Source organism: Chamaea fasciata, unplaced genomic scaffold (assembly GCF_029207755.1).
Source record: "Chamaea fasciata isolate MVZ Bird 193981 ecotype frontalis unplaced genomic scaffold, bChaFas1.0.hap1 SCAF_14, whole genome shotgun sequence".
Taxonomy (NCBI): Eukaryota; Metazoa; Chordata; class Aves; order Passeriformes; family Sylviidae; genus Chamaea; species Chamaea fasciata.
In genome coordinates this window covers 11,878,141-12,165,286 of record NW_027094099.1, presented here as the reverse complement: position 1 = coordinate 12,165,286, position 287,146 = coordinate 11,878,141, and the positions used below count along the sequence as shown (strand labels likewise).

The following is a 287,146-nucleotide window of genomic DNA, read 5'->3' as shown; positions in this document are numbered from 1 at the left end:
TGATCTTTTACTCCAGCTAGTATTATAGCACTAGTGAGTAGGGTGATGTCAAACAGTGGCAAAATTGTTGAAGAAAAAGCCTTCACCTTATTGGAGCTACTAGTGATGTGCATACTTCTGTTTCTGCAGAACTTAGTTTCTTATTTCTGAAGGTCAAAAGAGATAAAGATGTTCAAGACTCTCTGCTGATCTGGAACTCCATTTCTGTGTCTCCAATCCAACAGGTCTTATTTAAATCGTTATATCCTGATCAAAGTATACCAGCAACACATCCCTTCAGAAGAAAAAGCTTTTAGTTCAACTTGAGATATATGGCATTTGGGGGAAAAGGCTTGACTTGCTTAGCTCTGATTCCAGTTGCTGATTCAGTGCTGTTTCTGGGATATATCTTTTTGCTCATGTCTTGGGTTTATGTAAGTAGACCAGTATTGCCTATAGCATTTTGGTTTCTTACCCGTTTGCTTTACAGAATGCTTTCAGGGATATAATTAGGTATGCAGTGTGAAGAGTGTATTCCCAGCTGCTTTGTGGTCAGTTCTGCCCGAGGTAGCCACCAACAGCCTCTCTCAGCTTAATGATATCTACTGTTGGCAGTGCTTCTACCCAAGAGTGAGGTTAATGTCAGGAAATAAAATAAAATCTGCTTAGTAAACACTGCAAAGGAAACAGGTTGTGTGTTAATGTGCTTGCACCAGCTATTCCTCTCTGAGGCTTTCAAGTTTCATTGTTTAAATTTTGGTTGTTCATACGTGGTTAAATTTATACAAACTTTGAAAACGCTCAAAATGGTAGAGCTCAATTTAAGTGATAAAAGATGTCTGTCAGGTGTTTGGCTCCTAGTCCATACTTCCACTAGCATAGGAACACTTGTCTGATCTCAGTTGAATTTCTTAGGCAAGAGACATCTGCCACACATTTCACTTTTAGAAGGGTTTCTCTAATACTCAATGTCATTTTCCCTCAAGGAAAACCACTGCAGAATTTAACAGCAATAGCTGTAGAGAACATCATAGAAATTACATTTCTATACCTGCAGGACTGAATAGAGATTAATATAACTTACACATTCCTATTGAGGAGTTTTATTGCATTTTATAGGAAGAATACAATTTTCTCTTAAATTATATGGGATAGTTTAAAGAACAAGATTGTAATTTCCTTAACAAATGCTTTTAAGACCTTCCTATGATAGTTCATGTTTTAAATTTCATCATTGTCTCTATAGCTTATTTAGGCAAGTGTAGCCACCCATACGTGACGAAACAAATTAAAAAGGGCACATAATGTTCCAGTTTCAAGTACTTGAGTGGATGGGGTTGCTTAATATACATATATCATACTCTTCCATGCTATCAAAGACCTTTGGATGAATTGGGTGCAATATATTAACTCAATTAGAATGGAAACACAGATCAAAGAATGTAGCTGGGAGGTCTTATTACAGTATGAGACTTCATTAAAGTGTCACTGGTTTTGATTATACTGGATTAAAGTGTCTGAAATTTCACTTAACTTCTTCATGTCCCCAGAAAAGAAAATTCTGCTGGGTAGCTCCAAGTTCACGGTTTCAGACTTTGTTTCTCAGTGTTGTTAATAAAGTGGACTTTTCACACATTGGTAAAAAACACCAAAGATCTTTTTTATTAACTTCTGACACTGAATATATAATCTCATTTGCTTCAATTTATTTCCTTTTTCGTTTGTTATTTTTGTTTCTGGCTTTCACTCATTCACATCCATCTTGGAAAGACTTCAGTTTTTCAAAGGAAATAATAATAAAAATTCCCCTCCTTTTCATCTATTAAAAAGAAGTAACATCATTTAGAAATTACTAGTTTACATCATGGGATGAACACATGGAAATGTACAAAGTCCCGTTTTTTCCAACTGGCAGAGCAGTGCTGAGCTTTCCAAAGAAAGGTGTTAATGGGGAGCAGTTACTGTGTGCTGCAGTGCTCAGCTGATCTATTTCTCCCTCTCCAGAATACACATGAATGCTGAGCACTGCTATCAGTGGTAATAGCCCTTTAAATTGGAAACAATCATTGTAAAGACACCTAACAGGCATTCGCTGGTACATAATAACAAGATTGAGATAAAAATCACTTTTCTTAATTCATTTGTTTTCCTGTTGCTACACATGATGTCAACACTCGTTTGTAATTTTATTAAAATGGTGGCACACCCCCTGCTGTGACGCAGGAACAGAGAAAAGTTTGCACATTGCTATCTTGCATATCCATCATATTTTGTGCTTGATATTGATACAGCCCTGCTTAATCTCTCTGCAAGTGCCAGCGTAGAGTCCAGCCCTGTCCCTGCTTTTGTTGTGAGGAGCCCCATTCCGTAGGATTTAGGCTTTCAAGGTACATAGCTCAGCATGAACTTAACAAAACATGAATTCATTCAGTAACTAAATTGATTTCCTGCTTTGCTGTGTGCTCCTTAAATGACAGTGAAAAGTAAAACACAGAGCGTGCATTTCCACCACAACCAGAACACAGTTTTTTTACAAGCAGCGATGGTTTCTCCCTCCAGTTTCCAGTGTTATGGATCTCCCCACAGATCTGGAAAGGCTCAGGATGAGATAGCAAGGAAGTAGTGTATTATAGATAAACAGAGAATAATTCCATTCATTTATGGATTGTTTCAGGGATTCTGAAAGTCTCCACTAATACCGGCTATTAAGATAGAGAAGATGGGGAGGAGAGAAAATCAATTCATTTCTCAATCTATTTAAGCGAACAAAGAAATGGCGTGTGAAACTGAACAGAGCGTGTCAACAAAGCTCACACCAAACAAAAAAAGAAAAGCAGCTTTATTTTGCATAATTGTGCCTGAATCACAGAAGATTTGACAGAACCTGTTCCATTCTAAGCCCCAAGGTCTTATTTAGGCAGAGCACAATATCAAATACCCTGTAATGTGTTTTTTCTGGGCTAATCTAACATCTCACGGGATATCACGCAAGGGGACAGCACAGGCAGCTGAGTGGTTTCCTTGGTTTATATTCAGTTTTTGTAGGACTTATTCCATCTGTCTGTTGAAAGCTACGACAGTGCACTGTCAGATCTCTCCTGGTTTTTTTTTTAGGGCGGCTTCCTTATCTCTAAAATAGGAATGAAATAAGAAATATTAGTGCTTTTCTGGTAAGACAGAGATAAGGTTTAACCTCTGAACACTTGTAAAGGTCTTCAGAGGACACTTCAGAAGTGCCTAATGGTATAAATTCTGGCTTTATAAAGTATTTTACTATCATTAGAGTATTAGGAATTTGACCTTTTAACCTTTCTGCACATAAGTAACCTGGTATAATGGAGGCTTATGGAAACGTTTTCATGACCAGCATTACCTGTGCAATCTGAACACCAGATTTTGCAGAAACCTAAAGGAATTGAGCTATGACTTTGCAGCAAGGTAAGCCACTCCAAGTTTTGCCTTCCTCATAAAAGGTAAGGGTCTAGAAAAACTGTGACCAAGATTCCCTCAAATCACAATGTTTTATCTGAACAGAAGTAGGTTGCATTTACGAAATTGCTGATATTAACAGTCTAGTATTTTCAGGGTAAACACCCTGAGATAAGAATTAAGATTGCCTGCTGAGCATCCAAAACTCTACAGGATCAGCAGGCACTAAAGCAGTAAGACACTTGGAAAAACAGCTCCACATCTGATAGGAAAAAGCACAATAAATCAAAGATAAAGTTAACTTTCTAGATAACCAGGAGCATTTAGTGCCGTTCTGATTAAACTCCTCTACAGGAAATGAGTAAACACAGCCTCCATGCTTTTCCTGTCCTCCTGCCAATTTACATCTTAATGGATAAACTGGTTCAGGTTACTCATTCAGCAAAGCAAGGGATTGATTTGCAACTTTTCGTTTTGACTGCTCCCATCAACTTCTGCAGGGCTGTTCAGGACAACTGAGCACAGCCATGGGCAGGCAGTTAAAGATTAACAGGCTTTTGCAGCGTTCCGGGGGGATGACAAAGCCATCAAAATTCTTTTTTTTCCCCCCCCCAGTATTTCACACACATTAAAGGGTGATACAGAGCACCCCAACATTCCCGCTCAGTACCAGAGATCACGGACAGCACCCCAACCTTCTCCCTCAATTTAAGGGTGATATAGAGCACCCCAACGTCCCTGCTCAGTACCGGAGGTCATGGACAGCACCCCAATCCTCTTCCTCAATTTAAGGGTGATCCAGAGCACCGCAACGTTCTTGCTCAGTACCAGAGGTCACGGACAGCGCCCCAAGCTTCTCCCTCAATTTAAGGGTGATACAGAACACCCCAACGCTCCCGCTCAGTACCAGAGGTCACGGACAGCACCCCAAGCTTCTCCCTCAATTTAAGGGTGATGCAGAGCACCCCGGCCTCCCCGCTCACTGCCGGAGGTCCCGGACACCACCCCATTTCGCCGCTGGTTTTGGGGGCGTTGGGCCGCGCCCACCCACGGCCCCGCGCCCCCACGGCCCGCGGGCTCCGCTGGCTGCCCCTGACTCAGGGAAGTTCGCGCCCCGGGGCCGCGGGTTCGAGCCCCGAGGGGGGCGGCCGGTGGGGGGCCGTGTCGGGGGCCGTCCCCGCCGGTTCTTGCGGGGGGTCCCGGCCGGGCAGCGGCGACCGCGGGCCCAGCGCACATGTGCGGCCGCCCGGCACATGCTCACTGAGCGCGGCGCATGAGCAGAGGCGGCGCGGGGCCATCGGACATCTTGGGCCGCCCCGCACGCAGCGGGCAGCGCCGCCGGTCCCGGGGCGGGAGCAGCCGCCGCCCCCGCGCCGCCCGGCCCGCCCGCCCTGGCGCCGGCTGCCTGCCCCTCCCGCGCCTTCCCCGGGCTGCTCTGAGCATCCCTCCGCCCCTCTTGCATTTGTCTTAATTCTTCTCAGAGACAAGATGGCAACGCCGGCGGCGGTAAACCCTCCCGGTGAGTAGCTGCCGTCTCGCCCCAAGTGGCCCCGCCGCACAACACGCCCCCGCCGCCGGCTACCCGCGCCCGGCCCGGCGCGGTCCCCGCAGCCCCGGGGCGGTCCCGCCGCTCCTCCCGCCGCCCCCGCGGGGCCCCGGGCCGGGCAGAGCCGGGCCAGCGGAGCCGGGAGCCCGTGGGGGTTCCTCGGGACACGCCGCCGCTCTGGCCCCGGCTGCCGGCGCTCGGTGCAGCCCTGCAGGATCCAACAGTTGTGCATAAGCATCGGCGGGCACGGGGCAGCGGAGCAGCGGGGACGGGCGGTGCGGCACCGTGCAGACCCGTGCCTGCCCTGGGGATCAGTAGGAACATTGGCTTTCCCTGCCTCTACGTTTGTCAGCTTTATTTGTCGGCTCGTGAAGCCAAAACAGGGTGTTGAAACTGACCAAGGGCACCTCGACATGTGCCCGGTGTTTGTTTTCTTTCCAAAGGATACAGTAAACATTTGCTGTTAATACTTAAGTTGTTGGCAAAACAAACTTACAAACATTCTCCCATTGATTTTTTTCGTGAAGGAAGGTATTCCCCGACGTTCTGTTAGTGTCTGTGAGATGTAACATCTATTTTGTTCACGGCGTGATGGAATAAAGCGAGTTTGGATGAAAGGACAGAGTAGTATTTTGGGGATATACTTGGGTCAACTTGATGTGGATCAACAAGTATCTGACATTAAAAATAAGTGGGACAACGGATCCTGAACTGGGCTCAGTACTAAGGAAGAATATTGCTATTAAAGGTCAATTCCAGTTTTACTTGTTTTAATATGTGCCTGCATTGTGTCATTTTTCGTAAAGTCAGTCTGAGTTCTGACAATTAAAGGCTTGCTTGAGTAAATGCCAACTAATGTTTAAAGCTTGTTCATTAGATTAAATCCTGCTGTAGTTGGTAGTATAGTTGTCATAATGAAAGTAAATATTATGATATAAACAATGAATTTGTTTCAGTAAGCGCCAATACAGTAAGCAGAAACTGATATTTGTCAGATTAGATTTTAATATCAGAATTATACATATTAAATGAAAATCAATATTTAAAGGAAGGTTATGAAATGAATACCATTTAGCTTCCAGGGTACCATGTTGTGCATCATAACAAGAGAGTTTCACTGCGTGCACTCACAGCTACAATCGGTTTTACAGACAGAGGAGGATGCAAACAGCATTTTTTCACTTGGGTTTGGTTTGCCATTCTCCCGTTGGCTCTCCAAGCTATGCACTGAAGGAACAGCCCTGTCCACTTAGAGGTCAGTGCTGAAACTGCTGAGCTGTAGCAGAGCCCAGTGCCCCTTTCGCACCCACCTTTTCCAGTTTCTGTAGCCACCTGCCTTTGGCTGAACCGACAAAAAGATGTGGCTGCAGAAGGTACAGCATGCATGGACTGCTCCTAGCTCTGAGTAGGGCTTCACCATTGTTCTCCTGCGACCACTTCGTGAATTGAGGGAGTGTGATGGGATTATGGAGGAAATGTAAAAAAAAGGAAAGAAGAGCCAAGTGTGTTGTCTGTGTGCATGTCTGTACACGTGACACGGTGAAAGTTGATTTGCAGTGTGATCCTCAAACTCTCTGAAGCACAGATTGCTGGTCCATGGGAAGGATAAGGAAATGTGTTGGTTTCCTGAAGTGAACCAAGATCATCTTCTGCAAGGCTGAGGTTACAGAGCATCGTTCTGCTCCTGTCTGGGCGGCTGGAGCGGATCTGAGCTGAAAGACAAACTCGCTGTCTGTTAATGATCCTCCCATGTTTTCTGTGCGTGAGTGTTGTTGTCAGACACCAGGGTGAAGTCAAACTGGGGAGCTGTGAGGAAAGGATACCCTCAATCTGTAGCATTTTTGCTGTACCATGGACAGCAGAAGATAAAGCTGTGTGAAATACCTGGACTTGTACTGTGGTTTTTCAAAATCATAATTTATCGCTGTTTTTTTTTTTTTTTTTTTTTTTTAGAAATAACTACAAAGTAATGCAGAGAAACAGTCAAAATCTATAGTGAAATGATTTTAATCCTGTTGTTTTCTCTTGGAGATAGATCCTCAGCTGGAGTAACATGAAAGTAGCCCTATTAGTATTGGTGGAGCTGTGCCACCTTGTGCCAGTTGACTTTCTGATCTGCAATGTTAGGGGAGCACAATAGCAGATTAACTTGTTAAGCCTCTTTAATGGTGATTAGAAATTACAATATGATTAAATTTTTATTAAGCAATTGTCTTGGGTTCTAATAACAGTTGGTAATTTAGGCAGGACATTAACTTGCAGCTACCACAATACAAATACATGTGGTTTTAGTCATATTCTAGATAGTGGAATGGGGATTAGTGGAGAGAGAAAAGCTGGGTGTTCTCTAACCGCGTGAAGGTCTTTCAGTGTGGGATCTGCTACAGAACCATGCACTGCTCTGTGGCAGCATCTTCTCTCTTGTGTTAGATGCTGATTTACCCTTTTTCCCACTGATCTTTTTTTAATGGAGAGTTTCACTTAGGGAAGTTCATAGGAGTGGGAGCAGTTTGCATCCTTCCCCGTCTGAGGAGGCTCACGGGAACTGCAGTGTCAGGGACCAGATTTGTGGTGGGAGTAAGCCTGGCTCTGTGGGCTTCCTGGGATGGGTTAGATCTATACTGACAGTTCTTTTTGTTGAAGGTGCTTGTGCATAGCTGCAGCTGGACATCAGCTGGATAAGCTGCTTCCTCTTGCTGCATGCTCAGCCTCAGAACGGGTCTGGTTGGGAGTACTGTGTTGGTTTCTCGTACTCTGGATGACGAACTGAAGTGTGAAACAATACAGGTGTGTGGGAAGCTCATCTGCATTGGCACAAAGCATCACAGTTAATTTACTTCCTCCTGAAATAAGATTGGCATATTAAATGGGATTTAAGAACAAAAAAACTGTGGAGGTGTAACAAGCATTTCGTAAATTACTGCTTGCAGCAAAGTAACTTAGTGCCTTGTCTGTTTTAAATGTATTATTTTTGGAATGCAAACTTTGTCCGTAACTATTGCTACTTTGGGTTCAGATTTTACTTAACTTGAGTGCGATACGTGAAGTGGTGATTCTTCTATTAGCCAGGCTGGGATGAAAACATAAGACTCTTCATGAGTTTCGGATTTTTTTTTTCCCTGAGACATCACCTAGTTTTGGGTGATGAGTTCCAGTCTGGTTCAGTCTGATGGGTGAGAAGCGACTTTCTGCTGTGGTCAAGTGATGAGAAATGAACTGAAAGGCATCCTTTCAGCTCTTCCCAGTGAGGTACCCCTGAATGGAAGGTAGTACACACAGATGTATTGCCAAAATGCCACAAACTCAAAAGTCAAGTCAAGAGAAATAACGAGATTTTGGAGTTTATCTAGAGTTACTTTAGAGGGAAGATCCCACGGGATGCATTTTTTGCTGGGTTTTGCGATTTTATGAATCCTTAGGGTTGTATTTTTATATTTAATTGAAAAAAAAAAGTAACTTGAGTTGTTCAGGTAATCTCTAAAGCTCCTTTTAGTGATTTATTTTTAAGCAGAGAGCCCCAAATACAAAGGTACGGAGAACAACATGTCCTCTAAAGGACATCTACTAGAAATGTGTAGAAAGAGGTGTTGTGACATGAGAGAAGGAGTTACTGGGGCTTAGGACATCACTGCTGCAACTTTCAGCCTATGGTAATCCAAAATATTTTAAAATGGCATTTTAATTAAAGAAATATTATTAAATAAGCTGTCTTTACTTTCAGTTTGTAATGAGTTAACAGCGAATTTTCTGTCATATTCATGAAGACTTGTAACTCAGCCCTGCATCTGGGCTCTTGGTTTAGGTAAGTGCATTGGGTTCTGGGAAGTGGTTTTGGTTTTTATGTGTTTGTTTGACTTGGGAATTAAGTGGAGATAAATTATTCTTCTATTTGATCCGGGTATTCTGAGAGCCAAATTATTTGTTACCCAGTCCTACATTTGGGCTGAAGTTACTAATATGTTAAGAAGTGCTGTGGAAGAATATTTTTGATGCTACCCAGTTCATATTCCCAAAAGGAACTGGCTTTCTGACAATCTGGCCATTCTTTGCTTTGGATTTCAAACAGCTTTGAAATAGATGATTAAAAAAAAAAGAATCTACTTCAGTGTTTTAGATTTCAAAGCCCAAAAGTTGTGTTTTATTGCTGCTGCTCTGCCCTTCATTACAATACAGACTATCCAGTAAACTAAAAAAAATCAATTTAACAGCATCCTGGAGTGTTGTAGTGATGGAGGTTATAATGAGCTCTGATGTTTCTGGTATGCTAAAGAGTAGTCATCATTCTAAGATAAAGTTAAAAAAAAAGGTTTCAAAATTAGAACACTCATTAGCTAATGGGAGGTTTACATTGCAGATCTTTTTCTTCTTGTATTCTTCTAGCTCTTGTACTGTGGAGTTGGTCCTTAATTCAGTCAAACTGTGGTATGAGATGCCAATGCCTCTTGAATTGCTCTGTGATAATGTTTTGTCCTTCAGGACTGTGTACTGAACAGTAACTGGCATTGAAGAAATGCCATTATTTTTATATTTCTAATATATAGGTATAGGGCATACAAAAGATTTCATCTCTTCTGTCACAAAATAGTTATTTAAAATTTGCATATGTAGCTTGTGCTTAGTTCCAAATATTTTTTCCAATAGAATATTGTTTCCCTGTACCTCTAATAAAAATGCAAAACAAAAGAGATATTGCTGATTTCTATAATACCATATGGTGTTGCTGATATTTCTTAGCAGTTAGGAAAATTGCAATAGAGATTAGGTAGAAAAGAAAAAAAAAATAGCCTTTTCAAAATAGTCAAGGCAAAATAACCCTGTTGATGTAGTGATTATTGTTATTAAGAGGACAGAAATGGGGCTGTCATTATGAAGATGTATTCAGAGATTATGCTTAAATGGTTGTGAAGATCAGATATGTGTGTCATTCAGAGTAATTTTGGGGGGCTTACTGCTTTATAACTGACAAGCAAGAATGGAAAATGTGTTAATTCAGTGCTACCTGCAGAAATTACAATGTTATTAAAATTTGCAGTAGAAAAGAGGAAGAGGGGTCTTGAGTTTAAGAGATGGGAATGTAGATCGTGGCTCTTGCCGTAAATCTCTGGCAGATTTTCCAGTCTATCTATAGCAAAGTGTCTTTGGCTGGCCAGCAGCGTTCAGAGGTGGATGAATCAGCTCAGGATGAGCTGTTCTGTCTCGCCAGCTCTGGGGGGAGCAGACATGCTCCCCTGGGTGCAAAAGTGTGCAGATATCAACCCCAGCTTCTTCTCTGACTTTAGGGGTGTGCTCAGTAAAGGTTATGCGGGAAAGAAATCTGCAAAGTCAGAGGTGCTCCTTCACCATTCTGCAACATATTTCATGTGTAACATTACATTTGCTGGACGACGCAGGCAAAAATGTGACATTCCAAGGATCGTGGGTGGGTGCTTGCTCTAGAAGCCATTGGTACAGTTTACTTCTTGCTAACAGTGTTTTCTTTGTTCAGCTCTAAAGCATTTCCTGTCACCCCGTCTGTATCAATCATTCTGTCAAGTGAGGAATAGAAAAATTTCATGAGGCTGCATTTGTACATTTTAGTTGCCTTCTGATTATAACCCAAGTGAGATAGATGCAAAGGAAAAACTTCAGAAAAATAATCCTTCACCATCTTCCATTGTTTCAAATAAAAACCCACATGGAAATTAATTGATGGAATAAAGTCCCATGGACCATGCACTTTTCTGTCTGTTCAGGGAAGAACTACTTTGTCACAAAATGTTACAGGATTTTGGCAAGATCTGGCCTTTAATGTGCAGAAATTACATGGTTTGAAAATGCGGGATGAAATGGGAGAATGACAATTTTTTAGCAAGAGCTGATTCAGAGTTTATTTTGGATAGTCAGAATTTCGAATGGATCTCACTTTTACTGTTGGCATGGACTAGTGGCCGTAGTCACGCGATGTGTAACGAATTAGAGGCTGTTTTCAAGGTAGAGGTAATTTCCTTTTTTTTGTGCCCAAAGCACGCTGGTCTTCCTTGAGCGAAGCCATCTGCACAGGGAGAAAGAGAAATCCTTTCGTTTGGATACTCCACATATTGATGAATGTTTCTAAACTTTCTGCTTCCTCTCTTTTTTCTGTCAGCGTTTGTTTCCATTTTGCTTATCTTTGGTCTTTCTGTCCTGTGGTTTCAATCCTGCTTTTCACACTGGTGTCTCTCTACCTTTCTCACAACTCCTGTAACTACTGCGTTTTCTCGGTGCTGAGCTTTGGGTTGACTTCTCAGTGTTGTTGAAATGTAAATGAATCCTGGCATTGTGCTGGTGCTACTCCCAAGTCTTTCAACAGCTTATAAATTCAGATGCCGTTCTGTAGGGAGCATCTGAAGTCCCCCTTGGAGAGAAGTGTCACTTTTCTGTTCCAAGTAGCGGCTGTGCTGCCTTCCCTGCAGCCCAGCAGGTACTGTGAGGTGTGATCAGCTGGGTCAAGTTAGGAGCCTCTGTTAGCTTGCATCTGCCCTGGATGTGTGTGTGTTGTTGTCTTGTTCAAGGACAGCTCATAGCATTCATTTCAAATGCCTAGATCTGGGCTGCTGCAGGTTTTTCCTCATCTAAATGTCAACTGCGTGTGACAAGTGGAATAATATAAAATAATTGTAATTTTTTCTCTAATCAAGCACAAGGGGTGTTGAATTGTTTATTACTGGCTTTGCCAGTGTGCAGATGGAAAGGCTTTTCAGGTAAGTCGCTCATACAAAATGCCTAAAATGGATAGTAATTAACAACTGGCTCTTCATTGGTATGTTAATTATGCTGCCATTTGTCCTGGTGCCTGTCGTTCTTTAAATGTTCAGTTACACTGAACTGAAGCGTTCAGTTCCTGGCAAACACAGAATGTATCAGAACAGTTTGACTCTCAGATATATGCAAATATTTTATGGGAAGAGGCATGCCAGTAAATCGCTGAGCTGCAAAGAACAAAAACACTGCATATTTGTATTCCTCAGAGGTAAAAGCAAAACCTGTTTCTGAGGAACCTGCAGGCCTGATTTTGAGAAATGGCCTCTAATACTTCCCTAGAACTAACCCAGAACACAGATCCATACAAGTAGGTAATTTTAGGAACTTGTTACTGCTGGGTGTTTCTGTTAGTGAAGGTCGGTGGACATCTGGCTGCTGTGAACGGCCCTTGAAGTGCATCTATTTTAAAACTCTATTGCTTATAGTATCTGGATGGAAAAATCAAACTGAACTGGAAATGCTTTTAGAACTTGGGATAGAACTGATTATTTTGAATGCAAAACGAGTTAAAGTAACTTATGAGTAGATCACAGCAGTAGTCTCAGTTCTTACTCAATTTACTGTTTAATTCTTTTGAGAACAGAGATTGTCTCCTGTTTTCTGGACTGTGCTTTGCAGAGTTCCTTCCCCAGTCTCCACATACTATTGCAATAAGTAAAACCAGGCCGTGTCTGGTACGTCTCCAGGTCATCCAGCAGTGTCCTGAAGAAGGCCAGGCTGCTGCATTGTGTGAGTATGAGGCTGGTATTTAATTTGCTGAGCTTCTGCCACTTGTGGAAGGTGGTTAATCAGCCCAACAACACGCAGTGATCCTCACACGCGGCAGAAGTCAGCCCCTGGAATGAGGTGCTGATAGTAATAGGAGCTGTGGGAAGTGGATTATGGCCATAAAATTAGCTATTAAAAGGCACTGGCTGCTGTGTTTCACTGTCCTCTGCCTCATGTTTCATCCTTCCTTGGACAAAAAATCGTGTTGCTGTTAGTACTGCCAGGCCATGGCTGAGCTGGATTTCCGTTGTGTTGAGTCCAGTGAAGTTGCTAGCAAAGTTCCTAGCTCAATTTTGAGCCTAGCTTTAAACACTTAAAGTAGTGATAGCTAGAAAAGCTTAGTTTGAAATGATAAATTCTTGTGTTCCCAGTCACTGAGAGGTGGCTCATTTAGCATCAGTCCATGGAGGTTGTCCTGTGGGAGAGTTTGGGATAACTGTTGTCTGTCTGTTGGCTACTCCTGTGAGTCATATTCATGTCATAGTATATGGGACTCCAGTGTTTTCCTTGGATTTAATTTAAATTTTTTTAAGCATCTTTAAGAGATACCCTGGCCCTCTGCATATAGATGCCTCACCCTGAAAATGTTTTGCACCTTCTGTAATAAGCAATGGTTTGACCAGTAGAAAACAAGGCTGTATAATTAAAACTTCCTTTGATTGTAATGAGATTTTCAGTGTATAGGAATATAATGGCAAATTATTGGAGCTGTGTCAAGATTTCAGTGTTTCAGAGATGAGAGTTCCTCTGCTAAGTTTTTTTATGTTTTCATCTAAAAAAGGCAATATTTCTGGTTTAAGGGAAAAAAAGAAAAAGTAAATTTATTTGTTGTGCAGTAAAGTTTGTGGGAACAGGTGTTGCAGTGTATTTTTGCTTACCAGTGAAGATTTGAAATATGCATTTTCATTGTTGAAATTAAAGTAAATGAACCATCACTGAGAAAAGTATAGGATCATTTTGAGACTCTCTTATGAGGACTGGAAAATAAGAATGCTTTCTAGCTCCATCTCCAGCAAAGGGGACAGTATACTATTGGAATTAAGAATATCTTAAATGAGCATAACAGTCTTCCCCAGATGCCAGGTGTTGAGGCCTACAGAATCCAAATTTCACAGTTTTCCAACAAGTTCTTAAAAATGTGTGATGTCTCTGTGGATTCTCTGCCATCTGTGAGTTAGGGTTGGTCCAAGTGAAACTTTATCTGGAACTGGATTCTCACTAAGAACAAAATGTTCTAGATCAGACTACATGGAACCCCTACCAAAAATACCCCATTACTGACACTTGAAAATTAAGTATAAAATTTGCTTTATGGATAGTTACAGAATAAGACAGCAGTAGGGAATTTTTCTTCCTCCTTTGTTGTTGATGATCACTGTGAAGTGCTTGGGTGTACATGAGTCTTTGGGCTTCTTGTAGTTTATTCATACTTGAGACTTGGTTCTTGAATGATCACAGATGTTGGATTGTTTTTCTTCTAAATAAAACCCGAGTGTTCCTGGACTTTCTGTACTCTCTGATCTGTTTCTGATGCACTCAACGAACACGTGCCTTTCCGAGATGTATTAGTCTTTTGCTTAAATGTATCTTGGTACTCTTCGGACAAGCTAACATTATATCTTTCCAAACTGATTCCTGACTCAAGACTTAATCATACTTTGTTTTAGTGGTGTCCTGCTCTTTGGTTCTGAACTGTCAATGGGACTGAGGCTTATAATGGTCTTTTATGTTTTAGAGGAAGCTGCCAGTCCCAATATCTTTGCTCTCCAAAGTGTTCCCTTTTGCCTCCTGTGTTTCTCCCTCCAGGTTCCATGCACGTTTTTAAAAAAGGAGGCCCGTAAATATGTAAATAATGTTTGAGGTTAGGCAGCTGTAGGGTGGCACTGTGAAATGAAATGTTAGTGCTGCTGTACAGTAGCTGAATTCAAAGGTGTGTGGTTTTACTTGTCGGCATTTTGGTTGAGTACTATCAGCTGGAGATGTGTGAGTGGGTGGAAAGAACAGTAACGTGGAGTTCATGCTGAATTATGTTTTGCTGGAGGAAAGTTATTCATTAGTCTCATAGCTGGCACATGCCTCTTTATTCCTTCTCTAAAGTAGTATCTGACGACTTTGATGAAAAGGTTGATATGACATTAAGGGATTGGTTCTGCCTCATCTACTGATGTGCAAAGGCCTTTCTGCCCTTGGCAGAGCTGAGTGAGACACAGGCAGCATGCCAATCCTCACTTTGCTCTAAAAAGGGCATGCATGTGGTAAGTGGCTCAGGGTTTGAGGAGCCTTGGCTCCATCTCTGAGTGTTACATGTGGAGGTTAATGATGGGGTATCCAAGTCTGGTTCATTGTGTCTCCACCTATGCCCCTCTCTTGGTATTTCAGGATGGTCCTGAGGACAAAATACTCCTTCGTCATTGCTGAATTTAAAATGAATGTGGTGATCATGAAAAACAGTTTCAAGACCAGTAAATTGTTGCCGTGCAGGAGAATCCCTGGCTGTTGCACCCTGGCTGCACATTTCTCATGTATCGCTGGCTGCTGCCTGTCTGAGAGTCTACCAGGGCAAGAAGGCAGGCTCGTGGTACAGGCCCTGGACAGGGTTCAAGTTTACTACAGGCTTCCTACTGAATCACTGACAAAAAACATTCACATGCCACAATTAAGTCATCTGACTTTTGTTTTCATTTGTCTTACCACCAGTTTGCAAGTCCTGTTTATAAGACGGTGTAATTTAAGATGCTTTTTTCATACATGTCAGTTGTAAAAATGACATATTTGTAAGATGCCTGTGCTGGGACAAGCAGAGAATGTCTTTCATTGTGATGTACTAATTGATAATGTTTTATTAATAGACTTTTATTTCAACCACGTTTATGTTGGATTAGCAAAAAATTTTCCTCCCTTTGGGAGGAAACAGAGAGAGAAAAGGAAAATATGCAGCTTCTTTCTCTCTGGAAACAGCAGTTATTATTTATTCCAGGCACATGAATAACCATTAATTTGTATTTCCTTTACAGAGTAAGTAGGATATTTGGATAGTGTGCTTTTTAAGTGTCTTGGCAGAATATACACATGAAAAATAGTTGTTTCACTGCTGAACTAGCAACAATCCACCTGGCATTAAAGTATTAATATAGGTTTTACAACGTATATCTTGTTGTCTTATGGTTGCTTTTGACACTTAAGTTTGCCTTTGAAAATGCATGAGTTTATTCTCATCCAGTTACAGTTTGTATTGAGATTGAGAGCAAAATGTACATTGCTTATACACCAGAAAGGTGGTCAAACTATATGAAAAACAGAGTTGCACTGAGTGAAAATTATGAGATAGTTTTCAAGTGTTCATTGTGCATTTGCAAGTTAAATTTAAAAATTAGGAAAATGTATTATATGGGGGTATTTGGTTAGTGGGTTAACTCAAACTGCTCTTTAAATCAAATCAGTGAGCTGTCCCTGGAAGTAAATACACTTTCAGAAATGAAATCATGATTCTTTCTAATGTTGAATTGTTAGGATAAAGTATTTGTAGTGATTTCTTGGTAAATGCATGTGGCTGCCACTGGTTATTTGCTTTGTTGCGTAGAGTCCCTGTAGTAGCTGGAACCTGATTGCCAGGTTTGGGATTCAGACTAATCTTGTGTGTCCTGTGTACTTGCCTGGGCTGCTCTTCAGTCAGCAAATAGCAAAGCTAAAACCTTACTTTGGTCAATATTTACAGACAAACACCAGCCTGTTTTTTGACAAACATCCCGTTTGTTTACAGTGAGGGTTTTTTCAGTATCATTCTTCACTTCTGCATTTGATATATGCACGGAACTGTCTGTATGCTTTTGGGAACAAGTGGCTTGTAATGGATGTCAAATCATGTTTAATGTGAATATGGGGACATAGAAAAATAATGCTTTGCTGTTGTGTGGTTTGGGGTTTTTTTTCTTGTTTAGTGGTTCACTGGTAGAACATCCAGCAAATCTTGTATTCTGTAATTCTGAAAGAGCAAATAAGAGCATGGCTATTACTGCTGATAACTTCAGAAAGTCTGGTGCAGCCTACATGGAAACAGCATTTTCTCTTACCTTAAAACTTGTAATTTTAAAAATAAAGCACGAGGTTCATTTTTATTAAATATGTTCAGGAAGTAGCTCTGGGAGGAAGTTAGGCGGAAAAAAAGATGTTCCAAAATTCATGACAAATTCTTGGGAGTGTAGGAAACTAAAAGTAACACTAAGGAATATTCTGCAGCAGAGCTTTTAAGTGTTTTGTATTTTCTTCATGCCCATGAAGGTTTCCCTTGTGTCATAACATTGGGGTGTGCTATTTAGAACATTTGTGGGAACAAAAAATTTTAGAAAGTAACAGCAACAGCAAATGCAGTTTCCTTTGAGCAGCCAAAAGCTTGTGAGGTTCTATTATTTTTTTATTATTTGGAGACATTAAATATATAATATGTGAAATTACCTAAAAAGAAGAATGATCTGAACAACATTTGGTGAAGTGAAGGAGCAGTGAAAAGTGGAAAAATAATTAAGACCTTTATTTGAAATGTTGGGGGGTTTTTGCTTGCAGAAAAATTGAGGGTTTGGGAAACTCATCTGCAAAGGGGAGGGTAACTGGCAGTGTGGGTTGGTGTATCATATTAGTTAAGACATCAGAAGATGTTCTGAAGGTTGTCCTTGTTGGGAATTTAAACTGAACACATCCAGATTGGTGGCAGGTGCCAGATGAACATTGTGGGAAGACTGGTGCACTCTTTTCAGGTGGCTTTTCAAGATTCAGTTCAGTTTGAATCTGGAATTTTCTTATCCATGGTCTGAAGGCTGGACCGCAGTATTTCATAAACTGGGCAAGGATTTGAGAATTAATGGCTGGAGCGCACGAGCAGCTTGTTCACTTGTACACCCTGTTTGACTCGGGTTTTTTTTGATCCTTGCTACTATGAGAAACTGAGGCTGGCTATTTTCTTCAATCTTTAGAGAAAAAAAAAAAGAGAGAAAATCTCCTTTGACTTAAAGGAATTTCAGATGGGCATAAAATTAACTGAGTATTTACAGTGCTCAGGCTCAGGCTGGGTTTTTGAAAGAGAGTTAAATGTGGGGGTTTTTTCCCTGCAGTTTTTAGGCAGAGAATGTTGTATTAGAAATCGTGAGAAAATGATGAAATACTAAACCACACCTTATTTTTAGAACATATTTTTGACAAGTACTGATATTCTTTTTAAGGTGTTTCACATAAAAATTCTTACTCTTAGTAATGAATTGGGGTATGAAAACACCTGAAAGGCCAATTAATTATCATAACATCAAATAAGCATCATTTGCTTGTTGATCAAGCAGAACTGAAGTCATTAGTGCTATCAATAGAATGCTGTTTAATGAAAACAATAGCATTCTGACTACCCAACAGCGCCCAAGGACACTGTAAATTTACTGATAATTAAGTATTTGGTAATGCAAGTTGCTGTTCTGAATGAAATTTAAAACTAACACACCCTTCTGAGGCACACTTAAAAATCTTTGTAATAAATAATAAAGGCATTTGAAGGACACGAGTCAGTAATTTTCAGTGAATGATTTGAATCAGAGTGGTCCACATTTCACATCTTTGTCTGGACTGTGTTGCTCTCGAGCTTTCAGCTCAGGGTGGGGAGTGAATGTGTCGGTCTGGTGTGGTGGGAACATCCCAAAGAACTCAGTCTGTCACCCCAGTGTGGTCAGGGGCTTGCAGGGCAGCCCGTGGGCCACCACCAGAGCAGTGGTGCTGCGTTTGGTGGGGTGGAGTTTGGCAGTCCCCATTTCCTCAGAAGGAGGACGTGCAAAGCCTTCGTGGTCTTCCTTGCCAGCCCTGTGTGAGTTGGCTCAGTAAAGCTCAGCAGAGATTCCAGCAGGTGATTTCCTCATGCTCTGTTGTAGGCAGGTTAACACTTCTCTTGTGGTCTGCCTCCACGCGTTTTCAAATTTTTACATTTAGGATAAATTATATAACTGCTTGCACCTGTGAACTTAGAACAGTGCTTTCTCTGTGAAAAATGCGTTATAAGACTATTTTTATGGAACAACTATAAGAGGAGACCAAGAATTTATTAATTCATTTGAATGTTTCTGCTCATTATTTAAGAAATGTATTGTCAAATTTCTTCGAATGTGAACCAAAAGTTATAGTCATAAATACTGCCTCTCATGCTGATAGCTGATTTCTTCTGTAATTAACAGAAAATATGCACAAGTGATGCTGGCAATGACTTTCATGTGAATTCTGTGCATTTCTGGGTAGAGGAAAAAATGAAATAATTGAGAAAAGACATTGGATTTCTGGGAAAGCTAGGCTGCCCCTGGTCTGCATTTAGTTAAAATCCATTTTGATGAGTGTTCTGGAAAGATTTATTACCGATTAGCTTTATTTCTTTGCATTTATACAGCTATTGACTATGTTTTATGTAATTGATAGGAGTTTAGAACGCTGTCATCTTGTTATGATGTAAACTCAGCAAAGCCACAGTATTGATCTCACTGAGGTTTTTTTCTTATGTATACCATTGCAAGTATTTTAATAGCAGCTTCAAATACTTTCCACAAATTGGCTGTTGAACTTGTACGTGAACAAAATAGATTTGTAATCAAACACTGAAAATGCTTGAAATCTAAACCAGCTTCTGTTGCTGGAAAATAATTGCTAGATAGATAGTAAGAAGCCAGAGCACTTGATAGAAGATTGTGGAAATATTATTTTAATAGAAATAGTTGGAAGATGAATGAACAGAAATGAAGCCTGAAATGATGATATAGTGCAGATAAACTGTTGAGCAGTTACTGCTGTTATTATTTCTTTATCCTGAAACAGTTACATAGGAATTTATAAAAGGAAATGTGCTTGCAAATATTTTTTGATGATTATAGAAGAGGGAAACAAAACAAGATGAGTTTAGGAAAGAACAAATAGCTGTGATGGTATAAAACTAATAATCAGTGATCTATAGCAAGGACATACCATGGAAAATGCTTGATTTCATTGTTAATGAAATAAAGTAATAGCAGTAATTTGATAATTTCTTATCTTACCTTTGTAGAAGAAAGACACTTAAGAAATGCTATGTCTACTGCTCCTGGTGTAAAAACATGCTGTCTTGTCCTGAAAGTAAAATTTTTCAAGCCCAGCATATCTTTTCTAGCACTGACCAAAAGCAGGTGCTTGAAGGAGTATAAAATCAGAGTAAGCATGTGTGGTGCTTCCTTCCCCTGGCTCCCATCCCACCCTCCAGCCACGTGTGACTTGGGGGCTTCTTGAGCCAGTGTGATGTTTGATTCGTAGAGCTCAGTGAATTTCTTTTCCGCAGTTTTGGATAGGGACTAATAAAACCTATATAGGTTTTTTGGCATCCACAGATGCCCACTGTAGGGAGTTTGGGGCATCCAGAGATGATTGTGATTGGTCAGGAAAGCTTGGCAAAAATACTGAGGGTGTGGGAAGGTAAGAAAGGTGAGGAGGGGGAAGTTGTGGGATAGTGTGACAGTGGCTGAAACACTTTGACGTGGCCTTTGAGGAGTGGGCTGGCTCGGGGTGACTCCCAAGGGAGGACAAGCAATGCAGTGGGAGAAGGAATCCAGGCTTAACTCCTCTGGTTTATATATATATATATGTGTATATATATGTATATATGTGTACATACATCTATATCTGTGTGTGTATATTTATATGTATGTGTATATATAGATGTCTGTATGTATATCTTTGTCGTCATGAGAGCGGCCAGCAAAAGCTGGATGCTGTGCAAGGCAGGAGATGAGGAGTGGTTGGATGAGAGGGTTTTTCTTTCTGTGTAGACAGAAGTCAAATCTCAGTAGATCTCAAGAATGTAGAGGCAGATAGGACGAAACACATCCATAACTGAAATCACAGTAAAGCTGAGAGTATGGCCCTGTGGGTTATTTTTTTTAACTTGCACTTGCCATCTGGGTAACTCTCAATTTGTTCTCTTTGCTTATTTACTGAGCAGCAAATTTTACCAGGCCCTTTTAACAATTAGTGATAATCCTGCGGGTAGGGCTGTATGCAGGTGTTTTGCTTAATTCAGGATTATTTTGCTTGGCTTTAATGTAGCTTTAGCTGGTCTTGCAGCTTCCACTTTACCTCCTGATGTTTTACTGGATGAAATACAGCAAGTGTTCTGTTTTAAAAAGGGGAAAAAATTGTCCTGTACATGAATTTCTAATTGAATGCCAACCAAAACAAGCTAAATGAAACAGACTTGTTAAATGAAGAATTAATGGAGTGAGCATGATCTGTCTCTGAGAAACATGAAGGAAAATCCTTAGAGTTTATTATTTTTTCCTCGTGTTTGTTTGCCCAGTCTGGGTGTGTGCTTGCACAGTTTTTGTGAGTTCATTAATGGGTCAGCTGTGGGCAGTTGTACATAACAGAACAGCCATATATGCTATTTGCTAGGTCTGCTACTCAGTATAAAATATGGAAAATAACATTGAATGTTACCTTCTGTTTCTTGCACATAACTTATAATTATGCAGTTACTTTTGGCAAATACGAAATGTCAGAGAAGGAGAGAGAATCACCATTCGTTTCAAATTAAAATGATGCACAGTTTGGGGAGCCTTGTTTTTTTGGTGATTTGCTTTGTACTTTTGCCACATGTCAGTAATATCAGCCAAAATAATGCCAATAAAACCAGGGCAAATGAATGCAGAGACAAGTAAATGTGGAATTATGTTGTATGATTGCATTACCATGTCTATAGTGGCTGAAGACCAGGTAGGGTCACATTCAAGCACCTTAAATGGTCCTGCTGCTGTTGTCTGCTGTTTTACTGTGACCCTTCATGTAAGCTAAGCACCTGCCTCTCTTCTTTTAATAATGTTTACATCAATCCTGAAACAGCCTTTCAAAGTCAGATTTTCATCCTCTGTAAACTGCCCTTTTACAGTAGCTGCCCTACTTCCCTGCCCGATTTGCATGTGCACTTTCCCACTTGTAACTATTTATATCTGAGACGTTTGCCAAGTGTTGGAGGTTCAGGTTGTGATTTCAGTGTGAGTCTACCCCAGGTCCTTGGATTTGCTTCTGGCTCACTCCTTCATGCACTTTTTAGACTCTGGATGTGAGAAATACTTTTCTTCTAATGCGTCAGTCCGTCATAACCATGGTGGAGATCTGGGAGCTCTTCTGCTTGAGTTAAAGCCCCCACTTCTGCAGGGGGAAAGATTATCACATTTTAGAGGCAGGCCAGGTGCTTAGGTTCAGGTCAGTTTTCGCGTTCATTCTGCAGTGCAGATACAAGCCTTGTTTCAATTCTGAGAGGGTTTATTGTTTTCCTAGACTAGAGACATGCTTTCAGGACAGGAGCCATTAAGGCTTCTTTTTTAACCTTTGCTCCCTGTTTTGAATTTCAGCAACCTCTTTTCAGGGAAATGGTCATAGTTTGGCAGGACTTGTCAGCAGTTGGATGTATTGGCTTATTAAAGAGAGTACAAGAAATAGTTCACCTCCATCAGAGGCTGAATAGGTCATTATGAAGAAGTAGAAAAATAGCCAGGGAAAAATGCAGGGGCATAAGGTCCATGCCATTTGTCAGGAAGATAGAAGGAATGAAGAAGCAGCTACCCTTTCCTTTCTTCCCAGCCTAACTTTAAGTAGCCAAGTGCCTCTTCTGTCTGTGCTTCAAGTTTAATTTTTAGTCTGTAACATTCCCTGCAGTAGGTGCAGAGGTGTGACTCCTGTCTTCTTTTGGACTGTGCTAAAGGGCATTCTGAGTTGGTTCAGTGGTGTTGGGGTTGTGTTGGTCATTTAGGCAGTGAATATGAATGTGGTCCACATCCCTTCCTTACTTCATGATGTCTCTGGAAATCTTTGTGCCTTGACCACAGGGTAGATGTGGATGAATGGAATTAGCAACGTGACTGGAATGAATAAGGTGATTAACATGAAAATCGGAAATGAAAATAAGAAGTACTGTCAAAATAGCATTCAAAATCACCTAGTAATGTATGAAATAATTTCTTGGTTTTACAGATCATAAGACTGATGTTTCCACAATGGGGTTTTTGTGTACTGTGGTTTCTGCATGGTACGTCTAATTTTGGATGCTTCAGAGGATCCTGGTTTATAGGGCTGGCTGCTCATCCTGCAGTGATTGGTCTCACATTGTCCCTCAAGCTGAGCACTTGCAGCAAGAATTCCCCTAAAGTTGACCAAAACTCTCTTTTGTCACAGTTTACTACCAATTCTTTGTCTGCCTCCCACCTTCTTTTGCACATCCAGGTGGTGTTGTTGAGCTGTGGGGCACACAAAATGGCATGGATTGCAGTGAGATCCCAGGGCATCCCACGTGGATGGCTCGTGTGAACACAACAGTCAAGTCTGGAGGCACCCTAGAGGGTTTCTTTCACCTATTTGACTTCAAAACTTGCTCTTCCAGTCTGCTGGTGGCACATATGGTAGATACATCTTACCTGTGTCACTGACTGTGGCATCTCCTCCAGAGTAACAGCAGAGAAGGCAGGGAGAGACGTAACTGGATTTGGCCTCTGGAACACCAGTTAGGCCACTCTTAAATGCCTGGTCCCAGTCTACTGAACAGACAGTGCCCCTTCAACTGAGCAGCTCAATCTCATCATCTCCCCCCCTTCGAGTGTGCTTAACATTCACCTGTGATGCAGGCAGAGGATAAAGCTCTGATCTTCATTTTGAAAAAGAGAACGTTTCTCTAGTAACTGCTCACCACATGCCCTAATTTATCTTCAAGATTAGGGGTGGGCTCCCCACATGCACCCCAAAGCACAGGGAATTGTGGTGGAGGGGAACATTTTTAGCTAATTAGGATTTTTATATTATTCCTGTCTTAGTAGTTCTTTCCAGAACCTAAACGGTTAAAGTAGAAAATGTTAGTAATTTTGCTGCAAATAAATTGATCAGTATGCAAGACGGTTGTCACCGGCTGAATCATGGTCCACAGTTAAGGTAAACAGATCTGTGATGACATTTTCTGAGCAGAATACCAATGCTGCTACATTTCTTCCCAGAGGTTTCTGACTCTTCTTATATGCGGATAAAATTTCTCTCCAAGAAGGTTTTGTTCACAGGGAAGAAATAGCGTCTTTGTAAGAGTCTTCCTAAAAGGTGGGATTTCTTGTATTTTGTGATTTATTTGTAATTGTAATTCTGTCGAGAGCATGGCAAGGAATGTTTTTGCTTTTCTGCATCTCCTCTCTGTACAGTAGATGTTTTTGATGTGGAGTCTATTTAAAGTGTCTGGCAACGGAATGCAAGTAAAACAGTATTAACAGAGTTATCAGGAGCAATGAAAAACGGGGGGGGGGTTTCTATATTCTTTGAGAGTGAGCTCTGTTTTATAATCTCTGTGGTTAACACACAAAAGCAATGACTGAATATACAGCTAGATTTTTAGCATTAGTGTTTCGGTGAAATATTTCTGACTACATGATGGCTTCGTATTTTTGTTGGCATATTCTAAAGTAAGTGCTATGATATAGTTTATTCTTAAATGTCTCTGTGCTAGGCAGAAAATCCCCCTTGCAATTGACTGCAATCAAAACCATTTAGCTGAGATGCATCTAACTCCCGTATGACTTCAGGGTAGTGAAAAATACAGTTTCTGAAGAAGTTTTTGAAATCTGCTTTCTTAGAATATTTAAAAGAACATTTTGAAATCACTGTGTATGACGCTGTTGATGGAATTGGGCATGTTCTGTGTAATTCTGTGTTTAGCCTTAGATCCACATTTACTTGGAGGTGATTGCCATCTCAGCCGTTCTATGGATTAGTGGCTGGAAATGTCTTGCATTTGTATTGATAAAAGTAGAATTTCCCCTCGTTTAGTCAGATGTTGGTACCTCACTTTAGTCGTGTTTGTTACAGTAGATGCTGAAGGATAAAGGAGTCCTGTGGAGAGCATGCTCCGTGGTACCTGACATGGAATAGCAAACCTGGAACTGGTCCTCACAGCTAATGTCAGGGATTCAAAGTCTCTGGGAGCTGGCAAAACCATTTGTCCAGTAGACTTTGGGTTTAAACCTGGCCCTGTCCATGTCTGCTGTATTTAGGCCAGGGGGGTATAGCTCGAGTGGCTGAAAATAGTGTAGTTAACAGGACCTTTTGTAAGACAGACTTAGAAAGTCTTGTCATGCACAGCATTTCAAAGCTTCCCAGCAGGATGCATGGCTGTGGTTTGTGGAGAGGAGCAGAGCAAGGGCCGCCATCCCTGGAGCTGTGTGATGCTCCCTGTGAGGATACATGGCCAAAGAGCTGCCCTTCTCTGGGGGATACCTCAGCAAGTCACAAATTGGTGTCAGAGACAAGATAGAGCTGCATTTCAGGCAGTGGGTCTGGGGTGGGGCTCAAGATTTAAAGTTTGGGCTTGAGAGCTGTGGTTTAATAATTCCCTTGCAATAAAGAGAAGTTCAGGTTCATCCTGGCATGCTGCACTTTTCAGTAATTCTTGCTCTGATTGGGGTTCTTGTGCACTTTAATGGTGTCCTTGTGCAGCATTTAGCTTGCTCTTTGTGCTTTGCTTTGTGAAATGCACAGCAGCTATTTCTTTTGCAGATCTATGTAACAACTTGAGATGACCATGGATTTTGGGGGGAATGAATCCCTGAATTTATCCCAGTATTTCAGTATGCATTTTCAGATTATCTTTTATTTTAGAAATATCCGTGAATATTTTGGGGTTGACCTAAATGTGGCACTAAAGTAAAAGTGTAATGTCTAAACTTTGAATGTTCAGCAGTGAAATTAAGTCTGGACAGAAATGGAGGGACTAATTCTGCTTTTACGTTGTTCCTGGATTAATGTGGCTCCTCAGGGATGCCCAAGATAAACATAAATATTAGTGGCAGGATCTGGCCTGCTCGCAGACATGGCAGTGATAAGAAAAGAACTGTTAAATATTGTCCAAGTGGAGGAATATTCACTAAAGATTGTGAGTGTTGTGCTGGGTTTTGTTCTAATAACATTTCTGTCTTCTTTGGCAAATCTCTAGGAGCTCTGTAACCTCCAAATGAAATACTGCACACATTTTTTCAGCAAAAAAATTATTTCTGTTTGACACTAAGAAACGCCTTTTAAAGATTTTAAAGAAATTTGCTCAGAACGCTGCCTTGATGGTTACAGATGATTTTCATGAATGTTCAGCTTGACCTTGTTTCACTTCCTGAGAATTAGACCCTTATGTTCATGGTTTAATTTTGGGTAGAGTAAGCAACACTTGTTTTCTTTCCATTGGCAGAAGGGGAGTCCACTCTTTGAACATTGAATCTCAGAAAGAGAACACCTTGCTTGCCAACACTTGTTGCCGCTGAAACACTTCTGTGAACATCAGTGTTAATGTGTACCTGACATAGGCTTAGATAAGGCTGGAACAATGATCTTATGATTGTTGACCTAGCATGTCTTTTTGTTTTGTTTTGTTTTTTAAATATATCTGTAACCAGCTTGATGCTGCAGGTCTGGGCTTCAGTACTAATTTGTGCTCCGACAGAGTAACTGGGACTGCTCTAAATTTATGTAACTATACAGTCTTAAGACTACCTTATGTTATTTTTTCCTTTTGGTCTGTGTCTGATGCATTCTCTTTTTTTTTTTGTTTTGTTTATGCTAATAGGCTCCTTGGAATGCTTCTCTACCACAGTATTTCTATCTGAGACTCATGTTTATGAGTGTAATTTTTCTTCTCTCTCTTGTTTTTTTTCCAGAGCATACATAGACAGGTAACTTCACAGATGTTTAGTCAGAGAAGCAGCTGATTGTTCCATCAGATTTTGCTTTTGGCTCTGCCTTCCCAGGTTGGCCCTTGTTTTTGAGATAACATGTCAATGTTTTTACTTTTCTCACCAGGCATATTTTTTAAATATAAAAATATCATCAAGATCTGCTTCTTTTTTTATATTCTCATGAATGAGTAGAGATGAAAGTAATTTGGGAAGCAGTTCAGATCCATTCCTTCTTCTGTCCAGATGTTCTTGCAGCCTTCATCTCCTGTGAGTTAAGTTATTACAGCCACAATTGTTTACATTTCTGCACGGCCATCCAACTTGGATAGAGCTCCTGACAACACCCAGCTGGCTGCAGCTGAGCACTGAGATCACTTTGCCCTCTCTGTCCCTGAAGTTGTCCTGTTGTGCGCTGGTGTCACTGTTGGTACACCAAGAAGGTGTGTGAGGAGCTCCAGTGCTGCCCTGGCTGAGTCAGGTTCGGGGTGTCCCATGCTCTGTGGTGCTGTTGCCCTTGGAGTTGCTTTCTTTGCTGTGTGGTTTGAAGGAGACCAAAGCCTCTTGGTTTCTCCATCTGGAGAACTCTTAATTCTGTTGTGTTGGGAGAGAGAGCCTGGGAAGCGACTGCTTTTGTCAGCACTGTATGTGCACTCCAAGCACCTCACGAGAGCTGCAATGGCTCACGCCATGGGTGATGTCTCTGATGTGGGAAGCTCTGAAATGGAAGGGTAAATTGAGTGTCTTACACACTGATACGTGTGCAGGTCTGTCACAACTTCACCACACTGCTGCAGGATGGAATGTCTTGTGATTTGAAGGGCCTGAGCCTTTCCTCCCTCTTAGCTGAGCTTTCATGTGGATGAGTGTCAGTGTGTCCCTGATAAATGTTTTTTTTTTCTTCTTGTGCTCATATTTTGGAAATGGAAAATCTTGAAGGCCTCTTTTTAGAGCAGTCAGCACAATGGGCTTGGTTTCATTCTCCCAGGACTGTGAAGATATATCTGAAGGCTGATTTGTCTAAGAAATTGCTTTCTTTATTGCACTGTCTTTGATGTGCAATTCTGTCGAATTAAGATACCTACACAGTAATTCTTTAGCTTATGCCTTGATTGACAGATGATCTGTTTGTTGTAAAATGTTTTCTTTAATGTGCTCCTGGACACTGACATAACCAAAACTCTGGTTTGACCATTCCTTAAATCTTTCTTTTCCCCCTTATATGAAATACAGTTCTGTTTGTCATTCCTACATGAACCTTGCTAGCTGCCCTTGCCTCCTATATTTTCATACATATAAGGCTGAATGTAAGAGCAGAAAAACAACTCATTCTACCTATCCACAACCACCTGAATTGGGCAATGATTCTCTATCACAGTATTCTGTCTAGGTCTCCCTGACTTGTCAGTGGTCAGAGCAAGGGCTCTACAGAATGAAATTTGCTCAACCTGTTTTGGATGCACTTCTAAGCATGGAATGCATAAAGGAGAGCAAGGGGGCTTTGTTTCCTTATTTGGTGAGCTGTAAAGTTACCTTAAACAATTAGTTTTGTCTTTTGGACTTTTTAAAAGTAGACTAACACAACCCTTGGTGTGTTTCTTCATCATCTTTGCTTTAGATTGAGAAAAATGAGGTTACAAGAGTTTCTCATCACAATACAGTATTGTTCTTACTCTTAAAATACTGCTCAGAGATGATCTGAAATTGTATTACAGTTACTACTTTTAAAAAATCTGATCTCCTTGCTGATCTATGCTGAAATGTGTTTCTGAGTGACAGGGGCACTTTGCAGGTAGATTTATTATGGTTTTTACCATCTGCTTTAATAAAGGAGTGAGCAGAGCATTCCAAAATGACCTTCGGTTCTATCCATGAGAGGTGAGTTTGAATATTATGAGTGAATTATGGGCATGAGACAGCTGAGGGTACTTACTCTGGAAATAGTGATTTACCAGTTGTTTGCATGCTGATGCTTTTATTTGTCTGTAGATATGCTAATGTGCATTAATGTTGTGTTTCCACATAGTTGCAGCTTTAGCCACTGTGCAACTTTCCGTGGTGTGGGGGCGTAGGCATAGGTCTCATTGTTTGGCCTTGCGGACTTTGTTAAAAAATATTGGATTGCTCTGTTGCTTTTTAGTTGAAAAGGAGTTAATAAAACTAAATGTACTAGAAGAAATTCATGAAATCAGTGAGCAGATAAAATCTTATTATTTGAAATGCATAATGTTGCATAATGGATGTGTATAAAGTGTGGCAGAGATGGAAGTGCTCTCCAGACATAATGAAAGAACATGGGTTCCTGTTTCCATAATTGAAGTTATTTCATACTTATCTGTTGGGGAAAAAATAGCAGGATTTTTAAAACAGATTTGCTTTCCATTAGTAATTATATTTAGCTGTAGCTCCACATACCTTGCCAAGCTTTTTTTAAAAAATGTTGGAAGGAAGATGCATTTTCTTTCAAGATAATTAAATGTTTTGACTGTAGATTTTGCCTCCAGAGTGAATAAAGTATATGTGCATTAGAAAAAAGTTTTAATTGCTCATATAGTTTATAGGAGCTATACAGAAGTAAAACATTCTTAATCCCATGCTTAATAGTGGGATGGAAGAAAAGGATATGAATACGTTATATTCTACTTCTCTTTTTTGAAATGTCATGAACTGTTATTAATAGACTTTAGAAGTATTTGCCATTAGTGGTCTGAAAACCATTGCATAAGGTGAGTTTTTGCAGTTTCTCACATCAAAATTTTGAGGTTTGAAGATCTCATTAACCTGTGGCTGTACCTGGAGTCCTGGCAGAGGGATGAATATCAGCCTGGAATTTGGGCTCAGCTCTGCTCTGAAGAACACCACACAGAAATGCAGGAAGCCTTTGAGCTCTTCTAAGTTCAGCCTGGCCCTCTGAATGCCTCCAGAATATAAATAATAAAAACCAATATCATCTGGTAATTCATCTCTGCTCTCATCTCTTGGCCTCTCTTGCAAACTGAGTTTTTGAACTTTTATTTTTCTTGGTACCCTGGTGCCGTGATCCGCAGCTTCCTTTGCCTTGGGAATTCAGCTCTGCATTTCTGTGCAAGGCACTTTTACTGTTGTAAAAGGTTGTTGGCCTTCATCTGACAGCCTCTTTGAGACTTAAAATGAGAACCATTAGGTCAGTGGAATTACAGAGATACCTGCAATTCTCTCTGTCCCAGGCACTGTAATGTCTATTGACCTAGCTGGGCTTTTTCTAAAGGATCTGTGAATCTGCTGGGTTTTAGTAGGAGAGCTTTACTTTTCCTAAGAAATAAAAAGGAAAACTTTCTCTGTTTGTTTTGGGAAGGGCCTGTCTCTAATGTTATCAGCAGAGGTTTCTCTTTGAAGGTAATGGATTAAGGGATTTTCCCCACCTCTTCCCCTCCCTCTGCCTTACAGAAATGGCATCAGATATTCCTGGCTCGGTGGCCTTGCCTGTGGCTCCGATGGCGAGTGGACAAGTGAGGATGGCAGGATCCATGCCTTCCAGAGGAGGAAAGCGTCGCTCTGGGTAAGCCATCTCCTTTTTTCCCAGGTCTGAAACTGGAAATTACTTGTGTTGTAAAACTCAAAATGCACCCGTATATATGTGTGCGTTTATTATGTAATGTTGTATTTATGTAAACTGCATTGTGACATTAGTCACTGATGTTTTGTTTTTTTTCTTCGATGCATCTGTTCTTCCTGCAAGATCAAACTTGCTGATAAGTGTATGACTTGTTGTTTTGCTGGTTTCAAAAGATTTACAGGTTTGGCAAAGCATCCAGAAAGGAGTTTGGATCTTGTGGCTGTTGTAGATATAATGAATGTGTATAGCCTACATCTGTTTAATCTCACAGTGATTTATCAAGTGAATAAAGGTGGCAAGATTGCACATGCAGACTTACTCAACCTCATCTGAAGGGTACACTTGGAATCTCTTAAAGAGAGGCCTGTTAAAGATGTTTTCTTTGTAGTTCCAGGTACAGAAATAGCATGAGCTCTCACTCGTCAGAGATTGTGGACCACGATATTCTAGGTCTCACTGGAAGCACAGCAGTCTTCTTCTGGGAGAAGGACCTGGATCAAATTCAGCCCTTACACAAGCTTGAGGGCTCTGCTAAAGAAGAAAATTTGTTTAATCTAGCATCGGAGGCTGATGTGGTGTGGGGGTAATTGCCCACATCAGATTGCTCTGTGGCAACTCATAGTAATTCTCTGTGTTAGAAGAAAAGTATAGGAAGAGCTTGAGAAAAACAGAAAACTAGTCTCTAGTGTTTGACAACTCCTTTCTGTTTTTATCAAAGGTTGATCATAAATAATAAGGGTCTTTGGGTGATGCTTTCCCAGAGATAACTGATCTGAGACTCTCTTCAGAAGAGATTGATTAGTCTTCTATTTAGTCCTAAATAAGGCAGTGGTGGGGCTTAACTGGATCGACAGTGTGAGTAAAATCTTCACTGACCTAGGGAAGACATTATTCCTTGGAAGAGGTACTCTAGGGATTGTTCACCAAGGTACATTGGCAGTTTTGTGTGTCTGCTCCAGTAACAGGGCTGGAGTCTCAGTCTTAGAGTGAATTAACAAGGGAGAAGGTTGGGAGCGACGTTGGTGTGATGTGAACGCTCTGGATGGTTGTTCTGAGGGGTGTTCCTTTGGACAGAACAGTTTGAATATCTCCCCCAGCTGAGTGCCCTTCTTATGCTGAGCTAACTGTATGAAATTGGTTTGAGAAACTCCTAAAATCTGTCTTTGACAGGCATCACATTTTTCTTTTCAAGCTGCTCAATAAGAAAACCTTTTTAAACTTGCACTCAAAAGAAAAGACAAAGCATTAACATCTTTTCATTGCTTCCTAGCAAAGATAAGGTTTTGTACTTGAGTTGCAGGATATTTGATCTCTTTTTTGATCATAAACCATGTCAGCTCTGAATATCCGTTTGCAATTTACTGTTGCCAAGGTTTGATGCTGCTGACTGTGAAATATTCTGATATTAAGTACTGACTTGATATTAATTGAAATGCTTTAACTGTTGCATTTTAAGTATTGTCATCCATTTGTGAGAAGGTGAAGTCCTCACTTTACGGTAGGGTGGGGGGAACATTAAATTATTTTAAATGTCTTTAATATGTTAATTCAGTGGGTAAATTAGTATAGATTTACTTTTACACCTAGATCGTGGTATTTCATCTGTGTACCATAGCTCTGAACTAATAGCCTTTCTCCAAGCCTGAGCTGAGAGTGCTTTTTTTTTTTTTTTTTAAATGTTCACTGTGTATTCAGACCTTGAGGGAAAGAATGCCTGCTGTGTCTAACTCCTCTGAGCTTCTCTTTGAACAAAGTTGCAACTAACACTTGGTCCTTTCTCTGCTGTTCTGATGATACATCTCGGTACACCTCAATCCTTGGGCATTTTAGTAGTGAGTGTTTTGTGTCAAACATAAAGGAGTGGAGCTAGCGTACACAGCCAGCTTTCCCAGTTTTGGTTATCTCTGAAAATTGTTTCTTTTTTCGTAATTGCTGAGGCAAGCTGGCAGAATAATTGCTGCGTGGACTTGAATATAGATCAGTTTGAAGTCATTGGCTATCCAGAAAGTGTTTCTGCCGTGTCGGCATTTGGCTTCATTGACAGCTTGGAAAAATATTTTTCCTCTCTATAAATTATACCAACTACTTCATAGAAAAAAGTGACAGCATGAGATAATGCACTGCAGTGGTCAATGACTACTTTAGATTAATGCACCCTCAGTTCTTTATTTAATGTGGTTTTAATTTAGGCTTTGCTGTATTAGAGGATAAGGGGCTCTTTCACCTTCCTGGACTATCTGTACTTGGGCAGGGAGAGTTGGGGTTTTTTTGATGAGCTTGTTTCAGTTGCATTGGTTTTGTTTCAGTTCACGGTGTAGTCTTGCCTTTTCTCTGAACCTGAGCTATCAAAATCTGGGGAAGAGAGACCTGATTCCACCACTCTACCCCCCCAATATTGTGCTGAATAAAAGGCTGTAATACAGATCCCCATCTGCTTCTCAGCTGCATTTACTCCTGACCATTCCTGCCTTCCCTCTCCCTACACTGTGTAATCATGGCGAGCATCTTTTGACATTTTTGACATTGGGAATTTTGCATAGTAATTTTGTTGCAGTGTTGAAATCCTCTCACGTGTCAATTTTTTTTAATCTGTGCAGGTCCATCTTGTTGGAGGCGTTTTGGTTTGTTGGGTTTTTTTAATGAAAATGTTTCTAATTGAGAATAATTAAATTTTAAAAAGTATTTTCATCACTGTATTTATGGTAGCCCCACATCTTCTAGGGAAAATACATTTTAATAAGTACCTCATGCATCAGGCCTTTTCACGATTGATGTGAACAGTATGAAAGAGGAAAACAAGATTTATGCTGTCTCTTCAAAACAAAAGAGCAGAGTGCAGCTCTTTTTTAAAGCCTCTTTTTAATGGGAATTTTAAATGAAGATAAAAGATAGTCTTTCTGAATCTTCTGAAATGATGTCATTTGTCTTCTGGGAGGCTGCTTCTACTGTTTTGCTAATGTGCAGTATATTCTATCTAAACAGAAGATCTTATCTGTCAGGGTGTGAGGAGGTTGACGGAATATTCTTTTTACATGTTCTGCTGTGTTCTACTAAAGGTTACAACTGATTCACTGTCTTTGCCTCTGCCTTGCTGTAAAGCAGACATGGTGGATCAGGCAGGACACTGGAATGAATGACTTTATACCTGAGGGTTGTTTTTTTTTTAATGTTTCAAAGGGTTTTTTCATTTTGCACAGTGAAATTAGGAAATGTGTTATTAACAAAGATGGCACGGAGATACACTGGGTGTTGCATTTTTTACAAGTATTGATATTTTCAATGAAATTTATGTTCAGTATGAAATAAAGGAGTTTGGGTAGTTTAACAAAGCAAAGGCATTATTTAGGGATTTAGTCTGGTGCAGACTTATATCTTGTGCATTCAGATTCTGCTGTGATGAGCTCACTGTAAATGTGGGAGGTGTTACCTGTGGATATTAACCCATCAAGAATCTCCTAAAGTAAGAAACTGATATCCAACATTCTAAGTAAATAGGTGTGTTAGTTCCCCTTACTCCCTCTGAGGTGGTGATACAGTGCAGGCAGCAGGATCAAGCCTTAAACTGTTATCATCATCTCTAATTGTCTGTATTGTATTCCAGTAATAATAAACTAGATTAAATGCAGTATAGCTAATATTTGATTTTGGGGAAACCCCATTCCTTAGCACTCAGCTGGAGTATTTGGCTGGAAGCTAAATAAATCATAGAATTGTATCCACCAAGGCATGTGATCTCAGTGTACTGGAAAGGAAAGAGTTACAAAATTAATCTGTCCCAGATTAAAACAGTGTCTCATAAAATCCCTGAAGAAAAGGCTTTCCCCCACAGGTGTGTAATTTTTTTCTGCATCCCTTTTGCCCCAGTTTGAAACTGGGTGTTTCTCTCAGATGTGTTTTGGTGAAACCAAGTAAGGGTGTGCCTGATGTGATGCTTTTGTGAGTGGTGTCAGGTGGAGCCATCCCAGCGCTGCCCTCCACTTGTAAACAAACAGCTCTCCTGTAACATCGACTGTCACATTTGCAGTGCGGGTAGAAACATTCCAGTTCAAATCACTGGGAGGGTTTTTCTGGAATGTCACCTGCAGGCACATGTGGGGAGGAAGCAGGTAGGTGGCAGGAGACCCTGGGCTATACCACGGTGTGTAAATGCTAAATTTCCGGGAGTGCTGCAGGTCGAGGGGGGTTCAGGCTGCTGGTGCCTGCCCTGTCTTGGGGCCAGCAGCATTTGGGGTGCAGCAGCAGCAGCAGCAGCAGCAGGTCCTGCCTCAGCTGCAGCCCTGTCACAGAGGGAAGGGCACCGGCCACTGGGGGTCGGTGCTGTTCTGCGGGAGGCAGCTGAGGATCACAGACCTTGGAACCGGATTTGGTGGTAATTAGGTGAGCAAAGATGTCATTTACAGTGAAAACAGCGATTGCATCGAAGTTAAGCAAGTTAAATACACAGCTTTTCTTAAAGCTCTTTGGGGAAAATGGTTTTCTCTTTGCTTCCTCCAGAAATGAATAATCACTGTTACCATCTGGAAAATATTATTGTAACTTTTCCAATGCCATGTCCAATTCCTGTGCTCACTTGCTGCCCTCATTCCAGTTGTACAGAGGTTGCTGTGACTCAGACACATCTTTTACGGATCAATCTGTCTTGGTTGTCAGAATTTAAGAAGGAAGGCAGTGCCTGACTGGCACTTCTCTATGCTGATACAGTTTTAGAGACTGTTTTAGGGTCTTTATTCCCACACTCTGGACATATAAATCTCCATTTGTCATTGGTAGGGATCCTTTTAATACTGAAATAAATATCATTGTCACTTTGAAGTGTTTTTGCCTTTAATAGGACTTATACCTGTTAATGTGAACAGTGTTAGAGACATGGAATCTGTAGTTGTATGAAGTTTTACTACACTGAAAGGTTAGAAAGCTTAGAATGTGAAAGACATCTGAAAAAATGTTTGCAAAACAAAACTATAATTTCCTATCTACTCAAATGAAAAGTGATTGATCAAGGTGCATATATCATACTAATTTTTTATTAAAGTAAATACACTAATAAAATAATTGTATATGATAGTTTTATATCAGCTTGACTGTCTAATGTCTAATGGCAGAGTTGCATCCTTGTAATTGGGGATATAAGTATTTATCCAGAGGTATAAAAATGTCTAAAATGCTTTGTAAATTTTATTATTGTATAACTTTATAGTGCTAATATCGATGACACAATCACACTGCTAATACAGCAATCTAATTTAGATGTCTAAATCAGGAAGATAATCCTCCTAGTCTGTCTGTGTAGGAAGTGAAGAAAGAGGTTCCTGTTTTTTGTGGCTCCCTGGAGGAGCCAAAGCAGCAGGCTGGGATTTGGCCCAAGGAAGAACTCGGCTCTTCCACAGCCCTAAGAAGGTCTGGGACAAAAATCAGCTGTGAGATGAGCTGCTCCTAGGTCTGGAGAGGATGAGCAAGACTGGAATCCTCCGTTGTTAACACCTCTAGGCAAAACACAAAGCTAACAACGTTGAAAGCAGCTCGGCTTGAATGTTCATGCCACCATTGCCAACGCCTTGATTGCTGATTTGGAAATCTTGCTTTTACAGAATGGACTTTGATGATGAAGATGGGGAGGGGCCCAGCAAATTTTCAAGGTGAGCATTTACAAAAGAGCATTGGCCAAATTACTGGCTTCTTTCAGTGGGGAAAGACAACTGTCTCATTACTGATGGTTTAAAATCAATGTAAATATAGGTGAAGAACTTGCCAACAACTGACCCAAACACTAGTTACGCTTTTGATTGGATTCCTCTGAAAATTAGAGCTTCCGGCAGAAATCTGCCTAGTGTAGTTATTGGCTTATAAAGATGACAGCGTGTGTCACAATTTCACTCTGCAGCTATATCAGCTTATTATTTCAACTGCTGTGGATGAACTTTGGTTATTTGACATTGCTGAAGTTGTCTTTCAGCCACTGAAACTGAAATTTCATTTCAAATTTATTTCAGATGTTAATTGCTTGTGAAGACAATTTGACAGATCCTAGAGGTGGATTTTTTTTAAAGTTAATGAGCTTTATATTATGTACCATTAGATGTAACTGAATAGTAAAAATTGACCAAAAAAATGTTAGTTGACATGGAATATTCAAAGCTAGAAATAAACAGTAAAGCCTCATTGCCATTTTTGCACTTTCCCTTTTTTTTTTTTTTTCGGTCACACTGTTTGCATTTTTTCATTAGAAACCAAGCAGCTGCAGCGCAGGGTGTAGATACTGTGAGGCCTGTGGGTAACTGCTGATTATCCAAATTGTAATTGCAGCTCTGCAGCAGCAGCCATGTTGAAACACAGCTGTCACTGTGGGGTTTAACAGGGTTATTCCAATCAGTCCAAAGAGAAGTGTGCTGAAGATACTCTGTGACACCATATCACAGTTTACTGCACAGGACCAGCAGCACTCCTGTATGGCTGATGTCATTTATAGAACCAGTCCCTCATGTTAAAACTGGTGATTTGAGGACTTAGTCATAATATTTGCTAGAAGATGCATGTTAAGGGAAGAAGATTTGTGAGGAATCGGACCTGATTTGTGCCTGCCACAAGCATCAGGGTTTGTGGGCACTCTGATACTCATGTGTTGGTGTTTCCCCATTCTGGTTTTGGCCTTTCAAATTTTAGTGGTGGGTTGAGCCAATAATTCCATTGCCTTTAATGGAGAGGTGTACTGTGCTGTGCTTAGACTCAGTTAATATTTGGTGTCAGATCAAAATCTGATGTTTAAGTATTAAATGCTGTATAGACCCCAGATTGTTCTGCCTTTAGAGTGTACAGAAAAAACATGCAGAGACACCCAGGGCTATGTTCAGACATCCTCTTCTAGCTATTCCCCTCTCCAGATTGCTCACATGACTTATTCCTAGCTTGTTTTGGTCAAAATGATTTAGTTATCAAAGAGTTACTGTTTAAATGTTGAAGCTAACCCAGCTGGCTTTGACTGAAGTGCCTGAAGGAGCATGTGTGCAGAGGTCAGCTGGGGGACTGGAAGGGAAAAACCGGTGTTTGGAGGCAATAACATCTTCAGCCCAGTCAAGCAGAGAACGATGAGTAGACAAGCCCCAGGCTGGTTGGGAGCATAAGAGTAGTGGTGTTAGCACAGTGCTCCATGGGAGGTAACACACTCTGCTTCCCAGGGCTTCCCGCTCAGCTCAGGTATCCCTGCATGACACCTCATCCCCACATGGAGCCCTGGGCATGTGCTTCCCCTGTAATGTGCCCATTCCTCATTGAATTGGTCTTTTTGCTGAAAATTGCTTGGACTCAGTCTGTTCTCCTGACAGAGTCAAGGAGAATAAAGTGGCGTTGTCACAGGAACGTTTTGAGGGTGCTGCTATTGAACACAACATAAAGAAATACAGCTCAAGACTTGCTTAAGCTTAGTCTTCACTGTTTGAATGAGGAACTTGCATGGGTGGATTACTTAAAATTAGTTTAAATTCATTTCAGACAGAAAAAAGTTCATTATTGATTTGTTAGAAGAGGAGAAACATGCTTATTTAGGCTGTATTACTTTTTTAGTTAATACACGGGACCTTCATAGGCTGTCTATTGTAATAAATTACATCATTTTGGAAAGGTGTAATTCTAATACAAACTCTCATTTAACTGTTCTTGAGCAGTTATAATCTTCACTTCTAGAAAAGCCATTACCTTGTTTTTGTGTTTTCCAAAACATACATTTTGGGGTTTGGAACTAGCAGTTTGGTTTCAAAAAAATGAGTCTTTCCATAACTGTGCAAGCAAAATCCAATTTCAAATGATTAGTGCGTTTTTTAGGAAAGAGGAGCAGTGTGTGATTTTTTACTGAAATGTCACATTGCAGCCTTTGGGACAATGCTTCAGAAACAGTGAAGCTTTAGTCCCACAGGACAAAAGCCCCATTGGTCTGGATTTCCTCCATAAAGGTGCTGCTCAAACACCACACATACCTGGCTGGGCATCCAACTTGTGTTGATTTGAGTAGGAATGAGGTACCTGTTTACTTCTAGGGAATTAAGCCAGTTTAAATTTCACTTCTATTTGCCCAGCAGTTTCATCTGCCTTGCCTGCCTTTTGCCAGCCTCCATGACAGTCAGTACGGTGTCTGTACCTGCAGAACTTTCTCCTGAAGGCTCCCTTACATAAGGCATCGCCCTTCAGCCTGTCTCTGCCCTCCCGTGTTATCTGTAGACCATCAGTGCCCTCTGCTGAATGGAGGGAGCTGTGTTTGCAAGCTGGAACAGATACATCCCATTCACTTCCAGCGCAGCAATGAATATTTCATGGGCTGCTGTGGATAAAAGCTCACTGGTGTTTTCTTGTACTGGTGCTGCTTGTTAAGTTTCCCAAGAAATCAGTGTATGTCAAAGTGTTTGCTTAAATCCACTGAAATGTGTCTTCTATTTTTTTAAATACACAAATGAAGTTTCTGAATCAGCATGGCTTGGAAGTATCATCAGACTGTGTTTTCTTTGCTGTAGCATTCTCATTCCCTTGGTTTTTTTGCTGTTATTTGTAATGGTTTGCAGTTGTGAATTTTTTTGCTTTCTGCTGTGTGTTGGCTCTCATGCAATATGTAACTCCTCTTGATTGATGTACTATCTTTTGTTTCTAGGTATGATGGTGATCAAATCACTGGTGATAAGGAAAAGTTTGCAAGGTAGGCGTGTCCTGTAGAGCTCTTCTGCTGAGAGAAAAGAGGGGGATGTTCGTGTCCAAAAAATCTCAGTACGTGTGCCTTAGCTTAGAGAGATGGTTATTTTGTTTTAGGTGGGGTGATGATCAAAGTACTGCTGACACAGAAGGGAAAGGTAGGAAAAAGGGAAGTCAAATATGGTTTGCCCTTATTTTTCTTTTATGTGATGCTGTTCATACTGATCTTTTGGCTGTTCCAAAGCTGCTTGAAGTCAGAAATACAAACCCTTAGTGGTTTTGGATCAACTCCCCCCCATCCCAAAATTTAATCTCCCTTCGTAATTTCCGTATAAAAATAAAGTTAGAAATGACAGAATTAGGACATCATTGTGTACAAGTTTGTGAATGCCTGGGTTCCTAGGACACATGCTTTGGAAGAGGAGCACAGCCCCTCTTTTTCTTTTAAGGATTTAAATTTGAACTAGTTTCAGGAAACTTTTGGGGTATTGTCTGCTTGAACATTTCCACAGCCAGTAGATAAACATGCTATTACTCTCTAGCTTTTAAGATCATAAATGAAATGGACTGTTGGGATACTCTTTTTCTCTCGGGAGGTTTTACAGTCTCTTTGTTTTGTCTCTATAAAGGCTGTTTTCAATGTCCACAAGTACCAAAATACTTGAGTGGTAGACAGTGTATTATGTACTTTTAAGTGTGAAATGTATGTTGAATATGTCTGTTCTTTGTCTCTCTCTCTCTTTTCCTTAACCACCGCTTCTGTGAAAATGCTGAACTTAGAGCAAGCTTTCATCATGTAAAAGTGCTTTTATCTTCCCTGTGTCCATATTTACCTGCATGTACCAGCTGGCATGTACACACTGTGCTCTGTGTACATGTGCACTGTCACACCAGCTGTTCTGCTTGGTGTGTCTGTGGTCCAACTCCCCCTGTTCCCTCCTACATCTGTGCAGACCCACACGAGGGGCTGGTTCTCAGCCAAGTGAAATGAGAGGTTCACTATTACAGTGTCCTAGACAGTGACCTCAGGCGAGGCTTGGCTGTAATTTACTGAGCAGCCCATGGGCTATCATAGCTGGATTTTCTGCATATCACACAGTAAGCACAGGAATAATAACTCTGCACGTAGCCCTAGCAAGTGGTGTTCATGCCGACAGTGCCTCGTGCACGTAACACCTGTATGTGGAGGGGCAGGATACCCAAAGCAGGGCAATCCCTTGCATTCCTGTATTTCAGGAAGCAGCATACAATTCTTTCCTGCGTTTTTTAAAAAATGCTTAATTCCTAAAAGTATCCAAAAAGTGTGCCAAGCCTAACTTCTGCTTTCATGGTCAGTCTGCATAGTAGTCAGCTCCAAAGAATGTTGCGGTTTCTTTTAATGTTGTGTTATCACATCAGTCAATGCTGGTGGACTCTCCAAGTGATCACCTCTCACATCTTGTTGGATCAGCCAGCGATCCCACAAGACAATGCCATGCACAGCTCATTGAAATCAGTGGAAGATGCTGCTTTGACAACTGAAGCATCATCTACCTCTCGTGTACTTGTATTTAGCTGCCACCTGACAGGTACAGTATGAGAAGAATAAGTGCTGGGCACTGAAGCATTCTAGGTCCATTTGGACCATTTCAGATGTATATATTGGTGTGATTCCTTAAGGCTGATCAAGCCATGGTGATTTCCAGAATGGGAAAGCTGAACTCTGAGGTGTTTATTTCTGAAAGACTCTGGTGGGTGTCCATTTTGAGATTTATCAAATTTGACTCACCGCCTCAGCCTTATGACTCTTCTAAAGGATGAGAACATAGCAGCCTAGCCCAACTTGGGGCAGCATCAAGTACTGTCATTGTTGCTTCCCTGCTGTGCTAAATTGTCCCTGAACATAAATTCCAGTGTATGTCTGACAAGCCAGATGTTTACTTGCTGTCTTCTGTACTCATTTTATTTATTTATTGGGATTTTTTTTTTTTTTTGGTATGTGCTGTTATCCCATATATGGTCCCAGTGCTGCAGTCTGATCCTGCAGGCATGTAGTGACTCCCTGCAGGGATGTGGGGTGTTCCAAACAGCATTGTTTGGGATCTGTGTTGTCACTGACTGGGTTTTTTTTAATAAGCCAGTGCTGACATTTCCTGCTGACCTGATCCAGTTGTTAGTGAGAGGTTTCCTCTAAAGGACACCTTTCATAAGCAGCTGAGAGATGCATCACAGCAAATTTGGGGGCTTGACTGGAGTTGGCAGATGTTAGCTCCTCGCATATTTCTACTTCATTTTTGTGCTTAAACCAAAGGAGATTAAACTGGTTAAGAGATTAAGGCCACAAGCCAATAAGTAGAAATACAGGTTCTTTTCACAGCTATGGGCAAATCATATTTATCTGTCTGTGGCCTGGATTTTCTGTCTGTAAACCGAGGGATAACAGTGGTTGGCTTTGTAAAGCACTCTGCTCCCCTGGGGTGTAAACAGCAAAACAAGCGCAAAGTATTTTGATTCATTGCCTCCAGTTCAGATTCTTGCGCCGCTCACGTCTCTTTTCTGTTGCTTTGGTGTTTCTTTAAATGCTCAGGGAGAATCACAGTGAGATTGAGAGGCGCAGGAGAAATAAGATGACCCAGTACATCACGGAGCTGTCGGACATGGTGCCCACGTGCAGCGCCCTGGCTCGGAAGCCTGACAAGCTGACCATTCTGCGCATGGCTGTTTCCCACATGAAATCCATGAGGGGCACTGGGAACAAATCTACTGATGGTGCTTACAAGCCTTCCTTTCTTACAGAACAGGTAGAATTTACAGAAATGTTGGTTTTCCCTGGATTTTTTTTGGTCTTAAAAGGTGTGAGGAAATGCTGAGAGGAGTAGAGCCTCAGCTTGATCCTTCACTGTAGCGTAGAAGTTGATACCAGTTACATATCGAAGGTGTGAATAGAGACAGTTTTTTGTGACTGGACTTGATGTTAACACTATGACAGGTCTTTATTTTTGGAGAAGCAAGTTGACATTCTCATGATTGAGGTCTGGCCGCCTGAAAAACAAGTCACTCACTGCCTCGCGGAAAGGAATTTTCACCTCCAGATCTGGGTTCTTCCCATCCTAACAAAGATTCTCCAAAATAAGTGGAAATGAGTCTGGAAATACCTGCCTCTCTCTCTGGGGATTAGAGGAAGGTTGAAAACATCATTTAGTCTTAATGCTGGAGTTCCCAGCAGCTGAACTGGGCAGAGATGAATCCCATGTGTACTGTCTGAGGTACTCCTTGGTTACATATTTGATGGAAGAAGGATGATGTACCCAGTGAAAGAAAACTGTGTTTACTGAGAACATTGAAAATTCCTACCACCTTCACTGTTTTCGAATTCCTATGGGTGTAATGTTCATTTTTGTGGTCTGAAGTGATTGAAGCACTTACACGTGGAATTTATGGCTGGAGGCAATACTTCTTTCTCTTAGGGTAAACAGCAGCTGCTGCTGACCCCTCAGTGCTCACAACTGCTTATTCCAGCTCTCCTGAAGTGTGTTTCTGGAGGGACTGTGCCATCCTGCTGGTGGCACACCCAATTCACTTCTCATGGCAATTTTTTTTGTATTTTTAATCTTGCAGAATTACAGAGTTTGTTTTCATCTTTTTTAATAATGTGAAAAACTGGTTATATCATCCTCAGTATAGTGTGGCTAGCTGTACTGTGAGGTTTTTCATTTAGTCAGTAGTTCAGGATCAATATACTTTCTCTATAACGAAGCAGCAGAAGTTGACAATCTGTTGAGTGTTTCCTGAGATGAGTTTCCCATTTCTTTGTAGTTGGCCAGATTTTTTTTTTTTTATCCTCACCTCATCAGCTAATTCTACCACTCACAAACTTACCCTGCCCATCTGTCTCACCTGGAATGGGACTCAGGTTGTCCAGAGCTCTGGGTTTGAGTTCCAGGTGCAGTATCTTTAGCTCTGATGGTCCCTGGAGCCACCAAAGGCTGTTCAAGCTTCTTTTCTAGGAACTGGAGTGGTAGTTGCCACCCTTTGCCATGAGAGGTTTTCAGGCTCTGTTAAGGAAAGGGAGTGTTTCTGGGTGATGCTGAGGCCTCATACTCACAGGCTGGGTAAAGAAAACAAAAAGCAATAGAACCTTCTTGCGTAGTGGCTGCTAATGGAAGAAGTAGCTGGGGATTCTTTCCTTGTTCCCATTACACTTTCTGCCTTTTATCCAGTGACTGTTTAATTCACAAACAGATCTCATCCTGAGCAGGGCCAGGGGGAGCCAAACTAGAAAGTCTTATTGGTTTCTTTCCAATTAAATTATTCAGAACGTTTAATTAAGGGATGAGTTTGCCATGAGTTAGAGCTGTTCATTTCCTCTGTTTGTACTCTGAAATATCTTTTTATTTTTTAATGTTAGATGCCTATCACAAAATATGCGGTGATTATTAGTTGTTTATTTTCGTAAAGTGCATGGAAATCACCAGATGAAAGGCAGTAACAGAAAATGAAACGTTGTTTGTTATTGAGATGGGCAATTTATTCCTTGCTGCAAGTTTGGTTGTACTGTTATATCAGTGAAAATTTCTGTCTAGGTTTTGATCAGCTACTAAGATCACAAGAAAACAATATTCTCTGACAGTGACAGACATTGTATTTAATTCCCTTTCCTTGCTGGCATTCTAATCAAATCCTTTCTTTGGAAGGAGCTGAAACACCTTATCCTGGAGGCTGCAGATGGGTTCCTGTTTGTAGTTGCAGCTGAGACGGGAAGAGTGATCTACGTATCAGACTCTGTGACTCCTGTGCTAAACCAGCCCCAGTCTGAATGGTTTGGCAGCACTTTGTACGAGCAGGTTCATCCAGACGACGTGGAGAAGCTGCGAGAGCAACTGTGCACATCTGAAAACTCTATGACAGGTCAGATATGTCTGATGTATGGTTCTGTGTGTTCAGGATCCCTGGAGAGCTTTTCCTGTCATTCGGAACGCATGGTGTAAAAATCTGGTTAAAGTGAAACTCAGCAAGATTAAACTGTGTTTTCTTGCAGGCAGTACAGTAATATCAATCTTCTTTTGAGTGACTACATTTTGCTTCCTATTCATTTGACTTCAGTCAAACCACCTTCATGTAGCTCTGCATTCACACTCTGATTTGGAATCTGGACTGTTCTCAGGCTTGACCTGGAAATCTAGATTGTTTTCATTTCATCCTCAATGAACTTGTGACTTCTTTACAAGTATGTGTTTCTTCTAGGACAGTGTTTAATTTGAAGTCAAAAATCGTACTTTAGACTTTCCTGTTTTCATACAAGTTCCTTGTGGTTTGCTAATTGGAATCTTGAGGGGAAAAAATCCAGTGTTTGGCAACTGAAAATATACTGGATTTTACTTATGAGGCTCCTGTGCAGTAGTGTAAGTTACCTGTAAGTTGATTTCCTATCCTATTGCACATAAAACTAAACCATATTCATATCTTCTCAACAACTCTGGCTTTTACAGTTATTCATGCTCAAAGCTGCCAATAGGAAACTGCCTTGTCTTTAATAGGATATGTGTGTGTTAGAGCTGTGAGAATTAGCTAAATCCTGTTGTAACTCAAACTTGGAAAGGAGGAAACTTAGTTTCTCTTTTTATTCTTAAGGTATTATGTTTATAGCGGAAGGAGAAAGTGTAGGGCATAATATTCAAAAAAAGCCCTGATCCTCGCAAAAATCACAATTTCTCTTTGCCTTAGTAGTTAAGATTTCTGACCTGGTTTGCTGGAAGTTTTGTTGAGTTTCATAACTCAAAGGACAGTGATCCAGTTTTGAGTGAACCTGCATACTGTTTACAGCTTCCATGTCAAAACAGTGCCAAATTCATGATTTCCTGTGGTTTGAATGTGATGTGGTTTTGGCAGAGCTTTCATGTATTCAAACTGGAAGCTCAAAGCAAAATTCTGTGGTGAAAATCCAGATGGATAGAAACCAAGTGAACAGTTAGGGGAACCTGTGCAGGGAAAAACAGCTGAGTTTCATACCACGAGACTTGCAAAAGAGCACAACCTCTGTTTTTATTATGTAGCCTGTAATACATTTTAACATACAGACCTTCTTGTCCAAGAAGCAATTACTCCAGAGCCTCAGTGAACAGTCATGTTTTGACTTCCAAAAGTGCTCAGTTATGGGATTTGACCTGCTCAAACTAGAGCTGGACTAGACAAATGCAGAGCACTTCTGAAAACCCAACTCTGTGTTTTTTCCAGCCTTAGCTATGGGCTTTTCTTCTGCATGGAATTGATCTGTAGCCAGTGGAAAGAGAAGTTCAATAGTATTTATAGAGCTAAATCTTTTCCCTGCCTGAATCTTTTGGAGTGGTCAGATTGACACGGAAGGCCTGTAAATCTGTTGTACATGGACAGCTGAATATTTTCCCAGCATGAGGAAAGCAGGGTCGCCTGCTCAGCTTTTTAAGTACTTTTGTTTAAAAGGTGTGGCTGGTGAAGTACAGAAATTTTGTGTGCAAGTGGTTCTGATAGTTCGTGGAGCATACAGATAACCAGAAAGTTCTAGATTTATTATTTTAAGCTTCTATTTCTTTGTCTCCACAAGGTACCGTGGAATAAGAGAAGCAGTCTTCTATAAGGACTGTCAGTCTAGCTTCAATTTGTTTATAAGCAGGGGGCAGCAGGACTTCAGCACCATCACTCTTGCTCCTTTGAGATACCTTTCTAGGATAAAGGTGATTCTAGAGTCCATTCAGCCAGGTACACTTCCCTTGCTGTAACACAGGCCACACTGAGAGCAGCAGCTTTGTAACAAGTACTGAATGAAATCCTGCAGTGACCTGAGATAATGTGTGTCTTAGTGACATTTTAAAAGATGTCAGGGAGGCAAATGCATTTCCTCTAATTTGGTGCTTATTAAACCAAGTTTTCCTTGGCTATCCAAAGGCATGTTTCATGCAGAGCAAAGGGCAATGTAGAGTTTGAAAGTGATGGAAACCACAAGCCAGTCGGCTGCATCTGAAATATTTTTTGGTCAAAGTGAAGTTCACTTCAGGCAGTAGGAACATCCTCATCTTTTAGTGGCGTCTGGCTGTTGAGCAGAGGATCTGCTTAGGGAAGAGATTTTCAAGTGAAAGTGTAACAGTGTGTTATGATTTTTAATTTTGCTCTCTTCCTCATTTTCTCGGGGTCCATTTTCTCAATGCTATAACCTCCCCCTTCAGCCCTTGAGCTGGGAAAGCAGTGACAGCATTTTGAGCAAGGAGAAACTTCAGTTGCCCTGCAGCAGATTGGAGCAGTGTCCTTTGGTTGAAATTGTCTTGTTACAAGTGCTGATCATTAGTGTGGCATTGCCGGGATTTTCCCAGCACCTCTTAGCAGTCCTGCTACCCAGAGATGCTGCTCCAGACCCTGAGAACTTGGGAGGCTGCCACTGCCAATGGGGAGGGACAGAGAACAGACCAGTGGACGAAGCAGGCTCCCGCTCACATTTCTGCCCCCAGGAATAAGGCTGGGACTGGGGCTGTGCTCACATGAGCATTTCTTTGGCAGTCACACAGCTTATGCAATCCTCACCTCATTTCACCCTCTCCTCCTCTGGCATTTCTGTGGTACTGCATATGAGTCACATCAAGGGGTTGACCTGCTGGAAGCTAAACTAAGCTAAAACCCCTTGGTTTTGGTAGAGACAACTCTTTGGCCCACCTTATCATGGGGTTTCTCGAACTCTTCTGAGTGCCAGCCCCAAGCAGAAGCAGGAAGTGAATAGTTAGGATGAGACAGGACTTCAGGAGCTGTAAAGTGTGTGTCAGATTGAAGTGCCTGTTAGCTGTGGCCTCAACCATGTGGTGTGTTTGGGGAGTTAATTGCTTCTTCTTCCTTGAAATCTTAGGATATGGGGAAGGATGGATAGTTTCTATTTAATTTTGTGTCCTTGGAGATTTTATTCCCTGGAAGTGGAACAATTGTCTGCTTGTTTATTGTGCATTAATTGCTAACACATTTTAGCAACAGGAAAGCTGAACTGTGAAGTGTATGAATGGTTAGAAATGATCTAGAAAAGAGCAGCTGAGCCCTGATGATGGCAAAAAATTGAGCTCCCAAGAATTCTTTATGTGCGTCATGTGCATGATTAATCAGAGTGGGGCAGATATTCAGAGTGATAATTCATTTTCCCTCTTTGTTCTTGAAAATCTGCAGATGTCAAAGTAAATCACTTCAAATATGGATGAAGATCAGATGCCATGGGAGAATCCATTAGCGAAGACTTCTTTGTGCCTAGGGTGCACTGGTGGAACTTGGTGGATGTTGGGTTCAGGTGCAGGCTCAGTCCCAGTGCAAGTGAGAGCCTCTCAGCTGCAGACAGAAAATCTCTAATGGTACAGGGAACAGACAGAATTTAGATTGAAGTGCAGAGAAAAAACACTTTCAAAGAATTCCTCTGCTACATTAGCTTTCAAAAAAATGGCTGAGCGAGTATTGTAGTAGGCTGTCCTTCTGTTAAAGTACAGTGCTCCAGAACACTTTGCAAGACTGATTTCTACGAATCTAATTCTCCATAAGCAGCTCATGAAAGAATAGAGTGATGAATACAGTATCTCTGTATGATTGCCTGGAAATACTCCCAGTGATTCCATGGTGTGTCTGAGATGTGCCTGTCAGGGCTGGAAGATCCCTGTAAGATGCACCCAGCATCTCCAGTGCTGCAAATGGGAAACACTCAGGTTTGGTATCTTCAATCCTGGGCTGCAGGCTGCAGGGCACTAAGAAACCAGCTATAACATCTCCCTTCAGCCTCCCCCTCTCTGTTTAGGCGAGGCAGGAGCAGCATATGCCATCCCACCCATGCCACAAAGGCTCCTCAGGACAGTTGGGTTTCCCAGGAGTCCTTCCACACTGTTCCAGCTGCACAGTGAAGGGGTGCTGAAAGTGCAGGGCAGTGACTGCAAGAAAATGATGAGAACCAGAACCTCTACAGCTTTCATTTTCAAGTGATTTAAAAATTACTAAGTCACTTCACTTGCTAGCTGACAAAGATTAGTTGAGGTTACTTCTGGACAGGACTTGTATGCCAAGTTTAGTCTTGGCATGATCTTTTATTGCCATATTTTCTAAGTGTGACAAAGTAGAACTTTATGATGGAAATGGTGACTGACCACAGCAACAGTTGAGCTGATAGGTGTCCTTTGAGAAGAAAAGAGCATCGTGTGACAATTTTCTGTGGTTTATGTGTATTATGGAAGCATCACTCCATGTCATACAAGCATAGATTTGGACCGGGGAACCTGTGTCCCAGAGCCTTAATAACATGTTGTCTTGCAGTGATGATTTCAGCTTAGGCAGTTTTCTCTGCAGTGCAAACCCTTGTTACCAAGCAATTTGTAGACACAGCCACAAAATCCAGATGTTGTAGATAGAGTCAGATTGTAAAAATGAGAAAACGAGTGTTCAGCTCGAAAGAGAGAAGTGCCAGCGACCAGGAGCTCGCCAGTGGAGAAGCAGAGTAAGCACTGAACAGATGATAAGTAACCGTGTGAAAGAGAAGATTAGGGATAATTTTTCTCCTCAACACATAATCTTCCTGAAAATCAGCACAGGATTTTTTGTGCTGTGAGCTGCCTTACACTGCCATGTCTGTTTCCCAGCTCTGATTTCTGCATGATCTTTCTTAGAACGGAGGGAGTGGTTCTCATATGGACAACCAGACAAGTGAATGCAAATGTTTTGAACTCTGACTTTCCATGAATTATTTAGAGCTCCAGCTGATACAGAGAAGAGTTGGATGGGACTCCTATTTGGCTTCACATATAAAATTCTCCAAAGAAATTCAAAGATTGAGTTGAGGCATGACACGAAACACAGTCCTGGCAAATACAATCGTGTTCTGCCTTAAACGTCATAATTAGTGATAGTAAAACTCACGTCTAATGGAAAAGTAATATATTATCAAAACAATGTAGGGGTTGAGTTCTGCACTCTATTGGCAAGCCACAATATTAGTTTCCCCACATCCATTTAAAAATTGAATCAGCCTATTTGTTTAAAAAAATGTTAAAAAAATCTATTGCAGGTATTTGTGCCAGAAGTTTTATACCAAAAATATATTGTGAGAAGGTCTGTCTTTCTTCTGTCATTTGTGGACATTAAGATACTTGTCAAAGATTGATACTTTTCTTCTCAGAGCTCTTAACACTCCCTGAAAAAAAAAATAAAGAAAAATAAAACGTCCCTTTTTTCAGGGAAGTGTATTTTTGCTGAGACAGTTGACTAAACAAGAAGCTGTCATAGAGCTCTTCTGGGACTTTGTTCTGTAGCCTTTGGTTCTCAAGAGCACATTTGTTGGAGGTTTATGTATCAGAAAGGTACTCTGCGTGTGAAGGGCTGTTTCAACTGACAGCACTTGATTTCTTTATTATTATTATTTTTTTACTTCTGTCTGTGAGCTCTTTTAAGTACATGAACCCTAAAGAACCATCTGTCTCTGAAACGTGCCCAGCCCTGCAGATTAGGAAGTCAGAGAACAGAGAATTAAAACCAGATCCCAGCATCTTTTATTTTAACATCTTGGTACAGGATGACTGACCTAGTATGATGTTGCCTCTGGGCAGGTGGGGAATGACTTGTATAATATTTTGTTTATAGAGAGTTAATAGCTACTTACGCTTTTTATCCCAGGATAAAACAGAGGTTTTCACTGAGTGTCCACAAAGCATCACAACCTGTAGAGTGAAGACAAGCAGGCACCCAGTAAACAACACACAGCAGAGCTTGTGGGGTGGGGAGGAGAGAGAGTTTCCATAGACATGATATGTCCCAAATTCTTTTATGTCTCTGCAGAACTGTCCAAGACTTGACTCAATTTTTTATGGGATTTTCCACCCACCAACACATACCCACACAGCTCCCACTTTATTCCTTGGAGGGCTGGAGGCAGCTGTGTCAGGATTATTGTACCTGCAATGGAAGATAACAGAGAGATTTCTGAAAATAGATGCTTCGGCACTGTGGTTGACCTGAGAAAGAAGAAACAATTCTTGAAACATACTGCCATGTACAGAATGTATATGAGTGATTGATGTGAACAGCATATTTCAGGTTCCAGTCTGTTTTTACTGTAGAAAAAGCCCATTTTGGCAAGGCATCTTTTTGTCTTTTAAGTGTGAAATCTGGAAAGATGTTTGCCTTGTTGTTGACAACTACCAAATCATCATGTGATACCTGTTTTTCAGTAGAGTTATGTGGTCCCACTGGCATTGTGGAGAGTGAAGAGGATGTTTCAGATGTGAGACTTTCCATCCACACCAGCCCATGGCTGTGCCGTTGTTCCAGAGAAAAAGACCTGCCCACATTTTTGTGAACTGCTTGTTCTCGTGGCAGGAAGGTCACAGTGCCAGCCAGAGATGGCTTTAGAACTTGGGCAGTGCCAAGCATAGGAATTTGTGGATTTTCAGCTTTAGTCTGTTTAGCCCGCAGGATTTTTACATGCAGGATGGAGGAAATGAATGTCCTGCTTTTTCCATACCCATCGTCTTTGCAAGTAAATGGATAGAAACAAGCAACCTGTGACTGTAGGGCATCCTAGAGTGCCATTCCTGCCCTTTGACACACTAGACAGTAACACAGAAATAAGAAAAAACAGAGTCTTGCTCTCAAAAAATTGGTACTTTCAAATGATGATATTTTAAATGTATGGTACATTTAATCTCTCAAACATTCCAAGAGAATTTTGTTTTCCTTTGGTCTGTAGGACTGTTTCTGGGGGGAGAAAAAATTCAAAATATTGGGAGAAGCCAACTATGTATAAAGCAGTTCAAAAGCAACTCCTACACAAACACAGTGACCCAGTGGTCTCCCTGCTGCTGACACATTCCATTTGGGTGGATAGTACTGGAGGGAAAAAGCACTGATAATAAAGTGCATTTTTTAAAAAATTACTTTGGTAATTATAATGGTGGTTTGAAAAGGTCAGTACATGCTTTTACCAAAACAAGGAGACAGCTTTAGCCTAGTACTCCTGAGACAAACTTACTACACCTGATTAGCATTAGGGAATGCTTTTAGGGTGAATTTTCAGGTGTTTGGACGTGCACATGCAAGTGGGTTTTGTGGTTGGTGTTTCTATTCAGTCTTCACCTCGAGTTTCCAGCTGGGACACTGCTGCATTCTTGGGTCTGTTATCACAGATGTTGTACTGGATCACTTTCACTTGCTGAGTTTCAAGGGTGGTGGGTACTTTAATGTTCAATATTTGTTCAACCTCCTCTGTTTTGTTAAACACGATGAGATATATGGAATTAGTGGGGTTTTCCCCCCTTTCAAAAATACTGCTGTCTTTACAAATACCTGAACGACTTCTTTGGTTAACACATTGGCAATAAAACAGTTCCAAGTGTACCTGGAGGGTTTTGGCACTGGCAATCTTGTGACCCTCTCAGGTGCTTCAGTGCTTTGATGGCAGCAGATGCTGGGAGAATGCAGCCTTAACATCTGCCTTGTGGAGCAGGAGCTTTGAACGTTGTGTTGTCTCAGTGAAGTCAATACAAGGCACTAAAATATTTTATTATTGGTGATGAGTTGCAGTAGCAGCCTAGGGAGGCGTGGGGAGGAGGGGTGCCTGGTGTGCAGTAGTATTCCACCCATAAATTTATTCATCCTGTGCTGCTGTCATCTCCCCATCCTTAGCTGAGGCTCAGCTCTGTGGCAGCAAAGACAGCATTTCTTGGTCTTTGATCCTTCCCTGGCCTCCCACCAGTTTGCTGAGACCACAGCTCCCACTTGCTCCTCTCTGACTCCCTGCACAGAGCTGTGGGGAGGGACAAGCCTCCCTGTGGCAGCTCACAGCCACAGTGGGAGCATGGCCCATGGGCAGTGTTCTTTAGTTGGATCTGTTTTACTGCAGTCCCTGGGATGTGAACTTACATCTTCAAACGTTTTTCTTTTTATTTTCATAGTGTGGAGACTTTTGCATGTGATTTTTAAGTGTTTCAAAAAGAGAATTCAAACCTATAATGGATGTTTTGCCTGACACACCTTATTTTAATTGAACTAAAGAAGTAGCCTGTAAAAACAGCCAGACAGCATCCTTGAGCCTTTTTCTTATCCCTCTCTTTCCCTTCTCATGTGTTTAAATTTAATTCTGTCCACAGCAAAGTATCTTACAAGGTCATCTTGTGGTCATTTTTTCCTCTAATGAACTGTTCCATGGTGTGTCACCACAGCCACATTTCAGAACTAGACAATACTAGTATTTCCTAACAAAACATAAATCCCAATTACTTGAGTTTGATAATGAAATGCAAACAATATAAAATGCCAGGAGCTGAAGCTTTTTTGGCAAAAGGGCTTTTCAGTGAAGCTTCTTGCTGAGCATCCAAGTGAAACAAATAGGTTAGTTTAGAAGCTACTTACAACCTTTATGTATTGATTTATTATGCAGCTGCAATTGTAAAAGAATAAATTACCTATTCCAGTGTTATTTTGGATAGCAGTTCTATCCTGGGAGTGTCTCCTGATGGTGCTTTTGAGTTTCTGGGGTTTCCATCCCTTTTTCTGGAAAGTTCAGCTGTCTTTTGAGGAGCTGTTTGTACCTTGGATCACTGTCAGGTGTTACTGTGATAGTTTTCTCCAGCTCAGTCTTTCCTTCAGGTACATCTGATAGTTGTGACAGAAGGGCTCTCCCAACTGCCCAAATCATGGAGCTATGGACTTCATTGTAGGTACTTGTTTTGGAAAGGGAAACGATTGCAGTGATCACAGTAGATGCTGTGTATTTATGTCTACAGAGAGCTTACACATCCATATGGGGTTCAATAAGCTATTTTACTTCGTGTTCTGAATGTGCCTCATACTTTCAATAACCATTCTGGAGAGTTCAAAATACATTTTGTGAAACTGTTTTCTGGGTTGATTTTTCGAGGGTTTTTTTTTTTGGTGTTAACTTTCAACATATGCTTTGAATTATTTGCTCCAGTTTCAAGTCTAGTTTTTCCAGGTCCATCAGCAGAGACTTGCATGTGATCTGTAACACTACCCCTTCAGATAGTCCCTTAAAATTAACTGAATAGCAAGGCTCAAAAGCCCACATAGTTTCATTTTTAATTTAATTAAAATGATGCATATTTGCCCAACACTGTGGAGAATGAGATGATGCAGACTGGTTAGTCAAACATGAAGGCAGGCACAACAGGGACCTTTTGGCCTCATGAGCTCTTATAATAACAAGTTGTATTAAGCAAACAACTGGGTAACATGAAGGGTTTCTTATTGAAAAACAAGAGGGGGTGAGAAAGCTTTTCAATTTCCCCTCGTGGGTCAGTGTCTCCGGTTGGTAAGTAGGGAGCAGACAGATATTTAAAAATAGGTGCATTTCAATTGCATTACTTCTTTTTTTTTTTTTTTTTGACTTTGCTGTTGATTGGATCAACTCTTCATTCTATTGTAGGAATGTCATAACTTGACTCTAATGCTTATACAACGCCTTTTGCAATTAGATGATGTAAACCTTAACATATTTAGAGAGGTTCAAGTAATCCCCCTGAGAAGCTAGGCTAGTGAGGAGAGTGAGCTTTGATGGTTTATGATCATGGGATAGTTTTCCTTGGAAAGGACCTTAAAGATCATCTCGTTCCACACTCCCCTCCTGCCGTGGGCAGGGACACCTTCCACTAGACCAAGTTTCTCAGAGCTCCATCCAGCCTGACCTTCAACACTTCCAGGGAAGGGGCATCCACAGCTTCCCTGGGCAACCTGTGCCAGGGCCTCGCCACCCTCAGAGTGAAGAATTTCTTCCTCATGCCTAATCTAAACCTGCCCTTCTTCAGCCTAAGGCCAGTCCTTTTGCTCCACGCCCTTGTAAAAAATCTCTCTCCGTCTGTTTTGGAAGCTCCCTTTAGGTGCTGGAAGGGGCTCTAAGGTCACCCCAGAGCCTTCTCTTCTGCAGGCTGAGCAATCCAGCTCTCCCAGCCTGTCTGTATAGCAAAGGTGCTCCTGCCCTCTGAGCATCTCTGTTTCAGGTTTTATACCAGTATTCTGGTTTTTTATGGGACACTCAGCCTGCAGTCTTCTCCTGGAAGCATAAATTTAAGCTGATTGTCCTCTGTTAAGCATATAGGTGTCATGAGATTTAAATGGACTTACTGAGAATCACTGTGCCTTATATTATTGAGTATTTTTATCTACAGCTACAGTATGTTGAGATCTCCTGTTAATCATGTGAGCTTGGACCCTGTTCTGGCTGCACCTCTGCTGCTGACTGACTGCAGGCAGGAGAAATCATTCCTTTGGGATCAGTGTCCTCACCTTTAAAATTACAATAAAGGTGTAGAAGTCCTCTGGAAGTTGCTTTGATGTCTGCTAACAGCAAATATGTGCTCCAAGCCAGTTATTTAGTTTGTACGTCGATACATTTATTTATCAGTGTATTGCAATGTAGTGGTGTGTGCAGTGGGGCAGGGCTATGGTGCTGCTTCCTGCTGCAGAATAAAACAAGCATGTGAGGCCAGGGAAGCCCCAGCCTGGGAGATCTAAAGCAGTCTCATAACATTTGGGTAGAAGGCAGTGCCAGCTTTGGAGCAAGAGCCAAAGAGCAAGAGCAACTGCATTTTATCCCTGCCATCCCACAAGTTTCTTGGTTGGTATGTGTGCAGTATAATCACAGCTGGGAAATCCTGTGTGGTCCCTGATGTTGTTCCAGACCGTGTGAGCTGACTGATTTTACAGTTTTGCTGTATTCTCAAGGGGTATTTGTATACCTACGTTCCCTTGGCTTCGTTCTTGTGGAGAATTCGCCAGGCACACAATCCTGTATGGCAGAGGAGAGGTGTAAGTGTTGTGCTGCTGTGCAGCAGGCTGGTAGGGTGAAATCCTGTGGGGGCAGGTCCCATCCCCTGTAGAGTCAGGCCTGCTGGGAAGCAAGAGTGGAAAGTATATGTGGAGAGACCTTATTTCTACCTGCAGTGCTTCTTGGTCTTGAAACTTCTGAAAGGATCATGATTTTAATATGATGGAAGATTTGGATTGCATCAACCATCTCCACATGATAGGAATGTGTCCATTTCTGTCATTGCTCCCACCTCGGCCCTACCGTGTCCTCAGTTTCCCCTAAGCCAGGGATGGGGGTGATGATTGTGGTCCATAAAGGCTGTGATACCAATAAGGGATATCCTGTGCTACCAGACACCTTCCAGGCAGAACCAGGGGCTCCTGCACCACAGCGGAGACAGTCTGGAGAAGGGACCATTCACTTTCTGACAGATGTGGAGGAGGAATGTTACAGTAAACACCAGCTCAGTGGGTACTGCCCTGGGAGCTGCAGTGTAACCTTGATGTGAGTGAGAGAGGCAGGCTGTAAAAACCAGCACTGGTGCACAGGGGAGCTGATGCCAGTCTTGTGGTTCTGCCCTTAGTTTGTAGTTTTAAGTTAGGATGGTCTTAAGCTCACCCGTGTTTTGAGTATTGATGCTGTTCCTATTTTTCATGTGTTTGTTTTCCTCTTGATGAGGGGGCGAAGGGGTGCACTTTTTGTCAGTACAGCTTTATTGGGATGGTATTGTTCGGTGTGTACTCTGATACGAGTAGCTGCGTGGTAGGTAAGACTGCTTTTATGAGCCTTGCCTTCATGTAAATAATAAACCTCAGAATGGTAAAAATAGGCTGCCCATGTTTTAGGTTTTTTAAAATTTGTATATTGTTCTATTTGTATATTGAAGACTTCTTCTGGTTTATGTAAATGTGAGTTCCTGGAAGGCGAGTCTTCAAAAACTGTGTTTGCAAGGCAGTTGTGATTCTTAATGTTCTGTAATTTTTTTTTATATTGGAATCCACAGGGTGGATGTATATTTATTACACTTAATAGAGCTTAAAGCACTTGCTGAGCTGCACTAAACGCGAGATAAAATTGTATCCCTTACAGTTGTGAGGCGTACATTGTAAAGCTTTTTTATTTTGGTTTAACTGTTGAATTAATGGAGAATAATTGCTCTGGCATAAGCTTATCAAGAGTAACTTAATATAAATTGATCAAATTAGGCTATTTAGTCTTATTGGAGAGATTTTGTTTATGCGTTTGTAATGCATCTGTTGCTTTGAAGAGGAACTCTGTCAGCTGAGCACCTCAGTTGGTGTAAAGCTGAATGCCCAGCTGTAGTCAGTGTATATGTGTAAACTGATAAATGGCAGTTTGAAGAAGAGTTTCACCTTGTTTTCTGAACTTGACTGTTTATCCCAAACAGTGGCCTGGATCTTGATGCTCTACAAACTGTAGAACACGCAAAGATTTTTTAAGTTGATCTTTTCTGCTAATTTCTAAAGACTCAGTGTACTAATACAGAACATCACCACAGAAATCCTTTGTTGTCTGACCTTTCACTTTGAGGGTGAGCTTACTTTTGGGGCTGTGTTCGGCAGCAGCAGTCCCTTGACCATCACTTTGTTTTTATTTTTAATTATTTTCTCTTGTTTTCCTCCATCCTGGTCTTGCTTTTTCTGGTTTTGTAGTAAGAGAAAGATGGTTTTAGTTTTCATAAGGATTTTTGGGTGCAGTATTCCTGTTTTCTGTTTGTCTTCCTTGAGCAGCCTGTGGAGTATTTTTGATGAGCACAAAGTCATCTTTTGTTATCTTGTCCAAACCAAACTTAGTTTATCCTTTATTTTATTTTGCCTGGAAAGAAATACATGGACAATCGGTGGCTGAGAATAATTATGAAATATCTGGCTTTGTCTTTGGAAGACAAGACATTGTCATCTAAAAAGTGAAATTTGTTGGGTTGCTGAAGGTATTGAGGTCAAGGTGAGAGTCCATATATTAATTCAGACTGTTTCCCTGTCAGGTCCATGATTCTGTGCAAGACAGGAGTCCAGATGGAGTTAGAGGGAAATGGAAAATTGTATCATGTACTTTGCCAACAGTATTTTTGTGCACATGAGGTCAAACCAAATTTCTTCTGAGATCTATGAGCTGGATTTTTCCGTGCTGCAGACTGGATGTGGGCACTGTATATGGTTGTTTTAGACCAAACCGTTTCAACTTGTGCTGAAATTTAAGAATTCCCTTATGTAACAACCCTTCTTTCTAGTTACAGACTGCAGCATTCTTGGGAACTAGGAATCTGGCAGAGAAAGCATTTGTGGTAGAATTAGGTGTTGAGGTTTATGGAGTTTTCAACAACAACAAAAAAACCTGAAACCACCCCCCTCCCCCCAAAATACCCACCAAAAAAACCCCAAAAAACCCCAAAATAACCTTGAAAAAGTAAAAAGAGCAGACTCTGTTTGATTACCAGGCTATAAGCCTTAGCATGCAGTGCGTAAACATGGAGGAACATTTTCTAACAGGCTGGTGCTATTGTGTGAAAGTGGATTTGAGCCAAATTCCCAGATTTGAAACCCCATGAACTTCAGTAGGCCCAGGCCAGTCCTTGGCTCAGGTTCATCTCAGAACAGTGCAAGCACAGAGCACAAGTTTGAACATTGTCTGCAGCAACTGGAGATCCAAAAGGGGAAGGTTTGTGCATAATCCGGTCGCTGTTTGCACATGCAAGGGGCACGTCAGCGCCAACATGAGCATTTGCCCCCTTGATGATCATGAGAATGTTTTTAGAGCATCTTAGGAAATGTTTCTGGCATGTGTCCTCAGTACTCAAATCTGTTAACTCTTTACTGGTAAGAGCTTTATGTGGCTTCTCTAATTCTATCCAAATAATGAACTCATCCATTGTCCTCACCTCCGTGTGCCTGTGTGCCAGCCCTTTCCTGTCACAGCAGCTGATATCAGGTTCCGGGAGCACACAGTGGTCTCTTGCTCAGAGAACAACTGGTTTATTACAGGTTGAAGCAATACTGTCTTCTGGATGGGGACTGTAGTGGGGAGATTTCAACTAATTACCAATTACAGCCAGACCAGCCAGAGAGATTTATGTGCCCATTTTAATCAGCATTGTGCTCATTTGTTTGCTTTCTCCTTCTCAGCAGAGCAAACTCTGGTTTCCTGTGGGTTGTGCAGCTGCTGTAAAGGGCAATTAGACAGCAGTGTCAGTCGCAGCGGTGCTCCTGCACTTGCTGCATCCCAGGGTTGTGTCTGGAGCTGGAGAGGGGAAAAGTTTAACACGAAAATGAGCCACATGCAATTAACAGTTTATGAGGAAACTCGTAAAGGATCCAGCTGGTGGTGGCACTGGGCTGTTAAATGGCTCTTCTGAAGAAACTAGAAGGAGAAATTTTAAAAAAAATACACACATGCACAGTTCAGTTAACAGAAGTTGTCAAAGCATCCTGGAGTATATCTTATTAATAAGAGTATAATTTCCAAGTTTAACATCAGATGTGCTTTGTGGTTGTCCCCTGGAGAAACCTAAATGAGCATTTATCACCAAGGATGCTGGAACAAACAGAGATAGGAATACTTTATGATTCTGTGAAAGAGCTATCATCAGGACATGCCACCTCCTTGAACTGAACTACCAGTGTGACTAGGGGGCAGTTTATGCCAGTTTGCTTGATTCAGTCTATTAATCTATAATTAATTATAATTCTATGTATCTATATTCAGCTATGATTAATCTATAGTTCTTTTGATCATAGGATTCTAATAACAGATGAGACACAAACTGCTTGTTCTATTTCAGAATCTGTGGTATATTGTTAGAGCTCTACAAGGTTGACATATGCATGCTGGACTGTTGAAACAAGCTGCTGAGAGAGCTTTGTCATAATATCAGTACAGCAAACATTTCTCTGACTCACATACCCCCTGCAGTGATTTTGTAAGTCAGGGCAAAATTTAGAACTCTATTTGTTATCTGGTACATATTTCAAAGAAATTGCCAAACAAAAAGCTAAATTTAAGAATTCTGACTTCTGTTGTTGGTGGTTCCAGGCATGCCAAAGGAACATGTGTCAGCAATTTTAGACTTTGTTGCCATGTAATTGTGAAATACCTTTTTTTTTTTTTTTTTGGTAAGAGATGCTCTTGGATGATAAAAACAGAGAAATTTCTATTGGATGCTCGAATTACATTCAGTGTCACTGCTTTTTGATGAATATTGGTGTATCTTCAAGAATTTGTATTGGAATGAAAAAAGAAAGCGCACAGAAAACAAATTTTCTTTTGTCTGTGTGTATGAAAAAGTTATTTTGCCCTGAGAGAAAATGGCTTTTAGTGGTTTGATTTGACTGGCCTGTTGGCATGGACAGCTATTGGATGCTGCACATATATTCTGTCTTTATGTGCTTTATTGTATAATGCCTTCATTTGTGAATGAGTTTGCCTCCTGCCTGATGGTATTTTATTTCTCTAAATTGTCTGATTAGTTGGGGGGATGGGAAAATACACTTTGGCTATAGAAAATGCAACAGACTGTCCAGTGCAGGGAGGGGAAGTGTGTTAGAACTTCAGATCCATCCTACATTGTGGGGTCAGCACAGCTGAGCTGGGAAATGTGGGGTGATTTCTTCCCAGCTCACACCTGAATCATAGACCAGGATTATATAGCCCAGTACTTTAAACTGAAGCACCTTTAGGAGTTGTTCCCCAGGCTTGCTGACTTCTTAACCATCTGAGATACACCTTGGAGATAATACCAAATGAGGTCTGACCTTCTGTTGGCAGGGGTGGCTTTCCTCCAGATGGAGTTATCTGGAGTATACCTTAAAACTTAAATGCTGCTACATTGTTCCTTATCCTAAAACTATTATGTTATGATTTCGTTCCCATTCATGGATGGAAGAATATTTAGAGGTAGAGTAATTCTGAACTTAGTGTTTGACAGTAGGTGTATTTCAGAACTTAATTTTTGGACAGAGACTTTTAGGTCAGTCTGGTGAGGGAGACTTTGAATTATTCTGCATGTTTTCTTCAATTCAATACAGACAGAATAGGTGCCTTATATTGCTGTAAACCTGGCTACTTGCACCACAGTGAAGACAGGCTTGTGCAGTTTCAGTTACTGAAAGATACTGACCTTAAACTTGTGGGTTTGCTCATGGCCATGTGCTGTCAGCACTGGTGGCTGTCATTTAATTGCCTGGCAGCTGTTCCACTGCATTTCTCTGGCCCACTGTCACTTTTGTGGCTGCATCCAGCCCCTGAGCATTGTGGACCTGCTCCAGTGATTCATTTCTAGTCTGCGCTAGGTTTTGTTGTCGTCTCTTAGCACTTGAGCTGTTGATGTGAAAATCCATTCTGTTAGTTCTTTGGTGATAAGCAGAAGGATTTTGGGTGATACCCAATGTCCTGAAATCCCTGATCTGAACCTGTCTGTAGTAATCAATCTTCTGTTTTAAATGAAAAAATTGATCTGTTACTCCCTTCCTACCTTTGCATGCATTCCCTCTGTCCTGTCCTCTCTTGAGCTGGCTTGGTGGCTGTCATCCCTTTTCCAAGCTGTGCCTGTGTTGTTTGATTCTGAGGGTTGTAAGGAGCAGGGTCTGGCCCTGGACCACGCACAGGCTTGTGTTGCTGTGTGGTGAATCAGACCATCTCACTGATCTGTCTGAAAATAAACTTCAGAAATGGTCTTGACATGTTGGTTTTTTAGCAACTTTAAAAGGGCCCCAGCAAAAGGGCTGTTGTGAAAATTCCTGTATCTCATCATCAAGGAGAGAAGTTTGGTCTTTTGTGCATCTCCCCATCCTGAGAGCTCTGACTGAGGTGGTGCTGTGGTGAGAGTCTTCTGGACAGGCACAAGCACAGGGAAAGAGGAGCAGCTGTCAGGGGACTGATAAATGTTGCTTTATCCACAGTTCTGGTAAAGAGTGGAGCAAGCAGATCAAGTCAAAAAGCTATGCCTGCTGTCATTGCCTTGTTTGCCTCCAGGCATTTGACTCTGCTCTGGAAGTTGGTCTTGGGCCAGCCAAGAAAAGAGCCATCACTCTGTGACTCACAGTCAGCTTTGCTGAAATCCTTGGTTAAACCGGCACATAACTGATCTCCCCTGTGAGACCAGCATCAAGATTTTTTTTGTTGGTGGTTTCTCCCCTGACTGGGCTAATGGCATTCAGCTCATGAATTTCTTGCTATCTTAGTTTCCAGTAGATGGAATTGAATTAATGTACTGAACACCGGTTGCTCTCCCTGGCATTTCTAGGGCGAATCCTGGACTTGAAGACGGGGACAGTAAAGAAGGAAGGTCAGCAGTCCTCAATGAGAATGTGCATGGGATCCAGGCGCTCCTTCATTTGCAGGATGAGGTATAATTTACCCTGTATTCCCACAATGGTTCCAGACCTGTCTCACCTTACACTTCAGACATTTTGTTGCGCTAATTTGGCCTTGATTACAAACCAAAGCTGTAATGACACACACTCCCATGAAGTATTTCTAGAATCCTTGCTTTAGGAACTGGAGTGAAACTGAAACTAGTCTTCCTTAACAGTGACGGAGCAGCAGCTCATTTCTGTTGTTGTTATTCTTATCAGTCTGGAGTGTAGGTTCCTTTTTCTAAAGAACTTCATGACAGCTTCACCCCTGGAATTTTAACCGTTGTCTTTTCTAGTGAGATTACTCCAATCGATACTTTGGGAACAAAGCTTTCGCAAGTGTAGTGAACACCCAGCTCTGTGTATTTTTTCAGCAAACCAAGAATATTGAAAGAATCTTGAAAATAAACAGGAATTTAGTTACAAACCTGCCAGCTATGTAGGAATTAACCTAAGCCTGGTATGAATTAACCAGATGTCAGCTGGCTGATGCTAGATAAATGAGTAATTGTTAGAGGGTTTTTGATTTGCAGTTTTCCGACTTCTTCTGCATTGTTTGGGCTTCTTTAAAGAGATTTGTCTGCCCAGTGCTTTTTTGGGGCTTGTGAGCACTTCTCTTGTTTTAGTGCTAACAGGCTAAAATGCCTGTTGCTATTGCAATATATTTTTGTCTGTGGTTAGGAGGGGAAAGTACATAATTGCATCTGTAGGTTATGTCCAGTATAAATGCTGGTAACAGCACACAAAATTCATTACAGAATGAAAGACACAAAGCACAGTATTTGACATATTAAAGTACAGATACCTATACTTTGATAAGGTGGTGGATTTTTTCCAGTCCTGTGAGGCTGCTGAACGTATGGCTCTTGGGTACCTTTGTAAGGCATTTATAGACTTTATACCTGCAAGATTAGACTTCAAAGCTATAGAACCTTTTCCCCCCTTATCTGGGAGGGAAGAAATACAGCCCAGCAGAGCAGCACTGAGAACACTGCTTTTTGTTCCTCCCAAGATGCACATCATGTTAGGAGGACTTGTTTGTGCAAGGAAAACCAGGCCTAGTGTCCTGTTTGCAGTTGTTCTCCAGCTTTCAAAACAGTTCAGATTGCAGTTATTTCCTGGCACCCCGATTCTGTAAACTCCAGTGCATGACAGTGATTTTACACATGCCTGTAACCCCACTGTTTTTGTATTTCTAAATCTTATTTTAGTTGTTCATTTCTTCTCCTTGGCAGTGACTGGTTAAAAAAAAAATCAAAGGAATAAAAAGAAAACCTTCTGGGAAGGATGAGCCTCAGATAATGTGAACTTTCCTTGTGGTTGCTTCTTTCATTGTTGTTATTATTTTTCCATTAAAAATGAACTGCTTTTACCCTTCAAACTATTTACTCAGCTTCAGATGGATTGTTGAAATTTTACAGTTAGGCATACTTATAAATATCACAAAATACACATGAACAAGTGTTAAACAAAGTTACTTGACAGTGTAAATAGTTTGATCGTGCAAACATTATCTTAATGTCTACAGACATTGTAGCTGGTGTATGGCAGTGGAATTTTTCTGTCCAGGGAAGCTAGAGGAACACTGAGATTCGTTTGTGTGGGTATTTGGGGGCCTAACATATTTTTCTCTAGTTTTCACCCCTGTTTTATGCCATTTTGAAGCATGTCTATTCTTTAACCACCCTTGGGATATCAATTTCAAATAGTCTTTATACTGGGGGAGTGTGGAAGGGTATCTTTTTCTAGTCCCTTTTATTTTTCTAAAATAAAGAAGATTTTTATAGCACATCTTAAAAGCTCAGCCTGTGGAAACAGCACGTTCTAAGTAAATATGAATACGCAACTTTTTGCCAAAAATGAGTATCCATTATTGTCTACTTACATATGGTAGTAAAGACCTCAAAGTGCATTTTCACCATGTGCATTTATATTTGTTTCTGAGCCCTTTAAAATATTAATTTACTTTTAGGTGTGGAAATGCTCCTCTGGATCATTTACCCCTGAACAGAATAACCACCATGAGGAAAAGATACAGGTACTATTACTTAATTTACCACAAAGCAGCTGTAGTTGCCCTAGGCCCTCTCATTTGCCACTGGGTTAATGTTCACTCCAGGAGTGTTACCTGGTCTTGCACTCTGGATCCTTTGCAAACAAAATCTCTTTGCATGTGTCATTCAGATTCTTTGTCTTACACCAGCTCCATCTCTGAATCAATCTTCAATATCTTTCTCAGAGAAATATTATAGAAAACAGGACAGCTTGAATAGCAACATAACAGACCTGGCAGTGTACAGAGCCTTAGGTTGATTCTTGGGTGTTTACAGCATAACTTACTGGTAAATCATTAGTAGTCATAGTTTGAAAGCATAAAGCTATTCTGAATGTCAATGTGATGTTTTTGTGTTTCTTATTCATTCAGGAATGGCCTGGGCCCAGTGAAAGAAGGTGAAGCACAATATGCTGTTGTCCATTGCACTGGCTATATCAAGGCTTGGCCACCAGCAGGTTTGTATCTCTTGTGGAAGGTGGTGTACACCAAACTGTCCTTAGAGCAGCTGAAAACCTGGCTCAGGTTTCTTTGCTGCTGGAAAAACAGGGAGAATTTTAGTGGGGTAACTGATTAAAGCTCACCTTGAGAAGCTTTTGATAAGAAGGAATCAGCTGCTGTTACTCACTCAGGACATCCTCAGGGTTCTGTGTGACACCCTTCTCCATTTCTTAGTCACAGAGGGCCTGTAGGAATTGTCAGTGGTGCAGGATTCCAGAAACTGGAAATTTCGGGGCCAAAAGTTTTCGACAAAACATTGATAAACCAACATTAAAGTGGTCTCATTTTAAGAAGGTCGTCACAAAGGATTGTGTACCTCTAGAAAACACCAGTTAATGCTTTTACACTTAAGTACTGAATTGCAAGCACCTAAAATGTGTAATTTCACTTCAGACACATGGATGTTTTCAGTAATGGTGTTACTTGAGAATGTTCAGTATTTGTGATAAATTCTGTTTTGAGGCTGTTTTTCTGGGAACCAGGTCTTGGCATACTGCTTCGATCTCCGGAGAAAATTTACCTGCTGGAACTCTGTGTTACATATGGGAATATTTACCTTTGAAAAATTCCAAGAGGAGACAGTGGAGCTCATCCAGACCTCATTATGAGCGGGGTTACTTGACCTTGGCGTTTGCAGGAGTTGAAGAGGTTGTTTGCAATGTGACAGCGCCCGCTGGCACAAACCAGGAGCTGTCCTGCCCTTTTGTGGTTGTATGCCATGGCCATAAATCACATTGATTTGGGGATTATGAGTCCTAAGAGGTGATTTGTACCAAATGTATGCAGACAACAGCATGCAGATGTGAACTTCTTGTTGGTTTTCTGCTGAAATGTGGTTTCAGAAGCAAAGGAAAACTAACCCTCTTGTTACTGATAGGATTTAATAGGGGTCAAGATGTTTCAATTTTGCTTCTATCTCAATGTATCCGAATCTTTGTGTGAGAGCACAGTGTCTGTAAAGTACTCTGAAAATTGATGTTTTTTTCCTGTTTTGTTTTCTTCTACAAGGAGATTTACTTTTCTATTGGTAATTCTGAATGTAATTGAATTTGACCTTGATAAATGGGCTGTCTCCTCAAGAAGGTGTAGGTCAAATAAGATTTTGTTTAGCTTGAATGAGAATCTTGCTGCACGTTATGGGTGTTTAAAGAGATCTGACTCTTTAGGGGTGTATGTTGCTGATGCAGAGCTACAGATGCATGAACTCATGTCAGCACTAGGTCCTGATGTTGGCTCTGTGTGCCCTTCAGCCACCAGTTCTGCAGGACAGCAGCATGGGATTAAAAGGATCTTCTGGGTCTCTGAGTGCCCAGTGGCCAGGGATCAATGACATTGCAAATCCCTGCTGTCATTAGTGAGGTCTTTTCCCCATGTCAGCTCTTCCAAAGCCTTGCTGCTTTCCAATGCCCAACATCCTCTTTAATTTTCAGTCCTCATTACTTTATGGGACATTTTTATTTCACTGAAGGTCAGATGGGAGCTTTCCTGCCTTGTGCCTGTGTGTCTCTCCAGTGGTCTGGTGTGTTTCCAGATGGAGGTTATGTCCTGTCAACCTGCACTTTGCAAAGACAATCCAGCCCACTTCTACTTTCCATTCTCAGAATGCATTCTCTTTACCCTTGTGAGTTTTCTCTGCAATTGTTCATGTTTTCACTTCACTTCTCAAAATGTAGGTCACTGGCACTATGCATTCTTATTTCAGATGAGATTGTAGCGATGGATAACGCAAACAATATTGCCTGTCTTGCCTGGCAGTGTAGGATACAGCATCCTTCTCTTTTGTGTGGTGCATTCTGCAGGCATCCTAAGACATCTGATACAAATTTATGTCTTCCAGGTTGCCTTTTTCTCACTTGTCAACTGCAAATCTTGCTTCGAATTGTGTGATGTTTCAATTAGTAATATCAAGTTCCATCCTATTTCTGTTGGTTTAGCTTATGACTGTTACTGTTCCCCAAGTGCATGCTTATGCATTTAGTAATGTTGGATTTCATCCCATTTCTATTACTCCACTCCTCAAAATCACATGGTACTCCCTTATGATATCCCAGTGCTCCTCCACAATGTTAGTGCCTCCAACCATAGCACAATCCTAAGGGTTGTTTTTGATTTTGACAGCCTTATTTGGAATTTCATTGGTCTTTTATGTTACCATCCAAATTGTTACTCCTATTAGTCATGTCTGAGTGCCTCTTTCGGGGCACACAGAACTGAATTGGGGCCTTTTTCATTAGTGTTTATTTGCCCTCTCAGTCTTCCCCACTTTTTGTTGGTGATTGTCACATACCCATTGACTTTCAGAGTTGAATGGGAATATCCATGGGCTGAATTGTTCCCCTATATGTTTGAGTAAATAAGTGACAACATCACTCTATTTGTTCTCATTTCCAGTGCTAATCCAACCATAATCTGCAAAGCAAATGAGATAACCACAGCACTAATGGAATATGCCAAAGTTTCTCTACCCTGTAATAAAATTACTTTGTTCAAATGAGCAAGTTTTGCATGGTCTCTGGGTTTTTGGGAATAAATGGGCTTGTGCTAAATCACAGCTGTTAAAAAAGTCAGCAGTCAAAAAGATATTTTTAATTTCTTTTTCAGTTGCCAAGTGGACACTGGTAAAAACTTCAGATCCTTTTCTTTCAAAGCATGCTGTGTGACATATGCATTATACAGCTAATATACAGTACAAAGTGTACTTTCATAAGCAAAAGAAGCAATATTATTGAATGCACTTAATCTGTACTTAGTCTCATTTGTTTAGCACTTGGTATTTTCTCTTTCTGGGTTGAATTGCATTGTCTGTGGCCACTGTTCAGTTTTTTTAGTCTCACACTGAATAAAACAATCAGTGTTGATACAGAAGCATCGAGAGAACTGCTTTGTGATCGTTATTGGTGTGATAGAGTATTTGACAGGGCTGCTTCAGGGAGGAGTCTGTGCAAACCTGAAGTAATCTGGGTACTTCAAACAGATGAAAATGAATAAGCTAAAGACAGCTGGTGGCATATTTTAAGGACTGAGTTTGTTGTGTTATGGCTCAGGTCGGTGTTCAGCATGAGAACACTTTGGCACATCCAGCCCACCTTTGTGGTTTTTCTCACTTGTGTGGAGCAGCAGGACTCACGTTCTGGCAGGCTGTCTTCAGCCCCTTCTTCACTGAGAAAGGGGAGAGAAAACAGAGGAAGCATCATGCCTCACCCTCTCTTCAGGCTGTGTGCTAATGGTCTGTTCACTTTCCTCCATTGTGCCTAAAAAGACAGGTAAAATTAAGATCAAGTGCAGAACCAGGCATGTGACACCTGCACACTTTTATCCCCGTGGATTATATGCTGGCCTTAAGTAATCAGGGTGTAAACTTGGTGTGGAAGTCAAAGGAAAAAGGAGTCAGGTGATTCAGATGGAAATTCCAGCCAGCCATGTTGAATGTTTGGTTAAATAATGAGAGCGTGGTGTTTGGTTATTTTGAATGAGCTAAAAGAACCACTTGTTTGAAAGCGGCTGAGCAACAGTCCCAGCCTTTGTCCCGTGTTCTCAGCAAAGCAGCACAGATGGAACTTGTGATCCTCAGCCTAGACAGTGCTTCAGGTTCATAGCTAGTTGTAAAGTTAGAAGTGCTGACCTTCTCCTGGGTTTGTTTCCCGTTTTCAACTTAAGCAAGATTTGCTTTTCTTCTATTTTTTTTCCCCTCTGAATATCTCATTCCTGGAAGGAAATGAGTCTTCTGCGGTCCATTTGATATTTTCCTAATAGGTTTGTTTTGCCTTTTTTTCATGCCATAAGATTTGGTGGAGAGAGAAGATAAAGTCTGTCAGGATGTTGGTAGTTTTCTGTAAATCAAAGCCAGGATCTGCAGAAAAGCACATAGTGAAGAAAAGAGATAGATAGATGTTTCGAAAACGTCAAATAAAAAGTCACAGAATGATGTTAAATTCAGATAATGTTGAAATCTTCTTTTTCTCTTTAGTTGAAAAAGAAACATTTTAGTCTTCCAAGTCAGACTTACGGTAACATCTTAACCACAGCATGCCAAAGCTGTTAGGTTATTTTAAAGTTTTGGCCAGAATCTGGACGTTTGTGCAAAGTACTCCCTCTTCCAATACAAAACAAAATAGTTGCTTGAATATTCCTTGCAGTGCTGTCATCTTTAAGGCTTTATTTATTTTTTTTAAAGAATTGTTATTTTAGTTTTTATTGGGATTTTTCACGAGATTTTTATCCTTAGTATGCTATCCACAGCCTTCTTTGTGAAAGCCTTTTTCCATTGTTTTGTATGAGAGATAAGTCACGCAGTGTAGTTCCTTCCCTGGCAAGTAACTATCAGAAATGGTTTTAATGGAGACAGGCATTATCAGAGGATTGCTAGTGACCACTGGACACCTTAATTCCATCTTTCTAGAGAATTATAAATAACTTCTTTTTTGGTGTAGTGAAATAAAACCATAAATCCACTAATGCTGTTCTGTGTCTCACAGAAAATGTGGGGCAGAATGGTAGAGAAAGAAAGCAGAAAATGAAGCTTTTCTGTTGCTAGAGCCAACTGGAAATTCATTGGGAAAACTAAAAAGTTCCTTATGTCCCCAGCAACACATGCTTCTGCCCTGTGGGAAACTGTTTGCTGGTATAAAGGACACTTGGAAATTAAATATAACCTCTGACGGCACAGCGTTCTATTTGTGATGCTCACTTGCAGCTTAGCTGTGCCAATTGTTGATATGAACTCAGGCAAGCACAGCATTGTATTTATTATTTGAGAGGGGTGTATATTTGGTGTTGAGAAATAAACCCTCTCCCGGGGTTACACATAAAGAATGTGAATGACTAAAGTATGTTTATTTTGTTGATGCCCCCTAAAGATCAGTTTCATGGCTGCTTTCCTCCAAGCTCTTACTACTTTTTTTTGAGATAGTGTTGGTGCTTGGTGACATTAAGGAGCAATATTACATTGTGTTAAGAGCTGGAAAAACTGGTAGAAAGTGCAGTGCACATCTTCATTTACCTGTCCATATTGGCGTGTGTTCAAAGGAAGTGTGCTAAAGCAAGAGTAAATCTCGTGTACAGATGCACCCTCCCATATAAAGACACCCAGAGTTGAATCTTTGGAAATATCAGCTGAAGAATAAAGAAAATAATTTCTCTCTATGGAATGCTGCCAGTCGTTGCACCTACATTGCAGAGAAACAGACAATCTTTTTGTCGTATTTTTTTCTCTAGGCACTTTGGGAAGGGGTTAACAATCCACTGTGTCATGTATTGATTAATTCCAGGCAGATTGGTTTTTATTCACAGAGTGTCCTGTGGCTTAACCCAACTAAGATGTTTTCCATGGTGCTGTACAGACCAGATGTAATCCATATTGGGCAAAAGGGGAAAAAAAAGATGAAAATTAGAACAACAGCCTCCCTTTGTCAACAGAGTGACATCAGAACCAAAGTTTCTTAGCTAGGTTTAATTTTGGAGGTTGTTTATGTTACTTTGATTTTATTTGAGCAGTAGCAAGCATGGACCAAGTTCCTAAAAAGGAAAACATTGTTGATAGCTCCGGAGAAAAAAAAAAGATTATGCAAAGTGGAAGCTGTCCAGCTGTATCTTTGCTGTCCTTTGCAATACTCTGTGCCACTAAGGAAATGACTGGAAAAGCTTTTGAAGTCAAGGGAATATACTTTAAATGTGTCCTTCTCAAATGGAAAACTCCATTTGAAAGGGACCTTTTGGTTAAGGTTATCCAACTAGAATGCTTAGAATTATGTCCTTGAGACGGCACTTGTTAGATGAGACAATAATGTTCCTCCTTTGTAAAGCTCTTGAGACCCCTTGATAAAATTCTAGTTATCAGTAGGGAGCTTCAAATAATGTGTGCATCCCAGATTGTGAAATTATTGTAGAACAAGTGTCAATATATTATACAAAAATATGGGGGGAGGGGGGGGTGTTTCTTTCATACTTGGTGTATTTTATTTTATCATATAGTTCAGTGAGGACCAAAAAATGCCTGTAAAGGGCTGTTTGGAAACGAGTTGTCAGATAAGATTCAGCTGTTTCGATACAAAATAACACCCTTAGAGATGAGTCCAGTTCATTCAGCAGCATTTTTAGTCTTTTTTCAGAGGTGTCATTTAAGAAAGTGGTGTGCTGTCATCCTCTGGACTGTCCAAAGATTGACTTACATTGGGGATTATAAATTTAGAAAATAAAGTGGCTGTTGTTTCAGAAATGGTAGCTGCGTTGAAATTATTTTCATTAATGCTCTTAAGTGCCTTTTAAATGATTCACTGCCTGTTATGACTGAATTCCTTAAAAATCCTTGTGAAAGAGTTTACAGATCACTTAAAATAGGTCAGTGGTGTCACTCCTGGAAGACGTTTTGTCAAGTGTTTCATATGAACTTGGTATCTCAGTACTGGAGTTGGGAAATAGCCTTAACTCAAGGCTTAGCCAACAAGCAAGTAAACAATGCTAATCTGAATGTTCCTATTTATGAAACACTGAGATGGAAAATAGTACACATGTATGTTTTGAAACTATTCCTGTGTTTATAGCAGTTTATAGCAGTTACACAACTGGAACGAGCAGCGTTAGCAAAGCATCCGCATTTTTTTCAGTGTTTCAACGTAATGATGCAGGTTTAGCCCATTATAGAAAAAAGTAAAACCAGCTGTTAAATATGAGCACAGAATTAGTGATTAATTTAGGCTGTGCCTTGTTTTTAAGGCTTATTATAAAATATTATTCACAAAGACTGAACATTCACTGACCATATGAAGTGACCCCATGGTTCCATAACACACTGGTGGAGCAGAACTCATGGAAATGTTACTGTCCGTCTTGGTGTATAATGGAATTTTAGTATCTGCTTTGTCTTCAGCAGCCAAAATTGCTCCTGTAGGTACTGTGTGTACATGTGAGGTATGTAGGATTGAGCACAACTGAGAAGGATCATCTGATCTGAACCCAGAAATAATGACTAAATCTTAGAGAAGAAATTGAGGTTATTTTGTAAGATTTAGAGCATCTAGAAAAGTACAGAGCCAGGACAGCAGCATCTCTGTTTATCCCAATTTCCTAATTATAACCGTATTTGTTATCATTTACTCCAGGAATGACTATACCAGAAGAAGATGCTGATGTGGGACAAGGTAGTAAATACTGCCTCGTGGCAATAGGAAGGCTTCAGGTAATGTCAGTCTTTCCATTTACAAACTGTTTCTGAAAATATGATCATTGTTCTGGTGTGATTGCGAAAGATTTGCACACTGTTCTGCTACTAGACTATAATTTTTAACATGCCTCCAGTTTATAAAGTGCTTTGATGTCTGTGCAGTCAGTGACTTGTCTAGAACTTGTCAGCAGAGCAAAATGAAACTGTGATTTTGTGCATATGTGTACTTAATCCAGTAACAACAGCAGAGATGCTCCTGAAGATGTGTGTGCACAGACCTGCCATTCTTCAGGGTGTGTAGGGGTGGGATGTTGGAGGTGGTGAGAAACATGGCAGTACAGGTGCTGCTGGTGTGGGTTAAAGTGACCCCCAAAGCCAGTGACGTGCTCCCTGCCACTTTTCCAGTCATTCACACTCTGACTAATCAGCTACTTGAAAAACTGTGATTGCAGGAGTTGTTTTGAAAATGGTAAAGATAAAGCAGTTGAGAGGCACTTCAGAAATCATAGCTTTATTCTCAGCATGTGTTATTTTATGCATTCAGATGAGATGTGAGCCGAAGGAACTGGGAGAATAAAATTTTCCTTACTTTTTGTGCAGACAGTTGGAATTGTTGTAGTGCATTTACTCCTTTGTGCATTGCTGAGCAGAGTTCAGAGCCCTGAGCTAAAGCAGTCCTGGTGAATCTCCTTCACCACAGCAGGGAGGCCAGTTTTTATCTTCCTGATCTGGGAATTCTGCCATGAGTGAACATGTTTGAGCCTCTTGCATGATCCCCTACACTCGCTGCCATCTGCTAGAAGGGGATCACTCCTCCTGGCAAGGGGGAATGACCCTTTCACAGGTGCCAAACCCATCTTACCCGAGGTGAGCAGCCTGCAAGTGTTAGCACGTCTGCAGAGTGACTCTCCGTGGCCGTGGCAGAGCTGCAGAAGTACTGCAGGATGAGTTTTAGGTTAATCATGCTTTCCTAATCAAGAGTAATATATTCTGCTAATGGAAAGAAGGAAGTTATGGGAGTTCATGTGTTACAGCTTCCAAAGAAAGATGATTTCCAAGTAGCGTCAAAACATCTGTCACATGAGAGGAGCCATTGTGGTACGTGAGGGAGGGCAGGAGGAAGCTCTGTGGTGGGTTAAATCAGAAGGGAGTCAGGGTGCACAAATTAAGAACTCTTGCTCTGTAACAGCAAGTCGAAATCTTGCCATACTAGCTGTCTAACCAGCTCCAAGCTAGCAAAAAAAGTGAGTTTTTGCTCATTTGGCATTGTTAGCAGAGATAGCTCTGGAAGTTGTAAGAAAATCAGTGGTCTCCTTTGTACCTCCAGTGGGAAAGAATGGATATGAAGGGGCCTGATAGCACAGATTTCAGGCAGAGAGCTGAAAACACAGTTCTCTCTGGTGAGATTTGAGAAATATTTAGAGAACTGTATTTTTCATTATGAGCAGCTGCTTGCTGGTCTAATACTGGCTACCTCAGCCTCTAGAGGACTTGGTTCAGGTTCTGTAGGTGTTTCAGGTGAAGTTCATGTCACCTGAAACATGAGTGTTTAGTCTGAGCAGTCCTGTTGGTTAGGTCTACAGACAATGGGTTGGTTTCCTATCCTAAAATGAGTGGACTGCATTGTCCTCTACAAGTCATTCATTCCTGGTTGACAGAGATAGTAACCATGATGCCTGATGTGCTGCAAAGTGAGATGAATCCAGCTAGACTTATATCCTCTCTATATCCCCCCTTCTTGGGAGCTTCTGGTGTGTTTGTTTCTCCGCTGTGCTGTTAAGCCTCGATAGATGCCGTGGGGTGAGATATTTGCCCTGCAAACTGGACTAAAGGCTGTTGTGTCATCTATCTGTGCTGTTGCTTTATTTTACTTCCTTCAGTTGTTAGCAGTCTGCCAGCAGACTCTGCTCTTCAGCTGTGGGGTCAGGTTTGGCCCTGGGTGACCGTGGTGTGGGCTTGCTTGTCCCTAGGTGACCAGCTCTCCCGTGTGCATGGACATGAACGGCATGTCGGTCCCCACGGAGTTTCTGTCCAGGCACAACTCTGATGGAGTCATCACCTTTGTGGACCCAAGGTGCATCAGTGTCATTGGCTACCAGCCCCAGGTCTGTGGCCACTGGGAATGTGGAGAATGGGTTGAGCTAATGCAGAAAATCCCATTTGCAAACACGAAGTATTTGTAGCTGATAATTCATACATTGTGCACAAAATGCTGTTTGTTTTTCTTTGCTGTCCACGCCTCTGTGTGTGTATCATTTTATACCTTTAGATCTGATTAAAATTCTAACAGCAGAGTGCTCTGAACCTTGCACAACTTTCCAGTGAAGACATTTCTGTGATAGAAAGTTAACAGTGCTTGGAGAGAATTTTATTCCTGTAGACTTTTGATTCTGCCAATCTCTTCAACAGTAAGCAAACATAATTTGCAGCATCTATTTTCCTTTAGGCTTACACCTGCTCCTCTGAACAGGAGGCTAGTTCAGAACTGAGTAGAATAGTAAATGAACCACAGCTCCCTCAGATAACTCCCAACAGTTGCAATTTAGAGGCAAAAGTAGTCCCTTGTTCATTTTCTTATTCATACTTTTTTTATTTTTAATTTCTTTATAATAAGTGTTTTTACAAAAACTAGTGCCATAAAATGAGCTGTAGTAGCAGATATCAGTCTTTTCAAGACATCATTTCACAGGTATTAGAAAATCACTTAGACTTTTTTGTAAAAATCTGGGGCATGATGCCTCCAAACCTTGTTAGTGTGGTTCATCCCTGATTAACTGAGTAGTCCTGTTAAGTGTGATACATCTTGTGTTTGCAAGAATTACTTGCAGGCCTTCACGTGGATTTGTGTTGTGCTTTGGGTTTTTTACATAGCTTTATGTTTTATTCTAGGATCTTCTGGGGAAAGATATTTTAGAATTCTGCCATCCTGAAGATCAAAGCCATTTGCGGGAGAGTTTCCAACAGGTGCTGTGTCCTGCTTTTTTGTTCCACACTTCATTATTTTGTTATTATTTTGACCACAGAAGTAGTTTTTATTTTATAGCTCAAGGGTTTTTTTTCTGTTATGCAGGAGAAGGAGTGGCCAGATACAAAACAATTTGTTCGTCAGCTATCAGTTAGTTAAGCTGCATAATAAATGGTGGCTTAAACTGCAGCATGGGTTGACAGTATTTTCAGAAATAAATCTTCTAGTTTCTTTTGGTTTGTTTTTTTTTTTTTTTGCTGCACAGGGTGAACTGTTTTGAAGATGCCTGTATTGATCCCACTATGTTAAGTGGTAACCAAAATGATTTACCTTCCAAGATGGGCTGTTACATCCCTCTGTGACACTGGATTGTTTGTAACTGAATTCTGTGGTAGCCTAGATGATTTGCTTTTTCATGTACTTTAACAGAGTTACACCACTTGACGTCAACATGTAATTTGGCCCTTTTTCTCTATTAGAAATTGAAATGTACAGGGAAGTAACAAAAGAAATACAAGATCTAGGAAGCGTTACTGGTTTGGATTCATTTTTACCGTGGGCCACATTGACATCAGCTGAATCAGTGACATTTATTGCTGGACTTTTCAGTGCCTTTCCTGCTGTATCAGAACACCCTGCACAGGATGTTTAACCAGTTGCTGAGGCTCAGTTGATCTAAGTGGTTCCAGATTTTCTAATAACATCCAGTAGCTCAACCACGCTATGTTGATCCATCTTGCATCAGATGCTGAGACGTATTTTCAGCTGTGAAATGTGGATATGAAGTGACTTCTAAATAATTTGTATAGCCAAGTATTTGTTCAGGCATAGTGTGCACAGACAGAGCCTCTGGGGAAAAACAACTGAATGCTGTGTCCCTAGAACAGATTGTGAAACTGAGGTTACGGTCTCTGCAGAAGTGTTGGAGATAGTGTAAGATATTAGTCCTCCAGAGGTGTTTCTCACCATCCCTCCCTTCAAGAGGAGCTACCAGCCCTATGGCCAACTGTGCCTCCAGTTCCCTTGAACAGGCTGAGTGCAAACAGCAGCCTTTTTAAATTCAAGATGTTGATTCACAGGCTGTGAGAGTTCAATGCTTTAAACAGGTCACCACACCCGGAACATCTCCTCTGCCCCTCCTTGGCTGGGGATGTGATGGTACAGCTGAATCCTCCTGATAGGGATCTGTCACCAGGAGTCAGTTCCTGCTTCCCCTCTTCTCTCCTGCCTGCCCTCCTCCCCACCTTCCTGCTGCCTAGGTGCTGGCACAGATGGACTTGCTGGGAAGGCTGAGGCACTAATTCCTTTTCCATGGAACTTCCAGCTTGGGGCTGGTTCAGCTCCCTGAACTGGTGCCTGATGGTGTCAGCGGCGCAGGAGCAGTGAGAACACAGATGCTGTTTTTCAGTGGTGCCCAAATGATTGATTCCACTCATCTGTCCAAGAGACGGTGACAGAGAGCTGCTGGATAATGGCCCGTCAGAGATCCGTGTGCAGTGAATCCATCCAGGGATTGCCTGGGTCTCAGCAGGGCTGACTAATGAACATTGCAGTTAATGACTTGGTCCTCCCTGTGTTCACTGGAGGGAGATCAGGCTGTGGGAGGCTGCCAGTGTGTCCCTGAACTCTCCACTGTCACCACTCACTGCTAGGCATGTGCATAAGTGATTTGCTGGATCAGGGACCTGCATGATTTGCTTAAGGTCATACAGAAAGACAGCAGGAAAAAAATGTAATTAGAAGTGAAAGTTCCTGCTCACTCAATCTCTGTCCAATCTATGAAAATACCGTGTTGTTTCCTTAGCAGGCAATACCTTCTTGGGAGTATTTTTGTTCAGTACAGTAGCAGTGTGTCTGGGGCTGTTATTCCCATCATGCAATGAAAGACTGAAGTAAACAGTTCAGCTTTGCACCAGGTGGTTTTTATTTCCAAAGAATATAAGAAAGTAAAGTTTAATCATTAGCTTTGAATTTTTTTTGTGCTGGTTTGTTTGTGTGCTCTGTCTTAAGACAGTTCAGGATTTTCCCACCAGCAACCTCTCTGCTTTATATATTATTACAGAATTACTGTTTGCTTAATCAGGGTTTCAGGGTAATAGATCACTGCCATTTGTTTTATTATTGTTAGTTTGGACTTAGAAATCTCTTAATTAAAAAAGTAACTGTGATTTCAAATAAATTCCTTTTTCTTATTTTCCTAAAATCTGAAAACTTGACACTTCTGATTTGCTGACAGTATCAGAATCAGGCTGGTACATAACAGAGGAGGGAGGGACGGTGGGTTTTGCAATTTTTGGTCGATTGCCAGTATCTATCTCACAGCTTTATTTCCTTGGGAAGATAAATTCATTCATCACGGTGGGAAAAATCAGGCCAGAATAAGATAGCCTCAAGGCTAAGACCAACAAACACAGTTAATATCAAAGGGTCCAGTATACAGCTGTTGGATACCCAGTAGGATACTATTCAGATTGCACACTCTACACCAGCTCTCTGGTTTCTACCCTGGGTGTGGTGGTAGAAAATAGCTGATAAAAGAATGTTGCTCACTGAGCTCAGAAGAACCCTGTAAAAGCGTTAAAAAACCCCCAACAAAACCAACCAAAAGTCATTTACTTCAGTAGGATTTTGAACTTTCCTGGGCTTTGTTAAAGCCTGTTGTGTCCTCTATTTGCATTCTTTCCATTTAGTCCTATATCCAGTTGATTAATTTGAAGTGCAAATCTCTGAAAACAACAGGATTGGAACATTTTTCTTAATCTAACTGCTTGTCAATAAAGACAGAGGGTAAATAGTGGGACTTCTACTTTTAGAGAATACAAGCTGCAGATAGCTAATAAAAAGTAAATTCCAGATGTTAATGATTAAGAATCCACAAGATGTGGCATTTATTTGCAGTAGACCTTCCCTTTCCTTCCTTGAAGCAACCCTGAGTTGTCTGGTGAAAAAGCTGTAAAATATAAACAGAGATAGGCCAGGTAAGTGCCAGCTGAATGATTTAAAACCATGAAAGTTTTCTTCTGGCTTAACCCCAGATTGTTGGATAATACGTGAAATGCAGTTGCAGGGCCAGTGTGAAAAGATTGCTTTGAATGTACTTTAGTTGGCTGCTTCTTAATCCTCACTTGGTGCCCAACTGTTGACTTGAACAAAATTTCATCTACCAAAGCCAGACATCTGAATTCTTAGTTACAAACAGAGAGCCTGTGCAAGCACGGAATTTATACTTTTAAAATGGACAGTGGCTTATAGATGTTCTCTCCATTCAAACAGTGGCTCACTTTTTTCCTTCTGAAAGCCAGAAGCAAGTGTTTCTTGTTAGCAATTTCCCATCCTTGAGAGTCTTTTAGTATGTTTGGGGTGGGGGGAACCAACCCCTTCTGGTTTCTAAAAAAAAAAAATACAAAAAAACACCATTGTGTTTAGCCATTGCCCTAAAGTTTGATGTTGGTTTATCACATGTATTAATTGTATGGATGGGTATCCAAGCAGAAAAGCAGTCAACCTCACAATGTCTTTTCTTTAGTCTTTTGTTTAGCTGCAGTGATTGGTTTATGATTTACATATAAACATTTAAAAGATCCTTAGTTTGGTTTCTGTCAATCTCTCGGTAAGTGTTTCACCTTAAAACATTCTTGAAGTTTCTGTGCTAGGATAACAGCACAACCTGATGATTGTCCTGAGTCTGTATTCTTTCTATAAGCAGGCTGGAAGTTGGAATTTTATATGACAAAGCATGAGGATTTCATTCTGAAGGAGACAGCTATAAACATGGATAGGCTTTTGCGTATTCTCTCCAAATTAAAAATTGCTCTGCTGTGCCTGTAGCTTTCTGGAATTCAAGTTTAAAATGCACCAGTTGCTGCTGTTGACTGTTCATTTGCACAGCAGATAGCAATCTCCTGTTATTAACCTTTCCAAATGGCTTTGCAGGTGGTGAAGCTGAAAGGTCAAGTCCTGTCTGTGATGTATCGTTTTCGCACCAAGAACCGGGAGTGGATGCTGATCAGAACCAGCAGCTTCACATTTCAGAATCCTTATTCTGATGAGATCGAGTACATCATCTGCACCAACACTAACGTCAAGTATGTGCTTTTCTAGGTGCTCACCTCGGTGGTTTTGAAGGAATTGTGACCATTCTTTTTCCCTGTAAAACAGTTTTTTAACAGATACCTTTTGTTTCTCTGTAACTGTGCAGGCTGTAACAGGGTTTTGCTGCATCAGATCTCCTAGTGTAGCTCTTCCTCTGTGTCATTATCCTGTGGTGCTTCCAGGGCCTGGCTGCACCAGGGGGAAACGTCACTTATCTGTTATGTCATTAGACAAGGCCATTGATCTCAGTCCAGGCTGCCTTGAACGAAAGCAGAGCTTCCAGCAGCACAACAGCTGTCCTGATACTGCAGGAAGGTTAGCCTGACTCCTGAGCCAAAAGAAAATTCCGTGTCCATGTTCATTGTGATCATACCATTCTGTAGTTCTGGGCTCTTCTGCTTGAGCTGTGTCTACTCTTATGACCTAATGAAGCTGGCAGAATTATTTCCTAGTAGGTTTGATTGGGAAGGATTCCTGATAGTTTAGATTTGGTAGAATATCCCCAAGTATAGGGGTGATCCAGCTCCTTATCTTAAGAGGGAAATGAAATCATCCTGTCTTGGAATTAATATTTTCAAAAATCTTTCATTTGGCCTCGTAGGAAGAGGTCACACTGGTGGAAGGTGATCTCTGTGGACTGAGCAGAGATTCTTTTGGAGCCTGCTGAGTTCTCAGCCAGTAACTGCAGAACCTAATCTGGCCTTGATTGCTTTATGTTGTGAAGTTTTTTAGTAAATGTTTCTTCTTTCAATATAAACTTAATCTATTCTTAAAACTAAATCTGCTTCCGGTCTGACCAGAGATTTTTTGCCAAGTCTTTATCTGAGAGGAAATTACTGTGTTTGAGATCTCAGCCTGTTAGACCATGTATCAGAAATGCTGAACAAGCAGTCTGCTGCTGGAGGTGCCTGCTGAGAGCTCCACTGCAAACCCAAACCCCTGGGGCTTTGCCATTGGAGTTTGGAAGTGTCTCTGTGCATTCCTTGTCTTGCTTTCTTTGGATATGGTACATACCTGGAAGGGCTGTGCATTCACTTCCATGAAACCCAGCATCCCAATTGCTTTCATCTTCTTTTTTTTTTTTTCCTTTTTCTCTGCTTACCCAAAAAAATGGGCATTAACTGAATAGTTAAGCTCATTGAAAACAGGCAAATGTGTCTTGAAATCAGACAGCTTGTCTGCACTGTGCATCAAAATAGCTATTTCCACATTTCTACTGTCCCAGAATACTTCTCCAAATAATTTGTATTTGCAAAAACAGGCCTGCAAAGTAAAAAACATCTTCCGAGGTTTGTCCCAGGCTGGCTTAATTGTGCTTTGTTCCCAAGAGGCCACGAATGAAAAAGTGGGGCTGGAGGCTTATGTTGTGTTGACTCTGGGAATGCTTTTTTCTGAGCCTGCACTGTACAGTTCAGTTTGGCACCACTGTGATGAGCAGGACTGTGCCAGCTCCTGGCTCTGCTTCCATCTCTCTTGCTAGGTTTGAATGGCAACCCAGAAATGCTGACCTAATATGGAAGTTGCCTGCTGCTACTTTGACAGGGGATGTTCCCTCTTTCTTGTCATGTTGAAAATGTTCTGAAACGGGCAAGATACAGCCCATTATACTCCTGCTTTTGAATAGTAGAAAGAATGTATTATTTAGACTGGTTTTGTTTTTCTCCTTATTCTCTCCCAGTTCTCAGATTTCCAAAGAGGACTTACTGTAAAGTACTGCAGTTCCTGCCTGTTTCTGGCTTCTTTTTTTTGTTTTCGGTGGGGTTTTTTGTGTGGTTTTTTTGTTTTGTTTTGTTTTGTTTTGTTTTTTTTGTTTTTCCCCCTCACATTTGGGGTCATGTTTTGACTTCTGATTTCCTAGCTGCCCTGAAGAGTTGTATGTCATGTGTAGCTGGTGATTTCCAACTCCTCATTAAGCTGCTGCTGGGACTGGTGGTTTGGCAGCAGCCCTGGTGTGTGTGGCCATCCTTACGTGTTCCTGGAAGGTGCTCTGGCTCCAGCAAGGTGCTTCCCATGGACACCAGGTGGGGATGCCTTGCTCTGCCCAGCTGAAGGCACAGAGACAGATTTGATCTGCCTGTCACTGTGGTGATGTAGGCAGCCCCATAAAAAACAGGCTTGAAGTAGTTAAAAATTCAGCATTAAATTGTAAAGGCAATGTAGCCAAAAAATCTGGTTTTAAATCAATTTGTAACTGAGGATAGTTTAAAGCCACTGTGTGTATCTGTTAATGGAATAGCTCAGGTTGGTCAGTGAACAGCATTTTCCCAAAAGACTGTAGAGGGCAGTGATGATTCCAGTTGTGGAGGGATTCATTGATTTTTACTGTTATTTGTTGACTTGGTTTGGTTGTTCTGTTTCTTTTTTGTTTCTTTTTTTTTTTTTTTTTTTTTTAATAAAGATATTCCTTTGGTGCTTCAAACAGTCAAATGTCCAAACTTGCATTAGGTACGGAAAGATAAGGAAACATTAGGTTCAAATGTTCACTTAGTTCTTTGCAAAAAAAAAAGAAAAGAAAACTTCTCTCAGTTTCACTTGGGTGTAGTCATCCAAGAGAAACTTCCTGGAGAAATGAAGCATTTAACGTTTCACTTTTGTGCTGTGTTGGGCTGAAAAGAAGAGTCCCCTGTTTGACCACGTCTTCCTGTGTATTTGGGGCTGTTTGATTTCCAACAAGAAAAAAATAATTGTTATCAGTGTTTGTTTATTACACAGGTAGAACAGTGTTTGAATAAAATAATGTTGTGGTGACAGGTTATATAATGGTCTTGCATGTATATATATTTATATATATATATATACATAAAAATAAAGAAGATATGTGTTTTTGTGACCTGTGTGGAATATCTGATGTTTCATTTTTGGAAGCCACAAATCCTGTGCTGCACTGTGTAAATTTATGAGTCCTGTGGTTGTCCTGAGTCTCGAGACTTTTCGTGTTGCAGAGAGCTGGCACAGGTCTCTGCTGGAAGCAGCCTGCTGCATGAATCAGCCTGTGGGAGAGATGCTTTCTGCTCTGCATTCTCCTGGGCCAAAACACTAACGAGACCAACTATCCTGATAAAATTCCAGTTGGTGGTAGTGGTGGTAAAGACTTTCTCGTGCTCCTGTGTCATCTGTGGTGTGTCTGATACTGGTGTTAGACCCTTTTGCAGGGCTGAGCTGAAGCTCTAGGCTAAAAGAGGGAGGTACTGAGAATTTCTGAAAGAGGGTTTTACAACCACAGCCCCAAGGCTTTTACTGCTATGCTTGTGTCCAAACCAGACACAGGAAGCACGTGTGCCTGTATTATATAAAAATAGCTTGGTAGGGGTGCAGTACTGTTGTTTCTCTCCCACCAAAGAGCCTGTTAATTTTAAAGTTCAGATCGTTTTTTGTTTACTCTGGTGCCTCGAAAGGGAACCCGTGACTTCAGTTTTCATAGAGGGAGTTTAACATCCTCTCGAATGTCAGAGGAATTTCCACACTATCTTCCTTTTTCCTCCGTGTGTATTTACTAAAGTAAATCTGAAGTATCTGTCCAAGCCTTCAGATTTGCTGAACCATTCCTTGTCCAAGCCAAGGTGCTTTCCCAGTTTCATACTGAACCTGTGGGTCAGTGCAGACAAATCCATTGTTGACCCAGACAATGCCTCACTTGCTGTGCTGGGTATCCTGTAGAGCCAAGAAATTGTTCATTTACTCCTTGAACCCCTGAAACTGAAAGTGAAACCAAGAACACTTTTTGGGTTCAAAACTAGAAGGCAACTTTGAGTTTTGCCTAAACTGATGAGAATCCCTTGTTGTGTTTCATTTTTGCTGTGCAGCAGTTGGGTGGCTGAAGGGACCTGCCTGTGCTGGCTGTCAGAAGGGCTGGTGAGATGTCAGGGTCTGAAGCAGCCACAGCAGCAGCACTGAGCCTTCCCTGGTCAGCTGCTCCATGAATTGCTGCACAGTTTCTTTCAGGTTTCAAGCACCATTTATGCAAGTGTTTATGCAGTAGCAGCCCACAACAACAGAAGATGCTACCCTGGCTTTGCATCTCAATCCTAATTAAGTGCAGCGTAACTTGCACAGAGTTCAGTAAAGATACACGCAACTATTTGGATTTTATAGGAGATGGATTTTGGGAGGTTATTCCCAAAGTTCAGTGCTGTTAACACAATTTGATGTTTATATTGTACTGCAGCTTAATGAGTATTAGAGATGAAAGATAGAGAGGGGCAAAGGAGCACTAAGTTAGAGAAGTGCCTACAAAACAAATAACGCGTGAGTGTGCTGTTTGGTTTGGCTCATTTGTATGTATATGGCTGAATCAAGAAAACATTCTTTATAAGGAACAGAGGAGAACCTAATGTGCTGTTTATTGACACACGCACCAAGTCGGTGGTAATAAAAACAAATGAAACAGTGTAATTAGCTTTCACGTTAACAACGGGATTTAATGGGTGTTTATTGTCCACGGGGTGGTATTTAGAAACTTCCCCATAGATTCCCCACGATTAAATTGCCTCCCGTAGTTCTGTTGAAAAAAGTTTGCATTTTATGCTTGGGAACAAAGAATGTCTTTGCATTCCAGAGGTAATTTTTAGGAATTTTCTGTTCGCTAAAATAATAGGGAAAATCCATGGCTCTCTAATGGCATGGAGGACTGACTTTTTTCCCATGTAACTGCTAGGACAAAAGTTATTCCCTGTATTATGTGTTCTGACACCTCAAGGCTTGCAGAAGGCTTTGGGCCGCTTACTTCGACCTGCTGTTTGTTACAGGAGAAAGATTTTTGCTGTGGAGCATAAAAACTGACCAAAGTGTCTTCTGGAAAAGCTTCAAGGGGTAGCAAAATCTGTTACTTCAGTAGCTTGTTTGAGTGATTCCTCACATTTCCACCAGTCTGTGTCTCGTTTGTCATTTGACTTAGTCTGCAAGTTTGTCTCTCAGTCCTTTGGCATTTGAATCTATTTCAAAATTTAAAAGAAGATTTGGATGAAAATCTAAAATTTAAGTCTGTGACTAAAAATACATTGTAATTTTCCAGCATTTCAGATCCATGATCTTGCTGTTTTGCAAAATATCATCTATTCCTGCCTGTCCAAGTATCGTCTCACTGGGGAGAGACACACATGGTGTGTAATTCCTGTTTTCTGGGTGACTTTTCCTTCAGAAAGAAGCCAGAAACATACAAAAACTGTGAGCACTGTCAAGGATCATTTACAAGTATCAAATCCAAGTATTTTATCAGTTCAGCTCCAATCCTATCCTAATCTCTGAGCTCTAGCATAATTGTGGGTGTTTATATATTCTTTGCTAAATGAGCCAAGAGCCCCACAAATATGAGTGCATCTCCAGGCAAGAAGTTTTCTTGCTTGTTGTGACCAAGCAACAGAAAGGGACTGTTAATCAGAGGTGCAAAACATCTGAATAACTTTCCATCTGCTGAGGTGTTCTGTCATTAGGTGTCTTCCTGGAGAGCAAGCTTACTGTTTCCTTCAGCAGAATCAAAGGGGAGGTCTGGCGTGTTCGTCGTCACCATGAGGAAGACAATGAATTAAGAATAGTGAATTTTTAAATCCTTTATAGAGAGATGGTGTTCCATCCTCCATTACCTGCCCACCCACTTACCCTTCTGTGATATCCCAGCAGAATTCTTCCTGTGCACTGTTGCATTCCTGTGGTGCAGGTTTTCTCAGTGTAAAAGGCTGTAAAAACAGATGGATCTCACAGGAAAGGATTTGGTAAATCATCTGAGACATGTTTCACTGGGAGTGTAAAATAGGAGACCATGACTACTCCTTTTTGTATCTTAATTGGTTTTTGTAAGAAAGTCGTTTTGTCTCCCTTGCAGACAACTTCAGCAACAGCAAGCAGAACTCGAAGTACATCAAAGAGATGGGCTGTCATCCTATGACTTATCTCAGGTGAAATTTCTCAGATTTTTCTTTTTGTGCCTCTGATCATTTAAGATGTAAAACAACAGCAGATTTCAGCAAAACTAAAAGTACATTGTGACTGTCCCTGAATTCCTTTTTGTCAAATACAGTAGAGGGAATTACCTTCCTCTGTATCTCCACAGGTGCCTGTTCCAAGTATACCAGCTAATGTTCACGAGGGTGGAAAGTCTGTGGAAAAGCCTGATGCTATCTTCTCCCAAGAGAGAGATCCTAGATTTGCTGAGATGTTTGCTGGAATAACTGCTTGTAAGTGAATGTCCCTGATGTTTAATTTATAATACTGTGTTAAACTTGGTTACATGATATAAAGCACAGCTTCAAGAGAATGAAGAGAAACTGCTGTGTGGCAGAGAATTTTCTAAGCAGCATCAGTCTTTGGGACATTTCCTAGCATTTGTCATTAGTTGGTGTTTCCCCTGAAGATGATAGGAGTAAATTCAGAGGGAAGGATGGCTTTTGTGTCACCAGAACTGGCTGGTTTTGATTCTCTTTTCATTTCACTAGGACACCTTAGGTAGTGCTCCTAGATCTTAAATATACTGAGCAGATCATTCCATTTCCGAGTGTATATTTTCTTTCTTAAACAGCATATGTAAATTTATTTTTCCAAACAGGGGCATATTTCTCTAAAAAGGGACAAGAAAGTTATTATTTAGTCTTAAGATAGGCTGCATTTTTTTAATCAAATCACCAGCTCTTGTATCAATGCTTTCAGAGTCATATACTGCCAACAATATATTTGTTCTCTGGTCAGTTGAGGCATCTCCACTCATGTTACTTGGTTGTCAGGAGTCCTTGCTCTTTTTCCCACAACTTTTAAATTTGTTAGCAAGTTCTTCTGAGAGTGATAGGAGTCTCAGAAACAATATGTTGTTCTACATTCCTTGGAAATTGCAATGAGGACAGAGTCCATACTGATGCCCTCACCAAAGGATTTCCCAGCCCTGTTCTAAGAGGTAACAGCCAGCTTGTCAGTCAGAGAGGTGGAGCTGTCTCAGAGTAGCCCCAGCCTGTGCTGCCTGTTGCCCTAACAGACAGAAACCACTAAGACTGGCAGCTGAAGGGGTCATCTGAAATATATCTGTAGGAAACCAGACTCATTAATGCCATGGCTTGTGGAAGAGCTCATTGATTGTTTATTGTTCTTAACTGTCCTCACTGAAAAAGAGGAATTTTTACGTTTGTTTTAAATAAATCAATGTGCAAGTCTCATGCAGTGCAGGGAGGAAATGACCCACAGGGTTTGACTCCAGGGGCGTTGGAAGGTGACCTCACTGTTGGTTGCTTTTGTCTGGATTGGCTTTTTCAATTGGAGAAGACACTGTAACTGCAGTATATACTTGATATCCTCTCCTCCTGTTGCTAGGACTTTCTGCTATTCCTGTTCATCTTTGTCTGTTTACTTGAAGAGTGGAGTCAACAGCTGAGGCCATAAAAGGGGTCCATTAGAAGGTAGCAGGACTCCAACCCTAAACACCAGAATATGTTTTTCCAAGCAAGAACATCTTGATTTTTGGCTGCCTTACTGGCAGCTCTCAGCTGTTTGTGGGGAGGGGTTAGGGTTAAGGGTGTTGCAAGCTGTGAGGTAGCTGGGAGGTTATGTTCTTGGAAATGCCATTTCTCTTTTCATTCTTATCAATTTACAGGCTGTGCTTTTTTTGGGACATTCTCCCTCTCTGAATTTCTCATGGGGGCTGTGATCAAGGTCTCCTCTGAATGATAAAGGATGGTTCCCAGTTAGGGATGAGGTACCCTGTCCAAAACCAATATTGACAAGCCTGTGTGCTGCCTGCCAGACATTTGTGTTATGTTGATACCCAATCTCATTCTGTAAGAACATGGGCTGACACCGGGAGATTGCTGCTATAATTGCATGTAGTGGCTACACTTAATTAAATCCGCAAAAGTTGAGAGAGAAAGCCTGGCTTTACTGGTTCATGCAAGTGATTTGAAGCACGGGATGATGCAGTTCTTAGAGAGAGATTCAGTCAAGAGGTGGAAGTGTTGGAAATCCTGGTCCTGCTGGGGGAACGGACATAATTGACCAGTACAGTGGTAGAGTTTAGAGAAAAACAGGTAAAATTCGCCAAAAAAACCCACCCAAAAAACCAGTGCTTTACCAAAGGTAAGAGCAGAGAATTGTGTGAAAAATCCTGAGCAGGAATACAGCTGGGAGAGTTGTGGGACAGATTCAGAGGCTAAAGAGCATTCAGGGTAACTCAGGAAGGAGAATTAGCTGCTTGCTATTAGTTGAGCTATTCCCTTTGTCCTGGCCTCATCCTGTGGCACAGACACTGGTAGCTGCCATGGAAACTCTGCTGCACTTGAGGAATTCCAGTTCATTTGGGCCACTCTCAATTTTTCTGGTGAGTTGTTCTCAAATATCTAAAGCACCCGCAGGATTTTGGCTCAGTCTCTTCCAGCTCTGAGAGTTTGGTGTCCCTGCAAAGGGTGGCCTTAGAAAATGGGGCATCTCATGCAAGAATGACATTATTGCAGAAAAAGAAAAATTCTTCTGTCCTTCTTAGATATAAGCCTGCCCATTGTCAATTCTTCCTAGTATATACACAACCTTCTCTACACCGTGTCCCCATTTCTCCCTGTTGTTTTTTTAAAATACGAGTTTTGCAGTCCAGCCTTGGTTTCTGTGCTGGGCAGTAGGTAGCCAGGGAGGAATTTCTACAAATTTCTGCATTACGGAGGACAAGCAATGCCAGCTTGCATCAGTGACATCCACACTCCCTCTCTGAGGCTCCTGTGGGGGAATTTGAGGTGACTTTTTTCTTTGGAGAGGCAAGCTTAGGTTCTTGTTAGGAACATAAGGTAAGAACAGCTTAGGTAACAGTAGAGCTGGTGTGTGTTGGAGGCCTTTGGTGAGTCACACTCAGGAGGTCTCTAAAATCTAGGGAAAGCTAAAAAAATTTTGAACACCTAAAAAATACTTGTTACTTGTGAGTTGAGTGGGCCTTTTGTCCGAGAGAGCATCTTGTGAAATGAGTGGGAGTCTGAAAAGAGCAAAGGGGAAGATGAGGGGGCAGACTTGATTTCTAGGCCTGTCAGGTACATAGCATCAAATGGTTACAAAACCATCAGTGAGTTGCAGAGTGTTTTGCACTTAGAGGGGAAATGGAGAAAGTGAAAAAAGGGTGGTGTAGCAGACCTGTAAATTATTTTAAGAGAAGTAGTAGTGAGATTTCCCTGGGCTTTGGAATAATCCAGTACCAGAAAATTAAATTAAGGGACCAAATGGAGCTGTTCACCCAATCTCGTTTCATTCCATTAGAGGTTGATCTCCAGTTGCCACGTTAAGGGTAGGCTATCAAAGCTAATGGCATCTCTTTGTGCAAGTTATTCACCACACTCATTTGTCTTCCACCCCTCTGAAGTTCTTCCATCCCATTTCATGGCTCCCCCAAGCCACATGAGGACAGAAAGTTCCACAACAGAGCTGTGTTTTGCATTGCCACAGCTCAGGTGTGCAGGTCTGGTGACACTCAGAAGCGAAGTGCCTGTGATGTGGGTGGGGCTGCAGGTTGTCACCCTGAGATGAGCAGGCAATGCCACCAGGCTGCAGATTGTCACCTGGTTAGGAGAGAGCTCTTGGACACCCTTCCTTGGGTTCTTTAACCCAGCAGGGTGGGAGCCCTCAGCTGCCACCTCAGTGCAGACAGTCTGTGCCAACAGCAGTGGGGCTGGAGGACTTTTCCTGGTGCCAGAAATGTGCCCTCACCTGAGCCACAGATGTTCACGTGCATCACACCCTCTTTGGACCAGGCTTGTTTGATGTGCCATCCCTCCATCCCCTGGGCAGACCCTCACACCTTTCTTGCAGAAAAGCTTTGTTTCCCTCTCCAGTCTGTGCCTGGGACACCCCTCACACTCCACCTCGTGTAGCTGTGCCCTGTCCAGCCAGGAGCAGCTTCCAGCAGGTCTGGGCTGTGTGAGGCACAACCAGCACAATGTTCCATGCAAACAATGGCATTAAGGAGGCGCAGCCTGTGTGGAGAGTACAGAGGAGACACAAACCAGCTATGCCTCTGGTTTCACAGAATTGTCATTTTGTGTCATTCCTAATGTGTTCCACAGGGCTCCTTCATGAAGCTTGAAGAAGGGAAGAAAACATATATTGCAATTGTCTTTAAATCATTTTTCCTTCATAATCTCATCTCCTAAATTAATTCTTTTTCTGTGATTTGTTTTTATCTTGTAGCAGATAAAAAAATGATGGCCTCTGCATCCACAGCAGGAAACCAGCAGCTTTACTCACAGGGAAGCCCGTTTCAGCCAGGACACTCGGGAAAGACTTTCAGGTATTTAGCGCAGATCCTGAATGTATCAGTTTCTGTCTGATTGGGGGGACTGTTCCCCTTCAGTGTGGTGGAAACAAAACCAACCCAAGGTGCAAGAGCTTTCTTTACATTGATGAGTTCTACTTCGTGTACACTTCACTGCTGGAGATGTTTCAGCATTTACAAAGGGTTTACAACCTCTGGTGATTTGAGTATCTCCTAAAAATACTGGCTGGTAAATATTGCTGTGATATTGTAATTGGAAAAAAAAAAAAAAAAAAAAACAAAGAAGCAGCAACAAATTCTGAAGGGAAATAACTCTGAGAGGTGACCGGACAGGGTCAGAGATCTGAGGAACATTCAACCAAGCTAGGAGGGTGCAAAGATTTGTTTTGCACTTACAGTTGTCACTACTGCAGGCTGCCTTGAAGGGCAGTGATGTGGGTATCAAAGGGAACGGAGGGATGCTGCCTCCACAGTCCCATGTGGGAACTGGAACAGGGGCATGAATACTCTTCTAAGGCAGCTTCCAAATACATGTAAGGTGGTGGTCTGGCATGTTCCAAGGCATTTTTGAGTTTATCTGAGTGTGTGTCGTTGCCTACCAGCTGGCAGTACAAGTTCCGGTTGCTTTTGGAGAGTGATAACAGCAATTGTGTTTGCCTTAGTGCCTTGTGATATCACCGTTGTCTTACTGGAGTTTCATTCTCCTGTTCAAAGCAGCCAAGGCTGTGAAAATGAAGAAACAGCCGCTCAGAATCTGTCACTTCTGACAGAAAACATTGACAAGCACTGATTTTATTTAAACCAATGTGCAATGTAAGTCGTTATTGCTAATAATCTCAGTGAAGAGAAATAAGATCCATGGGAGTGTGTTTTCAAAAATTGTCAAATTAAAACCAAGTATAACTTGGGGAGATATGACAGTAAATTAAAATGTCTTTTAATTGGATATTGTGTATTACTGGTTGACTGACTTGCCATTGGGGGATTTGGCTTTGCTAATTCCTGATCTTTAACTATAGCTTTTTTCCTGTTGCTGTTCTGTTACATCAAGTAATGGCTTGCATTTCTGCCAACACTTCCACTCTCAGTGAACTGTCCTCTGTACAGTCTCCAGCCTGGCCCATTCAGTCACAGGCTGGGCAGCCTCTAGGCACTGTTGTGCAGAATCCTGCTTTCAAAGTACAGCTCCAGATACAGTCCAAGCTCCTTAGATGATGGGACTTGCCAGTCCAGCTGAGAAGCTGTTTGCAGTAGGGCCAGCCCTCGCCAGCAGCTGCTGTGTGCTCCAGTCAGATTTAGATGGACTTTCTGGTCTACATTTCCCTCTTTGGAGGCTCTTGGATAGCATAAAATAAAAATAAAACAGATTTTTAAAAAATTAGAAAGCTCTACAAAGAATTTCTGAACATACACTTTGCTTTTAGGCAGTAAGAAATCCAGAATAACAACTCCCATATTCAATCAAATGCCTGCCACGTTTTGCTTACACTCTGGGAGGGATTCTGTCAGCCTTTTCCAAGGATTCAGATTCCTGCTTTCTCTCTGCTCAGCCTTGTTTACTTCTTTTCCCAATCTGCCCTCTTCTCCCTCTGTAAGATTGTGAAAATAAACAATAGGGAAGGGACTGGAGAAAAGAACAAGCTGTTTCAGTGGATCCACAAAAGTGGTTTTGTGTGCTGTCTTCATTTCTATTCATTTATATGTGACATGTAAAAAATATGGTTTTATATATAAAAGTACATTCACAATGTGTGGTTGTAGACTTCCATGAGAATAAAATGGTGAAGTGGAGCAGTTCCTTCATAAAATTTTTCTTATAATGAGGAGTTTCTGAGTATTTCTCTGTAATGAAATTTAGTAAGTAGAAAACAGCTCACATGTAAAAAAGTTCCTTTAAAATACTATTTTTTTATTATTGTTAGTGTTCCAAAGTTACTACATGAGTTTAACTTTCTGTCTTGATTATTTTTTTGCCTTTGTATATAACTGCCTGTTCTTCTTTAGCATCAATTGGTGAAAAAAAGGAATTAAAAGCCCTTGTTTTTAATATGTAGCATGTAATTTTTCATTTCCCAGGCAGGAAACAAATAAGGAAGTGCTTATAAGTATAATACTTCGTGCCCATCTTCATTTAGAATGGCATTCAAGCAAATGCTTAAATACTGTTGACTTTAAGCACAAATTTGTGGTGAAGTACCTGCTTGAATGCTCTCTGCAAGCCGGACTTTTAATGCATTAAATGTTAAACTGATGTGGGGCTAAGTGTGTATGCACCATGTGTGAGACTGTTTTTATTCTCAGAAGCCCTTTCAAAGAGATTGCTGGAGTCTAATTAAAAATAATTTTGCCTGCTGTGTCTATTAGGGCTGACATTTAGAATGCCAGTATGTTTCATAGTTTTGTGATGGTTTTCAGTCATTTTTCTTATTGAGACAGATTGAATAATTAGTTTTAATGTATTGTCAATATTTGTTTATCTGGGATACAATTTGTGCATTGAGAATACACCCTACAAATGAGGCTCTGTGTCTGTTCTGAACCCTTAGTTCATCTGTGGTGCATGTGCCTGGTGTCAACGACATCCAGTCTTCCTCCTCAACTGGCCAGAACCTGACACAGATATCCCGGCAGCTCAACCAGAGCCAGGTGGCCTGGACAGGAAACCGTCCTCCTTTTCCAGGACAGGTATTGATTGCCTGTGCTTTATTCTCACTGTCATACAAGATTTCCACTCTCTGTGCTTTTTACAGAAGTGTTAGTAAGCCCATTTTTGTAATTAATGTGTGGTTGGGGAGGAGCTGTGACAGTGTCAGCAGCTGCCCCGTGGGTAGCTTGGTTTGGGATGGTGGTCATTGGGGTGGCAGTGGCTGCACTGACCCAAACCCCACTGGAAGGTTTTGTCCTGCATTTCTTTCATGTGTGCACTGGATGAAGGAAATAGGACAGATCTTCTGCTTTAGTATTAAGCCTGTGAATTAAATCTTTCTTGGACCAGGGCCTTGCACCCAGCAGTGTTACCCGCCCTTATCAGGGTGGGCAGAAGGGGCAGCTACAAATCCAGGCATGGGCTGAGAGCAGAGTTGCTCAGCCGGTTCCTCCTCCATTAGCACTGCCCAGTGTAGCTCACACTGCTGTGTGCTGGAGGAAGCAGCACACACCTCCATCAGATGCACTGTGCTTGTCAGTGTTAGCCCAGAAATCATCTCTTGTTCTGTGTAACAGTTAAAAAATGGTTTAAAACTCTATTAAAAGACAAATAATATTAAATAATCAAGTTCGATCTTAACAATGCTGCTCTTAATCCCTCCTGAGTTCCCATTGTTTGGCAGGCTGGAATGGCATGTTGGGGAGGTCACTAAATGAATTTTCAGTAAGTGAATTGTTTCCACATTAATCAGTGATTATTCCCAGCCCCCAGAGTGTCCTGGTTATCTGTCACACCTGGTTAATGAAGTCCAGTCGCAACATTAACTCATTTCTCCAAATGATATGGAAGGTGCTGAAAATGACTAAAACAAATTACTCATCCCTCTTACTGCACAAATTCTGTCCAAGTCAACTGAGTTTGTATGTGAGTGTAAGGAAATTGAAATTAATTCTTCCATCTTAAACAAATTAAAATGGAGCTAAGCCTTGCAAAAGTGACATGCCAAGCTCCCACTGCCATTGTGGAAACCTTCAGAAATGTACAATTTCTTAGCTTGGAACTGAACTGAAGACTTAATAGCATCTTCCACATGTTATATGCCTGTTGGGATCTGTTTTCCTCCCCCAGCTCCCGTGCATTTGCCCAAAAAATCATAGAATCATTAAGTTTGGAAAAGACCTTTAGGGTCATCAAGTCCAACCATTAACTCACTGCTGCCAATTTCACCACTAAACCCACATCCCCAGGTGCCACATCTTCACATTTTTAAACACCTCCAGGGATGGTGACTCAGTCTCTTCCTTGGGCAGCCTCTTCCTGTTCTTGACAATCCTTTTTCCTGCTGAGAGATGATGGGAAGTGGCTCAGTGAGCACTTTTCCCAGCTACCTCAGTGCGCTTGGGTGGATCCTGCCCAACCCATGGACCTGTGTGTGTCTGAGTGGTGCAGCAGGTCATTGACCTTTCCCCCTTGGATTGTGGGAGCTTCATTCTGCTCCCTGTCCCTCTCCTCCAGGGAACAGCTTCCTTTGCATGCATTGATTGCTAGTAACAATGCACATCATTAGAGGTATCCAGAGATGTAATCACCTTTAATTTCTGTTTGTGGGGTTGGTTAGGCAGTGGGTTTTTCTTGGGACTGCTGGACTGACTCATAATGTGGGAGATGGTTTATAATCAGATTCTGTCTGTGCACCATACATTAGCACATGACTTTGGATGGAACACTTCACTCCCTTGAGTCTCAGTGTACCAGTTGAACATGTCTCAAAGCAGCCTCTGCAGTGTTTAGTCATTTGTATAGCATTCTGGGAGATCCTGTGACAGAGCCATTATGTAGGTGAAATGACAGCAAGCTGGATTTTAGTACCTTTGAATTAACTCAGCTGCCCAGTTAAAGCAGTGTTAGACTGTTTGTTCCCTTCTGCCAGAACTTGGTGATTCACCCTTCTAGGCCTTTTACAAAGCAAACTAACTGCTGCCTGTACTTCACAGGCAGGGAGAGAAAGCAGCTCATTAGCTTTGAAACTTCTTTGGCCATTTAGTCCCAAGCACTGAGATGAGCACTCTGCTCATCTGAGACCTGCAAGACATTCAGATAACTGATTTTACTGTGGCACTGAAAAATCAATACACCTGGAAAATAAAGATGAATTATTCATACCTGTTGAGTTTGAAATTAATCCTTGTAATAGTGGTGAAGGAAATCGTGGTTTTCCAAATAGCTGATAGAGAGTGCATGTGAGCTTTTCAGCAGGAATAGTCTGTTGTATTCCTTCTGCAGCAGTAAGCTGTCTTGAACAGAAATGAAATATGGCTGAGACAGGAGAAACGTGCCTGTTGGCTTCCACAGAGTTTATTTAGTCTTTGCTTTATGTTGTAAAAAGTGATTCTTCTGTGCTATTCCCCAACAATAAAACTTTTTCCTTTTTCAATACTTTATTCCTCAGCAAATTCCATCTCAGTCTGGCAAGGCTCAGTCATCTCCCTTTGGCATTGGAACAAGTCACACCTACCCAGCTGATCCATCATCATACAGCCCCCTGTCCAGCCCTGCCACCTCTTCTCCAAGTGGGAATGCCTACTCCAGCTTAGCAAACCGAAGTGCAGGCTTTGGTGAGTTTTAAATGGTGTTACACAGACATACATGTAGAAATTAAAGTCTTTGACATTAACTTTATAAAAAATCTTCCAATATTTAATCAGTAAAAGTTGGTTTTTATTGTTCTTTCAGTGGGTCAGTTGGGAAGCCCAGGTGGTGAAAGGGTTTTTCTTTCTGCTACTGCTTTGAGAGGAGAGAACTGACCTGTTCTCTCTATGCTGTATCTCCTCCACATCCAACACACTTTAAAATATTGTCATTTTATGTTATGAGGGAACTTTTTTATTTTTTTCCCAGTAAACGTGTCCTGAAAGATTCAAAATTTACTTAGATCACCAGTAACCATCCTCCCAAATTATGGTCAGCTGGTTCAATTTCTTATTACTTCTCAGGAGGACACCTAAAAGGCACAAATTTACTTTTTTTTTTGTTTATCTTTTTCTTCATGGTGGTGTCCTCTTGCAGTGAGATTGCGTGCTGGAGCTTGGCTGAAAACAGGATTTATTTTGTACACCCAGTATAACTAACCTAGTTACACTGTTAGCCTAGTGGGTGCCATGTTTTGAAATGGTTTTCTTTTCCTATTACATGCTAGTTCGGTGGCTTTCAGACCATGACCCTGTAGGTAACCCCTTGGTAAGTTTTCTGCACTCCACCAGAAGAACAATATTCAAGAGTAAAAAACATAATGGATTCCATGAAAAATGTCACGGGGTGATAATACTGTGCAATCCCAGAAAGCAGAGGTAGCAGTGTACTCATGTGTGCTGTTTGCTCCTGTCCCTGGGGAACAGATCTGGCACAGACCTGTGGCAGACAGGCCCCTAAAGCACAGACCTGTGCCTAGAAAAAGGGCATTGACGTGGAGCTCTTCCCACACAGCCCATTCCTCCCTCCATTTCCACCAGGCATTGTACATTTGTTTATGAGACAGCCTTGTATTTCAGGCTTAAGCTACTTGGCAAGAACCCCTTTCACTTAATGAGAAACATCTCCTGACCTACATCAGTTTGGGTGCTATTAATAACCCAGCCTTGATGGAGAGGAACGGCTTCGGCCGCCGGCTGGCAGGAGCTGTTCTGCTGAAAACAAGCATCATTTGCTTCACTCAGTTAATTTCAATGTGTTGTTCTGAGGGGAAAAACCAAACCAAAACAAACTTGCAGCTTGCTTTTAGAGGGTAACTTCGATGAATTTTATTTTGGCTTTTAAAATGTCTGCAGGGTTTTTGAGTCAGCTGAATTACTGGTTGTAGTAATGTCAATAAGGGAAGAACTGTAATCATCTACTTCAGATGTGATAGAAATGCATCACTACAGTCCATTTACTTTCCTGTAAAACCTTCCCCTTTATCTGTTTTGCATGGCTTAGCTGGTAGCCAAAGGGACTGGGTTAAATATGTGTCTGTATTTTCTGAAGTCATGACTGTGAGTAGTGGCTGATTTGACATAATTGAGTCTGGCTATCAAAGACTTGGCATAGCACAGGTGTGGAAGTTTGGCACAGGAAATTTGGCACTTTTGGCAGAGGATGCTGGTGATCAGGAAGAACCAGACATGCACAGCTTGGTCCTCTGCTGTGAGAGGGAAATAGGGAAAAATAGCTGGAGCAGTTATAGAGAAAAACATTAACAAGAAGAGAAAGAAATGTTTGGAGGAAAAGCATAAGCCTGGTGGCAAGCTTTCTAAAATGCTAATGCTTAGAAGGAGATGCTATAACTAATGAATGGAAAGTTATCCAAAAATATTATAATTCAGTGGCAGTCTGTAGAAATGCGGGATAAAATGAGTCCAGCTTAAGTGTAATCTGTTACTGTACTCATGAAAAATGTATCTGTAATAGGTAACTAAATTAATGTGTGGCAACATGCTTTTTTCCTGGTAGACCATTTAGAAGAAATTAATCTCCTTGAAATCATCATTTTAAGTGTATTTACAATAAAGCCTTGCTATTCATGTTACTCTGTCAAATGTAGATTGCCTGAGACTTTCAGGAAAGTATCACCATATTGACAGGATAATAATTTGCTATGAACTTCATATTAAATCAGTCACTTTGCAGATGTATCACTCAAGGACAAGACAGTCCAGCAGTGCCTGTGTTTAATCAGCAAGGCTGTTGTCTGTTGATCATATGGTTTCTACATCTGCTTAAAAAAATCCTGGATCTGCTTACATGCTTCTTAGATGAGTAGCAAACTCTGCACCCACTGCTCCACAAGAATTCTGTGTTTTGAAGAGAAACAGCATTCAGATGGTGAAGTTTGGTTTTTAAGTGAAATGAAAAATACTCCTGATCATTTATTGATTAAAAAATAATGGGGGGATGCTTGAAAATTATCTTCCAGTGCCTGGCTCACTGTGTCACTGCGTTTTGCTCTGGGCAGTTCATGGCTGTGCAGACATGGCCCTGAGCTTTGCTCTGCGGCTGAAACTCCCTCCGGCTTCCTCCTCCCAGGGCTGATGTCACTCAGGGCCTTTCTCCAAGGCTCCTTTGCAAATCCAGACGCTGATGGATGCCACCCTAAAGCAGGCAGATGTTTTGGAGGAGCTGCTCTCTGACTTCTGCCTTTTCTTCTCCCGTCCAGCTGAAGGTGGCCAGAGCAGTGGGCAGTTCCAGGGGAGACCGTCCGAAGTGTGGTCGCAGTGGCAGAGCCAACACCACAACCAGCAGAGCAGCGACCAGCACTCACACCCACAGCCCAACCAGACCGAGGTGTTCCAGGTGAGCCCACAGTCCCTCTGAGGGCCCCTCAGTTCTGAGTTAGAGCTGTGGCCCTTGGGGGTCAGGGTGCAGCAGGATCTGGAGCACTTCCCTGCTGCTGTGTGCTGCCATAGGCCTGCATTGCTCTTAGGTGCCCTTAGCTGCTGAGGTGGTTTGGGTTTCTGCCACACAACAGCATCTTTGCTGACATAGAATGCTGTTTTCCCTTCTCCCTGCACCCTCTTCTTAGAGCTTTCATCTTCTGTAGAGAACCCATGAAGTATTCCCAAGTGGAGTGTCTTATCCTGGTGCTGGCCTCTGACATCTCAAGTTCAATTAGATATTAATGTCATTCTCTTTGACAGTTCAAGCAGGAAAGGAGTCTGATACTGCATAGAAGATAGTGGACAATAATTTTTTATGGTTAAACCCAGTCAGGTATCAGCTAGGTGGTAAACAATCATCTTCAACTACCTAATGAACTATAATTCTGAGTCTTGACTGCAGGTAGCAAAGTCAAGTTGCCTAATAACGTATCTATCCTTGTATAACTGGTTTTTAAATTAGATGGAGAATACAGTTTACAAGAAAACAATGCAGATAAATGCAAGAGAGACAGTTCAAGCCCCAAGCAAGGTTTAGAAGTGGGGCGCCTCCTTGTCTTCTGGAAAGTAAATTCACCTGCAAGACTGGACTCGTGTGCGGCTGCTTGCAGGAACGCTGCAGAAGAGCTGTGAGCATGGGAATATCCCTGTGTGGGTGAGCCATTGCTTTTACACAAGATCGAACAACAGCACTTGATCTGGAATAACTGCCTGTCTGCATGCTCTTTGCCCACAGCCCAGGCAAGATTGGTCTGTTGCATCTCTTCTGTGTTAGCAAAGGTTAATTGCTATCCAAGAGGATATTCAGGGTAATTCCAGTGAAGCTGATGACAGCATGGTTTGATGGCCAGCAGAGACTTGGGGCTCCAAGCGGTGTCTTGCTTGTTTCTTAACAAACTTCTCATGAAGTTAGTGGAAAGGAGGACCATGGGATAAAAGTAGATCTGAGCTCTTGGAGGTGAGCATGCATTTGGGGGGAATTAAGAAACTTGGGTGAGTTTAAAGGCCTCCAAGAAGTTGCTTGGATTGTGCCCAAAGTCAGCCCTGGGTTAGCTGGGCTTAAGGGAGGCAGACTCAAGAGGAGACCTTGCTGGATCTGTGCCTGAGGAGGCTCTGCCACAGAGGCCCCAGCAGCAGAAATGCCTTCAGAGATGGAAGTGTAGACAGGAGGGGGCAGCTACACTTCCCTTTGGCTGGGAGAGAATGTGGGAAAACATCAGATAAGTCCAAGTTTTGGTCAGAAAATGAAGGCTGACCCTGGCAGCTCAGACACTACCAGTTGTCTTCACAGTCTCTCTCATGTTGACAAGGATGCTGTGAAGATTTCAGAGGAACTTCCCAGTACACAGCAGCTCTCAGTTCTTTCACAGAGCGGATCCTGTGAGCTTTCTTATTTGTTTTTTTGGTTTTGTTTTATTGTGAGGATAATGAGCTATCCCTGGCAAGACTTGGCTTTGTGGTAAGAGCTTATTATTGTAAGGACTGACAGGAAAAGCAAGCATAAACTCTGGTTTTCCCAGCAAGGGATATCTTTTCCCTGTGGCTTCAGTCTCCGGCTGAGAGGAAAGGTTGAGTGTTTTTTGAAGCCTCCTGCAGAGACCTCACTTGGCTCAAGACACGTGAGAGTGATTACCACGAAATCCCATTTCTTCTGAGAAGTTCTTGCTATTTCCTTTGCCTCTGTACATTCATGAAAGCTGCTTGGGCACCTTGTTAGCTGGGGTGTCAGGGTGGATGTCCAGTCTTGAGTGTTCCACAGAGCAGTGTTCACCTAGAGAGTGCTGGCCAGGAGGTAAGACCTTGCCCAAACCTATCCTGACACAGCTGGAGCTCCAGTGTGTGAGGTGTTGTATAATCCCCATGCAGTGAAACTAGAGAGTTTGCTTCTCTCCATGTGTAGCTCCCATTCCAAGGGAAGCTGTTTCAGTCTGGGAGGAGTGGGAGGCAGCTCAAATGTATTTTATTTCAGAGGAGCAATCCAAAACTTCTCCCCTGCTTAAGTCCCACGTCTTGTTCAGAAACACTCCCCCAAAACATAAGTAGCACGTAAACCTTAGCCCAGCCCTCTGCACAGGTCTGGTTTTCACCTTATTTATCTAAACTTGGCCTTCTCTGGTTTTACACCGAAAAGATGAACAGGAAACAGTTGGTGTCTGGATAATGTGTTGGCAAGTGAGACTTCACTTTAATTTTTCCTTGTCATGCAGGACATGCTGCCGATGCCGGGGGATCCGACACAGGGAACTGGCAATTACAACATTGAAGATTTTGCTGACCTGGGCATGTTTCCACCATTCTCCGAGTAGCTTGCGAAGCAGAAATGGAAGTTCTTCTGCAAGGCCATTTTGGTGTAATTTTGGCGCTGCTTTTTCTGTGTTGCATTTCTGTAGAAGCTACTAAACCAGAAGACACATTTCTGACGTTTCAGGTAGTGGTGTAGGGCTTGCTCTCTCCTCCTTGGGGTGCATCAATGCCGACAGAGGAGCTCCAGCACTTGTTAGTGTTCATTGACAGCTCCATTGTTTTTTTTTGTTTTATTGTCATCTACCTCAGAGATAAAAATTTTGCTTGTTTTAAAAAAAAAAAAAATCTCTGAGTCTCAAATATTTGAATGTGAATGGTACATAATATTTCCTTTGAATGGTAATTTTTCAATAGATAAAGTAACAAAGACTAACAGAGAAAAGGTAAGGTCATGTCTCGTTACAGTGCCTACCGCGCAATTTCGATGCCTTGCTTTAAGCTTAAGTTTCTGAAAGCAGACACAATATTCTGTTTTCTTTGATTCTTGTAGGTTTTAGGTCACTTTAAATGTTGAGATTAAGCAACATAATGTAGGCCTCTCTTACCAGAAGATTCAGCTCTGCCTTTTCTAACTTAAACTTGAATGTGTGTACATTTTGGTACTTTATGTATATCTTGTGCTGTATGAAGTGATTTCCTGTACTGGTTTCTTTTGCCTTTACAAAGGGTCCATTCTGGAGTGTACTGAAAAGGTTGATGATGTATGTGAAGGATTTGATTATCGTGGGAGTCTCCATCACTTCACATAGGTGTTCTTACTTTTAATTCAGGTGGTTCTCTATTCAGAACAAACATTTACTTACATAAGCTATTAGTCTGGTTTTGCACTGAATTGAGGCCTATAACCTTGTACATTTCTCACTGGCTGCTTTAATTATTATTGTTCTTGCTTTTCCAAAAATATTGCCTCTTAAAAAATGACTGTAAACACATCGAGATTGCATTTTCTATATTAGCTGCATTACCTTTCTGTGAAGTACCTTTTTATACTGTGAAACCTCACATTTTAATAGTGCAAGGTGGTGGCCTGTTACTAGGAAATCATTCAAGCTCATTTGCTGCAAGCAGTGAGATGGTTTTGTAGTGCATAATTTTTTTAGAGTGAGTTGGTAATAGATATTGATTGGACTATTGTCCACTGCATACACAGTGATAACTTGAATTTTTGCTTGGATTCCCAAGCAAATGCTTCTGGTAAACCCTGTTAACCCTGTTCCGTTAAATATGGGATTTTCAGCTTACCAAGTTTGTTGAGGACTCTTGACTGCTCTGAATGCCACATTGCATTTTGCTTTTCCACAGAGGTAAGTTAATCACCTTCCTCTTGGGCGAATCACCTGCCGTATGTCTTCATCAGAGATGTGGTAGGAATCTTTTTGTTCTGTATTTCATATGCATGATAAGTTACAGAGGTTGGATTGTAAGGATTTAATCCTGATCATTTCTTCTGTGATGGGAGGAGCAGGAATCACTCACAAAACCCCAAGGTCCTGCATGCTGGTCGTTCATAACCTTTGAGGTTGGGTGTTGGTAGGCAGCCTCTGCAGAGGAGAAAGGGACAGCTTCCCTCAACTTTTGGACATTCAGGGCCCATCACGGACCTTGCAGTGAAAGAGCAGGCCCAGGGTATAGCCCCCATCCAGAAGATCTCAGTGTGTTCAGCAATGCTTAGCCTTCACAGGATTAAGCTCTGCCTTCTCATGGCACCTCTCGAATTCTGAGGTATTTGAGAGTGGGGACACTGTGCACATCACCACAGTCCATATTTTTGGGATAAGATCCTGGAGAGCAGGCAGGCCCAGTCCCACAGCCCGCTCTGGCCCTGCAGGTTTCATGTGAGCATGGCCCAGGGACACAGCTGGCACAGGTGGGGCTGTGCCCATCTGCCACTGCTGTCCCAGCCGTTTCCCAGATCAGCATGTAGTGTTCAGTAGCCAGGAAGAGTTCTTCTTACTGTTTCTCTTACTAAATCTGGGACCAATCTCTTACCCTGTGTGCAAGTGGGGCTAGGGAGTCTTTTTTTTTAGGACAGTTTTGTATATCTCTAGATGTGGTATTAGAGAGGCCTCAGATCTCCTGGTCTGCACTTGCCTCACCAAATCACACTGAGAACAAACAAAAAGCCTCCTATCTCTTCTCGCCCAGAGATCAGGAAAAATACCATCTTGGGTGAGCAAGCCATGTGCTTATGCACTTTTCTTTTAAATACATGGATGTTTATTCTCTTGGAGCCATCTGCCTTTCCCCTCACACTGCTCAAATGAATGACTGTTCATGGAATTGGAAAGGCAGAGCTCTGCAGCCTCAGAGCAAAACTCACTCGTGTCTCTAAGAGGTGCCTGGATGCCACACCAGTGAGTGAGGTGCTCAGTGTCTGTGCAGGGTTTTGAAAGGGGCTGCTTATGAGGGAGGGAGCAGCAGGTGAGCATTTTGTCTCTGCACAGAAGATGCTTGACATGATAAATGACAGTTTTTCTGAAATTTTTATAATTTTTTCCATAAAGTGAATAATGAATTCAGCAAAAAAATGTGCTGTTTCTGTGTTTTATTTTACCCAACAATCTGCTCTAAGTATATTTATATTTTACTTCCTGAATTCAATTTTAAAATAAGGTTTTTAAAGTAATTTTCTTTCTCCTGACATCAGCAACGATAACTTCCTCAGTGTGTTGTGGGTTTTTTACTACTGGAGAAGGCTTCCCATGTACAGATTTTGGTCGTGCAGTTCAAAGTGCACTGTTAGAAGAAATTTAAGCACATCTTCTCGTTTTCTTGTCGTTTTTTTGAAGTCAGTACGCCTGAGGAATCAGAGCATGGACTGCTTCTCACCTTGTGGACTCCTGCTGCCTTTTCTGGTTGGGAAAGCTGTTGGCTGCTCTCTTAAGGGCAGTCTGAATAGCGCCAGGTTTGGGTTTTCCCTGTCGGCCGTTTCTGTTGTGCCATCCCGAGCCAGCGCTTTATTCCTGGCATTTTCCCCCTTGCCCTGCTCCTCTCCCGTTCCTGGCCATTCCATCTCCCCCGGCGCGGGTGGGAGGCCTTGAGCCGCCCGAGCCATCGAGGAGGGAGCAATTAAGGAGTTCGGCAGTTTTGTGCTTGTGAGCCGGCAGGCGCTGCAGGTGAGGCTTCGCTGCTGCCGCGGGGGCTGCCCGGCCCCGCCGCGTCCTGCTGCTGCTGCTCCCCAACAGCCGCCCCAGCCTTGTGGCTGTCAGAGCTCTGTGTAGCCTTGGCTGTGCTCTAGCTCGTGTTTGGTTACTAAAGCCACTTAGCTTATCTTCTAGCTGCAGTTATAAGGTGCATTGGGAATGCTGATGTTTTTATTACCTGCTGTCGGTGTAGCTTTCTTGGCACTTTGGCTTTCCAGTTTCCAGAATTTCATAGGTGGTGGATTTCTCATTCCTTTTGTGGTTTGTTTTTTTTTTTTTTCTAAGCTGGAATTAAAGCTGTGATTTCTGATCGAACTGTTGCAAACACAGTGTTTCTTGAAACTGAATCTTTCGGGTTTTAAACTAATGGAGCAAGAAACTGCAAAAGATGGTCTGGGTGAGTTATTTCAAGGAGCAGACATGTAGGCTGAGACAGTTTTAGATTCTAAAATATTTTTATTCATTTATTCAGTCAAACAATCCAAGACTTCATCACATTACTTGTACAAGTGCTACTGGCAGTACCTACAGTGATGCTTTAACCAGATAGTTCCATTTGTAGCTTTGTTGCCTTTTCTTTTCTTTTGAAGTACAGTATGAAACTGTAAATACTTCTTGCAGAACTGCCTTTTTAACTCTTAATTACTTTTGGCACAGTGTTAAATAGTGTTGGATTTACCCAATTGCTATGACATATATTTTTATACATAGGTGTACTCTTTTTTCGAGAATAATACAGCCATTTTGTCATTAATGCCTTACTGGTGTCATACTGCTGTTGCTCTTTGTTTGCAAGGTATCGAGTGGACTAATTTCTAGTTCAGATATTTTCACTTTTCCTGGCAGTGCTCAAGTTCGGCTTCAGGTGATTTTTGCCAGAGCCCCATTTTTCACAGTTGTTAACTGTGAGAAGAAGAGAATGTGGGCTTGGGCATGTTGCTGATAATGGAGCAAAGAAAAGGTGATGGCATTTAATTGTCTTTAAAAGGTCAGTCTTTTCCTACTCTAAACCAGAGTGCATTTCATGAAACTGATGACTGTGGGCACTGATTACTTTATGTAGATTAATGGTCTTTAAAAAAAAAAGGGAAAGAAAAAAAAAAACCAACAACTTCAAAAATGGGCTTCTGTCATTGTTAGGCACTTGGTTACGTATCTGTTTAAACTCTTCATATTGATGTGAAATTGTGCTGTGGATAAAGTGTATTTTGTACTTCTGAATGTTCTATATTTATGACTAACAAGTACAGAATCAGTTGTGTGTATGTATAACTAATAACTGCCTTTTTAAATTTCATTAAAATAAAAATGTCATGAGCTGTTGTTAATTCCTGTCTTTCTGTAAATAAGTAAAATATGCTGTTGGGAGTTGTTAGGTAAGAAATAACCCTGAAAACATCCATGTCAAAAATCAGAAGATGAGGCATTGATCTTTGTCTTTGAAATCTCCAGTGCTGTGTGGTTGGGGACAGGATATTCCCCTTTTATCCGTCTTGTAAAGCCTGTCCAGAGGGAACAGGTGAGGAATGATAGTTTGAGAGCTCAACTTTTAGAAGTGCTCCAGAAAAACATCAATTAACAGCCTGTTCTGCTGATGATGCTGAGGTGTGTGAATTGCTGTCTGTATTGTAGAGGGTTTCATTAGAAGACAATTGGTTTAGAGCTAATTCATGGTCTGGGGCAGTATTTATTCACTCCCTGGGGTAGTATGACAGTGGTTTCCTTGTCTACCTTTTAGTCTTATTGTTCAAAGTTAAAAATACTTGTATCCTTGCCACAAACATTCTGGTGACCTTTTCCGATTGCCTGTGTAAGGCACATTTGTCTTTTTCACTGTGGGTCTTCATTGCATTTATAGCGTTATTTCTTTGTCGACTTGATACTTTGTGAGCAGGATTTACCTTACTCATAAATCCAAAAAGCTGGTGAGTGTGCCATGGCAGGATCTGAGGACACTGTGCTCCAGGGCCTGCGTTCCTGGCATGGGGTAGGTGGTGTTTCCACAGCTCATACTCCATTTTTAGGGCTCTGCCTGTGGAGAACAGGCGTGGGCTCTGCTGGGACCTGGCGGGGAACTGGGGCACTTGGATGGGATTAATCAGATGTAGCCTCCAGCCCCCCCCCGCTCTGCTGGGCTCTGCTCTCTGAGTGCCCATCCCAGAGACACAGGTTGGTCAGTGAAAATGGGCCATTCCTGCTGCTTTGCTGTGAAAATTGGGGTTTCAATGAAGTGAAGTTCTTCTGGCAATTGCTTAGGTGCTGGTGAGCACCTTTGATGAACGGACATGTGCCAGACCTTGAGCCCCGCTTGGAAGTGCAGCCACTTTCGTCCTGGCAGCTCTTTGCTGCTTTTCCGGTGCTTTTTAATAGGCTTGTAGTTGCTTTTGAAGAACATTATCCAAGCAGAAAGGCACACAGAGAATGGGTGTTACACCCATGCCAAGCAGGGTACAGTGTGGTTAGGCTGTTTTAAGATCCCTCCTCGGCTCCTTTCATGTGGGTCATCATTAGCTGTGCTCTCACGTGCTAAATCAAGTATACTTCTGGGCACTGTGGTGACAGCTGGGTGTTGGAGTGCTGGGAGATGCTGACCTTGTTATGGAATCTGGGTTTGGAGATGCTGGCTGTGGAATGGAGCCACGTGTTTGGTGACTGATGGTCACTGATGGTCTCAGCAGGACACCGTGCTAGAAATCCATCCAGGCTGGCACACAGGGAAAAAAAACAGCTAAGGCTTACTGCGGTGCCACACTCACCATCTTTGCCTCTATCAGCTGGCACTAATGAATCATAACAACAGGTTGAGTCCTCATTATGATGATAGAAATACATTTTCCTTTATTTTTCCGTGGGAGCTATTTCTTAGCCACATTTCTATCAAAATACCATCATGGTTCAGGAAGTGTTACTCATTTAATTTTCCCTGTTTCTCTCCAAGCTGTATGTAACAGGGACAGATACAGGATGAATTCTTCCATCCTTTTTTACCAAGTTTCAACATGTTCCTGGTTGAAAGTACTTGGCAGCATCTTTCTTCAAACTTTGTGGTCTGTCCCACATAAAATGTAATGGAATTGCTTGAGCTGTATTAATGGACTTGGGATCATATCCAGGGGTTGCTAGGGCATCTTTTCATTAGCTCTGGAAAAATTATCTTCTAATTATAGACTGGCACTAAATACTAATATACAAAATGTGCCATTTGGGACCCAGTTGAAAAAAATGTCACTGCTAGGCTCACCCTGGACAGTGCAGAAGTGCATTGCCATGGCTTTTGCAGACAAAAGTATAAGGGCTGTACACACACCACTGCAATGACAACTGTGCAGACAGAGCCTGGGGACAGAAGACATCCCCACCTGCAGCTTTCCCCAGTACACACAACCCTTGTTAGAGATCCCCCAACACTTTGGTGTTCTGCTGCCTGTTAAAAATGGCAAGTGCCTCTTTTCAGTTAGGAAGGTGAGGTTTTAAATACTTGGAACGTTTTTAAAAACAAGAAGCAGTGCAAGGTTGAACTACTTTGGTGCACTCTGTCATCCCAAACATGTTTTGGGTGGCTATCAGAGCCTTTTCCCAGTCGTGGCTAATGACCCTTCCCTTGGAGCTCAGGGCAGTTCTGTGTGTGGCCTGATGGGAAGTGGCTTCAGTCTACAAAATAAAATCACAGGACAGTTACTTTCCATTTAGCACTGGAATTACTGACCTGATAGATCCATTGCCACTGAGAAGCAAGGATTTTGAAGACCTGAGGTGCTGTTTGCTTAGTTGTCTGAGGTCTCCAATTTGCTAAATGAACACACAAGAGAAGATGCTGCCCTGGCACTTGTGAGCACAGCCCACTGCCTTCACTGCAGTGCATATCGCAGAGGGCAAAGGCTGGATAATGATACTTCCCACTCAGGGAAGAAGTTTGTCCAGTGGAATTGTCTCAGAAGCAGCCCTCCTCTCCCTGCACATCATTTCAACACCTCCTGGATGTGACGGACAAGTGATAGCAAAGCCTGACTCACAGTCATTGTAAATGCTGTAGGATTCCTTCCTTCATGTAAATCACACAAATCAAATAATTGTTACGTTGTTTCTGGTTCACATAATTCGGAGCAAAAGTCATCAGGAGGCAACACTGCACAGTGCTGCTGCTGCTGAATTAAATTATATTTCATTTTAAAATGGGACTGTTAATGGATGTGTCCCATTCTTCTGCTGTTTCCTGCTGCTGCCTTCTCCAGTCACCAAGAGAGCGCAGAGTACTCTGAAAATTTAGAGCTGGTCCCTGGATGTGAGGGACAGATGGAGTCAGCTTGTTCCAGCATGCTCTGCTCTGGGAAATGGGAGTGACATGGAGCTCACCTGCATAAGAGGTATGTGGAAACACCAGCTCATGGTCTCCCCACAGTGTCCCCTTCAGAGGTGGGATTGCATTCCTGGGCCTCCCCACAGTGCTCTCCAGTGTGTGGCTGCTCAGCCCACCAGAGCTCCTGCATGGCTCCTGGTCCAAAATGGAAAAAATTATGCCATAGTGAAAGAAAGTCTGGGTTTGGACAGTGATTTTGTGCAGTGTCAAGGAGTCATGGCCTCTTCCATACCAAGCCCATGTGTCATCGTGGTTGTCCTGTGCAGTCAGGAAAAATTCCTGCTCGATGATTTATTTGGTGACGTAGGAAGGGATCTTTGTCATTGTACCCACAAAACTCAAACACTGAATGTTTGCATCCATTCTGATCTGGCATGGAAAACTACCAAGCCCTCTGACTGAACAAAGTTTAGATTTTAATCTGTGAAACCCTGAAAGTAGATGGTTGCAGTTCAGTGAAAAATTTGCAGAATTGATACTTTGGTAACTTGAAGTGCTTATCTTTGCATTTTTCTGTTTAAAAACTGCATTTGATGGGGTTGAGAAAAAAAGTATTCTTCGAAATTTATGTAATTCCTATGAAAAGTTTTAATTATTGAAAAACTATAAAGCATTGTGCACTTCTTTTAAGCCATATTGATATCCCCACTGCAACAGAAATGCTTAATCTGATGGAGTATGGAATTGGAGTTTATTCAGATTCTTCACATATTTTTTATGACCTCTATGATTTAAGGTCGGAGACCTCAGCAGGGAGTCAATGGAAGTTGTCACTTTAATCACTGTAGTTCTAAAGGTTCATCAAAGTTATGCGAATTGACCTAAATTTTCAGCTCCTGCTGAGGGAGTGGGGTTCTGCACTAGCCTGCCAAGACTGACCTGGATATATCAGCTGGCAACGAAATACTGGAGCAAACCCACTGAAGCAAGTGTCAATTATATAAATAAGGCTACTAAAAGGTGTTGGGGGTTAGGTAAAGGCAAAAATTTTAATTCACTGAAAGGTAACATTTGATATTTATAGATCACTATAGATACACAGCACTTCATCACAGAACTGTTGGGCTCAGGCAACAGATTTCCTCTGACAGGTTTGTAAAATCTTTCTGTTCCTTGCACCACCATGTCAGTGAAGGGTGGGTGGATTTTTGTACTAATGTTGATAAGGTGTCAAGGCAATTTTACAAAGCTTTTTAATGCCAGCCAAGACTCCAGCATTAAAAAAGAGAACTTTATTAGCAGGGGTGGGAATATCAGATAACAGATTGCTGTTTTCCTCTTGGTTTTGTGCTTGTTCTCCCATCAGGAGCATGTTTCACAGCCATTTAAAACACTGGAGCTGAGCTTCCAGCAACAAGTCCATTAATAGCTCTCACTTTGAGGAGGTTCTAAAATTGGGTTAAAGATACCCTGAAGGCACAAATTTCTTTGCTGCTTAAGTCTGCCATCCAAAAGAGAAAATGTTTTTCTCCAAAAAAAAAAAAAAAAAAAAAAAAAAACCTGCTATTTTTTTCAGTTGCTTCTCTGGGAAACTAAATGCTGTGTTTGTCAGATTTGTTGATTCCCTGTCACCTCTGAAATTGAGGTAAAAATGGTACTTTTCTCCACTGTGCCCAGAAATGCCACTGGAAGTGGTTTCCACCTGAAAATGGTTTCCAGCTTCCTCTGTTTCCTCACCAGACTCAGAGCGGGGCAGTGGAGGAGGAGAAGGTCTGACTGCTGAACTGCAGGTCAAAGCAGGGCTTTGCAGCCACAGCCATGAGTGTGCAGAAGGTGCAAATCTTCTGTCAGAGAATCTGTGGGGAAAGGTTGCCAAAGGTCCTGCTGTCTCCATCCTTGGCTGGACAGAGCCTTGGCTGACCAGGTCTCCAGTCGGGGAGAGCCCTGCCTTCCCAGGAGGTCCATGTGGTGCTGTACCTTCAGTGTTCCTGGGAGTTCAGCGAGGTCAGCTCCAGCCCTCAGCACAGTCACAGTGCCAGAGAAGCACAAAGACCCTGACATGGTCATTGACCCTGAGCCAGTTAAAAGGCCCATGCAGCCTCCTCAGCCAGGCTGAGCTGCCCCAGCGCTGAACATCCACGGCCACAAGACTTGTGCTGCGACCACCTCCTCACCCACTGACTCACCCTTTCCCCATATCCAGGAGCCCTGAGAAAGTGCTCTGTACCACACCACCTGTCAGATGTTCTGCTGCTGAGCTGTTCTCACACCCATCCTTCTTGAAAGAGCAGACCAGTTCTCCAAAGTGACTCAAGTTGTTGACAAAAGTCCCCTGAGGTTGCTGACAAAAGCCCAGACCGAGTCTATCAGCATAGCCAGGCCCTGAATTCTGCAAGCAACTTTTTTATTACAGGCCCTGAGACACCAAGAAAGAAGAGACCATCTTTATGCAGCACAGTAGCTGTTGCCTGATTTGGAACATAGTTTTGGTGGAGAATCTCCAATATCAAATCAAATAAAACCCTTTCTAACAGCAGTCTAACACAAATACAGCAGTAACCAGATTTGACCAGTGGAGGAAGTAAACAAGAGGGAGAGGGATCTTTAATGGGTAACATCACAATTTAGCTATCAGCTAAACTGTTTTCCTATAGGATGAATTCCGTGATCATCACCCAGAGCTATGGATTGGTGTCCATGCTGTCTGTAGGACAGATGTGAAGGCTACTCTGTAACCTTGATGCTGTGGCAAAAGTATCCTGGATTAAAGGAATCTTAAGAAGGATGGCTGTAAATTCAGTGGTGTCACAGTGTAGGCCCTAGTTCAATTTCATTGAATTATCAATTTTATCAGTTTAGGTTTCATTTGATTTTTAACCACCTGAGCTAGAACTAGAGCCAGTCATTCCATGGTATTTAAAATACTGTTGTTGTGCAAGCTCCTGTTCAGATGTAATATTTGATAGGCTCATCATCTCATCAGCTTTTTGGAAATTGATGGGAAATTTTGGAAATTTTGGAAATTTTTAGCTGTTAATATTCCTGAACTAAAAGTTAGCACTGCTGCTTGTTGGCTTTTTCACTTCACTGAGGATCTGCAAAGCTCTGGGGGTCTTTTCAAGAAGGTTTTGCTCATTGCTGGGAAGAGGGACAAGCTGTTGCAGAGCATTCATGGATGATCTCCGTTTGGATCAGGACAACCTGCACAGGAGCATGTCAGATGCATCATTTCTGATTCAGGGACTGCCTAAGCCAAACCCACGAGAGGTGAAGATGGAGAAGCATCTCCAATCCATCCCTCAGCAGTCTTTATTTGTGTGTTTCCCACCCTGGGTGCCACATCAGGGCTCTGATCCTCTCCCACCCCAGGACTAACACGTGATGAGGACGTGTCGTTTTGGGACACTGACATACACGGGGGATAGGAGACTCTGTGCACCAAACCACTGGTGACCCAAAATTACAACGTGGGAGTTCTTGACTGCTAGGCCCATGCTCATTTCACTAGACCACACTGCCTCCTGAGAAAATATGTTTTAATGGTATCTGGCCAGCTGTGTAAACATGTAAGAGACAACCATGTAAAACTGAACTGCTCCCATTAGGCAAGTTATAGTCTATTTTATTTGTAAGCACAAATCCTAAATCCCTCCTCTAGGATGATATTTTCACAAACAAAAAGTAAGGAAATGAAAAACAAAAGCATTACAGAAAATGTTGATGTTTGGGGCTATGGGTGACATGAGCAAGTTCATTTCCCCTGGAACAGTGATCATCTTCCTCTCTACCAGACTCTGCTTTCCAGCCTGGTTCCTGATTTGAGAGCTGGTTTTGGGGTCAGATGGACTGGTGCTCATATGGCAGGTAGGAAAGGCACTTCTTTTCACCTTACGAGATTCCCTCAGCTAATGACGACCCACCCCTACTTAAAAAGATATTGCTGTAAGAATCAAAGCTATCCATTAATGAGTCTGAGCATCCTCAGTGCTCAGTGTTGTGTTTTCTCATTCTGCCTGTATTATGACAAGACAAAACTCTGCCTGGTGTAGGACACAGCCAGCCACCCAACAAGCGACCTTTATTCTTTTATTAAAATGCCTCTTTTCTGTCTGTGCACTGCAGGGGGCAGAAGAACAAGGAATGTATTTAACACTAATGTGACCCATCCTCCCAAACACAGTTGTAGCAGCATCTAATACAATGAACTTTTGCTGGGTCTTTTTATAATAAACAGTGGATGGGCTGCCATTTACTACCATTCTGAGGATAAAGAGCAGTGGTTTGGGTAAGTAAAGTGCCTTGGAACTTGTGTGAGCTGATTCCTCTGACAAAGTGTTTCAGTTTTTAGTGGGACTCACATCTCAAAAAGAAAACTCCCTTGTTCACTGTTAAGGAACCTTCTCTTGGCTGTGTAGGTGGCACCAGCATCCCAGGACTCAAATCACTTCCCTTTGCTCCAGTGTGTGGGCACAGCTGCACCAAAAAAATAGTGACATTTCTCACTTCAGACAGTTTGGTTCTGGTTCTTGTGATAATGCAGTTGCTAAGTGACAGCATTTCCCTGATCCCACTGCTCCACACTCCACTCTTCAACACTGGAATGCTTTCGCCACAGGAGCAGACTCTGGCTCCCAGCTTTGCTCTTAACATATGTATCACGTTGTTTCTGCAGTGTTTACCAGTAGCACTTTCTCTGCTCCTCTCCAGGAATTACATGTAGATCCAGGTTCCCCAGGGAGGTGGACCCATGCAGGGCTGGAGGTCCAACGCTGTTCCTCTGCTGCTGACTGCACAGTGACAGCAGGAAAGAGAAACATTCACCTGCTGTGTCACCTGCAGCAAACTTGTCTGACAATCTTCAAGGTCCACAGAGGTTTTCTGGGGCTGGAGTCTGAATGACAGCAGTAAGTAATGAGCCAAGCACTGCAAAAAGCACAGCTCAGCTCAGGCTGGGGCTCTGAGCATTGATGAGGAATTATTTTATTCTTTGTTCAAGGGGATCGTGTTGGAGCCTGCAATCCCCACTCATGCTATCATGTTGGGCAGTGGATAATAGAAATCAAAAGGCACTCTGTTACAGTGGAAGAAATCACAGATGATTCAGAAATGCCAGGTGTTCTAATAGAGCAGGAATGCCTGGTACAGGCAGGAAGAAAGTTTGAGTGTTGGATGTTAAAGAAAACGCCCGGGTTGGCAGTGCTGAGGGCGGATATTTCTCACAGAGCAAATCATGGGTAGGGAGTTCTCATGACTTATTTCTTATCTGGGTTTCCTGCTGGGATCATTGCTTCCACGATTTCCCCCTCCTTCCTTGCCCTTCCCTTTCCCATCCCCAGCCCTCTCTGGGCTGGATTTCTCTCCAGGGGCTGGCCCCACCCGGTGGGTGAGAAAATGCCTCTGTGAATGTGTTGAGTGTGGTACCTGCCCCACGTACAGAGATCTGGAGAGGACAGCCATAGCAATGAGGTGGATTAACCTCTTACCTGGCCTCTGCACTGGCAGAGGTGTTCTGCTCCCTGGGTGGGCAGCTCTGGGTCTCTCCCACACTCCGGGAGTGAGGATGAGCTGTGCACCCGAGTGGAGCCCTGCACAGAGCAGACAGGCTGGGGAGTCCCGCCAGGCTCACCAGGAGATGCTGAGCAGGCAGCTGTTGGCAGCTCTGTGAGGCTGCAGGACTGACTTTCTCACACGGGGCTCCTCCACTCTCCCTGGTGCTGAGGCTGGAGGAAGAGATGCCTTGTAAGCTGTCTGAGGTGATGGACTGGCTCTGAATTCTGCTGACGAGGACTGTGGTAGAGAAGTCCTGTAGAGGCCTCAGCTCAGGGCAGGATTTTAGCAGGTGTTGAGGTCTCCCTGAGGCCAGTTTCCGGCAGGCTGAAAGCAGCCTTTCAGCATTACCAGTGATGACATTGGATGAGAAAACATTTTTCTTTAAACAGTAGTTTCTTCAAGATGTGTAAAGCAAAAAGTCTCAAACTAGAATTTGCTTCCTAGAGCAGAGCACCAAAACTAATGAAAGCCAGGTGCCTTGGCCTGTCCCAGGAACAGGAAAGGAAGGAAAAACCAACCTCAGCAGCCTGAAAATCTGCAGTTACAGTTACAGGAAACTTCCAGGACCCAGCATCTCCCAAGCAATAGAAAAGCCCAGGAAGGACATGTGTTTGTGACACCAAAACATGGCGTGTACAGGCAGTGGAGGGGACTGGAGCTGCTGCCACAAAATAAAACAGCTTCTAGGGCCTGAACTGCTTCCAGGATTTGCCAGAAGGGGAGGGAGGGTGCTGAAAGCTGCTTCAGGGCACTCAGGTGCACTAGGCAAAGCCCCAGTCAGCCCAGAGCCTGGCCTGAAGGCCAGCTGTTGCAAAAGTCGTGTAGGTGTTCCGAGTCCTTCCTGGATGGGGACAGCAATTAGGAGCTGAGCTGTGACAAGCTGTGTTACACAACCATCAAACCAGTTTGGCCACTCATTGCCCCCCGGTTTCATGTTGGGTGTCAGTGTGTAAGGCAGCACTGGGCTGGCTACACTCCCATCGTGTGTTCATCCTGTCCTGCATCATCATTCTGCAGGAAAAATGCTGGGAGTTGAATGCTTGCTGATGGAATTATGAGTGTGGCAGAAATTAGTCTGACACACTTTCTGACTGACCAAGGTCACCATAAAAATGTGTGCACATGCAGGAATATATATCTAAAGTAGGTGTGTGTGCATGTATAAATGTGTACACATATGCCTGTGTGTAAATGGACACTTAAGCTCCACTTGAGCTGGAAAATACCTAAAAGGGCTACAAATTATTGCTCTGATGGGCAAGAGAAGAAAATGCCCCCTTTCCCTGGGTTTCTACAGCCATTCTAGCTCTGCCAAAGACAATGGCAGGAAGCCAAGGGGGAAGAAAGAAATCAGGGGGAGCAGAACCAGGCTGGGTGTCCTCTATTTCACACTGGAAGTACAAAAACTCAGAAGCTTAAGTCTTTTTTCATGAACCTTTTATCTGGACCAAAAGTACTTGTACAAGCCTTGCTTACTAGCTGTGCCCCTGGGCTTACTTACAGGACTGCAGATTTTATCCAATCCTGCTGATTTTTCTGGGTGGAGATGAAAAACTGATTTCCTTTCAGGAAAGCTCATCTCTTCCTGGGAATGGTTAAATAGTGCTGACTGCACGTATACCTCCTGGGAAGAATAAGGGAGGAACAAACCCAGCCAGTTCCAGGTTTTGCAAGTGGTGCAGACATTGGAGAATAATCTTCACTAATGAGGGACTGATAAGCAGTTTGTTACAGTTTATTAATTGAGATGCATGTACTTGACTGATCCCAAGGTCAGGTATTTCTGCCCTGGTGTCCTTGTTCAGTCCATAGAAGGATGCCAGATCCAGGCAGTCCCAGGTTTGTGTGTGTGCAGGTTCTGGCTCACACTAATGCTGCCTGCAGGGATGGATCAGCACAGGCAGTGTTTGGTTTGGGGAGAGCTTCTGCACATCCCTCTGCACATCCCTCTGCCTATCCCAGCCGACTCCTCACTGCTCCGTCCCAGGCTCAGCTGCCAGGTTTTGATTAATGATTGATCCAACACCACGCAGGTCATCCAGTTCCTGCTGACTCCTGATGGCACAGAGTCCAGCAGACATATGTGTGTTATTAACACTGCAAGTCCAGCGGAGCAAACAGCTCTTCATCATATATGCTTTCGCCAAGATATTATAGCACAGTTTCCACTTCCTGGCAATTAACTTCATCTTTACCACTCAAGAACAAGAAGAACTCTGTTCCAGATAGACAGGTCTGCACAGTTTGGAAACTTCTTATTCCAAGTTGAAAACCCCAGAAAATTACTTTGATGAAACAATTTTTCTGTTGTTTAAACACAAGAAGAAGCATGAGAAGTGGTGTTGCTCAGCTGACTGGGCACAGGGTTGAGTTTCAGATGACCTGGGTACAGCCCTTGGCTGTCCTGTGGACCTGCATACTGTGACCTTGAGTTAACATCCTTGTCTCTCCCCCAGCACTGGTGTTTGTCTCACATTGTTACCTGTGGAAATCACTACAGGTGGTGGAGTTAAGAGTAAAACCATCCATCAAATGAGGAGCTACTGGGGAGGAAAAGGAGGCCTGAAAGTGGCTTCATTTCCTTCGGCTTTGCTGCTGTCCTTCCAGGTACTCAGTAGCATCTTCCAGGTTGGAGATAGGTACATTGCGCTTGGAATAGGCTGGGCAGGTTCCACAGATCTGTGGTGGTCTTGGCTATAAAGGAAGAGCCAAGCCCTTGCCTGCAGGTCGGTTGGTAAGGCACGTCTGATTTATTCACATAGGTGAGTTGAACTGCAAAGGGTTTGCAGCCAGGACTGTTTTCAATCTGGTGGCTGTGCCCAGAATAACAGGAGCAGGATGTCAGTGGGAGCCTCCAGAGCCACTGCAGTACAAATACTGATCAGTGCCTAACAGATAATGTTTCCTGTCTCCAGCTTTTAAGAGAGCCTCATGGGCCAACGGACTGGAAATCTTCCTCTCTGTTTTACTGGTTGTGGTCTCCAGTTCAGGCAGGTATAACAGGGAAGCGCCTGTTCACTGCTCCATCAGCTCTGGATGTTCTCCAGATGCTACTGGGGAGACCTGGTGGCTCCTGAGAAAGAAAATATGCTCATGAAGGCTCACTGGGGTGATTACTAGCTGTTCCACACCTTGGGAAGTCAGTGCTATCTGTGGCTCTGCCCTGATGAAACTAGGTACAGGGTGGATAACAGCCAGGCCTGGCCCAAATGGCCGGGCAGAGCACGACAAGGGAGCCAGGAGGAAGGAAATGAAGTCAGCCTTGTGATCCACCCCAGATGCACACTCATACTTTGCTACGAGCTCATTGCCCCCAACCATTACCCTGATGTGCTGCCCTGGTCTGCAGCTACAGCTGCTGGGGGAGCTGCCAAACTTGGCACAGACCCGGCCCATTCCCAGAGGTCTCTTTTGGGCCAGGGCAGCCCTTTCCCCAGGGCCCTGTGTGGAGCAGTGGTGGCTACATGAGTTACACACAACTATCCCTGCACAGCCAGCCACAGCACGGTGTGGGAGCATGGTGATCCATAGGGACTGGTGTGATCCTGCCCAGGCTTGCATGGGCCTGATAGATGGCCAAAGCTGAAAATGTTGGGTGGGTAGTGATCACAGAAAATATTTGCATGGTTTATCAGGCCATGAAAATCATGGGGTTTAAAGGATATATCCATGGAGTACAACCATCAAGTAGTTGCTTAAGACAGCCTGCTGCTGGGACAGGCAAATCATGGCCTCAGGACAAACTGGAAAGAAGATCCTGTTCCCAGTAAGTCTGCTGGCAGCAGCCCTGACTGTCCTGAACTCGTGCAGGACTGAGATGACTGTGGTTCCAGCGCCAGGAGCTGTGACTGAGGAAGGAGGAGGAGAGCTCAGAGAGGCAGCTCTACAGGAGCTTGTGACAGCAGGAGATGAGGTGAAAGAGTAGGAGCCTGGCCTTTTCATGACTCGGTAGCACTGATTTGTTCGAAGAAGTAGCAGTTGGAAGGGGAGGGAGCAGAGCAGATGCAACTGTGGGGTAGGAGGCCAAAGGAGAAACAGGCAAGACAAGGGAAGACCACTGCTAGGAGACACATTCAGCCAAGCCAGCTGCTCATATTGTGTTTTGGGGTTTCTTAACTGATTTTTACACTAACAGACAAGCTGATTTTTTTTGGATGTTTCTCTAGAACTGAGTCATTTCCTGGGGGGGGGGGGGAGGGGGGATGGGGAGAAAGTAGCATTTTTCTCAAAGTTTTAAAACAGAGTTTTAACTTTTGGATTGAGGATTCTTTCTTTGTTTGGTTATTCTCTTTCACTGAAACAGTACATTTTAAAAAGCATGAAAACAAAGTCCAGTGGTTGACAACCCTTAATCTTGTGCCAGAGTTGCTCTTTGCTCAGATTGTCCATCTCAGGTAGCCCAAAGCAGTGTCCAGGGCGGAGGGTGAGACTGGCCAAAGCAGGCCAGCTCCAGACTGTCTTGTCATCATATTCACCCGCAGAGGCTGATGCTTTTTCCAGCTCCTGCACATGTCACTGGCATTGGTGCCTGTCTGCTCCTCAGCACAGTGACCTTTCTTCTGGTTTACACATCAAAATAGACTGTTTTGGCAGCAGTTTCCAGTTCAGTGTGAGCCACATGCCTGTGCACTATAGTGGACATAGGGCAAAGCTGCCTAAAGGCACCAGAGGTTATATCTTGACCTGGGAAAGCCTAGTGTGAAACAGTGGTGAGTCTGGAACATTTTTTTTGGCCAGAAAGCTGCAAATACAATGTGTTTAAAGTTAAAGTTAAATCTTAAATGGACATCTGCAATCAAGCTTATTTGATGGAGTTTAGAGCCTAATTAAAATGTAAGAGGCAAATGAGCTACCAGCCACAGAGCAGCCATGCATTGACAACTAAGGGATGCACTGGCTTTTGGAAATAAACAAGAGTTAACCACCTTGAAGGAGAAGTCAGACCATCCAGGAAGCTCCAAGTACCAACTTCACTCTGTCCTGTCTTGCCAGGGGACTGGGGGCAGGAAAACCACTGGCCAAGGTGAAATGAACAGCAAAAACTTCCATTGACATCAGCGGGTCCTGAGCTCATGGTGTTTTTTTGTTTGTTTGGTAAGTGTGTCCTATAGTACTTGGTTTCTGGAATGTTTTATGTGTAGTCTCTGGATGGAGAAGGAAGTAAACATACCCTTTCAGAGTTGTTTCCTGTACATCACACACTGTTGCTCTTGATTGAGCATTGGCGTAATTGAGCTGGAAATCAATCAGTCACTGCAGTTACCTCAGATCCAGAGAGGTTTATCTCACTGCACTGTTTAGCTGGTTATCCTCTCTAAATAGTGTACAATGAAGCAGGAAGTGGGAGAAAAGAAAACTTCTAAAGGTGTGCTCATTGAATACAGCAGGAAACTGCAGAGGATATGTTGGGACCATGCTGCAACTTGATCCAACTCTACCGTCAGTTCCTCATGTCTTTCTTTCGTGGTGGCAAGGCTTGCTAGGACCCTTAGCACCACATGATGTGCAGTAACATCTGGAATTACAGACTAGCCTGGAGCACTGACCCTTGGAAGTCGACAGGCACATGGTCAACAGCAGGCGATTGTAAAATACAGCCTGGCCCTTGAAAACAGCTTGATTTCTTATCCTCAACAGATTGTATTAACCCATTCTTATCTAAACTGGTGAGGAGCAGTGATTTAATGTTTTAAAACAAAAGAAAGCTAGAGAGTGCTGATGACTAATTTCCTACAAACAACGTCATGTGGGTCATCTTCCTCGTGCACTGTTTGTTTTGCTGATTAGGCTTTAGGTAGATATTCATATATCAACTATTATTTTCCGCTGTGAATTGTGGTTTTCTGCCCAGCAGCATGTCCAGTTTCCAGGGTAATTGGGAAGCCAATTCCTTTCTAAGTACGCAAAAGATGAACTGTGTTTCCTGCAACTTTAATGTCTCTTATGTTAGTGGTTGAGTAATAGCCGGACACAACAGTGTCTTCTGTAAGGAAATATGCCAAGAGTTGCTGCTTAGAAGTGAATAAAACTCTTCTTTTACTTTTTTTTTTCTTTTTTGAAAAAAAAAAAGTGTTTTGAATTATTTGAAGTTGCAAAAACAGCCCTTTTCAATCAAAGCTTATCCTTCACAACAACAGGATGCATTGCTCTATTTAAGCAAGTAATAATATTGGTTTTAGTCACTGGACATGCGTCGCTTCCTGTTGGGAGGATTGCACAGAAAACTAATTTATTGTGTATCAGATCACTAATTCACTGTGTATTTGGAGAATTTATATACAGAGTTGTTTTCGAATACCATCTGTGTGTAAGAAAATATATCTTTGCAATAAGCTGGTGTGATCTGTCTATTGGCTGTTCAACATAAAACAGAATGAAGGTAAGCAGCCTCTGAAGAACTGTGTTGCTCTGTCAGCATTAGCAAAACCATGAATATTTGGGGTCTCAGTGCTTCTGATTTACAGTCAGAAAAATTTAGTCACTAACTGCTCATTCTGGTTGTACAAGACCTTTCACCTAAAAACTCCCAGTTGCTTAAAAGGCAATTACTGGGCGCAATGGCAAAATTTTGCCCAAGGACTTCTTCATTGTCCCCTGCTAATGATCTGCTGGGATTCTGCATCTCCCAGAATATAAGCATAACAAAGTAATTCTGATGTCTGTCATTGTTCCCTTACTTTTATTAACGGTGTATTTCATGGCTAACTTCCCATCTTGTGGAGTTGGTTTCTCCATGTTAGGCTGTACTAATGAACTGAGAACAGATTCTGAGTTCTCACTCTTCCAGGGAAAAAGCCCAAACTCGGCTGAAATTAATGGAGTTGGTCTGCTTTGACCTGGCAGAAGGAGGATCCTCATCTGCCTTCAGGTAAATGCCCTGGGGCTTTTCTTTCAGCCAGGCAAGGCTGCTGACACTGTCCTGGAAGCAATTAACATTTCAATCATCTTTGAGTTTCAGCAGTGCTGTTCCTGTCAGGGTGCTGAAGCAGGGACTGACAGGCAATGCCCCTGCCCCCGACCTGAGAGGCGGTAATGAGATCCCAGCATTTCCCTGACAGTGGAGGACAGGCTGGATCTCTGCCCTGCACAGTGGGATTCTGGGGTAGGAAATGCATATCAAAGCTGGTGACAACTTTTCTGTGTGCATACATAAATCAAGGTTTTGCTGTGCTTTTAAAGATTTTTTTTTTTAATCTATCTCTATGTCAGTGGAGGATTTTTAATCAGAAAACTATCAACATCTGCAGATCCAGGCTTTCCTACATCATCTGAAGTCAGACTGAACATCTGTCAGCCCAGTCAATTGTTTTACCATTTTCCTGCTGAGCTATCTGCTGCTGGCAAGAGGAAGGGGGTGTTGAGCCCCCATCTAACCCCAAGGGCCCAGTTACCTTGTCAGTGTAAATCGGGATCCTCCTTTCAGTGCAGTGGGGTTAGAAATAAAATCCTGATCAGAATAGACCGTGCTGTCCCCAGTGCCAACAGCCAAGGGGAAACTGGGTCACATTAAAGAGTGCACAGATGGGGAAAAAAGAGGATCCAGGGAACCTTGTCATTGAACTTCACCTTTTTCCTCTGGCCGCATGAATTGTGGTCCCTGAACACTTCAGCTCAAGCTGTGTTTAGCTCCTTTATCACTTTATCCCTTTTCCATCCTGTTTGTTCCTTTGGCCAGTTCTTTCACTGTGGTTAATTGACCTGGTTTCACTGATTTCTGTGAAGACTGGCCAAGCCTCCCAAGCTGGAGAAGTGGGTCACTGTCCATCATGTACACTGAGGCTTCAGCGGGAGGTTACCTCAACTCTCTCTTAACAGAGGAGCCTTTTTTGCTGACATGTGAAGCTGCATTTCCACCCCAATTTCACTAGACTTATGATTGGTTTCTCTAGGAGGAATACCTGGGAGGTGGTGTGAGGAAAAGGAGGGTCTGGTGACTTAACATCTGTGCGAATCATGCTTATGTTGATTCAAATATATTTAACTTGAGACTTACTCTGTTTGAGAAACTTCAGACAGAAAAAAACCCAGCAGATTGTAATTCCCCAATGAGGGGTTTATTGCCAAATGGATGCACTGCATCAAGCATTACAAGAAACAAATTTGTCCAAGAGGGAGAAGTAGTCCTTCTGTTAGAAATTACTGCAAACAAAACTGCAAATGTTGCCATCACTGTTAAAATTTGAACCAAGAGAGTGGAATTCCATACCTCAAAAAATTGCACTTTGGCCCAAAGTGGGAGACAAAAAGCTTTCTCTTAAAAAACCCCAAAATTACAGAAGCCAGATCTACCCTTTAAACACCCTTTCTTTTTAGATCAGAGTACAGTTATGCTTAGACTAGTATTTACAAGAACACAGTCCAGAAAAACAGGAAAGTTACTTAGCTGGATGTGGACAATTTTATTCATGTCAATGGAAATACTGAACTGTTTCAAGTTAAGCACCAGATTAAGTACTTAATCGGAGCTAAAATTCATCCAATTTCTGTAAGAAAAAAACCAATCCCATTTCAGTGCAACCAAAGCACTGCATTGTATCGGTTTCCCTTTTGAAATATAGACAGTTATTGCAATTTGTGAACACAGACACCTCCCTGGCTGAATCACCAAAATGCCTGGAAATGAACAGCATTCAGGTAGTGATAGTTGCTGTAGAACGAAGGAACCTGACTTCACCCAAGTACTCTGTAATCCTAGTGTAATGCTACTCCCTGGAGTACAGTTCCAAGTGTTTTTCTTAGTACAGTGTAAATGACTCAGACAAAAGAGTTTTTTCCTCTGTTCTCCCAGAGTGACTGATGTGCAGGAAGAGAAAAATGCTGCGTTTCACAAGGGAAGTTTTCCCGTATCTGACTGAACTTGTCCGACCTTCCTCCTCTGCTTTCCAGCTCTGCAATACTTGTCCTCCAGACCAAGAATGGCCTTGGTCAGACTGAAAAAAGATGGCACAGAGCAGATACACAGAACAATGAGCCAGTCTTGGGCCACCTCCTCACAGTGCCTTCACTGCAAAAATCATTTCAGAGGCGATACGAGGCTGGTCTAGGTTGTTGTAATTGAAAGCCTTGCTGATGTGAACCAGGCTGAGAGCTGTGGGAAGGAGGGGTCATCTCTTGATAACCAATGGACAAGGATCTGTCAGCCTGGTCACAGCTCTGGAGGGTTGTGAGGCATCATCTCATGGCATTTGTGGAATCTGACTTTATTACCTGCTGACAGACATGAGCACCAAACTCCCTTTTAATACTGGACAAAGTGAAAGCAGTGAGATATTTGGATTCCTGTGGTCTTGGGAGAATAAGGAATGTCTTCTTAGCTATAGGATGGTGCTCATCAAATTGTGACTATCACAGAATTGTTCTAATTACACCATCAGTCCATATAGGATTAATGCATGAAAGCCCAGGCAGGGAAACATATGCTTTGGGGAGTTTATCTTCAGCACAAGCCCCTAATCTTTCCTCAGGAAATTACCATATATTTATCAGTTCCTTGGTGTTAATTTTTAAAACCTAAAGACTTCAACCAAAAGGAACTGACCATCTACCATTCTTTTCCTTTCTTATAAATGTAGTTGTTGTTACGTCATTAACTATTTATCATCCTGGCAATGAGCTGAGCTTGGCAAAACCACCAGGGTTGCAACCCTGAAGGAAAATGTCATAGCTCTCCATTTCTGATACATTTTGTTTAGCAGAGATTTAAAAGCAGCAGTAACGGAACTGTAATAAGATATATTTGGCAAGAAGATACAAAATAACTATTAAGCTGGTTTACATCTGTTTCCTTTTTCATTCATTTTTCCTTCTCTAATTACATACTTAACATCAATCTGCTATCACAGTGGCTTGGATTATTCTCTTTTTGAGTCTAGTCTCCACGTCACTGTCACTGGATTTCATTACTGCTGCTTCATCAGTAAGTAATGAGTCTCTTTGTACTTACATACCCGGACTCCTGCAGTCACAGTGATTAGCAGCACATTTCTTTAAACACCCCTGTCAGACAAAGGTATGAAGAACAATGAGGCTTGTTCTGTATTGCCAACCCTCACATGTGTACAATCTGATAATCACATATAAAACAGTGTGAGATTTTGGAAGATGGGGGACAAATCTGTGGAAAGCTTTATACACGTCAAAAAACCCCTATCTTTTGAGCAAGAACATATTCCCTGAAGTACCCCATATATTTCAGCAGATGTTGCATCACAGGTTCAGCAATAAAAGGGAAAACAGGGTTTTTTTCCATCAGATGACAAATAGTTTTTATGGTTTGTTTTTTATTTTCACGTACTGTGAGTCAAAAAAGAAAATAAATGTTTGTTCTCGTTGGAGAAATGTGAGATTTGCTCCTGCCTGTCATGTTTCAAGGCTCAGGAGCAGAGAGGGCTGGCTCATGGGATATGGGTTGGGCTAAGGCTGGCACTTTGCCCCACAGCACTTGCCCACCTATGGCAACATAAGGGGCTCCCAGGGAAACTTTCTCAGTCATCCTGTCTGGCCAACAGCCATGGCAGCATTTGTCCTCTGTAGACGAGAAGGGGTCTGAAAATAAGAATATTAAGTGCTTCCAAAAAAGGCTGGGCTGACCTGACCAAGGTTCTGTGCTCAGCGCTGTTTGTTTGCAGCTCTGCATGCGCTGATTGTGTTGATTGTGTTAGAAGTGGGTACCTGCAACCTGATAAGGACAACTGACGTGGACTGTGTGTTGGTAGGAACAATCAATTGCAAAGAAATGGAGTAAAGAGCCAACAGGGCAAGCAGGAGTTAGCTGAGAAGGTATGGGAGAGAGAGAACGGCAGGCTCAATGGGAGCCACCAGTGTCATGCAGCTCTTACTTTAAAAAGAAAAAATATATATATAAGAAAAAAAAAAGACAACCATCATACTGGGGTAAATCAGTGAAAGTGCATTCTACAAGCTATGAGTTCATCCTACTATTCTACTCACCATGAGTAAGGCCACAGTTGGGTACCACATCCAGCCTACAGCATTTGAGAATAGTTGTGGGTCAGCTTGAGAGAGATGAAGAATAAGAATGACTCAGAAACTGAAGAAGGAAAACGTAGAAGGAACTGCAATCTGAAGAAATTACAGAATAGAGGAATGATAAATATGTAAATAACAGCAGTAAAGAGGAAAAGAAATTGTTCTTAAGATTGATTGTAGGAAAAGTTGTGGTGGGCTTCTGTGCTTGGATATAATTGCACTGCTTTTTTAGACATTAGGGAGCAAACATAGAAAACTTCTCTAGAAAAGTTTCTCCTAGACTATGAACATCAGTGTCTGACCTTTTGGAAACCACAGTGACTAAAAGACAATGTGGAGGAATTGAGCCTGCCCGCAAAATGACTCTGAGACAGCACAGAGGTCTCTCAGCTCACTGTCTCCTTCTGACCTTAGAATTTGTCCTTGAGCTAAAAGGAACAATATTTGGTTTTAAGTAATGGTAATAGTTGTAGGCAGTTGGTGAGGACTGAAGCCAGAATGTGTAATTTCTGCTGCCTCCTTCCACTCTTTTCAAAGAGAGGAACATCTCTGCTCATCTGTCTCTAAGCCTGCTTCTTCCTCTGGCCCCACATGCCCAATCCACTAAGTCAGTGCTGCATGTGGAGTATATGCTGGTTTACTGCAGCAGTTTTGGTAACATCTTCTCTTCCCTCCAGATACGCTGTGACAGGATATCTCTTCAAAAATTTTCCCTATATGCTTTCAGAACATCAGGGTGGAGAATTCCAGACAAGTGCCACAAAACTGAAGATCACACTTGGGACAGACAGGCAGCAGTTCTTGATGCTGTGCTGTTGTTGCCATAGGAGGCAAAAAGCATCTAGTGACTGGTAAAGTAACCCCCAGCAGCAGCACCAGAGAGGGAATATATAACACAGTTCAGTTTTCTGCTTCCTCACGCACTGATAAAAAGCATGTTAACAGAACAACAGGCTTTATCCAGGATTTCTAGGGAGAACAGGGCAGATAAGAGCTTAAAGAGAAGGAAAGGAGGAGTAGGTAATGCTTGAGAGTTGGGCTGTCTGGTTTTCAGTCTCAAATGCATGTTTCAGGTGAAAACATGTGACCTACTTTTCAAATTTACATCTCTTAGAGAGTTGAGAGATGGTCTCAGACTAATGGCATTTTTGGTTTGTATAATTTCAGAAAGTGATGTTTAAGTTCCGTTCAGAAAGTTCAGTTTAAGTGATGTTAAAAAGAAAAAAAAAATCTATAGATCTCCACAGATTTTAAATAATCACTCTTGGACCCTCTGTGCTTGTGCTTTTTAAAAATTAAATTCAAGCTGATTATCATAGGTTTATTCCAACTGAAGAATATGTTTCAGACTTTGGATGTGAAGATTGAGACACGGTTGGGAAGAGTTCACATGCTTCAAGAAAGAATTGCTGATTTCTGACACACAGTAGCATGCAGAAGCCAAAATATGCTTTTCTTTTTTAATTACATGACCAGTATACATGAATGGGAGGCTGACCTCCATCTCCACTGACCTTGAAAATGCCTTGGAGGTTTATGATGAAATGAAGCATATGTTTTCTGATAAATTCTGGAAAGCGGGGAAACACAAAAACCAGTTGGTCTAGTTTAAATTTTTGTCAGGGAACAGTGTGATACACAACCAGAATTCCCACATTATTGCAGGAGAATTTGGCAGTTTTCCACTTCAGTTCCTGTAACATACATGGGATTTGGCAGGTGTATGCAAATGCTCAGGTCAGGATTTCATATATGACAGCCTCAGCCCTGAATAACTGGACATGGGTGAACCATGTGAACAGTCATTCTGGCTCTTGCTGAGAAAACAGATCATCTTAATAGATGAATTATTGTAGTGAATTAAATGTATGTCTATGCCTCATTAATGACTCTATAGTGCTGTACACATACACAAATTGACTTTTAATTGATAGCTTGATTATGGGTCTGGCCACAGTGACACAGAGCTCTGCCTCTGTCCAGAATTTGTTAAGCAGTAACGCCCAGCTGGAAGGGCTGGGTGAGCACTCTGGATATATCAGCAAACTAAAAATTCTCACCATGACATAGTCTGGAAAAATGGTGGACAAGGACAAGTGTGCAAAGAGAAATACATCTCTGTGAAAGTGCTCAGTGGGAGCAATTCGTCTTTATCCACCTACCTTGCAATCACCTAGTATTTGGGATGAAAGTGGATTTGATATGTTTTCCTACAATTAGTATTCCTTTTTTTACCCTGCTCTCAGTTTTCTATTGTCTTTCTCTCTTCTTTTTTTTTTTTTTCTCTGTCATGAACTGTCTTCATATCCATGTCTTACTGTTTTTCACAGTTCTATTCCCTAAGGCTTTCACTATGCAGATTCATAACCCCTTTCATTTCCCAGGATACTGCTTACATACAGAGGGTGAAAATCAGCCTTTTCCTGCCAGGTTAGGTGGCCACCCTCCCTGCCACTCCTGAATGACTCCAGACTGCTATTCCCTTGAGGACTAAACTAGATTGGGATTTATTAAACCCTTAGCTCCCTGTTTGAATGATATGTGGCCTCAGGCAGTAGGCACTAAGGTGAATGCACACTGTTTCTTTGTAAAGACACAGTAAACCACTACAGAGTGCACTGCCCCAGGCATTCCTAAACTATCTTGTCCTGTGTCAGCAAGATGCCTTAAAGAACTCTCTATAGAGCTTTCATTGCTCCATTCTCCCTCTGCTCCCACCCTGTGCATTTCAATACAGTATGGAAAAGATTTCATCCTTAATTGAAATTCCTTTCATCAGCCTAGATATAGCCTGAACAAAGATACTGACAAGAAAAAGCAGTCAAGAACATATCTTTAAAATGTCAATTTGCCAGTGACAGGCATAAAGTGCAGTCACTGCAAATCAAGACTCTAAACCCTCATTGTATATTATCACATAGCTGCCACTTCACCCTCCCCCCACCATCCCTCCCATAAGTTTTGATGCTTGTACCTCTTTGTTTTCCTTTCCACATTCTTCTCATACTGTATTCACAGCAAATCTGAGGATAGCTGAGTCTTGACTAAAACCCTGCAGACCTAGAAGAAAAGCTGTTTTAAACCCTGAAGAGTGTCATTTGTCTTAGACTCACACTTCTGAAGAAACTGATCATTCAAGCTCCATGAGTTTTCTATTTTTCCTTTTATTTTATTCATTCTGGTAAAGTAATTGATACATTTTTGTCCATATAGACCTGTAAGTTTAATGCTACATGGGTTTATGTGGCAGAAAATTGCTACAGTCTTGCTCAGCTGCAGAAAGAGAAATAAGTAATCCAAGTTCTTTCCGCTGGCACAATGTAGGGAAGGATACACCCAACAGAAAAAACATAAGTATGGGCCATCTATCGAAGGCTGTATTTAGCTTGCTTACCCTGGGTGATTAATTTAGGTGTTTTATCTTCAAGTTTTGACTATACAGAGATCAGAGCCTGGAGAAAAGGAGGCTCAGGAGAGACTTTATTGCTCTCTAGAGCCATCTGACAGGAGGTTGTAGCCAGGTGGGGGTTGGCCTCTTCTTCCAACTGACAAGTGATGGGACAAGAGGAAATGGCCTCAAGTTGTGGCAGAAGAGGTTCAGACTGTATATTAGAAAAATTTTTTTCGCTGGGGTTGGGTTGTCAAGCACTGGGACAGACTGCCCAGGGAAGTAGTTCAGTCACCATCCTTGCAGGTATTTAGAAGATATGTAGACATGGCATTAAGGGATATGTTTTAGGGATGAATTTGGCAGTCCTGGGTTAATGGTTGGACTCTGTGATCTCAAAGGTCTTTTCCAGCCTAAATGACTTTCTGATTCTATGATCTTCTCACTAGCACCAGAACGGTATGTCTCCAGTAAGTTGATGCCACCCTCTGTTGCCCATGCTTTCTTTTCCAGACATAACACCTCCCACTACATTTGGTTCTCTTGTGTTTGGGAAGTCTTCTTCCATTTCCAAAGCAAATTAATTTTTCTATTTTAAATAATTTCTTCCAGCACACCTTTGTCCAGAATCTGCAAAGAACTTGTCAGTGACATGGCTGATGAGAACACAGCCACACATGCTCATTAATAGTGCTTCATTATTTGCCCTGCACCTGAGTTTGGTAGATTCCAGTATGTTTCAGCTGACAAGAGCCACTGCTTGTCAGTGCTGCTACTGCTTTAACATAGCCTAGAACAGGCCTGGGATACACAGTTACTAAATTACACCAGCAGTAAGAAATAATACTTGCACTCTTCATGCACTGTTTGTCCAGGAAATAGGCAAAAATGCTTTGAGGAACTTCCTAGTCTGAGTCTGGTGTTTGTAACCAGTCCTGAAGCAGAGGACAGTTGAGATGTGGAGTGTTTACCCAGCTGTAACAGCCACACATTCAGCCAGCGGCAGCAGGAAGTCAGGCGTGGTAATGTTTAGGATACATAATCTTCACAGAGCTGCTGCCAGGTGTCTTCTTTGGCTTCAGTCTCACTGTATTCTGGCCTATTCTTTTGTCTACCCAGTGTTCAGGAAAAGGAAGTGTGGTGCGAAGTGCTCTGCCCTTGTAACAGGCATGGCGAGGCTACAGGACATGGAAATAATCAAGACATAACCAACTACATTGTGTTCAGTTTATTGTATTTGCCTTTATGGTAGCTATTTGAAGATCTTCCCTGTTCACCTGAGGCGTCTTTCTAGGTCCATCAAAAATTACTTAAAGGCTGATAGCAAATGTGGTTTGCACAGCCTTCTTAGCTTAAGGAGCTAATTCATAACACTTCTCCTTTGATTCAAAGAGGACACTTTAATTCTTTAGTTTCACTACTGCAAACATGACCTAAGGAAGGGCCAGGGTGGCGCATGGGAAATATTGTCCTTTTAATTGCCTATTCTTTGGAGCAGCAATCTACTTACAGTATAACAACTTCTGCTGTCTGGCTCTGAGCGAGTCATACAGCCTTTGAAAGGCTTCTGAGAAATGTTAGTTTCAGTTGGTACTGATGCCCAGATTCCAGCTCTTATCTTAGTTTCAGTGTGTGTTCAGGGAGAGGGACGCATAGCGGCAGCACTAGACAGGCTCTTTGTAGCTCTCCCCAGCCAAATCACTTCTCAGGGTATATTCAGGGTTTTCTCAGGGTTGTATCAGTCTTCCCACAGATTATCAATAGTGTGTCTCCATAACAGCTGAGGTGGAGCTTGAGGGCGGTTGTCACCCTCAAGGAATTTCACAGGGTCCTTCATTTATCTATTCTGTGTTTTCCCATCACAGTCTGTGGAGTAGGAGTCCCTTTCATCATTTCCTGACCCATACACGGGTGTGTTGGCTGTCTCTGCCACCCAAAGGAACCCAGCATTGAGTAGGTGGGACACGTTTCATTAGTCTGCCTGATCTCTGGAGCCTGTCACCCTCCCAGTGGGACATGCCTGGGACACGTGTAATTAACTGTCCTCTGTCCTCTAGAGGAACAGTCCGTCCATGCCAGAGGCCACAAGCTCAAGCTGGGTGGAGATAACACATTTCTCCCTTTCATTTTCTGCCTTAACAGTCAGCATAGACACAATTTTAGCTGGCTGATTTTAGCATTTCTAAAACTCCCATTGTTAGCAAAACTAAAGACTGCTGTGGGTGGGGGCTGAGCTCATTTTTGACACTACAAAGGAGTATCACACATGACCAAGTTTTTGTACACACGTTTTGAACTGAGTTTTCTTAGAACTGGCACGTGTTGCCCAATGAACGTGAAAGGGAAGGGCATCTCAGGTTTGTAACTCATGAGACGACCCCAGTTCCTGAGTTTTTGAATCTTTGTTCCCCCTAGGTAATACCTAGGGTAATGGCTGAACAGTAGGAGAGCAACACAAAGGGGTGAACATGCTCACCATATCTCAAGTCATGACTGTAGTTCGAAGTGTAAGAATTGCAGGGTAAGTGCAGTTGCACAGGTGTAATTTTCCTTACATTTTCACTTGGGCTATGTGACTTTCTTTTCAGTAAGTATGCAATGCTGGTTAAATAAGGGGTGTAGTTATACCCTGGTACCAACGAAATGTTACACGTAAACATCATTTGCCCACAATCCTTGCACTCTGCTCTCAGGGTCGAAGCATACGTTAGAGATGCAGGACCACTTATCCATGGGGTCTGCCATATGCTCTAAGCAATTTGCTAATTTATTCAATGAATTATTTGGGATACGGATCATTACCCTGATTTTCTAAGGAAATGAAGCTTCTGCAATTGCACCATTTTAAGTTTTCCGTGGTATCTCTTGAAACTGCTGACAAATCCGGAGATCCTCCAGAGCTTTTGAGCCTGGGACGCACAGCTCGCTCGGGGAGCGGAGCGCTGGGCACTGCGGAGGAGCAGTCCGTTGGCATTGCTACACAGCTCGGGCGATCTGAGGAGCGATGCTCAGGGAGGGCGGTGGGGAGCCGGGCTCCGAGGGCTGGCACTGCCCCAGGTGTGCCCGCTCGGTGTGAGGGCTCAGGGTGACCCGAGCCCGGGCTCCCCTCACAGACCCCTCAGAGGGCGCGAAATGGCCCCGGCCCGCGCCGCCGCTCGCCCCCGGCCCCGCCGCGCACGCGCGAGGGTGGGCGGCCGGCGGAGGGCTCGGGGGGATCCCTTAAAGGGCCCGGCGGCGGCTCCCCCGTCCCGGCCGGCGCTGCGGGACCCGCTCCCGCACCTCCCGCACCTCCCGGCGCCCCGCCCAGGCGGCGGCGCTGCGGACGCGGCCCGGCACAGCCCCGCACCCGCCCCGGCACCTGCGGCGGCGCCGCTCCGCGCCCGTAACCCGGAAGCGCTGCGGCGGCGCGGAGGGGGAGCCGGGACATGGCCGCTGCCCGCTCCTGCCTGCGCGCCGCAGCCGGCATGGCCCTGCCCGCGGCCGCGCGCGGCTGAGCCTCGACCTTGCCTTCCCCTTCCCCTCGGACCCTCCTCATCCTGCTCCTCGTGCTCCTCTTCCTCCTCATCTTCCTCCTCCCGCGGACGCTGCCGGGGCCGGGCCGGGGGCGGTGGCGCTGCGGGGCCCCTCGCTGCCTTGCGGGGCGTCCCGGGGGCCGGGGCGGAGCGGGTGGAGCCGCGCGTGGTGCGGTGTGTGCGGGAAGGTGCTTCCCTGGATCCTGCATGTTCCCTGCGGGGGGCCGGCTCCGGGGCTGGAGCGCCGCACTGAGCCGTGGCATCGGGGAGTTCATTTTGTAAATGTGTACGTGTGGCTCATGTGCTGCGAGGGGGGTCTAGGGTCGTGTTTTGGAGAGTAGCATTTGCTGTAGCGTTAGTTGGGGGGGGGGAGGGGGATTTGAGGGCTGGTTGTAGCCCGTCTGTATTACGTGAGGCTGTGTGTTTGGTTTGTATAAGCAGTTTCCAGGCTTTGAAGAGCTGCATTGCTGTGGCTGAACTGTAGTTCTTCCAAGGTTGCCATTGTTTGCGTTCTGGGAGGGCAGCCGGTGGCCTCGCAGGAAGGCGGCAGGTCGCGTCGGAGGAGGGCTCTGGGTCGGTTCCGTGTGACTTCTTTCCAGGAGAGCTTTAGCTTTTCTCCGGCGTCTCTGATGCCAGAACAAGGCCCCAGAATGAACGGTTTCTCTCTGGGCGAGCTGTGCTGGCTGTTCTGCTGCCCGCCCTGCCCCAGCCGCATCGCCGCCAAGCTGGCCTTCCTGCCCCCGGAGCCCACCTACACCGTGCTGCAGCCCGAGCAGCAGCAGGAGCCCGGGGCGGCGGCCGCGGCGGGCACCCCCACGGGATCGGGCACCTGCAGCCTGCACCTGAGCGAGCGGGCCGACTGGCAGTATTCCCAGCGGGAACTGGATGCCGTGGAAGTGTTCTTCTCCCGCACGGCCCGAGATAACAGGCTGGGCTGCATGTTCGTTCGCTGTGCCCCCACTGGCCGGTACACGCTGCTCTTCTCGCACGGCAATGCTGTGGACCTGGGCCAGATGTGCAGCTTCTACATTGGCCTTGGCTCCCGCATCAACTGCAACGTCTTCTCCTATGACTACTCCGGCTACGGGGTGAGCACCGGCAAGCCCTCTGAGAAAAACCTGTACGCAGACATTGATGCAGCCTGGCAGGCCCTCAGGACAAGGTAAATGGATATTGGCGACAAGGTATTTCTGTATCTCTCTTTAATCCTAGTAAGTCTGCGCTGTTAACCTTGCTGAGTGGAAGGGAAGGGTTTGTAGACGGTTTCAGTTACTTTGGTGGCCTCATCAGATGTTCCTTGAGCAGCCGGAGTGTGATTTACTGGATGGCTTCATTTGCTAAAATGATGGGCAAACCTTCATCCTTTGGCTTTTTCTAGATTTAGAGGATTATTCAGCTGTAATTTGTGTTAGCCATTGCTTCACTATTGAAAATCTCCATCTTGAGTAGGACATATTGCACTGGTTGCAGTTTGAGCTTGCAGGCTGCAATAAACCTGTTGTTCAAGACTTGCCTGCCGCTGTCTTCGTTTAGAGGTAACCCAGGTGAGCCAAAGCTCTGACTGAATTTGGCAGTAGCCTTGGCTAGGGCTTACCAGGAAACTGCTGGTGTTGTGTGACATGTTTGGGGTTTCATGTAAGCTCCTCCAACTTAGACATCTTTCTCTTTTGACCTCCAAACTGTTATCCAATGCGTGTGGTAGTGGGCTGGAAGGAAAAAGTGTTGACATCTGGTTGTAGAGCTGGGGTTTCTGCCAGAAGATGCCAAAGTATGTGGCATCCAAAGGGTTGGAGCGACAGTGAGGAGGCTCTGGCAAGAGGCAGCATGGTGAGTGGAAACAGTGAGCCCTTGGCTTCTAGAAAATCCTGAGCTGCTGGCTCTGGCTCCTTGCTACAACTGATGGCCGTCCCTGGGCCTCTCACTTCTGTCCAGAGAAACCATGAGCTCCTTTTGCTGTTGCATAAGTGGTTCTTAAAGTATGACCTCACAGAACATGTCCTGAAAGAAAGAGTTTTAAAAAGCTTAAATTGTAATAGGCCAAGAGAAAAGAGCGATGAACATTTTCAGTTCTTGGCTCTGGCATTGCATAGACAAACTTGGCTTGCATGAAATGCATATTTAATGTCTATCTTGGGGATACGTGCCAGTTTCAGAAATAGTGACAGGAGTTGTTACTAATTTAGATAATTGGCTTTGCAAGAATCCAGGGATTGGTTAGTTGTGGAGTCCAAATGCCTTTTGACATTGCTCTGCCTAAGTCAAGCAGAGAGAGGGGGGAGAGAGGTGTAGGGAGAAATTACCCTTCTATCGCATGTGTTCTGTCTGCTTGGTGAGCAAGCCAGATTCTGGGCTTGTTTTCCAGGACTTTAAAAAAGGTTTGTTTCCTTGAATATAAATAATAAGGCCTTATGTAAAGAAGTCATTTTGATATGCTGTATGCATAATAAATTATTAAGTGGCACTACAACACATATGGGTGATGTAAATAAGATTCAAGGGAGGAAAAGTGCTCTGTCTAAACCAAGCCTAGTTAATGTTCGTCCTTCAGTTGCTGTGTCTTCTCTCTGTTTCACTTGATGTGTAGGTGATCATATTGTTTTATTTAAACCTTCTGAAGCTCTGAAAAAGCGCTTTCACATCTGCCTGGAGGTGCTTCTTCTGTGCTGACTGGCATTTAGTACATGGTTGAGTTCTACGTAGGCCCGGAAACAAGGGATTCCTTCACATAAATCTTTTAAGAAACCTGGCCCAGCAGGTGATGCCAACACATGCCCAACCTGTTCTTAGAGGGTTTGGCTTCTTCATTAAAAGGGTGACTGGACAGATTTGTAGTTTTCCATTAGTGTCCCTTCAGTGGTTTATACACGATCTAGGCTCTGCTTCCCACCTTAAACTGAGGTTTGAAATTTCCCAACTCTTATTTTGCCGTGTTTATCCCGCGTTTTAGTGTTCCTTGAGAGTACAGTTAGAATAGCTATCATTGGTTTGGTTTTTAGGAACCAAAAGCCATTGAAATTGGGTGCCCACAGAAATGGTGGCATCACCACCTTGGAATGGTTCAAAGGGCATGTTAATGTGGCACTTGGGGGTATGGTTTAGTGATGAACACTGTGGTGCTGGTTTAATGGTTGGACTCGATGCTCTTTGAAGTCTTTTCCAGTGTTAACGGTTTTGTGATTCTATGATTACAGTATTTTAGGTGCCCAGTAAAGAAGCTGGTCACTGTGAAGTGTAAGCATCAATAGAAAGTTAATCAATTCTATTAACAGATGAAGGTGTTTGTAACAGCTGTGAGCTGAAACCTTAGTCTTTCTGCTGATGAATTCTCCAAGTAACAGTGTGAACTTTACAAGACTGATCATTTGCTAATCCTCAATCCAAGTGGCTCACAATTAAGTGAAATATTCTGCAGCAGAAATAGAAGTATGCCTCTTGAGGTAAAATGTCATGTTATAGCATTCCTGCTGCAGCAGTTCCTTAGTAGCTCCAGGAGATTGTGTATGCTTTCATGCTTAATGCAAATTCCTGGCGTTTGGCCTCCAGTCATATGCTAGTGAACTGTAATGCAAAGTTAAAAGTGAAGTCTTAAAATAGAGGTTCACTGTGCCATCAAAAGCATTTAGTCATCTGTGCTAAGTTCCGTGGGAAGCTGTTGCTCTTCTGAATCCACCAGACGTTCCACCTGGCAGCAGAAAAGAATCATTAAAATGTTGGAAGTCTGAGACTCTTTTCCTTTTAAATTGTGCCTCTGAAGTACCACTGATACTTCGCAATCATTAATTTATTGGTGTCTTTTGAAAGTTGCCTGGAGGAAGGTGGGAATTCACCCTGTGCTTGGAGGAAGCTGTCAAATTTTAGAAACTGTGGTGAGCTGACAGGGGTTGCCATGATGGCTGCAGATTCTGACTGTGTTTTTTCAAGGTCCTGAAACAAGGATCTTGCTATCACATACACGTTCAGGAATCAAATCTTACATAACAAATGATTATAAAACTATCTGAGAACAATTGATGAAAAAATAAAATCATGTAATTCTTTTGTTCAGCTTCAATTATCAGCCCATCCTTGCGAAATCAGTCTCACCTATTCTCCATTCATTCAGTCTTTATAAAGGAAATTTATTTTCCTTAACTTAAAGGAATTTAGTATTTCTTCTCATGAATAAACTATATCTTAAAGGATAATTTATAATTCTAGCTGTCTTTCAGCCCAGTATAGATGTTGACATACAATTTTGTTCCCTTAAAATGAATTTTTATAGATTTTTCTTCAGAGGCTGTATTTGTAGCATTGGTTGTTTTCATTCCAGTATCAAGTATTGATCAGTGATTGATTCAATCTTTTATTTGTATTTTTTTCCACTTGATTAACAAATTTCTGTCAGATATCTCAATGTTTCTCAAAAAGAATTTTCTATATTATTGCTACAGATTTTTTTTTTTTGTAAGTGTTTTATTTTAGGCAGGTTGGGCTGATTTTGTTCTGTCTGTTTCAAAATCAGAACCAAATTGAAGAGAATGTGTATCAGACTGTCTTCCTTCATTATCCATGCGGTTTTAAGTTGCCGCTTTTTGTTCAGATCTGTCTCTTATCCTAATATCTGATTGTCTTAATGCGACATCTGCGCAAAATGACTTGATTGTCCTCCTCTTCCCCCCCTTTCCTGAATCCCACATGGGAAGGTTGAACTTTCTAACACTTTTACATTAAGACAATGTACACTACTTAAAAACAGGATGCACATGTAGGGCTTGGGTTCAGTGCTGAAGAACAAAACCATGGCTGCTTTGTCAATCACATGCTATTTATATTAAAATCTATTTGTATGCTGCATAAAAATTTGGAGAAGGTTGGTGAAGTGTTTTAAAATCCCAGTCAAAAGAAAGAAGACACTTCTGTCCCACTCCGTCTGCTTCTGTAGTAAAGTATCAAAGAGCAGAACCTGTTAGTCCATCTTTTGGATCCTGAAAGGAGGTGAAGAAAATACAATTAATAAATAGCTTAGAAGAGCTGTTCTTGTTGCATTTAACGAGATACAGTTTAATTTGTTTTTCATGGTGCACAATATAAACTATTTTTTTAAGCTTTTAATAAGTGATAGATGTTATCGTAATGTTTAAATCCTTAATGCTCAAAAAAGGTGCATTTGAATTTCTTTCAATCCATAGGAGAGCATTGGTTCACTTTTAGTTTCCCTTATGCTTCTTGGTCAATACAGTATGATGAAAGGAACTGAATTGTGAATGGTGTAGTAAAATCCATGGGGTTTTGATCACTGGGTAGCAGATAGAATGTTGGAATAGTTTTTTAAACTGTTTTGCCAAATTTAATGTTAAAAGAAATGCACACCAAGCCTTTTATTATGCAGGAATCTTGTTATTTGTGGTGCTGATTATCAGATTATTTCTGTTTCCTGTGTAGGAGCTGGTGGAGAAGTCTTACATTGAGTAAAATCAGGAAACCCACCTAATTGGATTAGGCCAGAGTGATAACTAATCTTCTGAGGTTGTGTCAGTTTAGTTGTCTCCATTCTAATGTGATGAGGTGCTTACAGCTTTCCAGGTGAATAACAGCTTCAGGGTTTTTTTACCTTGCCTAATCAAAATAATCAATTTCTGCTTAAATTTTCTTTGCAACAGAATCTTCTCTCACCAGCACCCTATTTTGTGCATTATCTAAGCCAAGTTCTTTAGATTGGATGCTTAAAAGTGTTTATCAAAAGTTACCAACTAAGTCTTGAAATGATGAAAGGCAGTGCTTGGCAAAGTCGCAATAAATAGTCCTGGAGTAATAGGGTTTCCTTTCTTCATGGAGCACTACCTGGTAGATTGTGCAGTCATATCAGCTTTTCAATAATGTTACAATGTCTCCAGAGGATTGTTTAAAACTACTATCCTCTAAAACAAAACTTATTCCACCTGCCATGGTCAATACTTCAAGAAAGGCTGCATATAGCCTTGAGCAAAAATAGATGCATACACAATCCTCTGCTGTTGTTTATGCAGTGAGCAGAGATTAATTCAGATGATGAGCATCCTTGGGACAAATACCAACAACTGTTTAAAACAGGTGCTCTGATGTTCAAAGTTATTCAAAATGTTTACTGAGCTTTGGTGTTGTATTATGTCTTTTAGTCACTGAAGTAAAAGTAGTTTTGTTAAATATTTCCCTGTTTCTGTCATGACTACAAGATCAAAGCTTGCTTAAAAAGAAAAAAAAAAGGAAACTTTTCACTGTCAAGAATGTTTTGCAACTGGTGTTATTTGGGAAGAAAAATAAGCTGCCAAAGTGCCTTTGGCTAACAGTACATGCTCTCCCGACTGTGGATAGTCCTGAAATTCAACTGCCTGAACTGGAGATATTGGTTTATCCTGATGTACAAAGGTTGCAGGACCTAGTTCTCAACATCATCAGAGCATTGAACATAGAAGATTCCTAGAGGAACATATTGTTTAACCCTCCATGCTGAAGTAACTGTCTCTCTTTAGCACTAAATTACATGAAGTGCACAGGAAAGGCAGCTTTTTCTCTCTAGATAGAGAAGTGTCTCCTTTTGAGGCTGAGCTGATGGTTGCTCTGCTGTGGCTGTTTGACCTGTGCATATTGCTGGGAACTCTTAGATTTGTTCAGTTTGTTCTTGACAGGGGAGTTTGAGCTGGACTGTGTGAACCTCAATGGCTTTGCTCTGAAGCCAGGGTCAGTCTCCAGTCCATCACAACTTCAAAAACAAAAAACCTTCCAAAATTCACCCTTTACGCTATGTTGCTCTGCTACTTAGAAGCATTTCGAAGTGCTGGGCTAAGTTTACACTGGTTCATTACTTGTGAACATAAGTAAAAAGAGTAAGAAAAAGACACAGCAGTGCTGTCCAGGAGCATAAGATAGCTGTGGGAATGGATAGGTGGAAACCATTTCAGGGTATGCAAGTGGTTATCTGCCAGCGCTGACTTTGTGCGAAAGACTGTCAGTAAGCAAATGGATATTTCTGTTTCCATACTGAATGAAGAAAACAGGTCCTTTTCAGTTTTCTGGGGTTTTTTTGGTCCTGTGGTGTTTCCTCATGTGAAGATAGCCTAGTACCAGAGCAGTGCCAAGTATTGGCTGTTTGGAGTCTGACTGCTGGGACTAAGGTCTGAATTTCCTATTTCCTTTTAATATGATGTGCCAGTGTGATGATACTAACTTTTCATCCCTGCCCCAAACGCACTTGTTAGTTCCACAGTTGTATTCTCTGTTGGTTTTAAGGCCAGCAGTCTCAAGATTATGCAGCACTAGTAAAGAAAATGAACAAATAACACAGGGGTTTGTTTTCTCCCAAAGCTGATAATAAATTTAATGAATAACTAATAATCCTTTCTGCCCTCCTTCACAAATGTAAATCAATTACAAGGCTGCACTGGAAGCAGTTGAAATGAGTCATAAAACAAGGTGCAGATGTGTTGTACCTAACATGCTTACATACATTCAGGTTTGCTTTTGCCAAATAGCACCTAAGAAGATCAGAAATCTTTTCCTGTGGATTAGGAGATAGGTTCAGTTTCTACTGAATTTGAGAGGAATTAAAGCCACCTGTGTACAAGATGAGGGGTTCCTTGTGTTTTCCTGAATCTAGGAAAAAAAAATCTTTTTACAGTTTTTGAATGTTGGTGGCTCTTGGTGTCTGAAATGAAGTGATTAAGAATTGTTTTTTGTCTGACTCTTAAAGCTTGGGTTTGTATGGCCTAAAATACAAACCAGACCAACTGATAGACAGTATCTCCCTGTATCTCCTGTGGCAGTTGGTGGTGGATAATTGAGATTGCTGCAGACAAGCACTGGTGAATTGCAGTGACCCATTTGCTACTGCTTCATCCTGACTGCCCTGCTTTCCAGCTTTTAGACGAATGACTTACGCTGGTCTTGCATGCTCAGCCTGACATCTGATGATGAAGCTCAATTTCATTCCTCACTAAAACTGAGTGTTTTGTTGGCAGTGGTTTTTTTTTCAGCGTGTCAGGTTTTGGGAGCAGTGGGAAATGTGGGATCGTAAACCCAGGAAATGCTGTATGAACACAGTGGAATAAAGATGCTTTTAACAGAAGGCTAAGAATGTAGAATGGGATGGATGAATAGTGCACAGTGTCAGCTTAAGGACAGAGGAACATCTTTGCATTCTTTATTCCAAGGGCTAATTTGAGAAGAATGGGTTACTGTTATTTGCACATTAAGCTCTGCTGCCCGCAAACAATCACAGAAAGGTGCAGGCATAGGTCAGTTGTATAATGACAGAATTATACTGGCATTATCTGTATCCATATCTTTATATTTTTAACCACTTGGTTAGCTTTACAGAACAAAGGTTCTCCTGTTAGAATTAAACATTGTGGTTGGATTTGCTGACTACGAGACCAAATAATACCAAGGCACAAAATTGGGCTAAACAGGAGGATCTGGCTCAATGCCCACCCACCTTCCCACCCTTGGTTTCTTGTCTCCTGATAAGCACATGCATGTCTTTGGGAAAATCCCTATAATCATGAAATAGATCTGTAACCTCTCAACTTTCAAAAAGGGGAATTCCATGAGGGTTAGCAAATGAAGAATGATGTTGATGTGGAAGATGAGGTTTTAAGTTAGTATGCTAGTATCTAGTATCTAGTAAGTAGTGTCTAGTTAGTCTAGAGGGAAAAATTTAAATGAGAGGTAATCTCAAGGTATTGCCTCTGGTTTTTAGTTTGTATTGCAAATTTGTTAGAAGAACTTAACATATGCTTTTCTGACTGGTACAGTCTCTTGAAGTTCTTTCTAGGTGTACCTTCAAGATGAAAATCCTATTTTCAGCTGTTCTTTAGGAACTGATTGTCGCGTTAGACGGTTTGGGCTATGTTTTCAGGAAGATTAGCATTACTGTGCCTTATTAAAAAAGCCTGCTTACATATAGAAATGTTACTTTAAGAACTTTGACTCATGGGAGCCTTATTTATCAGCTTAGGCATGCTGCTAAATGAGCTGCATAGCTCAGTGTCTGGCAAGTGACCCTTCTCAAGGCATGCAGTGCCAGCTAGAAGCTCTAAGATACTCCTTTTTATTATTATTATTTTTTTACAGGATACTGCAACATTTCTTAAGATCCCAGTATGTTAGATCTGTTAATTGTAACTTTGTGCTATGTTATGGCCATTTCTTTTTGTGTGCAGCAGAACAACTGGAGTAATGGATAATGGGAGCCAACAAATCTGAAAGGTGTGAGGTGAACTTCAACACATTTCTCACTAAAGCACCCCTTAACAGTATGACTTGAAATGTTTCTCCTTTAATAAAGTTGTTTATAATGGGTTTTGCACACTGTAGAAAATCTTTCTAAACATTCCTAACTTTTAGTTAGCTTTGCTATCAATGTCCTTACAGAGCTGGAAAAATGGTGTTCAACATCAGCAAAGGAGCAAAACCAGCTGGTTTTTTTTTCCAGTGTGCAGATAAACTGAGATTAGGTTCAGATTATTTTAGCATTAGTCCATGCATTTTAGTAGTTCTTTATAATAAATTAAACAAGACATTTTGTCTTAACTATTATACTGTACAATGTGATGCAAGCCTTAATAATATGCAAAATTTAAAAAACCAACAACAATACAAAGTGAACTTCTTTTGAGGGCTTTATTAACCAAAATGGGGTATAGAACCATTTATACTTTAAAGGATTTGAGAAGTTGACTTGCTGCCTTAAGCATTGGACCAGTTTGGGCAGAACTTAAGCATTGTCCCAACTCTGTATGAATTTGTCTTCCCCAACATCTGATGAATTTGTTTAAGTGGGATTTTGGCTGTAGGACAGCCTGGGGAAAGTGGCATCTTTCAAGAAAATGCTCTTGGTTTTGGAGCATGTTCTCCACAGCAAATTTGCAGAAGTATTTTCCAACATGCTATTTGTTGTTTAGAACTTCATTTTTACAAAGGTGTTTGTATGTTTAAGTGTTGTTTTGGATTATTTTTAAAAGAAGTAGCTAAGTTAGTATAACATTTACTTTGGAGGTGTTCCCTGGACAATTCTTACCTTGGGGCAGCTACTCAAGAGCCCGTCAGTTTCCTCCTTCCGCTAAGAATGTACCTCAGCTTGCATATTTAAGTTGTATTACACATTTTATTTGTGGTATATTTTGTTGTAGCTCCCTACTGCAAAAAGCTTGTCTTTTTCTGGAAAAGCATAGGCTTTAATGTGTGTTAATGTTACAGAAAAAGTTACTGTTTCAGTCTGGGTATCTGCTCAAGTTTAACAAACTGTAAAAGCACCGGAGTTGTGGGAAGAGGCGGGGTAATGTTTCAGCTACAGTTTTGCTATTTTTATGCATCGGGTTTATGAAGGTGTAACCTTTGCTCACACTGGTTAATAAATACTCCGGGAGTTAACCATGTGTTGCAGGCAGCCCTTTCTGATGCAAGAAGCAGCACCCTTTCAGGAGTCAGTACAGCAGTGTAAGATGTTAAGTGGGGTTTCAACCTTAAGCCTGTCCAATGTGCCTAAAAGGTTTTGACTTGCTGTATCTCTGCCAGCTTCCAACCTTTTGTTTCTCTGATAGCAAAACCCTGTGCCCTCTCCCCAGAACTCTTGCTAATTATTCATGTAATGTGATGTTCATTTCTGAAGACTGATGTGCATAGGCCCTGTACAATTAGTTCTTCATCCCCTCTTTGAAATTTGTGCTAAAAATCAATCTGATAATGCAGAAATGGCTATCTGTAAAGGAATACAGGCAGAAAGTTGGCTTTTAGAAAAAGAAATTGTTCTGATTTATATTTACATTAATAAAAAATGAAGATGACGGAACGTACTTGAAGATAATTTGGATCTGAATTTTTGATAGGTCTTGAAAGATAATATTGTTATAAATCCCTAATGTTCATAGAGTTTTGTAGAGAGCGAGTGGGTTGTACAGTCTCCTTGATTTATTGAGTTCTTTTCTATCCTGAGATGAAGGAATCTGGTGCCAAATATCCCACCCTTCCAAACTGGATGTCCTTCTGTCAAAGCTCATCTAAGATCTGTAGATCATTTTGTGTAGAGCATTGAGCAGACGCTATTGACACAAATAGGATCTGGCACTTCCAATTATTTCAGGAAATTACTCTTTCCATCCAAAAATCCACTTTAAGATTCATAATAAAGAACATAAAACCTAAGTATCATGAATATTTCTTACCTGGGTATAGTTCTAAATTTGTTGCATTTCAGCAGCAGGAGAAATTGCACTAAGGGTTATTATTCTCTTTGGTTGACTTTCACAGCAGTTTTTTATTTCTCTTTTTTTAGTACATTAATTTGCGTGTTAATTTGAAATAAAGGAAGCAGTGTTAGCTTAGACTTAGCTCATTTAATTACTGAAATTTTGAGGGACTGAGGAGGATTTAGCAGGCATTGTTTGTTGTCTGTTACTCTGTTTTTCATCTTTCCACTATTCCTGGTGTTTCTGGGCTGTGTGAACTATGTTCTTTCCTGTTCTTCACTGTAGAACTGGCCAGACTTCCTCCTTAAATATTTTTTTTTTTAAAAATTCTCATTCCACATTTCTCTTTTGCCTCTCTCTTGGAAACTTTCTGGTATTAGGAGAAAAGGAAACACTATCCATTGGCACTGTGCAGAGCTAAGCGGGAAAAATATGTGTTGGGGGCGTAAAGAGTAGTAGGTTGTAACTGAAAGTGTCCATGTTGTGAAATGGTGAACTGCAGAAAACCTACAGTAGACATTAATGCACTTCTTTTCCAAGCACTGTGCTGTTATCTGCTATTTCAGAAATAGAAACTCCAGCAGTACAAGACTTCTTTATGCTGTGCTGGTTTATTGGGAAGCAGTTAAGTGCCGGTGTGGCATGGACTGGAATTGCTGACATTTTTTCCTGCATAACCAGTTGTTCTGTGGTGATACTGCGTGCGATCAAGTAGGGAGCCTACATGCTTTACAAGGACTGCATCAGAGACGGAGGCAAATAGGGGCATGAATAACATCCAGAAGCTGCTTTTCTTCTCATTTTTATTTTTTTAGATTTCTAAGATGCAGCTGCAGATCAGTTTCTACCTTTAGCATCAGCTGAAATAATGATCTTAAGTGATTGTATTAACAGTTGTCCTTGATCCACTTCGAGGTGCTTCTGCTTCTTGTGCCATAGCTGGTAATTGCTTGGTAAGCATCGTTTTTTGAGTGGAAAAAGTTGACTTTGGAGCAAAAAATCTTTCACTAAAAAAACTACAAAAGCAAATGGCCCTGTTAAGTAGGTGTGTTGGCAGAAAATAAATTCTCCAAGTGTGCTGTTTGATCATTGTTAAAACCTCTTGATTTACACAATCTGGGCAAAATGTCTTTTACTCCATAGACTCTGATCCCAGATAAGACAGCTGGATAAGCTGAACAAGTGTATCTGACCTCATTTCAGGACTGAATTTTCTCATCTGAGTTTCAGAAAGTTAGTACTTTTCTAGATGTACAGACGTACTCCACCCACTTTTTAGAATAACATTTGTTGCTTTAAGTTTATTGATGCTTAATGTTTCTACATATCATTAAATGCAGATCTATGTTTCTGTAATAAATTACTTTTTTTGGGCTATCTTTTCAGTTTCTTAGTGAGCACAAGGCAGGTTTTATAAGCACTTCAACCAAACAGAAGTACATAGAAGAAACTTTGTGCTAAATTTTATTGTACAGAATTCTAAGTAGTATTTACTGGGAGAAGGGAAGAGGGATTTAGGGTTTGTGGTGATAAAGACTGTGGCTAGGAAATTTGATTTTTAAGCTCTGAACTAGTTATCTGTAGTCTGCTGTTCTAAAACATATGGTACTGTTAATCCTGGTGACTGCTATATATTTTTTTAATCATCTTAGGTTTCTATTGACTGTTACTGGGGGTTGAACACTGATTGTGCTAAAAGTTCATTAAAGGAACATGTGCAAGATGAGGATGATTGGGAAGAAAGGAATAGATGAGTCTGATTTAAAAGCCAAGAGTGCCAATATAAAAACGGCACAGAAAAAAAAACAACACAGAGGTTTTCTTGTCTCTGGAAAGATACTGGATGAATCTTTTCAGGTAATAAATTGCTTTCATTGAAATGACTGTTGTCTTCCATTTGTCACGTATTGTTCTTGGTATTTGCCCGAATATTTAATGAATCCACTTGAAAATGGATAATTGAGAGAGACAGGAGAGACTCGTCAGGAGAGTTGTGTTTCTCTGTAAGGCCATGAATTTGGCACTTTCTGAAAGCAGATGTTTAAACATATGCAAATTCACACTGTGACAAAGCTCAGTGTTTTGAGCAAATAAAAAATTGGTATGTGTTTTCTCCACTTACCATGGGGTAGGGAAAAATAGAGGTTGCAGTGTCATTTATCCAAGTAGGATTTTTTCCTATTTATAATTCACGAGACATGTCATTGCAGAGGAAGAGCCTATTGTTTTGATTCTTAAATCAAAAGAAAATACTGCCTTTCTTCAAGTCTGTGGAAGTGGTTAGAGTAATTCAGAAACACGAAATGTTTCCAGGGAATTGAAGGACGACTATCCGAGCAGGATGTATGCCCTCCTGGATAACACAAACCATGACACTTCTTCACTGGGCTTCTCTATAGAGGCATTCAGTGTTTACTGCATTTCTCTGACAGGAGCTCATTCTTACCTAATGACCTGGTTCTTCTAGTGCTTGAGCATATTAATGTAAGTCTATAAAGGAGAGAGAAATCCGACTGCCAGCTGAGTCATCTTCATACAATGCTGGCTGCTAAAAGACTCATGTTCTGGGGACAGATGTCTTCGTCTACTGTTGATTCTTTTCAGGAACATTGGACCAGTTTGGTGCCATGGGTCATTTTTGTATCAGGACCTCTCTGCCATTCTTGTTCTCCATCCTGCCTTTCTGCTCTCCCGTCTCGTTTCTCTTGGAGACTCAAATCACTGCCTGAGCTACACTAATGCTTCTACATGGAAGAAATGCTGTATCCAGTTTGTCTGCTTGCATTCCTGCAAGGCCTTATCCATTCCAGCTCCCATGTAATCCTCTTGGACTCCAGCTCTGGTGCTCTGTGGGAGAGACAGCATTCAGATTTGCAGGGGTCTTTGAAGAACAGTGTGAAAATGTCGGCTGTAATAGGATTTTGGATACGAGCACCTGCTGTTTGTGTAGACAGTTCAATTTTTTCTTTGTTCTCCTCTGTTAGCACTATGGAGGGAACACTTGAATCTTTTTTCTTTCTACCAGCTTGTGTTTTAGATAAAGCTACAGTTGTCTGTAAGTGATGTAAGGAAAATGCTGTATCGGTGCCACATATTTTGCATTTAATGGCTTGTCAGCTATATCAAACAATCGTAGCAAAACCCAGTCATTTAATGTTGCTGATATTTGAGAATGTGAAGTTCTTAGTAAGACCTGTAGATGAAATAGCTTTTATTTAAAGACTGAAACATAAACAAAATTACAATAAACAGATAAAAGAGCATGCAAAAGAATGGAAAAAAACACAAACGAACCACAAAGCAGAAGCCCCCAGACAAAAGAAAATATTTTGAATTCAGAGAGTGGTGGGATTCATTACCTGAGCAGTTCAGGGGCCGAGATCTGTAGATATCAGTTTCTGAGTGCTCTGCCTTGAATTTTTTTCACCTAATCTTCCAAATATAAGTCCACAATGTATTAATTCCAGTGTGAGCAAACTATTTAATGCTGCTATAGCATCCAGGTGACTAACTGCCTTCAGCCAAATTTACAGCTATACTTCTTGTTTAAGATCCTTAGGTCAGGAGTACCTTTTTTATGAAGTTACGATGTGACTAACCAGCTGTGCAAACCTTCTTGTGAGGCGTTTTTGGTGAGCTTTGCAGTTTGATCCATTACAGTCTAGATTAGTCTTGTTTCATTCTGTGCTTATACAGTGATGGCTGTTTTCAGATGCAACAGCCTGATACAATGAAAGAAGACTTAACTGGAGCCATTTTTTTTTGTCTTGACTGTCCTGGTTTGTGCACTGGAGCAATTATTCCTTGCTTTGTGGGCAGCTGGGCTGTAGTTGGTGGAGGGGGAGAAATGTCAGAGATGGGTGGAACAGGCAGCAGCTCTGGTCAAAAGCCGCTGTGCTCCTCCCTTGAATAATCCCAGCTCATGAGTCAGAGGCTTAAGCCTTGCATAGGTGCAGCTCATGGCAATTAGTGCCACAGCAGGGTGGCCTCACCTCAGCGTGGTGCTTTAGGTGTGTAGGGTGAGGGAAATGCGTCCAGAAAGTTGGTGTTTGATGTGAGGAGTCCTGACAAGAGCCCTGCTCCAGACAGGTGTCAGAGGGGCTTCAGTGAACAGATGGAAATAGTAGAAGAAGACAGTGCTCCTGAACAAAAATGCTTTGAGAACTGTGGAAGAGCTACAAGATTGTTTCTTCCAGGCTTGTAAACCCTCAGTTTCCCAGTGCTGAGCCAAAGCTGGTGAGGAGGATTATGTGATGGACTTGGGAGGTGAGCCAAAATGCATTGGCTCACTGTGAAATTTCAGCCTCAGGAGTCAGGCAAGGCTCTCCAGTTTGGGAGTAGTTGAAATCGAAGAAACAGCTATGAAAGCATAAAACTTGTGGGAATGCATAACTGGTATTAGTATTTACACTCAGGTTTGCTTAATGTCTCCTAGGGAATCAATTTCAGTGTTTGTTGACACATACTTGTTTTAACTGAATTGTTTATATTGAAAGATAATGTGTTAATATAGGTGGATACCATCAAATCTTTCTGTTTTTTCATGCCAACCCTTACTAAGTGCACAGTTTTAAGAAGTAGTTTACCTTATTTTTCAGGTTTTGAGTGTAGGATGCCCAAAAGTGCAGCCTTTTTGCAACAGTAAAAAGATGGTAGAAGTTTTAATGTCACATCAAATGTTGTGAAAAGCACATTCAATTGTCTTAGCTCTGTTTTATTAGAGCATAGAGTATGTGTGCAGGTGAAGTAAAAATACCCCAGCAGGAGAGAGGTGAGATAGACACTGAGGGTGAAGATAATGGTTTCCTTCAGAAGATACTATAGACTGAGCTGCTCTGTGAAAGTAGCTGAATTTTTTCTGCTGTCTCAATTTAAATGCACCTCAGAGAACGACTGTATAGGTTTTGTACACTGCTTGCACTAGAAGTAACTGACTGAGTGTTTGTGGGTTATTGATGCTGTGGTCATAAAGATAATGCTCAGTGGCCGGCAAAAGTTTTCAGTCTTTTGTATTCCAGGTTTATTTGCTACAGAGCATGTTAATTAAATGCAAAATGCTTCATGAAAGTTAACTCCAGTGCTCTGTTTTTAAAATAACTGGAGTAAAAAATTAATTTTATGTGCCATTTACGTGTTGTCTCGTGGGACTAAATGGTGTGAATCAAGATTGGTCTAAGAAAGCACTTTGGAAGAAGCAGGAAACTATGATGAATAGAGGGCTCCCATGTTTGTTCAGATTCAAAACTATGATCTTGTGCCAGTGCTGTCTGCAGAGCTCCAGTTGATTTTTAAGGGTGCTAAAGCAAAGAAAGTTGGGGGCAGTGGGAATTATGTTTGAATATATCCATGTGTTTAGGTTCTATTTCCATTAGCTTCTTGTATTTCAACTTGCAGTGGGTTTGGTTTGTATTTGCCCCTATGATTAGAGAAATAAAACAACTCCCAACATTTAGAGGTGGCTATTTAGGAATTAATTTAGGAAGCAGCTCACTCCCTATCATTGCATGAGTGTGCACTGAGTTTGGATTGTTATTCTCCTCTTGTCATAAAGCAGTGGAATGGTGAAGGTAGGAGTTCAACAGATGGCTGAGCCCCATCATTGCTCATTTTTCTTGGATGTTTTACAAGAGTCCTTTTTGCTTGTCAGTGGCCTTCTTGCTTTCACTCAATATGAAAGAATTAATGCTTGTAGGGGCTAAGTTATTCTATTACATCAGCATGCCTGTGGCACAAGTTCCTGCTTAAATTTCAGTGCACATTTAATGAAAATTGTATTTCCTGCTTCCCTGCTATCTAGGGAAATAAAAAACCAAACAACCAAACAAAAAAAAACCCAATAAACCCTCAGTCAGGCAGAAGCAACTGTTCCAAATCTGTTTGTTGTTTATACATAAAAGTGCTAGTTCATGTGGTAGACAAATGAGCAATCTATCATGAACCAAACACCAAAATCAGTATCCTGGGTTATTGTGGTGAAGAAAAGTTATGTTGTAAATACAGTTGAGTCCTCAGTACAAAAGAAAACAAGGTTTTACTTTTTAGTTCCTTAAAAACAGAAATAGATCTGCAAACACAGATTGCCTATTTTTTGCCTGGGGGAAAAGGAACTTCCTTGTAATGGTGAAGTGAGGGGGAAAAAAGGAGGGGAGTGAATTTACTGTTCAAGAGCACTTGACTTGCTCTGAGTCCTGAGCAGTTTTAATTTAGTCAGAGAAGGTGTTTCCCACTTTGAAACATGACAACTTCAGGATCCTGTGTTTGAGGCAGATGAACAAAAGGTGACTTAAAGCCGTATTTCAAAAAGGAACAATTTTTAGACAAACTAGTATTATTTGGATTAAAAAAAAAAAAAAAAAGTCATCCAGCTGCCACCCCAAAGCCACTCAGTGCAGATTAGCATAATTCAGTTAATTTAAAATGTAATCTCATTACAGTTTGTACTAGAGAATGCCATGAAATACCATTTACCTTTACCTACACTGGTTGTTCAGGGCAAACCTGCACTGGCTTCACTACTCAGCAGTGTGTAGATCACTGCTTTTGTCATGAGCTCTCCAGTGATACTCAATATCCTTGTCAGGACTTGGCTGAACTGTGAGCACAGTTCTCAGTGTTTGATGACAGATCACTGATTGTCACAGGACAGTAATCAAGACCCAGTTGCAGTGATTTCATGCTTTGGTATAATTAAGTTACTGCAGGGCAAATCATCGTCCTCAGAAGTGCCTAGAAGTTGCTTTCACTTGATCCATTTATTTTTGCTATGAAAAGAGGGGCTGGTACATCACCGGATTAGTGCTGCAGTCACAGAGTCCAGCAAGCCTGTAGGAGAGTTATATTTGCTAATAACTTCCAAAATTGCCTGTAAGAGGGCATTTTCAAGAGTCGTAGGTTCGTTCTGTAATTCTCCGTCTGCTTATATTGGTTAGCACTGGAGTTTCTCCATGGTGTAATCAAATGACTCTCTGGTGTGGTAGTAAAAGTAATAGTGATATAAAACTGTGGTGGAGTCCTTGATTAAATTTCTCTGTCAGCCATTTAAATTATTTTGAGAGTGAACACATTTGTGGAATGACTTGCCTGCTCCTGTGACGGTGTGCTGGGACATACGCCAGAAAAATTGGTCTCTCTCTTTTGCAGCTTCATAAGCCAGAATACAACCCATTTTTGGCTCTTAGCTCCATGAAAATGTGAAGTGAATTAGAGTGTGGTGTACCTGAACTTGAATTGCATAGTACTTGTAGGCCTGGGGAGGAAAAAGGTAGGGAAGGAGGAAATCTCATGAGTTAATGAGTCAGTGTCAGTAAAACAGTGAAGAATTTTAGACCTATGTTTGTGTGAATTCAAGGAAACTGGAGAAACTGGCACAGGGACACTTTTTGTGTGCCAGGCTTTCCTGTGAATCTCGAAATCTGATTTTTTTCATTTGACAGTTATTACAGTTAACTCAAAAAACCCTTAATTTAATGCCTTCCTCTCAATTTAATGTTGGCATTTAGACTAAAAATTTGCTGTAATTTCTCTGATATTTTGGCTGACATGCTGGAGTGGTACTTGCTGAAGCGCAATGCAAAATTCAGTGTTTTGTTCTGATAGTGTAAATTTCTTGTAAAAATCATTATTGACTAAGTTGCTAGTGTTGATTTATTTTAATGTAAAAGTCACACAACATAAAATCATACTCAATGTATGCAATCTGCATGTGTGACTTAAATGGGGATTTGTTTCCCTTTCTACCCTCCCCCCACATTAGATTTTTAGATTCATACAGGATTAAATAGCCACTTATTTCTGAAAATGTACATGGATATCTTATGGGGGTGTATAATGATGCTAGAGAATACCAATCTGTGGTTCTTAACAAGTGATTTAAATGTCTCTGGATTATTAAATTTAGAGAGAGTGCATTTTGAAAAGGTGATAAATAGTATTTTGTGACAAATGGTTTGTGTAAAAAGAGGGAAACAGACTTGAATAGGTTGTGAAGAGCTGAGCACATGTATGTTCCAGTAAAGGTACTCTAGAAGTCACAATGTCCTCTGACCTGGGTCATGATTTGTGTTATTCCTGATGTATGCTGGATTTTCTTTGTGTCTTGAAAATGATTTATTTCATTGGTGTTTGCTGGAGAGGGGAGTGCTCGGTTTCAGGCTCAGTCCCCTTGTGAGAATGCAGGAGCTGGTTACCTTATTTTCCTGGCCTTGTAGATTTATGTACTTTGTGTTGTAAGGAAGAACTCGCCCAGTTTAGTAGCAGTTAAACACTAAGTCTCAACAGCTTTACGGAGTGGGGTTTGTGCCCTCAAAGTACTCTGCATGTAGTTTCTGAAAACTAATTTATTGCTGTTTCTGTATACAGGCTGCACTCTATGCTTTCCTGTTCAGGTATGGGATAATGAGACAGCAAATATCATAAAACTTCAAACTGAAAATACGAGCTGAGGTTAACTTCATGGATTCAGTAAGCCTGAAAAAGGGACTGGCCTCATTAATGAATATGTATTAGGCACTTTTGAGGACTGGCAGCTTTGGCCGTGAACATTGCAGGGGTTCAGCTGTGCCATGTCTGGAGTCCCCATAGCAGCATTCCACTGGTGCTCTCCACTGAGCAAGGAGAGGGTGAAAATGGCAATGGTAAACTTTCCAGCTCCAGGGATTCAGTATCTTAGGCTCATAATTGAAGATGCTTTGAGATAATATATAGTTTTCACATAGCGCTGTCATCCAGGAAGTCTGAGGTGCTTTGCATGGCAGTCGATGCCATCATTGGTGTTGTGTGAGGAAGCTGAGGAGGGACATGGCCCGAGCCACAGCCATACAGCCAAGCTGGGAAACTAGAACTGGTGTCTCATCCTCCTTTGCTGTGCTCTCTGTCAGCAGTATTCCCAGTCTCCTGGATCCCACTGACCTGCTGGCGTGACTGAGGTCTCTTATTACTCTGTGAAGGAATAAGTAGAAGAGTCAGGGGTGCAGATTCTTAATAACCAGCTTTTGTGCATGTAGTTCATGCTAGAATGGGGAGACCAGAATTGCTGGTAAACCTCATTTGTATTTACTAAGGCAGTAACACAGGGAGGGGGAAAACCCCCAAACTACTGTTATTATAGACTGTGGGGTGTTTTGGGGCCTTATCTAGACCTGGCCTGAAGCTCTAGGTACAGAGAGCTGTACTGCTTGTGAAGGTTACTGGGGGTTTTTCTCCACTCACAAATGAAATGTGTAAGCCACACCACGTACCTGTGGGTTATTGAGACTGGAACAGGCTGGAGAGCTTTGAGCTTTGCCACCTGTGTTTGTGGCTAAGGGAGAGCAGAAATGCTTGCATCACTTATACAGCAGTAGCTGCTGTTCTCAGTAATGGAGTTCCTTTGGGGAAAAAAGCATGCCTGCCCTTTTTTCTTCTCTTCCCCCCCCTTTGTCTAAGCAGTGTTTTGCATATGGCCTTGGTAACTGAGTTGTTTCCTGCTTTGGCTTTGCTGAAGGCTGGTGTCCACATTGCTGTGTTGCCCTGTTTGTTTAGAACTCTCTGATGGGGCTCCACAGGAGAAGTGCCCAAGCATATCCAGAAATTTTACTTGGCTCTCCTGCTCTGTCGGATGGAGCTCTGTTTCCACAGAGACCAAAGCTTGTGTGTTTCAAGGAAGTTATTTTTAGGAGCTGCTGTTTAGCTGGTGGAAAGACTTTCTTCCTTAATAGGAGAGCAGACTGTAACAGGATTCCTCCTTTTCCAGAGTGTCTTTTGCCTTTTTCTATCATGTTCTTTCCCTTTTCCTGTCTCCCAGTTTCCCTTTCATTGCCGCCTTTTTACCCATGTCTGCTCTTCCACTCTTCTCTTTCACTTTCTGTATCACTGCCCCTGTTGTGCAAGGATCTAATATAAGGAAGTTTGCAGAGTGAGGAAAGGACCCAGCCTGTGCTTTGTGTTTTAAAGATCAAGCCCCCACGTTGGTTTGTACCTGGGCCGAGTTACCGCTGGGCAGCATTTGTGAGGATGCCGAGGATCACGGAGCCAAGCCCTGGCCCTCAGCTCTGAGGACCTTGCACAGCTCAATTATTCATGGCCTTTGCTCATGAGTTGTCCTGTGTCCTTTGGCCTCATCATAAATAAATATTACATGTAGCTGTTTCCGCTGATGTTTGCGGTAAGCTCCGTGTCTCGTTTGCTGAGTGATGACCTCATGGTAAAGGGCTTAAAAAGATAAATCTGTTACAGTAACTCTTCTGTCTTGAAAAGGGGAGCTGCCCCAAAATGAAACAGCCCCAGAGATTCTTTTAGTTGTCAGTCAGTAGGAATGTAAAGCAGAAAAGACATTTGCTCTATTGGTAGGCTAAGAGTGCACTAACTCAGTGTCCTAATAACCCTTTTATAATTACTCATTTTGTCCAGATTATCACATTTTCTTTCTGTGGAGTTGGATATTGAATGGCTGTAGTGATGAGGGGCTGCTTTAAGTTTAGATGTATCTCTGTGCTTTTTTAATGATGCTATCATCTGGCATGCTATGAAACAGATTTTTCTTTAGAGTACCTGCTGCCCCAACACCAAGGTACTCCCCTTACATCATGCCATGTTTTCAGAAACAAAGTAACGTCAAAAGGAGTGAGTCTAAAGCAGATCAGTGTTGGAGGAAATTGCCATCCTAAGGCAATTGGATGTGTTGAATTCTCTTGCCACTCTCTGCTATCCTGTTACCCTGTGATTCACATTCAAACATCTGTTTCCACATTCTGCTTATATTGTAAACCTTTTAGAAAGGAAACTTCACATTTATCATGATACCACAGTTTAGGATGGCATTGCAAAACCTACCAGCATTAGTATCATTCCTTGCCCACTGAAATGCCGTGTAGGTGATCATGTTCCAGTCCTGTTTTCGTGTATATCCCTGATGCTGATGCATTTCTGCCTGTCTTTAAGAAGATGCAACAGCTGGCAGATAGGCTGGATGCATGTGGTGCCTTTGGGGTGCATGCCTCCAGCCCTCCCCACCCAGCAGCTGGAACAAAGTCTGTGAAGACAAGACTTTGTTCCAAGGTCCTGTTAACCGAGTCAACCAGGCCCTTCTGTGTGCTGGACCTTATCTAACACTAAGGGAGAAAGAAAAGCTGCAAAAAGAGCTGCGCAACATCTCTTTAAAAACATCAGGCTGTGGTGACAGACCGCCAGCATCAGCTGCTGCTTGGTTACCAACAGGATACAATTTTACTCCTAAGAGATATTTTTATACAGTTGCTTATTCATATAACAGTAGATGCCAAAATCACCCTTATGCTCAGCAGTATAAAAATATTAAGAAAATTTCAGTTTCACAGAGGCTACAATCCAGTCTAGTTACACTTCATCATGAACCAAGGCAATCTTGACAGCCTGTAATTGGACGATTATTACTGGATTATTCTTAACTTTAATTATTAATTGATCTTTCTTCTATTGTAATTATCTCTTTTGGCACATACCAAATCATTTAGGTGCTTGAAAGTTGAGTACTCTTCAGGTCTGCTATGCATCTTGCAAGCTGCTTTGCAAGGAAATTGAAACCTTCCAGGTGTGCATGGGACGTAGCCTAAACTGCGGGGTTTGCTTTTCATTGTCACAGCAGTGACCACAGTACTGTGGATGGTGTAGACTGTCAAAAAGACATGTTTTACACAAATTATTTTCTACTAGAAATGTGTTCTGTTCTGTATTCCATTGCAATGGGTGGTGGAGATAACAGAGAGAAATCTTCTGGGTAAATACTTTATAATTGAGTAACAGCTTTGATTTGCAGCTTTCCTAACAAGTTCTGGTGGCCAAATACTCTTCACTTCCTCCTATCCACTGTCCCCTCCTCCTGTGCCTCTTCCAAATTCCTTTCTATTTGCATACATTAAATGAAAACTGAATTAGTCTCATTCTCAGCTTTTTTTTGCAGTGTTGGGACAGTTTCATAGGCTGGGTGAGAATATTGTGAAGCCATCCAGGACTTGCTATGAGCCCTGCATTTTACGGAATCATGTATTTTTATAGTTACAAAATCACCTGGACATGTTTTAAACTGGCCAAGAAAAATGAGGAATGTCTTACACTGATCAGTAACTGGGAAAATGAACAGACTTGTTGTCTTTGCTATCACTAACAAGGCAGTTTTGTCTTCTTATTCCACCTGCATGGAATTAAAGGTGGGCAGAGGAGTAACTGTCTTTTTTAATGGTGTAAGGGCTGTTAGCCTCTAGAACATCCGGTTGAAATTCCTGAGAGTGACTCTGGATAGGGGGTGAAGTCTCATTTATAATTTGCTGTGCTGTGGAGTGAAAGGCAAGAACTGTTCCTGAAAAAGGTGAAGATTAATGACCAAACTGCCATTTCTTCTTTGAGGATAGCTCTCTTCAGCCTGTGTAATATTTGGGTTGTTTACTTTGCTAGATTGTTTCAAAATTTAAACTTGTACGCTCATGTCTCATAGGAATAGATTTTAAAGGCCCACAACAGATATGGAGGGATGCTTTGAGTTTTATCCCCCTCTGCTTTTGTTGGTTTGGTTTTTACATCTGTGATGTGAAATTGATGTGAAATGTGTTGTGCTTTGACATTTTTGTTTTAAAGGGATCTTTCTTTCCTCTGCAGGTATGGTGTCAGTCCTGAGAACATCATCCTGTATGGTCAGAGCATTGGTACTGTCCCTACAGTAGACCTGGCATCTCGGTACGAGTGTGCAGCTGTGATCCTCCATTCTCCCCTGATGTCTGGATTACGGGTAGCTTTTCCTGACACCAGGAAAACCTATTGCTTTGATGCTTTCCCAAGGTATGTATCACTGCTGCAGGGGGCCTTTTCTATACTCACCATGCTCTAAAGGTGTTTAAAAGTAGATACTGAGACTTCTATTTGTTCCTCCCTGGTGGGGCTCTTGTAGGAACCTGATTTTGTGACCAAAACAAAGTCCCTGTCCCATCTTTTTGAAGATATTAAGCTTGTTTTAAGAAGCTCTAGAGAACTATATACAGCTGTTTTAAGACAAAACATTTGCTTTTATAGTCTAGTTTTCACCAGAAAAACAATTGCAACAGACCTGGAGTACCCAAATATTTGGGAATAGTAGAGGTCACGGGAACAGCAGATATTCTAGGAATGTTTTAGAACTGCTTATTGCATTCAGTTTAAGTTATGAAAGAATATGAGAGGGGAAGCCAGCCTCTCTATAGCAGGGCAGTGGGGGAAGCACAGGTCGAAAGCTTAGTGGTCCATGGAAGGGAGAAGATAAAACAGGTACTGATGTCTTGGTCAAAACTTGGCTTTACTTCAGGAATTCATGTTTATGATAAGAATAGTAAGGAATATTATTCATTGCATTTCTTATTTCTCTTTTATTTTGGTTACAACAGATTAAAATTAGCAGCTGTGGGAGGCTGTAGGTATAAATCTGTATGCCAGAACAGCTAGAAGGAACGGCAGTGAAGATATAGTGGCTCTCACAGTCCCCATGTTTGGAATACTTTCAAATAGATTATTAGTTAATTAATTAACTTGTTGGAGGTGCAGACTGAATTTGATGTATTTATACTCCAGCTCATTCATCATCCTCAAACCTGAAATCCAATATTTACAAATGCTTCTGCGAGAGAGGAAAAAACAAAGCCTTGAGCACAGCTCTGATTACAGAAGTAACAGTGATTAGCTGTTACCAGCCAAATCAAATAACGGTTTTAAAAAGAAAAGTAGGAAGGGGAACAGTGACAGCAGATGTGCTGTACCACTTGAGTATTTTGTTCTTGCCCTACTGAGCTGTTCATTGCTGTCAGTCTGACTTCCCCTGGTACTGGGAGCAGTGAAAATAAACAGCAGTGCACTTTATGAATGTGTGCAGCTCAACTGTCTGTCTTCACAGTGGGAAACAAAATAGTTCTGTGTGCACCTACAGTGAGTTGCTATTATGTGCATTTTATGTTGGGACTCCATGAGAATTTGGTCTCTGTAGATTTTTCTAGCTGCAGAGCTGTGTGGCTGAGAATACTAAGTAAGGCTAATGTGCAGTTTAAATACTGCTTTGAGTCGCTGAGTTGGCAATGGGATGCCTTCCAATTTTCTGCAAAATATAAATATTATCTGGCTTAATGGTCTGTGAATATATGTTAAAAAAAAAATTGTTTCATTGTATGAATACTGAAGTGAAAGGGGTTTCCTACAATAAATGAGAACTTAGTGTCTAGCCACAAAAATTACGTATAAACGTCTCTGTGGCTGTGTGTAGCTGATAGGCCTATTACACCAGACCTCATGGGCTTAGAGCTTCAGTTTATATAGCGTATTGATTATAAAGTATTTACATTTGGCTATGAGACTATTTTTTTGGATGAAAGTTATGGGGGAAAACAAAATTTGCATTATTCTGATGCCTCTTTTATGCTGGGATTTTTTTTTTAATTCAGCATAGTTGCACACAGCTCAAGTTCTACACAGGAGAAGTGAAATAAGGCTGCATTTTAATTTTAAATAGTGCCGTAAATGGTATGAAATCCAAGGGTTTCTTTTGAGAGGTATAGAGAAGAGACAGAAATATGTTTGCACTCAGCTGTTCACTGGAATACCAATGGCAGTTCTCTAGAATACTAAATTCTGAGCTTTGTGAGTGTGAGGCTTAGTGCTTCAGTTTGCATCTTTTTAGATAACTTTATATTTTCATAAAACTTTTTTGAACCTGTTTTTAAGTCAGGGTATGCTGGCATCTGTGTTTTTTAAAATAATTTTAAGCTGTCTTGATCATTTTGTAAAATCAGTGGTCATGCCAAAATTGCATGCCTTCTTGTTCTTCAGGAGCAGGAAAATCCAGGCACCTTTTATTAGCTACCATAAAGAAACAGATTTGTCCTCCCATAAAATTGAGTAGTACCAGCACTCATTTTTCCACATTCCTCCATTTGTTGATGGAGCTGGTAGGAAGCCGAGAGTTCATTAGCACGTGGTGTCTCTAACACAGATTTGGAATCACTGGTAACTACCAGCGTGAAATGGCTGTCTGGAAATAAAATCTGGGGCCTGTGTGAGGAGAGTCAGAGAAAGCTGCTCTTCACTGCTTGCAAATTCTTGTGCTACCAGGATGCTTCATAATTGGGGTTTTCTGGCTTGACCTCTTAGGTGGGAAGGTGCCTTTGTCACTCTTCCCTTCCCTCAGAACCCATTTTCCTGTGAGAGGTAGTCTCAAGCTATATTGGTCTGCTAAAGGTAGCTGGACAGAAGGAAAAATTTTACTCTAAGGTCACTTTGCAGTCACAGCTGGCAAAGAGGCTGGTTACATAAAGTAAAATCCTGTGTGATTTCTGTGATTTGCAGTTAAATATCCCTGTGTAATGCCCTTCTCCCACAGTTTTCTATTTCATTGTTTGAACTTAAACAATTGGTACTTAAAACAGATTTTCCTTTAGCTGAATCTGCCTAATGTGGGGGTTCAAAGATGGATTCAAGCTCCATGAGCCAAGGCTTTTTTTTTGTTTGTTTGTTTTTTTGTTTTTGTTTTTGTTTTTTTTCTTTTTTGTTAATGAAGTCTTATCACTGGAACGTAGTTAATTAGTTCCTAAGCTGTTAAGTTGGAAGGTGATAATGTGTCATGTGAGAAGAGTCCATGCTTGCAGAATGTCCCATGGAATCTTTTACTTGTCTCACAGTGCTTTGTGTGACAGATACAGTCACTGTTTTGGTGGGGTTTTATGGGTGCCAAGCTTTATTTGCATGCTGCCCACTCAAGGTTGTTGTTGTTAGCACTGGTGGGATGGTGGGGATGGCAGTGCAGGCTCCTTTTTTACACGTGTGCTTTGGGAATGAGCCTTCTCCCACATCACTTGTGCACAATTCCAGTGCTCTGCAGCCGTTTAAAAACATGCAGTGGTAACTGTGTTGTGTGTCAACAGTTAAGCTTGCTTTCTCTGATAATGTGAAACTGAAGACCCCAAACTGAGCTGTGTCTTTCTTTTCCTTCCCCCAGCATTGACAAGATCTCTAAAGTGACCTCTCCTGTGCTGGTCATCCACGGTACCGAAGACGAGGTGATCGATTTCTCCCATGGCCTGGCCATGTACGAGCGATGTCCACGAGCAGTGGAGCCCCTCTGGGTGGAAGGGGCTGGGCATAATGACATAGAGCTTTATGCACAGTACTTAGAGAGACTAAAACAGTTCATATCTCATGAACTTCCCAACTCCTGAAGAAGCCTACCTGATCTTACCTCAGTTACTGTGAACGGAAGAAATTACCTGGTTTTGCACATGCTTTAACTGGATAGCTGTAATAGCTTTATACTATGAAGAAATGCCCTGTCTTGAGGGTGTTCTAATCAAACATCTGATGAAATTTGTCTTTTCTATCTGGAAACGATTCTACTAATGCACACAAATATGGTCAACTACTGTAATTCCAACAATTTTTAGCTTCATTGCCCTGAAGGAAGTGGGAATCCTAGCTGCTTATGGGGACACTTTTTACCTAGTGCTGTATTAATCGAAGATCAGTTTTCTCTGTCTCACTTCAGATCATTTATAATTCTGTCCTACAAAGACTTTTTCCCCACTGTGTTCTCAGAGTGGAGAACACAACTGTTATGAGCTACAGCTTGTTCAGAACAATCATGGGTTCAATCTAAGGGAGTACTTTCTCTGTGAAGTTTCTAGCTGTGGTCTTGTAACTGGAAAGTTATTGTGATGAAGTTCCCTCTCCTCCCTTCTAGTGTTCTTTTGTTAACTTACTGATCTTCCCAAGTAAATTATTTAAAAACACTTTTACCTGAAAATAAGCAAACTACTATATGGGGCTAAACTCTGTAATGACCTCTCCATTACTTGTATAAACATAACTGGAATATTCTTAAAGGATCTAGGGACAAAACTGCTTTTGTTTAAAAATAAATGTGTAAATTTACTACTAGAAAACTCATTTTAATATTCAGATTGTCTGAATAATAGCCATAACAGACATTTCCTTCTGTAAAGCATTCCTGTAGACTTTTTAAAAGTACTGTACATATTTGAATTTACATTGTGCATAGATTCTTAATTGGTAGTTTTAATTTAAGTCTAGTTACAATAAACTGCAAAATTCTGGTTTGTATATGATTGAATACATTTTGTTAAAATATGTTTTTATCCCTATATTATTTTGCTATTAAAGTTTTATAAAGTTTCCAGGACAAAAAAAAAAAAATAAAATTTACACATTTATGTTTTGATGAATTATGTAACTAAATTTTCATTGAGCTGATCTTTTTAGTTTAGAAGTAATTTGATTCTTTGACACTGGAATCGCACAGATTATGCATCAGAAATGCAAAACACTTAAAAATTGTTACACTACTAGGATAGGTCTAATTTTTCCAAATTTAAAGGCCTTAAATGTACTGTAAGCCTCAGATTGTTGTATAAATTGATCGCGATTGATTGCAGTTTGTGTCCTGTTGCTAGAAAGCAACACAGTGATTGTAATGGAATAAAGGATGCATGGATTAGAGCTTGCTCAAGTTTGGAATCTTATTTGGTGCATAATTTCCATACGTGAGGGAAGTGTAAAAACATTACTTGATAGAGTAAACTGGGTATGTAAATCAAATGTGCAAGAGGTTGTGTTTAAATGGTGTTCAGCTGGTTCTAAGTAATGAAAAATCATGATTCATTGCCTGGAAGAAATATTTGAACATAGTTGTTATGAATTCCTATGACAGGCCTGCAGTTAATTTTCAGAGCTGCAAGTATGCATTGTCTTTGATTATTGCCTTGGCCCTATTACTGCAAAAGGGGAAAAACTTGTATTTTCACTTCCAGTGAAATGGGGACATGCATCCTGGTCCACATCACCTAGGTCCTTAGACTCTTGATCGGGGCAGCAGTGTTGGCTAGTTGTGATTTTTAACTGTCCCAAGCAGCAGGGCCCTCTTGGTGACTCTGCCAGCCAAAATTGTCAGGTTTTGCCTAATCACCACCTCAAGCTCAGAACTTCCCTCCTGTATTTTAAATAAATATTCAGATACTTGTCTGATTTTATATATATTTACTGTACCATCATAAATCCACAGTGGTTTTCTTCCATTCCTACATGTGTTCTTCCTGGGACTGTAGCCCTGTGGAAACCAAGCTGCTGTGTGTGGTGCAGGTATTGAAGATAATGTTAAAAGGGTCAGCCTGTCCATGTAGTGACTTGGGGGATTTTTACCTAATTAGCTCTGGTTTTTTGGTACCCACATTGAACTTTGTGTTCCTCTGAAACCTCAGCCTGCAATGTTTCTTCTCCTCATGACCCTCTGTTCCTACCCTTTTACTTTAACAAACAGATACTTCTAACTATTTTCCCTATAAAATGATTTTTTGATTACTACATTTCCAACTCCTGAAGTCATTTTGTGACTTGTCTTTGCATTTGCTTAGTTTTTTTGCCAGTGTTCCTCCGTTTATGAGAACCCTGAATATGGATTCAACTTTGTTATTTATGTCCCATGGTCTCTGCAGTTGCAGCCACAGTTCACAATGTCCTGGCTGAATGTGGATTTCCACTTGTACTATGTTTTATTTGCCTGAATTCCTGCTTAACTAATTCTCAGATGGGCCATGGTCTTCTGCCTTCTGCATTGACTGGTTTGGTTTGTGAAGTTCATCTGCATTAAACTAACGCAGATGTTTTGCTCTTAATTAAAACATTAATGATCTATCATTGATCCACTGGTATGGATCCTCTTCTCTCTCTTTTAATTCAGTAATTTGTTAACCTGTTTGTTCCCTTAAATAATTTTCCTTGTAGGCCTATTCTTATCCAATAGTACTTAAATGATTTTTTTATCATTTTCTGATGTATGCTTTGCACAAAATAAATGCTAATAGTGATCTGCTTTGTATTGTAAACTTGTACCAAAGTTTCAAGCATTTCAAAACTCTGCTGGCCAACCTTGGAACTATTAGTTGAAAAAAATGTGGCCACATCATGAAGATGCAGTTTCAGCCATGACAGTGAATATCAGGTCCTCATTATTTTAAAGAAAAAAAATTTAAATTTAAAAAAAATATTTTAGTTTTTAAATTATAGGAAAGGGGATGATGTGAGGTTATGAAAAACAAATTTTGGGCTTAAAAAAATAGTCTGTTCCAGCAAACTGCTAACATGCTGTAATTTAAATGTACAGTGTGGGCCTTTACAAGAACTTGTTATGCATATTTTAGAGCTATCAAGATGTCACTGTAAAAATGGCTCTGTGTGCCTGGATAAATTATGCAACGGGTCTCCCAAAGGTGTGAGTTAACATTTTGTTGTTGGTGGGATTCTCTGTCCATTTTTCCTGTGTGACTGACCATTTTTGTTCATGTAGTGCAGCCACAGGTGATGTAGATCTTGTTTGTAGGAAGGTAAGATGTGGTACATCTGTTCACTATCAGTAGTTGTCCGGTGTTTGTACTTTGGAAAAGCCAGAGGAGAATATTTGTTACAGCTTCAAAGGTGTCATTTTCCAGGGAGTCTGATATGTATCCTTTTAAAATTTATGTAACTGTTACAAATTTAACTTGTGCTCACGTGGAGGCCTGTTACCTGTGTCACCTCTGCTGCGGTTTTGTTCCTCGTTTTTCCATGTCACTTCTGTAACATGTGCCAGCTCTGCTCGGGGTGCTGACCCTGGAACTCTAAATACCCAAACCTGTATTTATGCTTAGCATTGTACACACCTATAAACTCTGTATTGCATTTGCTTTTTCTAAATGGTGCTAAACATAGAAGTAGAGACCCAATGTACTTGCTTCTTCTGGTTATTCGTTCAGCCGTAAAACTTGATTGTTCTCACTCAGAAAACTCAAGTGAGCGTTCTCACTCACTTTCTTCCCCAGCTTTATTCTTGTGAAAGCAAACTAATGATCTCAGTTAAGCCCATTTAACTCATTTCTGTATGTCCTTCTATGTGGAACTCTCCAAACATTTTAGCTCTGAAACTTAGCTCAAATGCAGTCGTTTGTACTCCAGCGCTGGGTAAGGGTGGGGTGGCTCTTTGATGGTGGGCACTCCACTGTTGGGAATGAGGTCAGGCGCAGAAACACCCTGCTGGGTCTGTGTCGCTTTCCAAGTCCGGTGGTAATACTGAGGTCAGATGGGTGTGAATTTCAAAGCAGGAGGCTGCACTTGGGTCTCACAACTTTGGTACAACGGTAAAAACCAGGAGCTGGTCCTTGCAGCAGGAGAGTGAGCCCCTGCTCCTTTGACTCTGCCGATGTCCGGTTTTGCAGATGAGTTTCTGCAGTAGTCAAATTAATTTTGCACAAAGTGTAAGGGTGACATGCCTGCGTCTTAAAAAAACCCAAAACAACAAGAACAAAAACCAACAAAAAAAACCCAACAAACGCCCTCTAAGAAGACTCCTACACCATTAGTATATCAATTATAAATTACCTTCTGGTTCCTGTAAGGGTAAAGATGCTTTGGTCTGGGTTTCCTCAGGGCCCGGCGCCACGGGGCTGGAAGCGCATCACGTCACTTTCTAGAGTAAAGTCATGTGCTGGCTGTCCCCGCGTGGGACGGGGCTGCGCTTCCCTCGCTCCAGAGGCCGGAGCAGCCCGGGCCCTGGCTGTGTCCGTGGGGGATCCACCCTGGCTCGGCGCCCAGCGGCGCTCGGGCTGCGCTGCGCTCGGCGGGGCTGCCCCAGGGATGGGGCGGGGAGGGAGGGGGCTCAGCGGGGCCGCCCCGCCGCTGCTGCTGCTGCTGCTGGTGAGGATGGTGATGGTGGTGGGCGCCCGGCCCGGGGCAGGCGGAGGGGCGAAGGCGCTGCTGCAGCCCCGGTGGTCAGAGCCCCTCGGGGCGGGGGCCCTGCTGCCAGCCCCGCGCTGCCCCGGCTGTCCCGGCAGAGGAGGAGGAGGCGCGGAGCCGCTGGGTCTGAGCCTTGCTTTATCAGGAGAAGCAGCGGAAGGAGCACACGCCTCTGGATTGCACTTGGACTTCAAGGCAAACATCGGTGGCTTGGTTTGCTGTGTCGTTGGAGGTGACTGCGTGCAGTGGGTCTTTTTTTGGGGTTATTTTCTCCTTTTGTTTCTAGGCCTTATTAGTTTGAAAACTGCCATAAACTAAGAAGACATCGATCCACAGTTTTGCTCGTCCTAAATAACGTTTTTCATGGCAGTTTGTTCTTGGAACTTGCAGACCTGCTAAAAGCTTTAACATCACTTACATTTCAAGCCACTCTGCTGTAGCAGTGCCATTAGGAATGCTTTGGATCTGCCCCAAACCCCTTTCCCTCTGGCTCAGACCAGGACCAGTGGGATGGCAGCAGTGCCTAACATCCTCCTCTGCATGGACCATGTAAAGTATAGCTAGGATTAAGCTAAGTAATACCATGTTACATTCCAGGGACGAGTTATAGGCATGAATGTGCATTTTGATACATGAAATTACAACATATTTGTGGAAGGCTTAACTAATACAATTAAAATAGGCAAGGAATCCCCTGGACCCTAAGTCACACCGACTTGAAATTGATAACTTTAATCTTGAATCAAATAAATAACAAGCCTAATGCTTCTCAAACATGCTGATCTGGGATGTCCCTCTAGAAAATAAAAAAAAAAAAAACAAACCAGTCTAAAATTTTTTCTCTGCTTAGAAATGAAAGGAAAGGCTTCAGTGACATTCCAGGGCTCCCAGGACACGACCTCCAGCCTTCAGCAGTGTGCTGTTACATTAAAACATTCACCATTTCAAACACTCTTGGCAATATGCCACTGAGTTTTGGGTTCCTTGTCCCTTTTAATTATCAGAACTTTCTTTTGCGTTTGCAGCCCTACTTATCATGAAATCCCAGCCTACTTATGTTGCATGTAATTGCTTTATTGATCCATTCCCAGAGTGTAAATCGAACCTTTGGGCTCAGCCTGGAGGAAGGAGAGCTGGACAGGAGCACTGCCTTAGAAGAAAATTTAAGCTCCACAGAGTCTCAGTTGTCCCTTACCAGCACCTTTTTATCAACAGGATGAAGTTGCTGTGGCCTTTGAGCAGCCACAGCTTCACCTGGTTACACCAGACTAATGGCTTTAATCAGCAGGCAGAGACAAGGAGCAGCTAGAAAGCAAAATGGAGCCTTTAAACCCAGCTTGTATCTGCTGGAAAAATAGTCTGTGCTGGACCCTGGGGCTGAACCCAAAGTGCAGATAGCTCAGCGGGAGTGTAAAAGTTTCCTTCCTTAATCAAGTAGAAAAAAAGTCTTTAACAAGAATAGCAACTTTAACAGCTTTGAAAAATGTTTTTAATTAATAAAAATTAATATGGAACAGTAGATTTTCTTTTGGTGATTGGATTAGGGTTTTTTTTTTTTTTGTTTTGGTGTTGTGGGGGGTTTGTTTGTTTGTTTGTTTGTTTGTTGTGTGTTTTTTTAGTTTTTTGGTTTTTGGTGGGGGGAGGGAATCTGTGCAGTCTTTGAGCATTTGTATGAATAATGAAGATAGTTTTCCTGAGCATTAAAGAGTACTTTAAATGAAAAATATATAACCATTGTTACATTTTAGTACCTAAAACCTATCTATCATTTATCTCTTGATTTGGCCTGTTGAAACATTCAGTGTTTGTCAAAGTGGTGCAGTGATCTGTAGCCAAGCTGCAGCAGAACATACATAAATGTAGTTATGTACACATATATTTTGAGGAAAACTCTCTGGGATTCTTTGCTGTTTATGTTTAATACGTTTCACTGTATTTATAATTATTTCAGAACATAGCCTGAATCCCAGAATTTCTCTGTGAGACATGGCACAGTAAGAAAACCTTTCCTGGGACTGTAGGCTCTTACAAACCCTCCAGCCTGTTCAGAAGCATCTTTCTCTTGAGTTATCATAGGAGTAGTTTGCTAAGTCAGAACCTGGGCCAGAAGCCACAAGAAAAGCTCTTGCCTGTGAAGTACTCCTTCAACTCTTCAGATATATTTTAATGGATACCATTGGATCTAGCTTGGTCTGGAATTTCTCTTGGTTTTGTAGCTGTGATCAAAATGCCAATCTGCTCAAAATTCACATCAGTGCCCTCAACGTGATCCAGCACAAAGGTGAAGCAGTTCTTGCTATACAAGATGCTCTGGCTCCTTGGGGATATGGGAGTGTTGTCTCAAGCCCAGCAGTCAAGAGCCTTCTCTCTGCTCCAGAAGCAAATTATTAAACCAAGAAAAAGGCTGTAAAAGCCCAGAGATAAACAAACTGGTAGGAGACAAGGACACAAGGAGATGCGTATTTTGTATCTCAAAGGTTTTCTGGTGCTGGCTGACGGGGATGGTGGGGCAGGTGAGGGGTGGGCATTGCTGGGTGCAGCCCGGTACAGGGGGGACCTGTGCCATGCCAGAAACTGCACTCGGTGCTCGGGCTGAGAGGCAGCCAGGCTTGGGGCACTCATCCCTCGGCAGGATCAGTCAGTGATGGGCAGGATCAGTGAAGGATGCCCAGGACCGCTGGAGGATGGGCAGGATCAGTGGAGGATGCCCAGGACCGCTGGAGGATGGGCAGGATCAGTGGAGGATGCCCAGGAGCGCTGGAGGATGGGCAGGATCAGTGGAGGATGCCCAGGACCGCTGGAGGATGGGCAGGATCAGTGGAGGATGCCCAGGACCGCTGGAGGATGGGCAGGATCAGTGGAGGATGCCCAGGAGCGCTGGAGGATGGGCCGGGTCGCTCCGGCCGCTCGAGCTCCGGCCGGGCCGCGGGGCAGCGGCTGTGCAAGTGCGCCGCCTCCCGGCCTCCCGCGGCTCTGCAGGGCGGTCGCGCCCCCGTGACCCCGTGTCCCCTCCGTGTTCCCCCCGTGTCCCCTTAGTGTCCCCCCCGTCCCCCCGTGTCCCCCCCTGTGTCCCCCCCGTGCGAGCCCGCCGGGCCAGCACTGCCGGAGTGATCCCGCGGCGCCTCCCGTACTCCGTGGGAACGGGGTGCTGCTCGGGGGATGTTGCCTCCGTTCCTCTTTCCTTTCTCGAAGGAAACAGGAAACCGCCCAGCGAGGGAGTGTGCCCGGGAAAAAGAATTACCTACGGAGGAGGAACCTCCCTGCACTCAGGAGCGAGAGTTGAGTCCCTGGACTGAGATGTCTGTGCCCTGCGAGTCAATTCCCGCAGGCCACTCAGATTAGCCTGGTTCTCTGCCCTTGCCATACCATGAAAATCCCAGCCATCGATATTTGGTATTGAACGCTACAGCTGTGTTTGTAGGCAAAGCATCACAGTCGCTGTGCCAAGACAGTGGATCGTCGAGGTTGTCTTTGTCCCTGGCAGCCCATTACAGAAAATGACCCGTTTTCATTTGTTAGAAAATAAACTGCAGTTTATAACCCACAATAGCACTCAGAGGAGGGCTTGGGTTGGTTATTTTTGTGAGGAAGAGTTACACCAGGCGTATGTCGCAGGCAGTGAGCATTACTCATGATTTCTCATTTGCAGGTGTGAGGTTGTTCGGGAGTGTTCTCACGCTGTGGATGCATCCTGTAACAGAGGGCTGTGGTGTAAACTTCATCCCGGTGCTGCTGCAAAACAGAAATCAGCCTGGAAAAATGAAATCTAAAGAGTGAAATGGAAAGAGTTTAGCTGCCAAACTCCACTCTACAGATAGTTATGGGTGTTTCTATGTTTGCTTTTAAAAGAGACAGCAGTATTTAGAAAAGAGGGTGATATGTTCAGTCCCTTTTAGTCTGAAATTTTCTTTCTTGGGCCAGTGAAAATTTAATATGGGGTGAAAAGGCACTGAAATCTTTCACCTGAGAGTAGTTCTTTAAAAAAAAAAAAAAAAAAATTCAAACCAGTCTGTTTCTGGCAATGAAAGAGAAAATGCCTTTAATGGATTTGAACAGTACTCACACCTTCAAGATTTTGGTTGCTTTTTCAGGAAAAGTCCCAGGTAAGCAGGACTGATTTTGACTTTGCTGGTTGTTCTGTAAGGCCTGCACAAAGCTTAGCACTAACCAAAGTGCTTTACATTTACCTCTGCTATGTTAGATTAATTATTGATGCCTTTTATTTAGATTGCAAGTTTGTGAAATATTTTACATGAAGTAAATATTTTAAATAACATGCATAATGTAATATACATACCTACATACATACATACATAATGTATGAGATTTCTAGGGTCCTGGCAGATGTAAAAGGCTCAGGTCCTCTTCAGATTTTGCACTTCTACAAACATTGTGTTTAGAGAATTTGGTGTGTTTAAAGACAAAATACTCTCATTTGTCTTGTCTTGCCTGAAACTTCTACCAGTAGCTAATTTTTTCTTAAAAAACTGAGTGAATCCTCCTATACTTCTGGTTCCAGCTCTGCGTTCCCATGACCTGCATTCGTATGTGTCATATTCAGATAAGGAGGAGGCACAACGCTGACTAATGCTGCTTTTTTGGAAGGAAAATGACAAAAGCTATTTGAGACAGGAATAGAAGTGCCAGCACTAAATGACAGATGAACAGCTGGTAGCAAAGGTGGCAGCTCTAGCATTTCCCTGTATTTATGGAGTATTGAAACAAGGGAGTGTTATCTGGATTTGTTTTCCTGGGCTGAATGCTTATCTTCAGATTCAGCAATTCTCTGGGTCCCAGGAATGGGTGTAAGAGAGGGGATGTGTTTTGTTTGTGAATGTTGCTCCCTCACCAGAGCTGCTGCCTGGAGCATGGGGAATGGCTGTGCCCCTCACCCACCCCTCACCCACCCCCTCTGCTTCCAGTCTGTTCCCATATTTCGTCTGACAGCACTTGCTCCTTATTAACATGACTATAGCGTCTTTGTGCCCTCTGTCAGAAGAAATCCTGCACCAGAATAAATTTCAGAGGTGACAGATTGGAACAGTTTGACCAGATGATGGCACACAAATGTCTCTGAGACCGACAGCACCTGTGGCTCTGCACCTCTTTGGCTTTGGCTCTGGGCAGGAGTAGTGGCTGGAAGCATTGCCTACCCACTTCTGGCTTGTCTTCTTGGAATGTTGGGCTCTGGAGTGGAGATGAGGGTTTATGACCGTGGGGGAGAGAGGCTGTGGCTGCAGTAAATCAGTTCCCTGTATTTAAGTGTCATCCAGAAGCTCAGTTGTGCTGTATTTCAGAGTCTATGAAAAAAAATATGATGTTGAGGTTTATGGAAAACAAGCCAGTGTGTGATGGTCAGTAGTGCCATGTCCACTGAGATTGGGACCTTCCAAGCCAGGAAGGCAGTCCATGGGGCTTTTGTGTCTGTGTCTGGTCAGAGCAGTTTATAAGCCTCTTCCCCTCACGGGAGACTCTGAGTACAGGTTGATGGGAGGTGAAGTGGAAAATACCTCTCTGTTCACCCACTGTCAAGGGAGCTTTTGCGGGTGCTGGGTTTACAGTGTCGTCCAGAGATCTGCCAGACACAGGACAGTACAGGGTGAAACATCCTCACGGGAAGGTGCCAAAGGAGTCAGCTGTCTCCCTGAAGGGCCAAGGCATGCCATGCCCCGGGTTAGGACATCAGGAGCTGGGATCTGAGGTACCTCAGCCCTCTGCCCTTGGAGAGACAGCTGGCGCCCAGCCGCATCCTTTTGCCCCGCGGGAGGCTCAGCGGGTCTGCCTAGACCCGCGGGGAGCCCGGCAAGGATCCCGCTGCCCCCGGAGCCGGGAAAGACCTTTCCGTGCGGGCAGCGGGGCATCAGGGCGCCGCTCGTAGATATACGTCCAGGCTGGAGGGAACGTCCCCGGCTGGGAGGAGCCAGCGGCTCAGCCGCTGTAAACAGTGCGGGCACCGCCAGCGGTTGGGAGATGGATATAAAAAGGGAGGCGGAGGGGAGGCAGCCGGAGCGGCGGAGCGGGAGCTGCCTGCGCCTGCCTGCCCCTGCCCTGCCTGCCCCGCCAGGTGCCCGGCAGCTCCGAGAGGCTGCGGCCAGAGTCCACGGTCGGCGCTGTCGGGACAGGTAAGTGTCTGCAGCGAAGTTTGGAACCCGCCGGTGCCGCTCGTCGAGCGGCCGCTGGGTTTGCTCCGAGCCGGCTCCCTCTGTCCGTGCTGCTGCTGTGGTGCTCGCCGCCTCCGGGGTTGTGTGGAGCGGGGACGGGGGTGCTGCTTTCGCCGTTGCGACGTTAAGTGAAGGGAGAAAACAAAAAGAAAAGGAAAAAAAACCCCCAAAACCTCAAACCAAACTAAAACTAAAACAAACAAAAAAACACCCCACAACGAAACCATCCAAATATCCAAAGCAAAATGCGCCTTTTGCCGGCTCCGTGCAAAGTCGCGGCGCACGTGTTGCGAGCGGCAGCGGCCCCGGGCTGCAGGTAGCGGCTGCGGGGCCGCCGGGGACGCGCCGACAGCGGGGAGCCCCGGGGAGCCGCGGCTCCTCCTGCCCTTCGCGCCGGACCCGGACCCAGAGATGGTCCCGGTGGCGGTGCCGCCGTGGGACGCGTCGTGGAGCAGCGATCGGCCGCGGCATCAGGTCGGTACCGCGCCCTCCGTGCCCCTTCGCCCCGCCGATCCCGCCGCCGCTGCCGCCGCCCGTTTCTTGTAGGACCTGCCCGTATGCCGCCCCGCACCTCGCCCCGCGGCGACCCGGCTCCGACACCCGCCGGGCTGTGCCCTGGGCCAGCCCTGCGCCTCGAGGGCTCCGCCGCCTTCCACCCCCTCGTTATCCCGGAGGTAAGCGGGGCCGCCGCCCGCCCCGGAGCCCGGGTGCTGTGGGGATGTCCCGGCCGTGCCTGCCGGCAGCTCCCGGCCCGACGGTGCGCGCCCCCAGCCCCTCCGCTCCCCTCGCCACGCAGGGCGCCTGGTGTTCGCCGACCGCCCCCACGGGCCGCCCTTCACCCTGCGAGCCCGCCACGTCCTCATCCCCGACGGCGAGGAGCTGCACATCGGCTCGGAGCGCTGCCACCTTCTCGCTGTAAGGGCGAGCCGGCGAGGGGCGGTCGTGGAGGACTTCGGGCAGAAGTTCGTGGCCGTGGGTCGCGGCGGCATCCAGGAGCCGCACGGCGGGCGGCCCCGCTCCTGGACCCTCCTGGACAGGACGGGGGGCTCCGCCACGGCCCCGACTCCTCCGAGAGGCGCGGAGGCTAAACCTGCGCGTTCTGGACGGCGGCACGGAGCGGCTTCTGTCGGGGCACTTCCACACCCACCTGCGGCCGGGCGAGGGCCGGGGCTCAGCGCCTCCCTGGCCCGGCAGCCCCGGCAGAGCGGTGCCGACCGCCCTGGGGGACTCGGCAGCCTCACGCCGGAGACGCGGCTGCTGCTGCTGCGGGAGCGCCCGGGCAGCGGCTCCATCCATCGTCCGCCCGCGCCACAGGTGAGGCGGGGGCGGGAGCGGCGCGGGGCAGGAGCGGAGCCACCATGGACAGCTCCGAGCTGCCGGGGGCTCGTCCCGACCGAGGGGCGGAGCGGGGCTCGGCCGGGCCCGCGGGCGGGGGGCGGCGGTACCCGGGGGGATGCTGGGGGTATCCGAGGGGGAGTATGCATCGGGCCACCCGTGCCAGAGGGAGGGGAGTTGTGCCATGCTGCGCGCTCCCTCCTGCCCAAGATCTCTGCGGGGTGTCACCGGTTTGCTCCTTCCCTGTCTCCTTCAGGCAGTCCTGGGCGCTGGTGGGGATCCTGGGAGGGCATCAGCTTTCCACAGCAGAAGATAAGCAGGAGTATCAGGGGAATTGAACAACAGGGTTAGCCACAGCCCAAAGAGAGTTCCTCACATACGACGGCACCTGTTTTACTGTTACGCTTTCAGTGGATGGATAAAAGGTGAGGTCTTCCCTGAGAATTGCTTGTCTTCTGTTGCTTTGCTCTGCTTTTCCAGGCTGCAGTGAATCTGAACAGTGCAATGATAATGATACCATAGTCTTTGGCTCACATGGATGTTGTCCAAGCTAACAGAAGTAGTCTCGCAGAGTAATGTTTCAGCTTTCTATAAAGAGATGGCACTGACATATTTAATGGCTAGAGCACTTCTATCATGCACAGGGTTATCTACATCAAAATTAAATCAGTATGCTCTTCATCTAATTGCATGATTCTGCCATGTGCAACTGTAAAAATAATTGATTGCTTCATTTTTCAGGCATGCCTCATAATGCATTTAAAGTGGAAGTGTCCAGAGGAATAATTCTGCATCTGGTGGAAGAGGTTACAAGTTGGCTACTTGGTGACCTGGTATCATTACTGCCAGCACAGATTATTCTATGCATCTGGCTGAAGAGTTTAATCCCCTTCCATGTCCAAGGAAGAACAATCAAGTGAAAATTGATGGTATGAAATATTTTTATCAGGGTACACATTTGTGGTAAATATTTACCTTGTCTTGTCTTTTATATTCTATGCTTACTTGTCTTTTTAAGTAGTTTTTGTCCCACAAACACAAAGACACGTATGAGAGCTGAAGGCCCTAACTGTGTTTTGGAGCTTGAAAGTTTTACCAGAGGCAGAAGTCTTTTGTAGCAACCTCTGAGATCAGATACCAGCAACTGGCATGTCCCCAGACTTGGTGATTGCTTAAAGGAAAGGTGTGCACTTGCTCAGAACAAATCAATAATAAAGATGTCGTGTTCATCCTGAATAAAATGTTTTCTGGTTTTCACAGGCAGCCCACTTTGTCCTCACCCTGGAGAAGTCAGAGATGGTGTTGATATGAGGGCAGACAGAGGTTGGTTTTCTGACCAGAAATATACTTATTCAAGGGGAAATGGAAGACTCCTGTTATGGACGATACGAATGCCAGTTTTTCTCTTTTGGTACATTTGGAGAGCACATTAAAGTGAGTAATTTTTACTATATTTGCTTGTAGGTGGTTTTGGATAGCTCCTTTCCTGGTTTGTAAACAAGCCATATAAAGCATCAAATTACCACTGTGTGTGTGGGAAAAAATAAATTTGTCTATGAAAAAGGGGGAAATTTGTCAGCCTGTCTTGCAAAACCAGACTTGCAACGAGACATTTTCTTCACTATGTCTGCAAAAACATGCCCTTCTAGGGGATGTCCTTCGAGGGGACTCTTTAGCAGCATTGCTCTCTGTAGGGCCCGTGCAAAGTTAGTTCATGAGAGTCACTGAAGAAATTGTGGATCCTGCAGAGCAAACCTGCTCCCTCCCTAGCTCAGAGCAGTGCTGGGTCTTACCCTGTAGTGCTTTGCCTCCTCTCTGTCATCTCACATGTTCTGGGTGGAGGTGCAGTCTTGCTGTTGCAGGGGTTTTTGTGAAGTTTCTCCTGTACCAGGCGGTGGAAATGGGAGCTGTGCAGGTCTGGGCTAAAATCACTCGACAGTAGAAGCTGCCAGGAAATAAGAGCCTGGTGGCAAATGCTCCCCCTTTCTGCAGTTGGCAGGAGCACCGTGTCTGTCACTGCTATTGCTAAACACTGCACATGCTGTTTGGCAGCTGCTACTTGGCAGCCCCATGCCCGTAGGTGTGCAGCTGCTGGCACACAGCTCTGCAGGTCCTGAGCTGCTCTGGGTGGAAACAGGGAACTCACACTTCCTCCTGGGACCAGACCATGTTTCACTCTGCAGAAATATTGCCTAATGAGAGAGAAAAAAAGCACCCCAAGCCTGTTTTTCTTTTTGTGTGTGTTTCTGTTGTAATGCCTTACCTGGATCTACATTTGTCTCAACAGATCTGAAGGAATTTTAGCTCTGTTCACATGTTAGGAGTGGAACTAAAAAGGATGGAGCAACAAATTCTGGGCAGTTACCCTGTGCATTTTCACCTGGCTGAGGATGTGGATGAGAGAGGAGGATATGAACACCCAATGTACCTTGATAACCTGCCTATCACCACTGCTTCTCTGGGTGTGTTGCCATATGTGGAACCCATGGCATTCTGGTAGGAGACATATTTTATTAGTAACAAGTTCAGTTCTTTGCTTAACCAGGGCTAAACAGTGAGAGCCATTTGTGATGCAAAGAGAAATTAGAATATTGAAATAAGGCATTTTTCCCAAGAAATGTCCTGACTTCTCCCTTGTTTGAGTTAGGTCTGTTCCTGTGGAAGTGCAGCTGTTTGAAATAAATGTCAGGTTCTCAGCACAGCCTAATTAATATCATCAGATCAGACATAGTGTGATCAGATATAGGGAAATCTTTGCCATGGTAATTATGGACAGTTTGTGATAATGGGAACTTTCATTTAAAATTAAAACAGTGAAGTATAAGTGGAGCTGACTGAAGCAATGGACCTTTAATCTCCAATGAGATAAAAAAAAGACAGGGTTTGTTCAAGTCAGGGCATCATGAAATATATCCCAAAATGTTTGTGTGACAAAGGAACTGAAATATGAGCAGAACAGACCCAAATGGTGACTTCAGTGCCAGGAAAGTCCTCAGGAACTTGGCTTTGACCTGGATCCTCACAAGGGCATTGTGAAGAGAAACTTATAAAAAAGGTCACAACAAAAGCCATATGTGTCCTGGCTGGAAAAAAAAGATTCCTGCTCCAGTCCCAGCATGTCCAGTTTCTGTGTTCTCTGCAGGAACCTGAGTGATATTTTGGTGTCTGTGTGCATTGCCTCATTCACTGGGTGGGTGCTCAGGCAGACACTCCCTGACCTCCTGTGTTTTTCCTGACAAATTTTTCTCAGTCCTGTAAGGACTGAAAACGCTGTGTAAGACACAAAATGCTCCATGTGTGAAAGGGTCCCCTGAAAGAATGCATTCATGAAAATGCAATACAGAACCCGTACAACACAGGAGCACTCTTCATGTATCCTAAACTTGATTTACATTGTTCAGATCACTCAAAATTTTTGATTGCCTTCTCATATTTGTGATTTTCTCTGTCTGTAGAGCATAATTCTGTGTACAGAGTCCTCAGGTTGACAGGAGGCTTGTCCAGTATGTGTGGATGTATTTATCTATCTTTCTTCCCCTTGTGTTAAACCTCTGGAATTGAAGTAATGTGTCTGGGATGAAAAGTAAAGCCTTATGCTAATAATGGTCCCTAGAAGAATGGTGTATGGTCTTGCTCTTTATCAGAAGGGAGGTACTCAAGGGTTTGTCTGGATGTGTGGGGTGCAATAGTGCAATCAAGAATCCATGTGAGATCCAGCCCTGGCCATGTGTCCTTGAGGGCTTTGAACACTTGACTCAGTGAGAAGATTTTATAGTAAAGATTGAATATGTGATTCTTGGAAAGAATCATATGGCTTTGATGTACGGTAATCAAAATGAAGTGTACTTAAAATGTAATAAAAAGCCTTGCTTTAAAAGAATTTAAAATAATTTGCAGCTCCAGAGAACAGCATGTGTGTCAGAGGAAGGCAGTTAAATAACGCAGACAGGTACCTGCTTCAGCATCAGATCATGAAATTCCAGCCCTTGAGGCAGAGTACACCAGAGAGGGGGTTCCCCCCCTCCCACCCTGAGGTTTTAGAGGATGTAATTTTAGATGTACACTGCCAGTGCGGTTTATGCCCCACTGTGTGCGGGTCATGCAGAGCTGTCTGCACTCCCCTTCTCCATCTGCTGCTCTGTGCAGCCTTGTGCTGCTTTGCAAGCCAGCAGCAGCTTGGGTTCCTCAGGAGGCTGGGAGCAGGCTGGGATGTGCTCAGTGCTGCACACATGTCAGGTGTGTGCTCACTGCTGGAGTCTTTCATGTCTAACGTTGCAGTGCATAAAGGTCACATATATTGTGTTGCTGAACTATATATAATTCAGTGTTTAGAGACATCTTAATCATCTGGTGTTGGCCACAGCAGCAAGGCTGCAGCCTGTGTTGGGACAGTGTTTCATATTGGCACGTACAGTAAAATGTCACTGTGACTGCTGGTGTGTGCCTTTCCAGGCTTGGGTTTTCTATCAGTGATATGCTGGAATTGATCAGTTATTGGGGTTTTGTTCTGATGGCATGTACCCTTATCTCTGAGTGCAAATGTAAGTGATCTTTAAATCACGTTAGTCCTGGTCACAAGAGTGATCACTACAGTTTTGTGTGTGTAACTTTTCAGGGCTGGCATGCAAGCCTGAATCTGAGACTAATCATATTAATTGAAGCTAAAATCTGGTTTCAGATACAAGTTAGGCTTTTCATGCAGCCATCTGAAACACAGTTAGCCCAACTGCAGCTAAATGCAGAAGAAGGAAACTCTATAATTGAAATGCTGTTTAAAACAACGACCAGTTTGTTGTTGTAGCTTTCTGTCCAAAATTAGTGTTCCATGGCCACCTTAGCACAGCTTCTGCCCATCATTTGGGAGGGTGGAGGTTGCCAGGCTTTCAGGGGCACTTCCATTTTTGTCTAAATCCATTTCCTATTTGTGTTTCCAAGGCTCAGCTGGCAGGGAGGGACATGCTCAGTGTCAGTTCCCTGTTCCCCTCCCTGTGGCTCACTCCAAGGTGCTGTACCCATGTGTGGTGTCCCAGTGGATTTCCAACACTCAGTCAGTGGGAGCTGGGTACCTGCTTGTGTTGTGCCTCATTTTTAACTCTCTTTTGGACACCTCATTAAGGCAGAAACAAGAGCAGCAGATGACAGGCTTGAGGGGTGACTGCCAGGAAAACAATGGAATCCAGCAGAGCTATACCTATGGGGACTATACTGTTTGTGACTCCAGATGTTATGTACAGTTGCAGCCCATCAAGGGGAAATTACAGGATATGATTCCACAAAATGGATTTATTTCAAGTATCCCTCTGTATACAAAAATAACCAAGTAGGTTAATATTAGTTAATCTTGCAGTCTTGCACAGACATAACTGACGTCAACAGGAATTCTGTATGCCTGAAGAGGGAATATAAATGCTGACAGGGATCATTTGAGTACAAAGTTAAGGTTTCTCTAGGATTTAATAACAAATAGCTGGTATTTTAACTAGCCTGATTTAGTATTTACATTTAAAAGAAGGATTTCAAAATTTATCTTCATAAGTCTATACATCAAAGGAGGCTTGTGCTAAGTCCTTTTGGCCAAATTAAGGTTTAATGCAATATCCCTGAGCATGTCAATTAATATTAAACAGACTGAAATAGTAAAATACCACCTCTGCCTAAGATGATCATTACAGGCAAGAAGTGGCCCTGCACCTTTTGAGAACGGAGGAGAGACAATGGCAATCTCGTTAATATAAATGACTTTGCAGGGTGCATTTTAAAGTATATCTTATTTAATTTTGGAAATCTTGCAGTCACAAAGATTTCTAGATTAACCATGCTGATTTGTTGGTTTATCATGTAAGACACACTTATCTCTATGCAGCTTTACGTAGATATTTACTCTATGATTCTGAATCAAATATTCTCTCTGAGTGCTGAGGGTATTTTCAAAACCAGTATTTTGCAATTTCCCCTAATTATGCATGTAATCTTCCTCAGAGTGGCTTTAAGGTCAGTCCACAGTTACGCACACTGCCCGTAGTTTGAGTCAGCTCCAGGACTGAAGGAGGCACCTCTCACAGTGATAGAAGGTTAGCAGTGGTTTTATGCATGATCTTTATCACTTACTTGCAAAAGATGTTATCCAATGAAGTAAGACAACAGATTGCAATCTTTTTATATTTATATCTGGCTTCTGTGTGTACCACTACCGATCTTCCCTCCTTACCGGGACAAACATCAACATTGCATCTCCTTAATCTTCTCCTTAATGAGCGATTTGCAGCTTGCAAGGATATTTGTTTTGTTTTTTTCACATTGAAGCTTCATAAATTCATAGAGAATCCCCTAACTCCTGCCATTGCCCCTAAAGTTTCAAAAACAGACCAAAAGTTTCACTTTTCAGACCTTTTTCAAAGCTTCTTAAAAAAAAAAAACCCAACACTTGGATTTCCTTCAGCTGCATTGAACAGAGCATGGATTTTGTGTTAACGTTCACATATAATTTACAATAGGTTCAGCATATGGCTCCATAAATGACCATGTCTGACATTACTAGATGGTTTATTTTCCTTAAAGAGTGTCATTAAAAGATTGTGTGGAGTTTTAAAGTCAATAGGAGAGTTGTGGCTCAAGTCCAGGGCAGTGCTATGAAAATGTATCCCTTCCTGTTTGGTAACTGCTTAGGATCATTTTGATTTTGATTTTTCAGGGCTGTCAGCACGTTCTGGATTGCAAATCCAAACAACAACTTAATAGAGAATGCAGTGGCTGGTGCTCAGGTAAAACCATTTAATGGCAGAGCTATGCTTTGCCTCCACTTCCTAAATATTCTGCACTCATTTATTGATGTCAAGAGCAATAAATTTTCAGTAAGACATAAAATTTGGATATGTATTTCTGCAACCTTTGTCTCTGTTTAGAATAAATATTTGCCTACACATCTCCACTGATTTATCTCACAATTGTGCCTGTGTTATATCTCTTAGAAAATATCGATTTTTAATAGTAGTTAATAGTTAAATGCTCAATAAAATTTTATATTTCTATATATGAATACATGTTCTTTCCTTATTATTATCTCTTATGTTTACCCAAAACATGTTTGTGTTTTATATACCTGTACAGACTTGGCTGTTTTCTAATAACAACCTGAATTTCACCCACAATAAATGAATTTTAAAACCTTTGTGTGTGCCCCAGGGACCAACTGTGTATGCCAAAGGATAAGCTGGGAGGTGTGGGAGTTATGGGCTGCTGTGTGTCCCCCATGACACACATGTTAGACAGGCTCAGGTTAGAATTCTGGCCAGCACAGTGTGAAAAGCTGAACTCCCAAGGTGACCTGTGCCATTGATTGCAGCCCCCATTTCTCAGACCTCCCTTTGTTTTTTAGGATGTCGGGATATGGTGCCTCTTCCACCCGGTCCCCACCAGACATTCTGAGGGAAGATATCCAGAGGTACAGGCTGAGCACATCCCCTTGGGAGTGCTTCACAGCAGAGTCCACTCCAATCTCAAGGCATGTGGATGGTTTCTATGTTTCTGTCAATACAATGGTATGGCACTGGCTGTGTACGCTGCTCTGTGGTGGTTGTGGGTATCTCACAACCACACTTTGATAAAGGTTTTTTTGACATTGTACCTACACACAATCAACTTTTTGGGGCCCTGTTTGTTCTAAATATTAAAGAGGGAGCTGAGGAGCGTGGAGGTGATGTTCCAGGAGCTGCAGTTGGGTGGCTGTGTTAGAGGGAATGTGCCCAGGCTATGGGTACACCTATTTCTAAGTGAGATTTAAGGAGAGACAGACAGGACCCTCAGCACTGCTGCTGACCACAGTGATGCCAGGACGTAAGGGCATGAGGAGAAATAATTTGTGCCAGTGACTGCTCATCACCTCTGGAAAATGAGACCAAAAATTCAAGGGTAGTTCCAAGGAAAATACTTTCCCCTGAATAGACTGTTGACACGAAAACAACCTGTAAGATAGCAAAAGCATTTTAAACTTATTTCTCAGTATTCTAGATTGAAATTGGTTTTGTTCACTGTGCTTTGTATATTTTACATCCCATGGCAGCTGCTGCTCTAGCCCAAAGCCGGTAAGTTGGCTGCAGCAGCTCATGTTCTCTTTTGACTGTCGGGGGACTCGTCACTTGTTATTTAAAGCCTTAATTCTTAACAACACTCTTTTTCCAAAAAGTTATCAAGAGTTTGGCAGGGTCCCTTATTGCTTTCTGTGAGGGAGAGAGAGTGGGAGTTCAGAGCCTTGCTTTGGGTCAGAAGAGAGCCCAAGATTCTGATGCATAACATATGGCAGGGCAGGCTCTGTCCTGACTTGAGCGTGCTACATCCTGTGCTAATGTCATGCTGAGCAGTGCCAAGAGACACCAAAAGGGAAGAGAGAGCCCTGGCTGCTGGTGCTCCTGTGCTTGCATGCACTGCCTGCCCACATTCATTGATAAAATCTGAGATCTTTGGTCCCTGTTGAGCGATCTGTTAAAATAATTGGAGGCATGTGCATTTCCAGGCCGGTTTGTTTATTTGAAAAGGAGTAAAGACAACGAGAGCCAATGCTGAAGATCCCAGGGAGTCTCCCACTGTCGATAATGCCAGGTAAGCACATGCTGCATGGCTCGTGTTTTGGATAGTTGTGCTGCATCTTGGCTTCTGCATTGCATTTAGCAGATCATTAATGCCTCATTATGGCTGGAGCGTCTGAAAAAAACACCCGCTCTCTCTGATGTGCAGAGGCAACTATTCCATAGCTATGCACTGGATTGTTTGTGTTATTGCTGGCCAAAAAGGACACCCATGCACTTGGGGTTGTGAGGACTCAGCAGTGAAGCATGTGGAAGGGGATCCAGACCCCATTAGTGCATTAGTGGGTTTGTAAACTCTAGCATTTATTGCTAATTGCTTAGAAGAACTTACATCAGAAAGGTGATCTAAGAGGCTGCTGAGACTGGTCTGGGATTAATGAGGAAAATAAGCAGCCTCAAAGGTTTTTGTCAGCTGCTTTGAAATGTCTGAGCTTCCTTTGGCAGAGTGGAAGTAGGTAAACTAAAGCCATTTTCTCCTTCGTTGCAGTCCTATGGGTCTGTGTGAGGAAGCTGAGAGAAATCAGCTGCTGCTCCTGGTCAATCCTTGGCTTTTCCTCTCCTCCATCACACCCTATCAATATGATGTTCCCATAAGGCTGAAAGGAAAGTATGACTCTGCGTCTCTTGTGACACTCCCTGCCAGGGCCACCCCCTTGTGCACCAAGGAGACATGTGCCTTCATACCTCAGATGGAAGAAGTAGGAGGTGAGGGTAGATTCAGAAAAAGCTGGGTTTTTTTCCCCAAACACAGCGCAAATCTACCATTAACAGCCCGTGTGGCAAGAAATAGCCTGTGAGTTATTGAGATGCACCCAGTTCCCGGGGAGAATTTTTTTGCTTTCAGCAGCTTCTCTTTCAACAGACACAGAAACATGTGGGGGTTTGGTCTGTATATGCAAAGAGAGCAGCTTCAATTACTCTGTTATCTTTGCTGAATGAGATTCTTGAAAGTGTCTAATTGATTTTCTAGCATCAACAGTGGGATCCTCAATGGGCCCTATAAGGACATCTACAAAAGGATCTGAGTGACTTGGGAAAAGTGGTTTTTATGCCTCTGAATCACACTGAATCAAATCAAGGAGTAGCTGGGCCCATTGGTGTCTACTGAGAAATCACCTGCTCACTTCACCTGGGCCAGAATTTCATCCTTATGAATATTTCTTGTTTTCTGCTTTACACCAAAGCTTAAAAGTGAAATCAGGTTAATAAGCCTGACTCTGATTCAGGGCATATCACCTCTTTAGACCTCTAATAACTGGAGGCCAGAAAAGATCTGCTGGGCATTACTTCCTCTGTCTGAAGTTGACTGCTGTGTCTCTTGTGATGCGTTAACTAAGATTCTTTCTTCAGGTCTCTCCCACATCAAGATGCTAATACTGAAGAGCCACGAGTTCCTGCCATGATTGATGGTCTTACTGCTCTTTAAAATGATGACCATGAGGTCTGGGCCAGGGCTGGTGACATTGTTTTCCCAAACTCAAGGTAGGTTACTGGTATATCCCTATTATATATATATATATATAATATATATACATATACTGTTATAATTCTGTTATATTCCCCCCACAACAGGCATAAATAGGTCTGTAGACCAAATTCACTGCAGACATTCCTCATCATTTACACCACTGTGTTTCCTCTGTCCCAGGTTTTCAGACAACGGAATTTGACTCACTCTGGCAAGGTAATTTCTTAAAATGGGTCTTCTTCCCATTTTTTTCCCCCAGTGTAACATGCTCAGGAATGGAAACTGAGACACTCCCATGCTAATTAGTGTAAGACAGGAGAAAAGCCTCACATTTCCCCTCTGGACCACATCAAGTCTTCCCTCGGCAGCCATAAATACAAGGGGCAATTTAGCCTTTCATTCTCTTTGCCTCAGCACGTCTGGGGGATACACGATAATTGCTGAATATTTCCTGCTGGACGGGAGGTCCTGATGCTCAAGCACAAAGTGACCTTGTCACTGACTTGCCAGTTTCCAAACATACTTTAGATCAGGGTGTTATAGCAGGGCATGCACCTTTCTCCAAATTAATGACAGAAATTCTACTGTGTCTGGGGTGTAATTAAAAGTGATAATTAATTGGTGTGCTGTGCTGCATTTTTACATGGTGTTTCTTTGCTTGCAGTGATGGGACTTTCCCAACAGCCTGGAGGTTACACGCTCCATTTTTGTTGGAGAAAGCAGCGACTTTGGCTCCCAGGGAGGCCAAACAGCTACTGGGGAAAAGGGGCAAATGGAGAGCATAGAACACTGCCCAGAAACAAGTGAGTTATTCTTCTGCCATTTCTTCTTGGTGTTAGCTTAAGGTAGAAGAAAAGCTCCAGGAATTAGTGTGGCTACAATGAGTAATTTATACCAGGTGCTTAAATTATTGTTCAGGCCAGAAATAATAAGCATCCGAATAAACTTACTCTTCAGGCCAATAGCTTGAGAGCATTCTTGACTGAATGTGTTTGGTTTAGTTTTCTCCTTAGTTTATTAGTCAGTGGAGAATGGATTAGAGAATCTGACTTACGCCAAATGGCTCTTGTGTGGTGCTTCAGTGGGGCAGCATCAAAGTGAGGGTGCAGCTCCCACACACAATGGCACCCTCCCTCCTGTGGGCATAGCTGGGTAAACACAGCCAGTTAGAAAAGGGAGAAACCATTTACCATTACAGCATCCTTTTTCTTTTTTGATAACTATGAGTTATTTTCTGTTATCAGCAGCACAGCCTCCTCTCTAGCAACCAGAGTGCCTACCCACATCCTCACAATAAACTGTGCTGCCCTAAGCCTAAATTCTACTTTAACATATGTTTTTGGGTGAGGCTTAACAACTATTAAAGCTTCTATGAGGTATAAAAAGTTAAGTAATAAGCAATAGTAATTAGACATGTCATGCACACAGCTCTGACTATACGTGACTCGACCAAAAGTGACAACAGGAACGGGATTTCTGTAGGACAGCAAGAGTAATCAGAGCTATCCTCAGTTATTATTGGTGTTGTTATTTAAATTGAAACTGCAAAAAATCTCCTTTGCAGTTCATATAAGCTCTAATCATATTGTTAAGCAATGTACTCTTGGAGGAGTATGGTAAAGCATCTGATATCTGTCCTTTTGGTACTTGCTTCCAAGGAGACACTTACCTCCAGGAAATCTGCCTGCAACCATTTTTTCAGTGATGCTGATGTTTTCCTGAGAAACTCATCTGCCCTGAACAAGGAACCTGATGGCAGTGCTGCCCCACATTGCCCTTTCAGTCCTTGTGGTGATGATTTCCTGGGTGGCTGAAGACAGGGGCTTTGAACTGCTTTACCCTGGCTTACAAGTTTTAGGCAAGATTATGAGTAATTTTTTTTGGCTTTTGAGCCTCATCCTTCAGAGGATGTTCAGCAGAATTTCATCTTGCACATACGATGAGTTTTCAGATCCCAGTTTTGGGAAAGAAAAGGTGGTTTGGCTACTTGTTAATATCTTTCTAGGCTGTCAGAAGACATGGAGTTTGCCCAAGCTTTTTACACAGGACTGTGTTTGTGTTTAAATCTCCTAGGACATTCCCTATCCGTGGATTCCAGATTTATGGTGTGTCTGTCAGGATGGCAAGATGCACTTTCAAGAAGTTCACCCTGACTCTTGACAGATACTCAAGTGCCATCATGTTCTTCATGAAAAACCCCTGGCAGATCAGCCCCCAGAACAAAGTGTCACAGATCCTGATGGAGAAAAGTGTAAGTGAGACAAGAAGAAATGTTTGCTGCTAGATGTGAAAGGTTTTGAAGTTTTTAGCAGTGGTGAGAAATCTGTCCTAGGGCAGGATTTCCAAGCAGAGGTGTGTGTTACATTGGTACATGCCATCAATTAATTTTGAAACCCTTTTCTTCTTAGTAATGAAGGTTGTTTAGAAGCAAATAAAATGTGATGATAACTTATGCCTGGGCAGATGTGCACCAAGGAATCTGTATTGGAGAAAGGTTTCACCTTGCAGTCAGAACACCCAGAACATGACTCTTAGGTGGAGCAGCACTGCCAACTGATGAGGACCTGGTCAGGACCTGGCCTCAGAGGTTGAGAAGGTCACACACGAGATATCAGGAGCCAGTTAGATGCAAAACAATTCTACAGAAATAGCAAATGCACTGAGAAGCAAAGCCATGACCCAGTTTCTGAGATCAGCTGTGAAATTCCTGTGAGCACAACAGGAACTTCTGCTGAGCTTTGACAAGAGAAAGGGGCTCTGTATCTCTGCCTTGGCAGAAGCTGTAGAATGCTGAGCAATTCCAGTCCTTGTCCTGGATTCCTGCAGGGATCATGACTCTGGACACTGGACTTGGGAAATGATGGATTGCACCTGGCTCTCTCCCAGGAATCGTGACCTCTCCTTAGCTTTTTTCAAACAAGGTCCATAGTTGTTAGGATGTCCATGAACTGTAGTGACTTTGGCTTGAGGTTTGGCTTTATCTTGAGGAAAATTTCCATTGCTCTGAGACTGACCAGTGTCACTCCCTCTGGCAAGCAGAGAGTTTATCTGTCCCCTCTCTGGTACAGTTTAGACTAACAACCAGGGGGTATTTCACGAAAGGATGATGTTGATTGCAGTCACTTGACTGCAGCTCTAAGTAAAAAACATGGTCTCTGTGCATTTTGATGAGGAGATCTTAATTGCCTTAGATGCTTTATGGACCTTTGGAACAAGAACAAGGGGTAATTTGCTGTTCCTTCTTCATGTGTTCACTTGGGGAAATGGTTATAAGGTGGTCATGGGGAACATTAACAAGAAAATCTACATGGAACTGGGGAGGGGAGCTAAGAGAACAAATGTTTGATCAGTGGAGTGGAAAAGACTGGAAAATTTCCTCTAGTAATGGCTGTAGGACTGTCTACCAGAACGGTTTCAGACAGGTGATACCTATGCACATTGGCAAAGGGTTGATTATACCTTAAATGGCTGAAAATGCAATCTTCAATACAGTCACAACATTTGAGGCCAATGAGCCTGCTAAATATGCAGCATTATCAGTTTGAGAGGCAGTTCAGTACTGCAACACATTTAGGATCTAAGATTTTCAAAGTGAAAATAGTCAGAAGATTTCCTAAATAATTCTGCAGAGCAAATTAAACCAGTGCAGTGTAACCCTATTACAAAAAAACCCCACCTAAACCCAAACAAACCCTAATGACGTGATCTCAATAATTATTTATTATTTGCATATTTCCAAGAAAATATCAACTTCTGAAACTGGTACTTTGCCAGCTTAAAAGCCCTATATGTTTGTAAGCACCTGTATCCCAGCCATTTTCTCTTTGATTCTGTTTTATCTGGATTGAACCCAGATGTGCTACATCTGATTTTATACTTGTAGGACCACAGACAGTTTATTTTTTTGTTGTTGTTGTTGCTCATTGCTATATGAGATAATATATCTTTGCCTAGTTAAGATAGAGCCTGTCAACCATTTTAATTAATTTTCCATCTTCAGGCTTCATTTTATTAGTTTTTAAAGGATGGCTAAGTACTAATTCCCTAAAGTACAATCATTTTACTATTGTTCTTTAAGAAGGAATTAAATATTACAGCAAGTTGTACAGTGATGACAAAACTATTAGTCATGCTGAAGGATAATTGTGTAATTAATCAGACTGATCAGCAGATTGGTTAGACAACAAAATAATAAAGCCAGTCAGGTCTTGTTTAATTCCAGCATAAAAGTAACAGTGAAGCAGAACAGAAGACCTGAACACTACACTCCACACAAAGTATTCTAGTTGTCTATCCACTGACAAATCTGAATCCCACATATTATCTATGCATTTATCCATTGCAATATTGTTGCTGGGCTCATTTGTTTTGAGAAGAGTCCTTTTAAAAAGTTATTTCAAAGCAGTGGAGGCAGCATTTGGCTGTACACAGCTGAGGGATGACTGATGGCTGTGGTCTCCTGTACATCTGTTGGTCAGGAGGACCTGGAGAGCTCAAAGCAGATGCCCCAGCCCAGAACCAAGCCATGTCCACACGCTGGTGCATTACTTCTTAAGAAGACCTGGCATATTTTAGTAATAAACCAGTCACCCCTTCACCTCTGCCCATCTGAGGCACAGGGAGAGGGGAGGAGCAGCAGCAAGACCACCTGCAACAGGTGCAGGACACTCCCAAACTGTTCCAGCTCACATCCACATCTAAAAATCCCTCTGGTCGTTTTGTCCCTGCAGCCAGGAGTTTAGGGTGGATTCCATCCTATTCCACTCCTACCTGTGCCAACTCTACCTCATCTCAGGAATTGCTTCTGCCAAAGAAATCCCAGTGGTCTGTGTTAGGTGGGTTTGTGGTTCCCAGAAGGGCTCACAGGGGCCAGTGCTGACCCCTGGCTATGGACTAGCAGCTCCCATGGGATCGCAGTCCAGCCCAGCTAAGAGATGGGTGCTTCCTAATGTTGACTTTGCTATGTTTAGCCTGTGTTGTTTTAGTGCTGGGTTTCTGCATCAAAGCACACATTTGCAAACAGTTCATGATGGGAAAAAGAAAAGCAGACAGTGAGTTGCAGTCTGTTATTTCCTGAAATAGAGAGCAGAAATAAAACAGTCCCAACCCTGAAGAGACTCCTGACCAAAGGGGACTTGGCAGGGTGAGGGTTTGCATCACTCCAGCAGAGAAAATGCCATGGGGACAGAGACCTTGGGTGGTAAAAGAGAGGAAGATTCCCATTGGATGAAAATGGTTTTATTAAAATTATAACAGTGATACAGTGAGAGGTCTTTTGTTGGCAGCTTGTGTCAACACTTGAATGTTACGAGAAGTTACTAATTATTACAATGATTTCCAGTGCCTTATTATTTTTTAATATAAAAAGTGCAGTCATCAGGGTTCCCTGTAGGTGTGTGAGGTGTGCTGCTTTGGACGGGCTGAGTTAGCACATTCTTAAGAGATTACAAACAGAGCACTGTCAGGCTTCAGACAGGTAACTCAAGTAACCTTTATGTCATATCACTCAGAGGTAGTCCACACCTAGTGAAAATTAGGTGTCTGAATAGAAGTGTGGTACCCAGACATGACCTGTCTCTGCACCTTCTAGCTCATTCCTAGCTCCATGTGAACAAACCTGAGGAGCAGAGTCTTTGTTCCTCTGTGTTCACTTAGAAAAAGATTTACACTGTTATAGGTGTAATTGCAAACTCAGTTGCGCTCACCTTGAGGCTTATACAAGAAGTGACATTGTTCATTAACATTTCCACTTTAGTTCTGACTTTGAGACTTTTTAGAGGAGAATGCTAGAGATCAGAATAAAATTAGCACCAAAACTGTCTGCTGCTGGATGGAAACACTGAGGGTGTTGATCAGATGTAAGATGTACTGGCTGTGCCTTCGTTTGGTTTGAAGTGCAGCTGACTTTGTTTTCCTCCCCAGTGAAGTGTCTGTTTTCATATGCAACTCCAGAAGTGCTATCACAAAGTATTTGTAATGGAGTTTTGAGCTGCTGCACAGTGTTTACATTTTTTAATATCTCATCTTTTATAAGTTAAAAGTCACGAAAACAAAAAACCCAATTTTTGGGATCCTCCTAGGCCAAGCCAAATTTTTCCCTTTTGGGGAAAAACTTCCTATGGTGCAGCAAGAAAAGATTTAAAAAACCTCAGAAATGCACCTTATATTTCCAAGTGTTTGAGCCTCCTTTAAAGGAGACTGCTTCAAGTATATGTTTATGAGATTCTTACTTAGACAAGAAGGTGGCAGAAAATGATTCTAGGCTTTAATTTCATTTTAAAGGAATAAAGACTTTTATTCTGCAAGTAGTTGTTGCTGCAGGGTTTGGGTTTTTTTAAGGTGATGAACTTCCCATCCAACTCAGTCACAAAAACCCTCCTATTCTCCTAAGACATTCTGTTTATTATTGTTAAAATAAAGCCTTTAAAGCCCTTAATAAACTTTCAGCCTAATCCTGCTGACCCTAATTCATGTGCACAGTCCAATTAAAATTAGTTGGGCTAAATGGAACAAATTACAATCCTTTGGGTCGGCATGGTCCTGTTGTTATTTATGCTGTCTGCTTTCATACACGTTGCAGCCGGATTCATTCAGAGTGCTTGACCTGGAGTAATTATTTTCTTGATTACTTTGGAAGTTAGTCTTCACACCCTGTAATAATTTCATCTGCAGACATTAAAATATTCCATGTTTATTTTGCTGAACATCTGCAGTTTCCTTGTTTTGATGTATTTTCATATCAGGACAGATATTTTTACTTAGCTCCTGAAAAATTTTGAGAGCAGAGCTATGCACAATGAGGATAATGCTTCTTCCTGTCATTTCTCTTTCCTAAAAAAAATTTAAAAATCATGGGCTATATTAGAATGTGCATGAGAGCCAATTCTGAGAATTTAAAACTTTTATAAGTTTTATGAGGGCTTAGGAAGAATGATTAGAAAAAAATGGCACTGAAAGAACCACTTAAAATGGAAATTGAAAAGATATGAGAAAATTCCCCAAATAGCTAGGATTTTTTTTCTTTATTACCAGCTGTGATATTCCTCAATAAATTTCATAATCATCCAGTATTTTCCTACCCTTTCAGTCATCCTCTTCTTTTGCCACCATTCAATTTATTGCTGCGTGATTTCAAGCAACACATGGTGGTGTGGGTGCACTTCAAAGAACCAAGAGTCTCATTTTTGTGGAAATATCTCGTGGGATTAAGCAATGAGAGGGAGAACCAACATGGCTGGAAATTTTTCTAAATAGAAGAGTCAAAAAACTCTGCTTGGACAATAGAGCTTCCCAGTTCCAACTCTATCACTGTCACAACACTGCAAAGCCGAGTCCTAACTTTGAGCTAAGCAGTGATTCTTCACCTTACTTTCTCCTCCAGGTTGGACTGAAAGTGTTTTTTGGCAGACTGGGCCAGAGGTTTGGGAACAATGACAATGAAAATGTCTATGTTCCATGAGGTGGGAGGAGGGGTGACAGGGTGTCCAGACACCTTCAGAGGCAGAGCAGACAACTCCCAGCTCCCTCACAGTGCCCTGCCGGAATGGGGTGGTCTTCCTGGGAAACCCCCACAGGTAATGGGGGAACAGCAGATGTTCTGGTGAGGGGGCAGGCAGTGAAGTTGCTCAGCACTACTCACACAAAGGGTGAACAATACTTTTAGTATAATTTTGCTGCAAGTTAAAATCTGGCTGGGGAGAAGTTTGGTGTTCTCTTGTTTCAGGCATTTGTCCACTCAGTCGTGGGGCTCCAGTGGACTGTTCTGGTGAGCCAAGTTTCAGTAATGGAAGATGTCACTTCTCTGGTACGGTCTGCTTGTGTTCAGGATGGTGAAATGGGTGGTTGAGATGCAAACTCACACCTATTTCTTATTTCCCAAGCAGAAATCACAAACTCAGAGGTTAAACCTTAAACCTTGCCAGCAGTGAATCTCACAGTCAAACATAGAGCATACATGTCTCCTGAAGATAAAAAAAATTGGATGCATTTGCTCTGGTTGCACAGCAGAGTGCAGGACTTGCCATTTAAGTATCTAAACACTGAAATTAAAAAGCCTGGTGTGTTTTGGCTGGGCAGAAACAGGATTGGGCTGCTATGAAACAGTCCCTTTGAAGCAGGGTTTTGTCCTTGGCACTTAGTTTGGCTCTGTGTCTCTAGAGAAATAATTGTCCCTGCTCTGGCAAGCTAACAGTTAAATTCAGAGTTGCAAACAAGTAGGCATTTATATTTTTATTTCTATTAATATCCTCCTGGTTATGGCACTCTACATGGTGAGACAGTTTTTCCACCATAGAAAATTTCCTTGGCTAGGTTTAGGCAAGCATAAACATTTACTTCTCTGGGATCCATTACTTACCAGCATTTTTCAACTAATAAGCATCCAGCAGGATGAGTAAAGGTCATATTAAATGCTTCACTTTACGGCTTTTGGGGAGGGAAATATATGTATGTGCAGGGTAGAAAGATCGTGCCACAGGGTTTGCTTAATTTGAAGAGGAGAACTGTTAGAATATTTCAGCCTCACTCTGATTCTCAGCACCCTGACTGACTGACTTGTTTGTCTGCTGAATTCTGAGTGTCATACTTCACATCAAAAGCCCAAAAGAGTGAATCCAATTATGGAGAAAGTTGGTTTGCTTTGATCTTAGCAACTTTATTACAAAATCTGTTTTTCTGTTCCTTTTCATGAAACCGTGGTAGACAAGAACTTGTATTCTCCCCTAGTGCAAGCAGGTGAAAATATCCTTTCAGCTGAAGGAAATAGTGACTCCTATGTTACTGCTGAATGGAGCCCAAGACAGTCAGTCTAGGGATGGGCTACTTGGCATAGAAAACTAAGATCCGAGTCCTTCAGCTAACATTGCAGGCAAATCCTTTCTGAGCTAAGTGCCTAGAGTACAGTTAATTCCTTTCTGCTTGGTTTCTTTCATTCCTATTTCATGCTCCTCTTCTCCTGAATGTAATTCGCCCGAGAAAGGAAACGCCAGGGGAAAAACAATTCCTCTGGCAGTGTTTCTAGATCCAAAAATCCTGGGGATGGGCTTTCCTGAGGGTGCTTTAACCTGTCAGCTCAGGCTGATGATCCCACCCTCTGTGGTTGGTTTGTGGTCCTTCCTCCTCAGTGCCTCCAAGGGGCATCAAATCTTGTTCCCCCTGTGGTGTCCAAGGGCTTCCTTCAGCAGGGAGCACAAGTAATGCCTCATGGTTCTGGGAGCACCTTAAAACCATGAAATTGACCAAGCAAGAACTATCAAGTGTTTTACTCCTGCCTTTTTGATTCTGGAGCTGCAGGTTTGTTGTTGTCCAAACAGGACCAACCCCTTTGCTCTTTAATGGCAGCTGAAACTCTCATGTTGTAATGTAAATAAAGCAAGGCTTCGAGGAGGAACACTAAATCGAGGGAACTCACAGGGAAATCACAAGAGCTGTCAGGCCCACGTGTTCTGGCAGTCTCTGAGTCACTCAGACTTCATCATTGGGGCACCAAGGTCCTTGGTGTCCCATCAACCCGACTTTCAGCTGTTGCAAAAGCCCATAAAGAAAAATGTGGGGAGAGTCTTCATAATTCTCTCCATGTAGGTGAGCGAGATTTCCAGTGGCACTGAACTGGAGACTCCTTGACACCTGCAGTACTTGTTACAATGTAAACGGGATTCCTAAACCTTTCCGGATTTTTATATAAATTACATGACAAGTGCCTCGGTTCCCACTGGGCAGTTGAATTTACTGTTTGCCTGCCGACTTCACAGCAACTCATCAGGGGAGGCTGTGAAACTTCTCTTTTTTGGTATTAGTCTTTATTAAAATAGGCAGAGTTTTTGGCAGTATGTGCTGTTTTCTTTTATAAGCTTAAAAATGTGTTAGACAGTCATAAGAGACTGCCACACAGCCAAATTAGTCTCAGCTTTGAATTAAAAAAAATCGATGCCTTGCAATTCAAAAATACTCTAGGAAGTGCTGTTGATTTTACACCAGTTCACTTAGTCACTCCTTCACTGCAGTTGGCTGAAATAGAAATTCCATTTATGTTAACTCTGTTCTTGAAGTGAATGTTTGCAATTGTGCTGATCCTTCACCTCTGCTGGTTCTGTGGGCTCGGTGCCTCTGTGTCTGGCTTTGGTACTGATGCTTTTAAATGTAAAGCAAGCAAGAGATGCAGGAGGCAGTGAGCAGTGGTTTTCTAGCCACAGGAAAAGTGTACAGGCCCAGGATATCTGTGGTGCTTGAGGATTGTCAGCACCTCACAGACTGTGAAGAAGGAAAAGCCTGCGAGATGTTTTACAGTTCAGGGTGTCTGTATTTGGATAAAGAGGTTCAGTTTGGATCTCTGACGTACACCAGCTGAAAATCAAAGTAGTTTTCCTGATGCTGGCATCCTAGCATGTCTTAGAGAAAGAAAGCTACATTTTTTTTTTTCTTTCTGCAAGAATTTTAAAGCCTTCACTTGGAAATTTCATCAAGAAAATGTTTTCCCCTAAGATATTAACATTTTTTGAACAGTCAGTCAGCCAGAAAGGCAGAAGGTATGTTTTGATCTTCTCATTTTTAAGGTTTTTTGCCCCAACATGACAGCTGACAGCATGACAGGACAAAAGCAAGAGTAATGAAACAAGAAAGCAATAAAACCTTTTCTCAGAAATCAAGATTGTCATTTCCAATACTTGGCATGTTGCTTATCTTCATACTCGCTCTCCAGTTGAATAGCAGATCTCCCTGAATTGTAAAGAACTTATCTTCTCAGTTTCACAATCTACTTGGGAAAATTGCCATGTAAGCATGGGGGAATCTGACACATCTCTTCAGCACGAGGTGTCAGGGAGCTAAAGTGACAACTATGTCCATTAAACCACCCAAGCAATTAGAAGGCTCACATTTTATGATGTTTTAACCAGCTCTTACTCTCCTGCCACATTTACCTGTCACCACTTCTCTTACTTTAAAGCCTCTTTGTGACCCATTTTCTTTTAAAGACTTTGATAGAAGTAACCAAAAATTATGGAGGTGGTTCTAAGGCAGAAGGATTTTTCATTCTAGAAAGTGGATTAATTTTTCATTGCTGTTGACTTAGTGATGTTCCACATGGGCAAAACAGTCTCTTCCATTTAGATCTACCTCAAAGACACAAATTGAGTTTAAAAATAATTTTGATGGATGGATGCTCATGTAGAAGCTTAGTAATTTCTGAGCTACCATGGATTTCTATGTTGGATGTTTTAAGTTCTTGATGCAAAGGGTGTTATTCTACACTGTAGGAGAATGAAGGCAGCAAGATTATAGATGTCCTCATCTGTCCTTTGTGAATCTGAAACCCTTCAGGGAACATGACAAGCTGCCTGAAACAGCCCTGCGTGCAGAGACAGATTTGTATGTCTAGCTGTGCATCCTCCTTTTGCACTGGGATTTCATAGTGGAAAACCTTTGTTTGAGTGATGGCAGGACAGAAAAAGCACAGCTGGAGTGTGGTTCTGTAACTGATCTGTAGAGCTGAGCTACAGGTCAGAGGCATCTCTTGGTCCCTGCAAGAAGAGCTTTGCTGAAGCCCTGGACCTTGGTATTTTGCCTACAAGGTCATATAGTCAGGACATTCAGTTTTAGCCCCCAGAATTTTAGCCTAGCCTGCTACTTGAAAGCAAAGATGTGGATTCTATTAGCCAACTGGACCTAGTCCAAAGCTCATTGAAATAACCTCAGTTTTCTGTATTTTCAATGGAATAAGCCTGTTTTTAAAGTGCAGTTGTTTGAATTCATAAAAATAGAGTTACTTTGTGATGCTTCCTTGATTACCCTTCTCCCTAAAGATTTTGAATAGTGAACATTTTTATGGCACTGTACATCTCATACCTCACTTTGTGGTGTCCCCATGGATGGCTGCAGATACTATTTCTGGTTTACCTTTTTTATTTGAACTGGAAATGTTTCAGTGACTTTCCAAACGCTCTGAACTCTTCATTGGCAAAAACCATTTACAGGCAACGATGATCAAATGCACATGCTACGGCAGTGCCTGGCTGGTTTAATGGATATGTTTGTCATTCTCCTTTCACCCTCAGCTTTATATCCAGGCTAGATGCCCCAGGATCCTGACCTTGTCCATTGCCAGGGCAGCATTCCTTTCCCATCCCATGCAAGGCATGACTGGGGGAGCCACGTTCCAGCAGTGCCAGCCCCTTGTCATGCTTGAGCAGGATTATATCCTCCATGGCAGAGCATCTCAAGATGTCACCCTGGACCCCAGCAACTTCAACAGGTACTGCCCTATGCTGATAGCAAATGTTCTGTTTTCCAGAGGCCTGAAGCTTTATCGTTTTCCCAAAATATTCATGAGTGACCTTTCGGAGGTCTCAGCAATTTCTGAGAGTGTGGAGGCAAGGTTTTAAAGGTTGACACTCACTGATGCAGCGAGATGCTTCTGCTTTTACTCTATTCCAGCTTTTTTGATGTGCAGAGGGGTTTCTCTTTCCAGAAAGTTCTGAAATAGAATCCAAGTAAGTCCTGGCCTGCTGTCCCTGAAATCCCTCCAGAAGAACTTTGGCTCTGGCTCATTTATTTGTACTAGTGGCTGCACACATAATTTATCTCCCACATACATAAAGTGCAGACATACATCAGAATGTGCACAGAACTTTGCATCTTCTGTAATCCAAACAGCACTGGAATTATTGCATCTTTCTAACTAAAGCTTTAAAATGTTAGGTCTCAGCACAGCAAGACTGCAGGCTGTGCTATACTTATTTCCCATGTTTTCTTAGCCCTGTATGAAGACGGTATATCCATTATAGATGCTGCTTTTTCCTTTGCAATCTTCTTCATTTTGCTTGATTTCATTTATGGTTTTTAGTGCTGTTCTCACTTTAGTGAAATTACTTGTGCTTTGCACTGTTTCTGCTGTCAGGAGAGAGTCCTGCAGCCCAGTCAGCTCAGCAGGGGTGGGCATTGCCATGGCTTGCAAAGAGGAGATGCTGCAAGGGATGAACACTGCAAGAAAGCCTGGCCATCACCCTGGCGTCTGCAGTTTGTCTGAGACCTCAGTTATTGTTAAAAACACACTGTGGTAAAAACCCCAGAGGTTTGCCAGTGAAACCTGACCTGATTACACACAGCACAGGCTCAGGTTTCCAAAGCAGGTTTGAGATAGTTGGCATGCAAGAAGGCAAAGGCACTGGGGACATGAAGCAGCACGTTCTGCTGGTAAACCTGGAGGGCTCCCAAGTCCCTCCAGTATTATCCACCAAATCCCACACCCATCCTCTGCTCCTCTGGCAGTGTCCCTGCTGTGGGTTTGGGTAGGATCGTTTTGAGCTTGAGCTCTATTTAATTCCCCTGAATTTTGGACCTGAAAAAAAATCTAAAAATATTGTCCTTTGATCCCATTATGAAGGCCCATGGGAATGCACCTGAGAAAGGCAGTTTTTCCCCTTTACACATGCCCATTCCAGGGCGTGACACACACCTGGGCCTCTTGATTTAAGGATGGATTAGGTGTAGGGCCATGACTGAGTTGCTGCATGATGAGTGTTTGGACACTCCTGTCACAGGGGAATTGCCAGAATTAAATTACTGTTTAATGTAGCTGTATTAAAATATCTTTGTACACTTTAAGGAAGAGTTTAAAACTTCTAGTTGCTCATGGACAACTTGAATTTTGCAATTGTTATCTGTCTTAAATGGTGATCTCTCTCCTCGCAATTGCAGAGCTAAATCTTCTGACAAGTCACAGATGGCCAGCTCACACTTGCCAAAGCTTTGGCCCATGAACTTCAAGCATGAATTTAAACTCGAAGGCAGGACCAGGGCTTTGGTAAAGTTCAACTTTAACTTCAGCTCTTGTTCAAGCATCAATTTAACTACATTTTACTATTGAAAACCACAATGTGGTTGTGGTTCCTTTTGTCTTGTATAAAACCAGTTATTTGAACTGGGCAAAGGTTTGTAGAGTTTTCTGATCCAGAAAGAGTTGGCAATGAATTTGTTTTGAAGAATCATAATCAAGAATTAGACTGTAACAAAGGAAAAACACAGTTTTACTTCATTTAGTTTAGAGCATCTTGCTAAAAAATAATTGGGAAGGAATTGTGTGGGTGCTCTGTCTACGCCTCAACAATGCTGGATGTTCACTAGTGTGAGACTCAAGGCTGATGCAATAGTGAAATCTCCAGACTGCATGGAAAAACACAGAGACATAAGATTCCCATGGAAGATGAAAGAATTAAGGAGAAAAAGAAGTTTTAGGAGTTTGAAGGAAAATAAGCGCCAGCCTAAGTAATTTCATGTGTGACCTCTACTAAGCATTGTATTCCAATGATTTCTGGAATGAAAGAAATCTCAGATTGTGGAGCCCAGAGTAATCAGAGATAGAAAAACAGACCTTTACCTGTCTCACTTGGCTATATGTTTATCTGTTCTTTTGAAATTCAAAATAATTCATAACCTCCAAAAATGATCTCTTAATATAGTAATATCTGTGCCACGCATGAGATACAAACCAAATCACGTTTGGATGAACTTCTGTAGCAATCTTCTAGGGTTAATAATTTCAGAAATAACCTGAGTGAGCAGTTAAAGTGTTTTCAGCCCTGGCACTGTAAGCTGATGGACGGCTATATCTGGGATGGTGCCTCCACAGGCTTCCGGAGTGATCTGCACTAGGCTGGCTAAAGGAAGGTCAGAGGGGAAATAAGGAATTTGACAGGGAGATGTGTACCAGGATTTGGATAGCATTAATGTTGAATATTTGCATGATTAACACTTTCCCTGCCTCTGAGGCACTGTAGAAAGAGCCAGTGGATTTTGTGCCAGACCAGACATCTGTCAGAAGGCTGGAACGCCCAGATTCCTGGGGTGGGCAGGAGCTGGTAGGGATGAATTCACATGACTCAGCTGAAATTGGCAGCACTGTGAGCTGGAAATCCTGTCCAGTGAGCTCAGAGGCACCTCTGGGGTGGATTTGCTCAGAAGAGGAGGGAGGACACCAGTTACAGCACAGCCACCCAGCAGATCCTCATCTTTCTGCTGTGCCCTTCCTTCCTTCCTTCCTTCCTTCCTTCCTTCCTTCCTTCCTTCCTTCCTTCCTTCCTTCCTTCCTTCCTTCCTTCCTTCCTTCCTTCCTTCCTTCCTTCCTTCCTTCCTTCCTTCCTTCCTTCCTTCCTTCCTTCCTTCCTTCCTTCCTTCCTTCCTTCCTTCCTTCCTTCCTTCCTTCCTTCCTTCCTTCCTTCCTTCCTTCCTTCCTTCCTTCCTTCCTTCCTTCCTTCCTTCCTTCCTTCCTTCCTTCCTTCCTTCCTTCCCTCTGATCCAACCCAAGTTTAGAGTAATCCTTCAGTTTCTTTACTTCCATCAAACTGTGTGGCTGAACCAAACAGAATTCCTGTGTCTCCACATGCTGCCATGTGCCACAAAGAGGCTGCTCCAACCTGCCAGCATCATTCCCAGGGAGAGATGGACTGGTCTGCATCTCTCAGGGGGTCTGTGTCTCTCACTGACTGACGGGCAAACACAAAGCCATGGTGGAGACCCACAGGTTGTGTTTTCAGGCTGCTGGGGAACATTGCAGGCTCAGCAGAAATGCCTGATTAGGCTCTAGATAAGATTTGTCTGTCTAATGCCTGGGAGTTTCCCTGCAAGGACGAGCAGGAGGATTGATGCTTCTGGAATGGGGCAGCGCAGGGCAAGTAACTCTGAATGTTTTAGCAGGTGAACAGGAGAGCACAGGCTGGAATTTCAATGCCTAGGAATGAAGTATGCTCTAGAATCTCAGTCCAGATTTGCTGAGGGTTTCTTTCAGGGCAGAAAAAACTGTGTGCAAAACCTTTATGTACCCTCAGGTTCATTCTCCATGGGTTTTGTCTCTTTGGTGGAGTGGTTTCCATCACCTTCACCCCCTCCAAGCTGTTGGTATTTTTCCTTTCCTTTGGTTGGTTTATTTGGTTTGGGTTTTTTTGTTTGTTGGGGGGCAGTGTTGGCTGTGGGTTTTTCGTTGGGTTTGTTTTGTTTTTTTTTGGGGGGGGCAGGGGTAGTGGTATTCTTTTTCTGCTTCACAGAAGTTTGAGAGTTATCTTTAAGACTTAGTTAAGGGCTTTCCTCAAAATTATTGTCCTGAAGCACAAAGGTCCATCAGGCTTGTTACAAGATGGAGGAGAGGCTGGTAATCCAGGAGAAGAGGATGGAAAACATTATTTGGTTGTGAGTAAGTGCCTTCTTTTGGGTGCTGGAGAACAGTACAAAGATTGGCACTTTATACAGAAATCAAAGTCAGAAATTCAATCCTTCAATTTAATGACCCAGGCTTTGTGCCTGTGCAAATTTTCTAATCACAGAAGCAGCAAAGGCAAATACTATTATCAAAGGCACAGGGCTGTTCAGTAAGTCAGCCCGGCTTCTTTGTGCTATCAGCACATCTAAAGATAAGAATTATATCTCCTGAAAGCACATATCTGAAGTATAGTGTAATAAGTCATGTTGTTGAGGCAGCCTGAAAGCAGTGGCAGTTAGATGAAGCATTCCTGACTTTTAATGAGAACAGGGAAATACCTTTAGACATGGTCTGCGAAGGCTCAGAGGGAAGGGTTTTCCCTTGTTAGGGCTCTCTGCTGTGGTTTGATAGGGAGAATTCAGGGAAATGTGCCTGGAGGTGTACAGTGAGGCTCATCACATTGGTGTTCTTTGGTGCCTTGATGAAGGACTTGGATACTTTTAAGAGTCTTATAAGGAAAATTAGGGAGGGGAGGGGCAAATTTCTTGTCAGCAGCAAACAGAAGGGTAGATGCCTATGTGAGTGCTCAGTCATGTGTGCAGCCTTTCTCCTGCTGGGGTGTTTGTGCAGGGATGGGCACAGGTTCATTGCTCAACTCCTCTATTTCATGGGCTGAAGACCTGTGCAGGGGCTTGTTATCGTGTTCACCAGTGAACAACCTTAATTATCTGAAAATTCAAGAGCTCAAAATGAGCCTGTGTCTAAACTTTTTTTAAAAAATCTGGACTCTTTTCACCTTGGGTGACACAAAGCCTCCAGGAGGCTGCAACCCATCCAAAGGTGGAGATCTCAGTGCAGGGAAACTTACACAGTCCAAGTCTGCACTCAGACTCTGGGGGACTCATTAGATTTGTATTTGCCAAGGTTGTGTAGGTAGATTTTTTCCTATGGCTTATTATTCAATGCCAGTCTGATTCATACTTTCAGCTACTTGTCATTTTTGTGATTAAATTCCTTAGCAGTGATAAGGTCTGGAGAAAAACACAGATAACAAGACAAGGCTAGAATGTGCCTGTTGCAGTCCTGCCCAGTTTAGAGATATTTCCTAAATTGTTTCTTTTTCAGATTAGTTCCAAATGAGCTTTTCCTCTTGCTTCCCAGATTGATAAATGCTCAGGAAGGCACAATTAGTATTTCAAAGTGGAGCTCACAGTTCAAGGCTGTGAATGCTTTCTTGTTCTTGTACGTGCATGAGTTCTGACCCCTCCATCCCCTAGATCTGGATGCGATACAAGGAACATCACCACTACTTCCAATAATAATAATAAAGTGCTACTTGGGTTTCATAGCCTGCCCCTCCTGATAACATCTGTGATTCAGAGTTAATCATCCACACAACACAGAAGTCAGCAGATATATTTGAATTCCCTCCTGTCTATTTTAATCCCTTAAACTACCCACAGATCACCCCATGGATGAAAGCCACAAGATTTATATACATTTGTTTTTATAATTGGAAAGAAGCTGAAACACTTGCCAGAACTCCAGGCTGCAGATTGCACCACTCAGTAGAGCTGGGTGAAGCCAGTGCTGGCAATGCCACGTGTGAGCCATCCCAAAGCCCTGAAATTTTCCCTCCTCACCTGCTCCCTTGCTGGTCCCTGTGCTCTGCAGCTGGGATTAACAAGGTGACTCTGAGGAGACACGTCCTTCCTGAGATGATCACATTAGAGCAGGAATTAGAGGAGCATCAGACTGTCCCAGATGGCTGTGGTAAACCAGGCTGCTTGTCACTTTGCAGCCTGGCATGTGAAACCTGAGGGATTTTCCTTGCTTTTACCCCTCTACTGGCTCAGGGAGTGAGGCTTGGGGGTCTTGAGGGAGCATCTCCTGATCTGATGTGCATCCAAGGCACAGCAGCAGGAAAAAATACACAATAGTGGTACACAATACAAAAAAAAAAATACAAAATAGTGGTAGTGAACTTGGGAAGACATTAAAAAAATAGGAATTGAACTGGCACGTGAATCCTCCATGAAACATGTAGGATAGGAAAAGAGATGATAAAATGATGTACTGTGTTTAAATGCAGGAAGTTCTTATTTTTGCTTGAATACATTTGTCTGCAAGCCAAATACTGAGTCAGATCTTGGTTTCATGAGGATCAGCAGATCTGTACCTCAGGGCAGGATCCCTCCTGTAATTTGTTGAGCTTCACAAAACCAAAGATCATTCTTTCCGCCTAAGGAGATGTGGATAAAAAAATTTTAATTTATATTAAGATATGGCCTATACTTTTGAATTTTTAATGGCATTTCCTAAATAGCAGTATTTAGGAAAGGCATTTAAACCCCAATACACCTGACTCTAGTTAGCTAAACACACACCTGACTTGTTACAATCCCTGCCAAAAGCATTCCTCCAGAAGAGTCTACCCTCAGTAACAAAGCCCTGAGAAAACTGGCTGGATGTTCACCCAACAGCCATGTCTGTCATTGTGGGGGGTTGGGTGTGTTTACTGGACTTGAGCTGAAGGCAGAAAACTTTAAAAAAAGCCAAAATTTAAGAAAAGAGGAGTGAACAACAGCTGCAGGGAGCTGGTGGGGAATGGGGGTTCAAGGAAAACAGCTTGAACTGGGAGAAATTGGCAGAGACATGGCCAGATCCTCTGCAGCCCTTTCTCTGCTCTTCTCAGCACCAGTGAGATGTGTGGGCATTTCTCATTCCTCTTTCCAAAACTGTGCTGCTGACTGAAGATGAGGTGACCTGTCCTGAAAGCAGGTTTTGTGCCAGAGGAGATTCAGCCAAGTGCTGGGCAAGTTGTTGGGAGGTTGGGAGAAATTTTTTGAGAGAAAAAACAGCTGTATCCTGACTGAGAGCAAGAAGCACTGACCTCCTGTGATTTATTCTTGGGATGGGTTGGAGGCTAAATAGGGGCTATGCCTTTTTTATGGTCCTTTGAAGTTTAAACTTCAGTCTGTAAGAGACAAACTTACCAAAGCAGCCTGTGGGGATTTCTGCTTGGTTCCCATATTATGAACAGGAAAGTTTTAAATTCCCAGTTCTCTCCCTCCCTTTGAAAGTTCAGCTCACGTAGATGTTGACCAAAATGTCAGAGGGATTGTTTTTAAATAGGAGTAATAACAGTTGGGGGAGACTGACTCATTGGATGGAACTCTCTTGTTTTTTCAAGCCCAAGGAAAAAAATCTGTAATTTTCAGTTGTACTCTATGGCATTCCCTCGTTAGTTTACCCCAGATTTTCATCAGTGAGGTCAGGATTTGGACTGTGCCCTTCCATGTTCATCAGCTGTGTGACACACCATGTCAATAAACATGGTAGGGCTGTTTTCTAGAAAAATATTCATCAGCTTAGAGATTCCCTTTGCTGAAATACAGCCAGGATTGACATCCAGGATAACCAGAAAACCCAGCAGTAGATGATACCCATTTGCCCAAAACTCATAATCCACCTGATGTAGCCAATACTGTGTATTGCTCACAATATTGAGCAAGTGTTATTCATCCTCTCCCAGGCAGTCAGAGCCCCAGACATGCCCTTTTTAATCTTTATTCCAGCCAAATCTCATCTCCAAGTTACGTGACTCCCTTCCCATCACTCACAGAGGTCTCCCCTCCTTTGCCTGCTTGATCACATTTCTCTGAGTGTCTTTGCTTCTGAGAGTTCAGGGTTGAACCGGAGGTGTGTTCTGAGAGTTGTAAATGAGGTATGGATGTGTGTACGTGCAGATCTCTGTCTGCCACATGCTCAAGAACAGGAAACCTCTTGCCTGCTTTTTTACCTTTCCCTCGTCCTTTTTATGCTTTTGCTTATCCCAGGAAGCCTGCTCATTGCCAAAACAGAACACGTCTTAAAACACTTTGTCTGATGTTTTTGCTTTACCTGAAAGAGACAGAACTGCAAATGCCAATATCCTTGGTGGAAAAAAAAACCAAACCAAAAGACCAAAGATCTCTTGGGTTTGTTGCATCCAGCCATTTCCAAAAGAAAACAAGCAGGATAAACACAGTGGTAAAAATGCATGAAGTGCACTGTGGGGATTGTTGAATGACAGTAACAGAGGGCAGAAATGTCAGGTTTTATACAGTCTGGTGTCAGCAGATTCTCAAAAAATTTCAAAGTAATGTTTGAAACAGTGGGGACCCACTAAACACTGACTTTTTGCTAGTGTATATGAAGATTTCCTCCTTCAAAGACCAAATTTTTTCATAAAAACATATAAAATGTTGGCCTGATTAGGACATGAATGAAAAAAAAGAAAGAAGAATGTTCCTTATTTATAAAATGAAACGAACCTTTTCACTAGAAAAAGTTGTGAACACAATTACTTAGTTTTGGGGTGCAAATACCTTAAATAGCTCAAGTTATTTTTCTATACATATTAGTGATGTGGTGCTGGAGCAACATATTAATATGATTTTTATTTAAACTGGAAAGTTAGACTTTCTACCTAAAAATACTTTCATTTGTTTCTCTTGCAAGAAACTCCTAAGAATGAAAGTAGAAGACAAAAAAGTGGTCCTGTGAATTGTTCCACTGGCATTTTATTTATCACATCTGACTTCTATCCCTTGAGTTTTGAGTGCATTTGTCTCCTTTGTGCTGGATTTTAAGCATGAAAGTATCTAAAGCTACGTATGTTCCTCAGCCTTCTGGGCTTTAAAATTCCTTTGAATTTGTAGTTTGGGATCTACCATGAATTCAGTGTTTTCATTCCTTGCCAGTGCTGTGTGTGTCCACACACACCTGTGGCATTCCTGTTGTGCCAGTACTGGGAGTGCCAAAACTAGGGCTCCTCTACAAGATGCTTAGGCTGGCTCAAATTTTTCTTATTCTGCCTGCAAATATTCACCTCAGAGAAGCAGCTGCTAAATAATACAGGATTGAGAGGTTTAAGCAGAGAAATGAAGCAGGACCCAGAGTTTTTTGACCACCCTGAAAGAGAAGAAGGCTTCCTGCGCTTGGGACCAGCCAGGAATGGTGGCCAGCGCAGTGGCTGAGGAAGATACACATACAAAGTCAAAGTTTGACTTTGAGCTCCATGCCCCAGAAAATCCACGCCTGATTACTGATTACTGATTACCCATGCTTGTTTCCTGAGGCTGCATCTCTCCCTCAGTTTTGGCAATGGCTGGAGCACAGGCTCTAACCCTCACCCTCTGCCCAGCTGCGAGGCAGAGTCACAGGAACCATCCTGTGCTGACATCTCTTCCTTTGCTTTCCCTGGAGATGCTGCATCCCAGCTCAGCCACACAAACAGGTATTTTGGAGGGTTTACAGTGGGTTTTGCACAAGCTGAGGAAACAGAACTGAACTGCAGAACTAAATAGGAAACTGCTAAATACCACTAATTTAAAGAGAAAATAACCCCCTTAATCTTTCCAATATTTACACAGAGGATAAGTTCTAATACCTTTGCTTTTCACAGCTCATCCCAAGCACTTTGTTGTGGGAAAGAACTTATTTCCATCTTTTCCTCCACAAACTCCAAAGTAGGTGCTTTGCATTTGATCTTTTCAATCCTGGTGTAATTTATTTCATTGCTTCATTCAGCCTGCTCACGTGCACCCTAGACTGTAGCACTCTATTCCCAAATGACCTGACAACTCAAGATGGTCACAGCTGTGGTTGCTTCATCTTTTTTTAATTCTTTCACCCTCTAGTTTCCTTTTCTAATGCCTTTCTCATTCCTCAGGGAGGTGGAAGTCAGTAAAGTACAGCACCAAAGCTGGTTCCCAGCATCTGGGGGAGTGACAAGCTCTTTTTGTGATGGTGACTTCAGGGGATGAAATGCGCTAACGCAATGCAAATCACCCTTATGAAACAGCCAAATGTCCTGGGACTCCATCCTAAAAATATTCCATGAATATGGCTCTGGTGCATTTCTTTCATTTCCTCTAGTCGGGGGCCAGATCATCTGAAAATATATCCGTTTTTGAGCTGCCCTGTGTTATGACACAGCTGGAGTTGGTTAGCATCTAGAGGGCAGTATCTGGCTTAAGCTGATGGGTCTTTGTATGGCTTTGATTTATTGTTTCAGAACAGCCTGTCCCCTCTCCCATCCTGTAGATAGCTTTGGTTTGTTTTAATGAAAAAAGCAGAACAAGGCCGAAATAGCTTTCCTTTAGTGCTGTCCATGTGTAAAGCAAAGTAAAGGTCCAGGCATGCAGATCCCCTGATTTCACCAAAATGAGGTGGTTTCCCCTTGTTAATCATTCTGCAGGTAGGGATGGGTCATGGGTCACTTCAGGGAATCCACTGGAAAAGTTTTGACTTCCTGAGCTTTCTAGAATGCAGAGAGGCAGATGATGAAGGTGGTGCTTTCTTTCGCTAAGCCGAATTTATATTTTCCATTTTTACCAGGAATGCAGGTAGTTCAAAGAATACATTTAAATCCGGGAAGGTTTTGGTGACGCAGGGAAAGCAAACCATGGTTCAGGCATCTTGGTGTTACATGCTGAGCCACTTAAGAGGGGAGGAAGGAGAAAAAACCCAAAAAGCTAATTATCTTGGTGTTTAGTTTTTCTTTTCAAGTGTAAACTTCATGTGGCTTTCTGCTTTGCACAGCACAAGTGCCTCTCACAGAAGGAATGGGTGTTGGGGTGTTTTGTGTGAGATCCTTTCTATCAGTATAAGAACTGTGCTATATCTGCAGCTTTGGCTCTAAGGCTTGTACCAAAGGTTTCTAGTTTGGAGCCTTTTTTTCTCTGAAAGAAGGTGGCAATGGGAATCACAGGATGAAGGAAAGGCATAGGGGCAATTTTTTTTTGTAAATTTGTATTCCAAAATTTGGGGAAACAGGAGTTAAAAGATGATTTAACTTTATCCTCAGTTATTCTAAACTGACATTGAAGAAACAGCCAGGGAGAAGGAGATTTAATGGAAACCATAATAATAAACTTTGCTGTAAAGTGGAGGAAGCAGGTCTCTTTAGACTGTGGCTCTGGTTCAAGTCGGAGATTACTTTCTAATTCCTGAATCTGTGCCCCCCGGTGAAATGTCTGCTGGATGCTGGTTCCCTCTCCTGCAGCAGCTCTGGATGAACTGGCTGCCTCAGGAGACACGAGTGGGTCTGTGACTGGTTGTACCTCAGCCTCATGGGGCAAGGAAGAGAAAATCCCAGCTTTTAAGCCATCCTGGCACCTGACTCAAAGTCCTCGGAGGTCAGCCGGGGTCCCTGGATCAGACCTTCGTAATAAGCAGCCGTTGTTTCCAGACAAAGCAAAAAAATCTGATTTTCTTTGGCTTTGAGGATTTGTTGTGTTTTTTTTAGAACAGAAAGAGAACCTCAAAGAACATTTCTTTGTTTTCCCCTGAAGACTGTACTCTTGGCTGCAGACCATCTCTCCTGTACTCCAGCCCTCCAGTGCATTCTTTCCCTTTGCCCCCGCCTGCCCTTTCTGCCGACAGAGGAGACTGGCTGCGTGTCACCCTCTGCTACCCCAGGGAAGCTGCTTTCCAGGTGGTGGCAGATATCCCTGTGAGGGACAGGGACAGTGCACTGTGTCCGGCACACGTTCCCTCCCAGGCCAGTGCTCTCGGTGGAATTGGTGAGTGGCTCCTCCGCTCTGACAGAGCTCTGGGGTGAGCCCTGCTGTGCCCTCGGGGTCCTTTTCTCACTCCAGCATCTCCTTTCTTTTTCTCATAGTTAAAATCCAGGTCTGTCTACCTTGCATGCTCTCTTCACTGATTTCAGGCCAAAACGGGTTTCCAGGCTGGAGTTCCTGGGGTAGGTCTGTGTCTGTACCCGAGCTGAGGTTTGCAGTGCTGCTCAGAAAGGGGCCGACTTCTAGGCTGAACTGGGCTCCTTGTGCATCCCTGCTGCTTAGCTTGCTGCAGATGTGGGCACGGTGTAAATATTTGTTTAAACCCATTGTACCCCAAAGGGCTATGAGAAAGATTCCTCTCATGACCAACACTGAGACAGTTTGTGAAACTTCAACCTCTTCTTATGCCCATGAAAAGAGATTTCTAAAACAATCCGATTCTAATAATCAGATTTTGTGAAGAAAGGTGAGCACCAAAGCACATTTCTTATTTTGGAGTCACGAAGACTCTTAAAACCTTTGCACTGTCTTTGTGAGACTTGAGAACACCTTTGGTTAAAAAAACATATTACGAAACTGTTTCTCAGTCAGCTAAAATAGTTAGGCAGGAAAAAAGTGTTTTGTGGTTTAACCATGAGTCCCATGATGCTTCACCTGACTAAGTAACTACTTCAGGAATCAATCCACAAACGCCAGATTTGAAAATAAGATGGGATATATTTATTCATTCAACCATAACACATGAGCAATCGAATCCGGGAATGCCTTCCCTGCTAACCGGGCTCCTTGAGGATGGCCAGGTCTCTTTCATTACAGGAATTGTGAAACACCAATTTGGTAATTAATCTTCCTTTAAAAAAAAAATAAAAAGAGATTGCCCAAATTCTGTAAACAGGTTGTTTACTACTAAATAGCAGGAAAAATGGTCACACGTGTGGGTCTGTGAGGGAAGAGCCATGAGCTGCCAGCAGCCGTCTGGACCTGGCACATGCAGACTGATGGGTCAAACCTAACTGAATTCTGGCAGTATCAGCATTCTGGTTCTCTGTTTAGTTCAGCAGTTATTTTTTTAGCTTTTCAGAGTCCAGAAGTTATGGATTTGGCTTTTTTTCTTTTCCTGTTGTTGTTTTTTGGACTATTTCATAATGAGTGGGATGTTTCCCCTTCTTTTTTTAACCCCACATGCTGGATCCTTGGAAAGGAACCAAGCTTACTCATTCTTTCTTCCAGACAAATAGAAACAAATATTTAGTTTTAAAAGAAATGGAATGAAGAATCCCTGTAAAGTTCATGTATCTTTTTGATCCCAGAGCTGAACTGAGCTGTTTATATAATTTCCTCAGCCTGAATCGCAGAATGGACAAGATTGAAAACATACTTGGAAGAGCCAGAAACAAAAGTGAACTCCAAAGGCCAGAAGACCTGGCTGCCTTGGAGCTCCTGTTATGCATGCTTTGAGCTCTGCAATGAAGTGAGCTGATGCTGGTAATTCCAAACAAACCTGTGTCCCCCTGCACAACAGCCTAAACACAGCTGCTGCTCCTTCTCTGGTGGGATGTCACCATGCCTGGGGGCAGCAGGGCTGCCTGGGGCTGGAGGGGGGTGTGCCCCACATGATGCTTGCTTGGGGATATGGGCTGCAAGTCTCATCACACCAGGAGAAGAGGGGAGCTCAGCCTGTCATCTTGCAGGATTTGGCAGTGGATGTGCCATGTTTAACTGTTAGAGCTGGTTTGTGATGCTGGGAAATGTGAGGGGTAGTGCAATTTAGCACAAGCAGCTCCAGCCTGTACCCAGTTTATCCTCTAAGCACACAGGGACCCTGATCCCTCTGTTTGCTCCCATCTGTAGGTACCTGTTTGTCCATCTGTGAGCCTGTGGAGCTTGGAGAGGACACAGTTACTGCTTCCAGCAAGGCTGTGAGCGGATTAAAATCGTGTCACACATGCAGCCAGGGCACCCCTGGAGCTGTGGCCCCAACCCCTTCCCAGAGAGGCCAGTGGCTGCCCAGCACCCCATGTCCATGTCCAGCTCCCCATGTCCATGTCCAGCACCCCATTTCCATATCCCAGCACATGTCCCACTGCCAGGTGTGTGGAGCTCCACAGGTACCAACCCTGAAGGGTGAAAGAGCCTCTTGTGTTACACAGTGTCCATGCAGACACCTAAGGAGGAGCTGTAGGGAATTCCCACATGTGAATCTGCCCAGCATCACGTAACCTGTTTAGAGTGAAGGGTTTTGCTCTGATTCTCTGCAGCCTTTTGTGCTGCGCTTCAAATATTCCCTCAAAGATAATGCTCAGCTAGGAGCATGTGCGTGCACATTCATGGCACCTCTCCCCCACCATTTCCTTCTTTCAAACCAGAACAAAGGGACTCTTGGGAGGGTTTATTCTGGATTAGCTTTGAATTCCAAAGGATGACATTGCTGCTGTGTTTCAAACCAGGAAGTAATTCTGGTTAACAGGAATAACTGAAAAACTAGAGCCAGATTTTCCGTTCGCTTGCTGTAAATCCACCCCACTCTAAATCCTGCAGAACTGTTTCAGGCTCACACAGATCTGCACTTGATTTTATAGCCAGGCAAAATATATGAAATCCATACTCAACTTACTTCAAGCTAGAGTGTTGATCAGAGGATCCTTCAAACTGCATCGCAACAACCCTTTTATAAATGTTAATAATGAACACTTAAATGTGAATCAGGATCACAATTTGAGTAAAGGATTCTTACTTTTGGGATCATGTACATCTGGGCATTGATACCCAGTGTCATTTGGCGGATAAAAAACAGTTAGCAAGCTGATTTTTAAGGTTGTCTCTGATGTAATTGCAGGTTGCTATCACAAACACACCCTCAGTCTAGTATACAGGGATCCAGATCCAGTCTCTTGGCAGGGCAGACGTACAAAACCACTTTACATCTGCATTCATTAAGGTATTTTGTGTTTTACTGCATTTGAAGTCGTGGTTAAATAGGGGAAACATTATCTCCAAGGAGAGGTACTGCAGAATCTTGCTGAGCCTTGGCAGAAGGAAATGGGAAGTTCCCTTGGAAGAGGCAAGTACATTGTTCTCCCTTACAGTTAACTCAATTAAAGTCGCTGGGAGTTCGTATTCTATTCAGATGAGGATTTGAGCTCTTAGGGGGAAAAAATGGCCTTTTATCACCTCAGAAGAAGAATTAACACCATTGCTCTAATGTAGAGGAAGGGGAGGAAAAAGCAAACTAGAAGCCATTGTTTACAAAGGCTGTGGGGGAAAAAACAAGTTTGTTTTTCTGATTTTTCTCTGCTGCCATTGCACTAAAAGATAAAATTAACTATATTTCATTACTAAAGATGTTTGGGACTGTCAGATTGTCCCTGCACATGCCTTACATATCTGTTTAGACAGAGAAGATTGGCTGAAATAATTCTTGCAAGGACACTGCCCAGGCTTACATGCCTGCGTGCTACTGAATTATAATTAACAGTAACAAATGCCAAGCAAAGCTGGTACAGCATCCTTAAGGAATATGAGCAGCCAAGATTTCTTGCTAATGCACTGGCTGCATCGTCAAAAATTGATTCAAAGCCATTAGCAAGCAGGTGTTAGTGGAGGCAGCATCCAGCCCGTGGTGAGGCACAGACACCTGTGTGTGCAGCACTGTGGGACAGGTGTGGTGTCCTCAAAGCTTCTTTGTCTTTCCTAAGGCTTTAATGCAAATTGTTGTTTTTCTAAGGAAGTTTTAGTTTCAACACACGTAGTCCCAGCTGCAGTAAAGGCTGGTATAGGCAAATGGTAAAGGTTAATGCCTAAAGAGGGATTCTTACCTTAAATCTTGAAAGGCACAGAAAATTTGGAAAATGAAGAAGGACATTTTTTGTTCTTGCTTTGCTGAATGAAATGTGAAAGTTGGAGATGTTTTAATTTCTTATCCAAGCTTCCCCAAAGGCTAAGTGAGCTGTAGTGTTCCCTGCCCCAGGTCCCACAGGGCTGTGTGCTGGCTCCCCGAGGGGTCTGAAGTGCGCAGATGGGACAGGACAGGACACACATCACAGCTGCCCTTTGGGCAGTGGATCACATGCGGGCCTGTTTGCTGGCATGGTTACTCCCTGCTGGGCTTGCATCCTGACTTTCACACACTTCCCACACTTAGGATGGTTAGACAGCCAGGGCAGGCAAAAGATTTTGTCTGTGTTTGCTCCTTCTCACTTCCCTTTGCCCACCCCTGGTCCGGACATTCATATTTCCCTTACCCTTGACCCCAAATTCCATTCAGCATCCTCTGACTTCTTGCAGAAGTCACTTTTTAACACTTGGCTCCCACATTCAGTCTGGCCTTATATTCCCTGCGGACATACATGTTCCAGATTGATGGGATGTGAACTTCCTGGTGCCTGCAGGCTTTGGAAAACTGTGTACACTGCAGCCTTGTGTACCCTGGGTTCAGGGTTCTGACAGCCTGACCTTGCTCTGCTGTTGCTCACCTTGGTGGAGGTTCTGTTCTCTCAGGATGGGCTGTGCCCAAGATGTTGGGAGGATGCACCAGTGCCAGGCTGCTCAGAGAGCTTTTGGCTTTCTAAAAGTAAATACCATGGCACATCTTGAGATGTGTAACCTGGGGAAGAATTTCTTGCTGTAGGAAAGGAGAAGAGCAAGAGCTACTTCTGCTACAACTTCTTTGAGGCACTGGGACAAGCCTTCCAAGGAGGAAGAGTTTGGTTTTATATATACAATATTTACATTTTCAGGGAAAACAATCCTAAAAAAGGCATGTGTCATTTCTATTTCTCTGTCTGCTGTCTCAGCACCTCTGCCTTGCTCCATGGGCAAATCTGCTGTGTCCAGTGACAGTAATTTCCCCCACATGAAAGGAAACTGTATTAAGGCTGAACTAAGCATTTTACTCTCAGGATTCTTGACTTCCTATACACGTTTTACTAATCCACGGAAGATGCTGATTACCTCATTGCTCATGGTTTTGTAACCCTTTGAGAACGGGTTTTGCTTTCTCCTTCCACTGACCAACAATCAATGATGTCACTTCATCGGTACCAATGATACATTTAAAATTATAGGTATTTTTAAGATGTAGATATTTTCCTTGCTTTTAACCCCCTTATGGAGGAGCAGGATCATAGTCCAAGGCTCCTCAGCCCACCTCCATATAACCTACTTCTGCTTTTTCCATTGTAGGTAAATGGCACAATGTTCTTGTTCACCAGTACTGGAATATTCTTCGTGGTGCTGGATGCATGTTCAGGAGCAGTTGTGGGTAGGCAGCACTCTGACACAGTTACCAGTGAAAATGCTGCCCCTGAAGTAACAGAATATGTTCAAACATCCATGAAAGAGAGGTAAGAAAACGGCTGAGATTCTACTTCATGTAGCAACCTGTGGCTGATAGACAAAGAAAGGAAAATGATGTAATTTCATAACCAAACCTGTGCTCTGCAGAAATCTGACACAAATGAAACATGTACAAATCCCCAGCATCAGCCAGATAAGATTTCTCTCCCAGGATTGTACAGATTAGAGCAGACAGAAACAGGTTTTCTAGAAAACTGGCAATTTCCTCTAAATAAGCCAGTCACTTTCCAAAATGGAGTAGATAAGATCCTTGCAATGGCACTTGGGATCCTGTGCACCCATCCTCATGTCCAGCCACTTCCTGGCAGCCAGTGATTCAGTTTTCCATTTTGGAAACAAGTCCATTTCTGTTTATTCTTACTGATTGTTTTTGCATCTTGTGACAGATGAAAGTCACAGGTGTGCCAGATTTTCCAGTGGGACTTTTCTTGGGTGAGCCAATGACTAGTCCTGCCTGCCTGCTGGTTCTGCCTTGCGTGGGTCCTGGCAATGGTCTGGACCATCTCTGTTTGTGTCTGTCCCACATTCCTTGTGGTTTTATGTGTTGCCACATAAACATGGAACAGCAGAGATGGATAGAAATATTCTTGGCTGCTGGTAGAAGCAGGTCAAGCAACCAGAAAGCAGACTTTCAGTCCAAGGAATTTCTGAGCAGTTCATGACCAAAGATTTGAACACTCCTGAGTTATTACATCTGCATTTCTGCACATGAGTGTGTACATGCATCAGATGTGCACGAAGTGCCATATATCCATGCAATGTCTGTACATTCAGTTTGTTTTCCTGGTAAGGTTTTGCAATGAGGCATTCAGCTAAATGTGACCACTTGTGCCTGCAATTCACTGCAGGTACAACTCACTGGGGACTGAAAGGACATCTGTGAGGACCAAAGGCAGGATGGAGATTGACTGAAAATCAGAATCAGGATATAGATGGTTTCAGAGTCGCAGCACTGCACAGCCACTGAGTGTCCCTCTCCCGTAAGAGAGGGAGGCACTCACAGTCATTTGGGCTGGTTTTGATTCTATGTGAAGCACAGGTTTAATCTAGGACGATTTAAATGGAGGCTTAAACTTGGGAAAGCTTACATGGGATTGAAATAAGGGGATTTAGATATTCTTAAAGTCAAGAATGCTCCTACATACTTTTCTGAATTGGAGCTTAAAGATCTTGAAGATCCTTAATGAAGCAATATTTTGCAATTATGTAGTAATTACTGTTCTTCTTTCCAGATCACTTGTCCTTGTGTGCACCAGGAACATCCCAGACATGCTGGGCAGCTCCGAAATGTCTGGTTTAGTCAGGTTACATTCGGCAAAGCCTAGTATCTTCCACAAGGGATGTAAATATATTTATTCTATCACGTTTCTTTGGCTTTCTATGTTTTCCATGTTTCACTGCCTTTTAATTAGGTTGGAAAACACAGCAGAATTACTGGTGTGTATCCCATCCAAACATGTACACATAGTTATAAAGTGCTTATCAATGTATTTCCCACCACAATATGCCAGTGTAACCTCTTGGCTTAGGGATGGTGAGAAATAGGGGATTTATTTCAGAATATTGACTCCACTTTGCCACTGAGAAGTTGCATGCTGCAAATTTTTCATTCTAAGGGGAGCTTGTTTTTCTAACAAAAAAATAAAGGGGGGGGCGGGGGTGGGGAAAGAGAATCATTTGATAAAGATTCCAACTCTAAAGTTTCACTGCTTTGTGAGGAAAAACAATTATAACCTGAAAAGTTGATGAAAAAGAAAGTAGTCTGCAGTGAAATAGGAGCTATTTATTGTTTTGGATAGAAGGACGTTGAAATCAATAGTTTGGAAGAGTCCTTATTACAATTTTACCTTGTACTGCTGCAAGAAATCCATTGGTATCATTGATTCAGAAAATCCATGCTGGGTTTCCTACTGGAAAACTAGATGCTATTGAGTCCAGGTTTGGATGAATAATATGAGTGATAAGGGAATCAAGAAGCCACCTAACTTGATGCAGATTTCAGGCCCTCACACAGAGATCAGATGGAAAATGGACTGTATTTCCAGCTTCTTATCTTTTGGGATGAAGGAGGGGGAGTGGGTTACAGGGGGACTTTTTCCCCACTGCTTTACTGAAATTCATATCAATTTCTGGTTCAAGTTTCAAAGCTCATTGCTATGACCATTCCAGGGGAAGACAACACAGTCTTTACAGCAGAGGCAGGGATTTCATTTCGGTGCATGTTTGATTCCTGAGAAGCTGCTCCTTCTTTCATCCTTTGAAATGCAAAAGCTTGAGGTTTTCTTTTCTGGTTTTGTCCTGAAACTTTATTGTTTCATTCTTTCATCAAAGCCCCGAACACTTCTGAAAGGAATTTTTTGATTAAAAAGGAATCTTTTTGTTGTTGTTGTTGTTTGTTTATTTTGCCAAACTTTGTTCCCTGAACCTCCTGTGCCATCCTCTTGGCTGTTTTGGGAGCTTGGTTCAGCCTCCTGCCCTGACTGCTCCAGTGGCACAAAAAGCAGCAGGCAAGGCCAGCACCATCCTGGTGACACTGGCTGGAAGTCTTGTCCTGGCCCTGCCACCTTGGTGGGATGCTGGTGACTGGCAGAGGGACTGAGCTGCTGCTGGCTGATCACAAGCTGCCCCTGTTTTGCCTTTCCTAAGGGCAAGGGTGTTCACCCGTGTGCCTGCCCTGATTTCCAGTCTGGGTAATTTTGTTCTGCTCCATGAGCTTGCTCCTGCTGGTTCAGGTATTTGGGCTATTTGACTTCACAGCTCCAGGACTGCTCCTAGCTGGGGGGGCTGTGTTTCAGGGCAGGCTGGAGCATTTCTCCCCAGCACACATTGCTTCTGCCAGGGATAATGCAAAAAAACTCCAATCCTTTTGACCCCAAAGGGATCAGGATTTAGGGTCTTGTTTCCTGGTTTTGCAAAACCTTATTTAAATTAGAAGTGTTTACAGGAATAGTCTCGATCCAGCCAGCTGCAAATAGCCTTGGGACCCTTTGCAATGAAAAGCATAATATAAACACAAGATATTATTATTAAAGTGGAGAATACATAATGCCTTTGTACTTTGGGACAGCAGAGGACCAGAGCAGAGTCAACATGAGGGATAGTTAAGGCATAACAGGATGAAACAGATGTAAACTAATAAAAGAAGGATTCAAAGTGTCTAACCATTTTCAGGTAGTTAAATAAGAAAAAGTACCAGTATTATTTAAAAAATAAAGAGCAAAACAATATTCCCGCTAACTGACATCTGGGCACCTGGCTTAGCCTGTTGAAATACCAGCAGATCCATGATGCAGCAAGTTTACAGTTTCAGTGAGGCTCATTCCCACTTCCATCCCCCATTCTCTCTCCTATATGTTCTGTTATTTTAATTCAAGAAATAAAAGAAGGGGTAAGAAATTTCCATGATGTGTGGAGGGATCCCAGGCTGAGCTGCTGGTAAGTGAACTGCCACACCAAGAGAGTTACTTCTCTCCTTGTGTCTCTTTTTCAGGGAGTTTTTACATGCTTGGCTATAAAGGACAAGACAAACCATCCTGGATCAAAGCCTTTAGTCATGCTAGTTATCAGAAAGCTGCTCCTCTACAGCATTATGTTCCCTTGAAGCTGAAAAACAATCTCAGTGTCCTGATAATACTGTTGAGCCACTAAAACTTGTTTTTTTCTCAGACCTGCTTGGAGCACATCTCTGCAAAGGCTGGGGCGCCCCGGGGTTAGCACTGCTGGGGAGCACCAGTCAGGCAGAGCCCAGCACCACCACCACCAAAACCTGCTGTTCTTACAAGATTGTACCAAACCCATGGTGTTCATTTGTATATTTCATAACCAATAAATATATTCTCACCTTACACTCTGTGTTAGAGCTTTGTTTTCCAACCAGTGCCTTACAGGAGCAGTCTGTGGGCTGCCCTTCCCCAGGGGAAGTGTTTCAACATATCTCTGATTTGGTATTAAAAGGTAAGTTTCAAAGGCAAGAGCTGCTCTGTGGTAACAGTGGGACTACAAATGAAATTTGGCATGGAAGTTTAGCAATTCCAGGGAGACCTGAACTTAAGCAAAGGTAGGGAATTGTCCCTTCATTCCTGTTTTTATCCGTTAATGTCTTCTTTTTTTTAAAAAAAGTATCTATCTGCTGTGACATCTTAGGTGAACTCAGCAACATCTGCTTGGTCAGTGTGCAGTGATCTGGTGACAGTGTCTTCTAATTGAACTGAGCACAGAGCACAACAAGGAGTTATGGATGTGTTTCTATCTGAAGCTAATGACTAGTCAAATTATGTTTGTCTAACTGATGTGAGCATTTAATTAAAGACCTACAGGAATAAAACCCAGGATAAAGGATGTGCTGCTTAGGGTAAAGTCTTGAGTTCCTCTCAGGCAATGCTTGTATTGACTTTCTGCTCCAGTTGAGGACTGAAATATTGTCAGTATTAGTGGCTAATTCTCCTTGCTTTATGTTTATGCTGCAGCTGTTTGAAGTAAAGACAAAACCAGAGATTTATATGCAGAGTGAGAAAAAACTGATGACCTCATTGTCTGCAGTTAAGCACAAAGTAACCCTGAAATGATGTTAAGAGTCACTTGGGTTTGAACATGATGCAACCTGGTGACAGCACTGAAGGGACAGGTGATTTCAGATCATCCCTATCACTGAATAACATGGCCTGTTCAAACAGGTGGGTGCAGGTTTTGTAACTGGTGTCCTGTTGTTTCTTTGGAATTCTCAGAAATGACCAAACAAGTAGCTACAGGGAAAGGTTAGTGTTTTGTTGGCCAGACTTTTGCTCCCTGGTGAGTGAGTTGCTCTGGCATCCACACGCTGGCCAGCTGCATTGTGCCTCTGAGTGAGGACAGAGTGCCTTGGATGGGACACTTGCCTCTGGTCCTTGGGTGTGGGGTGAGAGGACACCCAGAAGGTTCACAGGCAGAAAAGGAGGCTGTGGCTCCATCCCCACACCAGGTAGGAGAGGTGAGAGTTGACTTTGGCCAGGGAAGAGATCCTGGCTTGCCAGAAAGGGAAGAAATCAGTGATGCTGCTCAGTAAAGGTAAGACAAATTGTGATGCATGGGACAGCATGGGGATGAGAATTGGTACAGTAGCCTGAGCAGCTGGAACTGACCCTCTAGGGAGATCCCTGAAGTCCTTTTGAACTCCTATTAATACCTAATTGTTGTGATTTCTGATGCTGTATAGAGGAAAAAGAGCAAGATGTTTTTGGCTCGTAAGCATAAGCCCAACACTGGAGCAAGTACTTACAGAGCAAGCTTTTAACTTCTTGGAGATTTATTTGATAATCTGTGACATGTCCAGACCCTGGATCCCAATAAAACTTTGCAGAGCTCTAACCCCAGGCTGAGACTAAACAATTAGCAAAGGAAGAGCCTGGTGAAGGAAGGAGAGGAATGTGCCTAAACCTCTGAAAAATCTCTATTCCTCCTCCCGCCCTAGAAGGAGAGCAAATGGCAAATGTCCTGGAGAGGAAGGCGTGGAGTCATGGCGAGCCAGATGCAAACAGTGAAGTACCACAAAAGCAAAAAGAAAAATATTTACATCCTGATGCAGTTATTTGGGTAGTTAAAAGCAGCAGTTTGAAGAGGATTCAGGATGCTGTGATCCTCTTCAGCCGCAGCACTCACTTTCCTTACCTTGGGAGGGAAAAGAGCCCTCTAAGCAGGGACACTCTGCAGAGGGTACAGCTCCTCCAGGGACTGCCGGGGCATTCAAGGGGATGTTTTCAAAGGCTGCTGCTCACTTGGCACGCACCAGGAGCCGGTGTGTATGAAGCTGTGGGGTAAGTGCTGTGTGAACGTTGTGTTTGTAGGAAGCTGCCCTGCTCCTCCGGGGGATTTCCCGAGGATATCCACCCCCATGCTGGGGTCCTCGTGGACTGACTGCTAATCCAGGTATCTCCAGCACATCCCATGCCTTCAGGGTGTGTGGCCATTCTGGTCATCCCCAGAGCATTTCTGCAGTGGCTCTGACATCCCCTGGAAGCACGAGCTTGGCTGGCAGCAGGCACAGCAGGGTCAGTGCACCCTGAGCCTCAGCAAACGGGGCTCAGCTTCCCACTCCTTTGGTGCTTTGAAAACTTCATATGGTGGAGGAGGGTTTAACTCAGGGAAATGCTGAGCACTTCAAAAGCATGTGAAACTGGGAGTCAGTCAGCCTCGGATGGGTGGAGTGATGGGAATTGCAAATGATTTTGTTTAAACAGAGCCAAAAATTGTTTCCTTTCCTCTTCAAAGTCCATAAGCCTCTAAAAAAAATCTTTAAAAAAGCATAGCTTTAAACCCCCTACTTTCCCCCTTTTATTTCTGTCTCAAAACAGTTTGCCAATATTACAACAAATCAGCAAACACCTTAGTTTTTCTTTAATTTATTCATTGTAAAAATTTCCTCTAACTCCTGCTCCTCATTCAGAATCTATTTTTATGGACATCAGGAACCAAGGGACTTGCAGTGATGTTTACACAGAGTATGTGTGCAGAACCTTCTTGTTGGGAAAGTTATTAGATAAATTTATAAGAAACCAAGCTTCACTGGGAAAACAGTCAGAATGTTGCTTTTGACTCCAGTATTGATTCATTGAGAATTAAAGTCTGTTCCTGAGTTTAATCTTCCTCCTCTTGCTAGTAAAAACGAGCAGCTGATGTGTGGGTGGCAAGCACAAGAAAAAGATGTGAAGCAGAGGCAGTTATGCTGCTGCCATGCGCTGGGACTGAACAGCATTTCCATTAGCAATCCCCAGAAATTCCTGTGTTTATTTTCTGAAGGCTTTAGCTGTGCCTGTGGCTGGGTGTGTGAAAATCTCCTCTGTATGTCACTGTAGCAAGGGCTGGCATGTTCTCAGGTCAGAAAAGCAAAAATGCACCTCAAATCCATCTTCCCAGCTGGGGCTAAAATGCAAAATTCCATGAGCAGAGGGGACCTGCTGCCATGCAGTGTCAGCAAGAAGGGAGCAGAGGCGTTAATTAAACAGCTCCTCCCTCTCCCAGGATCAGCTTCCAAATCGGTGTTGGCCTCCCTGCGTATGCATGGGGACAGAAGCAGCAAGGCTTCAGACCTGGCTACCAAATTGCTGCAACCTCGGCATCAGCGCTGGCTGTGGGAGGCTCCGGGCTTGGAGCACCACGGCCCTGGCACTGACCCATCAGGGTCTCTGACAGCATCTCCCTTGCAGAGGGGGCTCCTGGGGAACAGAGATTTTACTCACAGGTCATCCCACGCACCTGGGCAATTTCGTGTCTGCTGAGAGTTCACTGCCCATCAGGCTGAAAGGCGCCTTTTCCCCCTGAGCTTTCCCTGTTCTCTGGGGATGCTGCTGGATCCCCGCTCTGCCCCCATGCAGGTTGGTGGTCTCTTTCACTGGGCTGCAGCAGCAACAGAAGCCACATGGTTTGCTGCCCCTGTTCGACATCTTTTTCAGGAGAGATCAGGTAGCTGCTCCTTTTTCCAGTCCTTGCCTCATTTTTAATGAGTTGTGAATGATCCCATTATGCCCTGCTTGACATACTAAAAGGAGCTGTCTCCAGCTGATGCTGAAGGTACCTCCTCCAAAGAGTGTCAAGCCAGTCTTAAAAAGCACTTCGAAACACCCAGTATTGGGAGGAACTTTTAAAAATTTTGTTGCCGGCTTTGGGTGGTTGGCCCTGAGCTGTGCAAGGGGGCGAGTCACCGTGTGTGCTTCTGGTGCCCCCCAGAAACTCCGCCCTGACCCTTCAGATTCAGGGTGTCTGTGTGACCCCACCACGACACCTGCGACAATGCAGCTTCCTCAGAGCATTACTTCACTGTTTTGTTCTCAGAATCGTCTGCAGTGAGTTGCCTCCAGCATTAAAACCGTGGGAAGGGCGGTGGATAGGGATTCCTCTGTGCAGTGTGCTTTCTAGTACAGCATCGTTGCTGACACCTGCAGTGGCAGCCAGCTGAGGACTAATGGTTTCCTGCATCTACTTTTAGCATTGTCTGCTGCTATTGTTCACTTTTGGGAAAAGTTCAGCAGCTGGGAATCATTTCAGAGAGCCTGCCTTGCCAGATCCAAGGATATGAGTCCCCACTTGCCATTGCCAGGCAGCTTTTAATGGCTAGATATAAAAGCTTTTCTCACCCAGGAGAGAAGTCCCAGATGGTATTTGAGGAAGGCTGGAGATGATAGGCTTAGGCAGCCACTTGCATGGCCCTTGTGCTCTGAGTGCCCGAATCTGCAGGGAGATTTGTTGACACTGGTGGTTACATCAGAGCTGGAGTCAGGAGTGTGGCGCCTGTTCAAGGATGTGTGGCTGTATCCCCACGTGGCTCCCAGTGCTGAGCCGAGGAAGAGCTGCCTGGCAGGAGATAACTGCTCCTGAGCCTGCTCCAGCACACAGGAGAGTCACTGTCTCTTCCTCCTCTTGTACCAAACAATCAAACCAGACATGCCACTGTTTGCACCCAGTGTTTGGGAAAGGTGCTTAATTGAGAGGTTTTGAAGGAAAATTCCTGAGATTATCCTCCGAGCAGCATTTTTCCAGCCCGGTGTTAGTCAGAGCTGAATCAGAGGAGTCGGATCCTCTTGGCCCTCTTGGCTCCCAGCCTTTCCAACCCGAGTGCCAGTTAATACTAACACTGCAATGAACTCGGGCTCGGTGAAAGCCGAATCAAACACCCTACCTCAGCCACAAAATAAGCAGAATATTCTTTGGACTGTGGCAGATCAGACACTGCGAAAACATCGGAGGCCTGGCACACAGCTGATGCCTCCAAAAATGACATATCTTCCCAGTGTCTGATTGCTTGTTTTGATCTCTGCTGATGAAGATGCATGCCATCAGGGAAGCAGTCCCTGGTGAGCAACAGGGGATATAAAACCAGAAGCCATTTTCCACAACCTGATGGTAAGTACTGTGCAGTTCTTGGCTCTGCAGAAAGCAAAGACTGAGAAATTTCTTGATGTAGTTTCCTACCAGTTTGCTACAGGTTTGTGTCAGAGGTAAGGTCATGAGTTGGACAGAACAGAGATGCTCCTCTGAGCTTTTAATGGGTCAGAACAAAGACATTTCTTTGCTACCTACACAGCTATGGGAGAGCAAATGCATGCTACTGTCAAAAAAAACAGTCTCTTCTTTTTATTCCTGTGAACTCTTATATCATCTGAATGTATTTTATGACCAAAACCTCACTGGTTGGAACCTGGCTTCATGGAGCACTAACACAGAGATGTGTCCACACTCTGAGAAACGCTGTTTATCTGCAGTGACCATCCTGTGGTCTTACCTCTTGTTTAGTTCTTCCTCGATGGTTACAGCAGAGCCTAATGGCTGGGTCTGCAGATCAGGCTGTGTAATAATCACTAATAAATCCTGGCATTTTAATGGTGACTGCTTACTTTGGGTGTACCTCTAATAATGTTTCTTTGAAAGAGCTCTGGCTTATCCAATGTTGATGGTTAATGTTGTTAAAATGTCAGACATGTGCAGCCTGGTTCAGGCACAAATTCCATGGCGACAGCACTGCTCTCTGATAATGTATATCATTCAAAGTTATAGCGTTGCTAAGTGCATTCCTCTCTTCCACTGCTCTGTAACAGCATTTCAGCACCTGATAGACTCTACCAAGCCCTGAGTCTATGCTGTTTCTAGAGTTCAGGGCTGTCAAATACACTATACCAAAGCAAACAAACATTTCCCTGGCAAAATATTTCCTGTAAAATCTGGTCCTAATGCTATTTTTAATGCTATCATTGGATTACATGTTGATGTTGATGTTTTGAACCTATCATTGTACTTTGATCTGTGTCACCCTCACAAACAGTAGATGTATTTTACATATACACTACAAAATTTGCTCCAGAATAAATCCTGGCTTCTTCCATTCTTTTTCTTGTGTTTTTGTTGTTGTTTTTTAGCATATATTAACAAGTGACGTGAAAATAATGTGGTTTTGCCCTAAAGAATTTGAGGTACCCTGGAATTTTTTTTCAGGGCTTTTTTTTTTTGTTTTGAACTAAACTGTGTGATGCATACATTTATCCTGTTTCAACAGTGGGATGCGACATGACAGCCACAAATAAATGTCTTTGATATTGCCCAGACACTGGCTTATACAATAAAACCTAAAGACTCCAAGGACAACATGTGAATTTTAAGCAGCGCCTTATGAATACAGAAGTGAATGTCCTTGCTTCCCTGTGAATACACATGTCAATAAATTGTCATGAGCCCGGGGCAGAGCTGCAGAATCAATCACTGGAGACCAGAGAGAATCACATTAATTCTAACTTTGACTTTCATGACACTGCTGGTTTGTTTTTGCTGGGGGTTGGCTACGGAGGAAACAAAAACAACATTAGGTAGACTCGTTTCAAAAGCAGCTTTTGGTTTTGCAAGAAAATTCTGAGCTGGCACACTAAACAGACAATATTTTCTTAGACCTGAAATCTAAGAAACTGCATGCTTCAGGTTGGAAGTGTGAGTACGGCTTATCTGGGGGTTACACAAAACACCATTGCTAAAAATGTGGAGAGAGATTTGGGGGGAGAGAGGTGCCACAGAAAGGTTGCTCTTTGAAAACTTGTCACTCTGCAAACGCCTTCTCTGTTGTGTTTCATTACTTTTTAGCACATGTGAATATGCAGCCCTAGAGAGTCCTGACACTGGATGTGTTTATGCCACATTCCTAAGGCGTTTTTGGTTACAGCTGGTGGCTGCTTTCTGAGTGTCTATTTGGATTCCCGAGTGGGTTTTATCCTAAACCAAACAAAGGGTGAGGAGCTGCCCGTGGCTCCTTGCTCTGTTCAGGCTGGTCCTGAATCAGTGCAAAAGTGTTTTCAGCCATCGAGCTGAACAGGAGTGGATGTGGTCTGGCATAAAACTGATTTAACCTCTATTTCTTTCTTTCTTTTTTTGTGCAATGAATGAGCTGGGGGGGGGGGGGATGGAAAAAAAGTGACATTTTGTTGCTATTCTTTTTTCACAGCTATCCATACAGAGAACTGAAAATCCTGAAGAATGGCTCTACCTACCTTCAAGTATCTGGCTGGAAGTTTGGGGTTTTTTCTGTTTGTAGCCTCTTCAGTAAGCACAGGTAAGCTTTTTCTTGCCATGGGGAAAAAGGGTATGGTTTGTAATGCTATTTTTAATAGGTTTAAATTGACCAGCTCTTCACTCTTTGTAGAAAAAGAGTAAATGACAGAGTGAAAACACTCAGGAGAAAAGCAGTTTTCTGGTGTGGCAATATTCCCAGTCAAGGGCAGCTGGAGTGGCAAAGACTGAAATTTCTGAGAAGGTGAAAGTACCCTCAGCAATCCCTCAGACTCTGCCACACATTCTTAAACCAAACACAAACCCAACAAACTCCCACAAAGAAATAGCAAAAGAAACCTCAGGCCCTAATAGCTGTGGCTGAGGGAGGTGAAGGCGATAATTCTCCTGCATTCCTCAAGCCCAGATGTGGAGAGCAAAAAGCTCTGGCCTGGGACATCCCTGTCCCTTGGGTTTTGTCTCTTCCAAGCAGTTCTTTTACTAAGCAGTTTACGGAAGGGGGAAAGGGGATCCTGATTTACATATTCTATATACAGCTAATTTGGAGGTTTGTATTTGTTTGAAACAAAGAGACCATATGTCTTGCCCCAAACACTGCAGCTGCATGAAGCAACCTCTCATTGTCATGCTTGGGCCCTTTTGGTCAAGAAGCAAACGTTCAGTTAATTCTTTGTGCTGGGTAGAATTTGCACTTTTATTTAAAAAATGACAATGAAAATAATAATCAAGCTGTCAGGGTAACTGGACCAGCTGGCAGAAGTTGCTCAGCCTGATGGTGTCATTGGCACAGCAGATGCTGGTGATGTGCAAAGTTCCTGGTACAAATTGGTTAATGAAATTGGGAATTTGGGTCCTCTGCTTCTGGTTTGTTGGCTTCTGCTGTTTGTCATCCCAAACACCAGCCTAAATTCCTCTTGATTTCCCCATAGGATTCCCTGTGTGCCTCTCTGTTTCAAAATAATGAATTTGGGGGCACAAGTCATCTTTTGAGACTGCAGAAAGCTCCTTGCATAGTAGCATATTCAAGTAAATGGAAAAATGAACAAGATTTTTATCTATTACATTTAAATTAATTAATTAAGGTATAATTGATAAATTATATCTTTACATTTGAATTGATTCTTTTGGTTTTATATCACTTCTCATCAAGAGCACATTTTTCTATTATCCTTATTCTCAGGGAAATAACAGCTCTCCTAAAAATAAATTGTTGTCAGTGTGTATTGCAGTTATATTTGAACATCTATTTATAACGCAAGCCCCATTTCCTGTCTGAAATATTTATCTTTTCTACCTTTTATTAATTCTGTGTGGCTTCTGGTAGGAACCCAGAAACACCTGCTTGTTTTTCTCAATTACTGTAAATCAGAGAGTGCCTCTGACATTACTAATACAATTCCAGCTTCCACCTGGCACAGTGGTATCAAAATCATGTCCTGGATGTTTATCTATATCTGACTTGGTGCCTGGTAGATTACTGGTCCTCTCTGATTTACTTCATGTATATGGGAAAAGTTTGCAGAGAGACAAGGTCTATGCAGGCCACATGAAACATCACCTTGAAAATTGGTATTCACCGGGGCTCTGGAGACTTTAAGGCCATGGCTGGTCCAATTCTACTGTTTTCTCAAGACATGAAGCTGGTGGAGGAATGTGAGGGGAAACTGAATGCAGATGGACAGCTTTTATTTCTGTTGCAATGGAATTACAGATGTCCTTCAAGTTCCACAGTGGCAGCACAAAACAACTGCCTGTTGACTGCACCAGAACCAGGAAACGTTTCCTTGCTTGGATTTATATTATTGTCCTTTCAATTACCTGGAGGCATTAGTGTCTGTGGGGCAAAACCCTCCCAACTTTACTGTACCAAGTCCCAGAGACATAGCCCTGCTGAGGTCAAGGGGTTTTTCCCAGGCCCTTCATCATTGATTTGTTGGTCCTGTAGTTTTCTTCGTGGTGTTTTTGTTTTAAGGGATAAAAATTGGAAAGCTGGTGACAGCTCCCAGCCCTTTCTGAAGGCAAAGGGCTCATTGTTCAAACTTCCACTGACCTCAGCTTCCTAGGATTAGAAAGGGTTCTGCCCTCAGAAAATATGCATCAGACATGAGACTCTACTCACAGTTTTGTTGATTAGAGTAAGACATGAGGCTTACATTTCAACTGAGGTTGTATCAGGGAAATATTTTATCTTAAATAAATAGTTACAACACGAGACTCTTGGATGTGGCATGAGAGCTGTTCAGGCTAACATGTCATGGCAGCCCCTCATCAAATTTTGTGTGATCCCAAAGTGAATGAATCCTCATTGCTTCTGCCTGGAAAAGCTCACAAACCCAGACACACTTGTGAGGTTCCCATTGCTCTCTGTTTCTGCATGTACTGGTAATTGCTTGGTGCTCGGTGTTTCCATGTAAGTTTGATCTCTTTTTCTTTCTATCTCCAGTGAAAATATATAATGAAAATATCTAATATTTTAATATCTTTATATAAAACAAAGTAGGTATCTGGGGGCATTTTTAAAGGTAGTAGTTGTTTTAGCCTGTTGTCAACACCTTCCCTGGGCTTTGTATCTAGATGGTATGAGCAGAGTTAAATGTCACTGCAGGAAGGGCTCAGTGAAAGTCCCTTTTCAGTAGTTTTCTAGAAACTGCATCCCCTGCAAGGCTGCTTTGCATTGGGTTTTTCCATTCTTCCAGAAAACAGAAAACCATACAGCTTAAGCAGTTGTTTGTTTTCTTTTGGTCGTGACCCACATGTGCCCTGCTGCACTGAGGTATTGCTGTGTTCCAGGGAGTCAGCCAAGAGGCTGATGCTGAAGGATACTGTAAAGATGCCCAGGTGCAGAGCTCTCTGTCTCACACCAAACAAACACTGATTGTCCTCACTCTCCATCTTTGTCCAGCAGAAGCAGCTGCCACATGTCCTGACAGGGATCCTGAGTTAGAAATCTGGAACCCTGGTCACAGTGAAGAAAACCACATTGAAATCCGCAATGGCAGGAAGCTGCTTCTCTCCTCTTCTGCAACTGTGCACTCTATCCACATCACTGATGGAGGTAAAACGTGCTGCTGGCAAGGCTGGGTGCAGCCTGCTCTCCTCTGGGACTGTTTAAATCACTGTGATCATTCCGGGAGAGCTTCTTGCTTCTTGCTGAGGAGTGGGTGGGCAAACACAGCTTTAGCTCAGTACAAGGCTGGGTGGTAGCTGAGGTGCTGAGATTCTTAAGCCACTGTAACCAGACTATTTTCTGTCCTGTCTGGAGAATTTACACAAGTAGCTCAGTGTAATGATCAATTCTACTTCCGCAATATGCTTCAAAAACATTTTTTTTTTTTTTACCAAACCACTGGCCTGATAGCACGATACTCCAGTAGTTGTGTTATCAGGGCCTCAGGGCAGGGCAGATGCTTCTGTCCCTCTTTGTCTCCAAGGACAGAGCCATAGTGTTGCTGGCATAATTAGCTTTTATTCATCTTAACTCTAAATTTCTGTCTCAGTTTTGAATGGGTCCTCTTCCATACAAATCTTAATTGCGCTCTTCAAGAACTGGAATGAACAAAGAAACAATGTTTTCAAGATTTGTTTTGAGAGCTTTTCTGGGGTGTATGAACAGAATTTTTCAAAACCTGAGATGACAGCACAGCATTGGGTTTATCACAATGATACCAGAACCTCACATGAGCATCTGTGTGATAAAGCAAATATCATAATCTTCTCTACTTAGGGAAGTTGGTCATCAAAGATGATGTCCAGCCCATCATTCTGCGTACAAGACATATTCTCATTGAAAATGATGGAGAGTTACACATTGGCAGTGAGTTGTGCCCTTACCAAGGCAATGTGGTTATCATCTTATATGGGCGGTAAGTATGCATGACAAAATATTACCTTAGAACCTTTTGGAGTCTCTCTTCCACATCAGGAAATGAAAATGTTCCTTAAAATTACATGTTCTCAGGTGTACTTTTCATCAGTGCTCTTTGGAAAATCCAGTAATTTTTTAAACAATTTAAATGACCCACAAAAATTCATGCAGGTTTGGGGTTTTTTTCTCTTCTACTGAGATATGAATACTGGGGTGTTCAGGCATGCCAGATAATCAGCATGCAGCTTCCCACAACTCAAACTGATTTTCCAGAATAGGCTTAACCTGATGAGTTATTTTTGTCTGAAAGTTCTCCTCTCTAAACATCCTTTATTTCTGTATGGGAGTTGTGAGCTGAAAGATAATACGTTAATGTCTTGCAGATTGGTACATGATCCCTTAAAATTTCAAGGATGCTAAATTCATATTTACCAACCACTGGACCTCTTAGCTCCTGATTAGGGTCTTGCCTGCCTACAGAATTCAAAAACACAGATGTGGCATTCAGTCTGGGCTCCAGGCCTCCTCTGGCCTGGATATAATGAATATAGCATGTACAAGCTGTGTTCCAGATTGCTTTTGGTCTTCGGTAGCTGCTACTATTTTTAAAATAATTTATTTTCTGTACAACGTGGAGTACCTGAAAGAAATGCACTGCAAATCATGAGACTTCTCTCCTTGGGTCACAGCACCACAAGGAGAGAGGTCCCTTGACTCAGGCACAAACCCAAACCTGGTCCCTTTCCTCCCTTCCTGCTGTAGAGCGGGTGACAGCAGCCAGCCAAATCCTTACTTTGGACAGAAGTACCTTGGAGTCAGCAAAGGTGGCACTCTTGAGATCCATGGAAAGAAAAAGCTGTCCTGGACTTTCTTGAACAAGACTCTTCATCCTGGTGGCATGGAGGAAGGTGGATATTACTTTGAAAGGAGCTGGGGCCATCGGGGTGTCATTGTCCACGTTATTGACCCGAAGACGGGGGCAGTTGTCCATTCGGATCGGTGAGTGACCTTTTGGCTGCCTAGATGTGAGGATCATTTGGAACAGGTTGGGGACAGCATCTCAGCAAGCTCAAACACACACATTTTAGCATCTTGTTCAAATGGGTGTTATTGCATGTCTGTACAATTCCTCCCAGACCAGCAATCTCCAAAACCACAGAGTGAGCAGTGTTATGCCTTGCAGTTTGTCAACTAGAGTTTAATCAAGTTGGCTTTACAGAGTCCCCTAACACACCCTGCTAGACAAGTGCTTTTGCAACAGGGTAATATTACGGTGAACAATACAAAATAGTACTTTCTTTACAGAACTTGCTTTTCAGTACAAAAAGATGCGGTGATGACTGCAGTAAATGTTTACAGGTGTTTTTTATCATTTCAGGTTTGATACCTACAGAGCAAAAGAGGAAAGTATCCGCCTGGCTCAGTATTTGGGTAGAGTTGCAAATGGCATGATCCTGTCGGTTGCAGTGAATGATGAAGGATCCAGAAACTTAGATGACTTGGCCAGGAAAGCAATGACCAAACTGGGCAGCAAGCATTTCCTCCACCTTGGGTTTAGGTATGTGCCAGTCCTGCCAGTTCTCCCAGCACAGAGGCTTTATTATGTTCCTGAGATGTCCAAATAGTTCCACTCTCTCAAAGTCACAAAGTTCTTTCACATGGGAAAAAAATAAAAAAGAGGGAAACTTCTCAATGTGGAGTTTTAGCAGCTAATTAGATAGTTTCAGATGCTCTCAGAGTCTATATTGGGTATTTTTATTAGCAGATTGAGGAATAGCATCTGATTCACATTAAAAAAAGATGGTTTTCCAAGATATTGTTCCCACAGGTTGCTTATTCCAATTTATTTTCAAGCCATCCCTCAAAGATTTAAGAAGTGTATTTATACACACAAAGAGGATTAGATGGGCTGAGAATTAAGGAGGGTTCAATAATTGTTGTGTAGCCCTGGCTATACACATACAGACACACATACAGCACATTCCTTAGCTTGTCCAGTGCAGGTCTGGGGACTTGTGCAGCACAGAAATTCAGCAAACATGGATTTATGGCGTGGACTGTAAATACTTCTGTGGCCAACACAGTGTCTGTGTTGGCACACACACTGTTGAGAATACTTGTTATTTACCCAACTGTAGCCATTATATTTTTTGTGTTGATTTGAACTTATGTAGGCTTTTTTTTTATGAGGCACTAAGAGGGTGTCTGCAGAAAACACACACACACACACACACACACACACACACACACACACAAAATCTGCCTGGTAGGGAGAAGTGCTTCAATACAGCAGTTTGTGGAAAGAGGCTTTCTGTCAGCTGGGCACACACAGATGGAGCAAGATCCGGGGGGGTTGATGAAGAGGTTGTGTCAAATGTTACAAGAGCTCCTGGGTATCAGACAACACATTTCAAAGAATCAACAAGGAAGGCAGAAATGGTCTCCAAAACCAGGTTATCTCCATCACTGCAATTCTTGCTCTCAAATCTAGACCCTATATTAAAGCCCAGTAGCCTGCTAGGGTTTTTTTTTTTTCAAATGCGGGAATTAGGGAAACAGAACATGATTTTTGAACATTATACTATTTTTTCCCCAATTGCACTACAGGAAGGAATTGATGGCTTTTGCATATGTTTATAAAAGTAAATTGCACTCGATTTTTTAGGCTGCTGTGATGTTTTAATATAAGTTTCTCATCATTTTGCCATCAATATTTATAATGGAAACACTGCAGAAATTTATCCATGGAAGTGTGACTGTCAGCATTGCTAGTGTTTGCAGTCAAAAGGCTAATCCTTGCCATGCTGTTATCTGAAATACAACAAAATTGCATTCCATGAATTACAGAGATGTGGATAAATAATGAGGTAGTAATTGGTCAACACTGGTCAAGAAATTCGTCTTCCACCAGCATAGTGGTGTTTGGAAAAATATCTGGTGCATTATTTAAAATAAGCTATTTTTGGGAGTGTTCTCAGAGTTAAAGTTCATCAGTTCTCAAAAACTACATTGTCTGGATGGCAGCTGGGGCCAGACTTAGAAAGGCAGTTTGATGGCACAGTGGAACACAGGCAGCTTTAGCTGTATCCAAGATTTTCCTCTAAAGCAAACAGAACTTCCACTTCAGTGGAACAAGATTTAGACATAGTGGTTTACGTTTCAGATACATCTATAACTATGAATAAGGATGTATGCACTTGACAGGTGCTTTTTGAATTTTTTTTTCAGCATCTTAGAAAAAAATCTTTGGAATGAGAAAATTGCACACATGTGTACACATTTTACCCTCCGCGGCCAAGGGCAGGATCTGACTGAGGAGAGCAGATGGATTTTTCTTTCTTACATGCCTGTCACCACTCACTGCCCAGCTCTGGGGTTTGCTGGCTGGTCCACTGAACCCTGGCTGTCAAATCTTCTCAGCTCCTGATGATGGCTGGGGATGACCATCGGCATCCCTGAGAGAACAACAGCTTAAGCCCCAGGCATAGGAAATTTCTGCTTTCCATTTTGTGAGGTGCCACCTGAGTCAGGCTATCCAGTCGTAGGTAGTGTTGGTTTCTGCAGTGTTGGCAGGGGTTATATGGACAGATTCCTGTCCATCTCCAGTTGCTCTATATTCAAAGAGATTGTAAAGTTATGCAACTCCCCCTTGCTGTAGCAGAGCCGATGTGGAATGCTGATTTATTCAGAAATGTTTCTGTGCTCCTGGAATCTCTTTTAATTGCCTCTTTGCCGAGTCCAGAACATTAAGAATGAAAGGAAAATCTTGCATTCCTCTCCTATTGTTTTCCCTCTGAAAAGTGTGTTTACTCTTTCAGTGTGAGTCATTTTCCCCCCCTTTTAGTAATAAATGAAGAGAAAGACTTTTTGCACTTGATGACATAGTTGTTCTCTTTGGAATTCCTCACAAATATCTCCTGTTTGGCTCTGGACTTATTGGCCGTTTCATTTCGTACAGCCCAAACATGTGTCCTTATGTGTCAGGGTTGAACGACTTTAAAACTATTTTTAGTGGTAAAATAACTGGGAGAAACAAGTATTTTAACACATGAAATGGGGCCAGACCTTGAGTTGCAGAAGTGAATAGCTCCTTATTCTTTGAATTATTTTTGAGATAATTTTTGAGGCATCGTCATTTTTCTGTCATTTGTTTCAAATACAGTTTACCAAAACAATAATTATAATAACAGAACCAAAAAAAAAAAAAATCTATCTTGACTGCTGAGTGATAAAGTGTCCTTCCTGCTCCCATCCCCCTTCTCTGCCTGGATGGAGATCACAGCCTGTCAGTGCCTTTGGCAGTTGGCGCGCAGGCAAATTTTCCAGCAGGAGCATCTGGCTGGCTGGCAGGCTCCCCAGGCAGTGGTGTTGGCAGCTTCCACTGAGCCTGGCCAGTGCTGGGGCTGAGGACATGCTGCTGGCACAGTGTCCCCTTGAGCAGCCATGTCCACTGGGGCCATGGCACAGCATGGGCTGCAGCAGTGCTCACCCTGAGCCTGCCCCTGCTGCCCCCAGAGCAGCAAATCCCAGAAAACCCCAGCTTGTGGCACCGGTGATTTGGGTGGGTTTTAGTGGCTCTCTGCCAATGGCTGTATGTGTTTTATTCTGGAGGCCCAGAGTGGTTTGGAACTTTACTTGCACCCATGTGAGGTGACCTGCAAGACTCTTGATGCAACTGAAATGACCAGATACTTGTAACTATAGAGACATGATCTAATCTATGGGAGTTTATGCTAAAATCAGGGCAGTCTCCTTACCACCCTGAAAGCATATTTTTTATCCTCTTAGTCATTAAGTGCAGATATGTCTGAGCTACTTCTACCTTGAAGATAACATTCCCCCTTGACCCCTACTAATTGGGTTCACCCTCAAGGTTGGGAGACACTTTAGTCCCTGTCTCCATTGCTTTCTCATCCATGTGGTCATTTTCCAGGGTAGCTGACAGATATTGAACCTACTTGATCAATAACCATCAGATGGTAATGAACTGAATTCTGACATGGCATCAGATCTGAATAGACAATTCAGAGCCATAAACCTTTATCCTTGTTCAATGTTCAATGTTCAAAGAAGGAAACTAGATATGCAGGGACTATCTAAGCATTTTTTCATTGTCCTTTGCCAGCCAGTCTGTCCATTAGAAATTCTCACAGGTCATTCCAAAGCCAATTGTCATATACAAGGTTTCAGCATGAGCTAAATTTCTTTAAGCAGAAGTGGTTTCTTTTCATATTCTTCAGTGTATTCACATGTACACACACACACACACACACAAGATTTATTTGCAGGCTCCCCAAGGAGTTGCCAGTGTCTCTTTGGTCTGTCATACACAAGTTTCTTAAAACACTCATTTAAAAAATGAACACACTTGTTACAGGCATGTTTTAAGTGGGAATTTGTCTTCAAAATTCCTTTTCTTCTGCTATATTTACTGGAGAAATATAGAGTGTTAAGATAATTTTAATTTTAACTAAGCTGCCTGTGACACTAATCAGACTGTTTTGAATCTGGTGCCTCTCAGAAATCTAAAAATATTGGGCTATAAGAAATATGCATCTCATACTTGACATAATCATTTTTCATTTTCATTTTCCAGGCACCCCTGGAGTTTTATTACCATTAAAGGAAATCCCTCCTCTTCTGTTGAAGACCACATTGAATATCAAGGTATTTAGTGCATAAAATGCTGTCTTGATGTATCTTGATCTCTGGAAGTTACTGGCGTTGTAGCTGAGATTAGTTTGATCAAAGGTGTTTTTACTTCCCACAGCATTACATTGAAGCTATGAGCAATTGATGGTTTGATAGATTTAATTGAATGCTCTCTCTATATATTTCTACTTCCCACTAATGCTTCTGAAGCATCTGAGTGAGGGATAGCTTAGGTTGTCCAAACCTTTAGATAAAAGGTCAGATCCTTCACCAGTGTAAATCCATGTAACTTCACTGAGCTCAGACATTGCCTCTCTTAAGACACAAATCAGTGGAACTGACCCAGTTCACCCCAGCTGAAAATTTAATCAGCGTATCCTGAATTAGTAGACTCAAATTCTCCTGTGAAACCATTTTCTTGCAAACTGAACACTGTTGAGTCTCTGTCTTCTCATGGCATGAACACAGCTTGCTACAACATGAAATAAAAATAGCAATATACGACAAATGATTGTGGGCCTTATCCTCTCTTGATTTTTGAAGATTTTTCTTTCTCACTATCCATGCAGTTACAAAAATGTCTGAAGCCTCATTGCAGGATCAGTAAATTTTTCTGGAAGTTGTGCAGGGCTAATTTTGAATCATGTAGTCAAAATATGCAAATACACACAAAGATCATTACATTTTCACTTCTTACTCTTATCAATTGCATTCAATGATTTTACTAATTGATTTCAATTATTTTACCAATATTTGGGTTTCTTGACAGGTCACAAAGGGTCAGCTGTGGCCAAGGTCTCCAAACTATTCAAAGCTGAGAATGGAGAACATTTTAACGTCTCTTCAACGAGCGAGTGGGTTCAAGGTAAGGGGTCTGTGGGCTGTTTCACTTGGTGGCAGACAGCTGAAAAATAGGGTGAATCATCCTTTTTACTGCAATCCTTTTCCATTTGGGAAGACTGGACTTGATAGCTGCTATTTATGTCATCACTAACCCAATTAATGAAGACTCACAGATTCTTTCTCCAGTTGTCTCTAGGACCCTCTGAATAACTGGGATCCTTTTTCCTTTTCTGACTGGGCATGAAATTCCATCTTTGGTGGTCTGAGAGATCACACACAACCTCTGACTTCTTTTCACTGCACGGTCATCATGCCCATGTTTCAGAAAACACACAGTAACTGGTGCAACTTGATCTGAAGATCAGAGAAGGCAGCTAAGGCAGACCCAGATCCAAAACCTGCATCTATTAATAATGCTTACAGTGCACATGCCAATTATGAAGATTTTAATAACTCTGCTCTCCCTTGGCTGGTTGCACTTCACAGCAACATTAAAAGTGGCTGACAGACTGGCAGGAAGAGAAATCAGATCATCAGTGGAGAAACTTGTGAACGATATCTGAGATCATATTATGCTTTGAGCATTTTTGCTGCACTCATTAAGCTTGACTTTCAAATGACTATACTTGTTTGCACTTGTCTCCAGATGTAGAATGGACAGAGTGGTTTGAGAGGCCTGACAAAGCGAAATCTAAGGACATGGAGAAGCTGTCTGACTTCAAAGCTGCTCATCCTGACAAAATCTGCAGGCAGCCCATTGACATCCAGGTAGGTAGGCTTACCACTCACTTTAGAGGGGCAAGTCTTCTTTAGACTGACACTGAACCCCCAAAATAATTGTGCTTGTCAGTAATTTTTGTTTCTAAATAAAACACACCAATTATTTAACCACTCTAATACATTACCAACAAGATCTTGTGTACACTCTTATACTGTTCTGAGACAAATTTGATAGAACTGAGCTCCTTTCAGTAAATTCTGGCTCCTGGCATGAAAAGGTGTACAGATGGGGACATGGACAGCACAGATGCTATCATGAAATATGTGGTTCCCTGCTGGAAGATTAAAAGGAGCAAGCACATGAAAATTTCAAAGGTTTTAAATGGTCCTGGAATGGACCCTACCTAAAAAATTAAATCCCAAAATATAACAAGACAGTGCAACTACCATCTGTAGCAGGTTGTCAGAAATATTGGTGAGCTTTCAGCCATTTCTTGGAATCAATTGTTTTATCTCTGTGGAAAGAAATTTGAATTCTGTTTGGAGTTAGGCATTATAATTATGCCATCAGGTCAGCATGCCTAGGAGTACTCAGATACCTTTTCTGACCCTGCAAAAAACCTCTTTAAGGACAAAAAACCCCAGCAAGAAACAAAGAATATTTTTTTTTTTTGTATATGTTCACCATATACTTTTTATGTCTACCTGGTAAAAAAACTATAGCAGAAGCATTGCCTAGGAAAAGCCAATAAAATCCTTCACATCTGTGTGAGGCTGAGCCTAAAGTTTCTCTGAGCCAGTGGAGTTGTTCTTATCCACAAGAATGTGGCTGTTGAAGTAAAGGGGAATGCTGACTGTATGAGTGAAAGTTTCCAGGGCTAGATGTTATAAAGAATCTCTCTTAAACAGGAAGGAAAAAAACTGCCCTATAATTTTCTGCCAGGTCTTACCAAATCCACATTCATTTCTGCTTCCATATACGTGTATGAGAAGCGACAACTTAGTTCAAAACAGGGGTCAGATATTTCTTATGATGCATCTTCTTCTAAAATGCGTGTAAAACAGAAAGAAGAAAAATATTCTTCTGCTCCAGAAACAAACCCTTTTTTTCCTCTTCTGTGAAATAAGTTACTTTTTTTTTCCCCCATGTATATTAAAAGGGAGACATTTTTTCAGTTTATCCTAAAGATCTTAGGGCAAATCCTCAGGTAGTGTAATCTGGTGCTGCTCATTGCTTTTATAAAGCTACACTGATTTATAGCAGCTGGCCTGCCCCTGCTCTGGAACATGGCAGAAAATTGAAGATATGATGATAATAACAGAAGCACAGCACAGCCAGAGGCACATTCCTCCAGCTGACGGTGCTAATCCCACACATGGCAGCATTAATAAGGAAAGCCTGCATGAGTGAGAGAATCAGGATCAGACCCTTCATTGAAAGATGGCTTTTCTCCTGGTGCCTTGCCAAAATGGACATGGTATTTGGTTAGCCCGATGCAATGCACCACATTTTTGTGAAAGGGTCAAGAGAAATGCAAGCTCTAGAGACAGAATGTGAAATCTGACATGACCCTGAGAGGCTGCCCCATCAGGAACACCAGAGAGGCTGTGTATGTCACTGCTTCTTGGCATGACACGGCCTTTTATCTCAAGGCAGCTCTACAGGCTGGTACTTGCCTGTGAGAAAAGGCCACTTCTCCTAGTTTCTTTTGGAACAGGTAGCACTATTGCAGCACCCTCGGAGTTTTTTTGAGAGACTGATTCACGCAATGGAGAAACAAAACCCCTACCCCATTTCTTCTGCAAGTCTCAGACAGAGCCTAGCCACAAGCAGTGGAATGAGCGAAGTGCAGAGGCTTGAAGCCATGAGTTCATCTGGGTGCAGGCATCCGTGTTCAATGTTTCCATCTGCCCTCAAAACCAATGGCAAGAGAAAATCTAGGGCACCGAGGCAGCTGTCTGTCAAGCTCACAAACTCCGCCCAAAACAGCCCATGGTCTCAGTGTAGACACAGGAGAAAGACTTGCGCCTAAGCAGTAGCTGTGTGTGAGCAGCAGCTGGGAACGCTGGCTGGGGTCACAGGGGTTTGTTGGGCAATGCTTGTGCCATCACCCAAAACAAAGGCCTCTTCTGATGGCTCCCATGCTTCGGTGAAATCCCTTCACCTCACAGCAACAGCTGAGCTGTATTTCCATCCTCGTTGCAGGCAGTGACCCTCGATGGAGCAGATTTAACCACGGAGGTGTTCTACAAGAGCGGCCTCGATTACCAATTCCTGTGCCACGGCAAGGGCCAGACAGGCCAGGGCTGCCACAACTACAGAGTGAGGTTCTTGTGTGGCAAATCTGGTACGTGCCCCACCACTAAAAGCCAGAACAGAGAACAGCAGAAATCCTGTCCTCCCATGACTGGATCCTTTTTCCGAGCTAAATCTTTGGCTGGGCTATAGACACGAACTCAGATAGAACGGTAGAAGATTTATCTCAGGAATAATTCCTGAGCACTAACAGAAGCAGCAGGGTGGTTTTTCAAATACCCAGCAAGGCTGTGGGAAATATTTAGCAAGTTCTTTCCTGTAAATTCTTTTACAAAAACATTTTGGGATGACGTAGGATTAGTCAATCAGAATGTGTGAAGACAACAGGGTTTGAAACTTAAACTTCATTTTGTAGTCAATCATTCCAGCTCCACTGTCCTTAACCCGGTCATTAGACAGGTCATTAGGATTTTTGGTGCTGGCAGGAAGAGAAGGGTGGCAGACTGTTGTTTTGCTGGAAAAAAACATCATCAGGTTAAAGACCCCTTGGCTGCTGTAAACAACAGTGCCCAGCACCCACAAGAGCTGCTGCTAAGTGGGTGTGGTGAGAATGAGCCACTAAGAGCTACATTTAAATTTATCCTGGGGTTAGTGGAAAATCCACCTGCCTGCAACTAAAGAAAAATACTTTTCCTGTTTTCTTGCTTGCCAAACCAAAGCCAGTAAAAAAACATGTTTGGAGGAGTTAACTTTTTTTCTTTTTAGCATGAGAAAATCATAATATTTGGTGGCATTCCAAGGAGGGGTGTGGGGGGAAGAAAGAAGAAGGAGCAAGCCTTTTCTGATAAGATTGACTGAATTCTCCACCCTTGCATTTTGGGTTTTCAGTGAAACCAAAGCTCACAGTAACCATTGACACCAACGTGAACAGCACAATCCTGAACTTGCTGGATGATGTGAGCTCATGGAAACCTGGGGACAGGCTGGTGGTGGCCAGCACTGACTACTCCATGTACCAGGCAGAAGAGTTCCAAGTGCTGCCCTGCAGGACCTGCAGACCCACCCAGGTCAAGGTGGCAGGTGAGGTGCTTCATCTTATCCCTCTGGTGTTGCAGTTCACAAATTCTGTCATTTGCACCAGGTGACTCCAAGAAGAATTGACAAATGTTGAAAGACACCTGAATCTGATGGCTGGTTGTTAGATGCTTTTGGGATACATAACTTTCATGCTTGAAAACCATCTAACTTGATTTTGGTTCCTTTCTGCCTTCTCTTTTTATAGGTGACTCCATTTTTGTCCCCAAACACGCTATTGAGTGGGTGAATTTACTTAAGAGGAACAGATACAGGTTATGTATTTGAGAATTTCAATAACTGTGTTTGAAATACCACTTCCTAGAAAGTAGATGAGCATGGCTGATGTGAAGAGTGAGCTAGGGCAGGAGCAGACTGTGAGAAACTGTAAGGTTATGAAGTAATTTCCAGCTGGCTGCTTTCCTAAGTTTCATTTAACAAGAACTGTAATCTTACAGTTTAGAAATGCTGTTTTGTATTACTGAAGCTACTGTTTCCCGTTTACCGTGTCTCCAGAGAGTATTGCTTAGAGGTGATGCATTAACCAAACATTTCTGGCGGCCAGTGAGTTGTCCTGAGCCACTGCACTGGGGAGATGGAGTGGCAGGGTGCTGTCAGAGAGAGCCTGAGAAGGAGGAGAGAGTGGGAGCCTTTGTAGAGCCCCAGCATTTTCCTCTTGTAGGTGACCAGCTCAAATGCAAAACAAATTACTTTTGATTAATAGATTTTGTAGTCCAGTGATTGTAGAATGGCCTCTGGACACCAAATCCAATTAAGAAGCATAACCATGACGAGGCACAGACTATTACCAGCAAGAGCACAAAACTGCAATCCAGAGTGGGAGATTTAATCTTCACTTGAGTCTGTGAAGTTCTTTCCCTTCTAGAACCTTGTTTTGGCACACTGATAAGCAGAGCATGGAAATATCACATGAACTGCCCCTTGTGTGAATAGATGAGGATTTTTTTGCTTCTATAACTTACAAAAGCAAACATTATTTTACAGTATAAAAGTCTGTAGTAGATGAGGCTGTCTTTCAGAAGCAGCATCTGCCTGGTGGTAAATCATGCCTGTACTTTATCTTTGCTTGCACACTGCTGTTTCTCTAGGCAGAGGTCTTGTCTGCATTTACAGTAAGACCTTTCTGAGAAACCATGAGGGCACTTGGAGTGTACAATGCACCAGGGAGTTCACTCAGTTCTCTGAAATGACCCACTTCAGCATTATCTCTGATGCAACTTCTTCTGGAAGGTACCAATATACTTCCTTTGGCAGCTGCCTCCCCACAGAGCTTTGGCCATTCATTGTTGGAGATGTGCATTAGGCCAAGAAAAATGTTATTCACTGTCTGAATGTATCATAGTCTTATGACTTCAAATGTCTAATGCTTTCAAAGAAGACATATTTCCAAGCTGAATATTTTTTCTTGAGTAGCTTTTGAGCTGTTGGACCAAGACTGGTATGATACAAGTCACATCATGAAGATGGTCTTGGAAGATTGCCAGTAAAAATAAAGATGGTGTTGGAGTCTTGGGCTTCCCATAATCTAATGGATCTGTGGAATTCATGTAGTTACATTCATCTTCTGCAGCAGTGACAGCTAGCTTAGTTTAAGGAAACAAATAATGGGTTAAAAACAGCAAAAAAGTTCATGTGAATTTCAAGTAAAGAAGCAGTGGAAACACTTGTTAAAGCAATTGTGCTTCTGGTCTCCAATTGCTCTTTAGGAGAATTAGGACATTCCTTTTATTACCACAAATGACATGAACACCAGGGCCAAAGTCTCTCCTTTCTTATATCCAGGCAACTCCACTGACGTCAATGGGATTTCACTGATTATATAAATCCAGGCAGAATTTAGTCCAGTTATAAAATTCACTTCCAACTTTCTTGTAACAAAAACACATTCACACTAGAAAACAAAATAAAATCTGCCTAAGTTCAGTCTAGATGAAAAAAAACCTGGCAAGGATGAGATGTCCCCTGTCTTGAGGAGCCAGGAGGTCCCTGAGCTGCTCTGTGCCTGGCCATGGTGTAACTTCACCCACTGCCCTGTGCCATGACATGCAATTGACCAGAATAATGATCACTAATGGCCCCTGGTCTTAGCACAGGTGAGCAGCCCTGGCACAGCCTGGCCTTGTGTGCCTGGGCCAGGCTTGTATTTGGGGGTAGAACATTCATCATAAATGTCTGCCTGCCTTTTGCTACGGAGGTAGGCAAGATTGCCTTGCTCCTTCTGAGAAAAACCTTCCACACAGACATTTATGTACAGGGTCTCAGAGGGATGTCATTTGTAATAAGTGAAAAGGCTTAATTTTCCTAAGAGGTTTAGTTTTGCAGCTGAGAACTCCCAAAAGTTTGCCCTTTGAAAGACAAATGATAAAACCATTCCTACCCATGATGATTTATTTCTCTTTTAATCTTTTTTTTCCTTTCTATTTATTTTTAAAATGAAACCTAAATGTCAGATCTGAACTACTTAAGAGTCTCTTTGTTGTAAAAAAGGCAGAAAACCTCTGCTTTGAGGACAGACAGTTTGGTGTGGCAGCCACTTGGCATACCAAGGTTTAATATAATTTATGCTATCATAGTTTAATAGTATTTTAATAGACATGGTTTAGCATATTGTGCCAAATAAGTCAAACTCATTAGTTAGCTCATGTCCTATTTATATTTGATACTTCCTGCTGAAACTCATACTTTCTTTACTGGCTAGAAATGGATTGATTAGAGCTTTTCAAAAGAACTTAAGGGAGTTAATACTCAATTGTCATCAGGCTGTAGGAGGATTTAGTTATTTAACTATGGACATCTGCAAATCTCAGTGTAGAAAGTGAGGGAGGGCACACGGGCTCTAATCTTTTGTGCTCTTTTACTGGAGTAACTGCCCTAATGTAAAAACTGTGGCTCCCATGGGTAAGTATGGTTTGCATGAGGACCCAGATCTGCAGGTCCTGCTCCCAGTCAAATGGTCACTAACTCAAATGGAACTTTTTCTCCACTTGCTTTCTTTGTTTAGCTCTCTCTCTCTTTTTTTTTTTTTTTCTTGTCGTTTTTGTGCCTAGATTATTTTCACTGTGGGAACAGATTAAAACTGTTTGATCTTCCAACTTCACAAGGTTTGGGGAGGGACAACAGTGCAGGGAAAAGGGAGGGAGGAGGAAGAGAGGAAGGAAGGAAGGGTTGTGTTGTTATGATAGAACTGGATAGTAGGAAAGATCAATTATTTTGTCTAGTTTCCCTGGGAAACAAGTCTTATCTTCATCTTGGTTGCTCTGTGTGAAGTTTCTACTAATGCTGATAAGTTTCACCATGGAACAGAAATGATGAAATGGTCTTTTGTGCTCCTATATGCTCTTGATAAAGGATGAAAAAACTATTCGTGCCTGGCATAATTACTCCAATTATCCCACATACTGATGAATCTGAATTCAAGCACACATCCCTTAAATCCTGCTTATTGGGTTGCAAATACTAGAGAGATAAGGAGTTTACTGTGATCTTGTTCATGCAGAGAACTTTGAATTAAAAGTATAAATATGTAGTTGTCTCACAAATTCACAGCCTGTGTCAGCATACATCTCGTGCTGTAAGGATGGGAGAATTTACTCCACTATCGAAATTCAGATATTTTTAGAGTTCTGTTTAGAAGTTGGCATAATTTTGGCTGGAACTTGGCAAAAGCTCTTTTTTTAAGGCAACCCTGGTGCTTGGGGGCAGGGCAGGAAATCTTGTGAAACAGTCCTTTCTAACAGTCTTTCAGAGCTCCTTCTACCTTTGGGCATTGCCTGGGAGCTGAGCTGACAGAATCTCATTCAGGTTTACATAGAAGTTCATAAGGGTAGAGTTTGTGCCTGATTGCTCTATTTCTATTTGCTGAAAACCTAATTTTCCTTGTAAAAGTTATGAATTGGAGGAATATTTGTTGATTAGGACATCAGGTTGTGCTGCATGACTCAAGGAGCCAGCCAGCTCACCCAAACCATGCTGTGCTACAGGCCTGTGGCTTAGCAAACCCCATGAAGGTAATTCAGAATAATGAGGATTTGAAAGATGCCAGTATGAACATTTGTTATTAAATACAAGCAATGGGGGCATTACCATCAGTGATGACAAGTGCTTGGCAATAATGATCAATCTGTCAGATCTGGGCTGGCATCAACTGTGAGTAGAACTGACTTTAGAGATGCCATGAAGGATTTATTGTCACTGGATCATGTGGGTTGAACAGACAAATTGTGTTTAGCATTTCCCTTAAAAACTTGATTAGGAAACATCAAAAGACCATGAGACACTAGGTCTTATCCCTAGAGATCCCTAAGGAGAAAAAAAAAGACTCTTTAGAGAAAACAAAAATCCTCCAGGAGAATCTCAGCTTTACTTTATCTTCACCAAATCCAGACCTTCAAATGCCGGTTTCACTTCTCAAAGGGAGATTTAGCAGTTTGGGCCATTTAGAGCCAAGGGATTTAGGAATGAATGAGTGTACCTGGGAGGGTTTTCTGAGAGACGTAACTCACCAGATCTGAGCACTCTTCCACATTTGCAGCAGTTGAAATAGTTTTATAATCCCACCCTTCCCAGGTTTGATAAGGCCCAAGACCCAGGTTTTACAGCTGGGTTCATATGTGGCAGGTTTTCCTTTGCACAGTTTGGAGAAACTCTGCTTTGAATTGCTTTGTTGACATAAGCATGCCCTTGATGGGTGGATCATCTATGTTTATTTTAATGTATGTTTCCTTTTAGTAATTACCTTGTCCTTACCAACAACTGACTTCAGTAGTCACTGTCTTGAATAATAAGCATGGAAACGTGCTGATATTTTGCTGAATCAAGACTTGCACCAGGCTAGCCCACATATTAAGGAAGTTTTCCTTGTAAATTTGCATTGTGCTAAGTGGAGGCACTGCTATGACACAACTAGCAGCAAAGCCAGGGAGTTTTTCCTGGTCCATCATCTGGGTCTTTTGTGGGGAGACGGGATCTGTGTCACTGCAAGGCTGTATTTGGTTTAGATTACAATATGGCACAAGCCTGGCAGGGAAGTCAGTCTCTATCCATGAGGGATGGAGCAAACCCTAACCCAAAGGAGGAGAAGGTGAATCAGTGACCTCAGGGCTTGTTAGTGGTTGGGAAATCACAGCACTGGCTTTGCTGCTGAAGCAGCAGCACATTCCTCCCACTTTCAAAGCACAGGATTGCCTTTTTAGTATCCAACCACTTCAGTGCCCCTTTGCAAACCCCTTGCCCGTGATCAGTGCCCAGGGTCTCAGATATCCTGGCTGGTCTCTGGGAAGGCTCCATGTGCCAGCTGTGAGCTGCAGCCAAACTTCAAACTTGTACCTCTGTGGAGCGAGACACTGCCAACCTCGTGTGAACTCCCTGAACTCACCGCAGAGCAGACTCTTTTGTGGGTTTTTTCCCCACCCACCACCAAACATGCCCCAGGCAGCTCCCTGGCAGTGCCACGTGTCTGTAAGAGCCCCTCACAGTGCTCCTGGTCCCATGGGAAGTGCCCGATGTTGTAGTGCTGGTTCCCAGCAGTCATTTACAGCACACAAGGGCTCCCATGCCAGGCTCTGGCTCCCACCACAAGCTTCTTTCAGCCCCTTTGCTGCAGGGAGCTTGAATTTCTGTCTGCCTTGAGAAGTGGTTTGTTTTTCAAAACCCTATTAAAGGAGCTATTATTCAAAATCCGCTTTTACTTTGGAAGGGGATTGCTTTCCGTCTCTCCTTTTATCTGCAAACATGTCAAATCAGCAAAAGCATGGAGTGAAAAACATGCACCCAAGAAGTTATATTTAGAAACTGGTTAGTCCGTGTTTAACATTCCTGTCAGTGCTTACCCTGTTTTGCATGTCTGGACTGGTGTTAAATTAAATTAAATACATGCAAGCATGACATTTATTATTCTAGAGCTCAGCGCAGGAATAACAAAACTGCCTATCTAATTTCACTGCCACAAATCCTGGAGATGTGGCTTCAAATAGAATGTTCTTATGATTATCTAAAATTCTTCCTGCATTTCAGTAAATCAAGGAGAGGTCAGCTCCGGGGAAAACTGAAAAATAACAGCTTAAAAATGGTTCTATAAGGAGAGACTGTGCTCCTTCACAGACTCACTCAAGGCTCCAGCATGGAGTGTCCTCATGTGGAGGGTACTCACTGCAGTGGCTTTTTCTGTGTAGATGAATAAAGGGAGCAAAGCTGCTGGCTTTGGGATGGGTTGAGTCTGGTTTTGGCCACACACCTGATGAGGTTCATTGGCTGCAGGGCAACAACACAGGCATGGATAAGCCCAAGACTCTCTAGGGTGACAACTGGAGAGTGGGTGAGATGCAAATCCAGGGGCCTTTGCAGCCCCTCATTTCTGAGGTGGGCATGCAGCTCTTTGGCCATCACCACTCCTCCAGTTAACAGAGACTGTTTTTCACAAGATCAGATGGTTTTGAAGGCAGAGGTGCCAAGACGGAAGGCACATGTTGTGGTGTGAACCCTGTTCCCACAACGCAGCAGTCTCAGAGCAGGGCGGGGCACTCACCCTCCCCAAATCCCAGTATTGCCATCAAACTACACTGCTTCCAGCTTCAGGAGAAGGGGGAGTGAATGGTGGTTGTTTGTCTTTTTTATACAGGCAAAGCATCATGTTTTGGTTTAAAATAATATTGTTTCAGTGTTCAAAGTCCTCCCCTTGACTTGGCACTTCTGCTAAAGCATAAAGTACTTTGCAGCGATAGCCGGTCTTCAGGCTTGCCATTTGTTTCTAATTAAGGATTTGAATGATTCCATGGAAATTAAATACATGCAAGTGTAGCATTCCTTAAAGTTCAGTGTTTACTTAAAGAGTTTATTACTTATTTTTACTGGAATAATACAGAAGGGAGTCAGTAAGATGAACCTTTTCCCAACTGACTTTTCTCTGCAAAAACCTGCGGAAGGAAGGAGGTAGTCGGAATATGTTTGAATGAAACTACAAAAAAGAGATGCTTTGCTTTCTAGACATCCCCACTGCTTGGACTTCCCCCCTTTCTGGTCAGGCCAGGGAAAGTTTTCTGTGCTTTTAACCCCTCCGTGGAGGAGGGTGTCCATGGAAGATATTATGAGCAACGTGGCTTGGCAATGGGAGGTGTGGCATGGGGTAGATGGAAGATCCCATTGTCTCTGACTACACCAGGGCAGGAGGAAGCCGTGGGAGCAAGTTGGAGAAATGAGAGTAGATCTAAAATGGAGAGGTTTGGGAGGACAGGGAGTTGGAGGTTTTACAGTCAACGGACTTGGTGAGGGGCTGTGATTGTCCCAAGACACAATTTTTACAAGGCTTCCTGCCCACTCTGCTCCTTGCTTGCATCAACAGCCACAGTGCTAGCAGGATCTGACTGATGCTTGCCTGAAGTGTAGTGTTTCGGGATCTGAGCAGCTCCCTGTGTCTTACTATGGGAAATGCTGTGTTAACTTTGGTGACCTTTGGTAACCTTTAGACTTTTCAGTAGCTGCATCATCAGGGTTTTTTTTGCATTGGATGTTCATACACAGTTGGTTGTAATCCAAACTACGCAGCTCCTTTTCATGGTAGGAAATGTGTTTTGTCCAGACAGACTGTTGGTTTAATTCTCTGGAAAAATGAAGCAACCTAAGACTGAAAATCCCACTTTCTCCATTGCAAATATCTTACCAAGACCTTGTGTGTCACCTGTGCTCCAGCCTTCCCTCCTTTGAGGCGCCAGCCAACAGTTTGTGCTGACTTGGTTGCTCCTTTCATTAGCACACCAGCCCCACCACTGGAAGCTCTGGGGAAGGCAGCAGCACCGGCAGAGTAATGCTGACCCTGGATCTGGTTCCTTTAGGGAAAGCCACATACCTGCACATGGGCGAGGTGGTCGATGGTGTCGACATGCGGGCGGAGGTGGGGCTGCTGAGCCGCAACGTGGTGGTGATGGGCGAGATGGAGCAGCAGTGCTATGAGTACAGCAGCAAGCTGTGCTCCTTCTTTGATTTCGACACCTTTGGGGGACACATCAAGGTAAGGCTGGGGCTCTTTGCTTGTCCTTTCCTCCTTCCAGCTACACTTTCACATACTAAGGAAGTCAAGATGCAGGAAGGGAAAAATTCCTCACTAGCCATTGGGCAAACAAGCTCTCCCCACAGCACAGCAGATCCACCCTCTGGCTGCTGCCTGTCCTTTGGCTTTGAAGTGCATGTCATGCCCCTGCAGACATTGCTCAGCCAGTGAGACTGGTGATCAACACACCTGAGATAAAGTCTCCACATCCCAATCCTAGTTTTCCCTAGATTCTGGTAGTGCTCAGCCCAGGAAGTTCGATTTGAACCCAGCTGGCTGAAACCCATGGAAAATGATTAATATAAATTGCTTTCCTTCTACAATTAAGTTAAATGTGTCTATGGCAGCTGTGGAGAAATCAAAGAGCAGCTCTGGTCTCCTTAGCCACCAAACACAGATACAGATACAGTGCAACTCTTCCTATGCCTCTGTTCCCTCTCCTTGCCCTCAAAAGACTTTTGTGTTTCTTGACTGTCGTTCTTTTGTTCTCCAGATTGGTCTTGGTTTTAAGGCTACCCACATTGAAGGTCTAGAACTGAAATACATGGGCCAGCAGACAATGGGGCATTACCCAATTCATTTCCATATGGCTGGAGATGTGGATGAGAAAGGAGGCTACAACCCTCCGACGTATGTGAAAGACACGTCCATCCACAACACCTTCTCCCGCTGTGTCACAGTCCATGGATCCAATGGTTTACTGGTAAGAAGTTCCAGTGTCTGCCTTAGAGATAAAGACAGCAGCAAAAAACCCCTTCTTCATAGCATGAATGCAGCTTAATTATTTCAGAAGCATGTGTTTTATTGTTAAAACCAGTGCCTGACTCTTCCCACCCTGGATATCCAGGGAGTATCTCAACCTGCCAGTGTGGCACTGGGGGCTCTGTGTGACTTGGAGTGGACAGAACATTTGTCCGGGTGCTGCAGTGTCTGCAGACCAGCCCATCTCTAATGAGTAGTTGGATCTTTCTGTAGACACGGGGTTTGCTATTTAAAGGGGATAATCAGAAGCTTTAAGTATTCCTGTAATAAAGGTTTGGGTTTGCAATGCCAGTCATAACATTAAGCACTCACAGAACTGTGACTTGCCAGGGTTGCACTCCATAAGAAGAAATCTTTTAGGATAAATCTCTGGAATGGTTACCAAAAAGTTACAGCACACCAGAGATGTCAAGAACATGTTCAGATTCTCCCCACGTCTAGGGGTACCTTTGTTTTTGGGATAAGGATGCTGGACCTGCTGTTTGTGAACAGAGAAGGACTTGTGGGTGGTGTGATGGTTAGCGGCTTCTTTGGCATAGTGACCACAAATAGCAGTTTTCAGTTCTTGGAGGAGTAAGGAGTGGGGTCAGCAGAACAGCTGCCCTGGATTTCCAGAGGGCAGAGTTTGGCCTGTTTGGAAACCTGGTTGACAGAGTCCCTTGGGAGGCAGGTCCTGAAGGGCAGAAGAGTCCAGGGGGACTGGATGATCTTCAAGGAAATCTTTAAGGTGCAGGATTTCTCTAGGCAAAGGACTCTCACCCATTCAGTGAAATGGCAGTGTATTCCAAAAGGAAAAATGTGTCCAAGCCCTGAAGAGGAGAATTTGTAGTGTCAAGAGCTCTGCTGCTATATATAACAGAATTTTAAGTGGAAACATATCATTGGCAGTTGTAACCTGGATGGTCACTGTGCATTAGGAGTTCATACCTCTAGAAGTGCCAGTGTTGGAAGGGAGAGTCCCAGGCATAATTAAAATGCACAGAAGTTGAACAAGGACACTTAAATTGCAGTTCCAGAAGCAGAACAGCTTTTATCTGCTATTTATGAATCCGAGGTTTTGGGTTTGACCTCTGTTCTTCTAAGTTTATAACATGATCTTGAAACCCTACCAAATGAACGTGGCTTCTGAATTAAAGGGACATTTTACTGTATAAATTATGTAAGTCATTCAGGGTCCTGTGGCATTTGCCCAGTCTGAAGCTGCCAGTAGAAGGGCTGAGTACACGATTAATGTGCAGAGTGGCAGGGCAGCACTGCAGGCGTCATTTGTCACACTGTGATGGGCTGTCACTAGTGGCACCACAAACACATCCTCTGGCTGCACAGAGGCTACACAGCTGCTGAGGAGCTGCAGCTGCTTCTGGATCTAATGGGAGATCTTCATTCCCTGTTGCCAAACCAAATACCCAGAGCCTGGCATTTTCCTTTTTGGTCAGATGGATGGGTTCGTGCAGAGAATTTGGAAATAGTTTTGTCTCTTGTGCTTCCTTTGGGCAACAACTGTGCCATGGGGGGATCCGTGGCATAGGAATCCATGTGTTTAAAGTTTTCTCACCAAGATGGTAGAGTAAAATTTAGACAGGCTGATGAAAGCAACTTGATTCTCTTGCTGTTATTGAACAAGCACAATTCCCTAAATCCCTAAACAATTCCCTACTTTGCCTCCATGACAAGGCACCCAAGAGAAATCTTATAATTTAGGGCATTAGTTAGTCAGTATAATCCCTCTTGATTTTAGTTTATCAAAATGTGGGAATATGAAGCTCTACCTATACTTGTTTTGTTTTGGTTTTTTTAACATCATCATTATTGCTGAGGCTGAAAAGAAAGCCCCAGTGGACTAAAGAAATCTGATCAAGTTTGTTCAGTTGCATCACAGAAACATGCTCCAAATGTTGCATCACTTAGGTGTTGTTTCATGGCGCTGATACACATCTGCAGTCAGCAGCTCCCTGCCTTGTTTCATCAGGCGATCCCACCACAATCTCCTCATCTGCTTTCTGACTCTAATTTCCTTCCTTTCCTCTTCCTTCTCCCCGAAATATATTCAAAGACACCCACATGGGTCTCTGATGACTACAGTAGTTATTAAATACATTTCCCAGTTGCCTATTATCTTTTTACTTGGGCAGCACCACCTGTTTCTACATGCAGGAGCACCATTCCTGCCAACGGAGATGAACGCTGTCTTTCCCAGGCAACATTCATTCCCTCTGAGATCAGGTAGATCCAAAGTGTACTTTGCTGAGGGAAAATTTGCCTTAGTGATGTGGACAAACCACACTTTGGAAATAGCCGTACAAATTCTAGCTGGACTATTAAACCTCAGCATAGCACAGCACTTAATGATATTCTTGACATTAAGCTGTTGATTTCAGAGTGTTGTAGAGTACCTGTGAAAGTGTTTTAATAAATGGGAGAGGGGCATCAGTTGTTTTTCACTGTCATTAAAGCAGGCAGGTAATTTACATACAGGCTCTCCTGCTTGCTTTGCTGTCACTTTTTCTCATGTCACTTCAGAGATACTCCTAGATACTGAAAAGTCTAGGAGAAAAGAGTATCCAGTTATTTCTGATGTCAGATATTTTTCTGTGGGTCGGCACAGTCTGTTAGAAGCAGCTGTCTCAATGTAAGCTCATGTCATTGATGGGTTATTCTGCACTTGCATGTAAATTCATATTAGCTGAGAGGCACAGAGGGTCCTTCTGGAAACAAATCTGTAGAAATTAGTTTCTCAGCATAATTATTGTTTTAAAATGCAATGGTTACCCAATTTTCTGCAATATATTGGCCAAAACCCCACCTAGTTACACCACTGCAATCCCAGGGATGAAACTTTGCTCTGATTCCCGCTCTCTCCACTGGATCCCAGTGTGCAAGCTAAAGCTGAAGCAGCCACTGGGGAAGGAAATTAAATGGAGGTCAGTAAATAGTCTGGCAGGATCCAGGGGGAGACCTGTACTTCGTGGAATTAGAGGTTGTGCTATCTAACAGCTTCAGTGGTACCTGCTTTTACTAATCCAGCTATACTTCACAGCATGTTTTGCCAGGAGGGCCATTATCTGGCTCTAAATTACTCACAGAAAATGTAAGATTATGGACTATTAGCAAGGTTTTAATCAAAGAAAATAAATACATTAGAAGAGTGATTTTGGAACAAGCATCTTGTTTGCTATCCAAGCGTTTCAGTAGTAGGCTTGTGCATGAAAACAGGCACAGGAAACAAGTCCGAGGTGACTGAGATGGCTTATGGGGAAATAATTAATCAAAGATAGAGTGACAAATGCCTGAGGGACCAGATTCCTGGCTGATAACTCCCTCTTGGTCTGTGGGCTTTCAGGGATGAATTAGAACAACAGGCTGGCTCTGAGCCTCTCTGCCAGTGCACTGCCCTCTCTCACCCTGCTCCTGTTCTCTCTCACTGTTCTGGGGGATGGGATCCCCTGGGACAGCACTCCCCTGCCTTGCCCCAGCTGAGTGTGGTCACTGCAGGTGTCCATGTCCCTGTCCTCGTACAATGTTGTTCTGGCTGGAAAGATAAGTGGCTGAAGTGGCAAACATTTCTCTAGGGAAACTGCTTCCATCATCTAAATGTCCCAACACCATGGCGTATGTCTCTTTGGTTTTACTGTCCTGTGAGAGAAAGCTAATAGGATTGGGTGGCAGTTTCTTGGGAATTCTGACACCTCTGTGGTTCCTCTACATGTTGGACACCTTCTGAATGTTGCTCGCTCTCCTAAAGTGTTCTGTCCTGTAAACCTTTATCAAAACAAGGCTGGGATAGGTCATTCTTGTAAGGGGGTTCAGTTTAGTAAATATGTTTTACACCTAAATAAAGAAGGCTAAACCTTGCAAAATCTATCATTTTATTAGACCAGGGAAGTTAGCAGTGGATTTCAGTGAGGTAGCTCAATGGAATGTACAATTTTTTAGGTAATTTTAGTAGTGTTTAATTTACTGTGATGACTTGTGCTCAGAGATTTGAGTATTACACTGGAGCATGGATGCCACATAATAGAAGTCTGTGTGGTTGTAAGCTGGTAATAGATTTGGCAAGCAAAGTGTTTGTTCTCATGTGAAAACATATTTGTAATCATTTCAACACTAATCCTGGGATTTTATTTGAAATTGGTGCTCCTTGCCTCAGGAATGAGGCATGAAGGTGGCAAAGAAGTCTCAAGTCTGTTTACAAAAGCAATTCCAATACTTGAATGCCCAAGCACTTGGTCTCTCAGTGACACCATGATGAGCAGGTCTTCTATCCAGGCTGATACTGCCCTTTGCCCCCTGACAATTACTGGTTCATCAGAAGCATTTAGAGGAAAACATTTGTGGCAGGTTAACCTTTGCTAGGGAGGTTTCCTGAGTCCAGGGTGATTGATGGGTGGTGGCTGATGGGAACAGCAAGGAAAGAGCCCAGGAGATCCAGATCTTCCCCTGGTCAATGGAGACCTGAAATTAATTTTCTATATCCCAGATATATCCACTGACAGCTGACTTGCTTTTGCTTGACATTTTCTGCATGTCCAGGGGCTGTTGCTTCCCCTCTTGTCCTATCCTTTGGCTTCAAACTCACATTTCTGCTCTCAAATTATCCAGGGGTGTGAGGGGTGTTGTTCTGTCCAACCAAGGGTGTCCTGATGTTAACAACATCCAAACCAAAACAGAACAGCATTGATTAACACCAGCTGATTTGTCTCAGGGTCAAGCAAAGCTTCTGTCAACAACTGGAAAACAAAGATCAGGTCAAACCTAAAACAAACCAGCCTGTCTGGAAAACAACTTTCTGTCTCTCTGATAGCCTGGAAAAATATTTTTTCATCTCAGCTGCATTTTTGAGTTGCATTTTATGTAGTTGCTCATGTAACTCCACATCAAGATCAATGAGCCCAGATGTGATTTGAATGTCTAATTCCTCTCCTCATCCCCCACCCTGTGATTTTTCCAGCCTCATGCTAAGACAGTCTCTGATTTCACAGGCAAACAAAAGAATGGAATGAGCATTTCCTAGGTGATGACAAATTCTAATCAAGTGTTAGAGTTATTGCTTAGGCTATAAGCTCCTAAGGGCTGAGAGGGATCTTGCTTTTGGTTTTGGTTATAGATCCTGAGTTCAAAAGGATTCTGAGGCTCCTGGGTGCCATCACACTAAAGTGTGTTCTAATTGTGCAGTGGCTGAGGCACAAAACCTTAACACTGCCCTTTGTTTTGTACACGCAGGTGAAGGATGTGGTGGGTTATGATGCTCTGGGCCATTGTTTTTTCACGGAGGATGGGCCAGAAGAGAGGAACACGTTTGACCACTGCCTCGGGCTGCTGGTGAAACCCAGCACGCTGCTCCCCTCCGACCGTGACAGCAGGATGTGCAAACTGATCACAGAGGGAGCTTACCCAGGCTACATCCCCAAGCCCAGGCAGGACTGTAGGTGAGTGGGAGCCTTCCTTTTCTCTCCCTTCTCCTTGCAGGACTTAGCCAGAGCAGACAGCATTCTGTGTGTGTGATTGTGTAGACATCGGTAGGGGTCTGAGCTGTTTGCCCCGAATTCGGGGGAGCAGTTTCCTTGGGGTCTTTATCCTTGTGCTATTCAGATGCCTACAGACCTAGGTGTGTACTTTTAACAGTACTTTTGTGTACTTTTAAGTACACCTAGGGGTGTACTTTTAACTTTTTGCATGAAGTCCATTGGGATGGTTCCCACCTAAAATATTGTAAATCTTTCTTTCAAAGTGTGCAGCCCTGCCTTGTGCCTTGTGAAACCTTGAACCCAATGGCTCAGCAAAATTTGCTGAGTTCAGAATGGGCCATATTCTGACATTTGTGCTTAACTCAAATGGCAGCTGATTTTGAAAAGATTGCAGTATCATCCATTTCGTCCTCAGAACAAACTGAGGTTTTGTTCAAAGAAAGGGTTTTTTTAACTTTTTAGTTTGGTGAGGGAGAGGGAGGAATTAATGCAATGCTCTTTTTCACATCTGAGTTTGTTAATAAAATACACCTTATGTCCCCATTCTTAAAATAAAGGTTAATTAGTCATTGTGCTCATTTTCTGCTGATAATTCATTTAATAGTCATAGGGACATATTTTATGTGTTATTTTGAAGACTGTTACATGAATGAGCGCTTTCTAATGGAAAAGTGTTATGGTACTTCGATCTGCTCTGTCTTCCTTTATAAAAGAATTCAAGGTCTGATCAGAAGAACAGCTCATCTTGTTTTGCACTGGGCTCATCCAGCCTGGAAGTGCACAAGTACACCAACACTAATCCTAGTGCAGAGATGGGCGATGAGCACCAGCTGTGGCTCCATCAGCCTGGGAGAGGCAGGCAGAGAACTGCTGCTAGGAATTTAAACAACAGGATTGTGCCAAATGACACTACAACCTGCCCAATCCATGTGGCTCTGAAGAACAGGATTAGGCTGAAAGGCAGGTCACTGTGGAAATACACTGTCCTTGCCCTTGCCTGCGCAGCAGGAGGTGGTCTATAAATAACCCAAATTTGTTTATTTCTAGGCCAGTCCCACGCCCAAAATAGAAAAAAATTTGCTATGTTTTCATGATAAAGTCAAACAAATGGAAATGCATCAGTAAAATCAGTTGGCCTAAAACCCCTGTGAAGTCCCTCATGGCAAGATTAAAATAGACATAAGGGATCCACAGGTTCATATCCTGCAGAAGGGCAAATCTCACCCAGCAAATTTAGGGGACAGTCTGCTGGCTGTTAAGTGCTGGATGTTTGCCATGCCTGTTGGTTAATGAATTCTGTATGTCACAGGGTGGACAGTGATGGATGGATTGATCTGTAGTCCTTGATGGGAATCTTTCAATTAAGAGTCTTTTATGTGCATTAGACAAATGGAATGCTTTTTGTCCCTAAAGAAATGTGCAGGAGGGTGGGAGCAGATAAAGTTAATCAATCACAGCAGCTCTTGGAAAAGGCAGGTATGGGGGTACACTTGGAAAGCCTTTAATGGGCAATTCATTGGGTTCCTTGATTAAACAAGTCTCTAATGAACCCAAGGGCTTATGTGGGGGCAAAGTTCTTTTCTGTGACTTGTGCAACAACATATTTACCTTATCATAAAATATGATTGACATCTGACAGCTTCACAGCAGGCTTGGAATTGCAGTCAAAATTCCTCATTTAATACTTGGTGTTTTAAAAGATAAGGCCATGTTCTCTGTCATACCACAGAGAACATGAGGTATGAGACAAAACACATTCCTCGCGCCCCTAGGCAGGACTCCTTATCTGGGGAGGTATCAGCCCTACCTGCACTGGGCGAGTTTATGGGTGACTCTGGTGTGTGCTCAAAGTGTCATTTTTGTGTTATTCTTTGTTTTCCTGACCTGCAGTGCTGTGTCCACCTTCTGGATAGCCAACCCACACAACAACCTTATAAACTGCGCAGCTGCTGGATCTGAAGTGAGTGCACAAGTTTCTTATTTGGTAACAGCTCAAGCCAGTGACAACCCTGCAAGGCTGAAGGAGGCTCTCACTGGAATAAAACCTGCTTTTGTGACACAGACATTTTTGAAGCCACTTGATTGAGACACACATTAATGTGGCTGGTGCCACCAGTAAAAATAATGGTTTTACTTTTGCTCCACACTTCTTGCCACTTGCTGTTTCTAGAGCTGGATTTAACAAAATTCCACAGTGTGCAGCCTGAATAAATTAAATAAATGTGACTGGGGAGTCACAGAGAAGCCTTTGGCAATGATATTGTTGATTGCAGTACAGTAATGGTGCTCTGAAATTTCAGTCAGCCCTAATGCTAATTCCACAGGCATTTTTGGTCACATCAGGAGCCGTTATTGTCCTGAGAAGACATAAAAACAAGAAAATAAAGTCTAAAACAGAAAGATGTGGCCTTTCCAAAGCTTCCAAATCTTGAGTTCCTATATTAGGACTCCTTGATAAATTTTTAGGCAACTAAATAAAAATTATTTGATTTTTAAATTTGGAAAATCTCACTTCTGCTTCAATATTGATGCCAAAACTCATCCTTAAGGCACCCTGAAGATCAGAAGGGTGGATGCCAATGTTCATGTGTGTTAAACTCTTGGCTGCAGAGCATTAGACGGGTCAGTGGCTGTGATTTGTCCTGAAATCTTCTGGCGTACGTCTTGTGGGCCAGTGCTGCAGACCAGCAGAGCCTCATCTGTCCCTTCTCTCCCTCTCTCAGGAAACAGGCTTTTGGTTTGTGCTGCACCACGTGCCCACAGGCCCCTCGGCGGGCATGTATTCCCCCGGCTACTCCGAGCACATGCCGATGGGGAAATTCTCCAACAACCGCGCGCATTCCAACTACCGCGTGAGTCTGCACGCAACGGGAACGCCACCCTCGGAACGAACACCATCCCCTCTCTCCAGCTCCCCGGGCCTGCAAGCCGTCAGTGCCTGTGCTTGCTGCTTCACCTGGGGCTCCTGCAGGCCTGTTTGTGTCTGTAGATAAGGCAGCTCGCGGGCTGGCGCAGGAGCGCTCGGAGCCAGCCAGCACCTGCTCCGCTTGGCTCTTGGGCCTCCACAGCAGCTCTCCCCTCTGCTCAGGCTGCCTCCCTGCCTCTGTGCTCCTAAAATACTGCCTCCAGGAGCATCTGCTGGCAGCTTGTCTAATTATACACCTCAGCTGCCAATGCTGGCAGTTAACTGAGCAGCTTTCTAGAGGGATAAATATGGCCGCTGTGTCTGATCGCCTTCTCTGCTTATTTACTCCTTAGCGTGCCATGTTGTGTGTTACTGAGGGCTTTAGACTGAAGCGGAAGCTTTAAGTGTATTGGAATATATGCAATTATGAGAAAAATGCAGCTTTAGAAATTTGCAGCAATTTTGGGAGGTGTATGCAAGTCTGGATAGTCCTGGCACACCTGTTTCACATGCTGTTCTTAGGATCCTGTGGGTGATTTGGGCTTAGAACAATTGAAGGTAGAGTCTGGAGATGAAAAGAGCTGGAAAATTTATAAATATACTGTGATGATTGCAATTCTGTTTTCCTTTAGGCTGGAATGATCATTGATAATGGCGTTAAAACCACCCCAGCCTCTGCCAAGGACAAAAGACCTATCCTGACACTGATTTCTGGGAGGTAAAGTGTTCCGCATAGTTTGTTTTGGAATACTTCTCTAAAACACTGTCTGAAAGCTATGAAATTGCCCCAAGGAAGCTCACAAGAATCATTGTAATGCCTTTGGGGTGTCTCTTTCTGAGGAAAGGTCTTCACTTAGATACACCTTGCCATTTCTGACTTCATCTCTCCATTCTCCTTTATAAGGGACCCTCAACACCCCTACCCTTCTGGTTTCATCCTCATTCTTTAGCTCTGAGCTGAGCTGCCATGGATATTGCATCTGCTCTAGGGTGTTCCGTTGATTTTTGAATTTTTTAGATAAGGAAGAAAATTCACTGCCTGGTCAACACTCTCTCTGGGCAGGACTTGCTGCAAGAGTTTCTTAGGAATAAGAAATTTTAGTATTTCTTGGGAATGCTATTGCTTTTGTTCATTCTTTTAGAACCTGTTTGAACAGGGAGTGCTTATGTCATGGAGCTCATGCTTTGATTTCAGATTTCAGTCTAGTTCCAAACCTGACACTGCAGTAACAATCGCAGTTAAATACACAGTGTGATTCTTCATTTCTGGTGCTGTGCACAGCCTCTCTGTGAGGTAATGGAGTAATTTGGAAATAATGAAAACCTCTCTATAGACTGTATCATATCAGCAGACCTGCTGTGGTCTGGTGGCTTCTGAGAACCCACTCTTTCCCCAGAGCTGGCCCCAGAGGAGGCTGATGAAAGGGCTGCATTTGCACTCTTGTATCTCATTAGAGGTTGAGTCTGGCTCTTAGTTCCCAACCCCCAGACACGTAAAAGGACTTAAATACTCTCAAATTCCATAGTTTCTTTCCTAACAGACCAATTGTCTCCAGTTTCACCCTAACCTACGTTCCCCCACAACTGCATTTCTTGACAGAAGAAACCATGTAAGAAAGGAAGCCTCTGCTTAGCAGGGGAGAATGACAACTTTGTCTCCTTCTCATCTCTGAGGTGTGGGTTACCCAGACTACTGTAGTCATGCACTGGGCAAGCATTTCAGGGGTGGGATCCATCCTCCGTCCCAGGGGAGCCCAGTCAGGAGCTCAGATACCAGTTATCCACATCACCCCGGTGCCCTAGCTAGCAGCTGATGCTAAAAGATGTTCAAAAGCAAATTTTATTTACATTATTTTAATGCTCAGTTAATTCAAGTGATTAATTCAGTGATAGAAGTAGCTGCTAAAAAATAACTTAAGAGCAGCCTGCTTTTGTGAGCCTGATGCTGCTTTTCCATGCAGCTGAACACGTGCCTTGGGGAACTGCCTGCTGCCACAGGCGCAGTTAGTGGGTCACAAAAGGCAATTTCTTCCTCGCCATACAAGGGCAGGAATGGCCCTTGGAAGGCAAACAATTCATAATGCAATCATGGTTGTGCTCGGGGATAACCCACGAGCATAAACTACAGCTCAGATTATTTATTCCATTTTCCACTTTTCACGTGTCAAGACTGAACTGAATAAATGACTAAAGTTGGTCTGGCTGGAGCAAACGGCGAGCTAGGCTGGACAGTGACAGAGTTGGAGAGATTATTCTACATTCAGTTACAGCATTAAATGTCCAAGTCAGATTCTGGACCCTGTAGTGTTCCTCCAGTTATCATGGATGTGAATGAAATTGGAATCCGTCTCAAAATATCTGTACTTAACAATGCCTGGGGAATTCACAAGGGCTGATACTAAATCTGTCTCTGAAAGTAAATTCACAGTGATGAAGCTGCCAAAGCAATATTCATTTATTGGAACCCTATCAGCCTGATGCTCAGTTTTAGATTGATATGATGGCTTATTAAGCAAAGCAAAGTGCTATTGAATATCTGTTAGCAATTTGACAGCTTGGCCTCACTATTCATGGTGAGGAATGAATTTTAATCTCTGGACCATCCGTTGCTGGCACTGAGCTGGATACTCATCTGTCAGGTTTTCTAAGCTGTGTAGTGTGATGGAGGATGCTCCTCCAACAGCAGAAAGGAGTGTGGTGCCTCAGGACAGGGTAAATGACAGCCAAGCTCAGCATCACCTTGCTCAGATCCTGTGGCCCAAGCAGTGGCTGTCAGGGAGCAACTGAGGGCACACATTGCTGCAGTTTCTTCTTCTGTCGGCTTTTTTTTTTTTTTTTCTGCCAAATCAGGCCAATATTTCATCATACTGGGAACTTCAGGGTTAATAAATCTTGTACGTGTGTCCTGTGCAGTGGGAGTAGTGAAGGACATACTCTCAGCCCCTCTCCAAGAATTTTAAATTCCTTTCCACAGCAAGGAAATCTGGCAGTGGTACTCATGGCCACAGTATAGCCAGAGCTAGGAGATAAGAATGCTCAAAAGGGAAAACAAAAGGATATTTATCTAAATAACAGGAACATGCTAAAAGATAGCAGTAAGGGATTAAAAAATATATATATCTGGAACTTTTGGGAGCAATAATAAACTTTCCATGCTTTCAGCAATATATCAGCAATACAACACCGGAAAGGTGAAAGGAAACTTGGAGCAGGCCTTTACAACTGCCTTGCCTGGACCTTCCTTCCCTTGGCAGCTGGTTCTGGCCATCACAGCCTGAGCAGACATGCTATGTGCATGGACTGTGGTCCCAAGGCAGTTCCTGAGTTACCATAAACCAGATGTTTAGCAGGGCCATGCAGGCAGCGAGGCCACCTTCCCTGGCCAACCTCTCCTCTCTCCTTCTGGTTGCAGGTACAGCCCACACAAGGATGCTGATCCTTTGAAGCCCAGGGAACCTGCAATAATTGAGGGCTTCATTGCCTACAAGAACCAGGATCACGGGGCCTGGCTGCGAGGTGGAGATGTGTGGCTGGACAACTGCCAGTGAGTTTTGCCTTATTTCAACTCTCAGAGCTCAGCCTGGTGTTTATGGCGAGCATAGCTGTGGTTCAGACTATTTATATCGCTTTGCACCTTTCCTATGGCCAAGATTGAAAGGAAGATGAAATCTTAAACCACCACAAGCATTATTTTACACAAACAAAACCTGCTTTGTCTGAGCTGAGGATCCCTCAGGTTGTTTCTCTGTGTGTTGCTGACCAGCATTCAAAAATGGTCACAATACACACACAGACATACAGATGCAAATAACTAAAAATAAAATTATTTTTTAATATGAAAAATGAGGTGCTTTTATAAGAAAGCAGTGAAATGAACCACCTTTCCTGGCTCAGCCTGGTCACAGATCAGTTTTATGTGGTTCAGTGTAATGCTGAATAAGCAGGTACTGATGAAGCAGACATAAAACTATGCATCACAGCAGCAAGGGAGAGAGTCTGGGCAAGCATGCGTTGTGCTCTTTGAAGGCCATTTCCTGCGCTGGCCAGAGCAGATATTTGTTTTGCACTTGAAAACAGATGATCTGCTGCAGTTTCTGTTACTGTGCCAGGCTCCTGATATCAAATCCTAGCGAAGAGGAGAAAAAGGAAAATTACGGGTATATTGTGATAACCCTGGTGGGAATGGCTGCCATGCTGATATCTGGTGACCAATTCCCAGCCAGAGCTGCCTTACCTTCGAGTGACCCAACCCGTGGGATAAGCTGGCAATAGTGACCTGGTGAGAATGGAGCCGTGGCAGAACACTCAGAAATGTCACGTTGAGCAACACAGTTTGTGTTTCTTATGACCCACAAGAATCCACGGCCATCAAGTGTTGTCCTCACAGATCCCACTCAGGTCACATTTGCATTGCTGATGGAGTAGAGGCATCGTGTGGAGGGTGCTAAAACACCAAGTGCTTTATGAGTTTCCAGCAGCAAATCTCTGAGCGTGTGTGAATTGGAGGAAGCAGCCATCAAACTGTAATTGTCTTTACAGCCATTTCCATTTCCATTTCTATTGCTACAGAAAGACTTATGTATCCCATTAACAGGGCCAGCGTTAATGTGGCCTGCAGGGAAGCAAGGAGGTGATAGGGTGGGAAGGGCTGCCACCTACAGACAGCAGCACAGTGAGGGGATCTGCTCCCAAACCACTGCCAGGATAGTGGCAGACGTGGGATGTGATGCCGGTGTGAAGACACCATCAAGACTGACACAAACCATCAATTCATTTATCTAAGCAGGAGTCAAGGACCAACATCTGTGATTTATCTTATCTTGAAATTTCGGCAAAATAGAAAGATACTCCAATTTTTGTTTATATTTCTAATAAGGAAGCTTTGATCTCTGTATTCCTGTTAAGGAAAGAGAAGTCAAGCTGCTCTTTTTTATCCCCTTGCAAGGCTCTTTTATGGAAGCAGTTTGTGACACATGAAGACCGGGAAGCAGAGTGCGTAAGGCAAAGCACCATTAAATAATAAAAGCTGGTTGGAGTGGGAGATAAACATGATTTTTTTATCTAGCAGGGAAAAGTGTGTGATCATTAGACAAAGGGATAAAGCTTTATCAGGGAAGTAAACTAGGGCTAGTAATCACCATCTTAACCCCAGCTGGAGCAATCAGGTGTGTGTCTGCTGCTTCATGTGATCTGTGTATTCTGCAAGATGTGCCAAAAGAAATCTTCTAAAACTGGGCAGGGAACAAGTCTGGAAAAACCCGAAAACTGAGCACTGTACAGTAATTAATCCCTGCTGTCCTCCACTAGTCTGCTTGTTATAGTTTGACATGATAAACCAAAGCGACCCCAAATCTCTTGTAAAGCATGTCTCTTCTCTTGGCAGGTTTGCCGACAACGGCATTGGCCTGACTTTGGCGAGGTAAGAGGGGCACAGGCTGTGCCTGGGCACCGTGGTGGGGCTGGGCAGCCCTCTCACCTCCAGCCCTTTCTCCTCAGTGGTGGCACCTTCCCTCACGACGACGGCTCCAAGCAGGAGATCAAGAACAGCCTGTTTGTTGGTGAGAGTGGAAACCTGGGCACGGAGACGATGGACAATGAGATCTGGGGCCCTGGAGGTCTGGACCACAGGGGCAGGACCCTGCCCATCGGCCCGTAAGTTGAGCTCAGCACATCAAAGCACTCACGGCTCCTGCTCCCAGCACAAACCCCAGCCCAGTGTGGTTTCCTCAGTGCTGTTCAGTTTAATAACCATTGCACAGAAAGGATTTCATTTCATGTCTCCCAATCCCGGAGTCCTCACTGTGCAGCTGCTGCTGGCAGGTACATCCTTGCAGGCTGCCAAGAGAGATCAAGCTCCTCTTTCCTTCCCCCTCTCCTTTGCAAGGGGATTTGAGAGGACAGAAAGAGTCACTCTGTGCTAGCAGGGCACCCCTGTACATGTGATCAGCAGTGCTGAGCAATAAGCTGAGCTCCATCAGCTGCCAGGAAGGCTCAGAGAAGCCCCTTCTTAGGCTTGCATGTGGTCATGGGTGTGCTTACTGCTGCTGTTCCTGTTGCTCCTGCAAAGGACTTTGATGCCTTTGTTAAGCAGTTTTGAGATGGCCAGTGAACTTCATGTGTGGCCTCTTCCCAGAGCTTAGTCCTACAGATGGATTTGCCAGTGCAATGCTTTTGCTTCCTAAAAGCACACTTACCCCAACAGTAGCCCCACAGTGGGCAAACAGCTGATACTTTTCTGCCATATTTCAGGCCTCAATTTTGCTGCCAGCAGTGATGCTGGAGACTTATTCTAAACTATATCAATCATGAAAACCCATTCTGCTATGATTCTCCTAATATTCTTTACACATATATAAATGTGGACATATCTCGTCTTAGATGTCGTATGCAGAAACTCAGAACAAATGCACTGAAGCAGGCAGGAATTCTCTAAGGGATCATATGAGGAAGGGATCAAATCTATTTCTCATAAGTGAAATTCGAAATGTCTTATCTTAGCCTCTTAAAGCATCTTGTTCATTTAATTGGTGGGAAAATGGTGTCTTCTTTACCTTGCAGATGATATCAGAAAAGGCTGATAAAGATTAATTCATCAATCTCCCCCTTCAACCATTCTTAGCTCTATAGATTGTAGAACCTTTCCTTTTTTTTCAAAACCACTTTTTTATTGCAGTTGATTGCAATGCTTCTCTCCAAATCCCTTTGAATGATGTGGTGGGACTTCTTTTAGCCCTGCCATTACTCAGCCCAAAGAGTCTGCACAGCTCTGCTGAGGTTCAGGTTTCACTGCTGCAGAACTCATTTCTGATGGCAAACACGAATTTATTCATCTTTAGGTCAATCCTTTGGCATTGCTGTTACTTCCTTCCCTGGAGAAGTACAGACTAAATAAAGATGATCTATTCAACACGAGAGAACTTGAGCTGAACTTGCAAGGATAAGAGGACTTTACAGAGCTGAAGAGAAGGGAAATCCCTTCTCTTCCAAAGCAGGAACTTAGGAGTCATCCTACGGGCTGCAAGAAATGAAAGCATCCACAAAACAAGCTCTGTGGGACTGTGCCTGTCTGATACAGTTTAACACGTGGCCAGAGTGTCATGAGCCACATGTAAATGTATCGATCTCTGAGGGTCCAGCCCTTGCAGATTGGCTTAAAATCTCTGCTCTTCAGAGGTGTTTTGTAAAGTAGAAGGCTTAATAAATGAAAAATAACAAATGTTAAAGAAAACAAAGGAAAAGCTGAACACAGGTGTCCGACAAAACCTCTGACACCCTGCTAGGAACACTCCAAAAAGCTTCCTTTGTGCGCCTTCCTAAATACTTAATGTTTTAGGAGGGACTATTTGGCTTGCTGCCAATAGGGAGAGGTATGGGATTTGAAGAAGGGTGACTGTGAGCTTGATATTTTCTGAGCCTGAGAATTGCTGAGCACTTCCCAAAGGAAACTTTTCAACAGTTTTCTTTTTCCCAAAACAACCTTGTGGAAACAATATTCCTTTCCCACACCAACAAGTGTTGTTGGCTATTTTTGTTACTTAGCCAATGGGAGAGGTGTCAGCCCTATGGAAGCAATAACGTGCCTTCTTAGCGCAGCATGTTATAAAAGGGCTGGATGAATTGTAAATAAACCCTTCTGATTTCTACTGCCTTCTGACTGGAGTCAAGCATCTTTTTTTGTGTCCTATTGAGACAGGTGACAAGGTCCAACAGGCTCTTCTCTCTTGGTACTGAGACAATCACTGTCAGAAGGGTACTGAAAGCTCTAGGTAAACTTCCTAAAATGCCTAAAGGTAAACTGAAACTCTTTATTACAGAGATGCCCACTCAGGGGTGGGAGATGCTTTACTACACGTGTCTAGAACACATCTGAGGTTAACATGTCCTGAGTGTGTCTCTGGGATGTGTTTCAGGGACTTTCCCATCCGAGGGATCCAGTTCTACGACGGGCCCATCAACGTCCAGAACTGCACGTTCCGCAAGTTCGCGGCGCTGGACGGGCGGCACACCAGCGCCCTCGCCTTCCGCCTCAACAACGCCTGGCAGAGCTGCCCCAACAACAACGTCACTGACATCCACTTCCAGGATGTCCCCGTGAGTCACCCTCCCCAGGGAGCCCCTTGTGCCCGGGAAACGGGGTGGTGGACAAAAAAGGGGAAAATGTAAGGTGTCGTACGATTGTCTTTGCCAGAAGTCTCACAACAAAAGGAAAGAGGAGATATGGTCGGTGAAATAACAAGGAAATCTAATTGGCTGTCAGGTTTGCAGCAAAACTGATGCAGGCATCAGTTAAAAATAAAAAATATATAGCAACATTGAAGTGAAAATAATTTCCATTTCAGTACGACTTAGAAACTGAAGAATCAGCCCCCCCCTTTTATTTTCAACAGTGGTATAATATTAAAGCAACTGAAGGAAGTCTGTTCTGGAAGGCCTGACTGACCTAGAAGCAGAAAATACTGATTTTGGGGAGCAGCCAGTGAAACTGAGCTGATGCAGGATAATTCTGCAGCTCTGCACACCAGGGTAATTCCAGACTCCAGTTCTGCAGACATAAATGAGAGCAGAGTCCAGCCAAAAGGGGTTTGCCAAATTTTGAATTACACTATGAACCTCTGGGTGCTGCTCTCAACCCGTCCCAGGGCCTGTTCTTTTGAGTTATTTTTGTATTTGCCTGCACAAATATGTGCTAACTGTTTTGCTGAGGTTCACCTTTAGCAGCTGTTGAATCCAGCTGCCAAATATTGCAAACAAACAAACAAATAAAGTGGTTGGGCTGAAATGATTTGTGTTGCCTAATTTTCAGAAAATTAGCAGGCTTGCTCACAGGTCAGGAAAAGTTCTGACCAGTGTCAAATATGATGGGAAAGGCAAAATTCCCCTAAAAGTGTTGGTTGGTCCCTCTCACACTGCACAAGGCAGGCTGGTGACATGGCATTTATTTATACTGGATAAAAATATCGGTCAGAAGTTGCCTAAGCAGCCATTTCCAAGGGCTGACTGTTTCCCTGTTTCTCATATTGGTATGACTTCATGTGGCTTGGAACTTTGAAACTGTGTTAGCAAACAATGAGTGAAGTGGTTCTCATGAAATCACCCCATCTCCTGAACCTTCCTCCAGAATTTTGAAACAAACCTTCCCACTGGTGAGGCTGAAATTGTGTTTTGTAGCCTTTCCCCCATGATCAGCAGGGAAATGTGTGTCTGCTCTGCCTGACAAGTCAAACACACCTTTTAAGTCAGAAAATGGGTAATTTGAGCCACTGTAGTGACCAAGGGCATCCTTTTCTTGTACTCGAATTGAAGAATTCCTTTCTGGAGATGTAAATTTGTTCCACTGTTTTGTTTAGATCACTTCAAGGGTCTTCTTTGGAGAACCTGGCCCGTGGTTCAATGATCTGGATATGGATGGTGACAAAACATCAGTTTTCCATGATGTAGATGGTTCTGTGTCAGAATATCCAGGCTCATACCTGATCAAAGAAGATAACTGGTTAATCAAGCACCCTGACTGCATCGACGTGCCCGACTGGAGAGGCTCCATCTGCAGCGGGCACTTTGCACAGGTAAGGCTGCTTACCTTGCAGTATCATTATCACTTTGGCTTATTTAAAATTTCTTGGCACTTTAAAGCTTGACCTGTAGAAATAGACTTTCTTCAGAGTTCTCAGTGTTTATTTATCAGCATGTCTGCGCAGGTGGCTTTGAACATGAGAAATACTGTGGTATATTTTCTGAAACCTTGGCCTTGGCTGCTGACAGCTCCAACAACTTCTGCCCGAAGCCTCCTGAGAGTTCCATGGGAATTCACAGATTAATATTTATAAATCCATGGGCTGTTGGCTAGTTATTTTTCCCTGATTTATGGAGGGAAGTGTTGCCCGCAGTGTTATGGGAAATGTGCTGATGAGTCGAAATTAGACTTGAGCTTTCATGGTCTTTCATCCTGTGTGTGACCACCAAACCATTCTTCCCACCACAGGAGGCCTGAGTGCTGCTGCCATGAGAGCCCTCACTTTCCTCTGCTGAGAGTGCCTGGTTTTGTCTTGTGTGTTGCAACAGTTGGGGTTTTTTGTGTGCAGTGCCACTACAGCCAATTTCTAACCACTGAGCTGGGTTTCAGGCTTCTGAAAACCAGACAGAAGGATCCTTGTTCAGCACAAGTCAGATGTCTGAGGTAGATACTGTCCTGCTGTTGAGGGTTGCAGGATGCTGTGGAATATCTCAGCCCTGCTACAGCCTCTGGCACAAGTACTTAAACTCAGTGGATGAGGAAATGAGCCTTTTTTTTTTTTTCCCTTCTGAAAACAGTTTGCTTTGTTGAAATGGAAGCCTAAGGAATTGAACATAAGTGCACAGCCCACAGGTCCCTGCCCAGCACACAGGACTTGCACCAGCTCACATCTATTGAGTATCTGAACCTTTCACTGTAGTTCATTAAACCCTTGGTGATTTTTTTTTTTCTATCTAGATATACATCCAAGCCTACAAGCCAGCCAACCTGAAAATGAAAATAATAAAAAATGACTACCACAATCACCCACTCTACTTGGAAGGGGCTTTGAGCAAAAGCACTCATTACCAGCAGTATCAGCCAGTTATAACTCTGAGGAAAGGCTACACCATCCACTGGGACAAGACAGCCCCTGAAGAGCTGGCCATATGGCTCATCAACTTCAACAAGTGAGTGAACTGAGTCCCAACATTCCAGTACAGTCATGTAACTGCACATTTTTAATGGGTGAGGTCATCACCTCATGAGCTCTTCCAGAATGAACATGTCTGTTACAGGAAGTCCATTGAGTTCACCATCTTTTCATGAGCCATCTCAGGTTCCTGTTTCCTCCCCCAGGAAGCTCTGTAAGATAACACAGTTCATTTTTGGAAGTTCAAAGCTAATTCATTCCTGCTGCATGGAAGTCACAGGTGTAGAAGTCAGCAGCAGATCTGCCCTACATTGCTTAACTAACCCATGGTTGTTATGTCTAATTTATGTTGCTTTGATCCATTCTAAACCATGAAAATTTTAACTGGACCAGAAAAAACTTACTGTAAATTATTTAGTTCAGCTTCTAGCAAGGCCAGGAAAATAATAGTTATGTTATAACTTTTAAAATGTGGGTCTTTGCTATTTTTAGGAATGACTGGATCCAAGTAGGGTTTTGCTATCCTAAAGGGACGACGTTTTCCATTCTCTCAGACATCCACAACCGACTCTTGAAGAAAACATACAAAACTGGAACTTTCTACAGAACCTCCCAAATGGAGAAACTGGAGCACAGATATCCTACTAAAGGGTACTACTACTGGGATGAGGACACTGGGTAAGATAGCAGGCCTTGCTGGTTTGGACATTGCTTTGGGAATGCTGCTGGAATTGTGAGCTGTTTGGCTCATGCCACTAGTGGGGATCACAGCAAAACCAGGAAGGTTTTCTGGGAATGTGACTAGTGTTTAATTTTCCTGGGACTCCCAGGCCTGCCAGTCATTCAAAGCCTCTGCTGTACTGCCAATTACTCTGGGAAATGCTTTTCCAAGTGAATACAAATTAGAAAACAAACAACAAAAAAAAAGAAAGACAAAAGCAAAGTGCAGACCATGAAACTTAACTGAAGGCATGCACAGCCCTTATTGTTTTGAGCAACAGCTATTTATAAACACCATGACAGGGTGCACACAATGAACAGGAACTGAGTGTTATTTTGCCTGTTATTTTAAAGGATTAAAATAATGGGAAAGAAAAAGAAAGAAAGAAAGAAAGAAAGAAAGAAAGAAAGAAAGAAAGAAAGAAAGAAAGAAAGAAAGAAAGCATGCATTTCTACATATATGTATCAGTATAAAATAGAGCTCAGAAGGCATTCAGGTGCTATCTGATTTCTCTCTTTTGCTTTTTGTGAGCTCCCTACACCATTTCTGAGATGAGTGTTCCCTTTTATTTGTATGTGGGATGTTGGACACCACAAAACACGGCGCCAAGGACTACAGTGAAAATTACCACAAAGCATAGGAAAGACACCACCAAAACTCAGTATGTTTTTGCACAAAAAAGTTTGAAGGATGCTGTTTTGTTTTTTTTTCTCCTGCCTGCAGGCTGCTGTTTCTGAAACTCAAAGCTCAAAATGAGAAGGAGAAATTTGCTTTCTGCTCTGTGAAGGGCTGTGAGAGAATAAGAATCAAAGCTGTGATCCCAAAGACAGCTGGTGTCAGCGACTGTGAAGCCACGGCCTACCCCAAGTACATTGAGACACCAATAGTGGAAGTGCCAATGCCAAAGAAGCTCTCTAGTGCACAACTGGTAAAGCAGCTGATTTCTTATCACAGAATAAGCTGTAAATCTGGCACAGACTGTGCCCACAGACACAGACAAACTTTGTGCCAGGGTCAGTATATGCTGTGCCTGGTTTTCTGAAATGGTTCAGGCGGGTGAAATAATATGAAACAGATTCTTGCAACGTGTGGAGAGCCATTGCAACTGTGTACTTGGTATTTTGGGGATCTGATGTGATGTGCTGTTCTCGAAAGCACAGGGTGAAAACTGATGAGCTGGAAGACAGGTTGGTCCAGTGAATGTGATTTTGGAGCCTCCAGCTCCTCCAGGCTGTGAGAACAGCAGTGACAGACAGGGGACTGAATAGTAGAGTTGAATTATTCTAATTTATAAAATGTCTAACACAGTCTCTCCAGTCTGGTTCTGCAGGAGGAAGTGGGGTTTTTATCTGTTATTTGGGTTTTTTCACTCACCACCCTTGAAACAGGAATACACAGCAAAGCCTTGGAGAGTTGTGCCAGTTCTGCAAAGTAAGAATCACTCTGCCATTCAGTGAAACAATTTAACTGGTGACAGGATAAGCAGAGAGGTTACCATTGTGCCCAGTTTCATTAGCACTTTAATTTGGCAAGTCAGTGCTTATTATGTAGCTTCCTTGTTGATTGAATTTCAAGGTTTGAAATGTTTTCATTGAAAATGCAGCATTCAGGTAATGGACATTCTCACTAGAAAATCTGTTTTTTTCCTTTTGCAAACAGAAGACCAAGGACCACCTAATCGAAGTGAAAATAGAAACTTACAAGAAGCAGTACTTCCACCTGAGGGATGACTTTGCATACATTGAGGTGAGCAAATCCTCTCAACGAACTTAATGGGGTGCAATTCTACACCACTTGCTTTGTCTTCGTTGAAAACTTGCTTACAAAGTTACCATGGAGAGATAAATTTGGGTCATTTCTGCTTTGTATTTTGGGGAAAAAAAAGGCTGTATCTTCTCCTACTAGGCAGGATAAACATGGAGTTCTGCCCTTTGAAGCAAACAGCAGTCCTGTGACTCAAGACTATCAGAGGTTCTTACAGGTGGTTGTTTGCAATTGTTTTACTGTGAGAGACCAAGAATATTTCCCCCCCTGCCCAGGTTGATGGTGTCAGGTTTTTCCTCACTGAGGAGGGCATCCAGCTGGTTGTGATTGATGGACACCACGGAAAAGTTGTCGATCGAGCAACGTTCAAAAACTCCATTCTACAAGGAATCCCAGCACAGATAGAGAATTATGTCAACAACATCAAAGATCAGTGAGTAAATAATCTGTTCTCACTAAGGTTCAATGTACAAGAATGCTACATAAAACTCATCTTTTTCTTGGATTTTATCACCCAACATGGGCCAGACACCCAACAGCAGAGCAATACAGCCAATGTATTTTTGTGCCTGATGACTCCAAAAGAGAAATTTCTCCAAAGGAGAAATGTGTGCAGGACATGCAGGCAGCAGCAGGATGCACAATCTTTGATTCAGGGTCTGATTGAGCCCCAGATAACTTACAGGACTGCATGTGATTAATAAACTGCAGAGCTACATTTATGTTGTGGGTTATAGACAAACTGCAGACTTAAATTCACGAAGTATTTATCCATATGGACTCAGACAGCTTGCATTTTTTACTGCATGTGTGTTTTCTCAAATTTCAAATAATTCCACTAATAAAATACATTCCCCTTTGCATGTTCCCCTGCCCAGACCTAAAGGCTGGACTATTTTGTATTTTAAGTATGGCAGCAAGGAATGCAGAGTTTTGGAAAGAGGTAGTAATTAGCCAAAAGCTGTTCCTGCATCTTGGAGGACAGTGACTTCTGCTGGAAGGAGAATTGGAACCACACCAGAAATCCATTAACCAAAGGGATTGTTCCCACATTAGCTTGTGGAGCACTCATGGGAAGTGAATATATTTAATTGTTATGAAATCTGTTTGGATTTGAAATCTGATGTGTAACATTTAATACAAATATGAGTGCTTTGTTGAAAAATCATCTGAAATGGCTGTGGGCAGATCCACAGGAAATTGTTCTGACATTTACTCTAGAGACTTGGGGGAAGCTTGTGCAGAGTGCCATGCAGGTGCAGTCAGATGTGTTTCTATTGTCTTAAATAATTCTACAGGTTTCAAAAAATCCCATCATATAGTTACTTCAGGGAAGCATGGTAATTTCTCATTTTTCTTTCATAGAAAAAAATAAGAAGTCTTTTTAGAGAGGCCATCATCCTGCTTTACAAAACTCTCAATCCTGGCTAAATCTAGTTTCTGATCAGGAACAGTAGTAATAATATTAACACAATTTTAAACAGAAGCACACTGAAAGGAAAAGCATCAGGCCAACAAAAGTCTCAGAGAAGTGAATTTCTTCATGTTTAATCTGCTAATGAAAGAACAAGAAATTACTTGAGACTTACTAAGGGCATCCCAGGGAGAAAATGTGTCTCTCTGACCAAAGCAGAATGGAACTGCAGGTTGGAAACATTTAAATCATCCTAGAAAACCAAATTTAAAAATAAAAAAACCCATGGCTTCTGTCTGCTTTCTAATGGGTTTTGCATGACTGGAAAAATAATCTGTGACCAAACTGTTGGAAAGCATTGAAAAGCATTAAAGCTGAAGCCACTGTAGTTCATGGGTGTGTGAACAGGCAGGAATTACCAGGGCTTAGGACAAACAAGTGAGGGATGTGTTCTGACTCTTCATCCATTTACACATCTCTTTGTTTCCTTCAGCTCCATAGTGCTGGTGACATCTAAAGGAAGATTCATTTCAAGAGGACCATGGACTAAAGTACTGGAGAAACTTGGAGCAGGAGAGGGTTTTAGGTTAAAAGGTAACCAGTTTTTTCAAAACTCATTTCTAGCCTCCCATTATTCCAGTAAAGGGACCTTTTTTCTGCTTCTAAACTTTGTCTTGCTTGTTCCTATCAGCATGTGCTCAAACATCCTGGAAACAGTAATTTATTTATTCAGGAAGGTTGTATCCACTGCAGCTTTCAGTAACATGCTCCGTTTAAAACTGTAAATAGGAAAAACATGCTGGCAGCTTTTCTTAGGAGCAAATAATTCAGAGAATTTGATTTTCCAGATTTATTTCAGACAAAAAGACCTTTTAATAATAGAAATATTGAGACTTTTCACCCACTAAATGCCCCAAACCAGGATTTTTTACTTGTCTGAACTTGTTTTTAGCTGGTTTTCTGTAGAAACATTCTGGCTGGATGGCACAAAGCATATTGATTTCAGAGCATCACATATTGCATTAGAATACAGCTCCATGTGCACATTGCTGCAGTCAGCTGTAGGAGCTTTTGGCATGATTCCATCTGTGTGTGTTATACATTTATATATATATATGGCTCTTGTGCACCTGCACCCCTCCAGCCACGATGTGTAGCCATGCACACAGGTGGGTTTCTGGTGCAGTCCTGGCACACCCCAAATGCATTTTTTCTGATTTGCAGAGAAAATGGCTTTTGTCGGCTTCAAAGGCAGCTTCCGCCCCGTCTGGGTGAAGCTGGTCACCAGCGAGGACTCAGCCAAAATCTACCAGGCGCTGCCAATTCCTGTGGTGAAGAAGATGAAGCTGTGAGGACACCCTGCTGTGCCTGCTGGCCGCCAGCACTGCCCCGTGGGACGGATGGATGGACGGACGGACGGACTACTGACCGCTCTGTGCGGGCCTCGCCTCCCGTGCCGCCAGTGTAGCATTTTGTTGTTGTTGTTGCTGTTCAAAGAGAAATCTCACTGTAAGTAGCTCAAGTGGCCACGTGTGACAGAAAAGCTCCCTCTGTGAGCAGCGTGTGCTCAGGCTGCTCCTGCACTGGGGCTGCTCTGGCGGGACTGGGCCAGGGCTGAGCTCTTCCCCCAGGTGCTGCTTTTGTCTGCACTCCTGGGACAGACTGACGTTCGTGCTGCCTCTTGAAGGGGAGCTCTTGGTCTGAAGACCATCGAGGATTGTTGCTTCTACCAGCCTCTAAGTGTCTGAAGACGTTTTCTTTTCTATAGTGCAACTTGCTGCTCACGTAGACGTGGAATGCCAGCTCAAAGACTGGTTTGACAATCTGGAGTGGAAAGAGTGCATTTGAGTGATTACCTGGATGCTGGGAAGTGTAACTGGACAGTAAGCATTTCTCCTAAAGCTTCTGTGAGGTTTAATCAAGCTCTTTGGGGTGTGTGTTGTACATGCAGCCCACGGCACATAGTTGGGGAAGAAATGACAGAAGGAGTGGACAAAACATGCCAGCAGAGACTGATGGAACCACCTATTTCTGCTTCCTCAGAAATCTGCGTTTTTCCTATGGATCAAGGAGTTTTAATAGTGATTGTGCAAACAGGAAATTTTCCTTCAACAAGCAGCTGCAGGCTAGAAGGAGAGCAATGTCAATTAGCACGTGTATTTTCTCAGCCTTTCCCATTCAGCCTTTCCCTCTGTATAACAACATGCAGGATCAGTTTATGGTTGCCAGCTAAAGCCATCTCAATTCAAGGCTTCCAATTTTTGACTAGGAATCCTGGGACTTACCTTATTCAGCATCAAATAGGGTGAGCTGCCCTCGCCTTTCCCAGGACATCAGAGGGAACAGGATCAGACTGCTCTGCTGTGTGTCACTTCCTAATCCTGTCCTCAGGATTACAATATTACGTCTTGGTCCTCCTGTAATTCTTACAGGAGACCTGGATGAGGTCTTTCCAGGTGGCTGAAGAATTAAAGTGAGAATCCCAATGCACTAGTTGGATGTCTTGTACCACTTATCCCCCTGCTTCAAACCAATACCTGGGCACTGAAGGCCGGTCAGAGGGCATCTCTTGAAGCTGGGAAATTAAACATTATCTTGTAAAACACTGAAAGCATCTCTAGTGTTCAGTGATATTTCTGTCAGTTGCCCAGAAATACCAGAAAGGCGTTTCTGGAGGCAGTGGCTGTTTTAAGAAATCTAAGGGCAGGAGGGAAGTGTGAAAGACATCATGACAGTCTTTTCAAAGAATGTCAATCTGGCCAGTAAGACTTGGGTTTGTTTCCCCACTTTATCTCTGCCTGTCCTCGCTGCCACATAAATTATTTCAATAGCTGATGGCTACTTCGTTTATGTAATTAAGTTGTTTTTTTCCCCACAGTATCAAAAATGCTACCTTGAAGTTAGACTATAAAACAAGGATTTTCTGTGTCATTCCAAAGGCTGAGCAGATGCTGGTTTAGATCAGTTGCTCTGAATGTCAAAGCAAGCATGAACAAAATTTAGATAGCACTGTAGGTTACATTCCTCTCAAGCCTCTCCTGGGTTTTGAAACTGGAAATGTTCTTTTCAGACTTACTACAAAATTGTTTTGAGTTCACTGAATGTTGTGTATTGTATTAAAAAAGAAAAAAAAAAAAGGCAAAAAAGAAAAGAAAAGAAAAAAAAAAGAGCCAAGCGTTCCCTCCCAGCTTCCCAGCTAGAGTCTGGTAATGAATGCTCCTTGGGCATTTGTGCCCTTTACAGAGTGAATGGGCAACATTTGTAACAGGCAAATAAGGTCGGTTGTTTATTCCCCAAAATTCTTATGATAGCCTGGGGATTTCACAAATTATTTCACGAAAGAGTCAGTCTCACTGGTGTTTCAACTGTGATCATCCAAAACATTTATCAGATGTCCCATGATGCCAAAACAGATCCATGAAGTCAAGGGAAGACACTAACAGAATTCCCCTGGGTCTGTCAGTTTGGGTTGTCTAAACCTTTTCCCTGCCCTGAGCCAGTGCCACTGATGCCATTGCAGCAGTGTTGGTGGAGCATGTTTGCTTCCAGGAGATGGACCAAAGCAGGAGTGTTTCCTTCAGGAGCACTTGGTGGGCAGGGAAGTGAGGCTTGGGGTGTGCCTGGTGTGGGATTTGGCCTTGTACAAGCTCCAGTGCTGGGCTTGCCCTCTGCAGTGCTCCACTGGCCACAGCCATTTCCCCTCTCCTGCTCCCTCCAAGTGTGGAACTTCCCAGGAGCGTCCCACCAGAGTCTGTCCCCTAGACTGCTGTGCTCAGCCTCTAGGAGCATGCTGCCTTTGTGCTGAAGTGTGGCCTCTGATTTTACTGTTTTGGGAATTCTCAGGGTGAAAGCATAAGACTTGGCTCTAGGAAAAGCCTTTTTCTTTTTATTTCCTAAAAGATCTCACCTTATGAAGAGAGAAAACTTCAGCAGCTTGTCCTGTGATGCCGAGCTGGTCACATGGGGCCTGTTTTGGAGCTGGGGAGGGTGTTCTGCTGTGAATACAGAGTAGGGAATCACTGCAGGCTGTCAGCTCGAGGGAGAGCAGAGCATCGTGGCTGTGTGCAGGGACAGCCACACCAGGGAAATGCCCAGGGGAAATGCCCAGGGCTCCCTCTGACCTGCACTGGAGCCATCCCTGTGTCCTCTGGAGACAGAATGGAGCCTGTGGTGCCAGTCAGCAAGAGCTTTGTGCCATAGGATTCCTGTTTGGTCTCTAACTGTTGTAGAAACTGCACATCCTGACCAGTGAATTCCCCCAGTGCTCGTCCTCTGCCCACCCTGTACAGCCCCTGCACAAGCTGCAGTGACCTCTCTGTGAGGTTTTGTTACTGCAGATGTTTCCATGTTTGCCTACACAGTTGCCAGTGGTGGAGTGGGGTTTATTTTGATCGCATTTTGTTTGTTTGCCTCTCTGTTTGTTCGGGTGTTTGGGTTTTATTGCCTCTGTTCAATTGCTTGTTTCACCTGTCACCGAAATAGCTGGTCCTTTTTCGGAGTTAGATGTTTGTACATTTTCTTATAGACTTTCCAATGAAAAAAAAAAAAAGATATATTTTCTATTAATTTATTACAATGGCACTAAGACAACTAAATTGCAGACATATGAAGCATTTTTACTGGAGTTGAGCATTGTCCAGTTTGTTAAGGAGGTTGGCAATGTGTCTTTTCTGATAATCTGCTTCGCACTTGAAAGCTCTCTATGTCCACAGACCGTGGTGGTGCATTGACTGTCGGGTTTATGATGACAAGAGCTCTTGGGACGTTGTTTCCAAAAGATTGTGGCTTTCAACTGAAATAACATGTAGTTGTTTGGAGTACACAATGTTTATCAAAATAAATATTCAGTGCAAATTTCGTATTTTATTTTTGTCTCCCTACTTATTTCAAAGGACAAAACCCAGCCCCTGTCTGCATTTGGTGGTCAGTCCACATGGACCACAGCACCTTTCACTGCCTGGTGATAGCTGCAGGATCTGAGAGGAAGGGAAGGAGATGGGAATGGGGATATTACAGCCATGGGGAAGGTCTGGATTTGGGGGCAGGTGGGGCACTATTGGGTGACAGACCAATAAACTGGAAATGCACCCGACCCAAGGGGCTCAAAGGGAGATGTGAAGAGGGTTCCCCCATCTCAACTCCTGCCAGCATGCAGGAAGACATCACTGCTCTGCCATTGCTGCTCTGTGTGTGTGTGCATGTGTATCCATGTGTTTGGGACTAGGGATGGCTGAGTGGATCTGTTACCTAAGATTGAAAAGCATAAAAATGTAACACAATTTAATATGTCTAATAAAACATAACATGTTTTAACATTTAGATTACATATTATAAAGATAATATAAATGATAAATACTGAAAAGGGTATTATAGACTAGAAGAGAATGGAATTGATTATCTCAGAAAAGATCTCTAAGGTCATTGAGTCCAACGGTCATAACCAATCATTCCAAAGTCCACTGCTAAACCATGCCTAGAAATGCCACATTATAATATATTAGAATTTATTTTATAAGTATATGATATAATTAACATTTCTATTACGTTATATTAGGTTATATTACGCTATATTAATCATTTTATTTGTCGCCCGGGCCGTTCCCTGTCCGCGCGCGCCCTCTGGTGGCCGCGCCCGGGCTCGGCTCCCGGCTCGTCCCCATCCCGCGACATTCCTGCGAGTCTCTCCCGGGCACCCAGCGCCGAACCGAGCTGTCACCGCTCCTGCTCCTCGCTGCGAGGTGTAGGGGTGCTCCCTCCGCTGCTTCACAGAGCATTGATTCTCCCCAGTCCGGTGGGCCACAGGAAATTCTGTTTGTCCGTGTCCCCAAATTAAGTGCTTTTTATGCAACCCCTGCGGGCTTTCAGAGCAGCCAGCCCATCACCTCGGCCGGGAGCTGAAGCCGCTGTGATGTGTCCCGGCTTTTTCAGCCTGGAAGGGCGATCCCAGCAGTTGCCTCAGGGGCTGTTCTGCCACTGCCGCTTCTGACCAGAGGATGGGGAGGGATGTGTACAAACCACGGCTCCAGCCACACCCTTCCTTCTTCACTAAACACCTTCAGGAGCTCCTCCCTGGGATGACCGCTCAGCCATGGAGCCGAACGCAGCACGTCCACTCACCGTATAACCGCAACAACAAAAACACCAGGGAGAGCTCCAGCACTCTGCAGACGGATCTCTTTTCAGTTTCTGAGTGTAAGGCTCAGCTGGAGTGTCTCAGCACTCTCAGGACATGGTAAGGGGCCTGTGATAAGGGAACGGTGACAGGATTCTACGGGAAATGGCTCGGGAGGAAGTCCCTTACAAATAAGTCTCTCTTGCTTTGCCAGAGGGTGTAATGTGAGATCACAATGAAATTACCAGCCCCACCATAACGCCATCTCCTCTCCTACTGTGTTAGTGTAGGATGAGCGGTACGGGATAATGTTTCTGAAAGCACAGACACCTCACTTGAAAGCAAAGGGCCTGGCAGTTGATAGCAACACCTAAGGAAATGAATGCAGCTCATTTATTTCTGCTTTCCTGCAGACCAGCTCCACTATTCAAGTGGTACAGCCACGTCTCTTGAACACGGGCTGCTCTGATTACAAATCTGAAGTTGATTTTCTCATCCCAGAAAGTGGGACTGTCCTGGCTTATCACTACTACCAGAAATAACAGCATGGCTGAAATACATTTCAGGCCTTAGCTGGGTTATCTGAGAACTGAGCAATGTGGCTCATGGTGATGTTATGTGGGAACAGAGGCTGAGAGGAATGGTGATAAAAAGGAGAGTGGTCTCGCCCTCATTATATTACACAGCTCATTAGTTCACAACAAACTACCTGGTACCCACATTAAAGGCAAGACAGTTGTTTTTTCAAGATCTTGTGCTCAACCGCTGTCTTAAATGCCAAAGCATTTGCATGTCTGTGCTTCCATCAAACTCCTGGCAACTCCATCCTATTATAAGTGCAATTATCTAAAGTCCACACAGTGATTAACATGCTGTACAGCACCTGAAAGACAGCAGCTGACTATCGGGTTGGCAAGGCACAGGGTATGGCTGTGGATACAACTGGCAGGATGAATAATGAAATACTCATATAAAAGCCTCACATAATTTCAAATATACACTATTTTGGACACTTCTGAAATATAATTTCAGATGAGGGGACAAAAAGTGGCTAATTTCTAATTTTTTTTGCAAAAAGAAGCTGAATGAAATGGAGTTGCAGAAGGACAAGTTTAAAAAAATCCCACATATACAAGATGGCCTGAAGACATGAATCTCAGAAATAACAGCAATGGTCACATAAATACACCTATTTAACCTTTTTGCTTATTTTTATATTGACTCAAACGCACAACCATGATCTTGTTTTCAATACATCCTTGCACTACAATTATTCCTGTATAAATCAGTCTTCCTCACTACAGTGAAAACTTTATGTAAGCCACAGGAAGATCCAAGTCACTTCATGGTGCTGTTCAATCCTTGCACCCTGCAAGCAAACTCCAGGGCCATGCTGTTCACCTTTTTTCAATGCACACAGAACCCTGATGACATGCAACCCTGCCACCAATTAAGGCAGCTGAGCTCATTTAAATATTAATGATTTAATGAGCACTCAATGCTCTGGTCAGTGCTCCCCACAGAATTGGTGGGCAGGGTGCCAACACAAGTGCAGCCTCTGTTCAGACACAATTGATCATTACCTTTAAAAGCAGCAGATGTTACAGGCAGTAAAGATGGGCTCACAGGTTCTTTTGAGGTATCAATAAATTATCTAAGGGAAAAAAGTCTGGGATATAAACTCCATGAATTAGAGCACTCTAGTCACTTTTCTGTAAAAAACATGGGCATCTTCTGTCCCCTGAATCGAGACATAATTGTAGAGTAAGAAAGAAAGAAGGTTCTGCTTCCGACAAGTTGCAGCCTTTACCCATTAGACAGGTAAGAGGCTGAGCTCCTTTAACTGTCCCATTTTACCCTCCCAAAATACCAGTGTCTATGTATTAATAATAATAATAATACACATGCAACACCAATTTAAAAATAATTAATTACTACCATTATTACTGTTAATTTAAATGATGGTTAACAGATGTGGTTTTCCTATCACAGAAAGAGTTGATATAATGCCACTGATAACCCAGCCAGTATCACCACCGGTCAGTTAAGCAGCATCACACAGGAAAGGAACAAAGCATTTCCCATCTGTCCCTGGCTGAAGTCTGGCACTGTGCAATGCCTGACTGTTGTGTGTTACAGCAGCTTTTTAAATGCTAATCAAAAACTGCTCTGCACAGAGCTCTCCTGTGTCCAACCCCCTCCACCACCTGACTACTGCAGGGAAAAAAATACCATCATCCAAAAATCCAAGTGATTTTCCTTCTTCTTTTCCTTCCTGGCAATTTGGTACTACCTGAATTCAGTGGGGTTTGTCCTGTTAAAAGGGTACAGTATAAAGATAAAAAATAGTGATATTCAAAAATAGTCCATTTCATCCCAGAGTAAGAATTATCAAATAGCAGGATATCACTGGACCTAGTAAGATGGCAATCTTAATAAAGAAAAAACATGACAGTACCAACAAATTAGGCATTTTTAAAACAGAGGCATCCCCTCTATTCAGGCACAGGTTCTTTGAATTTCTATAAGTATCCGATGCAATTGAAAGAAAAAATCTCTGGAAAAGGCAGTGTTACTCCCTGATTAAAAAAGGAAATGAGCCACAGATAGAAGAATGGAAATAATTTATAAGCTTTACCAGAAACCCATCGAGAACAGTGGCCAAATACCAGATAAAAGAAGGTTGTTCCATATCTTTACAAAATGGTGTTTTAATTTATGATTTCCTTTCTGGAACACAATTGAAACAGTTCAGAAACAGTGACAGAAAAGCAGATTCTCTTGGAAGTCAAGGCAGACCTGACTGTTCAGAGAAATGCTTTGACCCCTCTAAGTTAAGATCAGAAATTCTGCTGTAGTTTATATAAGAACAGTTAAAATAAAAACCCCCAAATCAACAAAACCCAGAATATTTTTTACAGTATTTTATTACATAAAAAGTTGATTGTCCATTGGAAATTTTTCACAAAGTGCAACCACATCCTGTGTAGCATCACTGACAAACTCTTTTTTCTGAGTAGGACAGCTGGGTTAAAAATTTTAACAGTAGCTCAGAAAAGTTAGTTATAGCACTAGAACCGAGAAACCACTATGCTGGGAGGAGAAAGGCAGCAGATGTTTCGCTGTCATGAGAACAGATGATTTTCCATGTACCTCTGTATAGAACAGAAAAAAAAAAAAAAAAGGAAATATGAAGATCTATAATTACCACTCTACTGGTTGAAATTAAAGGAGATATCTGAATGTCCTGCATGTGGAAACAAAAAATATATTACTGAAAACCTGATATGCCTCCAAAGGAGACTCCATCTTCTGAGGTTCTCACAGAACGTTCCTGGTCTTACATAACTTTTGAGGATATTTATTTTGATAGATATATATACATACACACACACACACACACAGAGACATATATATATATTCATGTGTGTGATAGGGCTTGGGCTCCTTAAATCATCACCAGACATTTGGTTATGTAACACTGTCCCAGGACAAGTGAAACTGTCTCAAAGACTTTACCAGTTTTAAAAGGCAATTCAGGTTATTCTTGAATAATGAACTGTGAGAGCAGAGAAAGATTGGCTGGGGTAAAGCAGCTCCTGCCAGACTGCAATATTACGCTTACTGGTATATATCAATGTTTGTTTAGTGTAAAGCATGAAAAAGGGAGAAGAAAAACAGAAAAGCAACTTGATTTGTGAAGGCAGCATTTTGTGTTTTACATCAAAAAGCAAATGTGAAGTCATCACACAGATCAAAAACCTAAAAAAAAAACCAATCAAAAAACCCAAAAAACCCCTAAACACCTTGAAATTTGTTAGGCTATGTGGCACAAGACATACCTGCATTTGGCATGGGCACCTGACCCAAAAACAACTCACCAACCAACCAAAAGATCAATTGGCTGGTTCAATTTCAACAAAGCTCCTTTTAACTACGAAGGGGAAAAACCCCAATCTACTGTAAATGTAGATTAATGAATGACTGAAGTATCTATACCCAAAAGCTGGGCTATAGCTATAGTGTAGTAATTGTTTCTCCCAACCCGAACAAAAAGGAAATAACATTAGGAGGAATATAAAACTGCACTACCATGTCTTTCTGATGAAAATCTGAATTGTCACCTCTATACCATAACTTTGAAAAGCAAAATCTCATTAATATTTCATTTTTATAGTTTCACCTGACCTCTGTTCTTCCCTTGAGATGAGAAGCAATATTGTTTACAAAGGGCGGTGCTAACCCAGAATATGTGACCAAATGATAAATTAGTTATGCACAAGAATTGGACAGCACATCTCAACTCTGCAAATATCAACTGAGACTCTTCTCAACTCCGCTGCACATCTGCATTAGTATAAGAATATAAAAAAAAAATAGTTAATCCTGAAGAAAAAAAATCTAATTTTCCACTCAAACAGGTACAGGCCTGTTCAGTGAAGCGTAGCTGCAAAGGTTTCTTTAATCTAAATTCATACAAATATAATTAAAATTAAATAAAATTAATCAAATGGAACCTTCATCAACATCATTTAGTCCTTACATACAGAAACCAATGATGAGTTAGTCTGCCTCTTGAATACATAAACAAATGCAGATCTATTTAAAAAGGTTTTACTACTCTTCAAGAAAACACTAAGTTTAGTGACATCTTTTATTTTAGAACAAGGACTCAGTCACAGTTTCGTACATTTGATACCGAAGTATTCCACAAGATCAACCATTATGGTTCAATTAGGACCTTTTATCCAAAACACTTGGATTTTAGCACCTTAAAGAAAAAATAACACCATACCAGTACTGAGTGAAAACAGTTGATACTGTGCTCAAAATGATGTGGACCACACTACTCGGTGCCTTTAGTCCCTAACTGGTAGTAAGGCAGAAGGGAAACAATTCTAAGCAAAGCATTGGACTGAATACAATCTGAGCAATAATAAAACCTCCCCAATTATAAGAAGTATTGGCTCCCATATGTCCAACTTCATAGTATTCAAATCAAATGGTCATTTACAATCAACCACGTCAGTCAGGAATATGTACCAAGGAAAAAAAAACCCACCAAAATCTGACCAGATCAGCATCAGTAAGTGATATGTGTAACTCAAAGTTTAACTCTGTGCTGTAACTAGCACTTTTGTAAATACCTAAACCATTAAATCAGAAAATCAAATTAACTTCAGAGTTAAAGCTTTTTTCTTCCAGCTCACTGCCTGAGTAACAGGGCACATAGACCAGCTGCTTCCACAGGCACAGTCCTTTAGCAGCAAGAGTGCTGAATGCCCTGGATTTGTCTCCGCTTTTCACCCTGACACTGCTCGTGCAGGTGCTGCAACTCCATTCACTCTGAAGGGCACAGAGTCCCTTCTGTACAGATCTGGAGTGCATCACCGGAGCTCCTACCTGGCATCCATCACACTCCTGAGCACTGCCACAGATTTCCTGGGACACAACGGGCTGAGTTAATTTTAAAGGAACAGGCAGCCTAACCAAACATGTCCTAAACCCTGCAATTTCAGGCATCTTTGGCCACTATTCTTTGCAACTTTGGGCAGTTTAGTGCCAACTGTGTCTATCAAGCTATCTTCCAAGAGAATCTTTTCACACTGCACTTGGCTCTCTGACAGCAGCTGTGAATCCATAACTTGCACACCCAAGATGGACACAGCTACTACAGATGAATATCAGTGCATTCTGAAATTATAGTTCTCCTTTTCCACTTAAATTAAATTTGCGATGTTAGACACACAGATTCGTATGCTAGTTTTAAACAACAACAAAAACATTAAAAAATTACAAACTAAAGCAGTCAATTGCTGGCATGAAGCATTACCTTTCCTGTAACTAAACAAATGGCCAACAGCAATGAGTAAACTGGTGAATTTCAACATAAATTTAAGCTTCAGTAGTCTCTGCTTCCTTCCTCCCCAAAAGCCAGGACTCATCAGCAGATTCCCTTTGAGGAGCAGCAGAGCAGGATTCAGTCTGGGTGCCGTGGCTGTCATAGCTCCTCTCTCTGGTTGGTTGCTCGGTTGTCCTCTTTGACGCCGTTAGATTTCTTCTCTGTGTCTTTTTTCTTCTTCGCTTTTTCAGGTTTTGTTTTGTTTTTCACTTTCTCATTTCCATCTGCTCCTTTGCCAGGATAAACCTGACCTTCCAGAGTAACATCTGCACACCTTTCCTGATTGATCAGGAAGTCTTTGATCTCCCAGGCGTAGCCACCATCCCGCAGCATGAAGATGGCTCGATTGGAGCCAACAATAAACCTAGAGGAAAAATCCGTATGATGTATGACTGAGGCACATGTTTAAGAGCAAGAAGCTGGTCTAGTTGTTGCCTGGGGATGGGGACAAGAGAACAATCTTCTACTACATTTAAGAATAAATGTATGAAGTATATCAATAAGTAACCAAGGAAGAGGGAATAAGGAAACAAATTTAGAACTAATTTGGCACTATGTAAAATCCACTAATGAGCATTAAATTTGCTTTATTGCAACCCTTCTCGGCCTCAATAAAAGAGTACAACATTCTATTTCAAAATTATGCTCTCTCTCTTTAAAAAAAAAAAAAAAAAAGTCACATTTTTTAGCAGGGGAACAAAAAACCTTTTGTGGTGACAGGTCTTCAGAGTGGGATGCTCTCCATCAAGCACATAGAGGCATCTAGAACTGATAAATAGCTGAACCATTGTGAGATAAAAAGAATTTGGGCTATACACACACACATAGTGCATAAGCACTGAAGAGGTTTCTGCACCACACCACAAGTCTTGTCACAACTGACAAAGAAACAGAGAAACAGTAATGGATGATGGAGGTGAAGAACAGCAAAAGATGAACAGCTGAAAAGGTTTTCAGGAAGAAAGAAAGAGTTCTGCACAGGCAAGAACTTTATCCTTGTGCACAACAGCTCACCTTTGCACGTCGTAGTTTGCGTTGAAGAGACTGCCCTGCCACAAGCTGGTGATTTCTTCTGTCTCCTTTTCTGTGGGATTTCCTGACACTGTGACAAACATCATCAAAGTCTTCCCCTTCTTTGTCAGCTTCAGGATGCTTTCAGGCTTGCCTGGATCTATTTTTGAGAAATCTATTGGTGCTGGAGGCCTCTTGTGTTCAGGGAGATCTCCCTCTTCAATGTCATCATCTTTCTGTTTTGAAAATGAAAAGGAAGCTTTAAACTCAGCTGTTCCACAAATACATTTTGGGTCCTTTTTTTTTTTTTTAAATTGCTCTTTGTTTAGAGAATAACTGGGCTTTGATAAAATATTTTTTAGATGAATGATGGAGATCATGAAACCAAAAGAAATAGTAACTGTTGTTTCAAGATACTTCACCAAGAGTACTCTTTCCACTTATAAACCTCCCCTGAAAATGATGCTCATTTTCGTACGGACAGGTGGAATCTAATTTTATCCCACACTGAGAAATAATTCAGCCTTAAGGCTAATTCAATACAATTCCATCTATGAAACTCATAAAATAGTATTTTTTTTTCAGTTTCACAAATATTTATTATGCATGCAAGATGAAATGGGAAAGTTGCAATAAAAAGCCTCATACACACATATATGAAAAAAACATTCATCTGATGTTGTTTTCAGAGGTCAAAACTCCCTTTTGAGAATCATGTGATTGCTTGAGAATTTAAGTTTCCTTACTTTGTGTCTTTAAACAATTAAACCCACAAGAGTTCAGATTTTCTGTGTGCTTATGCCACAGGAAGACTTTGATTAAAGGTTTCATGACCTTTCTAATGCCCAGATGCAGCTCACAGCCTGACGACACAATCACCCACAGCAAACCACTCCTATAAAAAAGAAAAAAATTAACCTCTGCTGAGGCTGACAGCCATTTAAATATTTGGAAAGGCACAATCAAACTGCTGCCCCTTAAAACAGCTCACAACTGTGAGCTGAATATGAAGACAATTCACATTAAGCCAGAACGTGATTTCTGTAACAAGAGTTTGTGTCACAGAATTAAGTAAAAAAACTTAGTTAAAAAAAAAAAAAGTCTTATACATTCCAAGTCTGAAACACGCTTTCAAGTAGTTCACACGCCTTGAAGTTTCTGAAATGAGTGAACTGGGAGGAAAGGAGAGGCCAAGGAAAGTCCCTGCCATCACTAACATACCTTACAAGAAGCCAGAGAATGGTCAGATTGGTAAAGTACAGTGAAAATAGAAAATATCATGTGACTGACTGAAAAACATTCTCCACAATTTAAAGCAAGTTGAAGCTTAAGTCTGGTTTGACTAGAGCAAAGACAGATTATTTCACAGTTTTGAAACAAAAACCCAGAAAGAAACATTTCCAAATACTTTGTATGAAATACAGAAACTGACTTTGGATTTAGTGACAACATGAGCTACTAACACATATTACCTATTTTTTTCCTTAACTATTCAACTAAATGCTCCTGAAGTTGTATTCTTACAGTTTGAATGGGAGTATTATCAGAAGATGCCAAGAGCTCCCCCAGATGGCATTTATTTTCTTATTTTCTGTACATAAGGTCATGCAGCTATGCTTAAAGCTACCTAAAAGGTAAAGAAGTGAAGGGGAAGTGTACACTTTTGCTTTGAAAAGTCTAGTAGGCTAATTCTGCCTTAGGCCAAATTTGGGAGGAAATTTCCAAAGGGGTCCCTCTAGAAAGCAGATTTACATGGCCCCTCCCCAGCTGGTCTGGGAAAAGATTTCCTTGCAGAAAAGTGGAAAGAAATGCTGTTTATTTAACAGGCAAAGTATTCACGAGCATAAAAAAATGACTAATATTAAACAATGGAACCTCTCACTGTTCCGAAGAGATGGCAAATTCAGAAAGTCCTTTTTGTGGGGTGTCGCTGGGCTCGCTCAGTGTCCTATCAGCACTGGAAAATGCCGTGTCCCAGCTCCTGGTGGGCCACAGGTGTGAGCTCCTGGAGTTTATCGGGGGTTTCAGTCCAGAGCAGGGCTGATCAGTTCCAAGAAAAAGAAAAGCCACAGTCCAGGAAACTTCTCTGCCTCAGCTAGCTAAAATCTAATTAAAAACAAAGGAGAGCTCTCTCCTGCTGTCCATGCTGCAGACAACACAGTCTGTGAGAAGGGAAGCTGAAGCTCTTATCTCTATGTTTTTGAATATAGCCACCTCAGACATTCCACTGCTTCTCCTTCTCCCCCCCTTCACTCTATGATCTAGTTTTCTAGTTTCAAAGGTGCAAAACTTATTTCTGGGCTAAACAGATGAATGGGGATACAATTCAGCATCATAAAGTCACCCCAGGACACAGACACACTCACCTAAACAGTAACAAGAGGTTCCAGAGGGAAAGCATTACATAGACACAGTAAAAACTATATATTCTTTCACTTCTCTTCCCCTCAGCTCCCATTCTCAGAAATTTCTCAAATGCCCTGCATTTTGATTTTTAAAAGCATTAGTAACACATGCCACTTAACTGCTTTGCCAATTCAATGATCAGAATCAAGCCTGAGAAACCCTGAGCCTCTAACAGTAATGAACTATTTGAACACCTGACATTTCAGTAACTAAGAGACCTCCAGCTCAGATTCTCAGTTCTGTGTCCAGCTCCCCAGGACTCCAGGTGAGTCTCTTTCCATGAGGAAAATCCCTCAGTGGCTTTCTCTAAGCTCTAGTTGTGCAATTGAGCTACTGAAGCACCTCTGCCTCTTTGCCCTGTTGCCCATCCTTGTTTTCCACCAGATCACTCTCCCAGATCACCAGGCAGTCATGCACATGGTGCAAGGGGCAGCACAAGATCCTGCACAGAGAGCTGGCTGCTCCTGCTGGGAAAGCTGCTGGAGCCACAGACTTAGGCTTGTGGCTGAACCCAAGCATGTCATAACCACCATCCTCCAGTGGTTTTAGACTGATTGCCAGGGAAATAAAAAATATTTGGAGTAATTTCATTCAGTTGAAAGTAATGACATTTGATTCTGTACAGATCTATGCCCTGTGCCCCTCATTCCCAAGCACAGTTCCTGCTCTCACCCGAATTCACAGTGGCCCCTTTGTTTCTCATCCCACTTCATCAAGTGCACTCATGCCCTTTCTTCTCCACCCTCCAGCCACCATTCCCCTCAAGCCTTTCATATTCCCTGTGACCCGACTCCCCCCGGGCAAAATGCCCCGCAGCTGACCATCATAGGAGACCAAACAACCCCTAATTGTTGAGCCCTGTCTCAGTCCCTATTCTGCTGTGTGCCTCTCCTCAGGGACACCCCAAAGCCCAGCAGTGACTCCCCAGCTGCTCTGCCACATCTGCATTTGTGCAGCACACCATGACCTGCGTCAGGGACCTGCTCCAGCTGAAAAGGAAAAACCCTCAACAGCCTCCTGACCTGCCCACCAGGGCTGGAGCAGAATATACAGTCAGGAGTTACAACAGCATTAACTTGAGCCTTCCTTTCAGCCATCTCATTAAAAAGAGATGCCCACCTTTTAAGATTTTTTTTCCTACAAGGCCAAATTTGGTTCAAGTTGGGCGATATTAAGCCTTGATTTTTTAGCAGCTGGGCCTGCTGGGTCCTTGGCTGATACCACCAACAGAAAAGTGAACTTTGCGCCATAAACTAATTTTATTTGAATTTTTAACTCAATTTTCTAAGAACCTCCCTTCCTAAAGGGATATATGCAGCAACAATTCATGGGATGAAAAGTCCATAACCTGCCCACCAGGACCAAGGCAAGCATCCGTTCTTCCTGTTACTTTACCTAAAACTCACATATAAAACACACTTCACTTTGATTTACAGCTGCAACTGGTGCTACATAAAACAGAAATTTTCTATTATTTCCTTCAGGGTTTTTTGCAAAATATTCCAGGGAAAAGCCTCACGGGAAAGAATAAGTAACAGTGAGGAGCACTCTGGCATTTATCAGAAGACGATGGAACGATCTTTGGATGCAAGGACGATTCTTTTCATAGTGAAAAGAATCTAACAGTGGCATGGCAACCACATGGAGAAGAGAGTGAAGGGAAACCGCCAAGGAAAGTTAAGGCAGGGAGCTGATAACGATAAAGGCGACGAGAGAGAGCTGGAATTAGAAGTTGCTACTACGAGGCAAAATAGGAAAGAAACACCAAACCAAAACCGTGCCGTATCTACCCTGTAAACGTGAAATGAGTATTTCTCTTGGTATCCGCCCCTCGGTCACGTGTATCGCTCAATACTTCGAAAAAACCAGACTTTGCAGCCCGCCGAGGCTGCTGGCAGGCACCGAGCACCTGGCTGGGTGCGGGGGCTCTGTGAAGGTGGGACAGGGCAGGCTGAGGCCGCTCGCTCCGACTTTGAAACCCTCACACACGGACCCAGAGCCCCGGAGGAAGGAACACGGCACCGGCCGCCCTCCACCAGGCTCGGGGATCCCTCCCGCCCGGTCCCCACCAGGCCCGGGGATCCCCCGCCTTCCCGGGACCAGAGAGAGCGGCCGCTGCCCCGCGGAGCCGCCCTGGCCCGGCCCCGCCGCCCCCCGGCAGCCGCGGCGTTCCCTCCGCGTGGTGCGGGCGGATCCCGCCGGCCCCGGCGCCTCCCGCACCTCCCACTGCTCCAGCAGCCGGGCCATGTCCGCGTCGTTGTAGTCCCGAATGTCCTTCTTCTTGGGCGCACCCTCCCGCCGCTTCCCCTCCGAGCCGCCGGCCGCGGCCGCGGCGCTCAGACACAGCGCCAGGGCCAGCAGCGCCCAGCCCGTGGCCGCCGCCATCTTCTGCCGCTGTCGGGAAGGCGGCCCCCGCCGCCTCATGGGCGGGGGCAGCGCGGCCGGGCCGGGAGGAGGAGCTGGGAGGACGGCGGGATGGGCCGGGCCGGGCCGGGAGGAGCTGGGAGGGCAGCGGGAAGGACCGGGAGGAGGAGCTGGGAGGGCAGCGGGGCTGGATGAGCCGCGAGGAGCCGCTGGAAGGGCGAATCGGGCCGGGCCGGGCGCGGCCGGGGACGAGGGGCAGCGGCGCCTCTCCCGGTGCCGCGGTCCCCGCACGAAGCCCCGCTCCAGCCCCCGGTGCGGTCCTGCAGGGCCCGGGCAGGGAGCGAACGCTGGGCTCTGAGAGGTTAAAACGAGTAAATAAATGCTGGGCCCAGCGCCTGGGATCTAAAGTCGGTGGTTGCTTCTTGTTGCTTTTAAAAACAGGATGAAAAGTAGCCGGGTTTGCTGATCTGTGTGATGGGAACTGGGTTCATTGAATGAGACTTCTGATTTTGCTTACTGTCTCAGCAACATTAGAATTTTAAAAGAAAACTATTAAAATTAATGTCTGTTACTAAAATACAAGTCTAGAACATCTGACCACCACAAAGAAGCCAGAGATACAGTTTTTCTTTGACAAAAACAGGCTGTTTTTCCATTATCTAAACCAAATTACACGTATGGATGTCTGCACAGCCTTATTTCGCTCCAGTCTTCATTTTTTTCCTCACAGTAGCATTTTAATTACAAATAGCACAATGTTGTCTTCTACCTTTCACCTTGCATTCCAGTAAGTTCAAACTTGGGAATTCAAGGAAGCATCACTGTTACTGCTGCCGGTATTAATTGCAGTCAGGCTGATTAGTGAACAGACTGCTCTTCCATTCCAGCGTTGAAGGGAGACCAGGTTCAAAGCGAATTCTGTTGAGAGAACGCTTCGACCCCAATTCTCTTACTGTATCATAGAATCCTGTAATCATAAAAGGGCTTGGGTTGGAAAGGACCTTAAAGATCATTTAGTTTCAACCCCAGATGATCCAGCTCAGCCGTGTTATGAACCAGGAGAACCTTACCCATTATGGGCAAGGTGTGCAAATATAAAACAAAAGCAATCAGGAGGCAGGGGCGTGGGTCTGGGGAGGCTCCCCAAAGCCTGGACTAACTCTTGAAGTGACCACACACTGCAGGGCCCCGTAGCTGCTGAACACCAGGGAGACACGGCACGTGAAGCAGCAGCTTGCCAAGCACACGTACCACGAGAAACAGCAGAGGAGGATGTGGGATCCAAGATTTCAGCATCCCCAAAAACAACCAGCATGGGCTGCAGCCTCCATGTGTTTTATAACATTTCAGACACGCTGCCAGTGCCTGAGGAACAGGAAGCAGCCCAGAGCTTGTTAAATGTACATAAATGAAACAGGGTTTAGACAAGTACTTCTCACAGAGTTGTCCAATACCAGAGCCACTAATGAGCACATTTGCTCGGTGATTTCTCATTACATATAACGAACATCGGGTATACTATATCAGATGGCCATGATTAATGAGGTTTTACAAAAATAGGTTTCTGTTAGTTTTTGTTATTCCTGGATCATGCAGACATTCACTGGAAAAAAATTAAAGATTCCATCTTGGAATGCTGGACTTGCAGCATAAAATATTTTCATTGAATTTCTACTAGGAAATATTTTCTTCAATTCTGTTTTTTCTTGTTAGAACAAACCAAGCCAAGTTACTTTCTTTAATACCTGATCCTACATCCAGATATGGATCTCAAAAGTAACTCAATTCCCCTTGGTAGGTGAACAAGTTGTTCAGTATACCCAGGACTGCACCAAACACCACTATGCATTTCCTTGTCGTGCCAATAAAAGCTTTAGTTTGAAAAGGAGGTAGTTTTCGTGCTTGGCTCTGACTTTGCAACTACCTCTGTTCAGGCAAAATTCTGTGTCTGGGAAGACTTGTTCAAGTCTGCTGCTTGTGGGGTCAGCTGCAGGACAAACACCTGTTCAGCCCGTTCTCTGCTGTTCCTCTTTCCCATGCAAGAAACCAACGCAATGCAGCACACACCACCGACAGGAGCAAATTAAATTGCATTTTATTTTTATTGAAGAACACTGTTTTGATCAGAGCATCTATTGAATCATGCCAATATGCTTTTTATAGCTTAAGAGTTTTCACATTTCTTAACAGTTTTACAGTCCTAGCAGCTAGCACTATTAGGATTGCAATACAGGATGTATCAGATAATACATGGCTACTTTCATTGTAGATTGCAAGAGTAAGGTGGTATATGCTTCACCTTGTAGCTAAAAGTCCCATCTAGTCACATCACGGAAGGTCTCAAGCTGTGACTGTCATTTTTGCTTCTGCAACCCTCAAGTTTTATTAGTAGTACCCTTAATTATAAAGTTATACCTTATCAGAAAGGCAAATGTACCTTCCCTTGTAAACTGTTTTCATTATTGAGCAGGGCTGGGTCAAGCTGTAATATGAGAGGATTCAGGATGTTCCAAATTTCTGTTAATGAAGTTTGAGATTCTCTTTTTTTCCCCATTTTTTGGAACTGTATTTTTGCAAATTGTATTTTCCAAACCATTCTTTCTTATGAGTTGGGAGAAGAATGTGAATTTTTAACTGCCGAAAGCTCTCTCAAGTCTTTGCTGGTGGAGGAGTTTTATATGCAATTTTCTATTTTAAAGTGGATTCCTATTTGTCACATTTTATTTTTCTTTGCAAATACAGTACACTAAAATCTTAAAGCTTGTTCCTTGACAATCATTGGAATGAAACCTTAGAAAGAACAAAGAACTTGGCTTCATTAAGGAAAAGGCAGTGCCTGCCTTCTTGGAAGGACATATAGACAATTGAGACAGAAGGTAAGCCCTAAGCATGCAGAAGGGAGAATGAACATGTATGGGCTGCCTGCTATCAGCACTCACTGTGTCTGGAAGAATCAATTCATTTCAAGAACTCTACTGACACAAAAGGATGTTTAAGAGAGGCCCAGATGAATTAACTGTTGTGCAAGGCAGCCTTGTAGTGGTAATTTTGAATATCAAAAATGATCTGACTCTTACACAACCCGACAGGCTTTTCCACCAACTGGCTTAGAGCAGGACCAGGACAATATTGTTTTAAACAATTCAGAAGACTTGCTTGAGTAAGAGACCCAGAAAACTTCAAGCAAGTTTTGAGATGTCCCAGAATTCAGCACATTCTTCCCTGTTTAAAAGCACCATCATACATTTTACAGAATTATGAGATATTTGCAGTAAAACATTCAAAATTACTGTTTTCATAGGTCAAATTATCTCAAGTACCTTAAATGTTCTCCTGCAGAGAGAATCTAATGCCCGAGCTCTCATGCACAGACAGTGCATGTGTTAATCCAACCCTCTGAATTTACTCACAGGCAGAATTAAACTGGAAGAATCAGACCTGAACATGTTATCTTTAAAAACAACAACATGTCTAAGAAAAAAAGCAGCAGGGCAATCAGAATATGCTGTCATCTAGAGCATGAACATTTGAATGATTCAGAATAATTTCAGTCCTCAATTTAATTTCATGCATAAGACAAGCACACTTACTTGCCATCTATTAAGAGGACACATATTTTTGTTCCAGAGCTGGTCAGATCTTGAATTCCTGGATCCAATTTGAAAAATTAAGTTTTTAATTAAAAATGTTCCCAGATTAGGGATTAACTATTGTGATTCGGATACGAAATTCTGATTCAGGTACTAACCTTGAAATTCAGATTCTGACTTGAGTTTTGAATATAAAATAAATCTTTACCCTGAATTTGTGTTATCCTATGCATGTGCATTTTATAAATTAAAATTTATTGATGGGATGGAGATGTTTGACAAATGACATCCCAGCTTTGTGTCATTACCTATCTGCTCAGGGTTGAGGAGGGGGTATGATGACTGTCTAGTCAACTGCATTAAAGCTATTCAGTAAAACTCAAAACTTAAACTCAGAAACACCACAGAATGTTCCTCTTAGTACTCATCTTACTGCAAGATTTGCTACAGATGTGTGCTGGTTAAAACGATGTACTGGTTACACAATTTAAAGTTAGCCTATTAAGAAAAGAATTACATTAAATCAATGTCAAAGAAGATTTACACAGTTCCCACAGGAATTCCATTTATAGTCCAATTTTCACAATCTAAATGAAATTAATTTTGTAGTCCCAATTTCATTTTAGGTTTACAGGTCAGTTTTGGCACCTACATCTAATGTAAGTAATACATTACCTGAACTTCAGATGAATTAGAGGTGCTAGGCTTAGCCCTGCTCACAGAACACAGAGACACAATGAGAGCAGTGTAGGATCAGAGATCCCTGTGAAAACATCTATTAAATTTCTCTCACGATACATATTAAAAGAGGGCAGGGACGGGAGAAACCCAAACCCTTCTGTAGAGTATTACAGCTGCAGGACAGAACATACCACCAAAAGTGCAATGCAGGAAGGGTGGGCCCTTGCACATTTTGTTCAAAATACCATGTTCTCCTTTGATCTCAAAAAAACCCAGACGTAAGAGCCTAAGGGAGGGTCTCGGATTCCTGTTTATGCTGGACCACTCTCACCAACAGCATTTGCCATTCTTCCATTAAGTACTCCTGAGTTTCAAGGCTACAAACCTGCCTCTGGCCCATCTCACCTGCTCCAGGGAGGGAGAACAGGCTCCAGGAACTACGCAACACGTCCTGGGCA

General features: G+C 42.7%; 5 protein-coding genes across 8 annotated transcripts; 4 read left to right on the top strand and 1 right to left on the bottom strand.

Moving 5' to 3' along the window:
• The first annotated feature begins 4,880 nt into the window (after window positions 1-4,880).
• Window positions 4,881-102,445, top strand: ARNT2 (aryl hydrocarbon receptor nuclear translocator 2). 3 transcript variants are annotated; one of them, XM_066196230.1, is made up of 20 exons: window positions 4,881-4,927; window positions 29,656-29,767; window positions 35,413-35,460; window positions 38,457-38,501; window positions 41,061-41,274; window positions 43,168-43,381; window positions 60,529-60,631; window positions 62,613-62,678; window positions 63,066-63,151; window positions 70,292-70,368; window positions 72,324-72,458; window positions 73,243-73,317; window positions 77,252-77,403; window positions 83,229-83,301; window positions 83,457-83,580; window positions 87,545-87,644; window positions 90,176-90,314; window positions 92,726-92,891; window positions 95,465-95,601; window positions 97,892-102,445. In XM_066196230.1, exons 1-20 carry the CDS (start codon window positions 4,897-4,899, stop codon window positions 97,988-97,990), a joined length of 2,196 nt encoding a protein of 731 aa, XP_066052327.1. In that variant the 5' UTR covers window positions 4,881-4,896; the 3' UTR covers window positions 97,991-102,445. The 3 variants fall into 3 exon arrangements, with proteins under 3 accessions (XP_066052327.1, XP_066052328.1, XP_066052329.1); XM_066196231.1 differs by lacking the exon at window positions 38,457-38,501; XM_066196232.1 differs by lacking the exons at window positions 4,881-4,927; window positions 29,656-29,767 and adding an exon at window positions 33,842-33,930.
• A 26,324-nt stretch (window positions 102,446-128,769) lies between these two features.
• ABHD17C (abhydrolase domain containing 17C, depalmitoylase) lies at window positions 128,770-157,540 on the top strand. Its single transcript, XM_066196281.1, has 3 exons — window positions 128,770-130,029; window positions 152,675-152,854; window positions 156,027-157,540. Exons 1-3 carry the CDS (start codon window positions 129,497-129,499, stop codon window positions 156,244-156,246), a joined length of 933 nt encoding a protein of 310 aa, XP_066052378.1. The 5' UTR covers window positions 128,770-129,496; the 3' UTR covers window positions 156,247-157,540.
• A 7,285-nt stretch (window positions 157,541-164,825) lies between these two features.
• LOC136297026 (collagen alpha-2(I) chain) lies at window positions 164,826-211,276 on the top strand. Its single transcript, XM_066196626.1, has 18 exons — window positions 164,826-164,907; window positions 166,366-166,647; window positions 166,932-167,639; window positions 167,762-168,279; window positions 168,557-168,725; window positions 169,042-169,229; window positions 169,561-169,734; window positions 170,588-170,796; window positions 174,992-175,061; window positions 175,676-175,801; window positions 176,810-176,895; window positions 177,370-177,587; window positions 178,233-178,364; window positions 178,531-178,566; window positions 179,015-179,153; window positions 180,424-180,601; window positions 207,286-207,446; window positions 210,950-211,276. The coding sequence occupies exons 1-5, from the start codon at window positions 164,826-164,828 to the stop codon at window positions 168,614-168,616; spliced, it is 1,650 nt and encodes a 549-aa protein (XP_066052723.1). The 3' UTR covers window positions 168,617-168,725; window positions 169,042-169,229; window positions 169,561-169,734; window positions 170,588-170,796; window positions 174,992-175,061; window positions 175,676-175,801; window positions 176,810-176,895; window positions 177,370-177,587; window positions 178,233-178,364; window positions 178,531-178,566; window positions 179,015-179,153; window positions 180,424-180,601; window positions 207,286-207,446; window positions 210,950-211,276.
• CEMIP (cell migration inducing hyaluronidase 1) lies at window positions 166,823-268,958 on the top strand. 2 transcript variants are annotated; one of them, XM_066196149.1, is made up of 29 exons: window positions 166,823-166,926; window positions 218,411-218,518; window positions 221,381-221,530; window positions 222,200-222,338; window positions 223,103-223,339; window positions 223,719-223,898; window positions 227,937-228,007; window positions 228,762-228,857; window positions 229,482-229,603; window positions 231,762-231,903; window positions 232,701-232,892; window positions 240,734-240,909; window positions 241,442-241,651; window positions 246,931-247,136; window positions 249,066-249,135; window positions 249,899-250,027; window positions 250,713-250,798; window positions 253,493-253,624; window positions 255,464-255,499; window positions 255,577-255,732; window positions 257,991-258,171; window positions 259,428-259,643; window positions 260,549-260,760; window positions 261,216-261,401; window positions 262,168-262,372; window positions 263,104-263,190; window positions 263,484-263,641; window positions 265,116-265,216; window positions 265,847-268,958. In XM_066196149.1, exons 2-29 carry the CDS (start codon window positions 218,443-218,445, stop codon window positions 265,972-265,974), a joined length of 4,080 nt encoding a protein of 1,359 aa, XP_066052246.1. In that variant the 5' UTR covers window positions 166,823-166,926; window positions 218,411-218,442; the 3' UTR covers window positions 265,975-268,958. The 2 variants fall into 2 exon arrangements, with proteins under 2 accessions (XP_066052246.1, XP_066052245.1); XM_066196148.1 differs by having other exon boundaries at window positions 221,378-221,530.
• A 7,689-nt stretch (window positions 268,959-276,647) lies between these two features.
• Window positions 276,648-282,477, bottom strand: MESD (mesoderm development LRP chaperone). The gene is made up of 3 exons (XM_066196705.1): window positions 282,274-282,477; window positions 277,651-277,883; window positions 276,648-277,000 (listed from the first exon to the last, which is right to left on the bottom strand). Exons 1-3 carry the CDS (start codon window positions 282,475-282,477, stop codon window positions 276,736-276,738), a joined length of 702 nt encoding a protein of 233 aa, XP_066052802.1. The 3' UTR covers window positions 276,648-276,735.
• Between the last annotated feature and the right edge of the window lie 4,669 nt (window positions 282,478-287,146).

Bases quoted from the DNA above. Each gene is read 5' to 3' on its own strand.
- LOC136297026 (XM_066196626.1), top strand. From the start codon at position 164,826: ATGAAAGAGAAAATGCCTTTAATGGATTTGAACAGTACTCACACCTTC. The intron at 166,648-166,931 runs GTGCGGGCAGCG...GGGACAGGTAAG, and splicing joins GAGCCGGGAAAGACCTTTCC to TGTCTGCAGCGAAGTTTGGA. The intron at 167,640-167,761 runs GTAAGCGGGGCC...CTCGCCACGCAG, and splicing joins ACCCCCTCGTTATCCCGGAG to GGCGCCTGGTGTTCGCCGAC.
- CEMIP (XM_066196148.1), top strand. From the start codon at position 218,443: ATGGCTCTACCTACCTTCAAGTATCTGGCTGGAAGTTTGGGGTTTTTT. The intron at 250,028-250,712 runs GTGAGTCTGCAC...GTTTTCCTTTAG, and splicing joins GCGCGCATTCCAACTACCGC to GCTGGAATGATCATTGATAA. The intron at 263,642-265,115 runs GTGAGTAAATAA...TGTTTCCTTCAG, and splicing joins GTCAACAACATCAAAGATCA to CTCCATAGTGCTGGTGACAT.
- ABHD17C (XM_066196281.1), top strand. From the start codon at position 129,497: ATGCCAGAACAAGGCCCCAGAATGAACGGTTTCTCTCTGGGCGAGCTG. The intron at 130,030-152,674 runs GTAAATGGATAT...TTTCCTCTGCAG, and splicing joins TGGCAGGCCCTCAGGACAAG to GTATGGTGTCAGTCCTGAGA. The intron at 152,855-156,026 runs GTATGTATCACT...TCCTTCCCCCAG, and splicing joins TGCTTTGATGCTTTCCCAAG to CATTGACAAGATCTCTAAAG.
- ARNT2 (XM_066196230.1), top strand. From the start codon at position 4,897: ATGGCAACGCCGGCGGCGGTAAACCCTCCCG. The intron at 41,275-43,167 runs GTAGAATTTACA...TTTCTTTGGAAG, and splicing joins CTTCCTTTCTTACAGAACAG to GAGCTGAAACACCTTATCCT. The intron at 87,645-90,175 runs GTATTTAGCGCA...CTGAACCCTTAG, and splicing joins CACTCGGGAAAGACTTTCAG to TTCATCTGTGGTGCATGTGC.
- MESD (XM_066196705.1), bottom strand. From the start codon at position 282,477: ATGAGGCGGCGGGGGCCGCCTTCCCGACAGCGGCAGAAGATGGCGGCG. The intron at 277,884-282,273 runs GTGCGGGAGGCG...TTTTCAAAACAG, and splicing joins GGCTGCTGGAGCAGTGGGAG to AAAGATGATGACATTGAAGA. The intron at 277,001-277,650 runs GTGAGCTGTTGT...TTTTTCCTCTAG, and splicing joins GCAAACTACGACGTGCAAAG to GTTTATTGTTGGCTCCAATC.